Genomic DNA, 284,204 nt, shown 5'->3' on the forward strand with positions numbered 1-284,204 from the left:
AGGGGCTCCGCCACAGCAAACCACTAATGGACAGGCCACGTCTGAAGGACAGGCTCCTCCCTGGCCCTCCCAGGACACGTCAGCAGCCCCTGGGACCAGAGGACAGACGTGAATGAGCACTGCTCAAATACCCACCGTCTGCCAGGCACCATGCTGGGCACTTCACACGCAATAACTCATTTCATCCTCACGACCGCCTGGCCAAGGAGGTAATACACCTCCACTATACAGATGGGAAAACTGAGGCTTCAGAGAGGTTAAGTGACTTTTTCACCTAGAGTCACAAAGGTAGGAAGCAGCAGAGCTGGGATCTGAACCAGGCGACCCATCGTCTCTGTGTCTCTCCCAAGCCACACCTCCCTGCCCGAGCCAACAGGTCTGGCCAGGTGTCCGACTCATCCTCTATCCCCAGGCCTTGGCTCTCCCACCTGCTAAATGGGAGAATGCGGCCTGTACTCGTGGCTGGATTATTTGAGGAGCCAGGAAGAGGGCAAGGTGCTTTGCGAATTAAGAAAAGGGACAGGGAAGAATAGGAAACCGCCCCTTCCTGCTGCCCTGGCCGGTGCTACGAGACCCAGCTGGGACACCAGCACCACCAGCCACAGCGGCTGCAGCCTGTCACGGGCGTCTGGCCTCTGCGGGAACACTCCCAGTGACAGGCGCTCACTGCGCCCAAGGCAGCCTGTTCCAACTTCAGGCACCTCGGGCTGCTAGAGGGCTCAGAGCCAAAATCCACCTCCCTGTCAGTTCTGCCCCTCAGCCCCCGAGGCCACCCCTCTGGGACAGCACAGGACAAGTCCCATCTTGCCTCTCCGGAAACAGATATTTTGCTCCTTCTCCACCCAAGTGGCCTCTTTCTGGGCCAAAACCTAACTGCCTCAACTCCCCCTCCTCGGATGAAAGAGTAATGATAAAGGTAACCTGCTGATTAGCATTTAGTGAACAGGTAACCGCAGGCGTTATTCTGTATCAGGAGTCAGCAAACTGTGGCCCGTGGGCCAAGTCTGGCTCGCTGCCTATTTTTATACAGCCTGACAGCCAAGAATGGTTTTTGCATTTCTAAATGTTGAAAAAAAATCAGAAAAAGAAGACTATTTCGTGATACATGAAAAATATATGAAATTCAAATTTCACTGCCTATAAATAAAGTTTTATTGGCACACAGCCACGCCCATTCATTTACATATTATCTGTCTATGGCAGCTTTCAAGTTACAGCAGCTGAGCTCAAGAGTTCACCAGAAACCATATGGCCCATGAAGCCTGAAAATGTTTGTGATCTGGACTTTTACAGAAAAAGGTTGCCGGCCCCTATCCTATGTGGTTACATGTGTCGTCTTTTTTTTTTTTTTTTTAATAGAGACGGGGTCTCGCTCTTGCTCAGGCTGGTCTCGAACTCCTGAGCTCAAAGGATCCGCCCACCTCGGCCTCCCAGAGTGCTAGGATTACAGGCGTGAGCCACCACGCCTGGCCCATGTATCATCTTAATCCTTACAATTATCCATGAGGAAGTAACTCCTGTAATCTTCATTTTGCAGACGGGGAAGTTCTTAGACGCTCAGAGATGTTCAGTAAATTGCCCACATCCCACAGCCTCACAGGGGTGGAGCCAAGATTCAAACCCAAGCATTTGACGCCAGTGTTTATATCTTATCCACTCCCCTATTCTTCCTGGTAAGAGCCCAGGACCGACACTTGTAATCACACACCACGCCCCAGTGGAGCCACTTCTCTCCCTGCCTATAGCCACCTTGGCTTCGCTGTGCACGGTGAGAATGATCAGCTCAAAGTCCACTATGACCTCTAGATCCTCTTCTAACCCCATTGTCTCTTTTAGGTCTTTTCCAAGTCTACCCTTAAAAGGGCCTATAAAACCATTACTCTCTGGATACTGAAGAAATCAATCCACTAACATCCTCCATATTGGGAACCAAAGTAGCAGCAAATGTGATAAAGGTGGTAGTTCTAGCCAGAGGTCTCTAAAACTTTATGAGAGCCAATAAATCTTGCTCTCAGGCTGCCTGCTGGCTTCAAATAAACCTGTCCGGCCCATGATTTCACAGAGGTAGAAATTAGAGGTCCCTGGGACTGCTGTCCGGGTTATGGAGATCTCAAGGCTACCCTCCCTGCTTTTCTCTCTCTGAATATATAAGAGGAAAAGGTAGCATACGCTGTTGCCATAGGAACTAGGCTAGGCTAAGTCTGCAGCAGGAAGGATTAAAGATAGACATTAGGAGGAGTAAATAATCTGGAGGGAGAGGTATGGGCACACGGATCCCTAATCCGTGATTACAGTTTCTCAAGGAGGCTTCCACCGTGTTATTAGCTCTGAGCTGAGACGCACATTATAAACCACAGACCTCATCAATAAACATAATACAAATCAATATATCTAGAAGGCAAATATTTGATTTTTATTTATATGCCTATTAAACGTAGCAGTAGCTCATCCTGCTGGGAGACCCGAATAATCCAGTCCAGACTGTAAACGGCTGACCCACAGGCCAGGGTCAGTGCATGGAGCTATTCTTATTGGCCTATACAGTCTGTCCAAAAATTTCAAAGAAGTTGCTAACATTTAAAATTTGAAATACTTTGGAGCATAATTTAGATTTCTGGATTTTCTTGAAAATAATCCAGAGGTCTGGCCCTCGCAGCCCCACACGGCACCGGCTGGTTGGCCCTGAGCTAGGGCTGACGCTACCAGCAGGGCACGTGCCCGCCAGGCCCTGTGTCCCCGACGCCCTCTCCTCTCCTGCACCCGGCCCGCCTCCCGCCTTCGTCCTTCCCGGAGGGCCCCTTTGGGTGTGTGGGGTGTGACACCCCACCATGGGTACCGCATCCCCATTTTACTGGTGGGAAAATTGGGGCCTACCGAGGAGAAGCCTCTTGCCTAAGAGGAGGCAGGGAATTCATGACAGAGCTGGTATCCCAGCATCCGGGGCGGGACTCAGCTCAGACCTTTCTGGAAGGAAAGTTTAGGAGCTAGGTTAATATCTGTCAGCTACAAACGTGTCTAGGGTGAAAAATGAGGTTTTTCTGCTGACTCCAGTTTTGCCAGCTTTGCTCCAGCTCTTTGCAGGGGGAAGGGAGGGAGGAGGAAAATCTCCGCAGGGACAAGGAGAAAGTCCCCTTAGACCCTCTCCAACCCCCTACGCTCTGCCACCTGCCCGCCCATGAGCTCAGTGAGGTCTAGGAAGCCCGGGGAAGAAAAGGCTGAGGAAAGGGAATCAGGACACCACACGGGACAGGTCAGCGGCTGCCCCCAGATGTCATAGCCTGTGATTCCGTAACATAGACCAACAGAAAATGTTGGCCAGGCCTGGGTCCAAATCCCTCCTCTGCTACTTGCTTGCTGCGCGACCATGCCCAAGTCACTTAACCTCTCTGAGCCCCTGTCTCTTCATCTGTATAGTGGGGGAAATAGCAGCACCTGTCTGGTGGGCTTGCCGTGGAGGTTAGACAGGCCACAGCGAAGCACTGGGTACAGCATCTGGCACGTAGCAGGTGCTCCAGGGCAGTGTGCCACACCGCTCCTCGAATCTGCCTCCACTCCAGCCTGTGACACAGGCACCCTCCCACGTCTGAACTCCTCAGCCGGGAGCCTCCCTCCCTGCTCCCCACCAGTGAGCCAGGGGCTGTCCCTTCACCCCTACCAAAGCCAGCCTCCAGCCTGCGCCCCTGCAGTGAGCCTGGCTCACTCCATCCCCGAAACTCGCCCTCCTATTCCAGACAACCCGGCCCTGGAGGCCCCCTGGAGGGACGTGTCCTCATGTCCCCCCAGACCCAAACCAGGAAGCTCTGTCCACTCTGCACCCAGCTCCGCGGACTTTGGTCCTGCTCCTCAACACCCCATTTATTGACACCCTCTGTCCTCAGCATCTTAAAAGACCACATCACTCACATGTGTGACACTTTTAGGAAGCGTGAGGTATTTGTGGCAGTCACATACCTGCCCCCTCTTCTTCTGACATCAATACCCCCAAATTCCCTTCCAGGAGTGAGACTCCCCCAAAATGCCATCTTGGCAGGGCTGCTGAGCACAGGCCCTGTACCGTGCTGGGCCAGGGCTGTCCCAGGGCCAAAGCTCCACCAATGAGGTCCCCTCTCTGGGACATGGAATTCCAGTCCTGCAAGATCCTTAATAGCGCTGGGTCCCCAGAGGCCTTTGAGCAGACTGGGCTAAGAACCGTCCCAGTCAGCTGACTTCTGACCCAAGAGCTTCCTTCTGGTAATTCCTCTTCTGCCAAAGTCGGCCACAGCCGATGGCCGTTGCTTGCAAAACGGGAACCGTGGCTGATTCTCTAAGCCCCACGTCACATACACACTCACACGTGCCCCCAGACTGAACCCACTGACACCCAGCCCCACCGGAGGGACTCTGCACAGCCGGAGGCCACGGCCCTGTGCTTTCTGCAAAAGCCAAGCTGCCAACTGCCTAAGTAGCAGTTTCTTTCCTCCGGTGTCAGCAGTAACAGGCTCTAAGTGAGTCGGGTTGCTGCCTCTTGTTTGAAATAAATAAATAAAGGTGGCAATGAGACATCACTGAGCAGGTTACATATAAAGCAGGTATTTCTGCAGATATTAAAAACAAAAATTGAGTTTCTAAGTAGGAAAAACACAGCAAACACAGATCTTCATTCAATATCCAAAAAGCAAAGGGCTTACTCTGTGACAAGAGTCCAGGAGACAGGACAGCCACAAAAGAGCAGTGCTTAGGAGCCGCGGGCACAAATGGGGCCAAACACACCCCCAGGAGTGCAGACATCAGCCAGGCAAAGAAAGGGAAGAGGAATGATGTCTAAGAAGAGGCTCCTTAGAACCACACTAAGTTGCCGGCACCATCTCTCCCCTGTACAGTTGTCCCCCTGCCTCCAGTTGTCCACCCCCAGTCTGTCCTCAGCCACAAAAGCTGGATCATATTATCACTCTGCTCAAGCAACGCCAGCATCTCCCCACCCTCATCATCCTGACCTTGCCTCCTACCTCCCTCCTTGCTGCTCCTCAAGCAGACTTTGCATGGCCCTACCACAGGGCCTTTGCACACACTGCTCCCTCTGCCTGGAACTTCTCCTGATGATGCTCTCATAGCTCACCCCTCTCGCTTCCCTCGGGTCTATGTTTGACCTGTCCCTGACCACTCTAGCCACCGTGGCCTTTCCTCCATCACTCTGTCCCCTTTCCACCCATTGTTCCCCACAGCTCTCCCACTCTGAAACTGCATTAGTCGTCTGCTTATGGCCTGCCACCCCTAGCTAGAATGGAACTCCATGGGGGTGGGAACTTTGTTTTTTCCAGGACTGAATTCCCACCACCTAGAACCACGCTCAGCACGTAATAGGTAGCCAATAAACTATTGTTGAATGAGTGAATGAATGAACACTCCAAAGGGAAAAATACAGGGCATTCCAGGAATGCTGGCTTTCTGGATGTGACAGGAGGGTTAAAAGCCTGGCCTCGGGAGACTGCCGGGTCCCAATCCCAGCCCTACCACACTGTGGCTCCCTATCCTGGGGTACCGGTACCCCGGCTGGGGTCAGTTCCTTCATCTGTAAAATAGGGATGATAACAGCCCCCACCCCTGTGGGCCGCAGGGGGACTAGATGTGCTAACACATGCAAGGTGATGAGGATGGTGCAGTCAGCACCCACGGCTGCAAATTTTGCTTTCGTTATTGCTATTCTGCTACCAGCTCCAGCCCAGTGCAGAGTTCCCAGCAGACCCTCTCTAAGGGGGCGTTGGCACCAAAGAGACGCCAGACACAGAGGGAGAGTGTGTGACGTGGGAGCCAGAGACCCAGGCTGGAGCAGGCCCTGCCGCTCACACACTGCAATTTCAGGGAACGCACGACTGCTCTGCCGATGCGGTCAGGGCCAAGGACAGGTTCCAGCCCCACGAGGCTGCCACGGGGTTCCAAACTGGATCAGAGATGCGCACGCAGCCTGGGGGCACGGGAGAGTGAGTCGATGCATCACACCCATTAGTCACTGTTGTGTTTGCAGAGCAGCCCACAAAGTCAAAAAGCCAGAGTTCACACGGGACGCCCCAGCACCCTGCCAAGCACCCAGCTCGCTCTGGAGGCGTCGGCAGCACTTTCGAAGCCTCAATGACAAGGGCTGGGAGTGTCATAGCTCCTTACACTTCAGTCACAATAGCACCCAAGCGCTGAGGGTTACGCAGCGGAAATTACAGTCATTACCCCGCAGGAGGGCCGGCTGCGTGAACTCTGGCTGATCCGAAACCTGCGGTGAGATGTAACTCCCTGGGGGTGGGGGCGGTCTCGGGGAACCTCCGCCTCACATCCTGGCACCCAGGGATATGACATCAGTGTCCGACTGAACGAACTCACCGCTCTTGTCAAGCCCGGCAGGAGGGAAGCCTGGTGGGTGAGAGCACAGGTGTCGAGCTGGATCGGCCAAGCTCTGCCCTACCGTGAGCCGCACGTCCCTGGGCAGTGGAGACAGATCAGGAATAGGGGGCGGATGAGATTTTTATGGACAGCTGAGCCACGAGAGCTATGAGGGTGGTCACCAGGACAATGTGTGTGTGACTGGGCCAGGGCTCTGGGCAGACCTCTCTTGAGAGGGGACACCTGAGCTGAGACCTAAACAATGCTGAGGAGCCAGCCATGGAGAGGGGTTTGGGCATGCTATCTCCCTTTCCTGGGCCTCAGTCTGCTCATCTGTCAAATGGGTACAGCCATCATCCCTACTCCATATGGCGATGCTGTGAGCATCTGACAGGTTAATATGTGAAAAGCGTGCAGCACAGGGTCTGGACCGCAGTCAGAGCTCAAGAAGAGGTTGTGGTTTGGAGGCAGGAGGGGTGAGCGTGCTGCCTTACAGTCAACTCCAACAGACGCTTGCGCCCCTCCTCCGTCCATGCCCGGCAACCGCCTGGGCATCGGGATACCCCGATGAACTCAGGCAGGTAAGAAGCCCTGCCTGAGGGTCCTCTCTGGTGCAGGTGACCTTGACGGCCAAGTCAGCATATTCCCCTTCCCCCCTGGCCCACTGCCCTCAGGACCAGGGCGGAGGAAGGCAGAGCCCAGGCTCACTGTAAGGAAGCCTCCAGCACCTCCAGCTGGCACCGTCCCCCACAGACTCCGGGTCTCAACAGCACCCCCACCTCCCTCGGCAGGAGCCCCCGGCTGCTGCACAGTTGTCCCCAGGGAATTGTGTGTCGCTGGTTCCTGAATCAGGGTCTCAGCTGTGATCCCCTGGGGGCCTGATGCCAAAGTAGAGATCCCCAGGCCCCACACCAGGTGACTGATGTGTAGCTCTGAGGGAGGCCAGGACCTCGTTGTGACGCTTGGGAATCACAGGCAAAGCCACCAAGAGCCCACTGAGGGTGGAAGTCACCTCCCTCGGCCCTGGGGGTCTGGCACACAGGAGGAGCTAAGTGGAGTCTATGTAAACGCGTGGCAGAGCAGGTGGAGAAACATCCAACCAGACCAAGCCCCCTCCTGTCGCCCCAGGTCACCAGTGGCCCATGGCACTGCCAATAGGCAAGACACAGTGAGGTGACATTCTCCCTCTGTATCGGCCACCCTCTCTGTGCTGGCCACCTGGGGCAGGTGGGAGGCAGGAGGAGCTGGCAACTTGGGCACAGAAATGCCAGCTCCGAGCTGCAGCTCCTAATCCTGCGGCTCGGAGACGCAGGCCTGGGGATCGGGAATCTCAGGAGCGAAGGCCCCTCCGAGACCTTCCGGCCTCACCCCCGAGAAGGGTCCCATCTGTCCCACCTGGACGGTGGCTGTCAGCCACTGCTTGAACACTCCAGTGAGCGGATGCACTCCCCCTCACCAGAAAGCCCAGCCCACCGTGAGGCATGCTGGTCTGTTGCTAGAAAGTTCTTGCCTTTGAAGTCAGTTCTGCCCTTTGACCTCGCAGATCCACCTGACTGAAGAGGGGGTCGCGGGAGACCTGCCAGGGCTGACCAGGAAGACGGCCCCGCAGGGCACGCTCCGTGGGCATCACACGGCTCCAGAGCCAGTGCCCGGCTCACCAGAGGTGCAGCCTTGGGCAAGTGACCCTCCAAGCGCCAGCCCCCCACCTGTGAAATGGGGGCGACAACAGCACAGCCGGTATCACATGAGGCCGCCAGGTGAGTGAAGCAGGCCCGCCAGGTGCTGGGGAAATGCCAGGCCCGGGCTGCGTCCCTGGATTTAGCTCCACCAGTCAGAGACAACAAGAGAGGGAGGAAGAGGAGGGCAGGGGCCAGGGCTTAGGGTCAAGAGGGCAGATTTGTCCTCAGGACAGCCGCGGAGGCCTCCCCCTATCTCCGTCACGGCAGGGCGGTGACCAGACAAGTCACAAGCAAGGGACCACGTCCTAGAAGGGACCAGAGCCCGGCACCTCAGTGCGCGGGGCACACGCCACAAGCACTGCAGAGAAATTCTCGGTGAGGTGGATTCTGACACCCGGCATCCACCAGCCCCCACTGCCCGGCCACAGGGGCTCCGCCTCAAGTGCCACCTTGGGCCACCGGGCAGCGGCAGAGGGGGCGAGCGGAGGCCACAGCCTCCTTCACAGGAGGCCGAGTGCAGAGCCAGAAAAGAGGGAAGCTGCCGGGCCTATTAACACATCGGTCTCTGCGCGAGCCCCCCCGGGGGGCCAGGCAGGTGGAGCTGGAGGAATAAGGGTGTCTAGACAAGCAGAATTTTTTAAAAGAAATATTCAGCTATTAAAACCCCAACTCCTGGGCCACACCGGGGCTGCATACCAAGTGGCTGGCGGATCTGCAGCAGCGACAGGGTGAGAGGAGGAGGAGGAGCCTGAACCAGGCGCCGGGACGGGGGTGTGTGGACACCCCAGAGCCCCGCACCTCAGGCCCCTGCAGTCCCAGTGCCACCACCCACCCCAGGGCTACCCAGGGCGGAGGCTGCTGACCAAGCCTGACAGAGCACCAGGAGGGAGCATGGAGCTAGGAGGAAGGAAACTCCAATTTTCAGGCTGACTGTGAGTGACACGGGTCCCCCCAGCTTGCCCAGGTCCTCACCCGGCCTTTACTGAGAGCCAACTCCATGCCAGGCATGGAGCTCACCTCCGCTGACACCTGGGGCAGGAGCTGTCCTGCAGGACGTCTGGCAGCAGCCCTGGCCTCCACCCACCAGACGCCAGTAACTTCTATCCCAATCCATCCCCAAAATGTCTCCAGACATCACCAGATGCCCCTGGCGGACAAAACTGCTGGGTAAAAACCACCAGGCTGGACAGATGAAGCTGTCAAGGAACAAGCCTGACCTCACTGCCACCCTGCTCTGACCTTCCCTGACACACGACCTTGGCAGGGACCCCGCGCTCCAGGGCCTGGCCCTCGAGGCCAGCGTGACTCGGCTGCCCCGCTCCAGGCTCAGCTTCCCCACCCCACACCCGACCCCCCTGCAGCAGCAAAGCACAGGCCAGTCCCCCCTCCGGGGCCTGGACCACAGCTGCCCGCCTACCAGGGGCAGCAGCCAGAGCCCTACTCACACGGGCGGCACCCACGGGCTCCGCTCCGGCCTCCCGCGCCTCGCTCAGCTCCACGGCGCACAGCCGGTTCCCGGCCTCTGCTGCGTTGGTCCAGGGCACATTATCAACAATAGCAATCGTCACGACAGACAGCGCTAGATGAATCGTTGTCCTGTTTAGCCCTGGTGATGACCCTGGAGGTTGCCACCCTTATTCAGCAAAAGGGAAACTGAGGCTCAGACGGACCCCGTCGTTAGCTGGTCAGGCACAGAGCTCCACCTGCACCCGGGGTCCCGAGGGCGGATGCCCAGCACGCACACTCGCCAAACCCATCGGCTCCCAGCTCCCCATCCTGTCCTTTTCTGCAGGGGAGGGAACTGGGGGGACACTTTGCATTAAGCCTTCCCCTGCCCAAGGCGCCAGCAAAAGCCCAGCAGTCCTGGAACCCCCTTCTGGAGGCTTCTGGCTAACAAGGAAACAGGAAGGGAAAATGCAAGCGGCTCCTCATAAAGGCACTTGAGCCAGCAGAGATGTGCAGCCCTCCAGCCCATCCTTCCGGGAGAGGAATATCAGACAGACTCTGCCCGCAGGCTGGAGGCGGGGGCACCAGGAGGGGCACAGAGGGGCCAGGCATCCCGTGTGTCCTGTGACTCGCAGTGAGGAAGGGCCCCAGGGCGGCAAGCACAGAGAGAGTGCAGCGCTCTGGGCTCCAGGCTGGGGACCCCGGATGCCCGTGGCAGGGGGTCAGGGATGTCACCTCCTCAGGGGAGCCTGTCTGAAGACCACATGCCCAAGGCAGCCCCGCCCCAGCCCCCAGCCCTGCCACTCGGTTGCACAGCAGTGGCAGCGCTGCTGGTGCTTTGCTGTCCCCCCACCAGCCAGAGGCTCCGCGAGGGCCTGGCTTCTAGCGGTCCTGGTGTCTCCCTCCCCAGGCACAGCGCCCGGTATGGAGCACACGTTCAGTAAGTCAGCGTCAAGTGGGCTACCTTGACGGGGAGGCCAAGCTTCAAGGCCTGAGGCCAACTGTCCCCTCTCTCTCACCCACCCAAACCCTAAGCCTGTGTCCCCGTTTGTAATACTAGCGTGACGATGGCTGTGTTGTTACCGTGCAGCCAAAAGCAGGGATGGGGAGGACGGAGCAGGGGACACCAGCAAGCGTGACGCCCGCACAGAGGGGCAGGGGACGGCCCAGGACCAACGCGGGAGCTGCATCGACAGAGCCCCCAGTGCCCCCACTGCCCGGCCCACCTGGCCTTGGACACCACGGAGCCCAGGTAGAAACGAAGCTGTCAGCACGACAGACGCCCGTCCACAGACAGAAATCCTGCGTCTCTCCAGAGCCCGCAGTGTCTGGGGACCCACAGGTGCTCCCTCGGGCTCTTTCATCCCCCAGTCAGGGGGAGGGGAGGAGGGGAGAGGAGAATTCCAGAGACCCGCTCACTCTAGCTCCAGAGCCTGCCCTCCCCAGAGGTCCCATCCAGGGAGACGTCAACTTGACACAGCAGGGCACGCGCCTCCCCACCCCTCCGCCTAGCCTGGCCCTGACAGGCGAATGAGGAATCCCAGACCTGTTCCGGGGCGGGGGTCCCCACTGTCTCTCACACTCTCGTTTCACTGTTGCACTGTCTCTGCAAGGCGGCGCTCCCACCCCACCCCCCGCCGGCACAAAGGAAAACTGCGTCCCCGGGTGGCCCTGCAACTCCAGGTAGTCCCCAGGAACGCAGGCTCAGGGGGCACTGAGGAGAAGGCGTCCCCCGGGGGCCACAGCCAGACCAAGGTGGCTCAGCTCCCCATGAGACCCCGCCAAACACCAGCCCCTGGGCCCCCACCTGCAGCCCAGCCCCCTCGGCTCCAGACACAGCGCACAATCGCTGCCAAACGGTTGCACTGATGCCCCTGGCTGACAGCAAGGGCCCCACGGAGAGCCAGAGCCCAGCGAAGTCTGAATCCCGAGGGCTCCTGGCCGCAGGTGTGAGCAGCTGGAAGGGGCCTGAGGTTTGAAATGGCCTGGGGGGTGGGGGCTGGTTTGTGCCTGATGGGGCGGTGACCAGGGGAGGGACAGAGTGGCTGTCCTTCCTTTCTATGCGGATCAGTGCCCAGAACCCTGGCCTAGCAGTTAGGGGACAGGCTACAAATTCTCTCGGGGTCTCGGGCACTGGAGCCCTACATTGGACAGTGTGGCCTCTCTGGGATGCGGCAGTTCATCCCCCCTCAGCCCTGGGGACACGGCGATTCCAGCCAGGCCCTCCCCAGCCCGCAGGAGCCACGTTTGCCAAGTGCAGTCTCGCTCACGGCGTCTCCAGCCCGGTCAAGGTAAGGGGCTGGGCTAACACAGCACCATGTTCCTCCAAGGAGGCAGGAGCCCCTGGCACCCAGGTGACCTCAGAGGACCCCTCCAGTCCCCCAGACCTTCCCCCCCATGACTTGGCCTCCGTCCCCAGATGCTGGGCACATTAGAGCAAAGTCGTGTCTTAAGAGCAGAACAAGGTTGGGCCCACATGCCCATAAATCTCCCCTCCCCGTGTTTCTCCGGGGATAGATACTTGGTAATTAATTGTCCCGTTTTAAAGGTGATGCTATAGAGGCCCAGTGAGGTCACATGGGCTGGTCACACAGAGAGTCCATGCCAGCAAGGGTTTGGTGCACAGAGATCACCCCCCTGTCCAGTAAGCAACCTAGCTCAGTCCCTGGGGGAAGAAGAGAAGGAAGAAGGTAAAGCAAAAACATGCAAAACATGCATGTATTAAGCCCCTGCAGCATGCCAGGCCCCTCTGCATCAAGGATTTTCCTAAATGCCACAGTGACCCCCAAGTTCACATAAGGCAGCTCCTCTTCCTTCTTTCCTGTGCAGTCACCCACCTGCCACAGCCCCGGGCCCAGACAGGGAGAGGGACCGGCTCCCTCCGATAAGGACATGAGCAACCTTATTTAAAAGTCACTGCTGCACATAATTAGAGCCACTTACCCCTCGGATCCATCCTTCTCCTCGGATCGGTTTTATAGCCAGTAATAACTCTCGTAAATTCCTCGACAGATGGAAATTTTATTTGACTAATCATGAACGTTTGACTTCCCAGGGTGCAGCAGCTCAGGGCTTAGGCAGGCAGGGTGCCAGCCGAGGTGACTGTCAGGGGGCCGGGCAAAGAGCCCAGACCCCAAGGCCACCTTGAGGGTCCACTCCTCAGGGAAGCCACAAGAAGGCATCGGAAAGCGCCTGGCACTGTACAACAACGCACAGCTGTGCCCCACCTCTTGAGTATGGAGACGCCCTGGGCAGGCCACCGAGACCCTCTCCCACCCCTTGGGGCACTTGGTCTGTGGACACATAATGGCTCATGCCGGGGGAAACTGGGACATCCTGGCTGAAACACTAATAACAGCAGTCACACTGGCTGCCACCACCGTGCACCTGCTCCATGCCAGCCCCGTGCCAACTGTCCCCATGCATTACCCCCTTCAGTCCTGTCAGTGATCCCATGCATGCCCGTGAAAACCCCCATTTCACAGATCAGGGAACTGGGGATGGAGCAGTCACACGCCCAGAGCACCAGGCTGAGCTGCCACCTCATCTGGGACACTGAAAGGTGGCATGGCCCCTCCCCCTCACACAGGCCAAGCAATCCTAAGATCCACCTGGAATCCCATCACTGCTACTAAGACAGACCCACAAAACTTCCAGCAGCTCCTCAGCACCCTCTGGACAACGTTAGAGCCCTCCAGCCGGGCCTCCACAAAGGAGCCCCACGCGAGGTATTTATCCAAGAGAGATGAAAACGTATCGCACAAAAAGCCTCGTCCACTCAAGAATATGCACAGATTACTCATAATAGCCCCAAATTGGAAATATCAACATAGAAATGGATAAACACACTGCGATCTGTATGTACAATGGGTATCGCGCTGCGTCCTATCTGGGAGAAGCCACGCAGTCACTTGAATAGGGACAGTTTCATACAGAGGATTATTAACTATACCAGAGATCGCATCCACAAGGGATTGGCCAGAGAGAAGTAAAGGGAACTCGAAAGGACATAGGTCTTGTAGATAGAGGGGCAACCACTGCCCCTGGGGCTGAGACAACCCTCAAGGAAGAGCCCCCCCACCCCCCAGTGCTTACAGTATGGAGGAGTCCCCCTCCCCAGCACTGACACAGAGTATTCTAGAACGAGGCTTCCACTGCAGTGCTGAGGCACAGCCCCCCACACCGAGGCTGAGAGCCTGCCAGAGAAAGAGCACCCCAAGCTGAGATGGTGCCCCCCCAAGGGAGTACCCCCACACCCACCCTTGGGGGCTGACATCCAGATCCTGCGGAGAGAGCACGGCTGTGGCTCAGTGCATGGAAAAAAGCTGCTCTGGTGCCACTCCAATGGAGCTTTCTAGAAATCCAACCTGGAGAACTTACCAGAAAGCTGCCCTCTAGGGTGCCACAAAAGCTGCTCACGGAGGTGTCCCAGCAGAGGCACCCCACTACAAAACTGCCTAAAAGGGGGTGCTGCGCCTCCTCTGTGCACCGCAGGGGCCGGGCCCGGGAGGCTGCACGTGCTGCAGGAGCTGCCCCGCGAGAGCTCCGCGCCCGGGAAGCAGCACGAGCCGCCGCAGGGCTCCCTGGCGCCCTCTAGGGGCAGAGCGCCGCCTGCAGCTCGCCGGGGAGAAAATTTAAAGGGCCCGGCTCCATTTTCACCAAGCAGCCAACAAGGGTGAATTTGGCGCTGAAAGGCAATAATGAATAACCGGCAAAGTCCACCCCTTTGAGAACTCAGCTTCCATATGAACCCTGCTATACACAACTGAACTCCTGCACAACAACACAACTCTGTATTTCTACCTAAGAAGATGCAACTATCATTCTTACAAGATAACGTCTCACTTTTCGCACAACACGAGGAAACTAACAGGCCCATAAGCCATCACTGACTATATTTATTATTGCTCAAATTCAGATCACAGTTCCGTGGACTATTCTGTCACCTAAAGACTAAATTATAGCATTGACTTCGAAAAACTGGCATATAAAATAAAAGCAGAAAGGAGAGAAAATGGTTAGTCGCTAAATATGTTTGTTCTGATTATTCATTCAGGAACTGGGGAAATAACCTCAGGGTGGGCGCGGCCAACGGACCCACCGTGAGTCAGACTACGATGAAGACCCTTTCCATCACCTGACCATCGTAAAGCCCCACTTGGACTCACGGGCCAGAATAGCATTTTAGGTCCCCAGGAACTAGTGTCAGGCAGAGCCAGCACCCAGTGATCCCAGAACTGTCTAGGGGGTTTGCTTTTCCACAGGGTGCCAGCACTCTGGTAAATGGCCACAGGTCCGTTTGAGGAAGGTTTGGAGGAAGATTTACACTGGGGACTTAGGGCAGTAATGCAGGAGGCTCCTTCCTCAAGGGGACCCGGCTACCCGAGGGCTTCTGGGTCTGGGAACTGACTGAGGTCTGGAAGCCGGATGAGAGGCCAAGCTGTCTACTGTGGTGACACAAGTCAGGCCCTGGCTCCTGGACCTACAGCTTCTCCAGTACCCTAGCAGGCGACCCATTTACTCCCTTCCCAGGGACACTGTGATCATTTACTCCCTTCCCAGGGACACTGTGATTAACGATCTCGCGGGTGAAGGCATCTGACACCTGTACCTTGCTGCTGCCCTCTACAGCACATGTGCCCACCTTGTCCTCGGCAGTGAGGTGCTGCCCTTAGTCTCTGCTACTCTGGGACCCCCTTATCTCCACTGAAATCAGGGAGCCCGTCTCAAAGGAGGCAGCCGCCATCGTCAAACTGGCCAACAAAAGAAAGCAGCCGCCACAGTGCATTGCAAGGAGGAGGTGTCCCTCACCAACGGATGTCTTGATGTCCCCATCTTCTGGTCCTTCTTACGGAACACACCTGGCGGCGCAGGGTGGGAGGGGGGCAGATTGCACATGATACAAACAGCCCAACATTCCTGTCTCCCCAAGACATTGGATTCCCTCTTCCACATCATGACATCACAGCCTCACTAACCGCAAGTCACTGTGAAGTCCCAGTCTCAGTTAACCAACCAAGTAAGCTGTTAGAGCCACCTCCCGCTGCACAACCTCTAATAAATGTACCCATATCAATGAATCCAGCCCAATCTAATATTATATTCTGCCCCCCTGGGTCTAAAACCCTTAGAATCCACACCTACACAAGTCGCCAGGCTTGTAATTCTTTTGGCGTTTCCTCCTAGGTCCCAGTGGGACGTGCTGAGGCTTGACCCCAGCTGGGCTCTAGCAACAGCAGCAGGGGGTTGTGGAGGGTCTGGAGAAGAGCCATTGCCTTTCGAGGCATCTCCTCCCGCTGAGATTGTCACCAGGCTTTTCAACAGAGGAAAAGTTGTCTCCTCAGACCTACAGCACAAGGAACTTCCACCGATTAGGAAGGCTCGGCGCCACTTGGAGTTTGTCAATTTCATCTGGGTCCAACAGATGTCCCCATTCCATGTTTCAGGACCCTATTCTTCCCTGATTAATGCCCTAATTTGTCAAGATGTGAATTCAACTGTTGTTGTAATTCAGCAACCGGCACAATTAAATTTTGCGTTTGATTTTCAGCAATATCAGCTCTGCGGCTGCGAGAAACAAGAGCTTCTTTAAGGGCTGTCATGGAAGCTCTCTGCTTCTCAGACCGTGACTCGAGGTGAGAGTTAATGGACCTGAGCTTATCATTTTCTCTCTGTAAGTGCCAAAGAGCCCTCAGAAGCATCCATCCTACCCCACAGACCTCACCGTCCTCATTACTGCCTACAGTCGAGCGCAGCATCACTTCGGCTCCAAGGGACATGCCTCGGTTGGTGTTTCATCTCAATCAGCCTCGGGTGATAGCCTGATTAATTGCAATGCCACCACATGCCCGGGTTGCCAGCATCCCATCTCCCACTGGCAAGGAACTCCACACCACACTCGAGCCCAAAGTCACCAGGAAACACATTCCCCAAACACCACCTTTGTGGGGCCCTCTCCGGGTATCACTCCTGACACCGAGTCTGCATCAGTTTGGGTCCGGGCAAGAAAAGGAAACCAGGCCGGGCGCGGTGGCTCACGCCTGTAATCCTAGCACTCTGGGAGGCTGAGGCGTGGTGGATCGCTCGAGGTCAGGAGTTCGAGACCAGCCTGAGCAAGAGCGAAACCCTGTCTCTACTAAAAAATAGAAAGAAATTATCTGGCCAACTAAAATATATATATACAAAAAAAAAAATTAGCCAGGCACGGTGGCGCATGCCTGTAGTCCCAGCTACTCGGGAGGCTGAGGCAGTAGGATCGCTTAAGCCCAGGAGTTTGAGGTTGCTGTGAGCTAGGCTGACGCCACGGCACTCACTCTAGCCTGGGCAACACAGCGAGACTCTGTCTCAAAAAAAAAAAAAAAAGAAAGAAAAGGAAACCACACAGTGGTTTTAACAGGGAATGTTTCACATGGAGAATTATTAACTTATAATAGGGGATTGGATTAACAAGGAGTTGACTGATAAGGAATAAAGAAAACTATAATTAATATAAGAATCATGCCGCAAGGCGCAGCCACAACCCATAGAGCTGAGATAGTCTCCGAGGAAGAAACCTCATCCAGGGCTGAGATGAGCCCCTAAGAATCCCCCGCCCCAGGACTGTGAAAAAACCCCGCAAGGAAAATCCTCCGCCTCCCCCCAGGGTTAAGATGGAGTCCCCAAGAAAGAGCCCCTGAGGGCTTTCGTAGGATCCCTAAGGATGAGTCCCCCATCAGAGGTAAAATAACATCCCCAAAAAGGAGCCCGCCCCCAGGGACTGAGGTAGAGCTCCCTAGGAAGAACCCCCCATTCAAGGACTAAGAGCCCCCAAGAAAAACCCCCAGGGCTATCAAGGAAGAGTACCCCCCAACCCCAGGGCTCAGGTAGAGCCCCCCAGGAAGAGCCTTGGAGGACTATGGTAGACCCCCCCTCATGCAAGGCAGAGTCCCCTCCTATGGCTAAAATGAAGTCCCCAAGGAAAAGCTCCTGAGGGCTGTGGTAGAGCCCCCAAGAAAGAGCCTCCCCCGGCTTATGGCAGTGAAAAAAATTCTCAGAAAAAGAACCGTCCCAGGGCTGAAGCAGAGCTCCCCAGGAAGAGCCCCCTCACCCCAGGGCTGAGATAGAGCCCCAAGAAAGAGACCCCCACGTCAGGCTGAGACAGAGACCTCACTCAGAGCTGAGACGGAGCCCCCCAAGGAAGAGCCTGCCCCCAGCCCTGAGATAGAGCCTCCAAGGAGGGGTCCCCCCAGGGCTGATGCAGATCCCCGACCCCAGAGCTAAAGTATAGCCCCCAAGGAAGAGACCCCCCCAGGCTAAGATAGACACCCCCCAGGAGGAGCTCTTACCCAGGGCTAAGACCCCCCAAGGAAGAGCCCCCCATCGCCCATGGCTGGTACAGCCCCTAAGGAAGAGTCCCCTCCAAGGTTGAAATAAAGTCCCCAAGGGAAAGCCCTTGGGCTGAGCTAGAGCCGCTCCCCCCCAAGGGAGTACCCCCACACCCACCCTTGGGGGCTGACATCCAGATCCTGCGGAGAGAGCACGGCTGCGGCTCAGTGCATGGAAAAAAGCTGCTCTGGTGCCACTCCAATGGAACTTTCTAGAAATCCAACCTGGAGAACTTACCAGAAAGCTGCCCTCTAGGGTGCCACAAAAGCTGCTCACGGCAGGTGTCCCAGCAGAGGCACCCCACTACAAAACTGCCTAAAAGGGGGTGCTGCGCCTCCTCTGTGCACCGCAGGAGCCGGCCCGGGAGGCTGCACGTGCTGCAGGAGCTGCCCCGCGAGAGCTCCGCGCCCGGGAAGCAGCACGAGCCGCCGCAGGGCTCCCTGGCGCCCTCTAGGGGCAGAGCGCCGCCTGCAGCTCGCCGGGGAGAAAATTTAAAGGGCCCGGCTCCATTTTCACCAAGCAGCCAACAAGGGTGACTCTGGAGCTGGGTGGCAATGACTGGATAACTGGAGCCAGGGAAAGATTAGCAATGAAGAAGAAGGAACTACGGGTACATGAAACAGCATGTATTGATCTCACTGAAATTATGCTGAGTAAAAGAAGCACAATCTGTAAATTTCCATTCCTATAAAGTTCAAGAACAGGCAAAGTAATCCGCAGTGACAGAAATAAAACAAGTGCCTGGGGTGGGGTGGAGGGTATTTTACTGTGGGGGCACAATGGAATTTTCTGGGGTCATGGAAATATTCTTTACTGTGATTGGGATGGTGGTGTGTATAGGTGTACGCATTTGTGAAAATTCTTCACACTGAGCACTTGAAATCTGTGTGTTTCATTGTAGGTAAATTATACCTCAAATTTTTAAAACTTAGTTGGCAAATTTTTGGTTTCAAATCCAGTCTCTGGGTACTACCTGCACACAGTATGTAAATAAATATTTTTGAGTAAATAGATGCACACATGAATTGTGCACTTTTTTTGTTTTACTCACATCGAATTTCTGATGGTTCTCCCCCAAATCACTAAGCTACCGGCCTGGTTTTCTGGACTCCTCTTAGTTCAGTCGCAGCTTTTATTATGCTAGCATTAGCTCCAGAAAGGCAAAGCATCTCCGGTACTACCAGAGGAATCAGCATGTCTTAAGTGCTCTGTGCCTGACACTGTTTTCAAAACTCTAATATTCACAACAACCTGTGCAGTAGTTACTTCTTTCGTCCCCATTTTACAGGTGAGGAAGTCAAGGTGCAGTTTGTCTCAGTGCCTGCACTCATAACCACCTTCTCTCTGAAGTCAGACTGTCCCAGGTTCAAATTCCAGCTCTTCCACTTAATAACTGTGGGTCTTGGGCAAGACAACTGATCTCTGTGAGCCTTGCTCTACTCATCTTTGAAATGGGGACAATAATATTTTCCTCTTGGGTTGTCTGGAGGTACAAAGGAGCTTATCCACGTGGAACTTTTAGCACAGTGTCCAGCCCAGAGCAAGCGGTCACCTTGGGTAAATAACAGATTGCATCGATTCTAACACACATTTTAACATCTCTGAAATCAGAATGTGTCTTACAGTTGATGGCATCTCACCATCTCCTTGGAGAGTGGCAGTTGTGACACAGTTGTCATCATCTCTGCAGGACCAAACCTGGTCCAAACTGTTCCTACTGTTGTCATTTCCATGCCTAAGCATTTCAATGCGAATAAAACAAAAATACAATGGGTGAGAAGCCTCGTGCCACACTTTACTTGGCAGCCACTTTTCTTTCTTAGTGGGACATAAATTAATGGTGTCTCCTGCAGTGGATGGTTTCTTAGATTTGATAAAATGCAGTTCAGTATTATCACAAATCTGTATTCCCCACCGAGGACAACTGGATTATCGTTCCCTATTCTTCCTGCCTCCCTGTCAGAGAGTTACGCAGGCCCGCATTTGCTGCGTGACTTTGCAGCACCTCCCACCAGAGGGGGGAAAGTGAATTTCCCCACCCCACTGATGCAGGGCTTGGCCAAGTAACTTGCCTCAATATGTGAGCAGCAGGACAATGCCCCACTTCTGAGATGAACCCTTAGGACAAATCACATGTTTCTGCCCAGCCATGAGAACAGGCCCTGAGTAGCCCCTGGTACAAGGAAAATGAGAGACAGGTGAAGCCAACCCGGATCCAAACTGCAGCCTGAAGCAGAGCCACGCCAGCAGACCCAACTGCCTGTGAGCAAGAAGGATGATTGCTTGTCGTTGTAAGCAACTGAGATGGGGGGGTGCTTGTTACAAAGCAGTAACATGACAGCAGTAGCTGATACACTCTCTAGACTATATGTGCTTTGAGGCTCACAGCTCATTTACCTCCATGTCCCCAGTGTCTAGATCAGTACCTGGACATAGTGGTGTAGAAGGAGATGTGGTGGAAAAGGCAGGCTTTGGAGTCACATGGACTGGGTTCAAATCTCAGCTCTGCCACCTAAAAGCTGGGTGACCTTAGGCAAGTCATCTAGAATTCCTAAACTTCAGTTTCCTCATCTGTAAAATGGGACTCCCATATCACAGGTGTAGCGAGAAGTGAAATGAAGGCTGTGCAGGGGCCTGGCACAAGCAGGTGCTGCAGACACACACCAGTTCCCTTTCCTTAGTAGACATCTGTGACAAAATACATAACCGAGTCCCCTGTAACCCATGTCCGCACCCCAGACCTGCCAGAAAACTCTCTTCCAAATGTTCCCGGCACGTGGCAGGCAGGTCCTAACAGGGAGGGAATATTGCTGGGCCAGAAGGTCTGGCAGAGGCCAGGAGAGGCAGTTCCTGAGCCGCTCCCAGCAGCCCAGCCCCCCGGGGACCCCTTAAGCATTTTTATTTCCAACCTGCCTGGCATCCAGGCACCTGGGTTAATGCCAGCTTCAAAATTGGCAGACTCTGTGCTCCCCCAGAATTTCCCAGCCCAGTTATTCCCTGAGAAAAGGAAAGAGTAGAGAAGATAGGGGAGCAGAGGGCCCCCCACCTGGGCAGGGGGCAGGGGTCACCCAGCTGTCCTGACAGAAGATGTCCCAGCCAGAGGGGTCACAGGTGCCCTCCAAGCCAGCATGTGCCGGCCCACCACCACAAGTGCTGAGCGAGGAGGCCTGGATTCCACGCTGCCTCTGTCACAGCCTGCTGTGTGACCTAGGCAGGTGCCTTAACCTCTCTGGGCCTGCATTTCCTTGTCTCTACAATAAGCAATACTGTAGACCCATGGTGGAAACCATGGACAACCACCCAGGCACAATGCGTTAATCTCAGCAGGCCAGGACCCTGGAGCCGATGACCCCAAAGGAGCCGTTTCTAGGGCCTGGGGAGCCCTGTGCTGCCTGGAATGTGGGGGCTGGAGGTCCAGCGGCTCGTCCCCCTCTTGGACCCTCCCCGGTCTCTCTCTCCCGAGGGAAGCCCACATGGCCAGGAAGGAAAGCCCAGTGGACCTCCCTCCTGAGCTGCTCTGCATGTGGCCTTGGGGACACGAGGTTCCTGGCCTCTTCCATCCCTGCCCCTTAATTATCCCTTGGTTGCCATGGTTTTTCAGAGCCCTCCACAGAAAGCGGGCCCAGAAACCAGCACGGGATCAGATAATCAGCCAATCTTGGACAGAAGCGTCTTTAGAAGTGACCCCCCTACCACACGCGTGCGCACACACACACACACGCAGCCCAATCCTGTGCCTCGGCCCGCCACCCCCAGCACAGCGCAGCTGCTCCCTGTCTGTCCCAGAGGCCCACAGACAAGCATTGCCACCATCACATCCTCCTCTGCCCTCCACTCTCTGACCCTGTTGTTCCATTTCTGGCAAAGCCTTCGGTGCCCACCAAGGTCAGTAAGGCTTAGGGGACACAAATGGTTAAAACCGGGCAGCTGGGAACCACGGGACCCTGTCAACCCTGGCTACATGACCCTGGATGTTGTCAATGACATCACTATTTATGCTGCCACTGTTTTGTGACACTTCACGCAGCCTTCAACGTGCATCACATACTATGCAAAGGGCTTACGTGAATTTAATCCTCACAACAGACCTATAAGATAGGTATCCCCATGTTATTTATCCACTATTAGATAGTAAATTACCCCAAAACTTAGCAGCTTAAAAGAACAAACATTTAGTATTTCATGCAGCTTCCGGAGGTTCTCACCTGGTACGGGGCTGTGGTCTCACCTCAGGGCTTGACTGGGGCCGGAGGCTGCGCTTCCGAGGTCGTCCATGTGGTCACTGCGGGCTCAGCCCTCACTGGCTGTTGGCCAGAGACATCAGTTCCTTGCCGCGGGGGCCCCTCCACAGGTGCCTGGGGGGTCCCAGGACATGGAACTGACTGTGCTCAGAGCGAGTGGTCAGAGAGAGACAGAGACCCCAAGACAGAAGCCACAGCCTCCTGGCCTCTGCAGGGAATGATATCAGCTCTGCCATACTCTGTTGTCACGCAGACCGACCCCGGCACGGTGTGGGAGGAGATTAAACTGGGTGCAAATACCCGGAGATGAGAATTGTCGGAGGCCCTCCTGGAAACTGGCTCCCACATCCCATTTTACACGTGAAGAAACTGAGACTCAGGAGATGAAGTGACTTGCCCAAGGTCACCCACGCAGCAGGTGATGCAGGAGAGATTTGAAGGCAGGACGGTCCAGCTCCAACATCTATGCCCTTGACGGTACATCGTTGCCCCCCACCAGCCTCAATTTCCCAAATGTCAGAGAAGTGAGTTAGAGTGGGTAATCTCCAAGGATAATTTCCATTTAGAGGGTTCAAAGGCTTAACGCGCCAGGTACAGCACTAGGACCTGACTTCTAGCCACAGGCCTCGCCTGCGTCCGCACAGCCGCCCCGACGCCCAGGCGGCTTCCCCGCCGCGTGGCACTGCCCAGTGTGCGTCTCAGAGCGTCTCTGCGTCTGGGTTACCGCTCTGCGGAGCGGGAGCGGGGAGGGGACAGGCAGGATCTGAGCGTGGTGCTGGCCGCAGTGAAGACAGTGGTGAGGACAGCGATGATGACAAAGATGATGATGACACCAGTGGTGGAGGTGATGAAGGTGGATGGAGTTGACGATGGCGATGGCTGTGCTGACGATGACAAGCAGCATACACTCGAGCACTTCCCGTGATGCTAGGAATTCGCGTTGCATTTCATCTTCACAACCGTCGCCTTTCAGACCGTGGTCCGCGGACCAGCAGCACGGGCACTGCCTGGGAACCTGAGAAGTGCAGGCGGAGCCCATCTCACTGCCCCCCCGGGTGATGGGCCTGCACAAGTGCTCTTCACACCACCCAGAAGAGGAGCCACCATTCTTGTCCCCACTCTGCGGGGGAGTAACCGAGACTGGGAGAAGTTCCCCAGCCCGCAAGGGGTAGAGCCAGAGTCAACGTGGCTTCTCCCCCCAGACCGCTTTCATGCCCAACTTGGATGAGACTCTGCCTGCCCCGGGGTGGGGGGGGTGCCACCAGGGAGTGCCCAGCCCCAAAGCATCAGCTCCTGCATCACACGCCTCCTGCTGCTGCCCTCAGCCCCCCAGCCTCACGGAGGCCCACCTGGTGAACGGTGACCTTGCTCCAAATTGTTCCAGGGCAAGGACACTGAGAATCAGGAGACAGCACTGCAACAGCACACAAACATTCCTGAAAGGGGGAAAAATTAAGTCTTTGAAATAACATTAATCATGATAATGCCTTAGCCGGTTCCCTCCCTTGGCTCCCTGGACGTTCTTTCTCAAGATGGGGTTAACCCTCGGCAGCCCAGGCTCGTGCCAGGCCCCAGCGCGGCTGCATCCCCGCCCTCCCTCGGCCAAGTCACTCGCCGGTGCCTTGAAGCACCAGGGGCACGTCCTCCCCCATCTCCGCCAGCCTCCCAGGGGCCGGGCGTCACTCCGAGGCAGAGGCAAAACTCAGCAGGTAAAATAAATGAAGCCAGTGGGCTGTGGTTAGGGTGAGAGTGGCTGATTCCTCCTGGTTTGCCTGGTTTTAAAACTGAAAGTCTCCCGTCCCAGGAACCCAAGTCTCAGGCAAACCATGAAGGTTGGTCAACCTCATTGGGACTGTCAGAAACAGAAAAAAAAAAAATACATATATATATATCTCCTATCCTGAGTGGGTAGCTGCTACTCAGCCTTGGGCTGATTGTTACAACACAGTGTTGTGGATTAAACTGTATCCCTCTCCAGATTCATACATTGAACCCCTAACCCCCGCTGTGACTGCATTTGCAGATAGGACCTTGAAGAGGGTGGTTAAGGTTAAATGAGGTCATAAGGGCAGGACCCTAATCCAGTATGGCCGGTGCCCTTATAAGAAAAGTTTGAGACATCAGGACTGTGCATGCACAGAGAAAAGGCCACGTGAGGATGGAGCAAGAAGGCAGCCGTCTGCAACCCAAGGAGAGAGCCCTCGGGAGAAGCCAACCCTGGCGGCACCTTGATCTTGAACTTCCACTTCCAAGACTGTAAGAAAATACATTTCTGATGTTTAAGCCCCCCATCGGTGGTATTTTGTTATGGCAGCCCTAGCAGGTAATGTTATCATCCCCATTTCACAGATAAGGAAACTGAGGCACAAAGAGGTTAAGTAAGTTCCCCCAAAGGCTCACAGCTAGAAAATGGCAACACTGGGATTTGAACCCGGTACATGTCAGCTAGATGCCAAGCTCGGGCCCTTCGCTGCTACGCTATGAGTGGGATCCTGTGTTGCCCAACCTTTCAGTTTCCCAGGGAAGTTGAAAAATCACCTGATTGTAAATGCTGGCTGCTAATTAAGAAAAAAAATAGTATGTATAGACATACACAAAAGATACCGTGTCTAACTCTCAGCTGCTGGCTTGTAATTGCTGCTCTTAGAGAATTTCAGCAAGTCAGAATGAAAATTTCATCCACCACCCACACAGCTGCTACCTCTGCTTTCCAGGATGTGTGTGGCTCTAAACTGTGAGGTTTAGAGATTTAGAAAACCAGACAACATGGAACCCACTGGGAATTTAGAGACTGTGGCATCTAAGCCCTCGTTTGACAGATGGCGCCACTCTGCTCAGAGAGGTTCGGTGGATCACCGAGGTCACACAGCAAGCTGGCATCAGGGCCAGCAAGAGCTGCTCACTAGTCACCCATCAAATTGAGGACGAAGAGGTCCATCGTGCAGCCTGTCTTCATTACCGGTTTTCCTCTGCCCAAATTTGGCTTCTATCTGTCCATCCAACCATGCAGCCAGCCTGGCTCAAGGTTTGTCCCGATTAGGAACTACGTGAAATCAGGAGCTTGGCCTGGCCTGCTTTTATACACAGCATGGTGTCCCACACAGTCGTCCCCAGCTTAACCCCTCCCAGCTGTTATCCTCGGACAGGGCGCTTCAGCTCTCCACGCCTCAGTTTCTTCATCCACAAAAGGGGGGCATGGCCAGGCACAGTGGCTCCCGCCTGTAATCCCAGCACACTGGGAGGCCGAGGCAGGAGGATCGCTTGAGGTCAGGAGTTCAAGACCAGCCTGCTCAAAAGCAAGATCCCGTCTCTACAAAAAATAGAATAATTAGCCAGGCATCACGGCACTGCCTGTAGTCCCAGCTACTCAAGAGGCTGAGGCAGGAGGATCGCTTCAGCTCAGGAGTTTGAAGCTATAGTGAGCTACAATGACACTGCTGCACTCTAGCCTGGGCAACAGAGCAAGACTCTGTCTCAAAAGAAAGCGGGGTAGGGCATGACAGCACCCACTTCAGTGCCATGAGAAGAGAGGCAGGCATATTGTAGGTGCGCATTAACGGGCAGCTGTGAGTATTAGCTGTCATGAGGGGCTGGAGCCTGTGCTTGTGAGGGCCCCTCCCAGCTCCACACCGGGATGTGACAGGGCAGGTGGGCAGCCCTCTGCAGGAGGGGGCTGGGGCTGAGGGGCTGCACCGGGTCTCAGAATGGGGAGCACAGGGCAAGACCACAGAAAGCTGGACAGAGATTGAGCATCGCAGCAGATGGACATAGTGGTCAGCCCAGCTACGAGGCCAGCAAGATCTGCCCCGGGGATGGGGGACACGCCCAGCCTTAGCGTCCCTCCTGGGACCACATGCAGAGCCACGCACCTGCTACCTGCCTGGTGCAGCTTCCAGAATCACACCGGCTGCGCTAGCTCCCCCAGCACCAGCTTGTGTGAAAAATCAACTGTGATGGCAGAACTTCTGTTCTGTTGTTGTTATTGTTTTTTAATTACACCTCTTTTTTTTTTTTTTTAAATCAGAAACCAAATGGGATCTGGCCGACCTGAGATTAATCTGTGGCATAACACAGTGGTGTAGAAAATGGGGCCATCGGCTCTCAGGCCGCCGAGGAAGGCGAGACAAGGGGTCAGGGTTCAGACAGGAGCCAGAGGGCAGGCGGGGGTCACCGCTCAGCTGTCCTACCTCTTACACTCCCCCCGGGAGAGGGCCCTTCTCTCAGCATCCTCGGCTGTATTCATTCTTCCCACAGCTGCCGAGAGTACCTACTGGGTGCCAGGCCTCGGCTGGGCACCAGGGAGGGACACAGCCGTGAACAAGGCCGTCAAGGTTCCTGTCCACGGAGCTTGCAGTCCAGCTGTGTCACTGAGACTCTTACGAGCCTAAAGAAAAAAAAAAGGCAGCACAGTTTTCTCCAGAGCCTCCTATCAGCCCTCAGCCCGAGATTTAGTACACGATTATGCCGATGTCCCTAATTATATTTTATCAGAGGAATGCAGGAAGGAATGAAAAACAAGTTCCGTAGCCTTCACTGGGGTAGGCACGTTACACAAAGCATCTCACGTCATCTTTAGGTGCTAACTCTATACCCATGTTACAGATGAGAAAACTGACGCTCAAGTGGGGCCAAACTAGCGTATGGTGAGGAAATGACAAAGGCGGGACTTGAACCCAGACCTGAATGATCAGCAAACCTGTTCCTGTAACCACCAGGCCTCTGTTCAGCCTCTCACAGAAAACCACCATGTGCCAGGCCCTTCCCAGTGCCAGGAACCCAGGGTCACCTGAGCACGGTCCGAGAATGCCAAAGGCTGGAAACGAGTGAGGGCAGGGTGTGCGAGGGCACCGCAGGGACAGTGGGCAGGGGTCTGGCCTCGGGGAGGGGGGGTGACGCTCCCCATTCCTGCCCCACCCTCCTCCTCTCTGCCTCGGTGTGGATGTGGACAGCTGGCCCAGGTGGCCTTTTTGCCCTCTTTCCTCCTCCTTGATGCTGTCACTGTTGGGAAGGACGTGTCCCCGCTGTGGAACTGAAGATGGAGAAAAGCCAGTGCTTTGGGATTTGGGCTCTTGTGTCAGGGCACGGACGTTTTAATGTCTTTTGCTCAGGGCAGAGGGTGGGGAAGGACAAGGAGGACCTTCCACGGCATGTGAGGGTTTTTCTCAGACAAGCCCACGGCCCCGGCTGGGAGAGCCCCTCGGCACAGCGCTGTTGAGAAGGAAGATTAATTAGTGCCCAGCACCAGGACAGAAGCTTCCGACACGTTCCTAGGCTGCTCATCCGGGCATCACAGAATCCTAGGTCACTGACAATGCAGAGGCCATTTGGCCCATCGCCTGCCTCCATTCTCCATAGATGAGGGTCTCTTCTGCTCGGACCAATCACAACCACCTTCTGACAGGGGAAGTCCTTCCTTACGTCTAACTTAAACCCGGCACCTCCCCAATCCTCCTGCCTCAGTGTTCAGGCCCTTGGCCCAACCCAGCCGCCTCATTAGGTCTCCCACTGTTATTGGCCGAGACTTGGGGTTTGCTCGGTGCCCCATCAAGCCTGAGAGACCCCAACCATCGGGAGGGAGATGGCGCTATAAACAACCCACGGACAGCTGGCCCTGCTCCGCCCCTTCCCGGGCTCCAGGCCCCAGGGACACGCACAGGAAGGGGCTGACCAGCGGGGCTCGCCGCACCAACATTAAGAGGGAGCAGCAGCTGTGGAAGCAATTGCCACCCCTTCTGGAAGAACGATTACTGTAGCGCTGCATAAACACCCATCCAGACCCCTTCCGCGGGTAAATGAAAGTACAAGGGCATCCGGGCTGATTTATCTCGGCCAGAGGAAGCCAGAGAAATTCATTTCCCCTCTAAACGATCTGCTCCGGCTCCTAAATATTCAATAATTTCCTAGCTGGGAAATGGATTTCCTCCCCTTCCCCCGTGGCAGGCGGTTTGCACACTTACGCACGACAGCAGCAAGGTGTTAGGGGCATGCTTTGTGGCAGGCTCTGGTCTGCAACCCCTGACCCTTTGCCAGCTCAAGGGGACTTAGTGGCATGCCAGGACCACAGACCCCTTCTGACCTGGGGCCACTGTGAGCCAGGCAGAGCCAGGGGCTGCAGGGATCTCCTAGCCCAGCCTGCCCAGACCCGGAATCTTCTGAAAGCTGAGCTCAGAGCTCCCTAATTATCTACCTGTTTGTCTGTCTTCCCCACTAGGGGGTGACTTTGAGGGCAGAGACTGTCCCAGGTTTATTCCTGTGTCCCCAAGGCCTGGCTGTGTGACTGTGACATAGTAGGTGCTCATTGTTTATTGAATAAATGGAGAGATGAATGAATGATGAATGGACAGAAGGGTGGAGAAATGGCACCTTTTACATTACATGCCTGACTCCTTTGGGTGAAGACTGCGATTATTTCTCTTTCTACCCCGTGCCTGAAATGCCATAGGCAGCCCAATAAATGTTCACTGAATTAATGATTCAGAGAAGGAACCGGAGTCACTACCCCAACGGGTCTCAAGGACCCGGCTTCCCAACCCAACCAAGACTGACACCTGCCCAGGGGGGACTCTGACCCTTGAGTGGCCCCCGGGCCCTCCATGTCCAGGGCTGGGGAGAGGCAGGATACGCCAGCCACCCTGGCTGTCCTGCCAGGGAGGGGATTTTGTGTCCACGGGCAGAGGGAGGGAGTGGAGGAGTTGCCAAAGGGCTCCTGGAGCTCCAGGCGTGGAAATGTCCCTCAAAGGAAGGCGACGCGGTGAGAGCAGAGAAACCCAACTGGGAAGGGGCTTCCCAAGGAGCTGCAGCTAGAAGAAATCCCAGTGTCCCAAGGTGGCCGGGGCTTCTGACTGCACGCCTGGAAGATGGAGACGGGCAAAGAAAGGAGAAACGAGAGAACAGCAGAGAGAAGGAGTGAAAACAGGAGACAGAGGAGTAAAAAGAGAGAGACTCAGCCAACGAAGGAATCGGCCGGGCAGAGACCTAGATGGAGGGGCCCCCAGAGCCACCAGAGGGGACAGGCTCGGGGTGGATGGGGGGGTGACTGCTGTCATCTTTGCTGGAGGCAGAGGGTTGGACTGGGTGACCCTGAGGTGCCTGTCTCCTAGGAGCCGACCAACGTCTGCCAGGAGGAAAGTGTCTGACTCCCATCTTGGAGAACATGCCCAGAGTGAGGACCGGGAGCCTACCCACTGCCCCCTGCCCAGCCCCGACCCCAGCACCTGCCCCAATACCTAGGTTCCATCACTCTGGCAGTCCGGAGTATGAACAGAGCAGTCCTCAGTTGTCAGGGCACCTCTGGAGCACACCCTGCTGTGCTGGTGCTATGAACTTCATGAAGGCTGGCAGCTCCATCTGCTTCGTTCACCGCTGTGGCTAGACATCCCCGCGCACGTGTCTGGAGACTACTGGTGGTGATGAATGAACAGACCCCCTAGCAGTGACAGATGCCAGGAGAAGCCACCTTGGTAGCTCCAAGGGGCAGCTCCTGGCCTGCCCGGCCCTGAGTCTGGGGGTGGCTCCTGCTGGGAGCTGAGCCCCAGGGGATGTCTTTGCCTCCCCCCCATCTCAGCACCTCTAGCAGGACACAGCAGCATGGCTGGTTCCCAGCTCTTAACCACACACTAGAATCACCTGGAGAACCTTTTAAACTACCTGCCCAGCCCAGGCCAATTAAGTCAATCTCTGGGAGTGAGGCCCTGGGCCCAGTAGAGTTTTCAAAGCACCAAGATGATTCTCAGGTGCAGCCAGGGCTGAGCATCCATCATCTAAATTCACGGGACTCTGGGAGGGTCAATTTCCTGAGCTGGGGTCTCAGTACGTCCAAAATAACAGTACTCTGGGGCAACTAACACTCCTACAATCACAATTTCCAGAGCTTGGGGTCCCAGTAGCCCTTAAATATCGGTATTCCTGGGGCCTTCGCCTTCTAGAGTATCAATAATCCCATAGGAACAGGAGGGGACCGGCAGGGTGGAGCACTAATCTCCCGAGATGGGATCCAAACCCCTTTGGTGTCAGGGCAGGCGTCACTTATTTCCAGGAAGTTTCTCCCAGCTTCCTATGGGACCCCTGCCTGTCGTCCTCACCCACTGCCAAATGGGGCCAGTTTCCACAGCTTTTTCCTAAAGCTCCTGAGACTTGGAGGAGAGGTCAACAGCGGTCCTGCAGGTCCCCAAAGGTGCTTCCTTCTGTGCCCCCCAAGATAAGACAGCTCCTATTGGTACCGAAAGCTTGGCACTTGTCATGAGGCTGAGTCAGAAAAACGAGAACAAGTGGTTTGAGGAGAAGGAAAGTTTATTACTTTGCCGCCAAAGGCAGGACAATGGTAGACCTCTGGTTACTATTCTAATGTCCCATTTCTGCCAAAGACAAAGCCTGTGATCTCCCCCCACCTGGGCCCACCTAAGGGGCTGGCGCTAGCCTGGGATGGCTGAGCTATCTCCTGGGACACAAAAAACAAAAGAAAATTACCCTGCCCCTGCCAACCACTAGCCTGAGCGGGGGTGCGGGTTTTCTCAAAAAGAAGTGGAGGATGTTTTAAAAAGACAGAAAATATTTTTGTCATTTTTTTTCCCAGGCCATTCCCTCTGGTACACATTCCCCACCCTCAGTTTCACGCTCCCACATCTACAGGAAGAGGAGCAGGTGATTACCCGGTGACATTGCAAATCAGTCCACCATTTGAAGGATGATCTGCTCAGAACATCGGCTTCTCCAAAGTGTGTGCACCCCAGCCCTGGGTGGGGACAGGAGGTGGACGCCCAGACATTGAACCCCAGCCCCTGACAGAAGGGCACAGTTTCTAGCTGGCCAGACGCACCAGAAGAGGCTGAGACGGAGCCTGCATCTGGGATGTGATGACACCCCGGGGGGAGCATGCAGAGGCTGCTGGGCAGGAGGGACGGCCACCAGAGGCCACATCCTGGGCCCCAGCCCTGGGTGCCTGAAACTTCTGGTCCTGGCTCCATCCCAAATGCTGTGTCATTCTGGAAATTCCTCTCCTTTAGGCTTCAGTGACCACGTCGTAAAAGGACAGAATGAGCCTGGCTGGTTTCTGAGGCCCCTTCCGGGCGAGTCCACTCCATCTAATCCGGCCCTCTCCCCTCATTCAGCAAAGAGGATGTGACCATCTCAAAGATGGAGCCACTGAGGCCTAAACAGGCAAAGTGACTTGCCCAAGGTCACACGATGAATCAGGGCGGGGGTCGGGGGGGGTGGATTCCTGGCCGCTGCCTTCTGAGGACAGGCAGACAGTCCGTTCCGGGGCAGCAGGACTTAGAGATTTGGATCCCAGCTCCACCTGTATGGCGGTGTGGCCCCGGACAAGTTCCTTCCCCTCGCTAATCCTCAGTTTCCCGGGGATCTCACAGAGAGCTCTGACATAAAGATCAAATAAAGCATCGACCACAAACATTTACCCAACCCTGACTCTGTGTCCGGCCCGGTTCTGCGCGCTCACACAGATCGACTCATTCAGTTTCTCCAAATCGCCTCGCGAGGCTCTTGTGAAGATGCTGCCAGTGTCCCCAGCTCGCAGACGAGGAAACTGGGGCTCAGGAACGTCCAATCCCTCATCCAAAGACACCGGCTTTCCTGTGGCAGAGCCAGGACTCCACGAGCTCTGAGTGTCCACACTGGGTGTGCCGCGTCGAGCCACCTCGATGGTGACCATTTGGGACTTGGTGACCCCCCGTCGCGGGGGGTTAACTGTCTCTCTCCCTCCTCGTTGTGGCCGAATCTGGTTCCCTTCACAATGACGAGGGTCTCCCAGCATGACAAGTGATCCAGCCCAAGTCACCGAAGGAGGCAGGGACTTTCTATCCGGCAACATCAGTGTCACTTCTCTACAACCCGTGAGACAGGAGCCTGCAGGGTCCCCTTGGTGAAAGAGACCTCCCTTCCCACCCCGGTTCAGGGGAAAATGAACCGGCCACCAAAGAAGATGCAGGGCAGTCTGTTCCTTCTTCCTCTTACTGTGTTCTGAGACCCTTCTCTTTGCCAGGCCAATGCCACAATGCCAGGCCCCGTCCTTGCAGGTGGGAGCTCACAGTCTGGTAGTGGCCCTTGCCAGGACACACCCCCACCCAAAGCTAGGCAGAGTGCCATCACTTCCAGGGAACGTGGTCACTCCCTGCGCGGTGACAGAGGCATGCACCAATGCACTGCATGAGCCAGCCCAGCCCCGAGATTGCAGACGAGGAACTTGAGGTACATCTTGCAGAGAAGCCCGGGCAGTAAGGGATTTCCAGGCACTCGCAGCAGCGGCTGCAGCTGGGGGTGGGGACGGGAAGCTGCCGACAGGCGAGATAATTGTTTCATCTATGAGGGAACATCCAGCGCTGCCTGCGGCCTGATAAAGAAGCCCTCCCCGCCCCCCGCCCTGGGCCAGAGGTGTGCAGGGCCCCAGATTTGGCTGGGGCGAGATAAGGTTATTAATTCCCCAGTCGCGCCCTATTCAATGGTTCTCACCTTTAATTGCAATCAAGCAGGCAGGAGGCCGAGGGAGGGCAGGGAAGGGAGGGACCCACTCCCAGGACCCGGCCTAGGGCTGAGGCAGCTCCATCGCAGGAGGTGGCAGGGTACAGAGGGCTTCAGGGACACCCCGGACCCTTAGGTGGGGGGGCAGGGGCTGCCGGGTGGGGTTTCACCCAAACTGCGTTGGGTCCCCACTATGCATGTGGGTCCCAGCTCTGCCCCTCAGGGGCTGTGCAGCCTCGGGCCAGTTGCCACACCAGCCTGAACCTGGATGTCTTCACCTGCAAGGGGGGGCGGTCCTAGTAACCCCACCTGAAATGGCTACTGAAAGACCCAGCTAGATAACCCATACCGAGCACCGAGCACCGCGCCTGCCCTGCCCAGGGCCGGTGCATGAGAACTCCCGGTGCTTCCGAGTCAAGAACAGAACAAAAAGTGGTGGTTTTTAAAAATAACTTCCTCTGCAAAATGCCCACTGATAGCTCTGGAGGGAGGCCTGCGCCTTTAAGATAGAATCGATCCGGCCTTCGGTCAGGCCAAGGAAGAATATCAATCCTTGGGCACATTAGGAGCAGGGATTGATCGGGAGCTTGGGAGGTGATGAACGGACGCCTGGGGACCAGGCCCTGACCCCTGCAGTGGGGCTCAGGGGAGCCTGGGGACCTGCAGGACCCTTGGGGGTAAGAAGGCCACCCAACCATTACTCCTGGGCCTTTTCCTGAAGGAGTAGCCGGCATCTGAGGCCCCTCCCCAGACACACACACGCCCAACTGCAGCACAGCTGTTTACAGAGCACCTGCTATGTGCCAGGCCCTGGAGTACTGATGGGAGTGGGAGACAGGCCTGCCCTCAAGGGGCCCACAGTCCCACCTGGGAAATAGACTTGGAGCAGGACCTACTGCTCAGGTGATGGGTTCTCCAGAGAAGCAGGCCCAGGAGCTGCGGGAGCCCAGAGGAGGGCACAGCCCAGGCTAACAGGCAAGGAGGGCTTCCTGGAGGAGGCAACCACCATTCTACGCCAGGGGAAGGAGAGCTTTGTTAGGCAAGGGAGGGAGAGGAAAGGTGTTAGAGCCTGGAACAGCATGAGAACGAGCCAGGGTGTGTGTACAGGGCTCACAGTCATCCTGCAGGGGGACAGGGCAGAGGGGAGGGGTTCTGGTGTGATTGTGTGGGCTTTAACGACTCAGTTCTAGGCCAGCTCCCTGCAGTGGCGCCTGGCTGGGAGAGTAGATGTGGTGGAAGAGAAGAGCGTCACTGAGGTTCCAGGGGGGCACTGAGCGACCCCAGATTTTCAAGGGAGCCCGGCCTGACCCACAGAGCTGCCCCAACAGCTGCCCCCGGGGGCCATGGGCCTTGTGGTCAGAGTAGAAGGGCACCGTGGGTAGGGAAGGGAGACCCACCACCACCTGATGCCAAGTGCATGACCCAGGCCACGCACTGCCCGGCTGGGTTTTCAGTTCTCTTCTCCTGGGGCTGGAGGGAGAGAGGGAAGGAAACGGACTTAAACCTACTAAGTGCAGCAAGGGCCAGGGGAGGCTTTGTACCCCGATCTGCTTCCTGGGGAGCAGCTGACCCACCTCAAGCCCAAACCGGCTCCGCCCAGGCCAGGGGGCTCCGACTCCGCCCAGGCCAGGGACCCCGCTCAGCAAAGCACGGCGCCGCGGGAGTGCACACGGCTCGCTAGGGCTATTTGCTCAGGCGTTCCGTTTGGAATGAATCTCCTTTTATCCCTGCGAGTGAAGTCGCCCACGCTGGGCCACTTGCGTCCAAAGTGAGTGTCTACAGCAGCGCGGGCCCCCATTTATCACGAGGCGTTTGATGGAATATTCCTCCTCGAGGAATTGTGCTCCCAGACACTCTTCATGCTCAGCAAGGGTCTTTGAAACTTAACAGTGGGGTCTTTAAAGGGGCAGGAGAGGCGCGCTGCATTCCAATATGAGGCTTTGAGCGCGCCAACATTAATAGAGGTCACCATTCCAGGGGACGCGGGGCCCTTCCCAGAAATAAATCAACAGCGGGTGCCGCCGGCCAGCCGGTTCCTTTAGTTTCCAGCGGCTGCTGGTGCCGGGGGCGGTTAGAGGGTGGGGGCGGCAGACATATCTGCACCCAGGTTCCTGGGCCTTGGGGTGGGGGAAGAATCCTGTCTGAAAGGGGCCTAGAGAGGTCATTTGTCATCCTGTCCCTTGCACTGCTGCCACGTAGGCTCACAGTGACTCAGAGCGGGATGCCAGTGAGCACTGTGGAGGGTGTACGGGCTGCCAGGCACCTGGCTAAGGGGGCGTTATGCGTCCTCTCACTTCACCCTTACAGCCGTCTGGGAAGATGGAGGCCCAGAGAGGTTAGGGTCCTTGCCCAAAGTCACACAGTCACTTAGGTGAGGCTCAAACTTCCGTTGTCCCGTAATCCAAAGTCTGACTTTAGCAACACAATAGGCTGCCCGTCAGAAGGGCTTTGGGATCCAGGATGCAAGGAAATGGGAATTCCTGACCTGTAGGGAACCACTGGGCTGAGCGCCAACTGTCTGCCCTGCAGCTTTATGAAGACCAGAGGCTGTGTGGCCGGAAAAATGCACCTGGGATTTGCAACCCAACAGGCCTGGTTCGAATTCCAGCTCTGCCAGGCCCTAGCTGGCTGGCTTGGGCAAGTGACTTGAGCTCTCTGAGCCTCAGCGTGTAAGCAGTCTTCACTCTTGCTGTGAAAACACGGGGCCCCTGCACTGCAGGGTCTGAGTGACAGTCTTCCCCAGGGCCCCCGGCCCGTCTGGCTCTTTCCCCCACCCTCACTCTGCAATGATGCAGGCACCGGCCGGCCTGCCCTGCCACGGTCCTGCCACATTTAAAACTCTTAACGAGTACTCAGATGCACAATGCTTTACGCTTCTTTCAGTTCTCGGTTACTGATCATTTTATCAATACTGAGGCTTACGTGAGTCCCATGATTTATCTGGCTCTGCCCCTGCCTCCCCGTGTGGCCCTGGGTGAGTCTTTCATCCTCCCCCCCGAATCACAGAGTACGGGAGCCGGGAGGGAGGGCCCCAGAGATCATCCATCCAGGCCATTCACGACACTGATTCTAATCACAGTAACAGCCCACACTACCCACGGGCCTACGGTAGACAGCACAGCGGTGGCCCCCAGTGACCAGTGCCCTCATGGGGTCCCCGCCCACACTGACTCTGGGTTAGGCCATGCCACGCGTTTCGGCCAAGCGGAATCAAGAGGAAGCTCTACAGGTGCTCCCTCCTGGGGGCTTTTCCTCTGGGAACAGCCCTCCTGGAATGCGGCCTGGAGTGCCCCACGCTGTGAGGAAGTCCTGGCAGAGAACCCTCCTGAGCTCACAGTCCCCCAACTCGCCAGCACCAGCTGCCAACCATGTGGGCAAATCCATCCTGGACGTCCCAGCCCAGCAGCCCACAGGGGCTGCAGCTGCATGAGTGACCCAGACAGCAACGAGGTGACCAACACATCTCGGTCTGCCTGGGACTCTCCCAGTTTGAGCATGGAAACGTCTCTGTTCCCGGGAACACCCCCACCCACCCGCCCCCCATCACCCCACTGAACACACAGGGAGCAGGAAAATCAACCCATTAACCCACAGAATTAAGAAAAATAATACACAGTTGTTTCAAACCTCTAAGTTTTGGGGTGTTTTGTGATGCAGCAATAGATAACTGAAACAAGTTCCTAATATGTGCCAAGCCCTGGACTCAGTCCTTGATGTAGAATTTCTAATCCACACGACAGTCCTGGGAGATGATCCGATTACCCAACAAGGGAAGGAAATGAGGCTCAGACAGGTCAAGCGACATGTCAAGTTTGGGCATGAAGAAAGAGGTGGCGCTGAGGTTCTAACCCCAGTCTAACTGCAGCATCTAAGCCTGGTTCCCTCCCACAATTGTCACCACAAAAGCCCGGGGTGTGATTACTGACATTGAGCAGATAGGAGTCCACAGTTCAGAAAGAAGTGACTTCCCCAAAGTCACGCAGCAAGTTGGTACCCAGGCTCCCTCTGTCCCTTCATACAAACATCTGAAGCAGTTATCTAGAGCCCTAATAAGGTGTGTGACAAAGCACCCTACAATCAGTGGCTTAAAGCAACACGCATTTAGACAGCTCACGAGGCTGTGGGTCTTGGTGCCTGTGGTTTGGGCAGGGCTCCTGTGTCCAGGGGGGTGCTTGGCGGGGGGCTGCTCTGGGCTGGCTGCAGTTAGGGAGCTGTGCAACTCGGGTCTCCATACATCTCCCCGCCTCCCGCAGGCCAGCCCGGCACGTTCTCAGGACAACGCAGAAGTGCAGGAGCAAACAAACTAGTGCAAACACACAGGCCTAGACTCAGAACTGGAGTGTCATGGCTTCTACCACATTCTACTGGCCAAAGCAACAAAGGATGGGGAAACAGCCTCTGCCTATCGAGTGAGAGCAACCGCAAGGTCCCGCTGCAAAGGATGCAGGTGCAGGAAAGACTGGAAACTTGGGGTGTTGATACAATCAGTTTGTCACAGTAAAATGGTCCCATGCGCCGGGGCAGTGTGCAGGGCATGTTATGTTTGTTATCATAGATTTCTTGACTCATTCCTATAATTTAATTACTACTGTTATTAGTCTCCAGATCCCAGGGAAACTGAGTCGTATGAAGGTTAAGCAACTAGCCCAAGGTCACACAACAAGTAAGTGACAAAGCCAGAATTCAAGGCTGGGCTGCTTTACGCTGAAGTCTGTGCCCTTAACCCCTGAGCCAGCCCAGTCCCTGCACCCGGCACCAGCCCTGACATTCCAGGGGACTCGAGGCTGGGCTCTCCGAAGGCGCCTCCGGAGTCAGGAGCCTGTTTCTTCCCCAGCCAGAAGTTTCTGCTGATGCGGTGGGAAGTCCCGCTCACAGAGATGAAAGCCTCTTTGTCAGGCGAGGCAGCTCTGCTGACAAAGGACAGGCTTCCTTTGGAGTCACTCCTCTGGGAAGGGAGCAGGTGGGAGCCACGGGCGTGGAGGGCGGGTGGCGGTGGGGTTCTTCCATGGATAAGTAAAAAATTTATGTCATTTTCGAATATGAGTTCTATCATGGAACCAATGCAGCACAGACAGCTCCAAATATCAACGAAGTGTTTGGAAAGGGTGTGGCTAGTGGACACATAGTACGTCGATGGTTTGAGAAGTTCCATTCTGGTGATTTTAATCTTGACAACGGGCCATGTGGGCGACCTGAGATCAAGGTGGATAATGATGAGCTCAAAGCTGTAGTGGAAGCAAATCCATCTCAACCTACACGTGAATTAGCTGCAAGGTTTGACATTACTACTCCAACAATATTGGACCATTTGAAACAAACGGGCAAGGTAAAGAAGCTGGATAGGTGGGTTCGGCATGAATTAAACAAACGTCAGAAGAGATATCGTCTCCAAGCCTGCCTTTTTTTTGCTGTCACAACATAAAGGTGAACCATTTCTATAAGGTATTGTTACATATGATGAAATATGGATTCTTTTTGACAATCACAATTTTGGGGCACAATGGTTGGATCATGATAAAGTGTCAAAACACAGTCCAAAACCGAATATTCATCAAAAAAAGCTAATGGCGTCTGTTTTGTGGTCCAGGGCTGGTATGATCCACTACAGCTTCATGAAACCTGGTCAATCGATTACAGCGGACATCTACTGCAACCAGTTAATTGGGTGAAATGATGAAGATCCTTGTGATGCCAGCCGAGATTGGTCAACAGAGACAGGCCAATCCTCTTGCAAGACAGCACTTGACCACATGTCGCACAAACAGCGCTGCTCAAACTGCAGAGGCTGGACTTGCAAACTCTCTGTCATCCACTGTATTCACCGGACCTTGCACCAACTGACTACCACTTCTCCCAGGCTTTGGACCACTTCTTGCAAGGAAAAATATTCAGTTCTCAACAAGCTGTGGAAAACACATTTCATAATTTCATCGCCACTAGCTCTCCAGGCTTCTTCGCTGCTGGCATAAGCAAGCTACCGTTAAAGTGGCAAAACTGTGTCGATAGTTTAGGTGTAGACTTTGATTAATTGTACTGCTCCTTGTCTGAGATATAATAAACTACACTTTTGATTTGAAACTGAACATTTCATATGTAATGACCTAATATTTAAGCCCATTGAAATAGATTTTCTGTCACTTGCAACCCAAATTGTAGTATTGGGGGTGGTATTAACACAGGCACAGTGCCAGGTCTGGCACAGAAAGGGCACTTGGAAAACCACAGCCTTGTGCCCAGGGGGGTAGAGCAGACAAATTAAGAGTGTGGGCATCCATACAAGACAGACCTGGGTTCAAATCTCAGTTGCATCTCCTCCATGCTCTGCTGTGTGACCCTGGGCAAGTGACTTTACCTCTCTGAGCCTCAGTTTGCTCATCTGTAACTTGAGGATGATAATATCTGCCTTCTCGGGGTTTATGAGGATTAAAATAAAATCCATGAAAAGCTCTCCAACTTCCTACCCTATAATAAACACTTAACAGATTATCCTTATTATTTATGAATGGTATGTTGCTACGGTAATTTTTATTATTACCTTTCTCCCATGTTTGGCAGTGAGCATCTTGGGGGAAGGGTGGAGTTTGAGTCGCCTTGTGTTTCTATCGCAGGGACCTGAGTTATCACCTCACTGTCGATTGTGTGCTGTGTTTTGCCTCCATGGACACAGCAGTGACAAGCTCCCTGAGGGCAGGGGCTGGGACCAATGTCAGAGCTCTGCAGATGGTAGAGCAGCCACGTAGCCCAAATCACTCCTTGACGCATCAGTGGATCACAAGGCCTGCTGTGCCTGAGACGCACAACACCTCGCGGGAGGCCATCACCTCTCTCCAGCTGTGACAGATACGGAAACTGAGGCTCGGAGGGGAGCATGGCATGCCCCTGTCACCCAGCCCGCAGGAGGCAGCATAGAGGTTAGATTCCGGGTCTGTCCCCACCTCCTCGTCTCCCTGGGCAGCTCTGACCTTCCACTGCAAAGCTGGGGGCTGGTGGCACCTCCTAGCCAGGCCTGCGTGTCTGACAAGGTGGGGAGGACCGGCTTCCGTAGGGAGTGAGTCCCTCAGGGCGCAGGAACACCGAGGCCAGACACCTTCTCCTTGTCCAGGGCTGACGGAGGCGGAGGCGGCAATTTACGAGCACCCTGGGACGGGGGACTATCTCTGCAGACACCCAGCGCCTCTGAAAGCATTAACTCCGCTTCCCTTCCGTCCTCAGCCTTCCTCTCTAGCCCACAGCTATCGATCCTCCACGTTCGCTGCTCCTCCCGGCACCACCTGCGGCAGCCGGCCACGCCACCAGCCGGCCACGCCACCAGCCGGCCACGCCACTGGGCTGCAACTTCACCTCTGCAACCTGGTCCCCTCGCCTGGAACTGCAGATGACGACAGCAACGCCCACGGGACTGTCTGCAGGGTGGCTCCGACACTCACAGGCCTTGATAATGTTGGTTTCTATCCTGAGAAGCGGCCACAGGCTCAGGCCTGCAGCTCCCCAGGCCACGCGCCCCTCCTCGCCCTCCCAGAGTCGAGAACGTCAGTTTCCTCAGGAGCCATTTCCCCAAGGTTTGTCTCCTGTTGTCCAGCCAGGGCTGAGGGCAGGGCCCAGCCGTTCTGAGAGCTCAGTGAGTAATTGCGAGTGACTGACCAACCAACAGGAAACGCCAGACCCAGCAGGATGCTTCCAGGAACCCCCTCGTCCAGGAAGCCTTCCCTGATCCTCCACCCGGGCCAGGTGAGAGGCTCCTCATACGAGATCCGCTATTACCCAGAACTGCAAAATAGTTATAAAGTGTAGATTCTGGGGTCCAAATCTCAGCTCTGCACTGATATGGCTGCGTGCCCTTGGGCAAGTGGCATAACCTCTCTGTGCCTCCATGTCCTCACCTGTAAAATGAGGATAACAATAACGATGTCTGCCAGATCTCATCGTTGTGAGGTGTCAGGACACACGTGCAGCCCACCGTGTGGGGCCAGATGCATCCAAAGAGAAGCATCTCCAGAGATTTCTCCAGAGAGCACCCAAATCCTCACCTCCCCACCAGCCGCCTAGGACGGTAAGCGGCAAAGTCTGTCCACCTCTGTCCCGTGCCTAGTGGTGCCCAGACGTGGGGGAGCTTGGTCAAGGTGAACCGAGCGATGTCATCCGGAGAAAGACTGGGGGAGTCAGCCTCGGGAAGAGTTCTAAGAGGGGGCGGCCGTGGCTGAGAGCCGGGGGTCTCCGGGCACCCCCCGGCCTCCCCATCCACACACAGCCCCTCCCTGCCCACACCGCAGAGCCATTTGCAACCATAACTGTTCCATGGAGCGTGTGCTCTCTAGTGCTCGGGCCTTGAGCTGCATAAACAAGGTTGTAAAATTTAAAGTCAGAGGCAGCCACTGACATCACAGACGGAGGCGGGGGCTGTGGCGGGTGGGGGCAGGAGCAAGGGGCAATCTGGCCCCACCTGATGGCTGCTCATGGTGATTTGTTTTGTGATTTTGAGATGATCGCATGGAAGCAGGGCGGCATCCAGACATACCGCTCTCCAAGGGGGTCAGGTATCTTGTCTCTTCCAAAGACAATCGCTGCTCCTCTCTGCTGACCAACAAGGGCCCCCACAGGGATGCACATGTCGGGGCTTCAGCCTCAGGTGAACAGGACGAAGTCCTCGCCCTCCGGGAGCTTCCATTCTAGAGGGAGAACCAAGCAAGCAAACGAGTAAGTTGTGGCAATTTTGATACCAATCAGTGCTAGAAAAATGAGATTGGGAGGGAAGCCTCCTTCCGATGGGGGGTCACAGTGGAACGACACCCCAGTAACCTGGCGGGAGCCCCAGCCCTTGGGAGGGAGGTGCTGGCCACAGAGCTCTGCCGCCTAGCACCAGCGGGTGGCTCCAGCCTTCCTCCCCACTTCCCTCCACTGCAAACCGGGCAGCTGTTTGCAGATCTGACTCCCCTCTACGCAGCCCGCCCAGTGGGGAGTCCTCGCCAGCCCAGCTTCCCGACTCTGGGCACCACTGATGCAGCCTGGCACCTCGGAGCCACCGTCCTGGGTTCAGATCCCACCTCTGCCGTTTACCAGCTGTGCGCCCCTGAGCAAGACATGTGCCTCATTTCCTGCGCTGTCACCTGGAAATAATGGTGGTCCCTACCTGGCAGAGTCTCTGGGAGGACGAGGTGAGGCAGGGCACGGTGCACACTAAGTCTGTCGTGAGGGCTGGTGATGGTGGCCATGTTTATCACCGTCATTCCCTGCTTGCTGTGACTGGGCACAGCTCTGCAGCCCGCTTGAGCTGATCAGCAGGTCTGGAGCAGGGACAGGCAAAGGGTAGGGGCCCCAGGGACGCCAGGACTGGCTGCGCTGGGAAGAGAAGCAGCCAGTCGGGTGGAGACAGAAGCAGCTTCTGACGCAGAATGGTCTTGGGCAGGAGGTGAGGCCTTGAGGCCTCCAGGTTCTGGACAAGAAGGAATGTGGGGCCAGCCGGGGACTGCATGACCCCATGCAAGAGATGCCACGGCAGACTCTGGGGCAGGGAGGGAGGCCCCTTCCGACTCTGGGACGCTTGGCAGTTAAGCCTGGTTTGTGCGATGAGGGAGGCAGCAAAGGAAGGGCAGGGTATCTGGTGGGCCTGGGCCTAATCCTGGCTTCGGGGCCATGTGGACTTGGCCAAAGAACTTACTCTCCCCGAGCCCCGACGGCCTCATCTGGAAACAGGGAGAAGCCTGGAGTCCACCGTGCTGGGTCCCTGCCAGGACAGAGCAAGATGATGCGGGAGGTCGGCTCTTACTTCATGCAAGTTAGTAAAGTTATATGAAGAGTCTCTGATTTTAAGATTGAGTGAACCCAAAACTCAGATTTCAAGATTCTAAATGATGAGATTAACCCAAAATTCTTACTGGAATGTTGGCTCTGTGAGGACAGGGATTCGGTCTGTTTGTTCACGGTGCTAATCCCGGGGCACACAGAAGGCCGGCAGCGTGTGTGTGTGTGTGTGTGTGTGCGTGTGTGTGTGCGTGTGTGTGTGCACGTGTGTGTTTGATGAACGACTGAATGATGCATGAATGAAGGAGCTGGCAAGGCCGACCACTCTGTCCAGCAGCTCCCGGTCCGCCCCCTCCTCCTCCCCGCCCCCCCTCGCACCTGCACCGCCACAGCCCCCACGGGCCTCCCACCTCCCAGTCTCGCCTGCCTTCCCCTCCCATCTTAAAAATCTCATTTACAGAAAGAAAAGAAGTTCATTAACCAAACTGGGGGCACCCTGCTACAAGGCTGAGCCATCAGCAGGCACAAAAGAAAGTCAAATCTCCGTCACTTACGAAATTAACGAGGAGGAGCTGGGAGCGAGGGATCCGCCGGTGCTGGACTGCAGCTGGGCCTTCCGGGGAGCGCAGGCCCCCACACCTGCCTTCCCGAGGGTCCCGGAGTGCTGAGGGGCCCCTGGAGAGCCGAGGGCCTCGGCAGGGGGATGGTGGCCACTCGCAGCCCCGGACCACGGCACGGCAGCAGCCCCACGGCCGTCACGGCCACGCTCGACACCCCCACTCCCCTCCTCACCCCAGGACACGCGAACCTGAGTCCGGCTACTCCTGCCTCATTAAGCAGCCAGCACAGGCCCTGGGAAATGTCTTAATTAGGTGGCCACACTGGCTCGCGTAAAGTAATTTGATAAAGATAATAAGTTCATCAGAGCAGAGCTGACGACGTTTCCGAGAGCAGCTGCCTTGAGATCTGAGCTTGAGGATGGGGTGGGGGGTGGGGGGTGTCTCCAGGACTCACTGTCCCCCCTGCCCAGGGGCATTCTATCCTCTGCAGGCTGAAGAGCCTGGGAATCCATCTTGTCCTAAAGGTGGTCTTCAATCCCGGCCTTGCCACGTGCCACGGAAATCAAGTCACCTGATTTCTAAGCGCCTCTGTCTTCTCAGCTGTAAAATGGGCCCGGCAGTCCTGCCTCCTCACACTGACGAAGTAAGGTAATGCACACGAAGCATTTGACAGACGCCTGGACTGTACGCTGGACCCACAGTACATGGTAGCAGTTAATTTTATTACTGAAATAAAATAATGGAAAACATTTTTTAAATAAATAAAATAAAATAAAGGAAGTCCCCCTTCCAGACCCTCGGGTATCCATTTGGAAAGTGACTCTTTTGGCTGAACCCTTACCTCCCGGACCTCCGTGAGCTCTGTCTCACGCTGGGCCTCCTGATCCCTTTGGGTTCAAAGGGTTGAAGAATTTGGCCAAAGTCACAGCTGGTAAGTAGTCGATAGAGGATTTGAACCCAGGTCCTCTGACCCCAAAGCAAAGCCCGTCCACGTGCTAAGAAGGGCGGCTGGCAGACGTGTGAGCCTGCAGCCCGGGGGTGGTGCCGGCACCTGCACACGTTGGACGATTCTGTTTCCCCTCTGATCCCGACTGACTCACAGACGCAGTCGGTCGCAGGGGAGGTTTAAACAACCTTGACATCACACTGGCGGCAGACAGCGGGTAGAGAGACTGTTGGATCGGAGGTCAGGAGACCCGGCGTTCAGGCACAGCTTGGCCACAACTGTCTGCAGCACCTTAGCCAAGTCACATGCCTCTCTGAGCCTCAGTTTCCCCATCTGCAAAAGGGAAGTAAGGTTTCTGACTCTGAACACTTTTCTCAGCCTGATTTGTCCCTCTGATCCTCCTCTGAGCAACCCATTCTTTGCCCTTTGGCACCTGAAATTTCTCACCACGCGTCCTGCGTCCTGGCACGATGTCATCCCGCGGGGGCTGAGCACACTGGCACCACCTGCATTCCATCTCCTCAGAGAGCACCAAGAAGGACTAAGGGTAGGTGTCAGGGGTCCTCTGATCCTGCATGAGGCAGTGTCGTGAGGATGAAGGATCCTCAAAACTGAAGTTCTCTCCTTGGGATGCGAAATCCCAGCGCCAGGGTGAGTGACAACTGCCACTCAGCGAAGAATAACAACAATGACAGTGCTAAGCATTTCTCCTCCCTGTGCTAGAAACAAGAGAGATGCATCAGGTGTCTAATTAGCAAAATATTAGATAATTGGTGTAATCTGGTTCTATTCCCTTTTTGACAGCCTCTGCCGTGTTGTCCCATTTCAAGCTCGAGCTGCTGGTGATATCGGGCCGGTAATTGTAATACCGAAAATGAAAAATCAAATCAGAGTCATCGGAGGCTCCCATTAAATTGATTTAGGACTGGAAAAATTAATGGGATTCCCTGGCCTCCCCCCCCCACCCCGTCTCTGCCTCGCTCTGCCCCAGAGCAGAACGGCCACACGTTGAGAGGGAGTCGGTGGTTTTCTGAGCCACTGGTGCCACCTCACCGGGGCTCTGCCTCTCGGCCTCTGACCCGCTCCCACCCTGGAAAACGGCCGAGAGGCACCTCCCCGGAAGGCGCCGTGAGAGTCCAGCAAGAGAAAAGAGTATAGCGCCCCGCACCGGGGCCTCGTACACAGCACGGGTATGTTTTCTCTCCTTTCCTGCGAGAACCAAGCCTCTGAGGCTGAGACTAGCAGGCCCGTGCTATTTCTAAGTCACATAAGGCACAGAAACGGCATCGGCATGAAGTGTATCCCATCCGTTCAAGGGACAGTAATCAACTCCAGCTAATTTTAGGGGGAAAGGAACATTTGTTGGCTCACGAAACTGGGAAGTCTAGAGGGAGAGCTGGCGCAGAGATACCAAGAACCCAAAGTTGTCCCCACCCCCTCTTCTGTCCCCGTCTTCGCCTCCTTCCCTCCCCCGTGGCGGGGACTGTCCCATACTGAGCCGGGGTAGTGATGGAGGAGGGGAATGTGACCACACAGACTCAGCATTCACATCCTCCCAGTTCAGCAATATCAGAGGAAACAGAGAGTGTCTCTCCCCCAGTGTCAATACGCACAAGGAGAAGGGCCTTGATTTGCCTCACCTTGGGCCACGTCCCCGTCTCCCTATTGCCAGCGTGAGTCATTATACTGGGCAGGCCTGGGGCCCATGCCCACTCCTGTGGCTGAAGGCATAATGTATTTTTATGACTGGCAACCTCACTGGGTGAGAGAAGATGCTAAAACGATGCTTTTACTACCAAAAGCGGGCAGACATGGTTACGCAAAACAATCCACCCCAAAATGTAGCATCTTAAAACAATAGCCTTTGTTGTGCTCTCTCATGACTCTGCGGGTTGGCTGGGCTCAGGTAGGTGGTTCTTCTGCTCGACATGATGTTGTCTGGATTTATAGTCTTCTGGGCACCCGACCAGGCAGCAATGTCCGAGGTGGCTCACCGGTGTGTGCGGTGCCTCAGCAGGGCCAGCTGGGATGGCTGGGACTCTCAGGTCCTCTGCCCACATGATTTCTCCATCAGGGCACCTGAACTTCTTACATGACAACCCAGGGCTCCCAAAAGCATGAAAGCAGAAGCTGCCAGGCCCAGAACTGGCACAACAGGACTTCCATCATATTCCATAGTTAAAGTAGTCAAAGACCAACTCAGATTTTAGGGGAAGGAAAATAAACTCCAGTTTTCAATGAGAGGAAGTATCAAAGAATATTTGACCATTTTTAACTCACCCTGGGAAGGTTGAGCAAAGAAGGGTAGCAGGTGTGCACCTCACGCCCATTTATCTGTGAATGAACTCAAGATGCACCCACGGAGGTCCCACTCTGGGCCAGGCCGTGTGCAGGGAGCTGGGGCTAAAGTGCCTTCCCTCGATGGACACACGACCTTTGCCCTCACAGGCAGCTGCCCGCCACCCCACCACATTGCCATGGAAACCTGCAGGCATGCTGGAGGCACAGGTGTTCCTACCGTTCCTTCCTTGCTGGTACCTGAGGCAACTCGGTGAAACACAGGAAAGCAAGAGAAGTTCTCTCCCAGGGAGAAGGGAGGGTCAGGAGGCTCCGAGGAGGGCATGGAGGCCACGGCTCCCAGGGCTCCTGGGGCAGCCACAGGTTGGATTTTTCTCTCTCCTTGATCAGGATGGAAAGGTTCTGGAACCAAACTGACCTGTGTTTGAATCCAGGGCCTCCAAAGACCACTCGTGAGGCCTTAGATGGGTCACTTTAGCTCTCAGAACCTCAATTTGCTCATCTGTAAAATGGAGTTGATAATAACCCACCTCATAAGGCTCTGAGAGACAATGAACTAACACACCTAACACAGAAGAGTCTGGCACGGTGCCTGGCACACAGTAGGCACTGAACCAGCAGGGTCTAGTAGAACAGTTGCCACCACACCCCTGTGTATACCTGTGCCGAGGTCTGTGCTGGGCAGCCGAGGACGCCCTGCGCTGAGGTTCCATCTCAGCTTCTTTAGCTGCTTTGTACCCAGGTGCTCAGAGCACCCTTTGCCCCCGGGCCTGGGCTACACTGGGAACAGCCGGCCTCAGAGTCCGTGCCTGTTCTAACCACCTGTGGGTGCTGCCCACCCACCTGAGCGCCTTTATCCCTGCCTGTGGGCGTCAGGCCGGCTCAGGGTAGGCTCACACTCTATTTCATTTTACGCACATTGAGTCTGGGCCTCTCGAACCTCACTTCCAGAGAAACATGCAAATGGATGCAAATGAGGCCCTGGTTTATGCAAAACAGCATATAAATGCACGGCCCTGGATTTGCCAAAGAAAAAAGCCTGGTCACCTAATTTAGCAGAAAAAACAGGGGAAGAATATCGTGTCTCTCCATCTGAGTTAGGTTCAGGCCAGAAGGAGCTCACGACACCTTCTGGGAGGGAGTTGGGGGACCCCTGGCCCCCCTTGGCCACGGCCCCCAGCCCTAGGTCTGAGAACAGAGTCCTGCCTCACAATGGTGCCCCACCCCCCAGCAGCCCAGCACCTGGACCGCCCTGCCCTCCAGGTGGGGTCCTCGGAGAGGGTGCCCCCGGCCCCAGGCTCGGCCCCACCGTGCTCACGGCAGGGCAGGCCCATTATTATACTGTCACCTTACAGTCAACACTGCTTGAGCACCTCCCCTTTGCCAGGCCCCACGCTGAGCACTTTACACACATTGTCCCCTTTAATCCCGGGAGCAGCCGGGTAAGTTCTGTCTCTTGCAGAGGGAGAAACTGAGGCCAGCGAGGGCAGAGTCCAGGAGTGGAGCCGAGTGGGAGACCCCACACCTGTGAGGCCCGAACCAGCATCCTCTTCCCTACGCCCTGGATATCGAACAAGCTTCTCTTTCAAACCTGTGTCACCCAGGAGGCTGGAGGCTCAGCTCCAGGAGGGCAGGACCCTGTCTGTTCCCCAGGGCCCCGGCCAGGGCCCAGCCGAGAGCCGGACACACAGCGGCCAGCAGCAGACGCTGCTGAGTGAGTGAAGCCTGTGCTCCTGGACGGTGCCTGCCCACGTACGACCCCGCCCCCTGCGGTTTAGACCACCTGCTCTCTGAACCCAGCGGCAGCCCGCGGTGGGATGTCTACCGACAGCGCAGCGTTTCCTGGGCTTTGCCCTCATTTTCCACAAATGCTTGGCACCAGGGTGTATGAGCCCTAAGCCAGCAGGATGGATAGAAGTTTCTACACAGACGGCCGGGCTCTCCAGCTAGCTTAAAGGGAGCCATGTCCCTCTAAAGAAGCTGCTAAGGGCTCAGCATCTTGCCCGAGTGTGGAACACTCTGGGGGGCATTCTGGAATACAGACAGACACCTGGTGGGCTCCCGCATGAGCCGATAATAATGCAGTTAACCAGGACTCACTACGGGCCAGGAGCTGAGCATCACATGGACTAGCTCATGTCACCCTTGAAGCAGCCCCTGCAGTCAGTGCTGTGACACCCCCATGTTCTGGAAGAGGAAACTGAGGCTGAGGATTTGCAAGCATTCTGCAGCTTGTATTGGCAGGTGGGCGCCTGTTCTCAGATGTCCTCAGGCAGCACAGCAGAGTGGGGGGAGCTGGGAAATGGGCTTCCTTTTGTAGCTGAGGCTGGGGTAGCAGGCAGTGCAGGGTTAAGGGTATGGGCATTGGGCAGGCACGGTGGCTCACTTTGGGAGGCCGAGGCAGGACGATCGCTTGAGCCCAGGAGTTTGGGACCAGCCTGGACAACATGGCTGGATCCTATCTTTACAAAAATATTTAAAATTAGCTGGGTGTGGTGGCAAGTGCCTGCAGTCCCAGCCACTTGTGAGGCTGAGGCATGAGGATCCCTTGAGCCCAGGCGTTGGAGGCTGCTGTGAGCTATGATTGTGCCACTGCACCCCAGCCTGGGCGACAGAGCGGGAGCCTCTCTCTAAAAGAAAAAAAAAAGGAGACTATGGCATTGAGTCTGCAGCCCTAGAGTCCTCTTCTGTGCTGTGAGACCACGGGCAAGTGACTTCACCTCCCTGACCTTGGTTTCCTCCATAAAGTGGCAATAACAGGACCTCCCTCTGGGGGCGGCTGTGATGACTCATGTGACCAAGTGTAGAGAGTCCAGCACACTTGGACATCTATTGGACGGGACTTGGGCTCACACAGGATCACACGGCAAACTGTGACAGAACCAGGTCTCAAATCCAGGTCTCCCGGATTGAGGCCCAGCCCACGCCATCAGGGGTGGCCACCTGTAAGGACCTGCCCCTGCAGAGGACGAGCCAGCCGTCTGTCTGGAGGAGAGAGCCCCGAATGACCATGCTGCTCACCGGGAAAGGCTGCGTGGTTTCTATGGATGTGAAGAGGTGACAAGAAATAGCTCAGGTAATTATATTAATTTTCCTCAATTTACACATTCCTGCTATTTGCCGTTTCCCCAGGAAAGTGTAAACGAGGAAGGTAGGGTGGTTGGCAGCGCTGTAATTAGGTCTAAAAGTTTCCGTTGCATGTCTCGTTTTGAGGTCTCTTTCCCGGCTGAGGGTCCTGTCTCCCCACTCAGACTGGGATCTCACCAGGGAGAAGGGATTCCTCTCCCGCTTAGGCCCGAGGGACCTCCCCCATCAGACCGGAGACTCCTCTGAGGACAGGGGACATCTCCCCCATCAGTCTAAAGTCTCCTCCTGGGCAGAAACTCTGTCCTGCCCCCGTGGGACAGCAGAGCCATGTCTCCCTGTCAGACGAGTGGCTTCCCCATCAGACTGGGTGACGGGGCTGTGTCCTCCATCAGACTGGGAGCTCCCTAGGACAAGGACATCTTCCCCATCGGACTGGGGCAAGCACAGCTGCAGCTCTGGTCTGGGTGTCTCCACAGTTTTGCTCTTGGGGCAGAGCAAAAGGAGCCCAGGGGCGAAGACTCCATGTCAGCAGCAGACAGAGCTCAGTCCTGGCCTGACTCAGGCCCTGACACTTCCCAGGCAAGTGACAAGCTCCCTGAGCCTCAGTCCCCTCGCCCATGACAGCAGGCAAACGAAAGCAGCTACTCGAACAGCAGTCGTGAGGAGTAAACAAGCAAAGCCACCCAGAGTGCCAGGGTTATTATTATTCTCATGAATATCTAAGGCGAGGCCTCCTCTCCTGCAAGGCACGTCCTCGGCGTGTCCTCGGGACCGTCCCAGCGCCGCACCCGCCCTCACTCTGTTGTCACACACAGGGGGACGAGCAGCTGACTGATGTGGTAATTTCACTGGAGCAGCGAAGCCAGTCACTTCCTCGGTGACGGGACTGCACGGGCCCCATTAGATCTCTCGGGTCCCCTTCAGCAGAGCCGTCTGCAGGGCTGGGATCTAACAGGCCCACGGAGCTCTCAGACGCCACCCCTGCGTAAAAGGGGAGACTTCTGAATAAGGGCAGTCTGCCTCAAACCGTCTGGAGCCACGATATGAGGAATTGTCACAAAAACACCGCTGGAGGCTGTTCCAGGTGCCGTCCTCGCCTTGGTACGGGACCCCTCAGCCATTCTGCGAGGCGTCGTCTTCTCGGTTCTAGGGACGAGGAGACAGAGAACGTGCCGGGTGCCACACTGCAGGGCTTTGGTGGAGCCAGCCTGGCACGCAGGCTTGCCGGGCCCTGGGTCCAAGCCTGCTTCCTGTCCCGGGCAGCCTTGACTCGCCCGTCACTGTCCCAGGAAGAGTCCGGGCCGGCATCTGACTCAGGGATACACGCACCCGCTGGGAGTCCCGTGGAGGCAGGGCACTCGAACACTGAGCTGGCAATGAAGACGGGAACGGGGCAGTTCACCCTCTCCCACCAGAGGCAGACAGGGCAGTGATGATTCTTCTTTTGATACAAAATGGGAAACTGAGGCCCAGAGAAGATGGGTCACATCTGAGCCGTGTCAGTCGGCGTGGAAGCCAGACCCTCAGGGCCACTGTTTCCTCCAGACGCAGCTTCCTCGCCCCTTCCCGGGGACCCACGCTGGATCACCTGCCCCCTGGGAATAAGCCAGCCTCTGTGTACCCTCCACCCGCACAGGCCGTTCCTCCTCCCCTTCCTGTGCAGCGCCCTCCGCCTCCCCGAGCCCTCACTCGCGGACCACGCGCTCCCCTTGGGCATGGAGGCTGCTGTCTCACCCGGCTCCACGGCCCCAGCAAGTAGCACAGTGCCTGGCACGTACCAGGAACTCGTGGGGGTTGCAAAATGAGTGAGTGAATGACTTTTCCAGTGGGTGAGATCCTGCCATGTGGTTAGAACCTGGCTGCAATGCCCACTCCTTGGTGGCTTCTCCACTGGGTCCCCAGAGCTTCAGACTTGCACACGGGTGGCTGGGTAGACAGACACACGGACGATGGCAGACATGTAGAGAGGTGGGAAAGTGGAGGAAACACTACCTTTTTGGGTGGCAGCTTTTGGGTTTGGTTTTCTCCCTGCAGGCAGCTCTAGAAATCTAAGGATGGACTAAGCCAGAAGACAGACGCCGGGGCCACAGGCAGCTCCCCCATCAATCCCACCTGCAGCTGGGCTCTGCTCCTGCTGCTGACAGACCCCACCCTCCCTCAGACCCCCAGTCCCGAGCCCCCCACCCCCCAGGGCAGCCAGCCTGCTGAGACCCCCTTCTGCTTCCCCTCCCTCTCTGGCGTGTGCCATTAGACGCCAACGCCTCCTGCCTCCGTGCCACTCCAGAGCTGGGGTGACCCAATCTTTTTGCCAAAATATATTCAGAAAAGGAGCCCCCAAAGCCCCTTCTCGAGCAGAAGAGAACTTCCTGCGGGGATGGGAACGGCCATACCTGGGCTGTCTAACCTGTCGCCACTTACCCCATGGGGCTCCTCCAGCCACACCTGAAATGCAGCTACGGCGACTGAAGGACTGGATGTTGGATTGAATTGTAATTAATCTGGAAGTTAGCGAGCCACCTGTGGCTAGTGGCAACCGTGCTGGACAGTGCAGTGCTAGAGCCGATGCCCGCAGCAGCTCTGCCCTGCGGAGCCCGGATCCCGCTGGCGGCAGCATGGCTCCCGGGCCGCGACAGCCCCTGCCCGCCAGCAGCTGCTCCCTCTGCCTCTTCCCCACCGCGTGTCAGAAAAACCAGGCCTCGATCCAAGTACCGATGTGACTCTCGCCATTTATTCCAGCATCTCCCAGAGCTCCAATATGTACAGACTTTATTTATACACATAGAATGTACACCATATATATGTATTTATATATATTCACACGCAGCCCACACGCTCGCACACGCACGCGCACACACCTGCGGGAGGGGCGTGCGGCTGCCTGGGAGCCCCGAGCGGGCCGCACAGGTGGTGCTGGGCTTGCCAGGCAGTTGTGAGGTTTTGTGTTTTCTGCTTTTAAAAAGAAGGCCATTTCCTCCGGATGTGTCCTCCCTCTCCCCTAACTCTAAAACCCCTCCCCAAAACACTCTGAAAAAAAAAAATATATCTTTAAAAAGAAGAGGTTTTTCCTTCACCCTGCCAAAGTCGTTCCTGGAGAATCCAGGCCCGTCCGCACGCCCCGTGCAGAGCCCTGGAGCAAAAGTCTTCCCGGCACCGCCTGGGGACGGAGCGGAGCCCGCACGGCCCGGCCAGGCCAGGCCTGCAGCTGCGCCCTGCGGGGCCGGGCTGGGGCTATAGCGTCAGGGGCACTTGCCAGATCAGGAGGGTGCTGTCTGTCTCCCCACACGGGGCCGGCCTCCCGCTGCTGCCCGGGGCGCCGCCGAAGTGGCGGTAGCCTTGCCCGCCGGAGACGATGGCTACGGAGCAGATCTCCTTGCGGTGGGCGTCGCGGGCGCAGGGCCGGCTGCGCACCCAGACGTCGGGGTCGTCGGCCATCTCGTAGATGGAGCCGTCCTCCTCGCTGTGCTCCAGGGCCGAGCCGTCGGCGGGCGCGGGCTCCCGCATGGAGAGCAGCGGGCCCGGGAGGTGGGCCGTGGAGCGCAGGCGGTACTGCAGGAGGATGCCCTTCTTCCGGGTCAGCTCTCGGCCCACGTGGCTGTCCGGCGCGGGCACTGGCTCGTGAGTCTGCCCGTCCGGCTTGTCCTCCTCGGCCCGCGGGCCCTCAGCCTCCTCCTGGTCGCTCCGCAGGATGTCGGGGGCCAAGATGCTGGTCGCCACCGCCAGGAAGGCCACGGGCCCACAGTGACCATTGAGTGAGACCATGCCCTTCCCTACAGGAAACGGGGCGAGGGAGAAGGGGCCCGAAGGCCCGGAGCATTAAGGGAGGTGCCCACACATCTCTCCTGAGAACTTTCTGGGTGGGGTTTTTTTTTGGTGGCTGCAATCTTCGGACACCTCCCCGAAGGCCATGGCTCTGGCTCTGCCAGGCTCCAGGGCTACCTTCTTGGGATGGGTAGAACAGGAGTGACCTTACACACCACTTGGGGGAACGCTGGTATGAAATCCCCTGAGAATTTCCTGTCTCTGAACCTTTGCCCACGCCGTTGCCTCTGCCTAGAAAGCCTTTCGCGTCTACCTGAATCTGCAGCTCAAGCTCCTCCCAGCAAATCCCTCCTGAATCTGCCCCTCTCTGTGCCCCCCGGCCCTGGAGCACCTCGGCCACAGCACCTGTCACCTGGACTACAACTGCCCCCGGGAGACCGCGGCTCTTCGCGGGCAGGGTCTCCGCTCATTCAGCCCTGCGGCCCAGGACCCGGCCTGGAGATGGGCCAGTCATGAACACCCCTGGGGTGAACACAATGCTGGTGTGATGAACCACGACAATGGGGATGTGGGGATTTAGAAGCGACTCGTCCTTAGCAGAGGGGCTCAAGGTCTGGGCGAGGCCGGCCCACCCCCAGGGCTGCACATTCCTCTCGCCCCCCTCTCTGCTGGGAGCGACCACCATGCCATCATCTCAGGACAGACAGAGCGGGGCCCAGGGCTCTAGGCCCTCCCTGGTCCTGCCCTTGCTCTCCCGGCCCTAGTGGCGCAGGTCAGAGCAGACCTGCCTCTGATCTACGCACACACATTTGCACGTGGACCCCATGAGGGTGCCAGGCCCAGCCCTCAGTTCCTCCTCTGGAGCCTGGACATTTTGAAACTGCGGTGGGAGGACACAGAAGGGGCCCAGCAGAGCCTCTGCCGTTAGTCAGGTGTCTCAGCCAATCCTTAAGTCATGACTGTGCCCATTTGCCAGACTAGGAAACTGAGACTCAGAAAGCAGGCAGGAGACTATGGGACTAACATGACTTAGTTCCACTGCGCCACCAGAGATGACAGGAAGCTGAAGACTGGACCCCAACCCCCAAGTGAGAAGACAGGGTCAACACCTGGGCACAATTCACCCTCCCCGCCAAGCCCTGCTGGCCGTCTGCAGCTGACCCCGGGGCCCTGCCAAGACCAGCTCCCAGAAGCTCACCTGTGATCTTGGGGATGCCCTCCAGCCGAGGCACAGGCAGCAGGACGATGACACCCTGGTCAGTGCCCACCCAGAGCAGACCCTGGCAGATCAGGAGGCTGGTGACACACAAGTGCTTCTGGCCTGCAGAGAGGGAGAGGCCAGGTGAGTAGCACCCTCCCTGGGGGATGGCAGTGGGCTCTGGGTGCCACCACAAGGTGACAGCATGGCATAGTCTGGGCCCATCCCGTGAGGTGGGCAAGAAACTGGGTGGTGTTGTGGTTAAGACCCGAGGCTTGGGGGCTGACCTGGCTGGAGTCCGGCCCCTGGAGCCCCCAGCTCAGAGCTCCCCTCCCCAGCCTCAGTCTCCCCGTGTGCAAAGCGGGGCTGCAGTGAGGACACAGTGGGGTCGTACCCAGGGCCCTAGGCCTGGCCCGTGAGCTCAGCACAGTGGCCGGTTTCTCTGGCACAAAGGGTTGGCCACAGGCGGCCCATGCCAGGGACACAACCAGCCAGCTGGGGAGTGGGGCCGGGGGACACTCGCAAGGTGCAAGTTTCCAATCGGCATGGGCGGAGCAGATGCCGGTGCAGACGGGCTGGGGGCCGGGGGCCGGGGTGAGGCCCGAGGAGGGGTGTGCCTTGGGGGTCTGCTGCAGCCCCTCTGTGCAGCGCTGTTTCCAGCACGGGCTTGCCCACGTGGGCACTTCTCTGGGCGAGGGCTCGGCACACCCTGCAGGCCCCCGGGCCCGAGAGGGAAGCAGACGACTCACTGGCGGGAATCGGCGTGTTTTTGACGTCAGTCCAGACTAGCTCTTCCCAGGCTACCCTCTCAGTGCTGCCACTTCATTTTAGCAAGAATGGCAGTGCCAGGGATGGCGGCGGGTCCCCCGCTCCTCACAGGGAAGGCACAGAGTGGGCTGCCCAGCACAGCGGCCAAGAAACGGCTCCAGAGCCAGGCGCTGGGTTCTAACCCCGGCTCTGCCACTTTCTAGCTACGTGACCTGGGGCCAGTCCTAACCTCTGTGCCGCTGTCTCCTCACTTACAAAAGTGGATGATGACAACAGTCATGTGCCACATAACGTGTGGGTCAACAATGAACTGCACATACAATGTTGGTCCTGTAAGATTATGATGCATATTTTTCATGTACCTTTTCTATGTTTAATTTGTTTAGATGCACAAATACTTACCGCTATGTTCCAGGTGTATTCAGTACAGTGACATGTTGAACAGGCTTGTAGTCTAGGGACAAGGGGCTGTCCCATCTAGGTTTGCATAAGTACACGCCATGATGTTTGCATGACGACAATGCATTTCTCAGGACGTATTCCTGCCATTAAGCGACACATGACTGTATTTCACAGCATTGTCCTGAGAGTTCAACGAGTCGATGAATGTAAAACAATTAACCCAGTGCCTGGCACAGGGCACGCACAGAGAGGTGCTGCCTGCTGCCGTCACATCTGCTGTACCACTAATGATTCTGACCCACGGGAACAGGGGTGAGGGAGAGGTTGGGGGCCAGGACGGGAGGACTGTCTCAGGGGGCCAAGAGGTGCAGGGTACAGGCTGCTGGCTCAGGGACAGACCCCCTCCCTTGTCACACGCAGGGTGGACAGCCCTGCCAAGCTCCCACGGGCTTCACCTGGCTCCGGCCTTTCCAAAGGGCCGTCTCCTTCTTGCCCAAATCCTCTGCCCTCTGAGAGGGGTTTATTCTTCCCTCGTAGGAAATTTATATTTACACCATAGATCATGGCAACAGCAATGCCAAGATACATCTGGAATGAGGTGTGCATTGGCATCACGAGGAGACTGAGGGGCCCGACCTCCAAGAACAGGCTGCAGGTGACCCCAGTGCTACTGCAAGAAATACTGTGTTGGTGTTTGCAGAGCACTGGGGCACCTGCTCTGATCTGACATAGGCCCTGCAGCAGCCGAGACGTATGCAAGGCATGGACGCTCTCCCCATCTTCCAGACGAGGATATTGAGGTTCAAAGAGGCCCCCAGCTGGGGCGGGCAGGGTGAGAGGCAAGCTGAGGTCTGCTGCCTCCTACAGCCCGGTGCATCTGTTGCCTCTGCTCTTGAGGAAAGACTTCAATTCCATACTCACTGGTGCACGAGCTTCCTCTGCGGAGCAGCCTCCCTCGCCCTGAAAGGCAGGTTGCCACCTTGGGCTCCACACAGCACCATCTGGCACAGGGTGCCGTCCCATCACAAATCCATTTCCATCCCAGACGCCTACTGTGTGCCAGACTCCACGCTGGGTGCTGGAGGTGTGGCTAGAACCACGCACACAATGTCCCTGCCCTGAGGAGCAGGCACTCTAGAACTTTCTGCGATGATGGAATGCTCTCTACTGTGCCACCCAATTCAGTAGCCATCAGTCATTGGCTACCAAGCACTTGAAATGCAGCCAGTGACTGCGGCACTGAATTTTCAATTTTCTTTAGTTTCAGTAATGGCTAGTGTATTAGATGGCACAGCCCTAAAGAGGGAAGACCGAAGCAAAAACAGAAACACAGACACAAATGCCAGGCAGAGGATTACGATGGGGCTGCGGGGCAGAGAGAGGGAGGGGGCACTCCCGGTTTTCATGCCTCCCTCTGCTTCCCGGAAGGATGGGAGGCAGGTGTGGGCCTGTGAAACCCGGATGACAAGGAGGAGGTGGCCACACCAAGACCTTGGCATGCAAAGGCCCTGTGACAAGAATGAGCTTGGCCAGTCTGTGGAGCAGCTGGAAGCCAGTGCAGCTCCGGGACAGAAGGCGAACTCGAGAGGACCAGAGGGGAGGTCAGGAGAGGGGACGGGTCAGGCAAGGACGGGGGTTTTTCATCCTGACTGCAGTGAAAAGCTACCAGAAGGTCTAAGCAGGCAGTGCTGCAGCCTGGTCTCAGTGGAGCGTCTGGGTGGGAGACCAGTGGGCTCCTGCAGCAGCGACTGGAGACACGTTTGCAAACAGAGCAGCAGAGCTGCCACAGACAGGAGGGGGAGGGGAGGGGTGGGGCCAGGGTCCACGCTGAGGCTTCTCTGCCTCCAGCAGCTGGCACATGGCAGTGCTGTCGCCTGGGACGGTGAAAGCTTTGAGGTTGAAGCCCAGAGCTCCCGACTGGACGCGTGGTCTCAGACGCGCATCAGACATCCGAGTGGAGCTATCAGGCAGGCAGTGCAATACGAGTCCAGCAACATGATGCAAACTCAAGAAGTCACATTCATAGTGTTGATTCAATGTGGCAAAGCAAACCACACTGGAAAAAGCCCGCTGGTGATGCAGAGACCCGACTGCAGGGGCTATGTCACAAACAGCATCTGGGTGCCGGTAGAGCAGGGACTGTTTCCCACACCTGAATCCATCCAGCAAGCAAAGGCTCAGCACGGAGGCTCAGGCTGTGAGCTGCCTTCTCTTCCTGGCACCTGCCAACGGCAGTAATGACCTCACTCTGCTCTTTGTTTGTTGTCTACCTCCCCAAACGTAAGCTTTGTGGGGACAGCAGCTCCTCTGTACACGCAAGGTTGATTCCCAACTCCTGGCCGAGTACCTTGGCTCATGGTAGACACAAAAGTGCCTGTGAGTGGATGAGTTGACGGATGGACGGATGAAAGTAGAGAATCTGGACACGTCACTTTCTCTCATCCATCAACGCCTTGCTCAGTTTTATGATTATTAGAAATATTGAATATATTCATATACACACACATATAATACAGATACACAGTGGAGCACATTAGCCCATAGTACGCAATCAATAAAGGGAGGCTATTTGGATAATGTTTATGATTATTAAAAGGACCTAGACTCTAATGTCTTAAGATCGGCTCCATCAGAGCCATAAACCCACAACATGACAAAGCCAGGAGAGGGAACGGGTCTGACTCTTCCATCACACAGGCCCCCCCCCCCTGCCTTCCCTGGGCCCCTGGGGCGTGAGGCCCGCAGGAGCCCGTTCCCAATGCTCTGCCTCCTCTCGGCCCCACTGGTCAGCCAAACCCCAACAAATGAAAGGAAGGCAAGCGTGAGACCAAAAGAGACGCTGGAACTGAGAAATGGCTGCTTCTGCAGAGCTCGTTCTGGGGCCCTTCCTCCTCCCCGCTCCGCCTCGAGGAAAAGAGCAAGACACTTCACAAACAGTCCGAAAGGAAAAAAATTCTAATGGTGAATAAATATTTTATCACAGAGACTTAATGCGGCAGTGTTCGACTCGCCCCAGCCATCTATCTGGAGATATACAACTTTAAAAAGCTCAGGCTCTCGGAGAACATTTTATTAATGACCTGTCTAGTTAAAAGGAGGAGGGAGTTTAGGTTAAAAAATGCATTAATACCAGCCAGGTACTCGAGTGGAAGAAAGGGGTCAGGGGAAGGAAGCGTGATAAATTTTTAACACACCCTAAAAAAATCCACATTTAGAGGAGGAACAAATTTATTACTAATTATGCAATTATTTCATTTGGTAGTGTGGGGGGAAGAAAAAAATACTTAAAAGGCTTTTTAAAATCTCTCTAATGAAGAGTTGAAGAATCCTACTTTGTTGTCCCTCCGCAAAAGCACAACACGGGTGGCTCTGAAGCTGCCCTGTCCCTAGCACGGGGCGTGGGGAGCCACTCTCAGGCCTGAGGGTCCCAGGAGGACCTGGCCTGGCAGGGCCTGGGCTCCCCAGTGTCGCTGATAAGGGGAGGTCAGGCCTGGGGGGAGCAGGGAACATTCGGGAAGCCCCTCGCCCAGGAACCTCAGCGGACACCAGACCGACGCAGGGCTCAGCCCCAGGAGGTCTGGCAGGTGGAGGTGACTCTGTCCGCTCTGACGGAGCTGACGTAATAGGAAGGGCACCGCCCTGGAGGGTAAATGTCACCCCCACAGACTGGGACTGACTCGAGCCAGGGACTGCGGGCGCTGTGCTGGCGCCATCTCACGTAGTGCCCACCCCTGCCCTGCCGGGCGGGGACAGAGGATCGGAGGGTTCTCCATTTGCTCCTGGTCGGACCTGGAAGGCGGCACGGGGGGATTCCCGGAGGAATCTCGACTCCAGGCTCTGGTCTACCCTGCACGTGGCCAGGCTGACCCAAATCTCAGCCCCCTGTCGAGTGGACAGAGACACCGAGGCCCAGGGAGGGGAAGCAACCACGACAGGCTGCACAGCAAGTGTGTGAGCGCTGTGACCAGAGCCTGCGGTCTCCCTGGCCCTGTCCTTTCACAGTGTGACAACAGGCCAATCACTGAACCTCCTGGGCCTCAGTTTGCCCAGCCCTAACGTCACCATCATTGTAATGAATGCCCTTCCTTCTTAAAGGCTAACTGCAAAGAACGAGTCAGTCGATGGGCACGGAAACATGTGTGGCGCGTCCAGCAAAGTCACGTGGTGCAGACGGGCCTGGCTCACGTCATCGGCTAGACTCTCCCGCACTCCTCCGCCCCCAGGAGATGGAATTCCTAAGATTTTAAAAGGCCTGTAAGATTACTCATTTTTTGCTGTTCTATTAACTTGAAATAATTTCGTTATCAGAGGAAATGTGGAGATATTTTTGTGATATGGAGAAACTTGTATAATGGCTAAATACTACAAAACACAACAAAAGTGGCAAAAAAGAAAGACAAGGAGAAAGAGAACAGAAGACAGACAGACGAGACCCATCACACCGAGCCTCTCCCACAGCCCAGCGGAACGTTACAGAAGGGTCCACCGTCATCGGGCACCTGCCGCCCCACAGGCCTGGGCAGGCCTTGTCCCAGCCCTAGTGCCATCTGGCCGCACGACAGCCCCGAGTCAGGAAGCACATCGCATCTCGCAGAGGGGCAAGCGGCTCCGGGAGATGGACGGACTTGCCAGAGACTGCACGGGGGCCGGGTCAGGACTCAGGGCAACTCTGGAGCTGTCCTTTTTCCCCCGCTACACACAGAGGGCCTCTGCGTGCCCACGGGCAAGACACCTCGCCCTGCCGAACGAATGCTGGTTTCTGCATCTGTAACACGGGGACAATTCCCACCTCACGGGGTTGCAGGGAAATGAGATCCTGTACGCAAAGCACTTAGGGCCTGGCTCACGACAGGGTACAGGGCAGGTGGCAGTTATTACTGTCGTCACCGCTGTTGGTCGTGTTGTCAGCAACCACTACCCCTATGTGGCCAGCTCAGACACACGGACAGTCGCAACTGGCCAGGGGGAAGCAGGAGCCAGGGTGATTTCTGGGTCCCTGAGCTGAAGTTAGGCCTCTGGGGTGGGACAGAGGTCCCCAGGGCGCTTGAAGTGCTGGCTGATGTGCCTGTCCTTGGTGCACACTCCTGAGACAGGAAGCTCAGCCCCTGGCTCAGCATATGGCCACTGCCAGCCTCTGCCACTGCCATCCGCCTGGTTCTTGTGACAATTAGCTCCAGGTCCCAGCCTGACACAGGGGCTCTCTTTCCAGGGCCCCAGGGCCCTTCAGCTGCCCCCACTACTGAAGCCAGCCCTGCCTGGGATGCTCAGACATGATGGAACCGCTACATCCTTCCAGACCAGCCATGGGTCTGCGTGTCTGGGGGAAGCTGGGCCGAGGAGGCAGGCAAGATGGGCCAATGCCTGCTGGCCCTGTGGGCTGCCCCAAAGCCAGCAGGGTGAGAATGGGCCCTAAGGCGGGTGTTGGCCCTGGCTCCCTCCCCACTCAGCCCCTGCGTCTCAGGCAGCAGATGGTAAGGAAGGCCTTGGGCAGGGTGGAGGCAGGAGCTCCAGGCAAGCCCGGTGCTCAGTCCTCCCCACCCTGTCTTGCTGACAGCTATGCGGGAAGCACGAGCCTCGAGCGGATGCCAAACCCCTCTGGCCAGCAAACCGAGAGGGATATTTCCCTCTTCTTAGGAAACCTTCAAGGAAAGAGAGCCTTGGTGAGCCTTGCTTTCCTGTCACCTCAGTCTGAAAGGGATTTGAGGCAGAATTGGGTTTTCGGTCAACCTGAGGAGTGGGACTGTGTAGGCAGGCCTGGGCTCCCGCCAGCTTGGCCTGTTCTTGCAGCTGCCCGACTCAGGAGAGTCCACTGGGCTCGAAGCCCGTGTCCTGAGAGCCCAGGCTGCCGTGGCAGGCAGGAGTGACAGGAAGAGGGGCTTTGTTCACAGGCCTGGGTGCAAATCCCGACCCCAGGCTTCCTGGGTTGTGCCCCGCTTGGCACCCGGCTTTCAAGGCTGACCGAGGCTGCCAAGAGCGTTAAGAGCTGGGCTGTCCGTGGCATACCCCCGACCCCGGCCGCAGAAGGGGCTCCCCGAATGTCCGCTCCCTCCCTTCCCGAGGCAGCCTCACCTGGCAGGAGGAAGGTGGTCCTGGTGGCGATGTTGATCTCTTGCAGGTGCTCCAGGGTCTCGGTGTGGAAGAGGCGGATGGAGGAGCCGGAGGAGAACGCCATCCAGACGCCGCTGCCCGCCTTCACCATGTGCGTCACACTCACCGCCTCGTCCTGGTGCGCCTCGAAGCTTTGCTGTGGCAAGTGGGCGGGGTCGGTGCCGGTCCAGGGCTGCCAGCCGAGCTCCTGACACCCCGCTCCCCCACCCCACCAGGTCAGGGTCAGCTGTTTGCACCTCCTCAGGTGCACAAGCTGACCCGGCCTCTGCCTGAACCAGAATGTCCAAAAACAGGTAAATCAAGAAGCAGCAAAGTAAACTAATTAGAGTCCTGAGGACAGTGCTGGGAGGATTAAAAACAGAACAGGTGGAAAGTATTTTGTTCCACAAAGCAGGATTTGGACGGGAGGGGAAAACGCCTTTCAGGATAAACCGTTCCGTACTGTTTTTTTTTTTTTTCCTGGCAGTGTATGTATAATCTTGATCTTAAAACAAATAAACAAAAACTCTTATTTTTTTAAAAGAAGATACACCCACTGCTGGGGAAACTCCAAGTTCCCTAACTCGGCATTCGAGGCCCCAGCTCTGCTCCGACTCCTGCCTTTCCTTGCGGGCTCCCTGAGCTCCAGGCCAATCCAAGCCTGGGCCTGGTTAGTGTTCCGGGCACACCATGCAGCCACACCTCTGCCCTCGAAATGACACATCCACAACACGCATCACCCACTGTCCTCCTTCAACATCTGAAGACTCTGTATCAGGGTGACTTCCCCATTCCATGAAGCTTGTCCCCAAACCCCCATGGGCTGGCCACTTCCTTCTGAATGCCATGTTCTGCTGTCTAGCCCGGGGACACCTACACCACTTCGTGGCTCTCCTTAGCCGCCCTCCACACTGGACTGTGAGCTCTAAGGACAGACACGGGGCCTCAGGCCCTCCCGGATCCCCTCTGCTTGAAACAGGCCCAGGGCACAGTAGAATTTGGTCAAAGGATGACTGGATGGACCTTTGAATTCCACCCACAACACTGAGCTGTTCCTCAGTGTGGACTGACTCAAGCACACCAAACCAGAAACAACTTAAACGCCCAGCCGCCGGGGGTGACCAGGTAACCCCGGTGGACCCACTCGTCAGACAATCCTATGTCTGTCTAAAGTCGTGTTTACAGACACTGCAGGACAAACACAGAAGAATGTGAATGCCATAGGAAGTGCAAAAAAGAAAAAAAAAAAGCCACGTCCAAAACTGGGGGGAGTATAGGGCCTGGTGATTTTCCTCTTTTCTAATTTTCTGGGTTTTCCATTTATTCCTATAAATAACACGTCTTTGGTGGAAGCCCAAGACTATAGGAAGATTGGATGGAACATTTATTTAGAATCAGATCTGCTATTCAATCTGATTTTTCCTGGCAGCTTCATAGGCCAGGGCCTCAGTTTCCCCATTTGTAAGTATACGTTGTCATGAGCATTATAGGGACCTGGGTGAGAAGAGGCTAGTAAGGTCTCATTCGTTCAGCAGATGTTCTTAAGTCCCTACTATGTGCCTGGTGCGGGTCTGAATGCTGGGAATACAGACAGAGACAAGAAGGCCACAGGGCTCACTCTCACGAAACAAATATTCCCAGTGTAGGAGACAATTAGCACAAATAAAGATGACTTCAAATGGTGAAAACCACCGCACAGAAAAAATATTGAGCACCATTAATACTGGGCCGGGAAAAGTCTCTCCGGGAGGTGGCATGTAGTCAGACAGATAAATAACATGAAGCAAACAGCCCTGGGATGGTTGGAAGGCGGGGGGAGCACGCCAGGCAGAGGGCACAGCAAGTGCAAAGGCTCTGAGGCAGGAATGAGACGCAGACTGAGGACCAGCGCAGGGGAACATGCTGGTAAGACAGGCAGGAGAGGCGGGCAGGGCCGGACCACACCAGGCTGCCTTGGAATCCGTGGTGAAGAGTTTGGATTTTGTTTACATGCCGGAGGGGCATGAGCTGGTGAGTGGCACAATCTGTTTGACTTTGAAAGAAGTTCAGTCTGACAATTACGTGGCTGGATTCCCAGTCTTGGCCGGAAGGCCCAGAGTGGACTTGGGAATGGGACTCCGGCCCTGGCCTCAGCCCCAACTCCATCCTGGCTCAAATCAATAAGAAGTTTCCCAGCAAGGTAAAGAAAAGCATGGCGGGGGTGGGGGGGGCTCTCCGTGGGGAGCAAAGCCAATGAGCTTCGTGCTCACGCCTGATCAGAACGCAGGGCCCAGGAGGGCAGGGCTGTGAGCTGTCCAAGAAAATTGCTTTTTCTGAGCCAGTCCCCGATGGCTGAGCTGTGCGACATGAGGGCTGAGCTATGCGGCACGAGGGAGGCGGTGGGGGAAGAAAGCCAAGGCACCCCTTAGGAGGGAGGGGAAGGAGGGGGGAGGAGTATCCCCAGCTCTCGGGCCTTTCACCCCCATATCTGCTGCCAGCAGCCCTGGCAGTGCAGTTTTCAGTTCTCTGCTCTTAAGAGGAACTCTCCTTAGAGGAAACCCGCGGGTGGTTTGTTGTTTTGCTGAACCAGCCTGCAGGAGGAAGCCAGGAGGAATGCCCTGGTTCAAACGGGAAGCCTCCCGAGAGGCCTTGCTGGGGAAAGCCAGCTGAGGTACCATCAACCCCAATCACAGATGACAACGCTGAGGCCAAGGGGGCTCCCCACAGCGTCAACTGTGGGCAAGCAGATGGGCGAATGGATGGCCGGCAGGACGGTGGGGAGACCTGGCATGCTTTGTCTGCAGGCTTTTCCAAAACACAGCATGCACTCCTTGCTCATGAAAGCACAAACATGCACACACCAAGAGAGTCGGCCTCCTCCTGCCCGACTCCCCAGGAAAGGTCGAAGCATTTCCTGCCTCCAAAAAAGCCAAACATGCTGAAACCCAGGGGCTTGAGAGCATGGAAAGCTGCACCTGAATTTGCAGCCAGCCAGCCCTGCGTGCTGCTGTCAGAATCTAATTAAAAGAGAAGTCGGTCGTGGAAATCCGGGCTCATTTCTCCAGTGGCATAACAAGTCTTTCTCCAGGCCCAAAGGGCTTTGCCGAAGGCTTGTGCAAACCTGCCAATCCCGAAGGGGCAAGGCAGGAGGGGAAAGAGCAGGAATCTACAGCAAGAACAACAGAGCAGCTCCAGCCCTGGCCCCAGCCCCTCTGGGCTCCTGGGCCACTGGGCCTGTCCCCAGGAACCCTCCTCACGCCAGGAGCCTGGAGTCCTGGCCGAGCCTCCTGGGCCATAGGACAGAGAGCAGGTGGAACCAGAGAGACACGCTGGCATCACAGGTCCCAGACGGGGCTGAGGGACCTCAGGGTGAGGGTAGCCGGCAGTGGGGCCCAGCTCTCGCTGCCCACTGGGCTTGGTGTTGGCAGGCCACGCAGCCCGTTTTGTTTTCCAAACACAGGGTATTCACTTGCCCACAGAGGAGCTCAGAGTTCATTGCCACTGGAGGCTATTAGCCCATCCAGCTCTGCTTCCCTCCCAACCAGGCTGGGGTGAAATACTGCCCACCTGGTGCCCCCATCCCAGGCCATGGCTTCCCATTTGTCACCTCTGGACCGGTCCCCTCATCCCTGGACAGTCTGGGAGGCCCAGGAGTGGGGGGCCTGCCTTAACCACTAAGAGCCTCTATCCCCCTGGTCCCTGAGAAAGGCCACCTGCCCACCCACCACGGGGAAGGCTCTCTCAGCCGCTATGATCCAGGCACAGCTATTTCCCGGGTGCTTACCCTGCACCAGCAACTGCTCTATTAGGGTTATATACTAGACCAGCGTCTGCAAACAATGCCCCTCGGGCTACATCAACCTGTGCCGGTTTTGGTAAATCAAGCTTTATTGGAACACAGTCACGCCCACAGAGGAAAGAATCATTTAAGGAGCTGGAGGTCACAGCACTTGACTATATGTCCCTGGTCCTTGCTGAAGGGCAGAAAGATCTGCAGGGAAGTCCTGAGCTTGCCTGGCAGCTGGGAGGCGGTGGGAGGGCACAGAGATTCTGGACCTGGGCGGTGTGACTGAGACAGGCTGACGTGCCTGGGAACCAGGGTGTTCGCAGACAGGAGAGCCAGTGCGGGATGCGAGGCGAGGGTGGAGCTCCAGGGTCTTGGATTTTAATTAGCGGTATCAGAGTGAACTTGAGGGTTTTTCCTGGCTCTGTCTGCTGAAAGGGCCTGGAGGCCTGGATACCCCGGGAGCAGCGCACACGTCTTGATTTTGAGTCCCACTCTCCACGAGAGGGAACTAGCTAGGGCACCCCGGAGAAATGGCTAGAACTTCCCACAACGCTGAAACGCAAGGAAAGGCTCAAAGAAGACGGGGAAGGGTCCCGAGGACCCAAGAGCCAGCACGAAGTAGCCCCCATTGGCCAAATTTGAGACAATTTGAGCATCAAAAAATAATAATGATGGTCCTGATCACAGCACACTGAATTTTAAGGAAAATCTAGGAACCTGCAGTGATAGTACAAGGGCGGAGGGGCAGGGAAAGCTCTGTAACCCACGACTACCAGTCCGTGCGGAAGGAACGGCAGAATTAGACAATGACCCAAAGGGTCGTCCTGGATGAAAGCTTGCTGAGGGACAGGACGGTCAGTCCCAAGAGCCACCCACAGGTGACTTAGTAATTACAAACAGAAACAGCGCCTTAGATGGGAGACCCGGAAACTCTACCCTACTCAGGCCACCAGGACACGGCCAGCTGCGCTTCTCCCCCGCTGAATGTCACAGCACTTTCCCTCTGTGGCACCCGGCCACACATGACACCTCATCGGGAGGAAACAACCAGGCCGTTCCAGATTGTTCTCAACAAAGTCAATATCATAAAGACAAGAACAAAAAAGCAGAGGGATTATTCTGGATTAAAAGGAGACTAGAGAGACATGACACCCAAAGGCAGTGTGTGATCCTGGCTAAGGCCGGATCCTCCACAGGCTGAAGGGAGCAGCTTGAAAGGTATTTCTCGGACGACTGGGAAAACAGCATCTGGACGGTGCGGAGATGACATCGGTGCACTGGCATCACATTCCCGGGTGTGACAGGCTGTCGCAGTGACGTTGGAGAGACGTGCACAGTATTGAGGGGTGAAGGGTATGATGTCTGCAAATGACTTTTTAAAAAGTGGGTGTTGTCTACGTATGTGTATAACATGGGGGAGATTATAGCAAAATGTTAATAGTTGGTTAAATAGGTGAAGAATATCTATGTGTTTATTATACTATTTTTTCACCTTTCCTGTTTGGAGTTTTTCAAAGTAAAAAGTTACAGGGGACAAAGTTACTTCAAAAAAAAAAAAAAAAGGTGACAGCTGAAGGGGGCAGGGCCAGGTCTGCCTCCCCCACTCCCCACCCCTCTCTGCAGAGTGACTCGGTCTCCTCTCTCCTCTGTAAAAGGGGACAGAGTATGCCCGTGGCGCTGACTGAGGACCCATGCGAGAGTGCTGGTCCCCCGTGAGTGCTGCATGCCGGCCGCGCTGGTCAGAGGAGCCGAAAGGAACCTGAGTGTCCTGCCCCAGGGCCCCCTCCCTGCCACCTTCCCACAGCAGCCACCCACACAGTAGGTTTCAGGTGAGCAATACTGTTCCAAATAGTGCTGACACAGCCCAACCTCCCGTCGTGCAATATTTATGTGCCTCCAGGTGACGCTTCTGTGCCTGGTTTCCATAAATTCCCAGGGTGAGCCGCTCAGCACTGAGTCATTAGAGCTGCGACGTGGCCAAGGTGCGCTGGGCCCAGCACCCTCAGGGGCTGGGAGCTGCTGAGAAGACGGCAGGAGGAGGGCAGGGCTTCGACTTCCTGGCACCCACTGTGTGCCAGGCCTTCCGACACTGCCCTGGGCGCTGTGCACGCAGAATTGCACCTTCTGAGATGTTATGAAAGGAGAGGGGACAGGCCCAGGTGGGATGGGTGCCTCCCCCACGCCCTCCACGCTCACACCCTGTCCCCCGGGGGTCTCAGAGGAGGCTCTCACACTGACCAGAGCAGGGTGTGGGCGTGAAGGGGCTTGTGCCACTCACTCCCTGCCCGTCACCACTGACAAGCTGGCCCTGGGAGGCACGTTTGTGGGCCCAGAGATCACCCACCAAGCACCTGCTGGCACCCACCAACTCTTCCTCCCTTTAATCCCCACAGCAATCTGGGAGGTGGGCATCACCATCCCATCCTCATCCTCATCCAGTGGGTAGGACACCGAAGCTTCAAAGAAACCCTGCGGGGTCACTGTGGCAGCAAGGGCGTGGGCTGGGAATGGAGACCCCAGGGTCACGCCTGTCCCGGGCTGCTGTGCCGAGTGTGCAGACAGGCGATCTCCAACAGGCAGTTAGCACAGCACTCCCTTCCCTTCCTTTATCTAGCTCATTCTCATCAACACTTCGCAGCTGAGGAAGCAAACTGAGTGGCTAACGCACGTTTGCAAAGTTGCACTGCTTAAGAAACGGGCAAAAGCCAGATTCAAACCTACGGTGACCAACTTGTCCCGGTTTGCTCAGGCCTGTCCAGGCTATAGCTCTGGAAGTCCCAAACCCGGGGAAATTCCTCAGTCCTGGGCAAGCCAGGCGGCTGGTCACCCTGATGGGACTCCAGTGCCCACGCTCTGCCTCCAGGCTACAGATGGATGCCTTCCCGTGGGCTCTGTGTGATGCCTCAACGCTCCTGCCTTCAGGGTCGGGCCCCGCTGAGGCCCAGGGTCGTGTGCCGGGAGCAGGTCTGTGCTTCCTGATGCGTTTCCCAGAGACACTCAAGGTACGGCACCTCCACCTCTTCCCAGCAAGACAGAGAATGTCTCTGGGCCTCAGTTTACCGACCTGTGGGTAGGGAGGTCATTCCTGTCTACCAGAGATATCACTGGATGCTAGACCCTCCTAGCTCAGGGCCATCGTGGGAGCCCAGGAGGGAGAGAGGGATGGACGTCCCTGCCATCTCCAAGATGGGTGGTCAGTCACACACTTTCCTTTAAATCCACTTTGAAATTGTGCACAATTTGGAGTCTTTGGTGCATTTTTCTAGAAGGAAGATCAACGTTTTTTGCCAACATCTCAAAAGGGTCTGTAAACCACTCTTGCCCCCCAAAAGTTAAAATTTCCCACACTAGGGCCTGCTTGTTACTAAGCTCGCAAGAAACTGGACAGAGATGTTGGGGTCCACCATCTCGTCGCCCCAACAAGCACCCAGATCGAGGCACACAGGAAGCACACTGCAGAGAGAGCTGTCCTGTCGGGGCTGTGCCAACATTTTGCCTCTAGAAACTAAACTAACCTAAAACCCACCGGTGCATCTGGCTGTTCTGCAGAAAGTGGAGAATAAAGAGCATCTCCAAGTGTGGGCCGTTGACATCCTTCTCATTAGTCCTGTTTAATCTCCTTTTGTTTTCTTCAATTATGAGAGCCAGCCTAGCGTTTCCTCTCCAGCATCGATACAGAAGGAAGGAGGGCTGGGCTGCTGGCCACCTGGGGCTACATACAGCCGCCTGGGGCCACCAAGCACCTCTGCTGGGAGTCTTGCCCTTGGCAGCTGCTCCAGCCTTGCCTTGTACAAGCAAGTGCCTGGGCTGAGCCGGGGACTGGCCGGTGCCTGCCCCCGCCCCAGCTACCGCAGGGACCCGGCGAAGACCAAGCAGTAGAGAGCGGGTCAGGCATCTTCCAGCACCTCACGGAATCCCGGCAACCCCCACGAGGAAGGAAGGACCCCTGAGCTTCTGGGTAGAGAGGACGCAGAGGCCCAGCAGGGGAGCGACCTGTGCCAAGCTTGGGTCTGCCTGGCTCGTGGGCTGTGTGGCCCTCACCGTGGCCTGAGACAGACAGACACACTTTCTGGTTGTCTGTGTACTGCTTGCAAGAGTCAGTAAAGGCACAGGCTTGGGGCCAGACCCTGCTACTTCCTGCCTCAGTTTCTTCAACTTTAAAATGAGGGTAATAATAGTAACTACCGCATAGGGTTGCCACAAAGACTGCACAAGTTACTACTGGCAGAGAACCTGGAACAGCCTCTGGGACCAGCGAGTCTCTGTAAGGGTTAACTTGTTCTTGGTGGTGTTGGCAGTGGTGTTGTCCTGGCGACAGACAGGACAAGAGAGGAACTGAGCACACAAGCCAGCCCACCCTGGGAGAGAGATGCATGAGTGCTGGAAGAGAGGAAAGGAGGGCAAGAGAGAAAGACGGAGAGACAGACAGACGGAAGACGAGAGAAAAGAACACAAGGCACGTGTGAAAGACACAGTATGGGCGAGAGTGCAGGTGGGGTGGTTTCTCTTAACACATTTAACATCCAGAAAGCAAAACATCAAAGACAAAATAAGGCTCCCAGTCGAGTCCCTGGACACAGGAGTTTGGTGACTGCCCACTGGTGCTGGACACAGGGATCCTGCGCCCCGCTGATGGCAGGCGTGGTCCGTGCAGGCCCGTCCTTGGCCTCACTGGCTCACTCAGCAAACCTCACGGAGCACCCGTGCCTCCCATGCCCCGGGGACACAGCGCGGCTGGGAGATGCTCAGCGTCCTGTGTGTGACCTGATGAGCAGGGGACAGTCGGGGGTGGGGACAAGGGATAAGGGAGCCCCGAGGGGAAGCAGAAAGCTGGGGACAGCCAGGCTCGTGGAGACCAGGCAGGAAGCCGAGTGACAGGAAGATTCTGCTTAATGGGAAGAAAGGCTCGGGGGGCCTGGCCAGAGCCTGCAGGGGCCTGGGACCCATCATGGCTGGAGAAAGGGACCTCAGGGGAACATAGACCGGGGGAGCCTAGACCATGGATCACAGCAGCATGGATGGTTCTGACTCAGAGTCAGGTGTGATGAGAGCTTTGTTCTAGAAAGATCCTCCAGCAGCCAAACTTCCATATGAGACCCAGAAAGTGTCCCCAGGCACCCACTGTGGCCGCTGGGCTTTGCTTCGAGCTCTGCCCGGGGAATCCCGTGGAGCCTTCGGGCCCTGCTTGGGTGACCTCGAACGGTGGCATCTAGGACCTTGCCTGGCCCTCCACGGCCCCCACACCTGCACTCAGCATCTGCTCAGCACCCACCTGCACGTGCCAGAGGGGGCGTCAGTGACACCTTGAGGCCCAGACTCCAGGTTCCCCTTGGTGACAGCCGGGGGGGCAGGAAGGTTGGCTCGGCCCTGTCTCCAGCTTGGGGTGTGAGAACTGCAGGGAAGGGTTGTTCTCAGTTTCCACACGAAAATCCACACCCAAGACTGCTAGGCCGCAGCAGCTGTGTGAAAGGTCAGAATCGGTGTGACCAAGACAAGGCTGAAACCAGGTCGGAACCGGTGGGGCTGGGGAGGGGCAGGGGAGCGGGGAGGGGAGGGAGGACCGGGGTTTCCAGGCCTAATCCGGACCCCCAGCTCCCAACTGCCCGACTGGACACTCTCCAAAGGACTCGGGCTGCAGTCGAGGACTTACATGACACAGTCATGGATTGCTTAATGGCAGGATAACGTCATTCTGAGAAATTCGTCATCGAAAACATCATAGAGTACCCGTTACACAACCTACATGGTGTAGCCTTCTACACCTGGGCTATGTGGTCTGCGGCCTATTGCTCCCAGGCTACGCACCTGTACAGAACGTACTGCACTGAATACTGTGGGCAGCTGGAACCCAACAGTGTTTGTTTATCTAAACAGAAAAGGTACAGCAAAAATACAGTATTATTATATAATTGTATGGGACCCCCCTTTAACATATGGTCTGTTGTTGGCCGAAATGTCCTTAGGCAGTACATGACTATTAACATGATTGACTGACCCCCCCATATGCACACAGGTGAACACACATGCACAGGTGTGTGCTCACACTGCTCACCCCTCCCACCTGCCAACTTTGCTGGACCCACTCTGGGAAGCCTGGCCCACCACCCTGGCCCACTCTCACCCCTCTCCTGGGCTCCTAGCTGAGCTCTTTGAGGGCAGTGGCAGGTGTGTCTGCCCCACAGCTGGGCACGTGCACCCTCTCCTGTGGGCGAGGCTCCCTCCACGGGCACCTGCTCTGCAGGGCCTGTGCTGCCCCTGTGGTCCCACTGCCCGCACTAGGAAGCTCCCCTCTCTCCCAGGTACTCAGGGTGGCCAGTAGCCCCCACCAGGGCCCCGTGGCCGTGCGAACCCCAGGGGCCGAGTGTCCCTGGGGTAGCCAGGAGCCCTGGGAGGCTCAGAGCCAGGCAGCAGGAAGGGCTGGGTGAGGAGAAGAAAGCAGAGGGGAGAGAGAAGTCAACGCCACGCCCGCACCTGCACCGTGGGACAACACGGAGAGAACAAGACACTGTCCCTGCTCACAAATGATCTGGAATCCCCAGGGAGGGTGGCGCAGGCATGCACATCCACAGGACATGACAGACCACAGGGCCCGGGACAGGGCAGAGGACACGGCAGCGGGTGGGGGCTTTGGAGTCAGAAGCACCCCGAGATCCCAGCTGGACCATCTAGCGGGGGGCCCCCGGCACCCTGGGCAGTCCTGTGACCAGTGAAACAACAGCCGACACTGACTGTGTGCTTTCTCCCACCATGCTCAGCCCTGGGGCTCGTATGTACATCGAGCTGCTTAGTTCTGGGGGAGTTCTATAATTGTCTCCATTCTATAGGTGGGGAAACTGAGGCTATGAGTGGTGGAGCCAGGATACAAAGCCAGCTAGCCCAGCTCCGGGGCCCACCCTGGCCACTGTCCAAGCCCACTCAGACAAGGCCTGCAGGGACAGGCGGGGAGGCCTCCCGCAGAGCCGCCTCCTGGTGGGTTCCCCTGCAACCGGCAGCCAGGCTTGGGGAGGGCCACCAGGTAACAGCCACTCTCGACTGAGTGTGCGGGAGGCACTGGCCTAGACTCTGCGCGTGTGACCTCGTTCAGAGAGAGGGAGGCTCTATAATCACACCCAGGGCCTGGCTGTCAGCACGTGCCCTTGGCTTCCATTACACCCTTATCCCAGGGACTGGCAGTCAGCAGATCCCTGTTGGTGGCTCCATTTGGTCCTTGCCAAGTTCCAGAAGGATTGGGCAGCTGCCTTCCCCCTCCCCCAATTTGAGGCTCAGAGGGGAGGGGGATGCAGAAGAGCCATGTGGAAAGGAGGCCAGGACTGGAGGCTGGGACGCTACTGACAGCCCAGACTGGAGGCAGGCTCAGAAGGACAGGACTGCCCCGCTGTGTCACCTCCAGTGCCTTAGGTTCCCTCCACCAGGATGTGCTTGTCCTCCGTCCCTCCTCCAGGTCCTGTCCCGAGCCTTCTGGGCCAGGCTTTGCAGAGCCTGCTCCCTGAGCCAGCAGCTCCAGCCCGCTCTGGAGAGCATGCGGTTCTCTCCTTAACCTAAATCCCCCAGTGGGACGAGACCAAATATTGGATACAGGAAAGATCCGAGTTCTTCCGGGTGAGGAGATAGGGGCCTGGAGCCCTGCCCCTCTGCCACCTGCTGCCCCACAGATGTCCCCTGAGGTGCCCCTCACACCCTCGGGCACCAGGCAGAGTCTGCACCCAACTGACTGGTTTCCAACCCCTCCACACCCCCCAGGCAGGGGCCCCACAGGATCCCAAACCCAGCCCACCTCCATTCCTCACAAGCTTCCTGAAAGGAAGTTCTTCTGAACATCTAACCTCAAGCCTTCTTGCTGCTGGGAAACACTCCCCCCCACCTCTGTCCCCCTGTGAACTTGTTCCTATTGGAGACTCCTGGGAAGTCTCCACAATCTTTAGAAAATTGATTTCTCAAGTTTTCCTTGCCGACTTCTAATTTGAAAACAACAGGACAACAACGACACACACATTAAAAAAAAAAATTAAGACAAAACTGCTGAACAGAGCCAACTCTGCGGAGTGACGTGACCCACGACCCCGCACGCCCCAGTGGTGGCCCGGACGCCAGGTACTTCCACTCCGGGCTCGCGGGCGCCGCGAGGGCCTTGGTGCACCTTTTCGCCCTCACGCCAATTTGCATACCATTACCCAAGAAGCCCTGCGCTGGATTTTGCTTTTGCAAATTCCCACCCGTTTCGTGTCATAAATAAGATAGGAGACAGAAAGCTAATACAGCCCAGTGATGCATTATTCATGCCTCGTCACACTGGCATGATAGATTTACAACCGCTAATACATGCAAACTAAGTTTGGGCACTAAACATGAAAATTAAGGGTGGGGAAGGCACTGGACGTGGTGGGGGAGGCCAGGGGAACCGAGGGGCTGCTGAGTCCAGGAGCCCAGAGAAGTTTCTTCTCTGTCGTGCTGAGGGACACAAAGCATTGGTGCGGGTACTAGGGGCCAGTGGGAGGCGCCGGCAGGAGGCACCGGAGTCAGACTCAGGGTGGGACTGACAGCACGTGCTTTGGGAAGCATCTCTGCGCTCCGAAGCCGGTTAAGATCAAGCCCTCCGTCAACTGTTCTGCCCGGCCCTGCCCAAACCTCCCCGGCACACTTAGGGAAGACAGCACAGCGGAGCCCGCCTCCCCAAGGGCTGCCCTTCTGGCCTCAGCCACCCCCGAGTGAGCACCTGCTACATCCCAGGCCTGGTCTCGGGCACCAGGGATGCGACGGGAACAACGGGAGCCAGCCAGGCCCGGCCCTACCCTGTGCTCTTTGGTCTGGTGACCCCATCATCGGGCCCGAGACGACAGCACCAGCACACAGCGGCAGCTCAGTGCTATGTCAGCAGGTCACAGGGGACGACCCAGTGCGTGCGAAGGGGAAGCTGAGGGTGGGGAGCTACGGTCTGATGGGAGAAGGGCTGCCCCAGTTAACCCCCAGGACAGCCCTGCAAGGCAAGAGCTGGGCCTGTCATCCAAACACACACACTACAGACCCCGTGTGCCAGCGCTTTCCAGGCAGGGCCCAGGCCTTTGCTTCTACAACTGCACCAGGAAGGCTCAAAATCTGCTTGCAGGGGACGGGGTGGGTAGGGGTAGGGGTGTTGCCATAGAAACACCACAAGGCTGGCATAGGGCAGGGCAGAGGCAGGGACGGGGCCTTGAGTCCAGCAGACTGGAAGACGAGGGCTTTGGCCGAATCACTGTGCGACCACCGCCCTGCTCTGAGGCCCAGGCAGGACCCACCCTGCTGGACGCTCTGAGAAGCCCTTTATGCAAACTGCCCCCACCTTCTCTGGGTGAGGCCCCCTGCCTACTGCCCCAAAGGCACAGTTCCTCCCGGGACACTTCCCCAACCACAGCCGAGAAAGAACATGTTCCCACCTGGCCACATCGCACAATCCCACGAGCGCCTGGCGACCTGCCCTACAGAGGTGGCGCCACCATGGCGAAGGAGGGTGCCGGCATGCCCACCCCACTAACTGGCTGGGAGGCTGCGCTGCGCCTGGCCCCGGGGCGCCCCAGGGAACAGGACAGACGAGGCCCCATTTTCACAGACCACGAAGAGGGAATCTCAGAAAGGGATCAGTGCTCTCATGGCAGGACAGCTGGATTGGTGACAGGCGGAGGTAACTCAGCTGGAGCGGTCGGGGCGGCCTCACGGAGGATGTGGCGGCTAAGCTGAGACCTGAGTGACAGAGAAGGAGCCACACGGGATGGGAACAGTGCTGCAGGAAGAGGGAACAACACAGGCCAGGCCTGGCGGTGGGAGGAGCTTCCTGTGTTCTAAGACCCCCAGAGGGGCCAGCATGGCCACGGACGGCAAGTCTAGAGGCCTGGTGTCCCGTCCACGTCCCCGTCCGTAATGGGCCCTGCTGCTGTCTCTGCTGAGCTCCGACACCGTAACGCACATTCACAGCCCAGCCCCCACCACCCCTCCCTGTCACTACCGCCCGCCTCCCAGGAGCCGGGGTGACAGAGACCCCAGCCCATGCCGTGTCAGGGAGCAGCCTCCTCTGGTCCCCAAACGCCACCCCCCCAGCAGGGCACACCCTGAGTGCTGCAGGGCTGCTGGCAGCCTGTCCCCAGTAAGTTTTTTTAAAATTAAGATGCAACAATCATCCCACAGCCGGCTTCCCCCTCCAGCGATTGGTTAAAATGAACTCCAGACAACTGGATTAGACTTTAAAGGCGGTGCAATCTAGATCAGGAACGCGGAGGATGCAATGTTGACATGGGCCCCGGTGAGCGACATTATTATTTAACAGGCCTCGCTCCTGCCTCCGCCGGCATCAAGGAGCTGAGCAAGCCGTTGGTGGGCGAGCGTAAAACCCAGAGATAGGCCGCGGGCGCGGCTCTGCGGGGGACGATGGGAGGAACAAGGTCGGGCCACCAAGCAGGAACCAGAGCCCCTGGGCATGGGGCAGAGTCCCAGCTGAGTGGGCCTCAGAAAGAGTGACAGTCCCCCAGCTCAGAGCCCCCAGCCCCAGAGACCATGTGGCCACTCAGCGCCCAGACACAGTGGCACACAGCACCCTCCTCCCCCGGACCACGGCTTCCCGTCGTCCCACAGGCACACGGCAGCTCACCTGCCCGGCCCAGCCCAGGGATCCTGACCTCCACACACCTCCCCCCTGCTCCCATCCGGTCTCCAGCCGGGTCTGGCACCCCCTGGCTCCCCTGGGTTCCCACGGGGCCTGGACTCACCCCCTCCCAGGCCTCATCACACCAGGCAGAAGCTGACAGTCCCGGCTGTCTCTCCACAGAGGACTGTGAGCTCCTGAAGAGCTGAGACCAAGTCTCACTCCTCTGCACCCCAGCACATGTCACAGAGGGCCTGGGAACGGCAGCACCTGTATGTGCCAACAACAAGCTAGACGCTGGGGAAACAAAGACCAGCGAGGTGCACTCCTCAGCCCGGAAGACGTGTTGGTGGGAAAAGCCGGCTGTGAACACATGGAAGTTCTCTAGAGTTACATCTGATGGGGACAGGAAACCATGAGGCCAAGACAGCCCAGAGGAGACTGAGACTTCTGCCTCCTGCAGCAACCGGCAGGGGGATTAACACTCAGGAGACCTGTGCTCAAATCCTGACTGCCTCTTCTAGCTGTGTGACCTTGGGCAAGTTACTTACCCTCTCTGTGCCCATTTCCTCATCTGTAAAGTGGACATAATAGTAGTACTCATCTCATAGCATGGTTTGAGGACTAAGTGGAAAACCCATGTCTGGTCCAAAGGAGTCTGAAACACTCAATAGATGCTGGTTCTTGTTACTTCCTGGGGATGGCAGGAATCGGGGAGAACTCCTCAGAGTTAACACGACCCCCAGATTAACCACGGTCCTTCACGTTGGGCCTGGGCCACTCTGGCCACCTCCTCAGCCGACAGCACACTCCCGGACCTCCTGGCTGGGTGCTGAGCAGCCCTAAGTACCTCAAGCCCCCAACCCAAGGGGGTTTTCTCAAGCCTGGGGGAGGTTCTGCAGCACAGCTGCTGATAGGGAACGCCCTTCCCTGGACCGAGCTTCCTGCGGCAGGCAGCGCACGCAGGCACGGCCCTGCGGTGCTGAGCCCTCGGCACACACAGGGGACCACAGCGAGCGAGCGAGCCACCGCGGCCAGGCTCCAGCCGCTCCTCCCGGCCTGGCTGGCCGTGCAGGGGGCACCACGGCGTGCGTGGAGCCGGCCAGCCCAGGAGCAGTGGGCCGGCCGTGAGGAGCGGCCAGACAGAGCCATTTCCGGAGCCCCAGCACTAAGGCAGAGCGGCTCCCCTCCATTCCAAGCAGCGGGAGCGCAGCCGTATTAAACATGCATGGTGATCACCTTGCGACTGTGCAGAATAACTGTGTGTACCGAAGGCGGGCGGCCCGCCCCGCGCTGCACACAGAAACTTTTCAATTTCCCGGCCGCAGATGGGGGCACGTGCTCCCTTTGGCCCTGCCACAGAGGCTCCCTGAACACCCCTCCTCATCCTGCCTCCCCCCGCCAGTGGCCCTCCTGAAGCCCTCCCAGGTGTGCCAGGCAGGTGAAAGGCCATATTGATCCCCTTCTTAAGAGCAGCTGGTCCAGAACTAATCTTAAATCACCACAGCCTCATGCTGGAGCCTGGTGCTGCTGGGGCCCCAGGGACAGTGGGATGCACTGCGGCTGGCAAGCGGCAAAAACAGGTGAGGGCGGGGCAGGGCCCAACCCAGGCCCCGTACTTCCCGTCGTCCATCCCCTGGGGCTGTTATCAGCAGGAGGAGAGCTTTCTTCCAGGGAAGCAGCAGCCTGCAGTGCAAACATGACGCCACACACCCACTGGCAACACCAACACTAAGCGAGCACTTGATTTTCCAAATAAATGACATCAACAGCAGTAAGGATTTAAGTTAAGTAGGCCTTCCAGGGCAGGCTGGGTCTCCCCCATCAGATTGGAGGCCCTTGTAGGGCAGGGCTATGTCTCCCCCATCAGTCTAGAGGCCCTCCAAAAGCAGAGCACCCAGGGCACAGGGGAACCAGCCCAGGCGTCACCGCCAGCCCCCAGCCCTCTTCTCCTCCAAGGAGGGTCACAGCTCCAGCGCACACCCTCGGTTTCCCACGCGTGCTGCCCCTGCCCGCTGCCGAGGGGCTGGGCTGTCGGAACTCCACCCCGCTTCCCGGCACCCAGGAGGGGCCGGCACCGGCCAGGCACTGTGGCTTCCAAGCACCATCTCACCCAGTGAGGACGTGATGCTGAATTTTACAAATCAACTTGACTGGGCCACAGGAGCCCAGATACTTGGTGAAACATCATTCTGGGTGTGTCTGGAGGGTGTTTCGGCTGAGATTAGCATCTGAATGGATACTGAGTAAGGCAGGTGGCCCTCCCCAGCGTGGGTGGGCCTCACCAATCCACTGAAGACCCGAATAGAACAAAAAGGCCGAGAAGGGAGAATCTGCTCTCTGCCCAGCTGCCTTTGAGCTGGGACGTCGGTTCCTACCTGCCTTCGCAATCACGCGAAACATCAGCTTTTTGGGTCTCGAGCCTGCCAGATTTTGAACTGGAGTTTACACCATAGGCTCTGCTGGTTCTCAGGCCTCTGTATGCAACCGGGCTGCACCCCCAGCCCTGCCGGGTCCGGCTTGCTCGGCCACAGACCTCGGCTTCTCAGCCTCCACAGCCCCGTGAGCCAATTCCTTATAATAAACCTCTCCATGCACACACACACACACACACACACACACACACACACTCTCGAGTGCGGTCAAATACGTTCTGTTAGCTCTATTTCTCCAGAGGACCCTGACTAATACAGAGAGAAAAAGGACTCCCAGGAAGGGACACTTATCTCATTTTTACAGATTGGAAAACCGCCGCCCACACGGGGGCCAGCACAGAGGCGCCAGCTGGTAGGTGGCAGAACTGGAAAGCAAAGCCACAGGCCAGCTCTGAAGACAGCACCTCTGTGCTGTGACAAGAACAGGAAAGTAAGCCAGGGAAAGTGGTGGCCCCCAACCCTTGCACTCACCCCCAGTTTCAGAGCTCATTCGTAGTTCCCCATGCCTCAGTTTCCCCATTTTTCAAATGAGGATTGTACCATCTGGGACAGCCCTGACCACCTGTGTTCTTGAAACTCCAAGGACTCTGCTTAGTGTCCCCACTTGGCTGGTGATGAGCCGACTTATAACTGTACGAGGAATATCCAAGAAGGCAAGGGAGCAGCCCTGGGGAGCTACACCCAGAGCTCCCAGTGGCAGCTCATTCCAAATTGATAATCCAAACAAATCAGGTGACAGCAAACATCACCAAAACCTCTCTCAGGGAGTCACACCCGAGACTCACACCAGCTACCCGGGAGGGACTGCAGGGTGTGGCAAGGTGGATGGGCAGTGCTGCTGGTCAGCGAGTGACAGGTGTGGCCCTGGGATGAGCCAGGCACGAGCCCCCAGGATCAGGCACTCATCCTGGGGCCAAGCATGGGCAGCGCTTGAAACAAGGCAAGGCAGGACCCAGCAGCCTCGACCCCATGATGTTTAAAGAGCCCAGTCTCCAAGGTGGCTGCGTCTACACTGGCCACACCCTCGGCACAGCCAGGGCTCCGTGGGTACAAGTCCTGGGTACCAGTCCAAGGACAGGACCCGCCCCATTCTCACAGGCAGCAGCAGCCACAACTCAGCATCCACTGCAGTTGGGACCCTTCCCCCGTCGGCGGCCCTGGTGACACACGTCAGAGGCACAGGCCAGGGCCCAGCAGGGACCTTGGGCCCCCTCTGCTTCCTGACAAACTCTGTCCCATCCGTCCCTGAGATGCAGCGAGGAGCTGAGAGCAGTGCTGGAGAGGACATAAGAAGGGTCCGCAAAAGTGAGCCAGGCAGACGGCCCCACGGGCCGGGGACCATGAGCCACAAGACAGAGCCAGTACCTGAGTCTGCAGGGTGGTGGCATCCAGGACGGTGACTCGGGGCCCACAACTGGCCCACACAGCGTCCTCCAGGCTCAGCAGGGTGCGGATGGGCCCTGGCCCCACAGTCAGGCACACGGGAGGGCTCTCCAGGTCCCACGGGACTCCTCCTGGCGGGGGAGGGAAGAGGCAGGTCAGGGCGGGAGTGGCAGGCAGGTCAGGGACCCAGGGCTCCCCAGGCCTCAGGAACAAGGGCCCATGGCAGTGGGCACAGATGGGCCCCACACACACCCTCTCTCCCTGCTGTGGCCTCTCCCCCTCCTCTGGCTGGAGGGTGGCTGCTCCCGTCTGCCTCTGACTCCACCACTATGTCCCACCCCATCAGGGACTGTGCTCTTAGATCCTTCCCTTCCTGCCCTCCCTCCCTCCTGCCCTTTCCTCCTGCCCTTCCCTGGCCCTCTCTCTCATTCATTCATTCCGCACACACTTACTAAGCACCTGCTCTAAGCCAGGCCACAGGCTGGCTGCTGGAAGACCAGAATGAGTCAGACACTGGCCCTGCCCTCAAGAAAACCCCAGTAGTCAGAGAAACCAACAGGTTAATCAACAGGCACCCTGCAACGTGCCAAGCACATGTGAGCAGGCATGCGCAAGGGGCCTTGAGGACTGCTGAGATGGGAGGAACTAACTCTGCATGGGGGGAAATCAAAGGAGGCTTCTCAGAAGAGGCAGCATCCACACCGGACCCTGCCAGGCCAGTGTGACACGGTGGAAAGTGTCCTGGACCCAGAGTCAAGAGACTTGAGGTCTGGCCCTGATTCTGCTACCAACTTACTAAGGACCTTAAGCGTATCTCTCCCCTTCTCAAGGCTTCAGTTTCCCCACCTGTAAAATGGGGGGTGGGGGTTTATTAACAAGGTTGTCTCTGAGGGCTTTTCTCACCCTGTAGCTTATCCAGACTGAATCTTGATTTCTCGTGCATCTTCTCGCCTATTCCAAGGCACTTCTGTCAACTTTACCAAGATCTCTGATCTCTCTGCCAAGATTCCCTCCCCTTCCAGAAACACCCTGCCAGCAGGTGCAGAAGGAGCACGCTCTGAGAGGCAATCAACTCCTAGTCTGCATCCCTGACGGTGAACCAGACCGAGGGCCTCGCCTGGCGCTGAGCAAGGTGCTGCCTCCCCCGGCAGCACTCGGTTCACACAGCAGCCATCTCCCCGGGCTCCCAGCAGGGTGCACCGAGATTGGTCTTCCTCTGCAGCCACACCTGATGCCACACAGAACCCCAGTGGCTGCCCTGTCTTGACAGGGTGCCAGGTGGGAGTGGGGCTGAGGAGGAAGCTGGGGAGGCAGCACGGAGCTGGCTGCTGGCTTGTTGGGGGGGGGCCTGCTCCCCTGCGCCCTCCACGGGATCCCCGGAATGAGTACAGAGCCGCCCACCACAGACAGCCCCTCCCCTCTGAGCCAGCTGCTGGGTGTCGCGATGGGGCACAGCTGTCTCCAGGGCTGGAGGGGCCCCAGGTACACGAGGGAAGTCTCCCACTTTTCCTCCCACTTCTATAAAACAGATTCGCCTTGTGCCCTTCCTAAAATGGGCTGACTCCAAGGTCAGCCAAGAATTTGGGGAAAAGGGACTCCCCCATCCCCAAACCATCTTCCCAGCCCATGAGCAAGAGCACGTGGGAAACAAGCCAGGCTAGAGCAGTCTGCGGCCCCAGAGCTTCTGCACGAACTTGGACAGGGGCCTTCACCCCTCTGGGCCTCAGTTTTCCTCATCTGTACACTGGGCATGATAACCACGCCTACACCGCTCCAGATGTCACAGGGAGCCCGTGAAATGAGCACAGAATATTTAGCTGGGCACAGTCAGAAGCACTGACAGCTGCTGCGACATCCCCTTCTATATCCGCACGCCAGGCGCTCTTTTGATGAATTGTTTCCTTAACTCCCAACAAGCCTGTGTGGTAGATACTATTATTACCCCTGTTTATAACTGAGATGACTGAGACACAGTGACTTTAAATAACTACTGTAATTTGCACTGCTAAAAAGGAGTCTGTGTTCACTGGCTCTTACCGTTTGATGTCATTTGCCACAACACGACAGTGTGTCAGGGCAAGTGTTGATTCCACGTAACCAATGTGACAACAGAGACCCAGAGAGCCGAGAGCTTGGGCAAGGCCACCTGAGGGGTGATGGGCCAGGTGGGATTTGAGCTCAGCTCTGTCTGGCTTTGGCCCAGCCTCTTCTCCAACCCCTCTGCCCGCTCAGGTTCCGAAAGAGCTCTGTGGCCGGGACTGGGGTCCGGGAGGGGTGCGTGGCCCGCACGGAGGCTGACCCCATCAAGGCCAGAGCCAAGAGCACGCAAGGCTCTGAGCGCCCCCCAGTGGCCAGGGACGAGTGGTGTTTGTGGCAGAAGCAGGAGCTCCGGCTGCCGCGGCCAAGATGGGGGCTGGGACAACACCCCAAAACTGGGAATTGGAGGCTCGGCCCTAGGGGCTCAGCAGTGATGGCCACCGGAGCCCCTGCACCCTCCATCCTGGACAGAGCCCCGTCGTGGCTGCCGGGGGCGGGGGCAGGGGCCTGAAACCCCAGAGGGTCACATGGAGGCTGATCACCTCCATTTGCTGGGAGTCTGCAGAAATCCTCTACATACCAACTCCAGGACAGAAGGACGTGCTGTGATAAAATTTAATAATGTCGACACTGTTGTATCAAAAAGGACACTGGACAGGAGTCCCTGACTAGAGGCCCATGGTGAGACCCTGAACAAGAGACTTCCCCTTGTGGGGACTCAGTTTTCCCATCTGCGCGATGAGGGGACAGAACTCTGTCCTCTAAGGGTCTCCCCAGCCCCCACACAGCGTGATTCTAAGATTCTAAATGCAATGGCTGTGAGCTCTGGGCGGCCGAGAGCCTCCCCCGCCTGGCAGGGGCCCCATCCTCTCCACGCCCCCATCCCATGTTCTGGAACACGCGCACACACGCACACTCCCACCCCTGTGTGACAGCCCGTTTGTCTGGGCCCTGGACCAGCCCTCACAGCCAGCCAAAGGGAGACGAGGGCCCCGGCTCAGCAAAGGCACCTTCAGGAGGCCACAGGGAAGACGGCCCCACTGGCCTCCCCCAGGGGTCCAGATTGGGAGCCAGAAAGGGACACAGAAAGCCATCGTGGCTGAGATGGACCCACAGGGCAGCCCCGCCTGGTGAGTAATGGCAGGTAGTGAGGGCAAGGGCGGCGGCTGTGGGACAGGGCACAGTGCGGGTCACTGTGCTCCACGCTCTGCTGCAGGCACATTACTCTTCACAGCCACCCTAAGAGCTGAGCCGTCCTCACCCCCACTGCACGGGTCAAGAAACTGAGGCTCACAGAGGCGAAGCAACAGCCCGACCTCTGACAGCTGGGACTCAATCCCAGCCAGCCTGACCCCAGCCCACCCCTCATCCATTATGTCACCTGCCTCCCCGAGGGCAGGGCCCTGACCCCGTCCCCAGCGCCCGCCCAGGGACACTCCCACCCCCCACCCCAAGCCTGGCAATGCTCCTGCATCGGCTCAGAGGCAGGGGTGGTCCTGGGTAGCCCTGTGCAAGCACACAGGATGGGACAGTGTCCACACGGCCCAGCTCCAGGTCCCCGCACCCTGCTGTGCACCTGACACCTCACGGGCACTCAGTACATACTCACCGAGCAGATGAATGAATGAATGAATGAATACAGATAAGCAGATGCTCCTGCAGGCAGCAGAGTGCCTGCCGTGGCCATGCTGCTCTTGGCCTCGGTTTCCCCATCTGGAGGTTGGACTCTAAGGCCCCTCCAGCTCCAACAGTCTGTGACTCCATGTGGCCTGGCCACCTTGGAGTCCTCACAGGTCAACTCTCAGTGACTGGTTCTGCAGGTTGTCCAGGACTTAAGTCCCCAGGTTGGTTTCTGCCTGTCTTGCTTACTATGCCTGGTCCTGCCCTTCTGCAACTGCCAAAGCGTGGGCCAGGAAGGCCAGTTTTATCCAGTGGCCTCAGCCGAGCCCAGGCAGGACAGCAAGCCTGTCACTGCAAACACTGGCAAACACCCCACGTAGTGCCCGCTCCGAGACGAAGATGGGGGCTCTGGATTACCCACGATCCCCGGACCCTCCACGCCACCAGGGGCACCAGAGATGGGTTCTGAGGGGCACTGAGCCCGGGAGGGTGACCCAAGGGCAGCTCTGAGTTCTGGCTCTGCTGCTGGGATTAGGTGGGGGTGTCTGAGGGGTATCCGAGGTCTCGGTGGATGTGCAGAAGAACAAGGCTGATGCCGGCCCCACCGCTGGTCACGGGCCAACTGATGATTCCAGACCCGGCCACACGCAGGGCAGGTGAAAGGTGATGGGCAGGGATCCCACCCGCCCCACACTGTGCGCAGGTCCTGGGAGCCTCGCTTCCTGCCCGGGCCACCTCTGATGGACACTATGGGGTAGGGGCGGGAACCCTCTCTCAGAGGCCTCCCTGGCCACAGCCAAACCCAACGCCCAGGAGTGGGCTTGGGGGAGAGTGTGGCCACCAGAGTCACCTGCTGGGCGGCTGCCCCAGCCTCCCAGCCAGCCTCCCTGCCTCCACTCCTGCACCCAGCCTGAGGGAGGGAGCCCAGTGCTCAGCCGCTTCTAACACATCTCCCTACTTCCCGACACACTGAGACAGGCCCAAAGCCGTCATGACCAGCCCTGTTTGCCCCGGGCCATGCCTAGTGCCACTTCCTCCTCCGACTGCTCAGTGCGATACTACCCTCTGGGGTCCCCCACCAGACTAACCGCTCTCCTGCCTCCAGGGTTTTGCATGTGCTATTCCCTCTGCCAAGAACACTGTTCCCCCAACTCTTCACTTGCCTGGCCACTCCTCCTTTAGTCCTCAGCCTCAGGATCCCCCTCCTTGGAGAGGCTTTCGCCATCCACCCCTGACACAGCCAGGCAGCCAGGCTCTCATGCGGCACCCCACCCCTTTCCTTAGGAACCCCAGCACGATGTGTGGCCTCATGCTTCCTGCCTGCTTACTTGCCTAACCCTGCCTCTCACAAGGGCAGGGGGCATGGTACATAGTAGGTGTGCAGTAAATATTTGTTGGGCAAATGTTCACAAAGCAAGAAAGCTGGTGAGACATCTCAGCCTTTTCCTCCAGGCCCCTTGGCCTCAGCTCTGCTCAGAAAAGCCAAAGCCCCTCACGTCTGGAGAGGGCTGTAGCCCAAGAGGCAGGAAACCTGGGTTCAGGTCTCAGCTCAATCGTGAGACTCTGGACAGTCCATTGCCATCCAGAGAATGAGGGGATGGGCCCCAGTGGCTCTCCTGGTTCTGACAGCCTCTAACCCCAGGCTGAAAGCCAATGCGGAGACCTGAAACTCTCTTTATGCATTAAACTGTGCCCCCAAATATCTGCATGTTGAAGTCTTAACTCCCAATACTTCTGAATGTGATCTTATTTGGAACTAGGGTCCTTGTACATGTAATTAATTAATACGAGGTCATACTGGAACAGGGTGGGCCCCTAATCCAAGATGACTGGTGCCTTGTGCAAAAGGGAAGTTTAGACACAGACACGTGTAGGGAGAATGAATTGTGCCGCCACAAGCCAAGGAAACGCCGGACGCTGGGCGAGAGGCCTGGACCAGACCCTTCCCTGGCTCCTTCTGAGGGAGCAAGGCTCACTGACACACGGACCCCAGACTCCCAGCCTCCAGAACGTGAGATGCTAAATCTCCATTTCTCATGCCACTTTGTCACGGCAGCCTCACCTCCTCCCGACCCCGGCTTCCACACGGATGAGTCGGGAACCCAGAGGGAAAGGGCCAAAGGCAGCCCGAGCTGGGGCCAGGTGGCAGCGCGAGGCAGGCCTCACGGTACTGGCGGGAGCCGGAGGGCAGGTGGTCCCTTCCAGCGGGTCTGAACCTGCTCAGATCTGAGCCCACAGTTACATTTGCACGCACGCTCCACCTGACAGTGAGAGGGATTTTTTTCCCTCCCTCTTCCCCCTTTAATTAAAAACTATAAATGCCTTATCAAAAGCTAATTAAAAATACCAACACAGTGCCAAGTGGCAAAAGAAAAAAAAAATAGCTCAGTACAAATATCCGTTTATAACCCTGCAACAGGCAGTGATGCCGCGGCAGTCAGCCGCGGGGGGAAGGGAGGAGAGAAGTGACCCCACTAGCCACAGCCCTGGCCCTTCAGGTTCACCTGTCCCCTCTGGCCGGCTGGGGGTGGTGACGCTCTCCACCCTGCTCCCCTCATCAAACTGGGGGCTGAACAAGCCACCGGGGATGGGACCGCAGCACTCCGTGTGGCTGCAGACAAGCTGCATCCCGTCCCTTGGTCTCAGCATCACCGCCCCCACAGCACAGGGAATTCTCAAGGGCTGCGGTGAGAATTAAGATAATACGTGTGCATTAAGCACTTCACCCACTCCTGGGGCACAGCAGCCCGAACGCTGCTAGCCCTGCCCTCCCGACATGGCAATTTGTGCCAGTGATGGCCCAATAAAACAACCAGACTGAAATGCCTAACTCCACTGAGCTGAGCCTTCACTGAGCTGCTGATCCCTCCAGGGACCGTGGGGTGGGGACACTCCCATCATTCCCAGTTTGCAGACGAAGAGCCCAAGGCACAAGAAGGGAAGCCGCTCACCAAGGGACGCAGCTGCTACCAGGGCAGAGCCTGAACAGGAAGCCATGTCTCTCCAACCCCCAAATCCCCCTCTGAACCATGGAGTCCCCTGCCAATGGGCTTCGCTGCCTGCAACAGTAGCGAGCACGCTATTCCAGCGGGAATTTGCATAAAAGGGACCACGCAGGGAACCCTGGTGGGGCTCAGGGATCTCTAAATCCCTCCAGCACCGAGACCCCCGAGTCCATTTCTGCACTGTCCCCTCAGCTGCCTCCTGCAACTCCCCTGGTAGAGGGCCTGGCACCCAGCTAGCACCCAATACTGCCTCCCAGCCGCCCAGCCCTGCACCCCCAGTCCTTACCACTGGCCCGAGGGTAGGCGGCGAGGGTCCCATCCTGCAGGCCAGCAAGCAGGTGGAAGGGGCTGTGCCGCAGGCAGAGCACGGGCTGCAGGCCTGGACTCCTGCAGGTCGCCAGGCACTGGGTGCCGGTGTCCACGCTGCCGTAGAGCAGGATGCTGCGGGAGAGGTCCGAGAACTGACCAGGACTCACTGAGCACCCCCGTCAGCCCACTGCCCCCATACCCTCCTGGGGAGAAGGGGCCCAGGGGGCCTCTCTCTCGGCCAGGCCTTCCGGCTGTGTGGCCAAGCCATGGCTCCACCACGTGGGAGCTCTTTTCCACGGATGGCTTCTTGAGGATGGTACCCTCCCTGGCCTCTGTCACGAGAAGGACTCAGGGAGGCTCCTGAAGCAGGACAATAAGGGTGCCAAGGGAGCTGTTCTCAGAGTCACACAGACCCGAATCCAGACCTGTCACCTTGCGGCTGACTGCCCCTGGCATGCTGAGCCTCAGTCCGCTGCATGGATGGGATAATGACACCTACCTCCCCGCCATAAAGGAAGAGGGTGTGACACATGCTGCATGCATGCACCTGGCAAGTGTGATGCCATGTGAAGAGAAGTCGGGCACGAAAGGCCATAGTGTGTGAAACATACATAGTATACAAGCCCACTTATATGAAATGTCCCGAAGAGACAAATCGAGAGAGACAGAAAGCAGATTAGTGGTTTCTGGGGGATACAGAGGAAGGGAATGGGGATGATTACTACATGGGTATGGGTTTCTTTTGGGGGTAATGAGAATGTTCTGGAAGGCCCCTCCTAAGTCCAGGCCTGGACTTCACAGAGCATGGAGCAGCTCCAAGTGGGTTCTATGTAATGTTAGCTGTGCTCCTCGCTCAGCTTCCTGCGCGGGAAACGGGAGGAAGCGGCTTGCACTTCACAGTGGGGCTGCTCTGAGGCTCCGCCCTGACCTGGGGAGCAGCACACAGTAGGTGCTCAGGAAACACACTTTCTCCTTATTTCCTCCTCTCTAGGAGCTCAGGGAGGACGGGACACGGAAATGCCAGGTCCACAGGCTCTCTGGGGGGGGGGGGGGGGCGCAGCCCATCTCAAGGTCCCCATTAATCTTCACTTCACCTCCCGATGCACGGGATGAGTATTTCCTCATCCTTCCCAGGCTCCTCTGCTGAGCCGCAGGCCACAGACCGTGGGCCTTCTCACTGCCAGGCCGCGTGCTGCTGACTCACCAGCTCCGGGCACATCCCACAGAGGGCAGCCCCGTCTGCCAGAGTGACCTCATAACCGGGAACACCCTGGAACCCTCGCCCCACCCAGTAAGGGGAACTGAGGCCACAGACGGGTGGACACTCAACGAGCTGAATGAACAGAAGGCTTCACGTGGCCTATGTGTCGCAGGACCCTCACAACGGCCCTGCGTGAGGGGACTCAGATCCCACTTCACAGACAAGAAACTGAGGCTCAGAGAGGTTAAATGGTGCGCCTGAGGACACACAGCAAGGCCGCAGGGAAGCTGAGATTCAAGCCTGGATCCGGGTGAACCACACGGCCTGGGAGGGGACTGCAGTACAAGCTGCTCCTGATGCTCCGGCTGCCACATGGGGCGGCTCTGGCCCCACCTTCCTGGGGACACCCAGCCAGGGGCAGAGAATGTTGGTGGGCGACAGGCAGATGGGGAAAGCCACAGGGACAGCCCCACCCCGCCCACCTGGCCCTGCACAGACCACTGTCCCCCGCATCCCAGTCCCCTCACCTGCCGTCCTGGAGCCCCAGGCAGATGGTCGGATGCACCACGGCCGAGGGGTCAGCAGCTGCCCGGCTCTCGTCTCCACTCTCCGCCTCCTCCTCCGGCTCCGGGATGTACTCCATGCAGAGCACGGGGGCTGCCAGTGGGAAGGACTTGACGGTGCGGGGCGAGGGCCGGTTCAGGGAGAAAATCTCCACCTGGCCCCCGGCGCCCTCCTGCCCGCCCCCGACCTGGGAGCAGAGACCCAGAGAGGCCGTTAGCCAGGAACCACGGGAACAGAGGTGGCGCTCAGCCCCTGCCTTCCCAGGGACCCTGTCCCTCAAGAGGAGGTCCCCTCTCCTCCCTACACACATCCTGCAGTCATGAAGGTCACTCGTCCCCACGTGCCATGACAACAAATTAGCATCAGGACCCAAAGGAAATCTAGTAAGGAGCTCAGGTGGACTAGCTATGCAGTCAGTTTTCTATTCCCCCCTCTGCAGGGTGTGTTTCAACCAATATGTGGTCAACATCTACTCTATCCCTTCAAAATACCTCCTCTGCCCGGATCACTGTTGTACCCTGTGTCTAGCACACGATACGCAGCATGTGTTAGGCTGGTTGGGTGGATGGCCGGATGCATGGAAGGGTGGGTGGGTAGACAGTTGGATGGACAGAAGGGACAGGGGAACAAATGATGGACGGATGAACGGGTGGGTGGGTGGACGGGTGTGCTAGACAGTGGGGCAACAAGGAACAAATCACTCTCAGAAGGGGGGCACTGCTGAAAGGGCACAATCGTCATCACAAGGAGCCTGGGGGCACCTCATGAGTCATGGCAGGCTTTGCCAGGAAGCCCAAGAGTAGAAAGGTGGCTGGAATCTCTGCCTGAGTAGGGGGCCGGCCAGCCTGGTTCCTGACTCCAGCGGGGAGACCCTGTGCCCATGGCCCCGAGCACGGGTCCTGCTCATCTCCTTCACAGCGCTGTGGCCACCTGCAAGAGCCGTGCTCTCTTATCCGCTCCCTGGTTTTCTGCTGCCCCAGGTGAGGCTGCACCTCCCAGCTCCAAGCACAGTGCCTGGCACCAGAGGGTCCTCGGAGGACCCTGCTGCGCGAAGCTGCATAAAATGGGGCCCAGCAGACAGGCGGCTGTCCCAGTGCCCCTCCCAGGTGCCGCTCCTCCCGCTCCTGTCCTGCGGCCGGAATCCCTGGCTGGGCGCGGGGGTGACTCACCCAGAGGTAGCCCTGTGGAAGGGAGGTGCTGACTGCCGAGAAGCCCAGCAAGGGACAGTTGACAGGACTGTGGACCAGGGCCCCGAGCTGCAGGGACAGAAGAGGCATGTGGGTTAATCATCAAGGTGCTGAGATGCCCGTGCTTGGCAGATTCCTGGGCCCTATCCAGCCCCCGAATGAGAACCCCTGAGAGTGGGGGCTAAGAAAGCGTCATGTTTCACAGGGTCTCCAGGCAGCTCCTACACACTCACATTTGATCATCACGCTCCTGGAACCTTCCATCGAGAAGGGGCCTGAGTGATGCTCTGTGTCAGCCCCGGGTGCGTGAAGCTGGTATGGTTTGTTGAAATTCATTAACGCCCACCCCCCCCTTATTTTACAGACGGGGAAATGAGGTCCACAGTGCACAGGTGACTCCCCAGGCCGCAGGGCAGGTGAGTGGCAGGGAGGCCCAGAGGGCCGGGTGGCTGGTGCAGGTCGTGCACAGAGGCCAGGGGCTCTGCCTACAGCCACCAGCCGCCTCTCCTGCTGGAGCCACTGCCCCGGCCCCACACTGGTGCCTCCTCAGAGGCCCGTTTCCTGAGCCTGGCTAGTCTGTCTCTCTGGCCAGGACGGCAACGTGAGGAAATGGCCTGGCCCTCTCGTGGGCCACACTGAAGGGGAAGGGAACAGTGGGGACAGCTCCTGCCGAGCAAGGAACACAGTGGCCACCAGCCCTTTCCCAGGCAGGTGCTGCCCTCTGCTGGCGCTGCAGGCCCCCGCTGGCTGCGCACCCCCCGGAATATTCCTACAAAATTTCTAACAGCCAGGTGTGAGGGTGCCCTAAGAGGTCACCTCATCCAGCCTCATTTAGCTGTGGAGGCAGGGATGTGACCAGCTCGAGGTCACACAGAGAGCGAGTGGCAGGGTCAGGGCTAGAACTCAAACCTTCAGTGCCTGGCCCGGTGCTCCTTCCACTCCGGATTCTGCCACGAGCCAGGCTGCAGGCTGAGGCCTCGGCACTCCGGGCCCCACCTCTGCCCACTGGGAACATGGGTCCCCACGCCCAGAGCAGGTGGCTTCTTGAAGCCCGGCCCCCTGGTCTCCTGCCTTCTCTGCTCCTTGGCGGCCACAGGGAGCTAGGGGTGCTCACCCTGGCTCAGACATCTCCATGGCAACTCCATGGCCCCAAAGTCAGCTGGATCAACAGAGCTGGGTCTAAGATGATGGTGAAAACTCAGATTGCTCCTTACCCAGCAAGGCCCCGGCCCTAAAAGTCTTGCTCATGCCAGGAAGCCGACTTCTGGAAAATCCAGGCACCCGTGCAGGGGAGAGGAGGGGAGCACGGTGAAGGGAAGCAGGCTTTGGACACAGCCAACCCGGACGCCAACCCCAGCTCAGCAGTTACCAGCTGGCTGGTCCCAAGCAAATCAGGTCCTCCCCTATGACGAAGAGACCCTGGCATCTCGTCAGGAGGGCCGTGGGGACTGGACGGGGCAGGTGCAGAGCAGCTAAGGTTTACCGAGGGCTGCCTATGGGATGTTGTAGCACTTTACATGCACGAGCTCACGCAATCATCAGAGCAACTCGATGGGGCGGGGCTGTCACAGTGAGAAAACGGGAAGTTCTGGCTAAGAGGCCAGGAAGGTCAGGACGGAGGCCGCAGACCCTGGGCAGGTCTGGGCTACAGTCCCGCAGTCCCCCAAGGTGCTCGAGTTGTACACCCCTCAGAGCAGGCAGTACCCCACTCCTGTTCCCAAGGCCCTGTCCCCAAGGCCCTGACCACAGGCAGGCTCTGAGACTGACCTTGGCCCGACAGGGGAATAGGCCTGTGCTGAGCCCTGCCTGCCTCCCCCTGGATGGAGCTGGGGTCCAGGAGGACTCCTCTGACACCCCAGCAGCCGGGCCTCGGGAAACTCCACAAAACAGACCCAAGTGGCCCCTCCTTCCTGAGGACCAAAATGTCCTTGGGTGTTTGCTTCCATTTCTTGAACCCTGAGCACACACCACAGGACTGGCTGAGCACTTCACCCAAACTGTATCACTTAATCCTGACTGTGACCCACCAAGGAGGTGCTGTGGCCACCTCGGCCTACACTCAGTGCACACAGCTGGACACTGGGAGCTGCAGCAGCATTCCTGGCGTCACCCCGCTGGGACATGCAGGGCTGGGCTCCACCCAGGGTGTGAGCAGAGGCCCTGGTGAGCCCAGCGTGGGCACGGCTGCCCCTCCACTGAGCAGACACCTGCTCCTGCCTCCTGCCCCTGACACCCCGTTCCTTGAGGGACAGAACCCAACACTTCCTCGTGCAGCTGGGACCCGAGCACTGATCTCGTCTATACTGGGAAAGGGGTCGGGGCTGGCAACTCCCTTGGCCCAGTCCCAGCCCTCCCCAACAAACAGCCCAGCCGGAGCCAGAGCATCTGCCCCAGGATGGCCTGGGAAACGTGGTGGGCTGGGAAGGGGCCCAGGCAGCGGTCCCCACACTCACATCTGCTTCTGCAGTCCCTGGGCGAGGCGCTGGCACTGCAAGGCCCTGATTCATCTGGCTGACAGCACAGGGCTGACGGGGCACATCTGGCTGGGCTGGGCTGGGGGGTGTGGGCAGAGCGGGAAGGGCGTCTCGGGGCCCAGCAAGTGGCCCAGCAGCCCTGAGGCCCCTTAGCCATGGACGTTCCCTCACGGCTGCCTCGGTTAGCACGGGGGCTCCTCAGGAGACACGGGCAGCGGGCCTGGTAGGGACTGAGGATGCTTCTGGCCCATGTGCTCCTGGGCCCCGAGAGCTCCAAACGAGGAGATTCATGGCCCCTTGTCCCCCAGGTCTGAGGTGGCAGATGCTCCCCACCTGGGTCAGGGTTTCTTCCAGGGAGGCCCTGGGGGCAGCAGCCTGTCTGTGACTCCACCTCCCGGGTCTAACCCGCCCTGTACTCCCAGGAAATCAGGGCCCTCGGGAGACTGGAGAATCCAATCCCCACCACAAAAGTCACCCAGGGTCAGCCTTCTCCATGGGATGCAGAGGCCAGGTGAGTTGCAGGTGCAGTGGACCCTAATAATCCCTGCTCCACGGACTCTGGTCTCCATCCCAAGGCCACAAGGCCCACAGTAGCCCCCCATTTTATGCATCCCATCTGTCACCAGTTCAGCCAGCCCTACCCCAACACACATCCCCAGTGTGTCCCCCCCACCACCCCACTGCCTCCCCCAGGGCCAGTACTAGGGTGACGGGACAGGGTACCCACCTGGAGTACAAAATTTAAGTGGGTACAAAAAACACAGTTACCAAGAAAAATATTATCAGGCAATTCTTAAAAATCAAAATTAATGCAAAAAAGTCTACAATGAATTACTTAAAATTTAAATAAAAACAAAACCTGACCCTACATTTGCACAACCCTGACTCACTTGCCTCACTCTAATCCCGGCCCTTTATTTACCAAAAAAGCAGCCAAACCGTGGACCGTAATTTGCTGATTTGATTTTTTTTTAAGTAGTGTATTAAAATATTATTTATCTTGATTATTGAGATTTTTGGTGCCTGGTGAAATTTTGTACCCAAGGTGAGAGCCTCACTCGCCTTACCCCACTCACAGCCCTGACCTCCACCTGGGCCAAGTCCTGCCACGTGTTGGCAGGACCCGGAACTGAGCTGCAGGCTGGCCCCTGGGTATCCACCCTCGCCTCCCTCTTGTCTGCAGTTCACTCTCACACAACGGCCAGAAGGATCCAATGGGTCTAAAATATAAATCAGATGGTGCCAGTCTCCAGCTTGGAAACGCACTCTGAGAATGAAATCCAGGCCCGACCCAGCCTGCGAGGCCAGCGTGGTCCAACTCACCCACCGACCAAGCTCAGGGCCCTCGCTCCTCCTGCCTTGCCGAGCCACAGCTACACCGGCTCCCACGACTGTTCCTGTTGCTCCCTCCGTGTTCCTTTGTCTACTTGGAATGTTGTTCCCCTGGGCCCTCATGGGGCCAGATCCTTCTTGCCATTCGGGTTTCAGTTTAAAGGCCTCCTCCTTCAAGAGGCCCTCCCTGAACCCACTAACCGTGTGGCCCCATCTATGTATCTACCGCATGGTATCACTGATTTTGCTATGACACACATCACTCTGGTCTGTTTCCTTTTGTTCGTTGAGTTTGTTCTGTCTCTCCCATTAAACTGAAAGCTACACGAGGGCTGTATGTCTTAGGGACCACTGTATTCCCAGTGTCTAGCACACAGTAGGTACTCAAAAGTTATATGCCTAATGGACAAATGAATCAATGAGTGAGCAAAGGAACTTACATCCCAAGGCTCCATACTTTCAGCTGTTTAGATCCCCCATCTACAGCCCGATCCGCACATCTCCTGGGGCTTATTGACCTGGGCCTGGGTCCCAAGCTTGCTCTCCCATCCCCAAGCTGAGACGGCCTCATCTCCCTGGGAGAGGAAGGACAGCAGTTGCTCCAGATGGAGGGGCAGCTTGGCCAGGACACGAGGGGCAGGTGACTAGCGCTGGCTGGGCATCCTGTGGTTAAGACCTCGGATGCTGTAACCAGGCAGAGCAAGGTTCAAACTCCCAGATCCATTCCTTACTAGCTGTGTCCTTTTTGGAAAATCATGTCACCTGTCCGAGCCTTAGTTTCCTTATCTGTGAAATAGACATAGAAACAGCTAATGATGGGGTTCTCATAAATATTAAAATAAGAGAATGACAGCAAGGCCCTGGGAAGCACAGTGGGTGCCTGATGCACGGGACGCCTGGTGGCCGTGGAGAGTGCCGCAGTGGGGGCAGTCCCCGGACCAGAGCCGGCTCCCGCCTGGCGGCACCAAAACAGACCAACCCACAACGTCTGGCACAGCCGCTTCAGCATGTTCTGGAACCATGCCATCCACTGGTGAGATCATCGCTATTTATTATCTCAAAATAACGTAATTTTCCATTCACTTGACCCACAGTGGTCACTCACCCCCATTTCTTGGTGGGAAAGCTGGCTCCTGGAGCAACAAAAAGGCTTGTCCAGCTCGCCCGCGAGAACATACAAGCTGGACCTGGAATCTGAGCCTTTCCTGTTGTGGGCACTACCTGGAAACCGGTTCTCCCAGGCTGCTCAGCAAGGTCCGCTCCACTCACCTGCAGGCTGAGGGCCCGAGAGGAGAAGGCGGGGACGCAGCAGGCCAGGATCGGGCACCAGAACGGGGCTTTGCTCTTCTTGTCCTCGTCCGGACACAGCCAGCCCGGCTGGTTCTCCTCCCCTATGGCAAGAGGAGGGAGGAGGGTAATGCCGGTCAGGGTGCAAGGACCAGGCGGGCAGGGAGTGGCCCTCCAAGCCAGGGAGCCACAGCGGGCCCTGGAGGCCGGGCCCCACCAGCCGCTCCCCCACCTCCACTCCTGCCCGTGTGCCATGAAGTCCACCCTCTGTCGTCCACAGCATGGGGCCAGGCTGGGAGCTTGAGTCACGGCTTGACCACCCTACCACTGAGCAACTGTGCAACTCACCCCAAGACTGAGTTCTTTGCACTAGACCAGGCAGCCTTCAGCGCCCACCAAGGCCACTGTCACAAAGGCCTGTAGGCACAGTGAAGCTGGACGACTAGGAGTAGCTCTGCCTCGGGTAACCAGAGCCACTAGGCAGGCACCCTGAGTGAGAGGGACACTCAACGCAATGACACCAAGCTGAACCGCTGTGACAGCACCCTTCCCCGCAAGGCCCCTCTGTGGCAGAGAAGCAGCAGGGACCCCAGGCCGGCCCTGCCTCTGCCTGAGGAGGGGCCAACTCGGTCTGAATGCCTGCCAGCCACATTAGGCCCCCGGTTACTCTTGCCCCTCCTGACCTCACTCTGCAGCCAGGGCCACCCTGCTAAAACTCACGCTGGACCTCACCAGTTCCCTGCCTGGAAATGTCAGTCAAGTCCCCAGTCTACTCAGAAAAAGATCTAAACTCTTCTGGAAGAACCATAAGGCCCTCCCTCCCTCCCAGCCTCACCCCTCGGTCTCCACCTCACTAGACTGTTCTCAGGAACCCGGGCAGGATGCACCCAGATGCTCCCTCTGCCTGAACGCGGCCCCTCGGCGCTCTCCAGGCTGGCTCCTCTCCTTCCCAGAGAGGCTTGAACTAGCCGACCATCTCCCCACCCCTCACCCCCACCGCTTCTGCTCAGCACTGCTGGGAGGTATCAGCCCTCACCGCTCTTGCCAGCTCTTCCACCGGCTTGGCTCTTTGTCTGTGTGTGTGTGTGTGTGTGTGTGTGTGTACATATGGAAACAGGGACTCCCCTATGCCACTATGTACACACATGTATGTGTGTATGTACACATGGAAGCAGGGATTCCTCTATGCCAGTATATGCATATGTGTATGTATGTGTGTACACATGGAAGCAGGACTCCCCTATGCCAGGATGTACGTGTGTGTGTGTGTGTACACATGGAAGCAGGACTCCTCTATGCCAGTATGTACATGTGTGTGTGTACACATGGAAACAGGGATTCCCCTATGCCAGTATGTACATGTGTGTGTGTACACATGGAAACAGGGATTCCACTATGCCAGTATGTACACGTATGTGTGTGTACACATGGAAACAGGGATTCCCCTATGCCAGTATGTACATGTGTGTGTGTACACATGGAAACAGGGACTCTCCTATGCCAGTATGTACACGTGTGTGTGTGTATACATGGAAACAGGGACTCCCCTATGCCAGTATGTACATGTGTGTGTGTGTACACATGGAAACAGGGACTCCCCTATGCCAGTATGTACACGTGTGTGTGTGTGTGTGTATGTGTGTGCATGTGTGTACACATGGAAGCAGGGACTCCCCTGCTAGGCCAGTGTTCCAGGAAGGCCGAAACCTTCCACCTTGTTCCCTTCTACACCACACCTGACCTGCTCACACAGTGCCGGACACAGCACAGACCATCGGTACATTTTGGGGACATGAACAAAGTCTCTTCCCAAAACCTCATTTTCCAGGTTTGTCCAACGTACCCATTACGTGAATGTGAACCTGACTTGTCATCAGAGACACTGCGGGTCAGACAGAGGAGGGCTGGACACACGTGAGCAATGACGACCCTGAGAACGGCCCCTTCGCCCGGCATGCTCACAAATGCCATCACCGCCAGTGAAGGTGGCATCTGAGTGCCATCACAGCAGGAGGAGCTGGGATGAGGCAGCAGCGTGGACGCTCTTTGAGCAGTTAAAGACATCTTCAAACGTCAGGCTTTATGACGTGAAGGAGCCGGCACTCAGGGGGCTCACGCCCTGAGCCTGAGTCGCGGGGCCTTGAACTCCTTCCCTAAATGGGCCAAGAGGCGTTCTCTGTGCAGGGCCCTCCACCCCATGGGGCCCCATAGGCAGCGTCACATAAAACCTGGTCCATGCCACCAGGGAGGGAAAGCCGACGTGGGGGACCACGAGGGAAAGGACATGGCAGCACACGATGGAACAGACGACTCTACGCACACCGCACTTCACAGTTTACACGTCGTCTTGTTTCACCCTCGCAGCCACCCTGGGAGGTGGGCGACTCCATGCCCAGCCCACACTGGGCAAGCAGGGCTGGGGAAGGCATGGGAAGGGCCAGGCACCAAGGAACTAACTGGGGGGCCCTGTGCACAGTGCCTGCCACGCAACGGGAACGGGGAGGCTCCCGTGGGCAGGGTGCTCACGCCACAGCCTGCTGTACTGCCTCGTGGACGAGCCACTGGGCAGCAAACAAAGACTCTCAAGAAACTTATGATCACACAGACCTCACCTCCATCAGACAAGAGCCCAGCAGAGCCCTCAACCCCCAGTTCCAGACCCTGCGGCCTCCTGGAGCTGGTCGGTGAGCATCCCCCCAGGCCCTGTCACCACGATGCCCCAAGCTCATCTCCTCTCTTCCCTCCCAGCACACTCCCAGACCGAGTCCTGCCGATTTATTATTGTATATATTTTTAATGATCTGACCTTCTCTTCCCAGATGGTGCCTTCCCTGCCTGCGACTGGGAACATTAAAAGAAAATGGAGTTGTTGCTCTCCATCTGCCACTGCCATTGTTTCCGTCACAAAGCCAGAGCGGCTGAGACCAAATGAGAAGGCTGCTGCCACTGAAACTGAAAGCCCGCTTGGGATAAGTGACATTAAGAACTGGCACCGATGGCAATGCCGTGATTTCCAATTGATGTTAAGTGGGGGCTTATTGGGCGTCTGGCTGTGTTTGCTGACCCCCACGGAACACGGGGGTACCCCACGGGACAGGGGGAGCAGCTCCAGGGCTGAAGCGCCCCCCGCCCCGCCACCCCAGCCCTCAGAATAATCCCCTCTGACTTGCTAGAAGGGCCCTGGGCAGATCCTGACTCAGTCTCCAGCTTGCTGTGTGACACTGAGCCAGGGACTTAACGTCTCTGAGCCTGTTGCCTCACCTAGAAAATGGGGGAAATAAATCCAGCCATTTGGAGCTGTTGTGAGCCCTGGGAGGAAGACACACAACACGAGCACACGCCAGGCACTCAAGAAACAGTGGCCACTATGATCACCGTCCTCGCTGTCAACAGCACGCCCACTGCGATCATCGAGGACGCCAAGCCCACCGCGGGCCCCACCCTGCTTCTCCAGCCAGACCTGCCTGCCAAACCTCTACCGTGCTCCATCCCAGCGTCACACCTTTACTGTCACCGTTGCCCAGCAACAAGCCCAGGCTGCTCCTCTTGAACTTCCCAGACCTGAGGCCGCCTTTTGAGGCGCCGCTCACACCTCCCCAGCACCACACCAAGCTGGGCTGGACCCCAGCAGGCATCTTATCCAACACCTGTCCCCTGCAGAGAGGACCACTGGTGGCCACAGGATCCCAGCCGGGGTAAAACCAGAGTCGGGCTCCAAGGCCAACGCCCTTGGCCCCCCTCCCGGCGAGCAGACCCACCACTTCCGCTGTGGGGCCCGGGCCTCTAGGACGGGTGTGAGGGTGAGGGAGATGAGGTTTAGGACGTGCTCAGCATGCTGCCCAGGCCATCCTCGGGGCCCAGCCACTGCAGGAATATCAGGGTTACTATGACGACTGCGGGCTAGAAAAGTAAACCCAATTAGAGGGGCAAAGGAGGGCCCAGCAGGCCTGGCACTCAGGCTGACCGCCTCGAGCCACGTGGATATGTCCCTGTGAATGTGAGACCAGCCTGTGGCCTGCCAGGCCCACGTCCTCTCGGGAGGTGGAAACGAGGAGGGCTGTGGGTGCGAGAGGCCCCGAGGGCACGTGGGGGGTAAGGCCCAGGAGGCAGCGCTTTGCCAGCTGGTGATCAGGGAGCCCCCAGCCTCACCTCTTCCTTCTCTGGAGCCTTCCATCTGCAACCCTTTTCTGGAGCCTTTCAGAGCAGGAGACTAGAGAGAGGTGGGGGGACCCTGGTCCTGCTCTGCACCGAGCTGTGTGTGACCTTAGATGGGCCATTCCCCACACGACACATGCAGACACGCCTCATCCCGGGAGCCGCTCACTCCCGCCACCTGCCCACGGCCGGCTGTCCAGGTGCCTTCCGGGCACCATCTCCCCGCATCCTCACGAGAGCCCTGTGCAGGAGCCGTTTCCCCTGTTTTCTGGTGGGAAGTCCGGGGCACCCAGAGGTTTTGTAGTTTGCTGAGAGCACAAAGCTGGTAGGTGGCAGAGCTGGGAACTGAACCCGCCGTCTGGCTCCATTTCACAGGGTGCCAAAAACCACCCTTTACCGCCCCTCAAACCCTCCTGTGCACCTAAGATCCGAATGCAACAGAGAAAAGGCCCTTAGAGATCTAATCCAAGTGGCAGATGGAAAACTGGGTCTCAGGACAGAGTCCTGCCTTCCCCAGGACCCCACAGCACGGTGGCCACGCCATGGGGTCTGAGCTGTGTCCCAGATTCCCCAGGGCTCCCTGCCCCTCCAAGTGCAGAACTAATGCCCCTCTCGGATCCCAGCTCCCCACCCTCTCTCTCCTTCCTCAGTCTCCGTGGATTATGATCCTGGCACACTGTGGTCAGGGAGGGAGGAAGATACAGAAAAAAAAAATTAAAGGAAAAACATCCTTTGTGAATAAATGTTTTTAACATAGTCTATTTCAAACAGGCTTATATTATCCCTCCCAAACCAGGCACTGCAGATAAAAAAAAAAACTGGCAAAATAAAAGGAACAAATTATTCAAGCCCCAGGGGAACCCAGGCATTCAAATAAGATTTCAAATGACTCTCCTTCCATTAAAACTTCTGCTGCAGTGACACTCCGTGGAGATAAGGCAGCGTCTTCACAGGCACCGAGCACTGGGGCTGCCTTGTCCCTCCAGGGCCAGGCCCCACGCAGCAAAGCACGTGGGGTTCAAATGGGAGCTTCATCTGCCCTTAAAGCAGGTGTCCACACGGGTCGTGGGCACTTCCCAAGATGGCGTAGGTGCACGGGCATGGAGGGGTGCACGTGGCCTGAGGCCTGTTGGGGAAGCACCTTAGCCCTCCGAGGGCCAGAATTCTCAGCCTTCCACCAGGGACGGGGCAGCTTCTGCCCACAATCCCTTCTCCACCCTCCAAAGCCCTTCTGGCCACCCAGGAACATCCAGCAGAGGCTCGAGCACCATCAGCATCAGAGCCGAGAACGGACGGGCTAAGTAGAAGCCTGTGCCCCAGAGCCACACCTCCTCCCCACCCCGCCCGCGTCCACCCCTGTCCCTCCAGAGCCCTCTCCATGCAGCAGCCTGAATGACCAGCTCAAATGCACATGGGGTGTGACAAGGTCCAGCTCTCAATGCTACAGTAAACAGTTCCCATCACACATCCCACGTGCCTCGCCCTGGCTTTTAAAGAAAACCTGTGACCCCCACCCTCTGAACCACCCACCCGCCTACTTCTCTCCCCTTCCTCCTCCAGCGCTGCCACCCTGGTCCTCCTCTTATCCCCACTTCAGGACCTTTGTGCAGGCTGATCCCACGCCTGGACCACTCTGCCCAGATCTCTGACGGCACCAGGTGTCACTGTCTCAGCAACCCTCCCTGCCGGCAGCCCCGACGCCCCGCTCAGTGACGGCCGCACAGTGCGACCCTCCCTGTTGACTTGCTCCCCGTTTCACGTCCACCCACCTCTCAGAAACCTAAGGTCCTCGAGGGCAGGGACCTTTCTGTTTTTGTCACTGTTTTTTCTCTCATGCTTAAAATGACTGCAGAGATTCGATAAATGGTTTGGTTCTTTAATCAATGAAAGCCAGTGACAAAGGTCCTGACTTCACTCCAGAAATGTTTTAAAACCTATTGGAAATATATACTTGTCTATAAAAAGATCACACCAGAAACAAAGCCAGAAAGTAAAACACAAATGAGTCCCCACCATTGGATGGCATCAGCAACTAGGAATTCTGGGACGTCACGGGGGATAATGGCTCTGACTGGCAAAGGCACGGGCCTTTCAGCAATTCCAAAAATGGACAAATAAAATAATTACAGCTTAATGAGTGTGGCTTGGCAGACAGAATCTTGCCAAGCTGAGGAAGCAGAACGGACAGGGATCTAGACTGGGCTTTGGAGAGAGCCTGCCCAGGATCTAAGTCCCAGATCTGCCCCTTCCTGCTGTGTGACCTCAGCCAGGTCCCTGTGCCTCTCTGGGCCTCAGAATCCTCAATGGTCTAAAGAGGTTCACAACAGACTTATCTCGCAGGGTTACTGTGAGTGTGAAATGAAAAAGATGTATGTAAAATGCTCAGCAAAATGCCTGCCGCACAGGAAGCACTCTGTAAATACCCATAGTATTATGGGGTGCATGGGAAGAAGAAAATAATATAGGTCTCTGGTTGACAATCAGTTTAGTCCAACCTGCATCATTTTGGGGGGTAACAGTTTGATTGAGATATAATTCAGTTACCACAAAATCCACCCTTTTAAAGTATGTACTTCCCTGGTTTTTAGTGTATTCATGGAGCCGGGCAACCACCAGCGTTATCCCATTTAGAACATTCTCATCACGCTCACCACAAACCCTTAGCAGTCTCACCCACTGCCCTCTCCTCACAGGAGTGGAATTTACTTTCTGTCAAGTCCTATCATTTCACAATGAGGAAACTGAGGCTCAGAGAGGGGAAGTGACTGGTCCAAGGTCACACAGCAGAGCCTCAGGACTCAGAACTCCAGCTCCAGCTGTTCCGCCACTGCACCACCTCCCTTCAGCTCAGAAACCTCCGTGTCCCCCACTGACCCTGAATGCATGCATGTCCTTACACACCCCAAGCCTCAGTGCTCTACAGCCCCATCCCCCAATGTGCTGTCCCTGGGACTATACTCACGGAGTCCGATTTTGGCCAAATGCAACCTGTTGACCCAGGAGATCTTGCTCAGTGGGTTGGGAGTGATGAAGACCACCATGAAGCTGATGGGGCGGCCGGACCTGCAGTGAGAAGGTGGGGAGCCTGAGAGTGGGGAGCCCAGTGCCCAGAACCAGGGCCTGGCTCCCAGGGACCGTCACCCAGTGCTCCCTCCAACCCATGTGCCCTGCAGATAGAGGGAGGTATGGCCAGAGGATCCCCAAAGGTGGTCAAAGAGGCTAGTGGCCTGGCAAAGCCTCAGCCCCTGGGGGAGGAGTCCCTCCACCCACTGTGGCCCCGGGAGGGGTACCCGGCCAGAGTGGCCGGGCCACACTCCCCAGCCCAGCCCCAGGAGCCTCTGGCTTTGTGCCTGGCAGAGCCTCTGCAGGCTGTGACTCCACTTGGTCAGCCAGGGATCAGCTGTCCACAGGCCTCGTCAGACACCTTACATGTCTGACCACGAGCCTCTGGAGGGAGGAATGGGTCTCGCTTGGGTCTGTCCCCAGCACCTGGCACGGGGCAGTTGCTCAGTCAGTGTTTGCTGAGTGGACACATGAACAAATGAAGAAATGAATGAACAATGTTGAGCGCAAGCTTGGGGCAGCTGGAGGTTGCTGCTGTCACCACACTGTCCTCTCGCCTTGGAGCAGCAGGGACCCCTTTGGAGTCCTTTGGGTCTGTGCCGTCCCAGCCCCGGGAGGTGGGCAGGGTGGAGTCTCCACCCTCCGGGGTGCATGGGGAGAAGGGGGCTCAGAGAGAAGGGAGCTGAGCTGGGCCATTTGCAGGGAGGTGGCAGATTCCAATTTGAGCTCAAAGCTGCTGATTCCCGCACCCAAGCTCCACAGCCCTGTCCTACACAACAGTGCACTTCCTTCTCTTTCCTGCAGCCACTGTGATACTCTGTCCCCACCTTCTCCCCTCCCTTGGGAACCAAAACCTGGGCTCTGAGACCCTCACTGCACTGGCCTGGGCTTCAGAGTCAGACCCCATCAGGACCCAACTCTGCCTTTTCCTGTGTGGCCTTAAGCCTCCCATGCAATTCTCTGAGCCTCGTATTCTCCACCCGTAAAATGGGGACAAGACCCACCTTACAGAGCTATGGGAGGATCAAAGGGATAGCGTTCCCCGTCCCTGCCAGGCCAAGCAGCTAACTCTGTCACCAATTCCACAAACATCAGCTGGGGCTCTATGCGCACGAACTCCTGTGGTGGACATCTTGAAGGTGGGGCAGTGCTGGGGGGAACAGGGGTCCCCAGAGAGGAGACCCAGGGTCTGGCGTGTGGGACCACACAGTCTGATATGACTGTAAAGGGCACAGCACAAATGGGGCCAACCAACGGCAGAGTGAGTATCCTAACAGTGAACCAGGCTTACCCAGGCGATGAACATGGTGTCTAGTCATTCATTCATTCATTCATTCGCTGTCTTTTCATGAGCACCTACCACGTGTCAGGGGCTGTCCTGGACACAGCCCATTCTTGACGAACAGGATGGCTCCAGGTGACCCCCAACCTCCCCGCTCCACTGGCCCTGCAAAGGCAGCAGCCCTCTCCCCTCACCCCCTCATCTCACTTGTCGGGTTTCCCGGGAAGCAGGAGCCTGAGGCGGCACTTGTTGGCCGAGTGGATCTCCTCCTCCTTCACCCGCATCAGCCTCTGCAGGGCCAGGCACCAGTCTTGGGCCACGGTCATGTTCAGGTTCTAGGTTCAGGAAGCCAATGAGGTCACCACACAGCCCGCTGACTACCCCAAAGCCACACCAGATCCTACAGCAATCGCAGCACCCAGGAGGGGAGCACTGGGAAGAAGTCCTGAGCCGCACTGGGTCTGCACGTCAGCCACGAGCAGGAGGCCAGCTCCCCGTGCTCTGGGCTCAGATCCCACCTGGTGGCCCTGCTCTGAGAGGGACCCACTCTCCCAGCCGGCTTCCTCTCCAGACTGGGCAGAGGCACCGGATGGGGCCACATGACCAAATGGCCACTATACAGAGAACAAAAAAAGTTCCCAGGCTCTGCTCAACCTGAACCATGGGCCACACACGAGACTTCTAAGTAGGAACGTGGAGCTTCAGCCACTACTGCTGCTTGTGGGAGCTCAGAAGCCAGGGGCACATCAGGGCCTGAGCCAAGAGAGGGGCCCTTCCCGACTTGGCCTTCTAGACGCTGCCCGCAGGAAGGCCGCTGCCGCGCACCTGGTAGGTACCGTGCAGCGTGCTGATGAGGAGTGTTATCTGCTCCACCACGGCCAGATCCTTCTGCAGGTCCTGCAGCTCCTGGAAGAGGCGCGGGGGGCCGAGGTACACCTTATCTGGAAAGAGAAGAGACCCAACTCAGCCTAAGGGTAGAGGAGGCGCTAAGAAGCCATGCATAGTGAACAAGAAGAGCTGTTGCCCTGGGATGTGGCACTGGAGATCCGGAAGGAAACATCCAGTTCTCGCCCTGACAGAGCTCCCTGTCTAGCTGGGAAGACGGATCCACACAGGTAAGGTCTAACACCTGGGATCCAGGCCACAGGCAGTCTGTGCTCACGGTCACAGGAGACCACAAGACCAAGAACCAACTGTGCCTGTGAGAGACAAGGACCCTGCATGTGGGGGGTTCTCCTGAGGGACAAGAGCATGTGCAAAGGCACCGTGGCTTGAGGAAGCCCCAAACAGCGAGTTGTTCAAAGACACACTGAGGACATATTATGTTCTAGAGTCTACGGCAGGATTGGAGAGACAGCAGCAAACAAGACAGAGATGACGGGCCGGGCAGGAGGGGTGGAGGAAGAAGCAGTCAGTTAACAGCTGCAGGTGGTGGAAGGTGCTGGAGAGAAAGGTATCAAGGCGGTGGGACACGGATGGAATGAGAGAGCCCAGATCTCTGGGGGTGATAAAACAGAGTACCAGGGGTACAGGGGTGGGCGGCAAGAGACAGAGCAGGAGGGACTGGCAGGGCCAGACGAAGAAGACCCTGAACGCCCTGCTAAGAACTTGCCCTGTGTTCTCTAGGCCGTGGTTTCTCAAGCTGAGCTCATAGGAAGGGCTAGAGGGGTGAATGGGAAGCCTTATTCTGGGTTTTCATTTAGATGATTGTCTAAAACACAGATGCGCATGTTCTGCTGCGTGATGTCAGGGCTTCCGTGGATTTTGGTGCTTGAATGGTCCCAGGTAATAAGCAACGAGCAAGGCGGGCTCGCGATGTGGCACAGGGCTCAGGAGGGCTCTGCAGCGCCCCACAGAGGGGAGCCGGTGAGAAATGTGGCCCAGGCACAAGGTGGCTTGGGCACGAGAGAGCGGAAGAACCTGCATCACCAGAGTGCCATGTCCATATTGAGAGCAATTTCGTTTCAGCAAAACAACGTCATCCATCACATTAAATTAATGCTGTTAATTTGAATTTTATTGCTTTGTAGCTTTATTTTTATTCAATTTGTGATTTTGTTTTGGTTTTATGGTTGTTCAAGGGCTATAAGCATAAGGAGTTGATTATAGCAAGTTCTGTATTTGTATATATTTGAATAACAATATGATAAAAAATCATCTGAGGCCAACTGGGATTCGGCAGGAACCCTCTCCCCCTGTGGAAGGGCCCGGCAGTGCCTGACTCTGGTTTGAGGAACACGGCTGCAGACAAGTCAGAGGTGCTGAAGGAGGGTCCCCGGCACCCCCCCAAGGACTGGGAGGGAGGTGTAGCCTAGCGAGGGCCGAAGGTGCCCCCGAGGGAGGTGAGAGTGGCAGGGGCCTTCCCAGCTCCTCCTGCCTCACAGAGCTGGGGAGAGACGGCGTCTGCGAGTGGCCACAGCTGTCGCAGCCCAGGCCCTGGGTGGCGAGAGGGGATGGTGCAATCACTCCTCAGAATTTCCAGAACCGTAGGCAGCCTGTGAGGTGCCCCCTGGGTCAGGCAGTGGACAGAGGGGGAAGTGAAACCCGAGTGCCTTTCCTGTCATGGAAGGTGCTTCTGGGCACATTCCTTCCTGCCAGCCCTGCAATTTAGTGGCCTTCATGGATTCTAGGAACGTTTATTAATGCCTGGCAAGTGCTATAGTCGCACTAAGGGGGAGAGATCAACCAAATGATCACCAATAAAGGGAAACATGCAACTGGCAGGCGTGAAAGGAAGGAAGGGAGGCAGCTCAGCCGAAGGGTCTGCAAAGGCTGAGGAGGCGCCATTGAGCTGAGCGTGATCCAGGAGGGAACTGGGACAGGGCCCGTGTCGGGAGGGAGTGTGGCCCATCCAGGAGCCCAGAGGCCAGTATGGCCCAAGCAAGGAGAGAAGGGGCAGAGTGAGCGGAGGTGGGGGCAGGCGGGGTGCCCCCAGGACGAGCAATGAGAGCCCCCAGGGTCGGGGGTGACATGCTCTGATCTGGTCCGTACTAACCTGCATTTTGAAAAGCCGCCCTGGGTGGGTGGAGGTGGACAGGAAGGGGCCACACGTAGGGGAGGGACAGCAGCCAGGACACCGCTGCAGCAGGCCAGGGCAGCCAACACAAGGTGGCAAGAAGCACACCTGTGCACCCTCAGGGGAAGCCATGGCTGTGCGTTTTGGCCCAGTGTGGGGGCTGCAAAACCAGCAAGAGCCTCCCAGCCAAGTCACCCACCAGCCTGCGTGCGGGTCCCCAAGCTGAGTCAGCCCGGCTATGACGGGCGGGGTGAGGGCAGCAGGGGGGCGCGTACTTACTCTGGGCCTGCCCCGAAGCAGAGGCCTTCTTCGCGCCAGCGTGCTGGATGAGCACGTTGTCCTTGTCGTAGGCGCCGCCGTCCTGGCCCACCTCCACCACTTGCACCTGCGGCAGCGCCGTGTTCCACTTCACCACGTACTTGGGCCCCAGGGGCACCAGGCTGCTGATCTCCAGCTGGCCCCTGCCGGGACAGAGAGGACGCAGCGCTGAGAGCCCGCGGCAGCCCCGCGCCAGGGCCAGGCCACAGCACCGCTCCTTGGCACACCAGTCCAGCCAGGCTGCACGCAGCCCAAGCACCAGACCTCAGCCAAACCAAGCCAGGCAGAGCAGGGGCCCTCGCCGGGGCAGAAGCGTCAGGGTGCCCAGGCCCCAGCCCCAGATCCAGAATCACATGCCCCCAGAGCCCCTGAGCCCCCTGAACCCTCTAAACCTACCTGTGGTTGGCAGGCCTGAGGAAGAAGACAAGAAGGAAAGGAAGGTTGTTACTGTGACTGATAGATTTTTATGGGGGCTGAGACCAGCTGGGGACTGGCCATGGGCTGGGTGTCAGAGTGGAAGGAGGGCGGCCTCCCGGGGGGTCACGGCATCAGAAGCCAAGTATGGACAGAGGGGACCACACGGAGGGCCTCCCGGGCTGGGCCTTCCATCCTGCCTCTCACAATAGCCCTGCCAGGAAGCCGTACATAATCCCAGACAAGGACACGGATGCCCAGCCCAAATCACCCAAACTGTTCCCCCAAACTGGGCTACTAGCCCCCCATGCTAGACCCTGAGCAACATGAGGGCAGACAGGTGTCCGTCATATTGCTGGCCCTACACGGTGTCCAGGATATAAGCGGGGCTCAAGAATTATAGTGCTTGAATGAGCAAGTGAGTGAATGAATGAATGAATGAATGGGTCGGCCAGGAGCACTGCCCACACCCGTCTGTGACACAGCCTTCCTTGTTCGAGTCCCCCACCAGGGCACGAGCTCCCAGAGCAGGGGCTGGGTCTTGTTCAGGGCCACGAACTGGACAAAGTCAGGGCTCAGTAGGCGCCTGGTGGACTCACAGAGAACCAGGCAGGTGGCGAGTGAGTGCACAGGTCCCGGCTTGCTCCCCGTCCAGGACACGTGATCCACAGCCACAGAAACCCCCAAATCCACTCCACAGGTGTGCACAGACGTGCACATGCTGACTCTGGGTGCAGAGTCGGAATCAGCCTCTGTAGGTGCTATCTCTACCTCCCCTCCCCCGCATGCTCAGCTGGGAGGTGGGGGAGCCAGGCTGGGACTGTTTGCCCTTCTGGATCTCAGCTATCATTGCCACATGGTGCTTCTGTGACGCTTTGTAAAGTGTTGTCAAATACTGGGAGCAGAGATTCTCCTAAGAGCCCAGCTAGAAAGGACACAGCTGGAGTTCTCAGGGAGCACTTGGTTGAGGGTCCCAATCCCTGACGCCTACAGAGCCACGCAGGGGGTGCGAGTGGGTGAGCTGGGCCAGGCGGGGAGGCTGACGGATGGCAGGGCACGAGCCCCAGCTCCAGGCCTGTGGCCTTGGGCAGCGTGGACCCAGAATGTCGGATCTCCTAAAGTTTAAGAGAAGCCAAACGTCTCAACCTCAGTGTGGACTCCCTGTGTCAGGCAAACACGGATGCCCAGAAGCCTGATGCAACCAACACGCCACCAGTTCACAGGCCCAGGCCTGAAGTGTCACAGCCTCGCCCCACTCCGGGGCTCCGGCTCTCTCAGGCACAGCCTGGCAGCTGGGCTCTGGGCATTTCCACGACCTCTGGCCTAGAACCAGGAACCAGGCTCCTGTGGGCAGAAGACGCTCTGGGCTATGGGGAAAGGCACAGACTCGTGTTGAAAGAATGCTGTAATCTGGCCAGAGGAAAACCGATCTGAGTTACAGCAGCAGGGATTTGGGCTGGACACAAGGAAGAATCTCCTGAATACCAACGTGGTCAAAAAAGATTATTCAGTTACCAACTGCCATGTTTCAGAGCAGACAACTCTGCACAATGGACGTCTGTCTGCCCAAGCCTGGGGCTGCCCATGGCCTCTCCAGGCACTTCCCAGTGCTGGGACCAGTGGCAGAGCAGGTCGAGAGGGATGGCAGAGAAAGCGGAACATCGGAGGCCTACATCGAACCCACGTGGGCCTCCCCACAGAGCGGCCGGCCGAAGAGACCAGAGTAGGACAGGATGGGGTCCCCAGGGTCTCCCCCAACCCATCCCCAGCTCAGGCCCACTTACTTGAAGTTGATGTTGGCACAGACTAGCATGTCATTGAGCAGGAAGACCCTGCGCTCCTTGGACTTGATCAGCTGCCCGCGGTCACCATACACGGTCTCCGTCAACGTCTCACACAGGAGCAGCTGCCGCTGGCCCGAGGTCAACAGCTGGGGAAGGGGACAGGGGAGGTCAGCATTGCAGCCCAGGTGGCGTTACCTTGCCAAAGACCCAGATTCTCCAACGGTGCACAGGGAGACCCAGGCTGGGAGAAGCAGAGGAGGAAGCGGGGCCCCTCCTCGGTCCCTGGGTGACGAGACGCACTGGGGAAGCGGACCAGACAAACATTCATTGTGTTCTCCACTCTGGGGAGCCTGACCACTCACCCTTGCACCCACGGGGCCCAGCAGCCAGCACCCCTTTCTCAGGTGAGCCAGCCACTCCCTGCGGTGATCCTGCACGACCACCACGGACAAGGACACAGCTCTGGAGTCACAGAGACCAGCTCCAGCCCGGCCCCAATCCTCAGTGGTGAAGCCCTCAGGCAGGTCACTTCACCTGCCCAAGCCTCAGTTTCCTCAGCTATCAAGTGGGTGCAATGACGTCTCCTGATGAAATCACATAAGGTAACGAACGGAAGACTGGGTCTGACTTCACGATTTTCAGAGCCCAGTGAAAAATGAAAATGAAGACCCTCATTCAGAAGTTATTAACAAATTTCAAGACAGCCACAGTAGGACACTAAACCAAGCCTGGGGCCCTTCTGGGCACAGGCTGTGTGTGACCACACAGGTCATGGGCCCTTGAGGCCAGCCCTGCATGTGGCACACAATGGGCACTCCACAGACAGCCACTGTCTGTGACGGTCTCTGCCGTGGAGAGGCACGTCCTTATGCAGGGGACGCCTGGCCTGGCAGTCAGTCCCGGCGCTAGACCCTGACCTGCCGAAAGCTTTGGCCCGTCTCGCCTCTTGAACAGCCTCATGCCAGGGTTGGAACGGATCTGCCAGTCCACAGTGCACCCTCTGAGAAGACCAAGACTTAAGCCCAAGGCATCAAGCAGGCACGTGCTGAGCTCAGGGTGGACACCAAGACCCTTCTGCTAGCACAGGGACCACCAACCCATCCAGGGACCCAATGGGAAAACATCCTTTTTCCTAACAGGGATTTTTTTCAGGGGAGGGATACTCAGCAAAATTCATTCCCCAAACCTGTGACTCTGATGACAACCACTCTTTCTCCCTTCCTTCCCCATCCTGGCTGGGAAAGAGACAGATCACGCCAAAGCCTCCCCTGCAGAGAATGCTGCTGCTCTCCAAAGAAGCACATCTCTCGAGTCCACACACAACCAGAAGTCCGAGTGGGACCAAATGCCTGCCGTGCGCTGGGAGCCCCGGGTGGCACCCACTATTCCACATCTCACTGAGTCGGCTCCGCAGTCCCCTCGGTGATCCCCATTTCCCAGATGAGGAAACTGAGATTCCAGGGCTAACGTGACTTCCAAGACCCAAGCCCTGATGAAATGACAGAGGGTACAGGATAGAGCTGAGCCACTCCACTGTCCCCTGCACCGTGCAGCCAGCACACAGTGTGACAGGAGCCAGGGGAGGCCCCACTGGTACTGACACACAGGAGGACTCAGAGTTCTCCAGGGGTCCCCCATGCCACTAAGGCTGGGATCCCCCCACTGTTTCCACAAACGAGCTGAGCACCAGCTCATGAAAACACTACTCAGACTCTGAAGACAGCAGGGCCCCCACGGAAGGCTGCCAAGTGTGACATGACCCACAACGTGGAAGAGGAAAGTCCCCTGGGCTCGGGCAATCATTCCCTGCCCCTTGAGCCGAATTAAAAAAACAAAAGAAAAGAAAACCCGGATATTGCACAAACATCCCCCTGGAGGCTCCTGAGTAGGCCATTTTGAAATAGCTGGCATGGTTCCGTTTTGGGCTACACTCAGTTTCGTTTCCGCTTCTCCCTGGGTGATGGTGACAGGGACATCACTGAACAGGTTTTGGAACTGGCCGGGACTGCCCAAGGAGGGCCCCAGAGGGGGAAGCGTGGGGTGCAGCCCACCACACTCTTCTCAACATCCCACACATATCCAACTCAGCCCCACTCGACAGACAGAGAAACTGAGGCTCAGAGCCTCTGATCCCCTTCGTGACATCAAACAGGCCCCCCTGACCTCCAGCCAGTGCCCACCACAGTCTGCTGCCTCGGCCTCCACGGGACAGAGCGGAGGAGAACAGAACAGCCCTTCCCAGGACAAACGCTACAGGATTTATTTCCTTCTGCCCATGGTCCTTCCCACTGCGGCTGCACAGAGTATGAGCCACAGCAAGAGAGAGAGAGAGAAAGCCTCCTGGTCACAGCCAGGGGAACTGAGGGCGGGGACAGAAGGAGAAACTTCCTGAGTGCAAAGGCCAGCACAGGTGGCCATGGTTGGGCTGAAGCCTTTTTCTCCAGTCACATTCCAAACTAGGAAGCTTGTGGGGGACGGCTGAGTTAGTCCTGCCTGGAGGCAGGGGGTAGGGGAACGACCTCGCCCCTCACTAATGCCCCCCCTGAGCGGTCCTGGACGGGGACATCCCCCAGGAGAGGGCTCCGTCTCCTGCCTGCCTTGTCTTTCCCAGCCCTATCCACCTGGAGCAGGTGAAGCAAACCCAGATGCCTTCGGGGTCAGCAGGTAGCATCAGTGGAAAGAGATGGGTAAGGATGAGGGGAGTGGACAGCCACTACTCAGGTGACCAGTGCCACCCAGGACGGAGGGCCAGCGTACTGGCTCTTCCAACCCTTCCAAAAGACCCACAAGTCTGAATTTTATGGGACATCTCACTTCTATGTTCTTAAAAATACTGCGTGGGCCCCAAAACATACCTGCAGCCTGAGTTTGGCCTGAGGCAGAAGAGCCGTAGCGTGTGGGACACCTGAAGCTCAGCGCCTCAGCCTGCGGGGTCGCGCCCCAGCCCCACTTCCCAGGGCTGTCAGGAAGGTCAAAGACGGCGGCAGGCCAGAGAGCACGCTCTACCGCGAAGTGCAGGCCACGTGGAAAGGGCTGCCATCTCTCCCGCAGTCCTTCCTGGACCATGGGAAAGATCCTCCCCATGTCACTGAAATAGTCCCCCCGGGAGCTGCCAGCCACTGGCCTTCACTCTGCATTTGGGACCCCACAGGGCCAAAGGGCTCCCAGTTTCTTCCCCAGAAGCTTTGAACCTCTCCCTATGACTCCACACAGTGTCCCTTCTCCAAAAGGCAGTCCTGCAATATGCCCAGGGCAGGGTGGCCACCCTGACCCATCCCGGCCCACCTCCACCCTCCCATGGGTGAGCAGGGGGAAGGGGGGCTGGACCTCCCAGAGATCCAGGTGCAGCTACAGGCGTCTCACGTTGTGTGCTGCCAGGGAAACAGAGGGACTCCAGTGACCAACAGGTGACTCGGTGAGCGACCTTGTGCTTCAGCACTGGATTCTCTATGGACTCATTTGTAAGTCTTTCAAGATTTTTTCCCTAGAATGTTCCTAAGCTGCAACCCCAAAATGCGGCATGGATTTTTCATCTTTCTTCTTCCCTTGAGGACCCTCAGGATGCTGCTTTGCCGGCTCCCTCATTCTCCTGCAGCAGCCCTGGGGACCAGCTGCTACGAATGCTCCTCATTTCAGAGGGAACAAGTGGGGTTCAGAGAGGTTGGGTGATTCCCCTGAGGCCAGGCAGCAAGCACCGTGGCAAAATCTGGACTTAAACCCAGATGCTGCTCAGAGGCCACTTGTATAACCTCAACGCTAAGCCATCATTTCTGGTGTCTTCACTGGAAATTACACTGATGAGCAAAATCAGCATTTATCCTAAAATAACATGAACAGTAATCAGCATGGGAGTCCAGTCCCGAACCCAATCCTCAAGGTCGGGTCCGCGGGCTTGGAAAAGCAAGGGCTCCCCGCCTCGGAGAACAGCGCCACCTGGTGGGTGGCTGCGGGGCGGGCGGCATGAGCACAGGTGAGGAAGGTCGCAGAGCAGGTGCGGGCGCGCAGGTGGGAGGCTCTGAGCTCACCTTGTTGAGGCTGCTCCGGTCACTGACGCTCTTGGTCAGCTGCTGGATCTCGGCCACCTGGTCAGCCAGCCGCTTCTGCTCATTCAGCTTCTCGGCCAGCGTCTCCAGCTCTGTGAGGGCCAGCTGCAGCGACAGCCTGTCGGGGTGGCCCCGGGGGGTGTTCTTCAGCATGTCCTGCAGGCCAGAGAGCAGAGACTGAGAAGCCCACCCCACGGCCACCCTCCTGGCCTGGGGCAAAGCCTCAGCCTGCAAGTCTCCTACGCACTGCAGGTCTGGGAAGGGCCCAGCTGGCAGCCAGGACAGACGGTGCCAGACACAGAATGAGACCTCAAGAAACAGCCGATGAATGGGAAAGAAAAACAAATGTGTAGATCTCTCTGGAAATATACCCAAAAGAACAGAAAGCAGGGTCTCAAAGAGATATTTGTCCACCCATGTTCATGGCAGCATCATTCACAACAGCCACAATGTGGAGGCAACACATCCCCCGACGCATGAATGGGTAAGCAAAACGCAGTGTGTCCACACGAGTATTAATCAGCCTTAAAAAAAAGGAAGGAAATTCTGACTCAAGTTACAACACGGATGAACCTTGACGATATTATGCTAAGTGAAATAAGCCAGTCACAAAAAGACAGACATTGTATGATGCTACTTACGTGAGGTGCCGAGAGTTCTCAGAGTCACAGACACAGAAAGCAGAGCGGTGGGAGGGGTGGTGAGTTGCTAACCGGGTAGAGTGTCAGTTTGGGAAGATAAAAACGTTCTAGGATGGGTGGTGGTGATGGTTGCACAACAGTGTGAATGTGCTTAATGCCACTGAACTGCACACTTAAAAATGGTTAAGGAGGTACTAAATAAATAAAAGCTCGATCATGCAGTGATGAACGACAAGCGGTGTCCTTACATCAGAGCCCACTCCCACAGCCTGGCACCTCTGAGGACAGACAGGAGAATGCCACTGGACCCCTCAGCCTGGCATCCACCCTCTCAGCTCCCTGGTGGGAGACACCCCCTCAGGACCCTTGGCAATCAGGGCAGTGTCTGAGCTCTCGGGTCCCTGTGTGGGACTAGCGTGCCCTCGGGCATGCTGAGCCATCCTCAAGCTGAAGCCTGAGCCGTCCAAGGCACGTTGGTTCACTGAGCATCTCCTCCGTGCCAGGAGCCCTGGGATTCCACACGCCTTCAATCCCTTCCCAAATCCCGGGCTCATGCCCCACCAGCCACTCAGCATTTCTCAAGGGGGTGGGTGCAAAACAAGCTGCTGATTGTGATCGGTTTCACTCTGAGAGTGGAGGAAAGATGAGGCCAGAGCCCCAAGCAGGTGGGGTGGTTGCAGGTCCTGGACAAGAGCCTGGGCCTCCTTCTTCCCACGCCAGGAGCCCCCACCAGCCCAGGCTGCACCCGGTGGGTGGCAGTTGCGGGAATCTCGGGTGGTACCTGAAGCAGGAGGATGAACTGTGGGAACCTCTGGATGGGCTTCACCATCAGCCCGTAGAGGGTGACGCGGTCCGGGCTGCACACCTGCCGCCGCTGTTGGAGACAAGGTCCCATCACTCAGCGCCCCGGGGTCCAGACATGATCCCCGTCCTGGGCTCCTCTCCCCAGGCCCCGGGTCCCTGCTCAGCCTCGGGGGCCTGGAGAGAAGAGCCAAGGGAGGTCCCTGATTTCACAGCCAGGGACCCCTCCCACCAGCAGTGCCCTCTGCACAGCCCCTCACCCTCAGGAGACTAACACAGTCATTTTAAGGGCTCTGACCTAAATGCACGACTGGAAAATCCAACAACTTATTCAAGAGGTCAGACTTCTAGAAGTAGCCAAGGCAACCATTCCTTCCACTTAAATTAAACACAGGCGGGCCTAGGGTGAAGGGCGGGACACATCTGTCCTGTCTCCTGCATCTGTTCAGCCCCCCACTCACACACCTGTCATCTTAGTCCTGGCCCTCGTCCCCTACAACCCTACAGCCTCTCCATCAGCCTCCACTTCTGTCTGCCCAAACTCAAATCTCTTCAATGCCTCCCCAAGGCCTGAAATATTACATCCTAGCCCCCGGTCTGGAGGCCCAGGACCACCCAAACCGCCCGGCTGCCTCTCCGTGTGCACACTCAGATCTTCCCTCCTGGACTCCCCAGCAGGCAGCACTGCTCCCAGAGTGCAGCCAGACCTGCCCTCCCCGACCTCCTGCCTCTGACCTTTGCCCCACTGTCCTTGTACCTGGAATACCTTCTCCTCCGTCCCCAGCTGTCACAATCCCACCATCCCCTGCCAGGGCCATGTCAGATGGCACCCCCTTGAGAAAGCCCCTCCTGACCCAGTGTCCTCTTAGACGGGGACAGTGGGCTCCCCTGCTGAGGCCCCAGCATGTGCTGTTTGTGCATCTGTGCGTCTCCTGGCACCCGGCCCAGCTGCACCCTCTGCCAGACGGCAGGCCCCAGGCTCCCTCTGGCCAGAGGCTCTGTCTAGCCCACCCCACTGTGCCCACCCCAAGGAAATCGGGGGAGCCTGGCTACAGCTACACGAAGACTCTGAAGTTTTTCCAAGCCCTTTAATCTCTATTCTCTCATGGGATGCCCAAGATACCCCTTTGACGAATCTTCCTCATCCTTTTACAAATGAGGAAGACGAACCAGCTCAGCTACACCCGGAGCCGCAGCCCTCTAGAGGCAGGCCCGAGACCGCCGGGCTCACCCCGCAAACCCGTCTGCACACCCAGGCCTCGCAGGACAGGGTCGAAGATAACACAGATCTCCCTTCCTCCCTGTCATGGCTCTAGGACCCCAAGCCGCCTACAGACACCTTGACTCTTTATAAGCCTCCTCCCAGCGGGCAGGAGAGAACGATTTTCTTCCATGGGACGGGGCTGCCCCAAGGGAAAGAGGGGAGGTGTCCAGGCCAAAGCCATGAGGTGACACCCAAAGCTGGGGCCAAAGTGCTGCTCCCTCCTGAGTAACCTTCCTACCCGCCACCCCCAGCCAACGCCCTGGTGAAGGGGCCCTGGGCCACCCTCGAGGCCCACCTTGAGGAACTCGAGGAAGGCGGGCTTGGTGAGACAGGCCTTCTTGATGATGGACATGGCATTGGTGAAGTTGTTCACGTAGTCGCTGTACACGTCTAGCACCATGGACTTGGAGAACTGAAACAAGGTGCAGCCGTGAGCCGGGGAGGGCCACCTCGATGCAGGGGAGTGGTGGGGCGGCCGGCACCCCACCCTCACTTGGGGCCACAAGCTGAGCTGACGGCGCAGCCCAGACGACCTCAACAATCCCTTGAGGTGAGTGCACCCATCACCCCACGCAGGCGAGGAAACCAGGCTCAGAGAGGTGGAGAGGCTGGCCCGAGGGACAGGCAGGACCAGGCAGTGCCACGAGAGCCCAGGGGCCTTTGCCTCCCAGGTCTCCTTCCTTAGAGCAGCAGCCCAAGCCCATGGGTGCAGGGAGGCGAGGGCCAGCGCCCCTGGCCTCTTGCTGGGCCATGTGCCCCGGGTTGAGCTGCCAAGGGATGGTGTGCCTGGAGTCAGCCAACCCTCTCACCTGAGCCCCCTGACACAGTGACCCAGGATGTCAGATCTATGTAGCGAATCTACCAAGTGCTGTGGTTTTCAAAAAATAAGTTTTCTTTTAGCAGACCCCAACTACCTAAAACAGATCAAAAGTGGAGTTCCACCAAATGGACCCTCTCTTGCCTCATGAATCTCTGGGGCCCACAGACTCCAGTTTGAAAATCCAAGAATTCAGTACACCCCCTCATTCCACAGATGCAGAACCCCAGCCCAGAGAGGGTGCTGGACCTGCCCAAGGTTACAGAACTAAGCAGGGCCCAGAACCAGGTCTCCTGGATCATGGTCCAGTGCTCCTTCCCCGACACCACGGGGCATCCTCTTAGGGCCAGGGCTGTGGTGCGCGCCAGCATTTCAAAGAGTGAGGGAGCCTGTAACCTGCCGGGTGGCGGGCCACAGTGGCTAGGAGGCCACCCAGTCTCCAGGAGGGGCTGCCACCTGGGCAGAGCCAGAACAGCGACCTGGCTTCTGCGGTACCAAAGCCAGGCAGACATCTCCAAGGACACTTCAAGGTGCTACACCCACCCCAGCTTAGGCCCGGAAGACACAGAGTCCTGGCCACCTCTGGCCCCACTGGCTTGGACAAGGGGACCCGGCAGAGGCAGGAGGCTGTACTACATGACCCCTGGGGTCAGGCTGGCTGTGGTTTTACCTTGGTGGGCTGGGGAAGAGTTCGGGGACACCTACTGAGGCCACAAAGAGGTCCCCGATCTTCTCGGTGGAGTCCCACTCGGCCACACGGGAGGACAGGGCGATCTGGAACATGGAGTGGCAGTGCAGGATCTCCTTCACGCGGAAGAACACCACCTGGCACTTGCGGGCGCTCAGCACCTTGGGCTCCATCTCCATCAGGGGGTTGCGATAATCCTGCCGAGGGCGCAGGTGAGGCCGAAGGTCAGGCCACAGCCTCCCCTCCGCCCCCGCCTTCACGCAGCACTCGGCTGACCACGGTGGCCTCCTGTGGGGGGCACTTATCCCTCTCTCCTCGTGCATCCTTCTGGAAGGATCTCCGAGACTGTAGTGCTCCTGGCCTCCCTTTGGCCACCCACAACCAACCCCCCGTGACCTCCGTGTTGAGTTGGGGTGAAAGCCTGCAAGGGGCTCCTCGGAGGCTGGCCCTGTGTGGCTCTGCCCGTCACTGAGCCTGTCTGACAGTGGTAAGGACACCGTAGGCTCCCTTGCTCCGAGACCTAGCATCACCCTCTCCAATCAGCTTTGTCAGAAACAGGTGACGTTTTCATCGCTACCTGCCTGACGCCCGGGCTCCCTCTCTGTGGATCCAAACTCGGGAAGGGAAGACATGGGTGCCAGCACCCTGCTGCCCCGACTACTCCCTCTCCTGACGGCCTCACTCCCACAGCCCACGGCATCCCAGAGGAGTCACCGTTTCAGGGATTCAAACTACAGCCCAGGTTGGCACACCTGGTCACGGCACACGAGCATCTGCTCAGCAGTCCCTGGGCATCCTGATGGGAGAAAGGGGGGACCCTGCCTCTCACTCACCTCTAAGAGCCCCAGGATTGATGGGACACAGCCTGGCCCCAGGGGTGCACAGAGTGGCAAGGAAGACCCAGTCCCTTCCAGCACAATCGCGGCCGTATGCCCTCGACTCTCCAGGAGTCATTTCAAAGAATCCCAATGTCATTTCAGAAAACAGTCACTCCCGTGAACACAAGGGCCTCAGGGGTTCTCGGTGTCCCCATCTGGAGGTCCTACCGTCCCCATGAAACAGTGCTAGCTTTTGGCCCCTTTCCCTTAAAACTGCCCACAGTCCCCAAACACTCCCTGTAAAGTGTCCCTCTGGGGTCCTACCTGCCCTCTCCCCAGAGACCCCCGAGGACCCCCTGAAGTCACACCTGGAGTATCCGCTTCAGAGACTCCACGTAGCTGCCTTCGCTCTGTACGATGGAGCCCAGGATGTGCCTCCGGACCACCTGTGCAGGCCAGAAAGCACCATCAGGGCCTGGCGGGGGCTGCCCTCCCTGCCAGAGCCCCCGCCCACCTGAGAGAAGTGCCCGTGCTCCCCAGGCCGTGGGACGGAGGAAGGAGGAAGGAGGGGCAAGCCCCTCGGCACACGCACATCTGGGGATGGGGGGTCACTGCCTCTCCTGCATGGTGATGAGGAACGGCCTCCCACTTTGGACAACTCTAACAGAAAACTCTTTCTTAGACTGAACTGAAACCTCAGCGCCCACCACTTGCTGTGCACAGAATCCGTGAGCAATCTTTCTTCCACAGGACAATCCTGAGGGTGCCCTCCCTGCCCACCAGCGGTCCCTGCTTCTGGCTAAACAGCCCCAGTTCCTTCTCCTTTCCCTCTCACCATCCTGACCTCTCCCCTCCTCCCCGAATCAGCACCCAGAAGTACGGACACAGCAGGGACCGTCATCCCCAGCTGCAGCCTGACCAGCACCCAGTCAAGCACGGCGTGACTCAAGCCTCCCTCACCTGGATACAGCAGAGCGGTGGCCCCAAACTCTGTTGCACCCTGGTATCACGTGGGAATTCTACGGCTCCCTCTCCACTCTGAGTTGGCATGGGGTGCCCCCTGAATATCAGGGATTTTTAAATCTTCCCAGGTGACTCCATTGTGCAGCAAAGTTGGGATGTCACTCACAAAAGGAGTCACATGTGGGGTGTCCGAGGGAGCAGCCTGTCTGCCTTGATCCAGGGTTGGGAGGGTGACTAAGCCTTACTCTACCCCCACGGGGGTTCTGAGAGTCAATCACACACCCCTAGGGCCCCTCCCCCGCCCTGCTTGCCTGGCACCTCCCCGCCTCTGGCGCACCCTTCTCATCTCTCCCCACTGCCCTGCCCATGGCCCACACGGCCCTGGCAGATGGGCAAGGCCACCGTCCTGCAAGCTGTCCCACAGCTGGATGCACTGTTGACAATCCCCAGGTGTCCAGGCGGCACCAGGAGCAGAGTTCTAACCCTCGGCACTTGGACGTTTGGGCCTGAGGCTGTCCTGTGCCTCCTGGGATCTTTACCAGCTGCCCTGGCCTCTGTCCACCAGATGCCAGCAGCAACCACCAAAAACGTCTCCAGACTTTGCCAACTGTCTCTTCGGGGTAAAAATCAGCCTCGATTGAGGGCTGACTGCTGGCCCAGAGTAATTGACATTGCCTGATCCAGGAAACGCCAGGCAGCAGCAGGAGGGGAGGCCTAAACTGTGAGCTGGAGGCAGGGGTCCCCCCAGGCTCCCTGACAGAGCCCCGCTGCGCTGGGGCGTCACCAACTCAAATGCTGTTCAGGGAGGGCAGGTGGCGCATAAGAGGGAAGCGGGCGGAAAGAATGCCGTGAACCGGAGAGCGCGTGCCCAAGAGGAAGCTGCTCCTCCTCGGCTCCGGCCAGCTGCTGCCGGCAGGGACCTGGGCCAGTGTGGCTCTATCCTCCTGATTTCCAAAAGAGGCCAAACATCAGGATTTTCTGCCAACCAAAAAATGGTCAAATCCTGCTACCCAGACACACCCTTATAGCCAGAGGAACCAGGGATCTCACCCGCTATTGGTGGTTGGCAAAACGCAGACTGGGGGGGGTGGGCGGAGGAAGCACGCCTGGGCCACCCCGACCTCAGCGCAAAGCTCTGGGAGGAGGAAGACATCGCTGAGAGCCCCGGCTCTGGCAGAAGCCAGTGGTAGCTCTGAGGCCCAGGGTGGGGACAGGTGACCCAGGCTGGGGACAGGTGGACCAGGGCGGGGGCTCCCTGCGATCCCTTCCTTCACACAGCGCCTTAGTTAGAAGCAGTGATCAGCACCCGCTCTGGTTGCCATGGGGAGAGGCGAGCAATCCAGACGCTGGGATCCCCCTGCCCCCCAAACCACAGCGTGGAGGCCGTGTCCAATCTGGAACGCCCTTGCAGCCAGCTGCAAAGAGAGCCCAGGAGGCCCCACCCAGATGGTCACTTCCCCTTCAAGACCCAGACCAGCGTGGCCCCAGGGAGCAGGCTGGGACCCGCCCCCCGCCCACTTCAGCCCCCACAGACCTGCTGAGGGCTCAGGCCGTCTGGCATGGGGCCCAGCTCCGGGGCTGGGGGCTTGATGTCCGAGACACTGACCTCCAGGAGCCCCATGTCCTCCTCCTCAGAGTCACCTGGAAAGTCAGACAGGCTGATGACACGGTGACAGCACAGCCCACTCAGGCCCCAGGAGCTGAGAAACCCTCAGACCAGCCCTGGACCTGAGTCCAAGGGCACAAGCAGCTCCCAGGGCCAGACGGGGTTACAGCGACTCACTGGTGCACTCTCAGGTGTCCCCTGCTACACCCAGGGCCTGGAACAGCCCACCTGTAACGCACACACATGAGTGGGAGCAGGTGGGTGAGCCAGGGAGCAAACGGAGGGGCACAAAGCCGCATCCTACAGGGCCTGGACTCTCAGAGTCAACTGCCAGAAGCCTCCGTCCCTGCTCAGGCCACCCGCTCAGCCTGGCGGAGGCCAGCCACTATGTCCCCACTGCTAGGCACTAAAAATAGTTTTCTTCTGGACGCCTGAAAGGGGGAACAAAACAAACCCCGAGAAGAATGGGACAGCTTGGCTTTACACTTTCTTTTCTAAAAAAATAATGCAAAGACCTAAAAGGGAAAAAGTTCCGCTGGAGTCTGACAGGGAACCCCGGACACAGGTCAAGTGGGTCTCCGATGGAGGATGGGGACAGAAGGAGCCCCAGGCCTCCAGGACAGCAGGGAAGGCACGAGGGTCCTGGGAGGGGTCCAGCCCCCACACAGGGAGGCACAGGCGCAGGGACCTGTGACCCCAGCGGCTCAGTGCCTCTGACACCCGGTGGCAGCTGTGGGCAGCAGGAAGTGGACGCAGTGGGGAGGCTGGGGAAGAAGGAGAAGTGGCAGCAACCCCAGGGGGCAGAGGGAGCAGGGACACCCAGGCAGGCCCTTACCTGAGCAGGAGACAGAGGAGGAGGAGGAGGAGGGACAGCGGACAACAGCGTGGGGGTGGCCCTCCTGCCTGGCCCACATGACGCCCCGGGCATCGCTACGCACCCAGCACAGCCGCCGGCCCCGCGGCTTCCTCTTCCCCCACACGCCGCTGGGTAACATTCTTGGCCTGTGACTCGAGCCCTGCCTGTCTATTAATAACACCCCTGGGGGAGGGTCACTTTAGGAGGGAGCTGGCTCATGGGCGGGGTGGGGACAGTGCAGGCCAGCCTAGGGCTGGGGAGGGTGACCTGGGGAGGGCTCCCAGACAGCCAGCCTGGCCACCCTGTCCTTTCTTAGAGCCATCCCAATAAGTTTAGAATGGCCACCCGGCCTGTCCCCTCCCTCGTCGGGGGCCAGTGGTCCTCCAGAAGTGGGGGGAACATGGACATTTACTGAGTACCCAGCCTATGCCAGGCACGTACATGCCACACCAAACGCAGAGTGGTGGGGTTCAACCCATTTTACAGATGAGGAACCTGCCACTCGGGAGGGGAAGAAGTGCAAGGTGACAGCCAGGAGGCACAGAGCCAGGACGTGACCAGGTCACTGTGAGGCCATCATGGCACCAAGGCCTCCACTGAGTGACCAACCACCCACCCAGAATAACGCCTGCCACACAGGGCTCTCTCCACACACGACCTGTCATCCTCACCACGGCCCCAGAGACAGATGCCATTATTAGCCCCACTGTACAGATGAGGAAACTGAGGCACAGAGAGGTTAAACTACAGAACTTTCCAAGAGGGTGCAGGCTCTCACAGTTCTCCCTGGCTTGAAGCCCACATTCCTTCCACTGCACCAGGCTGTATGCTGAGGGTGGGCGGCAGGCTCCCCCCAAACAAGGCCTCCAAGGAGAACTGGCAACCCCAGAATTCCGCCCACTGACTGTTAGCCCACTGTACTGGCATTTCTTGTCTCCTTGTCTGTCACCCCGAAAGACGTGAGTTGCGTGAGGCAGGGGCTGGGTCTCCTTGACCCTGTGCCCCCAAGCCTGGGAACACACCATGGGCCCTGTCTGGGCATTCTCTGGGGGAGGAGACCAGAGCCCTGGTGGGGACCAGGAGTGAGGGGTGGGCACCTGAGGGGAGCTTCAGGGGAACAGGGGGGCAGGACATGTGTTCAAAGCTGTCCCAAGGCCTTAGGACAGTTCCTGGCATATAGTTGATGCTTAATAAAACTTGTTGCATGGGCCGGGCGCAGTGGCTCACGCCTGTAATCCTAGCACTCTGGGAGGCCAAGGCGGGTGGATCACTCGAGGTCAGGAGTTCGAGACCAGCCTGAGCAAGAGTGAGACCCCGTCTCTACTAAAAAATAGAAAGAAATTATCTGGCCAACTAAAATATATATATAGAAAAAATTAGCCGGGCATGGTGGCGCATGCCTGTCTGTGGTCCCAGCTACTCAGGAGGCTGAGGCAGTAGGATCGCTTAAGCCCAGGAGTTTGAGGTTGCTGTGAGCTAGGCTGACGCCACGGCACTCACTCTAGCCCGGGCAACACAGCAAGACTCTGTCTCAAAAAAAAAAAAAAAAAACTTGTTGCATGAATGATCAATCAATTGATCAAATCTGACCATGGGACACCTCTGCCTAAAACCCTCTAATGACCTTCCAGTGTCCTTAAGATCAAGGGCAGATGCTGACCGGGCCCTGATCTCTCATCCTGCCCTCACTACAGCCAGATAAGGCCTCCTCCATCCCTGTGTGTCCTCAGGCAAGTGACAAAAGCCCTCTGTGCCTGTTCCCTCTCCCGCAGCATGGAACGTGAGAGTCCTCTGTACCTCATTTGGTGCTGACAAGGATTAAGTGAGGAACTGCAGGCTCTTAGGAGAGTGCCCGGCACACGATAAATACGCCATCAAGGCTAACTGGCGTGAACACCATCTCCCGAACGTCTCATACTTTCCCACCTCTGGGCCTTTGCACATGCTGGCTTCCTCTGCCTGGTGACCTGGGCCTCCTCCTCCTTCCCTGACCTGAGTCCACCTCACTTCCTAGATGCTCCCCCAGGGTCCCCACCATACCACCTATCAATCTGTCCTGTCATTTCCCATTTATGTGTGGTGTCCCCCACTGTGCCAGGAGCCAGCCCCTGGAGGAAAGGCTGATAAATTCGTCTTGGCGTCCCCGCATGCAGCACAAGGTGGGGCACTTAGTAGGTGTTCAATAAACATTGGCTGGTTGGAGAGATGGGTGGATGGATATGGGAGGCAGTGAACAGGGACGTGCAAGGATGAGGCCCAGTGAGCCAGACCTCAGGGGCAGGAGGCCCAGACAGCCATGACAAAGGCAGGGCAGGGAGGCTGGGGGAGAGGCCCACCTCTCCCAGAAGAGGCAGGACATGTCTCCAGGGAGCGGGAAGCAAGCTGGGACAAGGACATTTGGGACTCTGCCCCCAACCCTTACTGCCAGAGGAGGCCAGACACCCACGTGGCACCCCCACCCAGCATGACCTCAGGGGGATGGGGCAAAAACTCACCCTCTCCCACCCCCCAGCCTAGAGCTGGGTGCCAGACCCCACTGGCCCAAGCAGTGCCTCACCGAGGACATCCTTCCTGTGCAGAAAGGTGACCTTGCGCATGACGGCCATCCTCGTCTTCTCCAGCCCATCCTTGGTCCCGCTCTTGGCGGCCTTCATGAGCTGGGTCATCTGAGCAAAGGTAGAGAGATGCATCAGGGAAGCCAAGCGAGGGCCTGGGACACCTACCCCCAAGGGCCCCCCACCTCCCCGGCCTCGGCCCGGACTACAGAGGACAAAACCACCCAGCCACTTCCCTCCCAGGTCAGTGAGCAGAGGCCAAGGACAACGGTAGGGGTGAGACGGTACATTCATGCCCTGGGGGTCTCCCTGTGGGAACCCTCTTTATGGGCAAGGGGAGGCCCTAGCCAATTTTAGGGGAGGCTGGAGGCCTGGAGTCCTGGGCCTCAATTCAAGTCCCAGCTCTGCCACTCCCTAGTGGCACGACACTGGACAAGTCACTTAACCTCACTGAGCCTCAGTTTCCTCAGGTAAAACCAAGGTAACAGCAATATCCACCCGTGCCCGGGGCCGTGAGCACTAAACAGCCCAGGTCTGGGAAAGCAACACGTGCCGTACAAACGCTGGATGTGATTTTAGGAGCAACTAAGAAGAGGTGCAAACACACTCTTATCCCATATGCCGAACCCAAGTGAGGAACCCCAACCCTTGCCCCGCCCCCCAAACAGCCAGGTTTCTTACTGAGCCGCTGCCCGGGAAAAAGGGGGAAAGGCTGAAGTTGCCAGAAAGCAAGATGCAGCTTCCCGTGGCGGGGCCGGGATCCGTGCACGCTGCTGCAGCAAGCTAAGCGGTCCGTGGAGCCCGAGGAGGACACACGCCCAGGACAGGGAAGCAGACACCTGGGTGCTGGGGGAGCCCAGGCCTGAGAAGAGAGCTGCTGGCCCCCCGGCGCCAGCCCCACCCCAGCCCTGGTGTCTTTTCCAACACACAGCTGCAGCGGCACCAGCCAATAGAAGGTTCTGCAATGACGGAAACGTTTTCCATCTGCACTGTCCAATATGGGAGCCACTGGCCACGTGTGACTACTGAGCACCTGAAATCTGCGGGTACGACTTAGGACTCTAATTCCTAATTATATTTAATTATAAAGAATTTCAGTTTAACAGCCACATGACTATCATCATGGACAGCATAGTTCTAGAAAAACCTTCTCCTTCCAAAAACTCCCTGCGGAAGGTGGGAGCACTAATCTGGGGGGGGCCTGGTCCCCCGTTCTCACTGTCTCCTCTGACAACCCCGTGGTTCCCCACTTAAGGGCCCAAGCACTTCTGGAGGTCTGGGCAAGGAAGGCAGGTGGGGCACCGTGTGCGGACAGGCAGAGGTGGTGGCTTTTCAGGAACAAGGCCTACTTTCTGGAAGCCACCAGCAGCAGGAAAAGGGAAGGAAGTCCCCAGCCCCTCTCTACATCTACAGGGTACAATTCTAGAGCCACAATACAAGGCCTTCCTGGGGCAGTGATCATGGACATCTTTGGGAATCTAGTGGGAAGGACAGATGCCGACCCCAGAAACTGCCCACGGACGCTCATCCTTCCCTGGGGTCACTGCCCCAGAGACCGGAAGCCTCTGATCCAAAGCCCAGCTCCTGTCCTGCCGTAAAGTATCAACAGGCCATCCTGTGAACCCCCCAAAGTGGTGTTTAGGGGAATCATCTGAGGCCCTTCTCTTGGCATCTTCCTGGGCAAAAGGCAAACACCCCTGAAGGGTCCCTGAGTCAACCTGCCACATCCACCCGTCCACACAGCGTGGGACCATGCCCGGGGGAGGCCCCTGGTCTTAGACTCTGCCCTTCGCTTGTTCCCTGCTCCTCTCGGAGCCTCGGCTTCCTCAGAGTTAACCCTGCCCCACCCTGGGTCACGGGCCTGGCGGGAGGTGTCTGTGAAAGGGCCTCACAGGCTCTAGTGTCCCTCCTCCCCCTCCTCCCCCTCCCCCTCCTCCCCCTCCTCCCCCTCCTCCTCCTCCTCTACCTCCTCCTGGGAGGCCCCAGGTTCTGACAAGCTGCAGGATGGAGAACACCCAGGCTCTGGCATGTGGCAGACCCGAATTGGAACCCCCGTGTGACCACCGGCCAGGTACTTGACTCGCCTCAGGCTAAATGATGGCAGAGACACAGCTGCCCCAGCATGCCACGGGGACAAGACGGTCAGGCACAAAGGTAACAAAGGGCACCGTCCACAGAGCCCCAGGCCAAGCACAGCACCGAGCACCTGACAGACCTGCCTATCAGAGCCCCACACCCACCCTGGGGGCTGGTGCTATTAATGCCCCCTTCCACGGGCAAGGAAACCGAGGCTCAGAGAGGCCAAAGGGCCTGCCCAGGATCACACAGCAAGGATGTGGTAAGATTGGGGTTCGAACCCAGGCCCACAGGCCTCCAAAGCCCAAGCTTTCGGCCAGGACTCACAGGAAGTGGTCAATTAATGGAAGCTACTATTTCAGTATCATCATTATCCAAAAGTCTGAGTCCAATCTGAGAAGAGGGTGCCGCACTTTCTCCTACACACTTCCTCATCCCGGATCTCTCAGAACAGCCTGGAGGGGTAGGAACGGCCAATGTCACCAACACTCACATTTTTCAAAGTGCAGCCCAATCCCACCCACAATGGTTATTAAATGCACAGATTCCTGGGCCCTGCCCCAGACCTACAGAATCAGCACCCCTGAGGGTGGTGCTCAGGAATCTGCATTTTGATGAAGCACCCGGGTGATTCTGAGGGCCCTAGAGTTTGAAAACCCACCCGGGAATGCTTACGGACCACCAGGCGTCTTTCACTTGCGGGTGGAGAGAAAGACACAGGCAAGAATCCGGAAGGGAACATGTGGCTTAAGGCCTCGACCAGTTCCAGCACAGACGTAAGTGCAGCCAGGTGCCAGGTGCCAGGTGTCGGGGGCAGCCCTGGGGCTCAGAGGCAGGCACTGGAGGCTCAAGCCCACCCTGAGGCCCCACGACGGCAGGAAAGCCCCATGGAGGTAGCTCGGCTGGAAGCGGCCCATGCAGGACGTGGGGGGGACAGACAATACCTTCCAATCGTACTTGTGCTTCAGCTCCTGCATGTCTCTCCCCCCAACTCTCAAAGCCAAGATGTCTCTCTTAGTCCTGGCGTATCTCTCCTTTAGCCTAGTCAGGTCTGGAGAAAGCTGGAGCCCCCAAGCGGCCAGGCAGAAGGAGAGCAGGTGAGAGGAGCAGGCGGGACAGGGAGGAGACAAAACACAGACAACAGGAGAAAGGAGACTCAGGTGAAGTGGTGGACGGTGACTTGGGGCAGGTGGGATCTGACAGCCCAGGTCCCAAGCAGCAGTCCGGCCAGGTCCTGCCTGGAATCCGTTCCAGCCATGTCCAACCCCAACATGCCAGGCGGCTGGGGGCTGGGTCTCTGCAGCCGGGAATCCAGATGCTGGGGAGGGGAGGTGGGAGGGTCACAAGCCCAGGCCCTCCTCTCTCAGGGAAGGGGAAGAATGTTCTGAAGATACAGACTGTGTCTTCTCCTCATACTTGTAGCCCTGCATGGGGCTTATAACATGGAGGTTCTCAGTAAGTCTGTGAGATGGATGGATGGATGGCAGGTGGATGGACGGGTGCAGTGGGGGGTGGGGGACAAGGGAATGAATGGGTAAGTGGACAAATGCATAGAAAGATGGATGAATAGGTAGAGGGATGCTTGGGCAGATGGACGGACAACAGACAGGTGGATGGGTAGATAGGCTCACGGATGGATGGATGGATGAACAGATAGATGGACAAATAAATGGGCGAACACACGATTACATTTGGTTGGGTGATGGTATAGCTGAGCAAATGAACAGATGGATGGATGAAGAGACAGTCACATGAAGGAATAAAAGGATGGATGGGTAGGTGAATGGATAAAGGCAGTGCTGTGCTGGTAACTTTAACAACCAGTTCTCCAGGAAAAAGAGCCCTGCTCTGTAGCATTTCCACAGCGTGAATACTCCCGCCATGGCCAATTTCAAGCTACCAAGGTGACATCATTGAATGTGGATTTGTAGGAGAGATGCACACAATTGGTTCTTGAGTTTGTGTGAGCTGGCACAAGCTGACTCCAGCACACAACTGGAGGAATGGGTGGATGGATGAAGAGAGGGATGAGTAAGGAGAGGAAGGGACAGATGGAAGGATCAATCGATCCATCCATCGATGAGCAACTGGATGGAGGGATACACAGATGACTGGCTTACAGACCATCTTGGAGGATGGACAGATGGACAGAAGAACAAGACAGTCAAATGCATGAACTGTATGAGCAACAGTGATGCTTGGTAAAGTACACAGAAGACCAAGGCAGGGGCTACTTCCAGCGAAGTAGACAGGTAGAAGGATTAGGAGTCTGAGCTTCGGAGGCAGGTAGGCCTACATTCCAATCACGGCTCCCGCTTCCCAGCTGGAAAGGTCTCCTTACCGCTCTGAACTGCAGCCTCCTCACTGGTAAAGGAAGTGGCCATAGTAAGAGCTACTTCATAGGGTTGTTAAGAAAATTAAATGGACACTACGTGTAAAGCCCAGAGCTTAGTAAGTACTCAAAAGATGGAAGCCATTATTACTGTATTTTTAAAATTGTAAGTACTCCATATTTGTTGAATAGATGGATAGTTGGATGGATGGATGGGTGGATGGGTGGGTGGGCAGATGAATGGATGGGTAGATGAGCTATTTTCATCCATGTATGATGTTGAGTTCTGACTCTACCAACTAACTTACTGGCTGTGTGACCCTAACCACATCACTTAACCTCTCTGAGCTTCATATAGGTTTTCTGATCAACAAAATGAGAATCTTAATGACAATAATACTGGCCACTCTAGGGTATGAGGAAAATTAAATGAAATGCTTTGTAAACTGTCCCATGCCAGGCAAATGTTCAGTATCCTTATGAAGAGAAGTACACAGAACAGGGAACCTTCTGAATGTTACCCAGACTCCCAAAGAACTGGAGAGTTTGGGGCTCATACCAAGTCCTATTCATCTATAAAAAAGCTTAACACAATGAAAAACCATAGGCCCTGGGCCTCTTGGTGCCCCTCTCCTCTCTCAGAGCCAGAAGAACTAGAAAATGTTGGGACCAGAGGTCACTTGCTGAGTTGGCAGATCAGAGCAGGGGTGTGGACAAGGCTGAAGCCACAGCTGGCATTTCTGTAATGAACCCACGAGTTCTGCACAGTTCCCTGCCCAGCTGCATCACAGAGACCTCGATTACAAAGAGGTCACAGTCACAGAGTGAAAGAGTTCAGTGCAGCCCATCCCACAACTGGAAAAAACCTCCCACTGACCATGGGTAGCAACCAGCAGGATAACCTGTTAACGTAACAGGATGCGGTGGCTGCTTACGTTTGGGTCAGGTGCTTCTAAAGAGGTCCCTCGGCAGATCCCGGTCACTTTCTTTGGCAAGAGTCCGCTTGCCTAGGACTGGCCTCCCCAGACTCTTGCAGCTGGGCAGGGTGCCAGGCCCACAGTCAGACTCCAAGGACAGGACAAAACACTTCCGCAGCCCCCTGCGGCCCCGTGCCCCACAGCACACACAGCACACAGCCAGGCAGGGGCGGCCCTGAAACATGCAGCTGCTGCGATGCCAGGTGTGCGAGCAGGTGCACCCTGGGAGCTAAGGAGGGTGACGCACCACAGGCAGGGCTCAGCATGCACCCCTGGGCAGAAGTGGGCACCACAGGAAAATCCCCTCCACAAGCTCCTGTTGCCTGGAGCCTGCTGGTCAGGGAGCAGGTGGGCCTTGGTCATGGCCAGAGAAAGAGTCCTCGTGGTTAGGACAATTCCAAGAACTATGCCACATAGTTTGTCTGCTGAGAAAGGGTCCAAAGCCTCCAGCCTGAGCATGTGAGGGAAAAGAGCTCACTGGGAAGTCCCCAGGGCCAGGCCATGGTGAACTGCAGCCCAGAATTTTTTGGAGTGCTTTGTGGGCACCTTGCACTCCCTGGGGCTGGAGAGCTGCTCAAAAGGCCAATTTCCAGGCTCTACACAAACTACGAACCAGAGTGCCTGGAAGGGAGGCCCCGGCAGCTGCGATTTGAACCAGGTACCCACACGACTCTGACCCCCATGCGAGTCTGAGGACTGCCACTGGAGAGCCCGAATTCAGCGTCTCCATCGCCCCTTCCCTCTGAGAGATGCCTACAGTTCCCTCCCAGTCCCCGGCAAGAAGCCAGAGGCCTGGGACAGTGACCATGGACATGGGAGAGGAAGGAGGAAGGATGCCAGAGGCTGAGACTCAGAGGCTGGACCAGGACTCAAGAGTCCCATCTGGTCACACCGTCCAGAGCAGGACTGAGACGCACGGGTCCTGCCCACATGGAGACGCCACCCAGGGGTCTTGGGGGATTCAAAACCAAAAGCATAACCTCCTCTTCCCTAAAGCGGTGCGCGCTCCTGCTTCTGAGCTACACGGAGCAGAAGGAGGCCATTCCTGGGCTTTTGCCTGGGCCGTTCCGCCAACCTGGAACACCTTTCCCATCTCCTCTGGCTACTGAGCCCGGCTCCTGAGCCGGCTCCTGGGCCTCTGCGAGGCCTCCTTGGACTGATCGCGTCAGCCCCCACCCACGTCAGGCATGTGGCCAGGCTGGAGTCAAGCTCGTGTTTACATGGAGGAATTTTTGTCTTCATTTTTGACAAATCGTTTCACATTCGGTATCTCCTCCGAGACCATAAAGGTTCACCGAGCCTGGGTCAGGTCCTCCTGTTCCCGTGTATCCCAACCCACAGGCGAACATATGGATTGGGCACACAGTAAGTGTCATGAATGGTTCACTTTTAGGCTGGCAAGACACGAAGGCCGGTTTGTACAGTGCAGCCGTGGAGGCCCCTCCCTGGGAAGACGGGGCCCGGCGAGACCTCCTCAGCCCCAGCCTGCTCAGAATCTGCGGAGCCCATCGTGGTCTGAGGGACGGACTCTCAGGTGTGGGTGCTGCTCTGGCCAGCATGCCTCTCCCAGAGAGGACCCCCAAACTCAGAAAAGGGCAGGAGGTGCCAGCAGAGTCTTGGAAGCCTGCAGGTGAGGCATAAGCTGGCCCCATAATCCCAGCCCGACCTGGGCCCCTGCCAGGTGGTAGGACACAGGTGGAGCTCTGCTGCCTGTCTGCGTCTTTCTAAAAGGAGCCCGAGAGGGACCCGTCCCCTCTGCTCAGGCAGGGCCTGCGAGAAGCTGCTCCCACGAAATCCCACATCTTGGCATGGACAGACTGCCTTCCAGTGGCTTCTACAGAACAACGTGGGAGGGGTGAGGGCACCCAGGAAAGGAGGAAACAGATGGTCTGTCCCCCTCTCAGCTTCAGGGGCTCCCTCCATGGAACAGGCAGAAGGATCCCTGCTCCAGGCAGAAACACCAGAAAAACCAAGTGCGTGACGGCACACGAGAAGCCGTGGAAAGAAGCTTCCAGGCCGCTCTGGCTCAGCCACGGCAGCCCCTGCTCTCCCCTTCCGCTGGGCAGAGAGGACCGTGTGGGCTGAGGACTGGTCTGAGGATCACCCAGTAGGACAGGGGGATCGAGTGATTCGACCCAAGTGCCAGCTCTCCTCGATTGGTCGGGCTGCCTGGAGCATGGTGTTGAGAGGGTTCTGAGGCCTGATCTGAGCCCGCGAAGCCTCTGCCGTAGCCATGGGGGCAGCACCTGTGCCAGGGCTCTCCACAGCCAACAGCAGGCCCTGGGCGTCACCTCCTGCTTCGGGATGGCCTGGGCTGCCTGCCCCGCTCTCGCCACACACTTCCAGATGTCAGTCTCAGGCCCGGCCCTCACCACCCACTCGCCCCCTCCCCGAAGGGGTCTCGGTGCCCTAAGAGGCACCCCTGTCCCCTCACCTTGGGCTGGAAGGACACTCGGTGCTTGGTGGGCTCGACCTCTGGCTTGGTGTCCTCCCCGGAGCCCTCGCTGTAGCTCTCAAACTCGCTGGAGCTCCAGCCTAGGTCCTCCGCCTCCCGCGGAGCCCCGTCCCGGTGCACATCCTCGTACAGCAGGTTCCTCTCCGCCCCTGCGGCCGAGGGACAGCCGGTGAGCCCAGGCCCTGAGACCAAGCCCCCAGACTTCAAGCTCGGTAAGGGGTGGGGAGGACATGGGGGGCCTGGAGCTCCAGCTGCACTTCCTGCACCATGAAACGGAGGCGGTGACAATACACCACCCACCTCATAGGCAGCAGGAGAAACCAGGGAGAGCACGAGAAGCGTGTCAGACACACAGGGGCTCACTAATTTCCTCTTGCCATCAGCCTTGCTTTGCTGTGATCTGAGTGCTCGTTCTGGGCATTTTTTGCTGGAGAAGAGAAGACCCAGGGTCAAGTCCTGGCTCTGGCCCACAGCGTCCTCGGGGGTGAAGCAGAGACTGTTGGGACCTTAAAAGCGTCAGCACAGGAAAGAGCTGGCACGGAGCCGGCCCAGGGCAGGGCTTCATAAATGTCACTCCCTGCCTACGGACCCCTCACCCTAGATCTGAGTCCCCATGTGGGTCCAGGACAGTCCGGTAGGGGGCGCACCTGGCCCAGCGTCCGGGAGTGGTCCTTCTCCAAACCCCACAGGAAATGCCTTGGCCTGAAAATGTGGGGACAAAGAGCTGAGAGTCTCCTCCTCTACAGGGACGGGTCCCCAGGGCCAGGGCACTCTTGGGGCCCTTCCCAGTGGGGTGTGAGATGTTACTTTAAGGCTGAAGCAGGAAAACCTCTGTCTCGAGGCTGGAGCACAGGGGTCCCAGCCCCAGTCCCGTCACTGGGTGATCTTGGGGAAGGCCCTTTGCCCTCTGGGTTTCGTTGCTTCATCTGTCACCTGCACAAGAGCCAGAGACCTCACAAAAGTGGGGTCAGACCCCAGAAAGTGCATGAAGATGAAAATGCTTTTGTCAACAGAGAAGAAATACAGCATTGGGAAGGGTTTAAAAGGTCTGCTCAGCCAGGTGTGGTGGTTCCCACTTGCAATCCCAGGCGCTTGGGAGGCTGAGGTGGGAGGAGGGCTTGAGGCCAGGAGTTCGAGGCTGTAGGGGTGCGCTATGATCACACCTGTGAATACCCACTCCAGCCTGGGCAAGGTAGCGAGACCCAGTCTCCAAAAAAAAATCATCTGCTCAGAAACAACTGTGCCACAGACCTGGGAGCCTTGGTTGTCAGAGACCGCTCTGCAAAATGCAGATGATAACAAGCTGATGGGCAAGTAAATGAAACATGGCCAAGATGCCCTTAGGAAAGAGCCGGGCACATGGCACACACTGGACCAGAAGCAGTGAGGCCTCACTCGTGGTCGCTCTGGGTGGGCACAGGTGTCATCCCACTGACCCAGAGCCCCCAGCTCCACCCCAGGAAGACTAGTGGGGGGCACTGGCGAAAGGCGAGGAGATCCTGAGCCAAGAAACAAAACAGATGTGCTAAGGCTGAGCGGAGACTCGGGTCCCAGGACCAGGAGAGAACACGGGTTATTTTTAAGCAAAAGACAATAGTGACTAACGCCTCCAGAGAGTGTAGCAGCTGTGACCTTTGCTGCTCGTCCTCTTACTGCCATGGAGGCCCCAAGCCTAGTGACCAGAAAGGCAGAGCTCAGTTTTACAGATGAGCCAACTGAGACCCAGAGAAATCAAGCCGTTCTCTGTCTGAACTTTCCCAAAGGCCTGTGAGCTCAGGATATTTTTGTTTTATACGAAGCAGCCAAGGCCCAAAGGCACAGAGCCCTGTGCCCAAATCAGTGGCAGAGCTGGGATTTGAACCCAGGGCTGTGTGTGTCCCCTGGCACACACAGCCTGCCCTTGGCTGACAACCTCCTCTCTGAGCCCTCGCTGAGCCCACGTCAGTTCCGGGCTGGCCAGCACTGGGACACTTGGCAGGTGAAACTCTAACAGCAAAGCCTGCAGTGGCCCCGTGTGTGGAGCGCCCACCCAGAGCCAGGCCCCGCGCTGAGCTCCTTATGGCTGTGTTTCACTCCACCCTCTACAGCCCTGTGGGTGGGGATCCCGGGGTGGGGATCGTGGTCTTCAATTTGCAGGCTCAGAGCTGGAACTCCCAGGCCACCCGCTCTTAACCACCTCAAGGTAGGATGGCAAGGACGTGCCATATCCTCCCAGCCCCTGCGGTGAGGGGGGTGGGAGGGGGTGTCGCTTGATTTGATTCAGGTGGGAAAATAGTCCAAAGGGGTTAAACAACACTGAGGCCCCTCAGCCACTCAGACCTCCTGCCAGCCCCGGGACGTTACTGTAAAACCCCACTACCTCCCAATGCAGTATTCCATTTCCCCACCTCCCTGGATTCAAATGAGCTACCAGCAAGAAAATGCACTCTAAGCACATCTCAGGCATGCTAAAGGACGAGCATATCATTGGCCCATCTGTCCCTATTCCTGGGACAACAGTCAGGAGCGTGGCTCTGGGGCCCTTAGGCCTCATCATGTTGTCTGTGTGACTCTCCCATCGGACTGCGTGCTGCCCAAGGGTGGTTACAGCTGCTTAGACTAGGAGCTTCTCAAAAGCAGGGGCTGTTTCCCCCATTAGATGGAGAGCCTCTGAAAATAGGCAGAGTAAAACAAAGCAGGTGCGGTGGCTCATGCCTGTAATCCCAGCAGCTTGAGAGGCCAAGGCAGGAGGATTGCTTGAGGCCAGGAGTTTGAGGCCAGCCTGGGCAACATAGTAAGATGCCATCTCTACAAAAAAATTTTTTTAATTAGCTGGGCATGGTGATGGGCACCTGTAGTCCCAGCTACTTGGGAGGCTGAGGCAGGAGGATCACTTGAGGCCAGGAGTTCGAGACCAGCCTGGGCAACATAGCAAGACCCTGTCTCTACAAAAGATAGAAAAATTAGCCCAGTGTGGTGGTGTACACCTGTAGTCCCAGCTACCCAGGAGGCTGAGGCAGGAGGATCACTTCAGGTCAGGAGTTTGAGGTGCAGTGAGCCATGCTGACACCACTGCACTGCAGCCTGGGCAACAGAGCAAGACCCTGTCTCTCAAAAAAAAAAAAAAATAGACAAAGACAAGAAAAAGCAGAATCATCTGTTCAAATCCTGGCTATGTGATCTGGGCTGGTGGCTTAACCTCTCTGAGCAACTGAAGCCACAAGCCCTGCCCTGCTAACTTCACGGGGTGACTGGACAGTAGAATCCAATGTGCTTTATGTGTCATAAAATGCCACTCAAATCCTCCTGGGGCAGGGGACAGAGCACTGGACTTGGGAGTCAGAATGACCCACATTCAAATCCCAGCCCTGCCTGTACAGTTCCCCTGTCTGTACAATGGGACATAATCCCCCAAATCACAGTTTTGAAGCAGATTACATGATGCAAAGTATGAAGAGCAGGCTGGCCTAATGGGTCCAAGCAAGATGGTTCTCCCTGTTCATTGTTAGCCAGTATTCCTCCTCTCTCCCATCAGGTGTGCAGACAGGACCTACCCCACCCCCACCCCATTTCCCCACTGCCACAATCTCTCGCCTGCCTGTCCCACCTCGGCCCTCGACAGATGGCAGGTGCAGGGCTTTCTGCAGCATTATCTGCTAGACCCTTTGGGTTTAACAATCCGTCATCTTCCCCAACAGCCCTGGGAAGCCTGGACTATGGCCCCATTTCCCAAGGGAGCAATCAAGGCTCAGAGAGGGGAAATGACCTGCCCAGAACCCACAGCCAGAGCGTGGCCCTGCCCAGCCTGGCCTGGCCCCGCCCCCGCCAGCTCCAGCCGCTCTAGATGACTGCAGTGGTTTTTACAGGCAAGAAGGAGGGGCCCCGCGCTGGGTGGGGATGGAAAGAAAGGGAAGGAGAAGAGCCTCCCTGGGCCCCGCCCGTCCTCCCCTGTCCCCAGAGAAGAAAAGCAAGGAGCATGGCAGAGACTATACCGGGCTGATGGGCATCCGGGCTCTCGCAGGGGACGTCGTCATAAATCACATCTTCTTCCAGGGCCGGGAAAGTGAACCGGTCGACTGGGAGGGAAGGGGAGGAGAGAGGGCACCAACGCGGGTTGTGGCGCCGGCTAAGGCGCAGCAGACTGACACCAGGACTGCACCAGCAGGCGGCACATGGCACCCTGACCTCTCTGCCAGCCCGGCCCAGCCGGAGCCCCGCCAGCTGCTCTCAGGGGATGCCGGCTTCCCTGCCTCTCCCCGCCCCCCAGGCTCCCCAAAGCGCCCTCCCAGTGACCACACAGACCCCCACCTGCCTCCCCCCACCCACAGGCAAGGCCCACCCATCTGGCTGATGGGGCAGCTGCTCACTGCCCCGCAGGCGGCATGACGCAGCCCAGCACCTGTGCCCTGGCCCCCAAGCATCCTCAGTCACCCAGGCCCCCAGGACGAGCCCCTCCCCAACAGAGCCAAGCCAGGATTCAGAAACCGGCCCCTGTCCCAGAGGGGAGCCTGTCCTTATTCCACGGGCCTTCCGGGAAGAAGTCATGGGACCTCTGTCCTAACTGTGATGTTCCCTGAGTCCTGGGGCCCTAGAGTCCTGCCAGAGCCTCACAGGGACCCCTCTTCCTCCTCCCACACTGACTGTGCCTCCAAAAGGGCCCGCAGGCCTGCCCACCGCTCACCAGTTCCCTAGTTCAGGCCCTCAGCCTCCCGCTCCTGGAAGACCCCCCAGTCTCCCCACTGGCTCCACCCACCCCAGAGGCAAGGGACTGAAAGGCAAATGTGGCCGCATCCCTCGCCTTCTGTGGCTCCCTATTGCCTTCAGAAACCTAAGCGTAACCCCCAACACCTCAGGAGCTGTTGAACCCATAAGGTGCCCCCACCAGACGGAGCACTGCTGCTTCCCGAGGTGCCAGGCATCCCCTCACCCTCTGGCCCTCACGTGAGCTGGCCCCCTGCCTGGTGACCCCGCTCCCTCCCTCTCTGTCCACAGGGCTCATCAAGGCACCTGCACGCTGCGTGGCAACTGCCTGCCTACGTGTCTGGTCCTGCTCACAGAAGGACCTCTCCTGGGTCACCAGGGCACTCCTACCACCGGCCTCCCTGGCCTGCCGCTGGGGCTTTGTAAGTATTTGAGGAGCAGGTGGAATGGGTCATCTACTGCTGGACCTCAGCTCTCGGGGGCCGTGGTGGGTCAAGGGGAGACTGTATCCTGGTACCATTCTGGTGCTACCTGGGCGGGCAGTCGGCGGGGGCAGGGGGAGACTTACTGCGACGGGTGCTCTTCTGCTTCCAGCTGGAGCGCCGCACCCCGGAGCAGGCTGCGTCCACCGTGTCCCCATTGCTCACGACAGCCGGCACCCTGCGGGCCAAGACGCGCTGGTGAGCTGCAGGGAAGGGGACGGCAGCCCCTTGAAGCCTCTGGCAGCCCCTGACCAGGTCATCGGGGCCCACGACAGTGAGGAGGCCTGTGGGGGTTTGGCCTTGGATAAGGACTTCTCTCTCAGCGTCCTCATCTTCAGAACACACTATGAGACCCAGCCAGCTTCTTTACAAGAGCGTAAAGATCAAACGCATTCACAGTGGTGAGTACCAAGCACTCCGCAAGAGAGGCCTGTCTGTCCGCCAGGGCAGACTCCACGGATCTCCATCTCGCCATCGTCCCATGTGCCCATGAAGGTCAGGGATCCCTGCTTCTTGCAAAACACAAGGACCTGCAACGCTTCAAAAGATTATCGTGGGAGGTAGAGCTTAGTCCCCCACACCCTTGAAGACGGGCTGGACCCAGTGACTCCCTTCCAAAGAACAGATATGCAAACCACAGAGCAGAGAAACCCGCCCGAGACCACGCTGCCCAGGGAGCGGCAGGGCCAGGCCATGAAGCCAGCTTGCCTGGCCATAAGGAGAGCAGTGACGGCACAAATGCCCTTTGCCTGTCCAGCACGGCAGCCTCCAGCCACATGTGCTACTGAGCACTTGAAATGTGGCTAGTGAGACCATGGAACTTAATTGTATTTTTTTTTTGTTTTAAGCACTGGAATTTTAAACAGCCCCACGTAGCTAGTGGCCACTGTCCCGGGCAGTGCAGTGTAAGCCACCTGCACTACTGAAGGAGCAAGTCTCGGCTCACACGTCACTGCCAGAAGCCGGCAGTGTCGCCCTGGGGTGAGGGAGGCAGCGTATTTCAGTCCTGGGGTGGCGCTTTCCACGACAGGAAGCACAGGCCAGAGGAGACAGGGCTGCTCTGGACCAGGAGGGGGGTGCTAGGCTGCAAGGAGCCGCCTGAGCCACAGCGCTAACAGCTGCTTCCCTGAGCCGCCACCTCCTCAGCACAGAAACATCCAGAAAGAGCTGACTCAGGCACTCAGAAAGGCTCAGACAGAGCCAAATGGTTCCAGCTGGAACCGACCTGAGCTTAAGAGAGACTGGCTTGACAGGCTACCGGCCTCTGATACACAACCACGGCCATTGGTGATCATCACAAAGCACCCTGCAGCACCTGCTACGCGCTGCTTGCCTTGCTTTACATGTATTTGCACATTTAATTTCACAGGAACACGCAGGAGGTGGGCGTCGTTATCCTCATTCTACAGGCAGGGAAACTGAGGCTCACAAAGACTCAATTGCTTAACCAAAGTCACTCGGCTAACTGGTGGGAGCTGGAATCTAAAGCTAAGTCTATCTGCAGAGCTTGTGTTCTTTCAACCAGACCACTTGGAAGTATTTGCCATTAAATATTCACCTACATCGCAGACTTGCTGTGTCATAAAGTCTCCTAAACTCTTGCCTGTTTAGCCAACATTTTTTAAAAAGGAAGGAGAGCAGCACCCCTCAGCACACAGTCAGAGGCACAAGTTCAAGTCTCTGTCTACTAGGGTCTGAATGCCTGTGTTCCCCCCAAAGTCCATGTTTTGAAATCCTCACCCTCAAAATGACAGAATTAGGAGGTGGGGCCTCTGGGGAGGTGATCAAGTCACGACAGCAGAGCCTCCATGCAGGGGATTAGTGCCCTTACAAATCAAAGAGGCTCCCGAGAACTCCCTTGCCCCTGCCACCATGTGAGAACACAGCAAGAAGGTGCCACCTAGGAACCAGGAATCAGACCCTCACCAGACACTGAATCTGCTGCCACCTTGATCTTGGACTTCCCAGCCTTGAGAACTGTAAGGAATAAGTTTCTATTGTGTATAAGCAACCCGGTCTATGGCATTTTGCTGTAGTAGCCCAAACAGACTAGGACAACGCCAGGCAGGAGTGAGGAACCTGCGGCCTTCTGATTTCAAGATTCTCCTTTTTTAAGCACCAAAGGAGGTAAGAGAAGCTTCATCTTTCTCTGCTGCACCTCTTTTAATAAAAGGATTTATTCTGCAAAATTTGGATTCAGTCAAAGGGCTGAACTTAAGGACCCAGAAGGCCACATTTCACCTTACTGCTGCAGGTTCCCCAACCCAACACTGAGAAGGCCCTGTGTAAACGCTCAAGGTGACATCCGGGCGGGGCTGGGCACCCTGGGCTGAGCTCAGGCAGCTTTAGAAAGGATCTGAAATGTGCCGAGCAGACCAGTAGCCGGGGTGGCTGAAGTGTGGGTCTCCTCCTGGGGCACATTAACGAAGCACAGTGAGCAGCCAGCTGAGGTGTGGGTCCTGTGTCCTGGCTGGGGAGTGGGGGTCCACAGCACGGAGCAATCACCTCCGTGTTACCCCCACTGCCCAAGTCGCCTGGCCAGCAAGTGCCACAGCAGCAATGTGAACAGAGTTGATCTGCCTGCAAAGCCTCTCAATGCCAGCTCTGTGGCCCCCAGACTGGAACAGGGGTTCCCTAGGGAGCCGGGCAAGGGAAGAGGAATAAAGCGAAGGTTGGTGGGGAGAGCAGAACACAAGCAAAGGTCCAGCTCGAGGCAAATATGCAAAGAGAGCATGGCCAGAAATGAGGCTGGGGGTGTCTCCTCCCCCCTTGCCTCTTCCTACTGCCACCAAGGCCACTGCTCCACCCTGCAACCACCCAGGGGCAGCCTCTCCCAGCTGCTGTCTGGAAGTCACACAGGGCGCTGCCTGGCTGGAAGTCTACTGCTTCCTGCCACCAAACACTCCTTCTGGGGCCTCCTCAAAGGCTCCAGATAACAAAAGAGCCATAAAAACCAACAAGAGGCCAATTATCTCACCCTTATTTGCGCTTCCTGCACTCCCAGTGCCTCTCAGCCCGAACTTGAGAGCAAGGCCAGCGACTAGAATTACACCAGGCTGCCAAGGTGAGGCCAAATCCATGCAGAGAACTAGAAGAGGAAGAGTTCGAGTAAGAAGGGGCAGACGCACAACAAAGTTCATTGGCCATGGTCTCCGGTCCACGGAGCTCCAAGCGCCTCTGCCCCACCTCCTCTCTCCCCAGAGAGCAGCCAGGCAGGAGGGGCATGGGCCCTGTGCCAGCAGGACCCCCACACCTACACACAATGATGACCGAAGCCCACCCACTCCAGAGAACGGCAGCCCAGCCCTCCGCAGCTACTGGTACAGGCCCCGTTCTCAGTGAACCTCCACGGTGAAAGGGGCGGCCTTGCTGAAGTAACAGGAAAATATCTAATCCCGCAATTTCCTAATAACAGCTAAAGATGGGTCATGAGCTCTCTCCCTGCTCTCTGCTCCTTCTCTCCCTACTGACAGGCACCCTGCAGGGACTCTGTTTTCACAAACATCTGAAAAGAGCTGGAAAAAGACAAAGAAACATAAATCTTTCTCTTTACATTCATTCCCCAGCCACTGCCCTTTAGAATCTGTCTCTATGGCCTGAAGGAGTTCCCGAGAAGCTCCCCGACAGACAGCAGGGGACAAACTTCGGGCTTCAGAGCCTGCCCCAAATCATACCATAATGGCTAGATCGCAGACAAGATCTCTGACATGACAGCCGCTTCTGCTGTTACCTGCCTGCCGAGAAGAGAGAGAGGAGGGAGGCAGCCTTCATGGTACCCTGTTATTAATAATTCAGCCACAGCCATAAATTATCTTCACCCCCTTTTTACAATTCCTAAATAAAAACCCTGAATACCTGCTTCTCTCTGCCGACACTTTTCCTCTTCCTCCATTTCACCATGTTGGTCCTTTCCCACTTGGGAAAGTAAAATAAGTTTCTTCCTTCTATCCTAAACTTTGGAGAAATGTTTCTCAAACCCGCACGCACCAGCACTCCACCCTACCACACAGGGTCCCTTCCCAGAGGGTGCACAGTGTGGGCGTTCGGTGGGAAGACCCCCAAAACCAGAACAGTCTGGGGATTGCTGGCCACACAAACAGGCATTTTGGGGCCTTTTTTGGGATGAGGCATGAAAAATATGAAAGAGGAAAGAACTCCATCTTTGGGAAGCGGAAGGGACCAGAATGACGTTTGCCTTAGAAGGCCTGGACGAAAACCCCAGCCTGCAGTACAGGGAGGGCCGGGACAGCAGAGCTCGTCCAGGATGGCCCCACTCGGAGTGTCCCCACCTACCTCCAAAACTGCCCCCAACACCATGAGATGCAAAGGAAAGGCAAAAATATTAAGCCCACATTAAACCTATTGCTAGATTTCTTTTCTACCCTGGCTGCTCTCTGGTTGATAAAAGCATGTTAAAGCCAAAAAGACCTTAAAGACTATCTGGTCTGAATATTCAAAGCCAGCTGCCCATTGGAGTCACCCAGGGAGCTCCTAAAAGATCTGGGTGCCGGGGACCCTGCCCCCATGACTGTGACCATTGGTCTGGGGAGGGGCCCAGGCACATGTGCTTTTAAAAGTTCCCCACTGGCAGGGCATGGTGGCTCACACCTGTGATCCCAGTACTTTGGGAGGCTGAGGCAGGAGGATCATTTGAGGACAGGAGTTCAAGGCCAGTCTGCGCAACACAGCAAGACCCTGCTGGATCTACTTAAAAAAAAAAAAATTGGCCAGGCATGGTGGTATGCACCTGTAGTCCCAGCTACATGGGAGGCTGAGGCAGGAGGATGGCTTGAGCCAGGAGTTTGAGGCTGCAGTGAGCTGTGACTGCACCACTGCACTCCAGCCTGGGTGACAGAATGAGACTCCATCTCAAAAAATAGGTAGATAAAAATAAAAGCTCCCCACTGGCTCCAATGTGCAGCTAGGGTGGAGACCCGGGCTCACAGGCTTGGCAGTGAATCAGCACACACTGCAGAGCCAACAGACCTAGGATAAGACCTTGGCTCTGCCACTCAGCCGTAGGCACTAGGATGAGTCACTTCATATGGAATGGGGCAAATAATCAATTCTACTTCCTGTTGTGAGGATTAAATGAGATAATGCAGGCAAAGCACTTAGCACTTCTCCATGCCTCAGTTTCCATATCTGCGAAATGCAGCAATAATACCTCCCTCTTAGGATTTTGCTAAGGAATAAATTTTAAAAAGGCATATACAGCCTGGGCAACATAACAAGAACCCCATCTCTACAAAAAATAAAACAAAGAAAATAGTCGGCGTGCACCTGCAGCCCCAGCTACTCAGGAGGCTGAGGCAGGAGGATCACCTGAGCCCAGGAGTTTGAGGATGCAGTGAGCTAGGAAGATGCCACTGCCCTCCAGCCTGGGTGACAGAGCAAGACCCTGTCTCAAAAAAATCAATAACTAAAATAAAATAACTTTAAATTTTTTTTGAAAAAAGGCACGTAAAACTGGAAACACAGGGTCTGGCCCGAGGTAAGTCCTCGTGTGTGCTCCTTTCCTCCACCTCTCTTGCAGGCGCAGGGTCGCTCGATGGTCGGCACAGTGGTGCCTCCACCCTGCACGTGTCTGCCTCTCTATGCTGCTGCTGGCCATCCCTCCCACACAGAGGGGTTCCAGGACCCCATCTGTCTGTCCTGTGCCACCCCACGTGTGACCCCAGATCCCTTTACTGAATGAGGAGAGCAGTGGGAGCCACCCAGGGGAAGTCTGGGAGGGCCTCACATGCACCTGAAACCCAGTGCTCAATGGGGAGCGAGCGTCAGGCCCCTGGGAGCCATCTCTACGCAGCTGGTCCCACAGCACCGGGGCTGACCCACACCCCGGCCTCTGGCCTCCCACCCCGTGGCACGTGCACCTCCCTCCCAACATCTCGGAGGGCCCTGGGCTCGGCAGTCGGACGTGGACAGGCTCTGCACCCCCAGCAATAACGTACAGAGAGTCATGTGGGGTGTTGTAGTTGCAAGTTCCCATGGGGAGATGCTCATAATATGTCATTAGGCAAAAAAATCCATGAAACAGCATGTGCAGTAAAACCAGAGTTCTATATAAAAAATTACATATACTCATATATGTGCCGAGGGAAGAAGCTAGGCAGAAACACACGGCAGTAGAACTGAAGGTGCTTTTGGTCTACTATTTTCTGTACTTTCTAATTTTTCTACAATAAACATATATGATTTTTTTTATAGAAAGGGAGGGAGGGAAGAAGGAATGAAGGAAGGAAGGAAGGAAGGAAGGAAGGAAGGAAGGAAGGAAGGAAGGAAGGAAGGAAGGACGGACGGACCTCTCAGCCAATGCTAAGCAATGGACTGGCCAGTGTAGGGTCCCTTGTGCCCCAAGTCTTCCCTAGACAGATGTGCACCCTTTTGGGGACAGTGACAACGAGCAGCTCACTGGCCAAGCCCCTGATCCTCCACATCTCACTTCATCCTCCAGCAGCACCATCAAGTGGGTCTCATCATCCCACTTCCCAGAGAGGGTCAGGCAGATAACCAACGAACAGGTGCTGGGTCACGTGGCTAACGTGAGGGCAGGTGGGCTGCAAACCTGACCTGTGCGGGACAGGGCAGAGCCAGAGGGGTTAGAACACGGGTGTGGAAGCCAACGGTGTTTAACCCTCTGCCCATCTCACTCCGTGACCTCGGGCTGGTGTCGTGTCCTCTCTGTGCCTGCTTCCGCATCTGCACAATGGGGATTACAACAGCGCCTGGCCCGTTAGAGTGTCTCGAGGATTAATGAGAAAGGGGAGGCAGAGCCCTCAGAACAGGGTCCACCCAGGCACATAAAAACAACACGGCCTGGTGCAGCACGTCAGCCCCTCATCACAGGCGCTCAGTGAAGGTGCTGGATGGAAGGACAGAGGGACGGGAGGACGGAGGGGAAGGGCAGGGGAATCCCGGCCAGGTGGCAGAGTACGGGCCAAGGGCTACCCCGAGCACTGTCCTGGACGCACAGAGAGGGCCACAGAGGAAGAACAGACAGAGCCCCTGCCTCGGGCTTTGCGCCCAGCCCCCTAGACCAGTGACCCTCCCCTCTGGGTCTGCAAAATGGGACCCACAAGAATTTCCTCTTTGCAGGGCTGTTGCATTAGTCTCCTGTTGCTGCTGTAGCACGTTACCACAGACTTAGTGACTTCAAACACAAATCTATTTTCTTACAGTCATAGAGCTCAAAAGTCCAAAATGGGTTTCGCTAGGCTAAAAGCAAGGTGTGGGCAGGGCCACGCTCCTTGCGGAGGCTCCAGGGAAGAAGCCATTCCTTTGCCTTTTCCAGCCTAGAGAAGCCACCTGCATTCCTTGGTCACGGTCCCTTCCTCCATCTCCAAAGCCAGCAGGGTAGCATCTCCCCACCTCTCCTCTGACCCTCCTGCCCCACTTGTGCAAGGACCCTTGTGATTCCATTGGGCCCACCAATAATCCAGAATAATCTCCCGTCTCAAGATCCTCAAGTTAACTGTACCTGCAAAGTCCCTTTGCCATGCAAGGCAGCACATTCAAGGTTGAGGATGTGGAAGTCTTTGGGGGTGGAAGGGCCATTACTCTGCCTCCCACAGTTGTGAGAATCACAATGAGGTGTGTGCGGAAAGGGCCACGCAAACTGTAAAGTCCGTGCTCGTGCCAGCTGCTAGTCCTGATGTGCCTTCTTTGTGGCAGGCACGAGGGATGAAAGACGGACGAGGCAGAGTCCTGTCCCTGCAGGGATCCAGGCATAGCTGTCACTAGATTCCTCAAAGGTGTGTTCAGTACAATGAACAGGTACATCGCATGTACCCTCAAAGGGCCTGGGGTCCAAAGGTCATGGCTCTGATGTGGGAACTGAGAACTGCTTCCACCCTCAGAGGTGGAAAAGAAGGAAAGAGAAGACAAAAAACACAGCTTTTTCAAGTTAGGGACTTGGCAAGGGGCCAGAGAGGTCTTTGGTGAAAGGAAGGGCCTGGTCTTCATAACCTTCCCATGGGGGCCTTCACGGGGCAGAGCCGATGGCAGCCAGGCCTCAGGTTCCACACCGACCTTGTGGGACAGGACGCGGGAGGCTCAAATGCTCTGGATTTGGGAACAGCGGGTGGAAGGACAAGCCCAGGATTCCAAACAACTCCCGCTAGGTCTGCGGCAATCTGGAAAACCTTGAGAATTTCCTCTGGGGACTGGGGGACACTCTGGCCTTGTTGATCTGCTCTTTCTAGGCACCCCCGTAACCCCCACACCCAGAAGCCTCAGAAGCCACAGGCCACCAGCGCCCGGTTTCTATTCTGTTCCAATGCTGTTTCTCTGAGCCTGGTCTCCTCTTGGCCGAATCCTCAGCTCCTCATACATCCAGGGAGGACAGGTCTCCCTGTCCTTTCCAGGAATCCGGCTGCCCCATTCCCTCCTCCAGCTCCAGCCCAGGTGGGAGACATCGGCCAATGGACAGCACAATCCATCTTGTCCAGAAAAGCCCAGGAAGGGGCAAGACAGGTACCTCCAGGGAGCCTGTGAGAGCCCCCACAGCTGGGGTCAGTCGCCGAAACCCTGACCCAGTAGGAAATGCTGAGGCCACAGGAACCCTGTGTGGACGGAGGCAAAACTGGGCAGGAAAAACAAACAACTGCGGCGGGGGCCAGAGTCCATAGGGCTGTTGCACTCAGAGGTGAGAGGTGCAGGCCTGAGTCCAGGAAAAACACAGGGAGCCAGCGACCCTCGGCACGTGCATTTCCTGGCCACTGCTGGGTGCCCGGGGCTGCTCCTCCAACCACAACTCTCCCGGGAGAGCTCAGGGTGGACATGAGCGCTTGGGCTCCAAAGTCCACCAGCACCCTGTGCCCGCGCTGCTAAGCCATGAGAGTACAGTAGCAGACACAGTATCTTCCCCTGTAAAAACAGAAAGTGTCCCTGTCCCCATGGAGGTGACCGCAGGTGGGAGACGCACCTCCACACCCCCCACGCTCACAAGACCTCCGTAGGGGGAGAGAAGGGGGGGCTGCTTTAATTTGCTCCCATTTCAAGGGAAGGGGCCTCACCCAGAATCACACACCAGGCAGTGCAGAGTGAGGCTCCCCAGGTGGGGTCTATGGAACATTCCACCCACCGCTTAGAAACCTCTGTCCCGAGAGCTCAGAGACCACCCCTGAGCAGGCAGTAAGAATTCTTACCCCAACACACACACACAAGCATTCACATGGAGGCAGCCACGCCCTCCCACGGGAACCAAAGCCTGAGTTCCTGCAGGCAGGCTAGCGACAGTGGCGGGAACCTGGCCTCCGGGTCAGCAGGGCCCTGGTTCTGAATGAACTTGTACTATCCGCATGTAACCATGGGCCCAGCACCTCACTCCCCTAAGCCTCAATTTCCCCATCTGTAAAACAGGTAATAACAGTGTCTACTTCCCAGAGATGGGAGGAGTAAGTGGGACTGGGCATTTAGCTCAGTGCCTGGTATGCAGCACACATGATCATTATTATATTGTTACTATTATTATTATCTGCTAACAGGTATGTCCCACTGGGAAAAGAGAACGTGCCACCAGTTAGCTGAGCACTTCGGTGCTTGCTTTTTACCAGCAGTGGGGCGGACTAGCTTCCAGCCATCCTCACCCCTGGGGACTGTTGAGCAGGGTGGCCCAACTCTAAAATCACCCCCTGGGCCTTGGCCAAAGCACACACCTGGCAACACCAGCAGCTCCGTGTACCCCACAGCAGCCTGGCCGCCCCCTCTCGGCAACACAGCAAAGCAGGCGAAGGGACAGGAAGGTCCACAGGCCTCAAAGCTAGAGCCGACCCCACACCCCGCTCCTTCCTCAGTGCCGCTGCTGCCCAGGTCACTGGCCTGCAGATCAGCCCCAGTCATCCTCGTGACCACCTGCCCCGCAGGTGTGATTCTCCTCACTGTGGAGACAGGGGACACAGACTCAGAGAGGTGGGGGGCCAGCCCGTGGCGCACAGCTTGTCGGTGAGAAACGGGTTAAAGCCAGGTCTGTCTGACTCCCAGGGGCACAGAGCCACCCGGCTCCAGAACAACAGCTGCGAATACATTTGAGCAGCTAGCACATGCAGCACTGTGCCTATCTATGCTAGCTTATTCACTCCACACACGGCCCTGCAAGAGAGTCGATTCATCATCCCCATTTTACTGATTAAGAAAGTGAGGCTCGGACAGGAAGCAACTTGCTGGGCGACACAGCTAGTGAGTAGCAGAGCCAAGACCTGGAGCTGGCACCGTGCGGCTCAGGCCCTGGAAGCCCCAACTCAGCCCTCACTCCCGGCACCCCCAGCAGCTGTAAAGGGGGGCCTAGGACCGGCCCTGCCTCCTTTCCTCCCCGGCTATGGAGTGAGGTCACTTTGCGACAAAAGCCCTGGGACCTGGGCAGTTATTGCATCTATGGTATCAGGAGCCCTAGGCCAGGTAGACAGCCAGCCAAAGCCCAAGGCCATTTCCAAACCTCCCAGCAGGGGTCGAGGAGGAAAAGCAGTGGGAAGAGGCAAAATGTTCTCCACTTTGAGATTTGTTTCTTCAAAAGTGTTTGCTTAGTGACCACCTTTGGACAAATTTTAAAAAAAAGAAAATTAAGATTTTTTTCCTTTCTCTTTGATAATGAGGAGGAGGAAAGTAGTCTGGATGGATTCTTCTCCCAGACTCCAGAGTGGAAAAGCACCACCCAGGGAGCAGCTGGAATGTAAGTAAATGCGGACCTGAAATGGAGGTGACAGAGCTGGGGGCAGCGTGGAGAGCACTGGACGAGGAGTCAGGAGGCTGCTGCCCTCTCACTCCCTGAGCTTGGGCAAGTCCCGCCCCACGGCCTCCCCCTGGGTAAGACTGAGAGGCTGGACTGGAGCCTCCTGGGACTCCTCCCCTAACCAGTGCTCTGCAGAGAGCACGTGTCCCATGAATGTTGTCCAGAAAATGACAGTAAAAGCCCTAATGCCCAGTTTAGGGCATTCAAAAGTGATGCTTATTGCTACTGCTGCTGGTGAGACGCCAGCCCCCAGCAACCCAGCGCAGCCCTGGAGCGCACGGTGCCGGGCACACAGACTCCACCCTGGCCCTGTCCAGTGGAAGCGCCCACGCTGGGCAAGAGGCGGGAGCAGAGATACACACGACACACACTTAGGAGAGCCAGGAGCCTCCTGGCCATTCCCACTTGTTCCTCACAGTCCTCTGCAGTGGACATTATTATTTCCATCTAACAGATGAGGAAACCGGGGCTCGGGGAGGTCCACAGGTAGCCCAAAGTCAGGTAGCCAGCAAGCGGCCGAGTGGGGATCAGAACCTCCGAGCTCACGCCCCCTGTGCCTCCAGGAGACGGTGTTCACGGCAGCTGGGGTAACTCCAGGGTGAGCCTAGGACAGGTTGTGGCGCTGCGGAGTGGCAGGCAGGGGGTTAAAGGCAGAGACCAAGCCCCTCTCCCTGCCCGGAAATGCCTGGCCAGTGCTAACCTATCCTAACCACCAGGATGATGAAAAACAACCCCGTGCAGCACCAGCTCTGGGAGCCACTAGGTCACTTGGCCTCCGCTTGGTGCCCGGAGCCCGCCTGACACGTGACCTGGCTGCAGAGTCACCAGGGCCCAGAGCAGGAGCCAAGTCTCCAGGACGCAGCAGGACTGCTGGGCCACAGGGCACAGAGAGATGGCAGGCAGGGAAGGGCCCCGCTGCAGCACTCCTGACCCCTGACTTGAGTTCAGGGCAACTGGGGTCTGCAGGAAGGTAGCTTGGGAGAAGTGAGAGCACTAGACCCCAGGGAGGGGTACACTCGCTTGCTGCCCACGTTGCTCCCCAGCCCTGCACCTCTGCTCAGGGGCTTCCTCCCTGCAGACCTTCCTCCCACCCCCCACTATCCCCAATGGTGAATTTATACTCACTTGCTCAGCAAAGACCCGGTCTGGAAGTCTTCCCTGACGGCCCCACCCCACCCCAGCCCAGCCCCCCTCTTTCACTGTCCCCTGGGCATCTTTCCCTGCCCCACTGTGACATTTTTACATCCCCCACCAGACTGAGCTTCTCTGCAGCTTCATTCCTGGCCCAGCCTGGAGGATCTCACCCCGTGGGAGACTGCAGCCCTCACAGACCTCCCCAGCCCAGGTGCAGGACCAGTGGCTGCTGATTCATTTCGGTCCCTAATCAGGGAGGAGAGGCTGGCCCCTAATTCTGACCTTAATTACACAGTAGCAAGCCCGACAGAAACCCTCCCAGGGTCCACCCACTCTGGACAGCAAATGGGCACATACAGGGACTCCTTCCCCTCCAGGGGCCCTAGGCCTGCAACCCGCATCTCTGAGACCTCCCGCTGGGTGACACCTGCCTGAGAATTAGCCCCCCTCACTTGGCTCACCCCAGGAAGACAAAAGGGGCTCAAACACCCCTCCTCCCACCATGGTAGCCAGGATTTACACTCAGAGCCCCAGATGCCCCTGGCCTTGACGCCCCACTGCTTAGGCAGGGAGGCTGTAAGCACCCACGTCCTGAGTGGCCTCAGCTTCCACCATCCCCAGCTCCCCAAATGTGCCATCCAACCCAGACCTGGCTTGCCAAGACCACAGAGGAACTGTGATTTAAAAGTAACTGTCTTGATTACATACCAACTATGAGGCTAGGCATCTTACCCAATAGCCCATTTTACAGATGAGAAAACCCAAGCCCAGGAGAACTTTGACCTATGTAAGGAGCCATGGCCAGTGTGGGGGCCAGCGTCAAGACACAGGCAGTCACCCCAGCATCTAGGCTTTTAACCATTAGGCCAACAAGTGCCACAGGCAGGGAATACCAATGGGAATAGCAAAACAAGTGGCAACAGCAAAAACAATTACAACGGGCCGGCACAGTGCTGAACGCCAGACAGCTGTTTAGTCCTCGACAGCCAACGGAGTGTATGAACAGAATGACACTCGGAGAGTTTCTGTGACTCCTCCAAGGCCACACAGCTAGCAAGGGACAGAGGCAGGGTTTGGAGCCAGGCTGTTTTCTGCTATTTCACAGGCTTGTGGGCAAAAGAAGGGAAGAAGGAACATGAGTTTTAGGGACTGACCTCTTCCCCTGGACGAAGGCTCTCAATGACATGCCTTCCTCCTTTGCCAAAGACCTGTCAGAGCCCTCCTGGCCTCAGCTCCACCCTGTCCCCAGCCCCTGCCTGGTCTTTCCCTGTTTCCAACCACCAGAGCAAAGGAGTGAGGTTCACTTACTCTGTGCCAGGCGGCTCGGCTGCTGGGTCTGGGTCTGTGGGACAAGAGCAGAGGGAAAGCCTGTCAGGCCGGAGGCGGCCCCACGCACATCCCCGCCCCTTTCCCAGCCTCCCGCGGGGAGCCACAGACAGGGCCCGGCCAGCCTGGGTGCCTGCTGGGTCCTGCCTCCTCTCCCAGCCCAGCTCAGCCACTGAGCTCCCCTACCTGTCCTGCGGCACCACCCCCACCTCCACCCTGTGGCTCACATCCCAACCCCAGCTGGAACCAGCCTCCCTGGCTGCTCAGGGCCTGTCCTCCTCCGGAAGCCCTTCTCCCCAAGCCTACAGGAAGTTCCAGCTAGTCCGGTCCCCAGATTCTCGCCCAGAATCTAAGAGCCCAGAAGCTGCCATTTAATAGCAGCCTTATCAGGGCCCTCCACCGCTAAGGGCTGCCAGCTCCCCCACCGCTCGCCATCCCCCGCCACCCCCCTGGCGGCAGAGGGCACCTCAGGGAGGCTGCTATTCTGGCTGGTGTGGATTCTCCAAGAGAAGCTGCCCCGGGAGGGCTTCAGAGACACAAGCTCTGGGCAGCAACTGTCTCCAAAGCAAAACCTCGGCCAACCACTTCCATTTACAATGTGCCAAAGTGCGCCAGATGTTGCAGGAATGCTAGGAATTTCGAATTCCCAAGGGAAACAATGGAATGCAGCTTCTTCCCAGTGGTTTTTCCCTTCCTGCTTTCTGGGGACAGCAGAGAGGCCACCAGACATCCCTGGGAGCCTGGAGCTTCCGCCAGTTCTCTACACTCCCTGTAAGCCCCGGGACCAAAGGTTCCAGAAATACCTTACCAGTGACAGGAGCGGAGTCAAAGTGGATCAGGGGAGAGTCTGCGTCCCTCTCGGGAGGCAGGCTGGGAACAGCCAGGCCTGTGCTGGTGTCCTCTTCATCATCACTGTCATCAAACTCAAAGGCTTCTCCAGGGTCGTCCTCCGGCTCAGGGGAGGGGCCTGGGACTCCGGGAACCAGCTGATCTCCTGCAAGAGAGGAGGAGCTAGCCAGGCCGCAGGGTCTCGCAGGTTTGGTCAAGGGAGAGATGGCTGGGGTCGGTGGGCATGGGCTGGAACTGAGGGTCTGAGCAAGGGAAGGAGAGTTCCCAGAGACAGGATCAAGCTCAGGCCAGGTGGCCCTACTGTGCCCCTAAGGTTGGGTCAGGTCTGTAAGCAGATGGTGGCAGTGGAGAGAGGGCGGGAACATGTGCACACCTGTACTTGAATGTAAGCCTTTCCTCTTCCTATTGCCTGGCTTTGTGAACAAGGGGGCTTTTTGAATGCATCTGCATGTGTGCACAAGCCTTCACGTGTGTTTCTGTGTGTGTGCGTAGTGTTGTGCACTTTGTGTGTGTGCCAACGAGCGGACAGACTGACACGTCCTGCACGCTGTATTCATTCGTATGCACGGAGGCACAAAACACAGCTGCTTGGGAATGTCTGGGGCTTGAAGGCAGCCAGCTGAGGGTACGAGGGCACAGACTGGCCGGGGCAGGGGCCCGAACTCCCAGCATGGAGGTCTGCGGGTAGGGCCTCATTCCTTGCTTCTCCCCGCCTGGGAGACCCCCTTTGCGGCTGTGACCTCTTTTCCTCCTCCTCGTCTGTGAAAGCGCAGCTCAAGCACAGAGACCCAGAGCACCCTGATACAGCGGGCCCTGCCTCCCTTCTCCATGCTTGCCTGCTGACTGTTCCCTTCGTCCAGTCCTGTAGGAAGCGTGAATGATGTATTCTGTACTCGTCTGCGCTCCCCTCCCAGGCTAGGATCCCTAAGAGCAGACTTCCCACCTGACCGTCCCGGGCTGGGAGCTCAGCAGCTTTTGTTAATCTAGTGAAGGAATGAATCCTCTACCCTGAAGAGCATAACAAGCCCTCACCTTTCCAGCCAATCCTCCAAGCAGAGATGCCCCGGTGCTCTTCCTAGAAGACGTCTTTCCTAGGATCTGGGCCTGGACAGAACCGTAGGGGTTCACTAAGCCTGTCTCCTACCTTGTACAAACCCGCTGCAAAGCCAAAGGGAAGTCTGGTCTGGTTTTAACCATCTGCCAAGCTGACCACCCCTCTTTGAGCCACTCTGAGCAGTCCTCTCGTGCCACGTGCCACACATCTGGACTCAGACGGCCATGTCTGAGACCCCCGCTCACTGTGTGGTTCTGAGCAAGTCACCCCACTTCTCTGAACCTTGTTATTCTCCTCTGTAAACTGAAGAATAAAAACAGCACTTTCCCCACAAGGCTGACATGAACATCAGCGGAGACGCAGGTTAGGGTTTCTCAGCCTTGGCACTGCTGACACTCGGGCTGGGTAATTCTCTGTTTCGGGGGTAGCTGTCCTATGCAATGTAGCATGCTCAGCAGCACCCCTGGCTTCTACCCACTACAGGCTGGTGGCCCCCTCCAGCTATGATGACCAAAAATGTCTCCAGACATTGCCATATGTCTCCCTGGAGAGCAAAATCGCTACTAGCTGAGAACCACTGGGGCAGGTGCAGCCCTGGGCACAGTGCCTGTGTACCTAAGGGTTATGACAATAACAGGTGTAATTACTGTCCGCCTGCCGGCCTCGGATCCTTGGGGACAGACAGGATTGCCTAGTCCATGGGTCTGCGGACCCCACCCAGCAGGTGCTCCATAAAGATTAAGATGGATCGATGAGTGAACAGTGAGGAACTGGACAGAACAGAGAGAGAGATGGATGGGCCAGCAGATGGACAGACAGACATCTGATCCCAACAGTCTCTCCAACCAGAGAAATCCAATCCCTCCCCCACAGCGACACGGAAGTTCCCTGAGCAGAATATTTTAGGTACAAATGTAAGAAACCCTTTCTTCAGCTGATCAACTGCAGCAGGAGCCCCAAGCATGCCCTCCCTGCCCAGGGCGGGGAGTCCCCGACTTCCTCTGAGAGGTGATGGCCAAACGGAGGCCACTGGGGAGGGACCCAGCCCCTCCTGCTGGGGCTTTGGGGATCCCAGGGGCCGATGCCAGCAGGGGTGGACTCCTCTGGCACAGACTCCTTCCCCAGGTGTGGAGAAACAAGTGCTCTATGGGCCCACATGGCGTCCTGTGTAAGCCTCACACCCACCTCCATATTACGTAACCGCGACTCGGAGAGCCAGAGGCAAAGCGATGCACCCACAGTTGTGCAGCTAATGGGGCAGGGTGGATTTGAACCCAGCTCCGCCCATGCGCTACGCTCTCCACTGAGCCCTGCCCCTCCTGCAAGTGGCTGAGCCCTCGGACATTCTGCCCTATGATGACAAATTAACAAAGGAAACACAGGGGTTGGGTGGGAAGCTGGATTTGTGGCTCAAAAATTCAATTAGGGGATTCCCAATCAGCATTTTGTTTTGTGTTTTGAATTGCTTGTTTCAGATATTTAATAATGTTGTTATAATATTAACAAAATCACACTGGGTATTACTTTTGGTATTACGATACCAAATAAAATATACTTGGTATTAAATTATTTCAGATACTTAAAAGTATTTGTACTATAATCTGATATAATTTTAATATCGCATTTGACACTTCTGTTCCAGGTATATAGATGTGTGTGTGCATGTGTGTGCACTCACACGTGCACGCATGTGTAGAATCTTCTACTCCCCCCTTGCTCCTTCCATTCCAGCCATGCTGGGCTGTTCTCCTTCCTGTACCATGAATGTGCTAGACATGCTCCCGCCCCAGGATCCTTGCACTTGCAGTCCCAGGGCCTAGAACATTCTTCCCCCAGGTATCTTCTCCCACTTCACCTCCTGCAGGTCTTTATGTCATCTTTCAGTGAAGCTGCCATGAAGACACCCTGAGACTCCGTTTGCCTTGCCTACTTTATGTCTCTCTGTGGCCTTTATCAGCATGTGATGCTGTATGTTATTTTTTTTACTGTCTCCTCTACTAGAATATAACCTTCATAAGAACAGGCATTTTTGTCCGTTTTGTTCACTTTTGTCTTCTCTAGCATCCAGTGCAGTGCCCAGCACACAGTAGGCATATTATACGCCTTTGTTGAACACACACACATATACACACACACTCCTATTGCCATGTCTATGGGTTGTGGCTTTAAACGTTTAAAAAATACTGGAATAAGTGACCACGAAGTCCCTGCCCACTATTTTGGGGGTACCAGATACAGGCCCATCATGACATACAGAGCTTGCCTAACCTCTCGGTCCTCGGTTCCCTCGGTCCTTGCCCAATTGAATCTGCTGGGCAGGGTGAGGGTGGGGGTTCCCTTTACACAAGGATGGTGTCACTGTACTGACAAAGGTTTTAGAGTCAGACCACCTGGGTTCAGCTCATACGCCAGCTCACCCAGGTGCTGGCTGTATGAGTGTCCAGTTATTTGTCCCCAAGTTTCAGTTTCCTGATCTGCAAAATGAGGCAATAATAGTGACCACCTCCCAGGGCTGCTGGGAGGCTGGAGTGAATTACCACACACGAAGCACCTGGTACCAGGTGTATGCTCATTAAATGCCAGCTGTTCTTATGATGATGATTCTACTTATTGTTGTCACCATCATACATCATCATTATCACCATTATTATCACTATTACTATTAGGATCACAGCCCTGCCATAACCGAGCCCCTGCCCCGGGGTGAGATGAGCAGTCCTCCCCCACTCACAGGCCAGGCCCAGCCCCAGGCCACTCAGGCTGTGCCCAGAGACTCAGGTCACCTCTGTGCCTTCTCCCTTGAAGAGTATTAGTACACACAGCTTCAGTTATCCCACTGACGGTCATCCACATGTCCAGTGCACAGCTCCTGGCAGCCCCTGGGCCAGGAGGTTGTAGGAAAAGTAATATATGGTCCTTGGGCATCTGGGAGCTCACTGCAGAGGGAGGGAGGCAGATCCAGCAAGAGAAAAGCCTAAAACCCCAGAGATATAGAGGGTGTTGAGAGAAAGGGGGCTCATGCTCGCTGGGGCTTCAGGAAAGACTCTGGGCATGAGGCTGCCCTTGCACCAAGCCTTGAAGGACGAGAAAAGGCCCGACAGGCCCAGGTGGGGCTGGGGTGGTGGGATTACTCCAGGCTGGGGCTGCAGCAGGAGCAGAGAACAGACAGCAAGCGACCCAGTGGGACTGAAGACCTGAGTAAGGATGCAGGGGTCACAGACAGCTGACAAGGTGCTTGCGGGACTCCCCTTCTCAGGAATTTGAATTTTATTTGGGAAGATGATGGGGAGCTCTCGAAGAATCAGAAAATGGCAAAGAGCTCAGTGTGACCAGATGACACGAGCCAGCAATATCAGATGGAGCTAGGATAATAAATGTTTGTCAAATATTTGCTGAACAGAACAGAATTGATTTAGTTGTAGAACATTTTTTCCCACTTCCCATGTTTGGCCCTCTTGGCAGGTAGGAGAAAGAGAGTGGGGTGCTCACGGCAGCAAGGGCCAGGGCACCATCCTGGGACCCAGTCCCACTCGTGAGTCGGGAGACAGGTGTGCTTGTCCCCAAGGCCCGCCCCCTGCCAGCAGGCTGCCCTCCCTCCAGGCAATCAGTCACTGCTCCCTATCAGAGGGAAAATCAGGAGGCCCAGCCCAGGATAATTGAGAGCTGAATGGAGCCCTTCCTAATGACCTGGACAGATGGCACGACTGGAGCTGGTCACTTATGCCTCTGACATTCCTGGACACACCCAGTCCTCGGGAGAAACAGCCCAAGCAGACGCAGGAGGCAGAGGACCCTGGGAAGCCACCCATCACCTTGGAGAAGGAGGGTCTGCCATGCTGTCCCCCGTCCAGCGGAGGAGAGCACTGGGGTTCAGGGTGGGGAGACTCAGCAGTCGGCTCTACCCAGCAGGGGACCAGAGCACAGCGGTCTGTCCTGCCAACACCCTGCATGATACGTGCTCCATCGTTGAGCAATTGATTAATTACCACGTGCCAGTGGCTGACACATATTTAAGTTTGCAACAGGTCGGGAGAGGCTGTACTCGTTTTCCCCATGTTTATTAATGAAGAAACTGATTCACAAAGACACCACGTTGCTTAACTAAGCTCACGGTGTAAACGCCAGGGCTGGGGCTCAAACTCAAACACGGATCAGGCTGGTAACAAAGCGCTGGCCCCCCAAAGGGGCCGGTGGGGAAACAGCCTTGGGCCCAGCGCTTCTGGGGCGGGGCCTGGATTCCACCTGCTGCGTCTGAGGCCTCACTGCCAGAGGTGCCAACCCAAACACAGGAACTGAATTCAAAATACATTGAATTTCAGATAAATAATGAATAATTTTGTTAGCATAAGTATGTATTTTTCTTTTTCTTTTCTTTTTTTTTTTTTTTTTGGCTAAATCTGGCAACCCTACCACTGCTCAAGGATCAGATTCATGGCCTGGTCCCTTCCACTCAACCTCAGTTCCCTACCCTTGAGTCACGAGCTTTGGCCCAAGTGCACGTCAGTCCCCAGACCCCGACTGCTCATCTCTCCAGGGGATCTTAGCCAGACAGGCAAAGGAGTGACCCTCGCCCAGAGCCTCCTCTGTGAGGAGGGAATTACTTCCACTTTGTAGACAAGAAACTGCGAGCGGTGGGGGGGGGGGGAGGCCCCTCACCTGGGGTCAGCCTGCTCCAAAGGTAGGGCCCTCCCCCAGCCCCCAGCCCCCAGCCACCCTGAGAAGGACATGCAGGAGCAGGAAGCCCTGGGTACGGTACCTATGGCAGGCTGCGGAGGCGGGTTGGAGGAAGCCATCAGACAGGGTCCAGCTCAGGCCAGCACCGTCCCAGCCGCACGCCTGTGGGAAGAAGGCAAGAAACCTAATTAGAAAGATCTTGAGCTGAAGTTTCAGCAACAGAGATGAGTCCCTGCCTCTCAGCCTGTGCACTCCAACCTAGCAGCCCTTACACTCCTTCCCAGCAGCTCCCAGGGCGTGGGGCAGCCCCAGAAACGGCCCAGCCTCCAACTATCATAAATCATTAACCCGTAGAAAAACTGGAAGCTGCACAGCCAAAAACCCCATCTTCCCAGAAAACCCCTGCAGCCGTAGACCTTCCTTTTGCCAGTACCAACGGACCCACAGGAGCCTGCTGGGGCCAGTGGGCTTTCCTCCTTGTCCCCTCTGGCTTACAGCTAAGCCTCAGCCCCAGAGTCCAGGATCACGCTCAGACCCCCACGTTCCAGAAGCCAGATCACAGCTGAACCACCGAGGACGAGGCTGGACGCGCCTCCCCCGGCTGTCCAGGAACCACGGGCTCCCGCAGGTCTGGTCACTCTCACAGTCTCCTCCTGTGGTCCCGCTGAAGGCCACGCTCTCTTTGACTCTCCTTGTCCTGCCCTACATATTGGCCAGCTGGCAAGGGGTCACCTGGCCTTGGCACATGGGTGTAAGGAGGTCAAGGGCTGCCGAGGCCAATGGCACAAGATGAGGGCAGAACCCAAATGCTCATGCTGGGCAGCGTTTCTCCCTGTCTGAGGCGGCACCGCCATGATCTCCCAGCGGAGGCAAATACAAGCGGGAGAGCAGCACCTCCAACAGGCTTCCTGGCCCTGGAGCCAGCCTTGCCTGACGTCCCCTGCCACGCAGCGAGGGAAGGAGTTCTCACTGCGTACTGCCACCTCTAATCCCGAGCCGGGGGCTGTCCTTCTAGACTCCCCAGAGGAGGGAATCAGTGCTGGCGGGAAAGCACCGAGCCCTCCAGACTAATCTACCCCTGCCACACACGGCAGTGGGCTTGTTTACCTTTCCATTCCTAAAGCCTTTATTTTTATTAACTGGCTTACCAAATAAAAATGGAAAGCATATATATGGCAGTATTAGTAATATTAAACACTCGTGTAGTGCCTACTACATCTCAGACATTATTCTAAGCACTTTGCAAATATTAACATATATTAATTCAAATTATAAGTGAGAAAAATGAGGCCCAGAGTGGTTAAGTAACTTGTCTAAGATCACACAGCCAGAAAGAGTCAGGGTTCAAACCCAGGCCATGGAGACCCAGAGTCTGTGCTCATTATGCAATGACGATGCTCTAGCACCTCTCAAAATTCAAACAATGTAAAGGGTATACAGTAAAAAGTAAGTCTCCCTCCCACTCCAGTTGCCCTAATCCCCCAGAAGTAACCACTGTTACTAGTTTCTCAGGAATCCTTCCAGAACTATTCCACGTACGGGCCAGATACAGACATGCATGTCTGCGTGTGTGCCTTGGTCTACACAGAAGGAAGCACATGGCACCCACTGGGCTGCAACTGCCTTTTTAAATTAAGTCTTGGTGATGATTTCAGAACAGTACATACAAATCAGCCTCCGTTTCTTTTTAACACTTACATAGTATTTGTTTTGATCCACCACAACTTATTACATATAACCCCTATCAAGGGGCACTCGGGTTGCTTTGGCCTTTTGGTGTAATACTATTAACAATGCAGCCACTGACATCCTGCACATATAGGGCCCAGAACAAGTGTTTGAGCGAGCCTGTGGGGCACTCCTAGAAGCAGATCTGCTGGGTCCAAGAAGAAAAATGCATTTTTCATCATGACTGACGCCACAGGACACTCTCCACTAAGCGTGTGGCTGTGTCTTTTAAACCCACACTGAAAACTCTCAGGACTAAAATGTTCTCTCCAGCAAAGGGCTTGGGAAAGAAAGCTAAGTCATCCGCAAACCCCTTTGCAAGCTGAAAGGTCAAAGAGCCGCACAGCAGTCCTCCTGCGGGGGCCCCTCTCTGTGGGCTCACTCACCACCACCCCGGTCTGCTGGGTCTTTCTCTGAGGGCTCTGGGGGTGCCCCAAGAGCTCTGAGAGGGAAGAATTTGGGAGACTTATACCCATTTTACAGAAGGAAAAAGGGAGGCATCTTGCCCAGCTTTTGCGTACAAACTGTTCTCTAAATACAATTTGATGATGATGCAGAAAGAGGCTGCTACTTCATCCTGGAGCCAAAACCCAGGATCCTTCCCTCCCAGGCCAGAAAGTCTGACATCCTCCCCTTTCCCCTCACCCTGAGGGCTGATTCCCACCCTCCACGTGAAGCCCAAGGCTGTCCCTAGAAGGAAGAGAGACAATGACACTTACGGAGCCTAAAGCTCTATTTGTGTTATTCCATCTAATTCTCATAACACCCCATTTTGCAGAAGAGGAAACAGAGGCTCAGAGAAGTAAAGACTTGTTCCAGGTCACAGAGGCAAGAGGACCAGGTGACAATACTTGGATTCAAGCCGGGGAGCACTAACCCCAAAGCCTAATCTCAATCCTCTGATCACCCTGCCTTCCTGGACTTCAGGGCTGGAATCTGGGAGGCATCCGATATAGGCTAATCTGGGCCCCTGAAGCCCCAGGGCAAGGACACAGGCCAGTGGCCACCATTTTGCACACACATGCCACTAGTCTCAGAAGGAAGTGGATAAGGGAGTGCGGTGACTCGGAGTAGCCCTTTGCCACCTCTACAGACCCTCAAGGGGTCAGGAAAGAGTTCAGGCTACCTGATATCACCGGGGTTCTATTCAGTAGCTATGAGACCTTGGATGAGTTACCTAACCTCATCTCTGGGCCTCAGTTTACTCAGCTGCAAAATGGGGATTTATAAAAGTACCCACCTCACAGAGTTAGTGAGAAAATAAGAATAAATACATGTAACACTCTTGGAAGGATCTCTGGAACACACTGGTCTGTGACTGTCATTAACATTCATCGTTTCACCCAAGGCACAGGGCGCAGGCTGTGGCACCCACAGCTCCACCTTTGGAGTCGGGGACCCAGGCTGGAGTCCCATCTCACCACTGGCAGGCAAGCTGAGCCTCGGTGTCCCCACCTGTAAGATGCGGGTCCTACTACCTGCCCCACAGGACTGTCTGCAGGATACGCGAGGTCAACAAGCAGCTCTGGGCAGGCTTGGTCAGTGCCAAGATGCCCGTCCTTAAGCTGGTACCACCAAAATGGGTGACAGCAAATGGGACCCCGTTTGGGGATTCTGCATCCCAGGAGTACACGGGACCCCACAGAAGGTTTGCTGGGGGACCCTGGGAGACTAGAACTTCACACTGAGGGTCTGGGGTGGCAGGATCCACTCACAGGCTGGCTCTGCCTCATGCCCTCTGCGTGACCGCAGGAAGCACCTGTCCAGACCATCTCCTGGGCTGCCACACGCAAGAGGCCAGCGAGGGAGTGGGTGTGAAGACACTAAGCAAACATGAGGCTTCAGAAGCTGCTCGCCTACTTCCTCATTGCTGTTTTTTTAAGTCTTCCTTGAGCTACGCATGGTCTGGAAGCTTGCAAGGTGGGGGGCTGAGCCAAAAGACCTGTGTTGTGATGCCCTGAGACAGAGCTCTCTCTGAAAAGCAGTCCAGAACCTTCCTCCCACCACAGTCCCTGGCAAAACAGGCAGGCAGGCTGGTGACAGAGAGTCGACAGAAACCAAATGTGGCCGGCAGAGCACAGGATTACATCCACTCCGGGATTCCGACCATGTTGTAAACTCATGTAGAGGAAAAGGGCTGGAAGGAAATTCGTGAAGATATTAATAGAGTCGCACCTGGGTGGTAGGGCTATAGATTTTCTTTCTACCTTCTATTTTTCTGAATTTCCCAGATCTTCTACGGTGAGCTCTACAATGAGGGAAAATCAAAATAACCATCCTCATTTTTAAAAAGAGAACTAATACAAAAGCATCATGGCATGTCAGAACCAGAAAGCAGCTCCAAGACAGTGGTGTTGCTCTCGCTTTACAGATAGAGAAACTGAATCCGAAGGTGGGAAGGGCCTTGCCTGCAGCACTGCGGCACTAGAGAGGCAGTGACAGTGAAGGCCACGGTTAGAGGAGGGGATTTGGTGCCAGGATGATCCAAGTTCAAATCCCAGCTCTGCCACTTGCTGGCAGTAACAGGAAATAGCTTTCTCACTTCAATGCTGGGAGTGATACTAGCCCCTGCGTCACAGGTGTCCTGGGCTACTGAGGATTCAGTGGTGAGTGGGACAAACTCCACAGTGCCCAGCACAGAGTCAGCTCCGGGTAAACAGTGGCCACCACTACTGTGGTGATACTAACCATGCTATGCTTGGGTGGTAGGGTTACACGAGACTGCCTTCTCTTGGGGGTCACCTTCTGAAAAATGGACAGGCAGGCAGACCCCTGAACAGTTCTCTTTCCCGATACACTGTGAAGAACGTCTAGAAGGAGACCACTCTTTCTGGCGGTGCTCAGACAGGGCAAGCTGCACAGGAGCAAGGGAAAAGGACCCTGGCCCCAGGCGTGCCACGAGAGCAGGCTGAGCGCAGTGACGGGACCACCCGTCCAGCAGCTCAGCACCAGCACCTCCCACCACCCTCAGCTGCCCAAGCTCCCCAGGGCAGGTGTCTTCCCGCTCTGGCTAATTCAAGCAGAGCGCTTATCTGCTCCCCTTTCCTCAGGGTTCAAAGTCCATCCCTCCCAGAGGCCCCATTAGGAACCCCTCCTCCCACCTGCACCTGCCCCGCCTCACTAGCCTGTGAGACTCACCCCATTCTGGACCATCTCCCACCACCCAGCCAATCAGGTGGCTCCGATACCTCTCCCACCTGAATGAGGCCTGGAGAAATACACCAGGGGGGCCCTGAAGGTCAGGCGAGCTGCACAAGGACAGGGAAGGCTGGTTCTGGGGAGTGAGGCCAATGCCGGTCAGGGGGTCCAGGTAGGCAAGAGTCAGTCCCAGAAGCTGGGGAGGCTGCAGACGCCAGCATATCCACGTGGGGCAGCCTTGCCAGAGGGACAGTGGCTGCCACCCACCCTGGCACAGAGGGAAACAGGAATAGGTCCTGGCCCAGCACCCATCTCCAACTCCAGCCTCAGAGGAGCTCTGGAGGCGTCTGTCTGCTGGAAGTCAGCAAGAAAGTGGGGGGCGGGGAGAGACTAGGTGCTTGGACGGGTCAGAACCAGAGCCCCTCCGCGGGCCTGCGTTCTCTGAGAGGTCTCTCTGGCTTTCGGCTCTTACCAGATATGCACTTGGCCAACCCACCCTCCACCTCCATTGCCACAGTGACTGTTCCACGGCACACACCTGACCACATCTCCCTGTTGCTTCAAACCCTTCCTCGTCACCTTCAGAATGAAGCCCTGGTCCCCACAAGGCCCTCCAAGATTTCCCCGTCCACTGACTTCTCCAGTCTCAGCAGCTCTCAGGCTGGCCTAGAACTCTGCTCCAGCCTCACAAATGGCTTTCAGCCCCGTGACCCTGCCGACCAGGCCTTTGCTCAGGCTGTTTATTCCCTCTTAATGGAATTCTCCCTGTCAACCAGCAAGCAAACTCCTACTCAACCGTCAAAACCCAGACCCAGTTTCTCCTCTGTGAAGCCTCCCACAACCCATTCCATGCAGCGTTTCCCAGCCCTGGTCATGGAGCTTTTAAAAAAGTATGTCCCAGGCCCCTGCCCAGACACTCTGATTCAGTGGCTCGGGGTGCCGATGGCAGTGTTCCAACAGACTATCCCCAAGGAACACAGGTGGTGCTGGGATGCATACAGGGCTGGGGACACAGCCCCTATTATAACAGTGGCCCTCACTGGCCTGTGACCTCTGCGAGGGCACTGGGCTTCTTTCCATCTCCGTCTCTGTGGGACTGGCCCAGGCTACGCTACACGCTAGGTATCAGCTGTGACCTGAACAAAGAGCCTGGGACGTCCCTGGACCTGTGGAGCTGCAGGTGTGGGGCTTTGGCCCAGAGGGGAGGAGACCAGCTGGAAGGTGGGACACAGGCCCCGGTGGGAACCTCAGCCCTCCAGGTGTCCTCAGCCCTGTCCAGAAAGCCCAGGGCCAGGGAAAGAGAAGGGAATGCAAACTGGATGGGGCACGGGGGCTGGACAGGAAGTGAGCTGGGCCCAGGAGGGCGAGCCCCAACCGGGAAGAGGGTCCACGGCTACTGGCTACCGCACACAGGACAGCAGGTCACCCACAGCTCTGTCCTCAGAGTCCCTCGGTGCAAAGGGCCACCTGGTGGAGACTCCAGGACAGGGATGGCTCCCAGGGGCTCTGGAGAGAAAGGAGCTGCCTTTCCAAGAAAACACAGGCAGAGCTACAGCGGGAGGAGTGGGCAGAAGAGAGGTGTGGGGTGCGTGGAAAGGAGCTCAGGCTGGGTCCCAGGCCACTCAGTCTGCTGCTCTCTGGTGGCGCCAGGGCAGGAAGCCGCCACTCTGAGCCCCCTGTGCTTACCTGTCAAATGCAGATGTAAACAAGACTGCAGGTTCTTAACGAATGCCAGTTCCCTTCCCAGAGTCCCTGACATTCCTTGAGGACAGGCAGCGTTGTCCTATTGTACAAACTGCTAAACTAAGTCCAGGCCAGATTTATTCTACCAGAATACCAGTCCTAGATCACGAAATTCAAAATGACAATAGCTGACACCTCTCAGGCACCAGGCCGGCCCCATACCAAACAATTTAGCTTTCATCTAATTTCATTTCTGTAGCAGAAGAGGAAATGAGGCTGCCAGAGACTGAGGGATGTCCCCAAGGCCACACGGTTACTGAGCTTAGCACCCCTGAGAAAGCGCGTGCAGGTTGGGGAGCATCCTCCCAGGTCCTCCTCGGGCCCTGGGGAAGTTCCCTGGGCAGAATCTGCCAAAGGGACAACAGGGCCCAGCCCCTCCCCTGGCCCGCCCTGCTGGGGGGGGCTCCACTTCCTTTCCTCTTCACAGGAGAGGAGGGAGGCCCTGGGGGGAGGGCCCTCCTCGCTGGGGCAGGGGCCAGGCTTGGTCAATGGCTGGAGCCTTGGACAATGGAGGCTCTGTCCAGAGTAGGTGCCCTCCCTCCCTGCTGACCTCCTGGGCGAGCCCCTGGTCACTGATCCGCAGGCAGGAAGAGTGAGGAGTGGGGAGGGGGCCAGGGGCAGGCCTCTGTGGGAAGGAGCCCGCCCTGGGGCCAGGCCAGAGGGGACCCCTGGGGGCTGTTGCCTGGGAAACCAGAGCCAGCCTAGAGAAGCTGCTGGACACAGCCTGCCAGGGGAGCTACAGCCAGAGTCCTGTCCCAGCCTCCTCCTTCTCCTCCTTCTCCTCCTCCTCCTCCTCCTCCTCCTCTCCCCAGGCCCTAGACACATTAACCCCTTAGTCCCCCACAATCCCAGCTGAAGAGCTGGGGAAAAGCCTCCGTCTATCAGCTGAACTGTCCCCCACTCTTCTGGGGAGGGCGGCAGACCCCGGCCCTGGGCACATCCCAGATGGCCCTTGCGATGGGGCCCCATAGCTTCTACCTAGAGACCAGAGAGGGAACAGCAGCTAGCCTGAGATGGGCTCTGCGCCGCCACCCCACCTGTCTAGGCCTCCTCCTCCCCACCTGTCAGTTCCTGGAGTGCAGCGCCTAGTGCAGGGCTTTGGGCCAGACTGTTCCAATCCCAGCTCCACCACTTGCTCAGACTTGGACTTGATTCACTGTGTGAGTACAGCAGGGTGAGTGTGCAAGCAGGTGAGGCTCTCACGGTTCAGATGAGGAAGGAATAAGGTAATAACCTCGGCTGGGCACCAGGCAGAAACTCACCAAAGGCGCTACTGTTACTACCACACACAGCCAGGCAGCAGGAAGGCGCTTGCACTTTGCACTAACACGCAGCAGGTGGGAGCAGCCTGCAGCCAAACCCTTCTCTCTGCCCCTGCAGACTCACTACTCCGACCCCCCCATAGGGCCCACGGAGCAGGGGCCTGGGGAAGGTGTCCCGGGTTCCCACACGTACGCAGCACGAGGCATTCTCCTCTGACGATGTCCCCATGGTCTCTGTCTCTGGCCCGACCCCCCTCCACAGCATCATGTGGACTGACTTCTGCAAGCAAAGGATTTGCATCGGCGCAGAGAGATGACTTCGCACAGCTGGATTTCAGAACCGCTCCTCACTGTGACCTTTCTGAGCAGGAGGCCCTGCAGCGGTTCCCCTTGCCTGTCCCGTCACAGTGGCACAGTGGCATGCTCACTGGTTCACACCTCCTCAGTCCACCAGATTCCAGATGGCAAGACGCGAGGCCCCCCTCCCCCTCACCTGGCCTCTGAGCTGATGCCGGAATGGGATGAAATGGGGCGTGGAGGGCGGGGAGGGGCGTGTTTTACATGGTACAGGGACATCTTTCTCGGCTGGAAGCTGAGGCCACCAAGAGACACCTCAGTTCCTCTATACTGGATCATTCCCAGCAAAAATAAATATGCCGTGTTACTGCTCATCTTTTAAAAGGCACAGAAAACCTCCCTGACCCCACATGCCCTCTGCCCACCACCCCATCTCTCTGCCCCCCTCTATGAGACTCCCCCAAGAGTTGCCATCAACTCATCCATCACATTGCGCTGAGCTATCCATCTCTGGTCAGGCGTGTGCCCCCCACTCCACCTGCCAGCTCACCAGGGTCACCAGCAGCCCTGCAATGCCGGGTGCAGTGGCCAGACTCAGTCCCCATCCCGCTCCACCTGTCAGCTGCTCCCTCCTTCCGACCCACGCTTGGGCTCTCCTTCCTCCACTTCCAAATGCTGGAGGCTGCCAGGCTCAGACTCCGGCAGTAGCTCGACCTGGCTCCTCCCCAGGCAATGGGCTCACCTCGCGGGTCCTCGTGTCACCCACGCGGGGAAGCCCCTGCCCCGCAGCCTGCTCTGCACCTTCACTCCGTGGCGGATGGGGCATCTCAGTCTCAACGTATCCCTGTGGAACTCCTGATCACCACCCCTGCCCAAACAAACCAACCAACCCGCCCCTTCCAGCCCTCCCTCCCCACTTGCTGGCAGCTCCAGCCTGCCTGCTGCTCAGGCCAAAACCTCGGAGCCATCCTTGCACCTCTCTCTCACACGCACGCCCCATCCATTGGCAAACCCTCTTGGCTCTACCTTTAACATACACCCAGAATCAGACCACATCTCGCCACCCCCACGACTACTGGCCAGGCCCAAACCGCCACCATCACCTCCTGAGCTATTAAGACGGCCCCTGCAAGATCTCCCTGGCGCCCACCTTTGCCCCCACCCTGTACACTTTGTTCTCAACACGGCAGCCGAGTTAAGCCTCTGCCCAGAACCCCCGAATGCTTTCCTACGTCACTCAGAGGGCCTCAGAGTCCTTATCTCATCCTCTGGGGCCCGGCATGTCACAGCCCCAAGACTGCCCTGACCTCATGTCCTACGTCTCCCCCAGCTTACTCCACTCTAGTCCGACTACCCTGCAGTTCCATGACTGCCCCAAGCATGCTCCTACCTCAGGGCCTTTGCATTGCTGTTCCCCCAGACGGCCACACGTGGGTGCCCTCACCTTCAGGGCCTTGCTCCAAGGTCGGCTTATCAGAGAGGCCTTCTCCAAACTGCCCACACGCGTCCCTACCACACTCTTTCCCAGGCCCTGTGTCCCCAGCCTTCACAGGATCTAACGCTTCCCGAAATCCATGTATTTTAGTTATTTGTTTCCATAAGTTTCCTCCTAGGAGTGTGGACTCCACCAAGGGAGGGTCACACTCACTGCTGCTCATCACTCTTACCCGCAGCCCTGGCACACAGTCGATCCCCAGGCACACCTGCTGAACGAATGGATCCCCGGTCCCATGTCGGCCCCCGGGGAGAAGGCGGCCAGGGCTGTGGGCGCCCACTCCTGGCACTGCGCTCCGCCCCTCTGAAATCGGCCTGCACCCAGGACAGCTCCTCCCCGGCAAACTTCACAAACAGATTCACCGCTGAGCTGCACAAGGGGCAGCTCCCCACAGCCCGTGTGGAAAGCGGTCGGGGCCAAGGCCAGGAAGCAATCAGAGAAGAGGGGTGGGGCAGGGCGGGAGAAGAACTTGGACTATTTTTAAGAACTCACTCCCAAAAAGACCACATTTTCCTCTGGTGAGTCAGAAGCATGTGGCCAAGCGAGGGGGACAGGACCCAAGAGCCCCCACGGCTGCCACCGTCAACCGCTGCTGGCAGGCAGGTAGGCGCACCAGCCTTTCCCGCACGGGCAGGTGTGGGACCCTGGCATCTATGCAGCTTTCCAGGGCTGGGGCAAGGCTGGCGCTGGTGTCCCAGGCTGGCAGGCCACGGAGAGCAAACCAGGCCTCCCTCTCAAAGCCCACAGCGTCCAGTCTGGCTCCTCTCTCCTTCTTCAGGCCCAAGCTCTGGCTCCGACAGGGAGGGGGCCATCCATTCTGTCCCACAAGGGAGCTCTGGGCAGAAAAGAAATAGCCTTCCCCAAACTTGGAGCTGAAACAGCTCAGCCCACCCAACCAAGGCAGGGCGAGGCAGCTAGCAGCACCCGAGGTCTCCCGAAACGCAAGGCCAGCATGGAGCCCCAGGACACCCAAAGGGCCCTCGGCCACACAGCCCAGGGCAGCTCTGGCTGAACTCCCAAAGCAGCCGGCACTTCCGATTCAGACCACTCAGTGACGTGCTGTCCTCCCAGCTTTTCTCCGCACCCCTGGAGAGAGACGGGGAAGGGAGTGCACTCTGTGCACTGATCCAGGGCAGGGGCCACATCCGGTGCCACCTCTAATCCTCCCAACTCCCTGAGTGTGTGGGGATATCCCACAAGGAGACGTGATCAGCCCCATTTTACAGAGGAGGAAACTGAGGTTCAGAGAGGCAGAGAGATTTGTCCAAAGTCAAGAAGCCGATCAAAGGCAGATCCAAGGCTAGACCCAAAGTCTGTCTGATTCCAAAGTCTGGAAAGATTCATCAGGATCAAGCCAATGGATCCATCCCACTCTGTTGCAATTAACTTCACGCATCTGAGAAGATGCTGCCCAGGCTATGGGAAGGGGGCAGGGGACACTGGACTGGAGATGTTAGGGGAACGAGAATAGAGAGGGAAGTTTCTATCATGAAAGGGATTTGCCCTGAATCCTGCTGTCCTGGGTTGGACATGACCAGGACCATGACCAGCCAGGGAACTGTTCCCAAACACTCATCCTCTTCCATTGTCAGCTTTAACAAGAACCGAACTGGTGCTGACTGACCCTAGGGTACCACTCAGGAGGAACCAGATAACTCGGATGCTGCCCGCACCCTGGTCCCAAACTCCCTCCTAGTACTCCTCCTGCCGTGGCATCGAAGCCACACTGAGTGCCAGGGGCTGCGAGCCCAGCCCTGCCTACGTCCTGCAGGTGAAGATGCTACTCGGCTGCCTGCTGCTCCTGGCCTGAGGCAGTCTCTGGTCTGCCAGGGCGCCCAGGTGCCCCTTTTTGCCACCATCATGCCGTGGATATGGTTTGTAGGATAGTGAGTTCTGCATTCAAACCTGGCTAGGTCCTGGCTGTGACACTGAAATATCATTTTACTGCTCTGATCACTGGTTCTTCTTCCACACAAAGACAATTGTAAGAATCTCCAGGGCAAAGAGCTATTCTAGGATTAAATTAGATAATTCACAGAAAGTGCCTCATTGAGAGCCTGGAACATAGTAAGTGCTCAATAAACATTTGTTCAATGAATAAACGACCAACTCCCCCTAACTGGCTGGCACCACTGGCCTACAAGAAGGCGTAGTGTACCAAGCTAGAGCTGAAGGGTCCTACGGCCCCTCATCGCTGCCTTCCAGAGCCTTCCTGGGACAGTGAAAGCAAGGTTTAGGGGCAGCTCCTCCCACGGTGCCACACAGTACCCGCCCCTTTTGGGGAAGGGGTGGCCACTGCAGTGCTCTGGGACAGCCACCAGCGTGGCCTGACCCTGAGCAAAGAGTTGGCAACGTAAGCTCCCAAAAGCCTCCACCCGCCTCCTGCCTCCTTTAAAGTCAAGATTCCAGGGAAGAGGGTCAAGGTCAGGAAAGGGAGGATCTGACAAGGAGACAGTGAGGCCAGCGTTGCCTTAGTTGGTGCGAAAGAACAGCGATGACCAAGCTCCGTGCAGGGAGCCAAAGAGGCATTCCGATTCCCTGCATCCGTAGGGTCAGCAGAGGGCCGGCTCAGAGTCACGTGCAGACATGGCCCTGTAAAGCAGAGCACTCCAGCTAGAGAATCGGCCCCAGGAGCTCAGGAGGCTTCTACTTGCTGGCTGGGCCTCAAAAATATTCTGCTAAATTCAGGGATAGCAAGCCCCCTCCAGGCAGCAAACTGACAAAGACCCACCAGCATGTCCCCAGCTGTCACCTGAAACAGAAGCATCCCATGTACCCTGCAGAAAGAGACCAGTGGCCTGGGAAGGCCGGGTCGAGGGCTCCCTTCTCTGCGTGCTGCCGGCACACACAAACAGCGCTCAGAAACGCTGGCTGGAGGGGCAGATGCACCGTGGCTTCCTGGACACTGCCTGCCAGACTGAGCCTTTGCCAGGTCCTTGGACAGAGGACAGGGACACCACCTCCTTCCCAATTAGGGTGCAAACCAAGACATGAGTGATGGCGGTCACATCGCTACACCTGCTGTGTTAGAACCAGGGTCTCCAGGCCCCACTCCCTCACTCTGGGAACTTTTAAGTTCAACAGCATTCAAGGAGTGACAGAAAAGCCAGTCCCCATCTCTCTGGATCCCTCTGCCACCCCTCAAACCCCCTTGATCATTCGGCACATATTTACTGAGCACTCCCGGTTGTCAGGCACCACTCGAGGCCCTGGGACTTGCTGGTGAGCCAGACGGGTGAGGGAGAACACTGGGCTCAGCCGAGACTCAGGCGGACAGTCAAACGTTCCAACGCCACTCTCTGATGTGAGCTCCAAGTACTCCACGTGGCCATTTGATGACCTCTATTGTATCCACTCAGATCAAGGGGACATGAAGACCTGGCAGTGATCCAGGTGATCCTGCCAAGGCCTCCGCCTCTGTGTGGCCTGGGCGAGGTACGTAACTGCTCTGGCCTCCAAGGGCCCTTCCACGTCCCAACAGACATTTGCATTTTATTCCAAACTTATGCTCCCAAAGTACATCGGATGTTGGGGGGCAGGGGGCAGCCTCGGATTTCAAAATTTCCACCCCACCTTGATTTACACACAGATTTACTAACCCATCAAAGGCGGTGGTTCTCAACTGGAGGCTACTCTGTCCCCCAGAGGACATTTGGCAATGTCTGGAGACATCTTGGTTGCCACAGCAGGAAGGGGAAGGAGGATGCTACTGACGTCTGGTGGGTAGAGGCCGGGGATGCTGCTGAACACCCTACAGGACAGTCCCCCCAACAAAGAACTACCCAGCCCAAATGTCAGTAGTGTCCAGGTTGAGAAACCCTAATCTGAGGGCATCTGGTCGAGTCCTCTGAGGATCTAGAGCAGATACCAGCCTGTTAATGCAGGGTAGTGTTACCATTATTAGTCACAGGGACACAAAGACCAAAGCTGTTGCCACTGGTTTCCATGGCAGATAAATACTGAATACAAGTCTCTAAAGAAACTGCATTATGCTGCATTACCTGTTTTTGTGCTCGTCCCGTCCAGATTGTGGGGGCAGAGACCACAACCTACTTATCTCTGTGTCTCCACCACCTGGCCCAGCACCTGGAATACAGGAGGCGGGGAGGGAGGGAGGGAAGATTTCTGCAGCCTCTTTAAGGGGGACCACATAAGATGTGTCCGCAGCATCCAGCAATACTTCTGGCACCGATTAGCTGGTTAGCACATGTCTCTTGAGTTAAGTTAATGAAGAAACAACCGGACTGTGAGCTCTCCAAGGGCAGGGGCCGTGCCCTCCTCCCCTCTGTGTCCTGCAGCCTCACCCGCATGGCTCAACCTTCTACACATATTCATCAAGTATCCCCTGCTGTCGCGGTGAATGAAAAGACAGACACAGCCCTGCCCCTGGACCTCACCGTCCAGCAGGGGAAGGAGAATTGAACATACTAACAGCAGCCAGGGCTTCCACCGGGGAGGGCTGAGGGCTGTTGGAACCGCTGAGAGCAGCCTGCGCCTAGGTGGGGGCAGGACACTGTCCATCAGTTAATGTTCCATGAAAGAATGAACAAAAGCATGGACGGTTCATCTCTGCAATGCCTGGCACGAGGCAGCAATGAGCAAAGGTGAGCAGGGGAGAGGGTAGAAACAGGGGTTGGCATGATCTGAATGTCTGTGTGCCCCCAAGGTGATGGATAGGAAGTGATTAGCTCATAAGGGTGGAGCCCTCGTGAATGGGATTAGTGCCCTTGCACACGAGGCCCCAGAGGCCTAGCTAGTCCCTTCCACCATGTGAAGATACAGTGAGAAGGCTCCGTCCATAAGGAACAGGCCTTCACCAGGCACCAAGTCTGCTGGACTTTGACCTTGGACCTCCCAGCCTCCAGAACTGTGAGAAATAAATGTCTGTCGCTTATAAGTTTATGGTATGTTGTCGTGGCCCCAAAGGCACTGGGCCTCTCGATGGGAGTCAAGTGCCCAGATGCTACCTTTGTTCCTCGCCCCTCCAGAGACCTCACCCAGGCACTCATTCATTCACGACAAGCATTATTAATTGAGTGGAATCCAGGTCCCAGCACTGGGCACAGAGGAAAGCCAATGGCTCCTTGGGTTGCCCAATGTCACTGAAAAACAAGTGCCAAAATCAACATCATAACACCTACCATGTATGAATTGCTTGCTAAGTTCCCAGCGCTATGCAAGCCCTTTACTCCTATAATTACTTTAATCCTTCCAAGAACTCTCTGACAGAGGGGCTACTATCATGCCCATTTCACAGGTTAGGAAACGGAGGCACAGAGAGGTTAAGAGAGTTGCTCAAGGTCACATAATCAATAATTGGGCGAGCTGGGATTTGAACCCAGGCCATTTGGCTGCAGAGCCCGTGGCTGAGCTACAGCACTTGTGTCTTAAAACCTAAGCCACTAGCCCACCACCAGTCAGCTGAGCTCCTGTGCTGCCTGGGTCACTCGGGTGACCACGAGGACCCCACCCATGGGAGCTGGTAGGACAGGCCCTGTGGGGCAGCACGTCAGGAAACTAGCAGACAAAGTGCTCCAGCTGCACAGCCCCTAACAGAGCCTCTGGAAGCAGCCCTCACTCCCCCAATCTATGCAGGCAGGTCCCAGCCTAGGCTCCTGGAGCAGCTGAATGCAAACACAGGTTAAGCCTCACTCCGAGTTCTGGTCCAGAACCACCTGGGGGTGGAGAACAGGCACATGTTCCCAAGAACACCGGGATTTACCCCTGGAGATGCACCCAGGGACCAGAGCAAGCACGGAGCGCCAGCCACTGTCTGAGCCAGCACCTTCCCCCAACTGCGACCAAAGAAGAGAATGATATCACACCAAGCCTGGAAGGACCCCCTAGGGCTAGCAGTATCAATGCCCCCCCAACCTGGCTCTGATCGGGGCACCCCCGATCAGAGCAGCAGCTGATGGCAGGAGCTGTCAGCTGTCATTCGCAGCCAGCACTGAGCCAGCCATTGTGTCTGAGTTAAGCATTTTGCATTTTCCCACAAGCAGACATTCTTAGCCGAGGGAGGGATCTTCATGAGGCTGAAAGCCAACGTGTCAGCCACAGCAAGAATTCCTCCTTGAGGACCCTAACAGATGGGTGGGCCAGAGCACGGGCTCTGAAATCAGGCAGCGTGGACTCCAAATCCTAGCTCTACAACCTAGCAAATGTCCAACTTAATTTCTCTGAGCCTTGGTTTATTCATCTGCAAACTGGGTGTGACTCCCAAGAACCAATTAAATAATAAACTCATTCATTCCTTCATTCATTCAGCCCATATTTATTAAGCACCTCCACGAGCCACGTCCTGTGCTGGGTGCTTGAGACACATCAGTGAACAGACAAGAAAAAGGCTCCCAGCCCTACAGAGCTTACCAAGCTCACTGAGGCCTGTGCCTGGCACCGAGTGGGTACCCACAAATCCCGCCACCCCAAGCCCGGGTCACTGGCCCACCTCTACTCTCATATTGGAGTTCGTCCTTTGGCAGGAGATTCACTGTCACTCTGGAGAAGGGCCTAAATCCGCCTCCTCCCCCGACCCTGGCCTTACCTGATCCTCCAGTTTCTCACTGCAAGGCTTCTGCTCCTGCACAGGACACCCCGAGCTGCCCCTCCCTCCCTAGGGCCTATCTGGCCCTGCCATGGCCCCCAGACCCCTCCCTCCCCATGTCAATCACGCTGCCAGGTTATGTCCAAAGCTGCCACTGTCCTTATTAGTTCAACAAACACCTCTTGGTTGCCTACTATGTGCCAGAGGGTGAACTATGCCAGGACAGGGCACCACCTGGGGTGCATTTCCTCCCTGCAAAGGTCTGGCCGCACATGGGAATGTGGCAGCCTCAACTCGAAGCCAGGGACTAACAAACACATTGCTAATTTACGTGCAAATCAGCACCATCCTTCCAGAAGCAGCTTCTGTACTTTCCTGCTAACACGTGTGAAATCAAAGTGACAATAATTCACCTGAAATCCCAGCTACCACTCTCACTAGCTGGGAATAAAATGAACGCTCACCATCATTTTCTTTTCTTTTTTTTTTTTCAAAGTCTACAGCACCTGGTATGCCCAGGTGGTCTCCCTTCCAACCACTAACCAGGCTCGACCCCACTTAGCTTCCAAGATCAGATGAGATCGGGCACATTCAGGGTGGTATAGCTGTAGACTCACCATCGTTTTTGAGTCTCTACTAAAACCAGGAACCGTGTGCTTTATGTGTTATTTCACGTGACCCTCCCAACACTGCGAGGTGGAGATCCAGGTCCCCACCTTACACCCCACTCTATCTTCAGGCTCCTGGAGGACACTGGCTGACTCTGTTTGCTGCTCTACCTGCAGTTTCTAACTCCATACCTGGCACCTAAGAGGTCTTCAATAAACACTGGTTGGATTGAATTGAATAAGAAAAATGAGGCTCAGAGAGGCAAAGAGACTTGCCCAAGGTCACACAGCTAGGGAGTCGGCCAGCCGCGCTATGGCCCCTGGTCTGCGCAGCTCCGACGCCTTTGCTCGCCTCCCTTGGAACCTCCCCGTGGAGCAGCTCCAGTGCAGCAGCTAACAGGAGCTCTCCCGGGGCAAATGGCACCACCCACCCAGGCCCCGAGAAAGGAGGGGTGAGAGCCACAGGAGACCGTATTAGGGAAAAGTAAAAGAAAGGAAAATAAGAAGTGCCCTGGCAGAGAAGGGCCAGCCTGTGAGTCATGTGCCCCAGAATATTCCCTTTATAGCTGGCTCCAGGGCAGGCCAGAGAGGCCAGGGAGCCCGACAGCCCCAGGGACCTACCCCAAGGGGCTACAGGTGCAGCATCAGGATTGGGTGGGCCTGGGGCCAAGGGTCAGCCTGCTCTGCCACCAGCGCCCCCACTGTGGAGTTAACACCCCTCTCCGCTCCATCTCCAGGTGCCCACAGAACAGCCCAGGCTGCCCGTAGCCCCAGGGGGGCGGCCCTCGCTCACCTTTCGGACCTGCTGGCCACTCTCAGGGCCCGGCAGGGGAAGCCACTTACCGAGCACCTCCTGTGTGCTGGAGCCTTGCGACACCATCCCACGTCACCTCACAACGCACTCTGCGGCAGGGCTTATCGTTCCCATGTTTCAGCGGGAGCCCCAGAGGCCAAGCGAGGCAGAGTCACACAGCTAATGAGACTCAGGATTCAAAAGACCCTTCAGAAGCCAGCTCCTGAAGTCCCTACACCTGTGTCCTCAGTCTTGTCACGTGCCAGCCCCCATAGCACAGGAACAATGGCTCAGCCCTGGGTGTCCCCACAGTGCCTCCTACACAGTCTTTGACAGACGCTGGCCAGGTGGCACCCCCAAATCCCAGCCCAGGCCCCAGAAGAGCCCACTGCATCACTGCACTGAGGACTCCTGGGCTGGCTCCTGCCTGCCAGGGACCCCAAACCAGCCTTGCCCCACTTCACAGGCAGAGTGGAGACAGAAAGCAAACCTCAGACACCTCTGACACATGCAGCAGCCTGGTGTGACCCTGACAGAGCCAGGAGACGGCTAAGGACCAGGTGGTAAGACCATGGACTTTGCAGAGAGACACTCTCAGGTCTAACCACAGGCCCAGCCCTCACTGACTGTGTGAGCCCGAGCTGGCCTCCTGCCCTCTCTATGCCTCAGTTTCCTCCTCTGCTACGGAGCAGACATAGCAGCCCTGACCCCTGGACGGCGCTGGAACTCACTGCCATCACCTGGCATGGTGCAGGTGCCTCTTCTTCCCCTGGGGGGAGCCTGCTTGTCCTGGCTGTCAGCTGGGGTCAGGGCCCAGGGCCTGGCAGTCCCCCAGGCAGCCAGCCCAAACAGGTTTGCATTCGAAGCTACATTTGTGGGTTAATATTTACCTGCTTGTAACCCAAATCTTGCAGGGCATCAGGCATGCCCGAGTCACCAGCCCTGAGAATTCAAGCCAAGCAGGAAATGCTGTGGGGAGGGACGGGGTGCTGAACCCAGGGCAGGTATCAAAATGAGGACGGTGCCCTTCCCCCAGGGCCCCTGCAGACTAAAAGGCACCAGCCTAACCCTCCACCCCTGTAGCACCCTGCAATGCAGACCCCGACCCCAGTCACATGACAATCCCTTCCATGGGATCCTGGAACAGTGAGGGCACCTGGGGGAGAAGTCTGGGGCCAAGACAGGCAGCACTAGAGACCCCATGGACTGACCCCCCCACCCCCGCCAAGTGCCAGAGTTCTCATCCATGCCACCCTCAGCAAACGAACATTTCACTCTGCCTGTCGAGAGTTTTCCAACCTCAATAATAAGCCCAACATAGAGAATGAACCATCAACTCAGTGACTCCCCCCAGTAGCCCTTTGGGGTGTCCATCCCCGTTTCACAGAGGAGAAATTGGGCTCACAGCACTAAATCAGCTTGCCAAGGTCTCTACCACCAGTCAGAGGTAGGGGTGGGATTCGAACCGGGTCTTCTGGCTCCACAACTAATAGGCACCTGACCACTGACCCCCATGGCTCGGCTGCCTCCAAAGCCCACGTTTCAGCTGCCGTGTGTCACACGCTTGCCATGTACCAGTACTGCTCTAAGTGCTTTAAAAGTGACAACTCTCTTAATCATCCTAACTGTATGAGGTAGGGGCTGTCATTGTCCCCAAATTGAGAAACCAAACTGAAACACAGAGAGGTTGAGACGCTTGCCCCAGGACACAGAGCTGAGAAGTGGCAGAAGTGAGAATCTAATCCAGGCAGTCTGATTCCAGAGGCCAAGGCTCTTGGCCGCCACTGCATCTGCGCCCCCCACCCCACCCCCGCCCAGCCAACATTACCCTGCTCTCCCCACATCCCGACTGCGGCCGGACCGTGAGCTCACTGGCGGGAAGGGCTGTCAGCTCGCTGAGCCTTCACAAATGCACAAGGACAGGGCTGAAAGCCAAGGAGGCCAAGGAAGGGTGGGCACAGGGAAGGCCCCCTCACTGCTCCCTGCCCAGCCGGGGCAGCCTATGGGATGGTGTTGCCCCCTGCCTGCACCCTGTCCACACAGGGACAACACGGAGCCACGAGCCCCTCAGCGAGGCCCCCAGGCATCCTTCTGACTGACCACCCCACATCCCACTCACTGACACCAACGTTTGCTGAGCATCTGCTGTGGACCAGGCCTCGAGGGAACACAAGGAACACAAAAGAGACCCTGAGCTCTGGAGAGGAAGAGGTCCCCACCTGCCCCGGCCGTGACGGCCTGCCTGCCCAAGGGCAGGACCCTCCCTGGGCCTGGAAGCCATTCCCCACCTCATAGCCTGGGACACTCCCAACTACATTTTGAGCCTTAGCACAAGCTGACCTCAGGGAAGCCTTCCATAATGACCACCGGGAAAGCTGGCCACTCGCCCCTCTGGGCACAGGAATCATCTGCTTGGTTTGCTGACTCCCCACTAGACTGTGAGATCCTTGAGGGCAGGAATAATGGCTTTCATTTCTGTCACTCCAGTGCCCAGAGCAGTCCTCACACACCGAAGATTCAAGAAATGATGGACGCATGGGTAGATGCATGGATGGGTGGGTGGGTACATGGATGGATGGATGGATGGATAGGTAGATGAGTATATAAATGGATACATGGGTGGGAGGGAGGGAGGATGGGTGGATAAATGAATAAGTGAATGGACAATGACAGGAGCCCATAAGTTGTGGCCAGAGGACTCTGTGCTCAGGGCTCTACTTCAATCTGGAACTTATTGGAGCTCAGCTACACAGAAATTCTAGCTTTGCCCCAGATATTTAGTCCAACCCAACCATTTTCTAAATACATGTTTCTCCAATCTTGCTGAGCATCCCAACGTAATCAGTCTGTCTCCTTCATCAAGCTCTAGAGCAGGTGACATAGTGTCTAAGACTGTGTCTGGCCTTACAATTATGTTCTCAATGCCCTCCCCTGGGCCCGTGCCATTCCATCAAAGGCTGCAATAAATACTTGTTGAATGAATGACAAACAGTAACAAAAGACCTGGGGAGCTTTTTACACATGGAGATTCCTGGGTCCCAGCCGAGATCTGCTGGTTCAGAATCTCTAAGGGTGAGGCTCAAGAATTCCTATTTTGTTCAAAAGCTTCCTGGCAATTTTGGTAACAAGCCAGGCTTGAGACACAGTAGCTTGAGGGGAAGAGGAGCCACCGGTTCCCGAAGGCTGTTACTGCAGGCAGGTCACCTCGCACACACACAGCCTGTCACCAGCCCCCACAAGTTATCACTCCTCTAAGCATTTTTCAGCTCAAAGGAAGTCTAACAGCCTTTTTCAAAGTGGGGTCCTGGAACCACTGATTTTAGTAGGTCCTCGAACCACCTGAGTGGAGGGGGAGGCTCTTGTTAAACGCAGACGCTTGGTGGGTACAAGTGTGTTCTCCAGCGACGGGCGTACTGAGGGCCCTGGCTTCACCACAGTGCAACTTATCAATGCAGCAAAATCGCACTTGCACCCCATTAGTATACACAAATGAAAAATAAAATTCAAAAATAAATAAATGCAAATTCTAAGGTCCTGATACCAAACTACAAAATTAGAGTCTCTTGGAATGAGGCCTGAGAATCTGCATTCTCAACGCTGTCTGGGGGATCCTGGCACACACTGATATACGAGCATTACTGGCCCACGGGGTCCCCTGAGACCACCCACTTGCATCCACACCTTCACGCACACCTAGCCTTCTGAGAGAGGAAAGTTCCCAGCAGGGACAGTCTTGAACAACCCCAAGAAATCCAGCCAACCAGGGTGACACCAACAGGTACCAATGTGCCTATTCCTCCATTACTTAGTTCACAGAACATCAGCCCTAAAGGAAACCCACAAATCGCTAAGTCCAGGCCCTCATTTTGCAGATGAGGAAACTGAGGCCCAGAGAGGGCTGTGCCTTGCCCAAAGTCATAAAAGAGTGAATGCCAGAGCCAGGCTAGAAGCCAGGTGCTGTGCCCCAGGCTCACCCCACACTCCCAGGCTGCCCGGGCCTGACTGCGAGGCTCTGCTCCCCCCTTACCACCATCCTTCACTCTAAACCTGCTTCCAGGTGAGCCAGGGTCCCTGGGAAGAGCCTTCACAGGGCAGCTGCTGCCGCCCTTGGACATCTCAGCCGGTGCCACTGCCCCAGGAAGGCATGGTGGCTGCAGTTACAGAAGCCCGGCCTTTCTCCCAGGAAGGCTCCTGCCAACAAAGCAGCAGGTGCTCCAGGGAGGAGGGGGTGTCAGAGAAAGAAACAAAAACAGGATGGACAGGGGGTTACGGTTCTGCTGACCACAGAGGGAGCTGATTGTCACAGCTCAGTATGGATGTCCCTGAAATTCCTTATTCAGTGCACACTGTCTGAGTTTAAAAGTTTAAACAGTTCTAAGAAACTAGCAGTATAGTTGGGGAAACATTCATGTCCTCAAATATGTTAGTAGGTGCTTACTGGGGGGAAAAAGTGTTCATTGGTCCAAGAACAATGGAAGAACCACAGTAGAAATCTCCATGCTGGAGATTAGCAATACTCGGCATGTGAAAGGCACTGAGAACTCCTGCAATTTCAGATTCTGCTTAAATCATGACACAGAGAAAGAAAGTTGGGGGCCAGGAGGAGTTAGTGCCTTGCCCAGAGTCATCTGGCTGGGAGTGGGGGAGGCGGGACTAAGGTACAGTCCGCCTCCAGGGTCCGCATGGGCAACCATCCAGCAAGACGATTCCTTCATTATTATTATTATTCTGTCCTGACTGGAGGAAGAGCAGGCAGGTAGCGGTCAGGCCTGGGCAGGAAGTCGTGCCCATGAAAGCGGCCAGGAGCTCAGGCTGTGGATCCAGGTTCTCACATCCCTTTTGCTCCTGGGTCAGCACCGTGGGCTGTGTGACCTAGGGCAAGCCCCAGCCCCTCTGCGAGACTGAGATGCACCATATGTAAAATCAGGAGCTGGGACTGGGTGATCCCTAAAGAGACATCCAGCCCTCAATGATTCTCTGACTCCATCGTCCGACCCTCAGCTCCTCTGTCTCCCTCTCTGCCAGCCATGTCCTCTCCCTGGTGCCAAGTCCCCTTCTCTGTAAGCAGCTCAGGCCAGCGAGGCTGGGCTCTGGCTAGTGGTGGGCTTAGCGCTGCCCCTGCCCTCCCGGCACCAGCCCCTCACCTCGCTGTGACTCACCCGTTTGTTCCCAGCTCTGACGCTCAGCACCGTTTCTCAAGGGTGGATGAACCGGGTGGGTTTGTCTATCAGGAGCCCAGAGAACCAGTTTTGCTGAGAGCTCCGTGGGTTGGGACGGGAGGCGCTTCCTTAGCCCTCAGGAAGAAGCCAGCTCACGCACCCTCTCACTGCCCTGATTAAAGGTAACTCGATCATTTGCCCCTTGGGACAGTTAGCTAACCTCTTCCTGCCTGGTTCTCCCACCTAACAAGAAGCTGGTAACACTCACCGCCCTGTTGAGTACGCAATCAAATAATACATGAAGCAGCCAGCCCAGTGCCCGGCACACAGTGGTGCCCGATAAATATCATCATCTGCTATCGATAATATTAATGTATAGGGAGCTGTGTTATTTTCTCCACTCAATCTCCCCTTGGCCCCCCGACAATAGCAGACAGGAAGTAGAAATGGTGGCAACTGTTTGACTCACGCAGACTCCTAGAAACCTCAAACCTTACACTCAGGGACTATTAGACTTGGAAGAGACCCTAGATTCTCAACCTGCCCACCTCACAGAGGGGGAAACTGAGGCTTAGGGTGAAGGCGGGGGCAGAGTGAATGAAATGCTACGCAAGCTCTCCTGATTCAAGGAAGACATGGGACTAGAACCCAGGCATCGGGCCCCTCCCGAGCCCTGGAGCACTGGCAAGAGCAGGAGGCCGGAGTCTGGGATGCCGGGTTCTGGTCCCAGGTCTGCCCCGAGCGGCTGTGAGGTGATGAACCAGGCGCTTAGGCCCACGGGAGCACCATGACTACGTGATGGAACTTTAGGGGCTGTCTAGATCAGGGTGTCCCAAAGTCGGGTAGGCAGAATGCTGGGGCCCCACCAGATCCTATCAGGTGATTTGTCAAGAAGGGACATAGGCTCAGCGGAACAAAGTCTGACAGGGACCAGAGGGGTTTCAGGGGAGGGCTCCAGAGTCAGATGGATGAGGGTTCAAGTTCTGCCATTCACTAGCTGTGTGACTTTGGGCAAATTGCTTACCCTCTCTGTTCCTCAGTTGCATCAACTGTAAAATGAAGATAATAATCATACATACCTCACAAGATTGCCACAAAGAGCTGAAACAAGACAATGCCTGGTGCCTGGCACACTCTAGCTCCTCAGTAAACACTGGTTATTATTTCAATTCTATAGATCACATTTAACATTATCTCTGCTTTACAGACAAGGTAACCAGGTTTCCAGAGAGGTGAGACATCTGCCCAAAGTGACTCACAAGGGCAAGGCTCTAGAAACTGCTCCCCATTTCTCCTGACCCCCAAGAACAAGGCCTCTGTCTGGCATTTGCCCTCACCAGCAGGGACCACCTCCCTCGCTTGCCTCCTGTGACCAGTTAATCGAGTCCTGCACCAGGCCCCTCGGTTTTCTGACCCTCACTGGGGAGGAGGTAGATGCCCAGGAAACTGCCTTAACAACCCACGTGGGTCTGGGGAGGCCCCAATCCTAGCTCCTCCTGCCCAGAGGCACCAACCAGCAACTGTTCTCTGAGACTGCAAAAGGGCAATGTTTAGAGCCACAAGGGGACCTGCAGGTGGTGACCTCCAACTGGAGCCTCCAGTGAGCCCCTCACTGGGGTTACTTAACACCTGTTTCCACTCCTGAGACTGGTTGTTTCACTTAAGAGACCAGTCCAAGCCTGGACACCCTGTTATGCTGTGTGGCCTCAGGAAGGTTGCTTAACCTCTCTGACTCAGAAACCTTTTTGGAAAAAGGAAATGAGCAGAGTTGGGGAAGCACTGAGGAAGCAGCAGGGTTCAGAGAATGACCTAGGAATCAGAGAGCCAGTTAACAGCCTCCAAAGGTGTCTACTGTCCCTTCCAACCAATCTCTACCCAGAACAAAAAGTTCTGATCGTGTCATTCCCTGGCTTGAAACACTTGAACGGCTCACCATGGCCCTCAAGATAAAGCGCAAACTCCCAGTGAGATGGACAGAGCTCTTCCACGCCACCCCACTGCGCTCTCCCTGACTATTCCCTCACCCCCAGCCTCTGCACTGCCTGGAATGCGTCCTCTCCCCGACCTGACCTCGCTGCCTCTTCCACTGCTTGGCTTAGCTCCCCTGGGAAGCCTCCTCTGAGCCCCCGCACCTGGGCCTGCAGCTGGCTACACACCTGCCTCCCCCTCCAGACTCAGGGTCACCGTATCTTACTCATCTCGGCACCCAGTAGGTGCTCAACAAATATGAGTTGGAAGGTGAGGAATGCAAGGACAGGCGAATGAAAACAAACTAACTAAACCACAAGCTTTGCTATCCTCCTCTGCCAAACGGGAATGTTGTGGGCAAAGTAGCTGGACCGCCTGCGTGGTGTGGATCCTCACTCCCCGGGCAGCCGTGCGTGTGCTCTGCTCGCCGGTGTGTTGGTTCCCCTCTCTGCGCCTCCCCGCTTCCGCTTCCATAAAGTGAGGTCATAGTACACCTGCCCCTCACAGACTTAACATGAGGACTCCGTGGGCTAATCCCCCCCAAGGGCTTAGCTCAGCCCCTTGCACATAAAGGTGAGTTCCTTGCACCCTCCCTCCCCCCAGCTCCCAGGCTGCCCCTCCTCCTTCACCCAACTGCAAATGTGGGTTCCCAGACCTCTCTTCCACATTTGTCCCCTGGGTGGACTCACCTGTCCTCTATATATGCTAATGAAGCCCAAGTCTGATCTCCAGCCCAGAGGCTCTCACTACCCCTGGACTTCTAAATAGCTTCTTCGTGGGAACCTGCCCCAAAATGAATCCTTGGTTTCTCCAAAAACCATGCTCCCTACTCCCTCTTAACCATCTCACTTCATGACATCACCGCCCACCCAGATACTCAAAAGAAGAATCCAGAAGTCACACTTGTTTCCTCTTTCCCTCCCCCACTGCATACAATCCACCAGCAATTCCAGTTGATTCTATCTCTGATACATAACCCAAATCCAACGCTTTTCTCCAATTCCACTGCCACAACCGTATCCCAATCCGAGCCTTTCTTCTGGCCACCAGGTCCTCCTCTCTGGCCTGGTCCCCTGCAGCCACTTCTCCTCCCAGCAGGCAGAGGATCTTTCCCAAAGGCAAATCGGCCACTCCCCTGCCTTTGAGGTTCCATGGACTGGAGCAATCAGTGACCTTGGATGCAGGTAAAACACTGAGCGGGGATGCCAGGCACGATTATTAAGCACAGTCTAAGCAAATACTTGGTGTTACATTTTCCTAAATTTGCGTGGCAGTTATTTGTGGTCTCCTCTGCTGGTCTGTGGGTGAGTGGAGGGTGAGTCCTCATCTCATTCATCTTTGTGACCATCCCTCGCCTCCCAGCACCAAGCCAAGTGCTTCCACAGCATAGACACTTGGCAAGTATTTTTGGATGAATTATTTGAGAAAAGGTAAATTTCTTAAATGAGTTCATAATAGCTGGAATCTTGGAACTGTACTTCATTAAAGGTATTTGTGGGAAATAGAAAACAAACCTCCAATGTCTCCCCTTTGCACCCAGGATAACAATCAACGCCAACTGCACAGCCTCTTCTGCCTACACCCTCCTCCCCCTCCTCCAAGGCAGGTGCAGGGCTTTCTGTTGCTCACACTAGCGAAGTTCGTTCTGGCCTCAGGGCCTTTGCATTTGCCGTACCCTCTGCCTGGGACACGTTAACCTCAGATCTTGGCAGAGATGACTCCTGCTTGCCATTTGGGCTTAAATGTCTCTCTTTAGTGAGACCTCCCTGACCTCCTCCAGCTAACAAATTCTGCACCCTCACCCCACACACCCTCTCTACCCCCATCCCCAGCGGCCGCGTCACATGGGGCTGTTTCCTTCACAGGACTTATTACATAACATGTGGTTCTGTGAATTTGTCTGACTTGTTCATTTTTTGTCTTCTCCACCATCACATAAGATCTACAAGGGCAAGGTTATGGTCGGCCTGCTCACTGTTGTGACTGAAAGGGCTTGGGATACACCTTCCCAAAATACCCCTTCTCTGGCATGAGGATCGTTGTGATCAGTTCTAGACGGGAGGGGATCATTTTGAGCTGGAGGCACTTGAGAAGCCGCAGATACAGGAAAAACTCTCTGCCTCCCCCTTTCTGCCCACAGGCAGGCCGTAAATTTCCCTTGGCAAAAGTGACATAAATTTCCACATGCAAAGGTGTCCCCCTCTCCTTTGTCTCATCTGCATAATGAACCTTCCTAAACAACCCTTATCTATCATACATTTCCTAATCACCTTCTCCCTGAAATTTACTGCCCCTAGGAGCCCAAACCCTCTTTCCTTCAGCCAGTCACTTCTCCATAATGTATCGCCCTTTGTTAAAATGGTATATAAGCCCCTGGATCTAACTGCCTCTTTGGGTTTTCACTTTTCTTTGGAGCCCCCTTACAGTAAAAAATATTAACATCAAATAAAATCTATACTCCTTTTCTCCTATTAATCTGTCTTTTGTCAGTTTAATTCACAGGCTCCATCACAGAACCTAACATGGTAGAGGAAAAGTTTTTCCTACATGATAATAGCAAATATTGCTAAGTTCTAACTTGGACCCAAGCATCCTACTTGTACTTTCTTATTAAATCCCCACGTGCTATGACACAGCTACGAGGAGTGTCCCTATTTTACAGGTGAGGATAGTGAGATACAGATGGGTCAAGTGCGTTGCCCAAGATCCAACATAGAAAGACTCCCAGCAGGGAGCAGGGTTCCTCTCTGCACCCAGAGCCCAGCACAGCTGGGCCCATCGCCGGCCCTAAGTAGGTACTTGCCAAGTGAGCAAATCAATCACTGAACAGATGAGTGATACACACCACAGTATTGAGACAGGCTGTCTTCAGGTGGAGAAATAAAGGGTAACTTAAATTTCTCTCTGTATTTTCTGTTTTCTTCAGTGGTCATGCAATACATGTATAACTTAAAGTAAAATAAATGCTTGTTTTAAAAGAAATTCAAAGGTCTGGGTAATGTCTAGGTTCAGGAACAGCTTTCTTCAATTTCCAGAGACTGCTATTTCCCTACTTAATTTAACCATTGTTTTTCTAGGGAAATTGAATAAAAAGCCCGCATTTTTAAAGCGCACTCCAAGTCTCCCACTTCAAACAATGAAGAGAGGGGGTAAGAGAGCTGGCTCCTGGCCCACGTGCTGATGGCTGGGATTCGGGGTGCATGCCAGTCAGGCAGGACCGGAACAGGGACCCGCACAGAGGGAGCGGCAGTCCCGGGCCAGGCTCCGGGGAGAAGAGGGGTGGGGAGGGGTCCAAAACCCAGAAATGCAGCCTCGCCTCAGCCCAATGGGCCAACATGGGCTGGTGCCGTCACAAACCACCTGCACTGCCCTGCACTGGAGATGTATCTGCAAAAGGCGGTGGCGGGGCCTGGCCTGAGACCACCTTCTCAGCCTCCAGGCTGGTGGGAAGATGACCCCACGGCAGAGAGCTCAGTGCCAGGCTCTACCCAAGAGGTGGGCACAACCCGCACCTGTGGCCAAGTGGTCAACTGTCGTTTGCTATTTTCCACGGCATATGGGCACTGCTGCTAGGAGTTGTCAAAGGAGAAATTTAAATTACCCTTTATTTCACCACCAGAAAAGACAGCCTCTCTCCATATTGTGGTGTGTATCACTCATCTACTCAGTGATTGGTTTGCTCACTTGGCACGTACTCACTTAGGGCCCACGATGGGCCTGGCTGTGCTGGGCTCTGGGAGCAGAGGGGTACCCTGATCCCGGCCTGGGCTCTTTCTACGTTGGACCTTGGGCAACTCACTTGACTCATCTGCATCTCAGCAACCCCACCTGTAAAACAGGGCCACTCCTAGTAGCTGTGTCATAGCGTGTGGGGATTTAACACCCCCTGCCCCAGGCCCTACGAGGGCTGGCACCGCTCAGGAAAGGACACAGCACAGGGCTGAGAGGCGGGCTCTGGGCAAGCAGAGCCAGGTGCCCGTGTTGCTGCCACCTTTCAGCTGCATGACCCCGGCAAGCAAGATAACGTGCCCGGGCCTCAGCCCCAGTGGGGGGAAAATGGAGACAGTGGCACACACCCTCTCCCGGGGTGGCTGAGGACTGAACAAGCTCCTGAGAGCCAGGCACTGCCACAGTGCCTGCCACTCCATAAACATGAGCCACTAATACCAGCTCTCTCCATAAATACAAGCCATTATTATTAGCTCTTCCTGACCCAGAGGGCCCATGTGGGTACTGGGGTTCTATTCTCAGCCTCAACCCTGAGCCACAGGGTGACGAACCCAGCTATGACCAGACTGGGCCTTGTCAACACTGGGTGAAAAAACGTGTATTAACTTCAGACTAAGAATGGCAAAGTGTGCTGACTCCAGACATGTGACAAACCTTTCCCTCCCCTCCTCAAAGGGAAGGGGGAAAGAGGATAAAGGAAGGACACAGGATTGTAGGAAGATCTCAGGGCCCATCTGGTCCAAATCATGCCACCTGCAAACACAGTGGCCTTAGATAAGTGACTCAACCTCTCTCAGACTTAGTTTCCTCATCCATAAGATGGGAAGACAGTACCTACCTGCAGGACTGATATGGAAACTAAACGAATTGATGCATGAGAAATATCTGGCACATACAGGCATAAACTCAACATCAATTGCCTTTAAACAAATAACTCTCAATTAGCTGTCTAAATTAAGGACAGAAGTAGCAGCAGTTATGGAAAAAATTAGCCAGGTGTGATGGTGCACGCCTGTCATCCCAGCTACTTAGGAGGCTGAAGCAAGAGGATCACTGGAGCCCAGGAGTTTGAGGTTGTCGTGTGCTAGGCTAATGCCACTGCACTCTGGCCCAGGTGACAGGGCAAGACTTTGTCTCAAAAAAAAAAAAAGAAAAGTAGCAGAAGTTATTTTTATCTTAGCTTTTCTGGTATTATTGGGAGTGGGGAGAGGGGAAGACTCACCTTCCCAACTAAGTTTTGTCTGACCTGATATTAAAATGGAAATCTTTTTTGAGAATCCACCAGCCACAGATGCAAGGACTGAGACAGCAGCAAGCTTTGGGGATAACAGGTAACTACAAAGAAACCCTAAAGATTTGCAGAGGGGGGGAGTGATCCACAGAGCACAATGCCCCTGACAGCAAGGTCTGGCAGGCTTCCTTTGCTGGTACCCAGATGATAATGCTGCGCCCTCTGACCTGAGGAAGGTTCAGCACTTCCCCTGCTCTGCCTCAAACCCTGCAGACTTTTGATTCACCTGACACCTGAGCCAGACTGAACTTCTAGCAGCTCATGCCTCTGAGCCTTTGCACATCCTGTTCCTCCTACCCAGGCCTTTTCTCTCTCCCCACCCCATTCTCCCATTATGTTCCGCACATTCCTCCACTGTATGTAACTTTGCACATTCCACCTCCCCACCACATCACAGGCTGTAGAGAGCACCAGTCTGACTCTACTCTCTCACATGGTCCCTGAATCCATATGGCTGGGTCAGGCCCACTGTTGCCTGAACCACCCCAGGCAGCTCTAGCCCCATGTCCTAGACATTGCATCTCCACGAATCCCAAGCTACTTGTCCACAGTCTGTCCTGAGATGCCACTGCTGCTTTGCCCCTCAGATGTCTGGGTCACCCTGAGTATGATTATACAATTAATGGCAAAGCCAGTTCTTAACTAACTGAACCTCCCTCTTATCCCATTTCCCCTCTTCCTGGTGCATGGTAATAACTTACTTGCTGGGGTGGAGAGATCATTTGATTTGAGGGGAATTTACCGCCCCCACCGCCACGGCATGCCCAGCCCAGCAGCTGCCCCTCTTACTCTGCACCCATGAGGACACTACAATCAGCCCTGGAGCAGTGTCACTCAAGAATGTAAGCTCCAGGGGAGGGCCTGCCCTCCAGGGGAGGGATGCTCACTGCTAGATTCCCAGTGGTGTGCTGGTAAATGTTTAACAACTGGCTCTCTAGGGGAAAAGACCCTGATTTGCAGTGTTTGCCAATTTCCATGGTGTAAATGCTCTCACTATGGACAATTTCAAGCTACCACATGACATCACTGAACACAGAGTTGGGAAGAGATGTGTAATGACACACCACTATATACCCACATACACACACACATATACACAAAGGCACAAAAAACCACAAATGTGTAGGTAATAGCAAAGTATAATAAAATAATTAGAAAGAAATTTTGAGTACTTATCTTTTTAAATACAATTTATTTAGTTATAAATTTATATACTCACAATTTTTTATAATGGCTGTGTTTATTAGCCAGTCCACAAAATTCCTACAATTTAGCAGTCAGCTCTCGTGCACAGGTGCAAGCTGACTCCCAGCACACCACCCCACCCAGGGCCCAGCAGAAGCTCATAAAACTGGTCACTCCTGGGAACTTTCTCAGGCCAGGACCCTGATGGAAAGTGGCTCTGATGCCCTCCACTTGGCAAAGAAAGGTAAGGAACTCTCCGGGGACACAGCAAGGAAGCAGCTAAGCTGGGCCTGAGGTGGCAGGGGGAGTGGAACAAGAACTTTGGCACACGCTGTTGTTTATGAGTCTGATTCTCTCTCCTGGACTTTAGACCCCTTGAGGGCAAGAACAGTGGCTCATTCACCATTGTCTAGCTGGGTGACAGGAATACAAAGGCACTAAGACAAGCTTGCAGAAGAAAGCAAGGACTAGGTAGCTAGGGAGACCCAGGCTGAGTCTTGGCTCCTTCGCTGATTAGCTGTGACCTTCAGCAGTTACTTAAATGCTGCATACTCATTTTCCTTCTCTGTAAAATGGGTATGAACTCATCTTCCCTGCCTAATTATCAGGGTGTTGTTAAAACAAAAAGGTAGCGGATGTGAAAGCACAATATGAATCTAAGTTATTATTATCTTATCATAACATATATATCACACACTTTATCTTTTCAAAACTTATCTAAGATGATTACATGTATTCTTCCCACTCTGTTTCTTCTCAGAGTGTAAGAGGTACATGCTTGAAGCATCTAACACGTGGCACTTAGCATATATTCTACATGTCTGTTAATTAACGTGCTATTTCTCTAATTAACAGTAGGCCTTCCTCTTATGCTAACCTGGCAGCTGGGCCCCCAGGAGTCTACCAGCTTCCCCCTCCCCTTCTTTAACACGGAAGAGTTAAAACTTCAAACAGTGGAATTTAGGAACCATTAGTTATTGGACATTCATTTATTCAGCAACTATTAATTGAGCACCTACTACATGCCAGGCACTGTTTCTAGCTGGTGACCAAGGACAGATATGGTCCCTGCTCCATCGGGAGGTACAAAGGAACCACCCTGACGGGGGCAGGGGCTCTCAGATCATAGGGAGCCTGCCCAGTTCACTACAGAGGAAGTAGCCCCTTAAGTGAGAAATCAAAGAGGTAAAGGATGGGCCCCACTTTCTGGACAGAGCAACAAAGGCTCCCTGGTGGAGGGGCAGGCACAGACTGGGCACAACGTAAGGCCTTATGAAGAAGGTCTGAGCCTCACCCTGAGAGCCCGAGGAAGGGGAAGGCAAGGCCCCATCCCGCAGTCACAGGGAGCTTGGTGATTTCCAGACTGTGTCCTCCTTTCTAGTGTGTGTGCCCGGGGCCCGGCCGCTGTGGGGGCACAGCGCTGGGCAGATGGACAGACGCTTGCTGCTGCAGTTTCAGGCAGTCCAGGCAGGGCCTGCAGGGAAGGGCTGTGCATTTTAATGATCCACACAACCTGCTCTCTCTCCCCAGCATCTGAGGAGGAGCAGATGGGCTATGGGCAGGCGGGGCATGGCTTCCCCTGGTTGAATCCCCTACGGGGGACGAGGACTCTGAGGCAGCCACTCAGCTCCAAAGCCGGTGGGAAGTGTGGCCCAACCACCACCACCTCTCTGCTCTGCACAGAGGCAGGATTCCCTGGCTCTCACAGTCAAAGGAAGATCCGGGACCCCTGTCCCAAGCCCCGACCCTTGAAGAGGGAGGAAGAACTGTCCTCAGGCCCCTCTACAATCAGGCCTGGGCTCCCTGTCAGAGGCCATCCTGGGAGACCAGAAGGCTGGTCTTCAACCTCAGGAGGGCCCACCCCAGACATACGTCCCACCCCAGGGAGCACCCGGGACAGCCCCAGCCTCTGCCCTGAGCATCCTCTCCTCCAGTCCCCTCCTGCACGGGGCCATGGGTGGCCGGTGCGGGTCTGGGTGGGAGAAGCTGGCCCACAGCAGAGAGGAGACAGGAGCACTCCCTGATTTCATGCGTCCCAGGGACACCCTCGCCCAAGGCCCCAAGGTCAGCGCGGGGGAAGGGGGACCACAGAGAAGGGTGGGGAAAGCGAGTCACAGGGTGAGGGTGGGTGGGGATTCCCAAACCGTCCCCAACCCGCTGTAGGTCTCTCTCTCACACTCACACACCCGCCACAGGCTGATGCACAAAGGCCACACTCAGGCTAGCGACACAAGAAGAGCGACCCACACACAGGGAAGGCGCAGCAGGCTCGGGGGCTCTCCCGCCCGGGGACACACAGCCACCCCCGGGCTCGCGGCGACACACCCAGACACCGGCTCGCGAAGCCTCTCCCGCACTCGGACTCAGAGACGCACAGGCACCGCGCAGAAGCGGGGACCGCCGGGCCCAGGGCGACGCGGGCCGCCCTCCCTCACTCACCGGCCTTTGTCGTCCGCGCCGAGCACAAAGGCGCCGGCGGCCGGGCCGCGCCTCAGCCCCGCAGGCCGCCGCGGGCGCCCATGGCCGGGACGGCGCCCCCGCCGCGCCCCCGCCGCCGCCGCCGCCGAGCCAATGGCCGCGCCGCCCGCCCGCCCGCCAGGTCGCGGCCCGCCGGGAGTGCGCCCGCGCCGCCCGCGCCTCCGAGCCGCCCGGGCCCGCCGCCGCGCACGGCACGACGCGGCGCCGCCCCCGCCCGGCCGGCCCGGGGCTGAGGTCAGCGCTTAACCCCTGCCGGCCGGGCCGCGCCGCCCGCCGTCCCCAACGTCCCCGCCGGGTCGCCCCACAGGCAGGGGGCGCGGCACCCCCGCCCCGCCTCCCGCCACAAGGGTGTGGGGGGGGAAACTGAGGCCCGCGGGAGTGCGGCCTGGCCCGGGCCACGCGGTGACCTCCTTCCTCGCCCCGTCACCCCCAGCGCCCCCTCCGCCGCTTCTCCCACCAGACGCTCCCACGCACCATCTCGCGTCCACTGTCCCCCTTCGCAGCCCCCGCAGGTGGCACGCTGGCTGCTGGTGTCTCCTGCCTCGAGCCCAGGAGTTTGCCCTCAGGCCCCCTCGCGGGAGAGCGATTCCTGGGCCTGCCCAGGGGAAAACCTAGGCTTGTGACCTGCCCCATCCAGTCTCCCCCCGTGGTGCCTGACCTCAACGGGAGTGGCTGCAGCCCTGCACCACCCCGCACCTCCGGGAATAATCTCCGATAATGACTGTGGTAGCAACAACCCTCCTTCGACTATGCTGAGGCCATGAGGTCCTCCCGCTGACCCGGCAACACCCCGGTGATGTAGCCCCAGTTTCCCCATGAGAAAACTGGGGCTCAGAGCTGTGAGCCAACTTGCCAAAGCTCTGGGAGCATCCACGTGGTGGGATGGAGATCCTAGCACTCCCCTCCCTTCAGCCCCAGAGCTGCCAAACACCGGTTACTCCCTCCCAGAATTCCAAAGAGGGCCTCGGGATGTGATGCAATTAATTACAGTTATCAGGTCGTTAATTAAGATTATCCCTGTTGTTATTAAACACTCCCTCGCTACCTCTCTGTTTGCAAGGAAATTCACACTCAGGCTTATCAGCAATTACTCCTGGGTTGATAATAATAAGTTCTGCAGCCTCCACAGGGTACAGGTGCATGAAGGTTGAAATCGTTGTTGGTTCAGTCAGTACAGCCGGCAAAAACATTTTTTTTTTTTTTTTACCATTCCCTGTTTGTCAGGTACCAGCCTGGGGTGGGGGGATGGTACCAATGAAACAAGGAACCAGACAGACCCAGCCCTGCCCCCTCAGCTCTCATAGACTAGGAGGAGACACAAATAAACAGAACACTACAGTACAGGGAGACAAACCACATACAGACAACGCTCTGAAATCATCTTATTCATTGATTTGTTGGCTTGGTTCTTGTCCAACTCTACACGAGAACATAAGTGCCATAGAGCTTGTCCATGGAGTTGTCCTAAGCCCCAGGCCTCGGGCAACACTAGCTCATAGATAAGTAGGCAGTAACTATACTACATTCCAGACATCCTTCTAGGGAGGCAGAAAACAGCAGGGGACAAAACAAGCACCGCCCCTGCCCTGGTGGAGCTTCCATTCCAGGGAGGAATAAACAAACGGGGACCAGGACAGCAAAGAGGAAAGTTTCTAGAATGCCAGCAAAATAGGAAGAACACTTCAGATGTCCATTGAGTGAACTCAGGGATCATGGCATTAAGCCTTAAACCAGAATATGAACTTTTGGGTCCTGCACTCACAGCCAGAGCCAAGTATACATCTTGAATCTGTATTCACAGCCTTTCAGGTTCCACTCTAACCCTCTCCTTGGCTATCTTATTAGTATTTCCCGATTCCACTCCAAGCTCTCCTCTTGGGCCTGAGCCCTTGTGAGCCCTCCAGTCTAGGATGCCCATGCCCTCCTTTGGTCATGCTAAGTCTTACCCTCCCCTCTGGAACGACCACAAGGCCCAGAATCCCCAGGAAGCTCTCCCCAAAATGGGCCTTCCATTCCCTGACCCTGCTCCTCTGAGCTATAGCGAGCGCCTAGTGCTTTAGTTACAAGTTGGCTCTTGGCACACGCTGATTTGAACCATCTAGTTCGAGGGCAGCTAGATCCAGCCTTGAGGGCAGGTGCCACTCCCAGACCCCCAATGTTCCCCAGAGCACAGCAAGGGCTGGGGCACACACATTAGAAGACCGTAATAGATTCCAAATGGACACTCTCAAACCCTCCTCAATAGAACCCTCTGGGTCCAGGGCTGCAAACCACCAACTCATACCACAAATTAAGCCTGCAGAAGCATTTTGTTTTGCCCACAGTGGTTTTGTTATTTGTTAATTAGTTGCCAACATTTAATAATTGGGAGATTTTCCATAAAAAGACAGATTGCTGGCTTCTCACAATAAATTTGAAGATCTGGCAGTGCCAGGCCCACGCTCTTCCATGGCCACGCTCTGCCGGCCCCCAAGAGTGCTGGCCTCTTAGGCACAGCTGTGCTCTCCACTCGCCTCCCAGCCCTGCGTCACCCATCTGACTTTGAGGCCCCTCCTCTGTGATTTAGTATTTTGAGTTCATTTTTCCTCTACTCTCTAAGTTTATGAGAAAGAATCATGGAACAAAACACATACTAGAGGACAAATGGGCCTGAATAACTAAGCTGCAGCCCTCACGGTCCAGGCCAGCCCCCAGCCCCGGCCACATGCTCACACACTGTCGCTCTCAACCGTCCTGCTCTCTTGACACGCACACACCTTTTCCCTCTCACCTCCCCAGCTGCACGTTCTAAGCCCCACGGCACAAATGAGCGTACACGGTGTCCTCTGGGCCTTTGGTCTCAGCTGGAACAGCCCTGGCTACTCTACCCACAGACACCATGGCCAGCTGCTTTTAAGTGCTCTCAGTAAAAATAGCACCTTCTCAAAGAACTTCCCAAGGACTCCCAGACTGGACTCCTGGACTCCCCCAACATCCTGCATCCCCTCATCGGTGTGCCCAACCTACCAGGTGTGGTGGCATGTTTGCCGCATGTCCTCCCCACAGACTGTGAGCCCCGGAGGCTGGACTCTGCTGCCTCATTCAGGGTGGTACCGCCAGCACCTGGTACAGAACCTGATACAGCAGGGGAGCCATGAGACAAATATTTGCTGAATAGATGACTGAATGGGTTTCAATAGCCACAAAAGAAACAAAAAGCATTTCTGGGAACGTTTCCATGTCCCAGAACATTCAATTAACCAGAATTACCCACTCACTGAGCGTTCTGGCGAGGGCAGGATTTATTGTGTAAGCACAATCATTAATGATACATCACATCTGGATGGGACTCAGGAATCTGTTCTCCCTCGTCGCTACTGCTGACCTGGGAAAGATGGAGAGTGGGAGTACAGGATGGTATTTTCCATTGGTCAGAGAGGCTAAGTGACTTCTCTAAGATTGCTCGGCAAGCTGGCGGCAAAGCCAAGATGAGAACCCAGGGCTCCTACCTCCGCCTCCCAGTCTGACCCCCTTCTACCAGCCTAGCCCCATTCATAGTGGATCAAAAGGAAGTGGGTGGATGGGAAAGTGGACCTCCCAAGCCCAGAGACCACCCTCACATAGGTATTATGAACGCAGAGAGCACAGGGAGCAGCCAGTCCTTAGTGTGCACCATAACATCAAACCGGTTATTATCTAAGAGAGGCTGGGTCCCATTTGATTACAAATGAGATGATAGAGTCTATCTGTCCAAGATGAAAGCCTCTTTCCATAACATTCCTGCCCCTGTTCAGTAGGATGGGGATTTTGAGGGGGGCTGGGATGCACTGTGCAACCAACCAAGCCCCCCAGTTTCTTCGTAACCCAAGACCTGCATTTATGGGGAAGCAAGCTGAGGTTAAAGGCACAGCCACAGGCAGAGATGTCAGGAGGGATCAGGTGAGGAAGGAAGCTTGACTTCCCTGAGCTGCCACTTTATGGGCTTTGGTGTCAAGGAGGGACTAGTCTGAGCAGCTCATTCTCTTGGGGATAGAGTGTCAAAGTTCTCTCAAACCATGGAAGGCAGGCAGATGGGCAGCTCGCGTCCAGGGGCTAGACATGAATACAATGCATGGGCCTGAGTCCACTCCAAGCTCTCCACTGGCCCCTGAGAATGGCTCTCAACCCCTTTCACTTGGTCCCACTGGCTATAAAGTGGGAAAATAACCCTTCTGCCCTCTCCTGTCTCACAGAATTTCAAAGGATCAATCCAATATGATCTAAAAGATTTTTAAACTTCTCACTGACAAAATTATATAAATATGCTAGTTGATACTATGGTATCATAAACAATCATAGCTATTACTTATGAGAGGCAACTTAGTGGTTGAGAGTTCAGAATTTCGGGGTCCTCACAATTGGAGAAGGGAATTATAAATATGGAAAGAGAGGAAACTGGAATGAGCCATGTAGTTTTGGGCTACAGTTGGAGATACTGGTGTGAGCTCATAGCTCCATCAACCAAGAGCAAGGACACCCCAAAAGCAATGAGCACACTTAGCCAGGTCATGGTTTCTAAATACTATTCTCTGCTAAAAGGAACCAGGGCTCCTTGGAGAAATGGCTGATTCCCAGGGAAGAATAGTATGAGCCTAAAACAGATTGTTGTCCCAGAAATTAAAAATTTGCTCAAAGTGTAACGGGGACATAGCAAAAGGACACAGAAACTAGCTCAAAGAGGCTCCCACACTAGCCAAACCTAGGGCAATTTGAGCATCAAAATAAACAATGGTCATAACGGTTTATATTCCATTGAATACAATAGGAAACCACGAGTTCATATTGATGTAAGTAAATAAATGAATGAATTGAAAGTTAGGAACAGTTATTTACATAGTCTCAAAGAACTTCCACAGAAAATACTTATTAACCACAAAGGTGAAAGGAGCAACTTTACAGTAGAGAAACCCGGCAGACACTACCTTACTCAAGTGGTCAAACCGGGGTCACATGACCATCGTGGCATATTCCAACATTGTGAATGGCTGATGGAACCCAGAGAAGGATACAACATCACTTCATGATCTTCCTGCCAAAGATGCATAACATACGTAATTATGGGCAAATATCAAACAAACCCAAGTTAAGGGACATTCCTCTAAATATCTTCTAACACTCAAGGTCAGCCAGGCGCGGTGGCTCATGCCTGTAATCCTAGCACTCTGGGAGGCTGAGGCAGGAGGATTGCTTGAGCTCAGGAGTTCGAGAACAGCCTGAGCAAGAGCAAGACCCCGTCTCTACTAAAAATAGAAAAATTATCTGGGTGTGGTGGCATGCACCTGTAATCCCAGCTACTCTGGAGGCTGAGGCAGGAGGATGCTTGAGCCCAGGAGTTTGAGGTTGCTGTGAGCTAGGCTGATGCCACGCTACTCTAGCATGGGCAGTAGAGCAGGACTGTGTCTCAAAAAACAAAAGGGTCAAGGTCACAAAAGTCAAGGAAAGACTGAGGAATTTTTCCAGATTGAAGGAAACCAAAGAAACTTGACAACTAAATAGAACTTGTAAACTGTTCTGAACTCAGTCCTTTTGCTACAGCGAATATTGTTGGGACACTTGGTGAAACTTGAATAGAATTTGAGGATTAGATGGTAGAATTGTATCATGTGAATTTCTGATTTTGATGGTTGTATCATGGCTGCTATGACATCAAGATATACATGTTGGTTTTCATCCATGATTCCTGGCTCATAACTCACATAGGTCTTGTTACATACAGTCTTTGTTATAATGTTGGGGCACTTTAGGCCTCAGAAGCAGCCTCAGAAAACAGAATCTCTCCTCTCTCTCTTTCTCACCTTCTCCTGACCTCCTTTCATCTGCCCAGGGCAGGACTCTAATCTTCCCACCTTTCTGATTGTGGAACATAAGACCCTCATTCCAGAGAGGGTCCTGATCCAAACCCTGGAGGAACAAAAGCTGCACAGAGAGGCCAAGCAGAACGTAGACAGGCCTTGCTAGGTTTCCCCTCTCAGTCTGTTAGTGTTAGATCACACCCCCCGTGTTGTCCAATCACGTTTCTATACCGTAGTCAGTTACGCCTATCCAGTGAAATCTCCATAAAAGGCCCAAGAAGACAGGGTTTGGGGAGCTTCCAGGTAGCTGATCATGGGGCTCCTCCTGCACCCCTGCCCCCATACCTGGCCCTATGCATCTCTTCATCTGTATCCTTTGTAATATCCTTTGTAATAAACTGATGAACGTGTTTCCCCGAGTTCCGTGAGCCACTCTAGCAAATTAATTGAACCCAAAGAGGGGTCATGGGAACCCCAACCTGAAGCTGGTCCGTCGGAAGTTCCGCAGGCTCAGACTTGCAACTGGTGTCTGAATGGGGGCAGTCTTGGGGACTGAGCCCTCAACCTGTGGGATCTAACACTATCTCCAGTGTCAGAATCGAATTGAATTGGAGCTGGTGTCCACTGCAGAACTGATTGCTTGCTTACTGGCAGGGAAAAACCCAGGCATTTGGTCACAGAAGTCTTCTGTAACTGCTGTGGTGTGAGAACAGAGGAAAACAGTTTGTGTTTCTTCCACTCAGAGCTATGTAGGAATGTGTCCTTGTGTGTGAGAAATATACACTAAAAGTTTCCAGGAACATCAAGTCAACAGTTTCTTCTCAAATACCTTGGGGTAGGGGGGAGTGGGCTGTCCTTGCAACTTTTCTGTAAGTTAGAAGTTAGTTTTAATCTCGTAAGGCCTGTGTCCATACAGAGCAAGTTGCTTAATTCTCTGAGTCTCAGTTCCATCATCTGTATAGCAAGAGTGAAAATAATAATACCTACCTCGTGGAGTTGTAGAGAGAATTAAACGAGATATTATTTGGGGACTATTTAGCACAGAACTGGACTCATATACATATGCCAAAAATTGGAAGAGCTGTATAATTTTTCTTTTTCATCATGCAATTTCCATTCCCTGGAAAAAGGCCAGGTTACGGAGTAAGGTGGCACACTCCAGGGCCCAGGGGGCCAGGTAGGAGATGAAAGTGGAGGAAGCAGGCAGAGTGCACAGTGACAACTGACACTTGGAACTAGGCCTCAGGGCTGAGGATTCCACAGGGGTCGGGAGGGGGGTCTGGAAACACACACCCCAGTGGCGGAGCAGCCACCAGCATCTACTAGGGCGTCACCATGCCCAGTCCCCCCCGAGTCTCCCTATTTTGTTCCTGCCACATGAGAAGCCAGAAATCCATATTTCCATATGAAATCCTCTGATTTTTAATATTGACAACTATTTCAAATTTTACATAGGCCAGTAATTTGTGAGACAAATAGGCTGCAAGTGCCAACCGCAGGAGTCTGAGAGCTTGTTCTCAACACTTAGAAACACGTGAGCAGCCCTTGGGTTGACAGAAAAGGCACCAGACCGCTGTCCACACCTCTCTGCCGCTCTGCTGGAGCCTGTGATGGGCTGGGGTGGCCTGGGCGACGCTCCTCGGTGACCCCCTGAGCCGTGGGAGCCCACTCCCCCCCAGCACAGCTGAGCAGGTCAGAGGGGGATCACCTGACCCAGGTGGGCCCGGCAGCTGGTTTCTCCCAGCAATCTGGGATTGGAGAGCTGACAGACTGAGTCGCTTAAATGACCACGGACACGCTGCTGGAAAGACTGCAGCACCGGGTAGTGTTCACACCACAACAAACCGTAGTCATGTTCTAGCTGAGGTTCTCGGGGATCAGAAATGCCATAGAGACGCAAAACAAACAACACCAGGGATGCGGACTAAAGCGGGAGAAAAACACAAGCAGAGAGCACATTAGCCTGGGAGAGCCAGCTCAACGTTCACAGTAAAAGCAATGGCAATAATAACAGCAAACACTTATAGCACCAGGCTCCGTTTAAACACCTCCCATATATTGCCAAGTATGGGGCCATTCCTGTAATGCCAGCTACTTGGAGGCTGAGGCAGGACAATCGCCTGTGCCCAGGTGTTCAAGACCAACCTGGGCAAAATAGCAAGACTCTATCTCTACAAAAAAATTTTAAAAATTAGCAGGGCATAGTGGCACAGGCCTGTAATCCCAGCTGCTCAGGAAGCTGAGCCAGGAGGATCACTTGAGCCCAGGAATTCAAGGTTGCAGTGAGCTATGATGGGGCCACTACACTCCAGCCTGGGTGACAGAGCGAGATCCGGTCTCTAAAAAATAAATAAATAAACACGTCACATGTATTAACTCATTTAATCCTCACAGCAACCGCATAAAGTGAGAACTTTTATCCCCATTTTACAGATAAGGAAACTGAGGCACAAAGACACTCCATCCCAGCCTTGTATGTCCATCGGGGGGATCCATTCTGTCCTTACTCAGAGCTCCCTTCACTGTGAATTTTCATTCCTTGAAAGCAAAGAAGCCTATGACAAGAGGTGGGATTAATATTCAGGGGTGTCCTCCATCCCTGGCTACAGCATTAGTGCAGGGTAAGGGGGGATTCCTGAGTCCTTTTGCAAGGGGACCAATTAAGGCACAATATATCCCCAGCATCCTGTATCTCCTAAAATGGGACAGGTGAAGCAGGGACGTGGGCAAAGCCATAGCCCGGGATAAACGTGAGCCGGGGGTGGCAAAGGCAGCTGCAAACACGTCCAGACCCCACAGGCCCCTGTGCCGGCCCAATCTGCCCAGGAAAGCAGCCTCGCCTGCTCCTGGGGGTATCTGCAGCCTCCCCTGGGCATGACAGGCACAGCGCTTGGGGCTGTCTGCTGAGCCAAGGAAGGGGAGGTTGGATTTCTCCGCTTGGGGCCTGGCCAAGGAGCCAGAAAGGACAGGAGACAAGGTCTTTGCTTCCTGGAATCAGGTTACTGCTCCAACCCAGAGCTCAGAGTGGGGCCCGGCTCCCAGGCATGAGAGTTGCTGGTCAGCTGACAGCGTAGACCGGGCCGAGGGCCTATTCTAGAAGTTGCCATAAGGATGGAGGGGACGTGGCTCTAGCTCTGCGGAGCGAGAGCAGGGAGGGAGCCCAGGGGACACTGTGAGGCTCCGGCCTTGCCAAGCAGACTGTGCCAGGGACTGGGGGCCTGGACAGAAGGTCTCCAGCAGGGCAGGGCCTGGGCCTGGGCCTGGGGAGAGGGAGGCAGCACGGCTGCCAGCCCAGAGACTGCAGTGACACTCGGTGGCAGGGAGGGAGGGACCTCAGCTCTCCCTGGCCTGCCTGAGCTGTGGCAGGAGGGCCTGGCCGCGGCTGCAGCCTGGCACCAGCCCCAGAAACCTTCATCGTCCCCTAGTTTCACCGCCCAGGGCTGGGAGGCTCCATAAGTTCCCTGGTCTCCCGGATGAAAGACGCTTTCTACCACTCATAAAAGCGGCCCCACTCGGAACAATGGGCCCTTATCCGGCTGTGTCCTTCACATAAACTCCCATTAGCAACACACCAGAAGCTGCAGGCGGGAGTTTTATAGACTGGCTTTTTGGACCAGCCCCAGCGCTCATTAACGTCTACTCCCTCTCCTCAGTGGAAGCTGCAGCCGGTCACTCCCATGGACAGAGGCCTACTGTGCGCTAGGCCTCCAGGAAACCCTTTGAGGAAGGTGGCTTTGTCCCCATTTATAAATAAAGAGATTGAGGCTCAGAGAGGTTAGGTGACTTGCCCAAGGTCACACAGTGGGAGATTGGAAGAGCTAGGATTTAAATCTAGAGTCCAGGCCGGATATGGTGGCTCACGCCTGTAATCCCAGCACTTTGGGAGGCTCAGGTGGGAGGACTGCTTGAGCCCAGGAGTTTGAGACCTGCCTGGGCAATATAGTGAGACCCCATCTCTACAAAAATTTGTTTTAAAAATTAGCTGGGAGTGGTGATGTCTATCTATAGTCCCAGCTACTTGGGAGGCTGAGGCAGGAGGATCGCTTGAGCCCAGAAGTTCAAGGTTACAGGGAGCTACGATGGCATCACTGCACTCTAGCCTGGGCAACAGAGAGAGATCCCATCTCTGAAAAAGTAAATAAATATAATAAATAAATCCAGAGTCCATGCTCCGTCCCCCAGACCATGTGGCCTCTGGTTAAGATCACCCAAGTCCTTCCCTGTGGAGCCCAAGAGGTTAAGCTCCCAGAAATGAGCATCTTCTGAGACCTCAAAGCCTTTGCCACAATGATCACGTTGACCCACCCAACAGGTCACCAGGGACACTTCAGAAGGGAGGCTCTGCACATCAGGGACATCACATGAAAGAGGACCTGAGCCCCTTCCCTCAGCTGAAACCCAGAGTCCCCACTGTACCTCACATGCAAAGTCCTCTCAGCCATTCCTCCTCCTGTGAAGGCCACCTGTGAGAATGACAGCCCCCCTTTACTGCACAGCTGTCTGGCACACCCGGCTCCGCACTCTTCATGCATGAGCCCGTTTACTCTTGCAGGGACTCTGCAGACTGGCTGCTTTCAAGATCCCCTTTTTCACACAAGGAACTGAGGCCCAGAGAGGTCAGCGGCCTGCCTAAGGTCACACAGCAAGTGTCTCATTCCAGGTCTATGGGACTCTACCCCACCACACCCCTCAAGACTTTACCATGTGCGGTTCAGCAGACACTCCATCCTCACCTGCTCAATCTAAGTCCTGGCTCACGGCCCTGGGTGTCACCCCCAGATGCACAGATAATGACAATAATAGTCGCTCTTTAATGGGCACCTGCTAAGTACTAAACCCCTGCACCATCTCCTGCCTACACAACCCTCAATGTTGATATTGCGATTCCTATTTTGCAGATGAGGAAACTGAGGATCAGAAAGGGGAAGTGTCTTACCCACAGTCACCCAGAGCTGGTAAGTGGGGGTGCCAGGGTTTGGGCCCACTTCTGTCTGGTTCCAGAACCACTGCTCCTTCCAGGTAAGCCTGTGTGATACTCAGACCAGACCCTCCCAGGAGAGACCGGCATGCATTCAACAAACACTCCTCGGGGACCTAGGATGTGCCCAGCTCTGTTCCAGGAGCTGGTGGTAAACTAGACTGACCCATCCCTGCCCCCATCAGCCACATAGGGGACCACCAGAGACTCCCCGACCATTTCTGGCCACTCCCCATCTATAGCTGCCTCCCAGAGCTCCCAGCACCACCCTGCCTGCCCTTGGTCTCTGGGGGCTTTCCAGATAGCCTGCCCCAGCCCCTGTGAAGGCGTCTATAGCTTCTCATCTCAAGGTTCATTTCAGACCAAGATGCTTCGCAACCAGCTCCTAACTGGGTAAACCAGCTATGCAGCTGTGGTGCCGCAGGCTTCCCGGGAGAAGCCGAGACCCGCACACCAAGCCACCAGCCGGCATGGGTAGCACCCACAGCCCCTTTGTGGAGGTGAGTTGCTCATGGACTGCCCCACCCTGAGAAGCTGGCTTGGAGCCTGCCCTATGTCACCATCCCTTGTTACCTTCTGTGGCTGCCAAGGACAAGCAGCCTGCCCAAAACAACTCATAAATACACCTGGATACTTGGTTAATGCCAGGCCCTGTGTTAGAGAACCTCAATCATCATCATCATCATCATCACAGCTAACATTTAGCGAGCACTTACTCCACACCAGGTACTGGGCCATGCCTTTACCTGTGTTACCTCATCAAGTCACAATAATCCCGTGAGGTAGGTACTATAACCATCCCCTGCAACAGATGAGCAAACTGATAAACAGAGACATCGAGGCCGTCTCCAAGGTCAAATTGTCTGTTACCCCTGCTATACCATAATTCCCCTGAGGGCAGGATTATGTCCGTTTTGCATACAATCGTTATCTCCAGAATGCAGTGCCTGGCACAGAGCAGGCATTCCATAAACCACCCTTGGATGAATGAATGGATGGACGGGTGGCTGGGTGGGTGGACAAATGAGTGGATGGAGGATAGATGGATTGATTATGGGTAGTGGATGAATGAATAGATGAATGAAGGATGAATGAATGGATGGATGGATAAATGGATTGATAGGACAGATGGGTGGATGAATAGACAAATGGATAGATGGATGGATGGGTGGGTAGATGAATGGGTGGAAGGCAGGATGATGGATGGATAAATATGGTTGAAAAACTCTCAATCCCAGCCCACTCCCTGGGTGCTATCTGAGAATCACAGAGCATCCACTGGGAGCCTAGAACTTTCGGTAGTTTGTTCTCTAGTTTATTTGAGAGATCTCATGCTGGCCCACAACTCCTCCACCTTCTGATCAATGGCATCAGCCAGCTAGCCTGATTTTGGGGTGAGATGGATGTGAAGCAGGCTTCCCCCCACCCAATTCCCTGACCACAGCCTAGGGCTCCCAGTTTCCTGTGGGAGAAGCAAGACTCAGAGATGAAACAAGCCCGCAGTCCTAGGAGGGCAGTCATGGACGCCTGTGGCCCGGTTTCATAGTTTCTAGAACAAGAAAGAGAAAAAGGCTAGAAAGCACCATGTTATCCTTACCCCACTCAGAGACATCCGCTCATCTGAATGGAGCATGTCACTGTGGTCCAGGACAGCACAATGAGGTGTCCTGCCACATCCAGCCTATTTGCCAGAAACGGGGGTTCGGGACAGCCCTGGTGCTAGGATGTGCTCCTCCTTTTATTGAGCATTTACTACGTACCAGGCTCAGTAGCCTGCCTGGGATAACTCACAACTCTCACAACAGCTCAGTGAGTTTGTCACTATAGTATTATCTTCCTTGCCCGTGTGACTGTCCTGGAGAGGAAGTCCTGGAAGGAGACATCAGGGATCCTTCTCTCACCTTCCAGGTGGTGGGGATGTGAATGGGGCCAGAATAATGACCCTGGTAAAAACCCCTAAGTCCCACTAACTGAAGCCCAAGTGACTCACCCAAATTCACACCATCAGAAGGGACAGAGCTGGGATTTGAACCCAAGTCTGACCCCAAAGTCTAAACGTTTTCCACTAATGAGGTAGCAAGGACTTGATAGGCCTCCTTCTCCATCCACAGTTGAGCAAATGTTGGCACTCTGGGTTTATTCTGAAAATTGTCCATATAGACTAGGAACAGGTTTTTTTTTTTCTTTTCTTTTCTTTTCTTTTTTTTGACACAGGGTCTAGCTCTGTCACCCAGGATGGAGTGCTGTGGCATCATCATGGCTCACTACAGCCTCAAACTCCTGGCCTCAAGCGATCCTCCTGCCTCAGCCTCCTGAGTAGCTGGGACTACAGGTGCACGCCACTACACCCCGCTAATTTTTCTATTTTTTGCAGAGATGGGGTCTCACTCTTGCTCAGGTTGGTCTCGAACTTCTGGGCTCAGGCAGTGCTCCCGCCTTGGCCTCCCAGAGTGCTAGGATGACAGGCATGAGCTGCCTTGCCTGGCCCAGGAGCAGGTTTTTATGGAGCTTACTCCGTCTTGGCCAGTCCCCCAACTGTCAGAAGCAAATATGAGCCTCTGCCACATTCCTGCACTCCCTGGGCTGTGTGGTGGTTCAGGGAGGAAGGAGAGGGTGAGCTGAGGGGACCCAGAGTACACTGGGGATCCATCCATTCCAGCAATTCTGAGACTTTCAGAGCTGCAAGGGCCCTTAGGAATGATCCAGGCCAGTTCCCTCTTCTCCCAGAGGGGGAAACTAAGGCCCAGAAAAGGCGAGGATTTGCTCAAGGTCACACAGGGCGTGAAGGGTGGAGTGAGGAGCAGAGGCAGCCTCCTGGCTCCTGGCCTGGGATCCCCTCCCCCACCCAGCTCGGCTCAAACAAGCCATGACATTGGAACCCCTTTTATCAGATTAAAGGGATGCTTATCAGATTGAATCACCACACTGCACAGGGGGAGAGACGGAGAGACGGGGTAGGGTAAGATGGGGAGGGAGGAGGTGGGCCAGGGAGCTACCTAACCCCTCTGGGGCAGCAGAGGTCTCTCAGGGGTTGAGCTGGGCTTGGCTGGGCCGGGAGGAGCAGGTCACGGTGTGGCCAGGAAATCTCCCTGTTTTCCTGGTCCCCGTGGAACAAGGCTGCCTCTGTTCCTGAGACACGGAAGGGTGGGGGAGGGGGTTCTCTCCCATTTTGACAAGGACAAAGTAGAAGGAGGCCTGAGCAGGGGAGATGGGGACTTGAGGTGGCAGCACTAGGCCACCTGCCTTGGACCTACCTGCTGAGCTCCCAAGGCGTGTTCCTGTGAGTCTGGCCTCCTGGGATCCAAGGGGTCTGTTTCCAAACCAGATCGCTGCTCCGTGCCTGGGTACCCCAGGGTACCCACTTTCCCCGGGGAGTTGCCTCTCAGTGTGGTGGGAGGTGCTCACCTCTGGGGACACGCAGACTAGGTTGAAATCCCTGCTTCCCCACCCCCTGGTCCCGTGACCTTGAGCGAATTAGTTGACTCCCTGAGTCTCAGCATTCCCAGCACAGAGCATGGCTTGTGTTCCTGCAGCCCAAGGCGGTTGTGGGGATTACATATCAAAGCTCTCCCAGCCGCAGAAGGAGCTGGAGACACCACTTGGGTAGTGACCTGTCTTCATGCTAATTCTCTGCATGCGCCAGGGGAAGAAGTCACCAGCCCCTGCCGCCAGATGGGGTGGCTCAGGCCCCAAGAGGTTGAGTGGCTTGCCCAAGGTCCGTAGCATTTCAAGGCAGAAGCAAGACCAGAACTCGTGGTTCGGGAGTCCCACTGCAAGCCCAGCCCAGAGGTACCGAACGGGAAGAGCACGAAATCAGGACTCGGCCAACCCGGCCCTGGTCTTGGCTGTGCCACAGACATAGTGTGTGATCTTGGGTGGTGGCTTTGGGTGATGTGAGCTGTCAGTTTTCTGACTGATTATTTCAGTGTCATTGATCTGCTATGTGACCCTGGACAAGTGACTTCTCCTCTCTGAGACACGGCTTCCTCATCTGTGAGCTGGGGGTTGTCAGGAGGACTCAATGAGCCTCCACATGCAGGGGTCTGGCCCAGAGCTTGGTGCACGGTGGGTGCCCTGCAAATGGAAAGGTAGCTATGGATGGCGATAGGGCTGGCAGCCGATACTGTTATTATTATATAATGATTATCACTATTATTATGCTGCTATTATTGTTATCATTAGGAGAGGGAGAAGGTGGAGTGGGACGGTCATGGGAACCTCTTGCACCCATGTGACTGTCCTGGAGATGAAGTCCTGGGAGGGGACATCAGGACCCTCCTCTCACCTTCCAGGCCAGAACAGTCACCCTCCTGGAAACCTCAAGTCCCACTCACTGAAGAGACCCTTCCACTCAGAGGAGCCCGGCACTCAGGGGGCCAGAAGAGAGGTGGTGACCCCAGCCAAGCCCCAGGAGACCCTGATCCTGGGCCCACAGCTGGGGAGGCAGCCTCCCCTCTGCAGCGCTGACACTTCTGCCCAGATGTTTGCAGATTCTCTGGAGGAAAAACCGCAGAGAAGAGGAGCCAGCCTTCTCAGACTTCTCTGAGCCTTTGTCCCTTAACTGTGAGGATAACAATTATGGGGACTGCAGTTCCTGCCCTGCCCAGCTCTCCAGGCTGTCGGGAGCTGGACAGCAGACGAGGACTTGCGCTATGAACCGTCCAGCACCTTAGGATGAGGCGCCGCCCTTGTTGATAGCCAGGCACCCCTTAGTCGACAGGCAAGGTGGGGTGGGGACCTAGCCTGTGAGAGGCCACTGCGGGAGGCCACTATGGAAAGGAGAAAACAGACTCAGGGCCCAGGTGCCGCCTGTCCCTCCGCCATGCCCACCCACACCTCCTGCCTCCTTTGCCCCGGGGGGCTCCGTGGAAACCCCTGATGGTGCTGGAGACCCTAGACTATTGTTTTCAACCCTCCCTCTGCCATTCAGCACACACTGTTCTGAAAGTCATCAGCCACCGGTCCCGGACTCCGGCAGCGAGGGGCTACCCGAGGCGTAGGGTGGGCTGCCAAGGAGATGAGGCAGGTGGAGGGAAGAAAGCTTGGACAGGGACATGTGTTGCCCCGGGTTCCTGGGAGCCCAGCCAGCCAGAGGGCCCAAATGCCCCCCTTGCCACCTCGGCCTCACCACGCCCAGCAGGACCCGCCCCCCGGGAAGCCCCATTGTCCTACAGCAGCAGTAAAGCATGGAGTTGAGGGCTCGGCTGGGCTCTAGGACCATACACTCTGGGTTCACGTCCCAGCTCCCCCTTTTCAAGCTGTGACATCTTGAGTAAGGTACTTAACCTCTCTCTGCCTGCTTCCTCAGCTATAAAACAAGAGTCATAATAATAATACTTACCCCGTGGGGTGTCAGAGAATTAAATGAGTTAACACGTGGACTGTGCTTTGTTAGCAAAGTACTTGGCACCGAGTAAGTGTCCAGCAAGTATTATGTCATCGTTCGCCAGACGTTGGCCACACCAATGAAAGAGGCTGCCTCCCAAAGCAGTGAGCTCTCTGTCACCGGAGTTATTCAAGCTGTGGCTAAACAGCCACCTGTTGGGGATTCACAGCCAGGACTGCCTGGGTGATCTTTAAGATGCCTTCTAATGGGGAGCCCATAAAATCCCCCTGTGAAATTGCTGCCGCCTGCTGCGTTCCTCCTCCCCACTGGGGCCAGTGTGGGATGGGATGGGACAGCAGGGACAGAGAGTGGGAGAAACAGCCAGGAGCAGGCACAGGGCAGCAAGGAAGGAGCCCAGGGCAGGGAGTCACCTGTGCTGGCTCCTGCCCCTGCCCCCCAACCGTTGTACTCAGAGTCACTCCCTCTCCTCCGAGCCTCCGTTTTCCCAGCTGTAAAATGATGCTGCCATTGACCCAGGTGTTCTGAAGCCACGTCAAGCTGCAACCCTCAAACTCTGTGACCCTACGAAGGAGGAGGGGGACAGTCCCCACCACACACGTGCCCTCACAGGCTGCCTCTGCACTCCTCGCTCCGGTTGTCCTGAACTGCCCCGCTAGGTGGCCACAGGGTTGGCCACAGGGTTGGGGTCACGCCTGCCGAGGTGCCCAGCACGGTTCTCTCACTGAGTCCATCCCAAAGCGCCCCCAAGCCCCACCAGCCCCTGGGAAGGAACAGGGTGTCCCTGGGCCTGGAGCCCAAGGGTGTCAATGATAGCAAAGACCACAACCCGCCACCTCCCCCAGCCTCCGTGACCTCCAAAGGATCCTCCTCCAACTCGGCAAGGGACAGAGATGGCTAAAAATGAAAGGAAACTGACCTGGATCTGTGCAGCCCAGAGCAGACCTCACGGCAAGGAGCACAGGTGACGGGGCAGCCTCCACAGCACGGAAGGGTCCCGTCTGTCACAGCAGCTGGCGGGAGGGCAGGAGCCCAGAGGTCGGGTGCGCTGGCTGCCGGGCGGGTGCAGAGGGCCCGGGTATGTGAGTCATTCACCTGCCAGACCTGCTGGGCGGGCAGAGGGCGGGTGAGCACGAGGACAGGAGGCAGCCTGGCAGTCCACAAGGAGCGGCTAGACTGAGTCAGGGCCGGCCAGGGTTTGTCTGGCCTGGGAGGACGAGGAAGTTGGCCAGGGTGGGGAAGGGAGGAGCGAGAGCAAAGGTGGGGCCTCCAGAGGGTGCTGAGAGCAAGGCCGGGTTCTGACCACTGCCCGCTGGCCCAGAAAGGGACCCCGGGCGTGGGCACAGGAGAGGGCTGGAGAGTGGCCCACGGGCTGGAACACTGTTCACCAGCAAAGGTGGAAAGGAACGTGCTTCGAGGTCGGAAAAATCCAGGTTTGAATCCCTGCCCTTTCCGGCTGTGTGACCTCATGCAACTGGCCTTGTCTCTCCCGCTTCAGTTCCCCCCATTGATCTGGGGCAATTATAACAGTCCCTACCTGAAGGGGTTCTCATGAGAATGACATGAGAATCACCACGTGGGGAAAGGGCTCCTGGTTCTAGGGGACAGGACACATCGGTGGCTCTGATTATAAAGATCCTCTCAGCATACCCGGGCACCTGGCCTCACTGGAATGTTTATTGTCAGTGTTGATCACCCCTGATTTTAAAAATCTGAGTTGATTAAAAGCACAAGTATTTAGACATCAGGAAAAAATCATTTAACCACAAACACCCTGCCTTTCCCCTGTGAGCCTGAGAACCCAGGATGGGGACTCAAAGGCCAATGGGCCCCAGCCGGCAACGCTCTCACAGACTGGCAGTTGGCACCCGGATGCTCCGATCTCCCACGGAAGCCCAGCTCCACTTTCTGCTACATCAGCAATCAGAGCCTTGAGGCCTTGGATTCGGCCCCGCAAACCATGGCCCACGGGCCAAACCCAGCCCATCACCTGTTTTTGAAAGTCAAATTTTGTTGAAATACATCCACACCTGTTTACTAATATCACTTCCACAGCTGTTTTGGAGATGCAACAGGTTGAGAGGTGACAGGGACTGTGGGGCCCACGAAGTCACAAATGTTTATGATCTGGCCCTTTACAGAGAAAGTTTGCTGACCCCCGTCTTTGACGATGAAAATAATAATGATAATTAATGCTGCTTATTGACTCATACATATTTCACACTCCAAAAACTTCTCCATACATAATTTCATATGAGCCTCACGATGTTTCCTCCTTTTTGCAGAAAGGGAAACTGAGGCTTCTGAGAGAGGAAGTAGGTTGGTTGCCCAAGGTCCCACTGACAGTCTGTGATGGATATTTTGAATTAAGGGTTGACAGACTCCGAAACCTCTGGCTCCACTAGTTACCCAATTGAGCAAGTTCCTGGATTGAAAAGCTGTGCAGCACAGGACAGTAAACACAACCTGACGGACGGATCCCCTCCTGGGAGGCTGCAACCTCTGGATCGGAGTCAGCCCTGCCCGGGTTCGAGTCCTGCCTCCAGCTGTGAAATGGGAACGGAACCTGCGGCGGAATTCAGTGGGACTGTGTCCCGTAAAGCACCCAGAGCAGCGCCGGCAGCAGGACGCGCTCTGTCTGTCATGGTTAGAACTCTGTGGTCATTACTTGAGTGCCTGGAGTGAGTGACAGGGAAGGGGCGTGGAAAGTGGCCGCTCCACCTGCAGAAGCAACAGAGTGGGAGAGCTCTCCCTGTGAGAGGACCTGGCCGGAGCTGGGAGGGATGATTCCTGGTTCCCTGGTTCTCGGGCCTTGCAAGGAGGGATGCTGTCCCCACCTCACCACCGCCACCCCCACCTCTGTCATTCCTGCATGCACCTGCCCTCAACCCTGGCCAGGGGAGGCAGCCGCAGCAAAGGTCAGGGGGCATGGAGGAGAGGGAGGGGGCAGCCAGAGTTTCTGTGGAAACCTGGATCAGCTTTCCATCTTCCGTTTTTGTTTTGTTTTGTTTTGTTTTGTTTTTTTTGAGAGACGAGGTGTCATTTTGTCACCCAGGCTAGAGTACAGTGGTACAATCGTAGCTCACTGCAGCCTTGAATTCCTGGGCTCAAGCTATCCTCCTGCCTCAGCCTCCCCAGGAGCTGGGACTACAGGTGTGAGCCACCGCACCTGGCTCAAGCCCCCATCTTCCGAATGGTGGAAAGGCCTCTGGGATCGCTCCTACCCTGCCCTCCCTCTGGGATGGGGGGATGAGATCTTCTCTTGTCCTTCTTCTCCCCACCCCTCCAAGGCCCAGGGGGCTGAATATTAGTTGAGAAGGAGCCGTAAGTTCAGGGAAAAAAAAAAAATCAGTAAGTCCGCCTCCACTTCTTTTTCCCAAACTGTTGGTCACTCCAAGAGGTGAGGGGAAACTTGCTCTTCCCCTACGGATAGCACACAGGTTTCCTAAGCCACGCTGCACTCCATGAGGTGACAGGGTGGCAGTCTGTCCGAGCACATTGCAAGCACCCGTTTGCCAACGGTGGGTGGCTGTGCCCACCCACAGCCACTTGCTTACTCACGAGACAGTGCCCCCAGGAGCCCCACTCACCAAGTGCTTAGTCTTCTCCGCTGCCTGTGCAGGGCCTAAAAGCAGCGACGTGCCAGGCTTTCCACCAAATGAGGCTAAACTTTGACTTAGAAATTGCATCTAGGCCAGGCGCAGTGGTTCACGCCCATAATCCCAGCACTTTGGGAGGCCGAGGTGGAAGGATTGCTAGAGGCCAGGAGTTCAAGAACAGCCGGAGCAAGAGCGAGATCCTGCCTCTGCAAAATATTAGCCAGACATGATGGTGCATGCCTGTAGTCCCAGCTACTCTGGAGGCTGAGGCAGGAGGATTGCTTGAACCCAGGAATTCAAGGTTGCAGTGAGCTATGATCGCACGGCTGCACTCCAGCCTGGGCGACAGAGCAAGACCTTCTCTGGGGGGGGGGGGGCGGGGAGGAAGAAAAAAGAATTGCTGAATAAACATTTGCTGAATGAATAACCTTCCAAGCTGCTCTAGACCAGCATTTCTCCACCTCAGCGCCACCGACACGGTGGACCAGTCACCTCTGTGCTGAGGGGGGAGGGGCTGTCCTGTGCACCGTAGGTTTGGCAGCATCCCTGGCCTCTGCCCACCAGATCCCCCACACTTTTGTCAACCAAAAATGTCTCCAGACATTGCCAAATGCTCCCTGGGGGGCAAGTGGCCCCCCGTTGAGGATCCCGGCTCACAGCCACAGTTTCATGTCATTCCTGCACCAACTTTCTGAAGAAAGCAGAACAGGTGCTGTTAATATTAGCCATTTTAACAATAAGAAAACCGAGGCTTGCTAGTACCAAGAGATGTGTCCCATGGCAAGCAGCTGGCGCTCAGGCTCACTGACGGAAGCTGGAAGTGGTACACATCGCCGTGCTGAGGGGCTGGAAAGACAAGCCTCGCTGGGCAGCGTGGACGGGGCTGGGGACCCCTGCACAAGAGGCCCTGAAGCAGCAGCTGGCTGGAGCCCCTCCTCGTCCACCTCCAGCCCGCTGGCCTCCAAGCTGAGCAGGTCCCCAGGCCAGGTCGATGTGGTGGCCTAACCAGCGCCCAGGCTGACTTTTAGAGGTCCCTGAACATCTAGCTCAAAAGCAAGCCAGAAGACACAAATGGAAATACCACCATTATAAATCTCCGGATTGAAACTTCCCAGACAGGTTCATCAAAGTGGAAACGTTTCCATGTGGGGGTGTCCCGCTTCATTTCATATTGCCCAATCCCAGAGGACTTTCCCGTTTCCTTCCTGAGAACCAGTTCCTGTTCCCAAGGAGATATCCCAGAAGCCATTTTTTTTTTGTTTTGTTTTGTTTTTGAGACCGGATCTCACACTGTTACCATGGCTGGAGTGCAGTGGCATCATCATAGCTCACTGCAACTGCAAACTCCTGGGCTCAAGAGATCCTCCTCCCTCAGCCTCCCAAGTAGCTGAGATTACAGGTGCACACCACCACACCCAGCTAATTTTTCTTTTGTTTTTTTTTTTTTTGCAAAGATGGGGTTTCACTCCTGCTCAGGCTGGTCTCCAACTCCTGAGCTCAAGCGATCCTCCGGTCTCGGCCTCCCAGAGTGCTAGGATTATAGGCGTGAGCCACCGCGCCCGGCCCCCCAGCAGCCATATTGACATAATGCGACCAGTCCCATGGCAGGCACATCTGACGGTCACGTTCTCTGCCTCAGAAATTTGGAACTGGGACTCTGCTGGCAACTGGAACTGAGCACTTACAACTCAAAAGCTGCACGGTGGTTGCTCAGAAATCCAGTCCCAGACGCAAAAAGAAAAGCAGAGATAAGAGAATCCTATTGGCCAAAAAATGGAAACAACACAAATGTCCAACAAAATGTGATACATACAAAATGTAATGAAAAGTTATTTAGCCTTAAAAAGGAAGAAAATTCTGACACATGCTACAACATGGGCGAACTTGAAAACATTATACTAACTGAAACAAGCCAGACACAAAAGGTCACTTACTATATGGTTCTCCTTCTACGAGCACCTAGAGTGGCCAAAGTCACAGCGACAGAAAGTAGGATGGTGGTCGCCAGGCGGAGGGGGAGGGGCAATGGGGAGTTAGTGTTTGATGGGGTCAGAGTTCCCATTTAGGGTGGTGAAAAAGTTCTGGAAATGGATAGTGGTGATGATTAAACAACATTGTGGATGTGCTTAATGCCACTGAATTACACACTTTAAAATGGTTACAACAATATTATGTTATATATATTTTACTACAATTTAAAAAGAGAGAGAGAGAAGCAGGCAGCAGGCACTGCCTGGGTTCCCAGCCCTTGTCCAGCTCTGGGTCTGCCCCTCCTGAGGCCAGCGAGGCTCAAGGCATCCCCGAACCCCCAGAATACATTCTCTTTTTTGCTTAAGTACATTCAAGCAGGGCTCTGTCCTTGCAAATGAAAGAATCTCGATGGGACATCTGGGGACAGTGGTTTCTGGGAAAGCATCACTCTCTGCCCAAGGTCATCCTCCCAAAAAGGCCTAGTGCCTTGATACCCCGAGCTTCTCTTCCTGACCCGTAAGAGAATCATCCTCCACGTGTGCATTTTCAAACTGCTTAAGCAGATCCACCGCCCTCCACGGTGGAAAACCTCTGTCCACCCTCCCTCTGCATTTTGTTGCCATTTTTCCTCATCAGTACTTCCCAGCTCAGACCTTCACCCAGGTCGGCAGTCTCGGGCCCAAAGGATTTCTTGCTGCTTTCAAGCACCAGGCCCGCTCTCAGGACACGTGTGCTCTCCACCGAGCACGTTCAAAGCCAGGCCGCAGGCTCTGAAGACGTTTCCAAGAGCAAAGTTCTCAGAAGTGTCGGGCTCAGGTGTGTCAACGGGTGAAGCAAAGCCTCCCAATGGTGACTGCTATGAAAGGACAATAGTCTCTTGCATGGATAAGCACTTATGCAGTTAGAACAAAATCAGAGAAAAAATGTTTATGGATCACGCCCTGTTCTACAGACTTCGCACATCAGTCGGGGAGGTGCTGCCAACACCCCAAGTTCCGGGAAGAATGGGATTTGACTCTACAGTCGTTGACGGATACTGTGTGATCATCTAGAAACTGGGCCAAGAACTTTATATAAATCACCTTATTTAATCTCTCAAACGGCCTGAGCTGCAGATCTTATTATGCCCATTTGAAAGATAAGGAAACTGAGGGGTTAAATAACTTACCAAAAGCCACAGAGCTAGTAAGTAGGAGAGCTGGTGTTTGAACCTAGATCCTTTAATTTTCAGGGCTCAGGCTCCTAACCGTGGGGAGAACTGGACTGAGGCTGCCGACAGCAGATGGTACAGGAAGCAGGGCATCCAGATTCTGGGCCTGAGGCCCTCTCCTTGGCTCCCCACCTCCTAAACCACCTGCCCTCAGCCTTGAAAGTGAAGCGGTCAAGGCCATGAGACGTGCTGGCCATTAGGTGCTGCATGGATGCAGAGTGGGGACTCCCACCCCAACCCATCATCCTCATCCAGCTTTTCCAGACTAGTTGAGGCCAGAGGCCCTTTTTCAGGTCAACCTGCCAGCGTATCTTGGAGACAGACACCACTTGCTTCCATTTGCTGGGCTGGGCCTTGACATCAGGGTCCTCCCATCCCCCCTTTCCAGCTCAGATGGGAGGCCTCACCCCAGGTGAGGGGGCGTGACCCACCTGTGGGTTCCTGGTTGCTCTCTCCCAGCCCAGCATGGAGGCTTAACAACAAACGCTGTGGCACCGGCTCCCAGCCCCACAGACAAGCTCTGTAATTACAGCCGGGATGGATCAAACAAACCCAAGTTTGAATCCAGCTTCATTAGCAAGCTCTGTGACCTTGGGCAAGCCACTGACCCTGTGACCTCTGTATGCTCACCTATAAAATGGGGACAAAGACACTCAACTATAAAGACTGTTGTAAGGAGTAAGCGAGCTCATTCATCTAAAGCCCTCAGTGTGTAGCTGCAGCAGGCCACTCATTATGAGGGGATGATGGGGGTGTTTCCAGTCTATTATCCTAGAAAAACCTCCAGACGTCATGGGGTAGGCTGAAACCGACCTGCGCATCATTTACGTTTTAATAAGCAAATTAGTTTGCTTCTTCCAAAGCATCTATCGCGATTTGTAATTATGTGATATGTCTGCGTGTTTGCACAGGTAAGTGCCCTCAACTGCAGACTTTATCAGCTCCGTGAAAGTAGGAGCCTGCCGGTCGGATCCACCGGTGTCCCCACCGCCTAACCCCGTGCCGAGCACACAGTGGGGGGTTGAACATTTATTGAACAAATGAATACATACATTTAAGAAATTTAAGGAAGCCAAAGTGCCTCTTGGTTCACCTGAGATCATGCTGGAATTCCTCAAAGGAAGCTCATACGACGGAACTGGAGGGGGCAGGGGGATGAGGGTGCAAAACCAGACAGCTCGGCACTGATTTCTGACCGTGACTGACACGAGAGCAGGCTGCGGGCCAGCTGTGTGCGCCTGGCTCAGCCTCCCGCCTGAACTCTGGAGCACCCTCCTCAGAGCCCCTGGGACAGCCTTTGGGGAGCTTTGAAAGGGGGTCACACAGTCTTCTAGAAAGAAAGCGAGCTTTAGAGTTCTGGGTCCAAACCCTGGCTCTGCCACCAACCTGGAGATACCAGGCAGGTCCCTTGCGCTCTCTGAGCCTCATCCTGCGTTAAATGGGGGATAATAAGATTAATCTAACAGGGTTCTTATGAGGACTCAATGATGTGGATGAAAGCCCTACCCCTGTGCCCGGCATACAGTAGGTACTCAATACATGGAGCTGCTACCATGCTATTAGCACTGCTTCTATTTTATTTTTGCTTTACTACTCTCTTGACTTGAGGGCTCAGGCAGAAAACAATAGGTGACATTTATTCCCTGCTTCTGTGAAGGCGTGAGTGCTGCTCCCCAACTATTTCCGGCTCTCTCCATCTGGTAGGAAGGACGGCCTTTCTTGGCCCCCTTGGGTGGGTGGGACCAGTCAGTCCTGAGCTTCCTGCCCAGTCTCTTGTTTCTCTCTGGCACCGTGACCAGCAAAGCACCATGATGGGGAACGTGGCCAGCCCAGGACTCCACATGACAATGACCCTCACAGCTCCTGGTCCACCCACCACGGGCAAGTATTAAACAGCAAGAGCAACAAATAGACCTTTGTTGTTTTAAGTCATCAAGATTGGGGGCTTGTCGATTACAGCGGCCCCACTGGGTCCATCCAGCTAATACTCTCCACGTCAGACACTGTGCTAAGAGCCTGATGTGTGTTTAATTTATCCCTCACGTGGGGTCCCCAGGACACAGACGATCATGCCTGTCTCACAGACAAAGAAACTGAGGCTCTGAGAGGGCGAGCAATTTGGCCATGATCATTTCACTCGCTGTGGCCCTGTCAGTTCACTATTGGTGCATAATACACCGACACGAACGTAGCAGCTTATAAAGCAGCAGGCATCGCTGACAGCTCACAGATCTGCAGGACAGCTGTGCGGCTCGCCTGGCAGGGGTTGGCCTCAACTGGACTTGGCTTACTCGGGCGTGTTCTGCCAGCTGGCAGGTCTGGGATGGCCTTGCCTAGGACACTTTCCTCCACGTGGCCTCTCATGCCCCCGCACTCTGCCCCAGCCCTCCTGTCGCACGATGGTTATAAAGGTCTGACAGAGAGAGAACGTGGAAGTGGGCGAGGCCTCCTGAGGCCCCGGCTTGGAAGCCACCTGTCCTCACTTCCACCACATTCTACTGGTCAAGGCAAGGAGTGGAAAAATAAATTCTAGAACAATGGGAGAACTGAAGTGTGGTGGCCATTTTTGGACACATACAGTGGTTGGGCCAGGACTGGAACACAGACCCGTCATTTCACTGTTATGTCTCTAGTCCTAGCTCAAATAGCAAACAGGCACCGTGCTGAGGATGGAACTTGCATGTCTTCCTTTTCCAGCCCAGGCCCTTAAACATCCTTCTGAGGATGAGCTAACCCGCGGAGAGCTCCAGAGGCACAACTTTTTTACATCTATTTGCCCGGCTGCCCGTGCATTTATTAGATCCCTATTGCATCTGTCCTCTGCCAAGCTCACGGCCATCCTGGGAATTAAATTCACAGTGCAAACAGCTGGGGCACATGCACGACATTACAGAAATGAAAGCAAGTCAGAGGGGGCACTGGAGCCAATGGCTTGAAGGGGGCCCAGTCCCCAAGAGGCCAGTGATGAGTATTATCGGTCATTACCAGCTATGGTGCTGTCCTCACAGAGCCATCTTCACGGAAACCAGAGTCAGCAGCAGCTACAGCACCATGATTCAGAGGGACAGCCCCTGGGGGCTGGGAATCACCAAGAGCATCCTGCAGTGCAAATGGCGCCCCCTGGTGTTGTGCACAGAGCAGTACCTTCAGGACCGCTGGGACTGTATCCAGGGCACGACTGTGCCCAGTTTCTCACGTGCCCACTGCCCCACCCCAGAGGTAGCCTCTGGGTCACCTGGTCTTGCAGGTGTGGGTCTCAGTGTCCTGAAGCCTCAGTTTTCTTGTCTATAAATTAGGAGAATGATGCTACCTCTTACCATTGCTATGAGGAATCAGTACAGCCACGCATGTAAAGGGGTAGCGCCCAGTGGGTGTTAGCTGCCCAGAGCAGCTTCCCCTCCATCCCGAAGGCAACGGCCCCACCTCCCCACTCAGAGACCAGATCGTGAACGCCAACAGATCCGGAGCCCAGGGGCAGGCTCTGCCCCATCTCTTGGTGCTGGCCCGAGCAATATAGGCTGAGGCCTCTGTAATAAAGACAGATTAACGAGAGAAAAGCATGCACATTTATTTAATATAAGTTTTATATGACATGGGAGCCTTCGAGAATGAAGGCCCAAAGAAATAGGTAAACGTGTGTATTTTTATGCTTAGGTTTGAAAAAGAGGAAACAGAACCCATGATTGGAGGACAGAAGAGTCTGACCTAATGGTAGCAAATGGGGGGGGCACTTAGCAAGGCCTGGTTGTTCAGATTGTTCTTGGCATCTCCCTGGCTTTGGCACCTTTCCACCGGGTATAGGAAGGGCACCTCTCGAATGGGGGTTTTATGACCATTCAGGGGAGAAGGTGAGAGGAAGGTGAGAGTGACCTTCCTGCTTCTGCTGTTTTCTCTAATGTCAAGGTGCCACATTTGGGGTAGGTGTCCTGAACCCCAACACCCATTTGATTTCAAACATTAATAACAACATCAAGAGCTGTTGACACAGGATGGCACAATAGTGAAGTGACAGGTCTGTGCTCCAGTCTGGTCCAACCACTGTGTAAGTGTCAAAAATGGCCACCATGCTTCACACACACACACACACACACACACACACATGCGCACACACACGCATGCACACACACACACATATAATATTGTCCATCCTCTCAGCATCCCTATGAGGAAACCAAGCTTCAGAGAGATTAAGTTACTTGTCGATGTCACACAACTGGTAGGAAGTGAGTCAGGATTCAAAGCCAGATTGTCTAGCTCCAAAATGTGGGGCTTTCCCCTGCATGTAATTTTACTGGGTGGAGAGGTTGCTCTGTTAGCCCACCGAGAGAGAAGAGAGAGAGAGAGAGAGAGAGAGAGAGAGAGAGAGAGGGAGAGAGAGAGAGAGGAGACAGTTGTTATTGTCCCAGGTGTGTGGATAGAGAAACAGAGAAAGTGCCAATCCAAGCCCCCAACCTGCAGGGTGGCTGTAAGTCTGGCCCGGCCACCAGCCTCCTTACTACCTGCCTGCTGCCTCTCCTCCCCACCTACAGGCAAAGACGTCATAGACAGCGGGGCCTGCTCAGGGACCCGGGACAGTCTCGGATACCGTGGGGTGGCCATGGGGACACCTTGGGGTCACCCCGGACTCCGATTCCTGCCCACGAGCTGCAGACAGGCTCAGAGGAGCCAAACTTCCAGACGCCACCTGGCGCCCCAGCTCAAGAGCCTGCACCCGCCCCTCCAAGGATAAGTTGGCCACTGATCAGCCCCACCGGGGTAATCGCTCTGGGGAGCCCATGATCTAAACGTGGGGCAGCCTCTACTCTGGAGCCATAATCAGCTGCGACGTGACAGGTGAAACTCGGAGCTTGGTCATTACCGTCATTAACTAGCAAAGATAAGGGGAAATGATAACAGGTGCGTGACCACGTGCCGGCACTGTTCTCAGTGTGTTATATTAACCCAATTCTCACAACAGCCCTATGAGGTAGTTAAAATGATCCCCATTTTACAGATGAGGAAACTGAGGCACAGAGAGGTGACATCACTAGTCCACGGTCACCCAGCTAGTAAGTGGTGGACGTGCTGCCCCTGAGCCCGGATCTGAGCGAGGCACTTCACCTGATCATCGCACTAAATACTCGCAACTCCCCAGAGGTAACGTCACAGCCAGTTGATAGAAGAGTGGCAAGACCTGGGCACTTAACGGCTAGGGCACCTGGTTCCCAAAGAACGAGGGAAGCCTCCCCTAGGTCCTGAGGCCTCCTGAGGACAAGCAGGCTGGTGGCTGTGGCCCTCCAAGTCCCACCTGGGCACAACTGCGGTGCTGACGCGCCCTCTGCTGGCAGCCGTGGAAAGAACACCAAGCGGAGTCTGTCCCTCGGTCTGCTTCTAGCCTAGAGCAGTTAGTTGCCTTGCCTGGCGCTGGGGATGCAGAGCTGAGTAGGTCATTGTTCCTGCTTTATCCCCTCAGAGGAAATGAACCATTTATGAAAGGGTCCTCAGCACAGGGCTGAGGGGAATCACCTGACCAAGACTGGGCAGTCTGGGAGGGCTTCCTGAAGGAGGTGATCTGCATTGAGTGACAGGTAGCCTGATCCAGTTCAATTCTCTAGGACCAAGACAATTTAGGTTTGATTGGCCAGGACAATTGGCACACACCACTCTGCCCATGATGCTACGAAAAGCCAAGGATGTTGTCTTAAAGGGTAAGAAGGCATGTGTGGACTGGAAGGGGTAGAAGAGTCGCATGCGCATCAGGACAGAAGAGGAAGCCTGGTCAGATTGGGGGTGGGAGAGGAAGACAGGGGAGCTGCTGAGCAGGTGGAAGCAAAGCGGGGGCTCCCAGTAGTCTACATTAGCAAAGGCGGAGGAAAGAGAAACAGCTGGTCCAGGAACCTGTGAGAAATGCAGGTGATCGAACAAGCCCCCAGCTGATGCTAAAATTTGAGCACCACTGTTCTAAGAAATCCTGAGGGTCCTGCTCTCTAATTCCCCTCAAAAACCAGGCGAGCTCCAGAGAAACACCTGCTGGACTGACTTTGGGAACCTGCATAGCTCCATTTCATGGCTTTGTGAGTTTCTAAAAACAAGTGGACATTTGTTGTGCAGTGTCACTGTGTTGGGCAATTTACCTAAAACCTTTCATGTAATCCTCACACAAACACTAGTGGCAGCAGCATGCCCATTCTAAAGATGAGGAGACTGAGGTTCAAGGAGGCAAAGAAACATGGTCTAATGTTATATAGTAAGAATTCAGCCCGGTGCCAGGACACAGGCCCTAACCACTACATCCCACCGCCCTGGCCCCCACTGCGACAAGCTCTTCTCTCCTACTGCTCTCAGTTTTCTTGTCCTAAAAATGATGGGGTGGCAAAAAGATCTTAAACCTCCAGGCTGGGCACAGTGGCTCACACCTGTAATCCCAGCACTTTGGGAGGCAGAGGAGGGAGGATCACTTGAGGCCAGGAATTTGAAACCAGCTTGGACAACATAGCAAGAACCCATCTTTACAAAAACAAGGAAAAATTAGCAGGTGTGGTGATAGATGCCTGTAGTCCCAGCTACTCAAGAGGCTGAGGCAAGAGGATCGCTTGAGCCCAGGAGTTCTAGGCTGCAGTGAGCTATGATCCCACCACTGCACTCCAGCCTAGGCAACAAGAGCAAGTTGTTGTCTCTAAAAGGCAAAAACAAAAACCTACCTCCAACTCTAAAAATAATACAACTCCTAGTGCCTCGGACCTAGTAGTCAGTCCATTCTTCCACTTAACAAATGTGCAGTGGTGAGGGAGACAGGGTCGCACAGTTTACAGGGATACAAAAAGCATGCCAGATAACAGTGCCTGCTAGAGAGAAAAATTAGTCAGGGAAGGGGACAGGAGGGTGTTGTGATTTCTTCTGGGCCTCATTGAGAAGGTGACATCTGAGCAGAGACCTGAGGCAGATGGGGGCTCTCATGAGCCCAGGAATATCTATGGGGGGTAGGGTGGGGGTGGGTGGCAGGAGTGCCTTCCAGGCAGAAGGAACAGAGGGGACGACAGCCCTGAGGACAGCCGGTCAGCCTGCTCAAGGAACAGCAAGGAGGCTGGTGTGGACAGGACAGAGTGGGCAGCAGGAAAAGGAAAGAGATAGGGAAGGGCAGTGCATGGAAAAATTGTGAAAGACTTTGGAATTTACTGGGTGCGCTAACTTTCCCACCTCTCTGCCTTTCCTTGTCTTCAAGGAAACTTACAACTGGGTAAATTATAGAAAACTGAGGGCAATGCAAAAAATTTTCTATATAAAAATATAAATGGTACGGTGGCTCACCCTGTAACCCTAGCACTCTGACAGGCCAAGGGAGGCGATTGCTTGAGGTTAGGAGTTCAAGACCAGCCTGAGCAAGAGCGAGACCCCGTCTCTACTAAAAGTAGAAAAATTAACTGGGCATAGTGGCGTGCGCCTGTAGTCCCAGCTACTCAGGAGGCTGAGGCAGGAGGATCACTTGAGCCCAGGAGTTTGCAGTTGCAGTGAGCTATGATGATGCCACTGCACTCTAGCAGTGACAGAGCAAGCAAGACTCTGTTTCAAAAAAAAATGTGCATTGTGTTCCTCCCCATGCAATTGATTTAAAGGTTTATCTGCATACAAATGATAATTAAAGCCTAGAGATTCAGTGAGAACAGCTAAGGTTGCGTTTAGGGTCAGGGTTTTGCCCGGCGAATACCATCTAATGGCTGGCTGGATGGACAGACAGACAGATGGAATGGAAAGGAAGGAGGAAGGAAGGGATGGAGGATCTAACTAATTCAGATCTTAAAAACCAAGACTTTCCGGAACAAACCAAAACACTGGGCCATCAAATCAGAGCCTGACGGAGAAAAGGGCCTCAAATGGATCAGCCCGGGAGGGCCAATTCTTCCTTGGACCTGCCTCACTTGGCTCAGTTAATATAGTATTAGGTGAGTCGAGAGACCTCACCTCTTATGTTCTTTTCTGGTACTTACTCAAAGCAGCTGCCGCCCTCCCTGTGGTCATTGCACCATCTGAAGTTCTCCCCACCCCCACCCAAAATTATTGTGCAGATTCGTGTATAAGAGGTTTACAGGGGCTGGGTGCATAGTGCACCGCACTGCAAATAAGGCACATGGAACTTAGCATGTCCTTTCTGTAAAAGCCACCTTGTGTGTGTCTCTGTGTGTGTTTCTTTAATCTCCTCCAGACACTTTTTAAGAAAACATCAAACTTTCTAAGAACATTTGAACCAGCTCGGCACAAAGCAAAAAGTCATTAAATGACCTCTCAGGCTCATTTCAAACCCTTTAATTCCTGTCCTTTCTGGAAACAGGCACAGTCCTGGCTCTCAACGGGGCTCACGCAGCGTAATTACCCGACATTAATTTGCCCTCGCATCTACTGCTGGCTGGACAATCTTCACATTTGGTTTTCCTTTTCCAGAAAGCTCAACATCATGAGACTATTAGGAAACTTTTGCTGCAGTTGTGCCCAGTGTCACGGTCCAGAGTGACAATGGAGGATTTGCATTTACTGGGCAGGCCAACTGCAGGCCACACTCTCTTCTGGGCGCCTTCTCATCCCTGGGTGCATTTGATCCTCACAACCCAGAGAAGTTAAGTGACTTGCCTGAGATCACAGAGCCTTCTAGAGCTGGGACAGGATCCAACCCCAAATTCACCCTTCTCTTTCCCTCCACAGAATTAGATCTTTCTTTGTTAACCAAGACATCACTTACTCCTCGTCACCTTGCACTGTACTGGAGGGAGCCTGGTAATTCCCTCCCAGAATCCTCCCCCCCTCCCTGGGACAGTTTATGGGGGGAGGGAGAGGGGGATCGGTCTCTGAGGACCCTGGAGATAGGAAACACACGTGGCTGTAAAGCTGGCTGGAGCGCTATGATCAAAGTGACACATCTGGTTCTGGCCGCTTCCCCCATAGAGGCCCCATGCCAGGGCCAGCTCCGCCTGCCACAGTTGAAAACAATTCTTGCCAGTAACTCAGTGGTTCTCAACTGGAAAGGGGGCAGCGACATCTGTCAATGTCAGGAGGTATTTTTGGTTTTTGGAACTGGAAGAAGGGGGTGCTACTGGCCCCTACAATGCACAGAGCAGCCCCCACAAAGAATGAGCCAGCCCCAAGTGTGAGCAGCACCAGAGAAACCCTGCATTCACCCAAGGACACCGGCAAAGGCTGTTTGCAGACCCAGGAAAGATGGTGATTTTCAGGACCTAAGTGAGAAGGAAAATTCTTTAGCAAAAAGAACAGTCCTGGCCGGGCGCAGTGGCTCACGCCTGTAATCCTAGCACTCTGGGAGGCTGAGGCAGGAGGATCTCTTGAGCTCACCAGTTCGAGACCAGCCTGAAGGAGAGCAAGACCCCATCTCTACTACATATAGAAAAACTAGCTGGGTGTGGTGGTGCATGCCTGTAGTCCCAGCTACTCAGGAGGCTGAGGCAGGAGGATCACTTGAGCCCAGGATTTGGAGTTTGCAGTTAGCTATGATGATGCCACTGCACTCTAGCCGGGGCAACAGAGTGAGACTCTGCGTCTCCAAAAAAACAAAAAAACAAAAAAACAGTCCTTCACGAAAGGGAGCTTATTGGGGTGTATTTTGTTCATGATGAGAGGCAAATCCCTGTCTTCGCACCCAAACCCTGGCCTTTGGGTGGGGACGGTGCTGGGCAGCTTTTCCTTTCCCCGGCGGCTGCAGACGTGTCATCTGAGGGACGTGAATGCAGAGCATGAACCAAGACCAGGTAGGTGGGCTGGAGCCAGTGATCATCGTCTCCCAAATCTTCCCTGGGTCACTCACAGGTCCCTGGTGCAAGACTAGGCCTGGGGTAGGTTACGGGCGTGGCAACGCACCAGCGTCCTGCCCCGCCCCTCCTGCAAGGCCGCTCCTACTAGGTGCCGAGTTCTGAGCTTCGGGACACAAAGTGGCAAAGATCCAAGCACTGGGTTCCCAGAACCCAAGTCTGGTGAGATGGGCAGAGGACAAATGAAAGTCCAGGCATACACCAGGCATGAGAGATTGGATTCAGCTGGCTTCCTGGAGGAGGCAGTGCAGACAAGGAGCTGGAGAGCCGAGAGCACCAGACTATGAGTCAGGACTCCCAAGTCGAAAGCCCCCACCAGCCATGCGACGGGGATGGCATCTCAGCTCTCCATTTGAGGACCTCGTGAGCTTACCCTGGTGGCCAAATGGCAAGTGTTGAGCGCCGGAAGCCTTATTCATCATTAGAAATATGAAAAAACAAACCGGGCGGCAGGAATGGGCGCCAGTCTTGGCAACTGGGGTGTCAAAGTCTTATCCTCACTTTGCCAGCAGCTGGCCGTGTGACCCTGGGCCAGCATCTTAGCCAGTTTGGGCTGCTCTAACAAAATGCCATAAACAAAATGAATTTATAACTCACAGTTCTGGAGGCTGGCAGTCCAAGACATGGTGCTGGTACATTCGTAGTCAGGTGCGGATCCTCCTGCTGGTTCACGGCTGGTGCCTTCTCACTCTGTCCTCACACGCAGAAGGGGCGAGGGAACTCTCAGGGCAGGCAGGCAGGGTCTCTTTTATAAGGGCACTAATTCCATTCGAGAGGATTCGGCCCTCATGACCTAATCACCTGCCAAAGCCCCACCTCCTAAGGCCACCACATTGGGAGTAAATTTCAACACCTGAATTTGGAGGAACACAAACATTCAGCCAATAGCAGCCAGTATCCTCCTCTCTCTGGGCCTCTGCTTTTTTCTCTGTGAAAAGTGAGCCCCGGACCAGAGGAGCCGTAGGGGGCTCTCAGCGCTATTGTCCAAGATACTCCTTAGAAGATCCTAAGCAAGTTTGAAGGCTTTAAATAGTCTATCTTCCCTGAAGGAGATGACTCACATATTTGTATCTCCAGGCCAGACCTCCCCTGACACAGAGAGCCAACTGCCTGCTCCGCCTCCCCACCGGGATGTCCCACGGCATCTCGCATCCCCACGTCCCAAGCACACCGCCAAGCTGCTTCCCCCACGCCGGGTCCCTCTGTCTTCCCCTCTGCACTGACAGCCGTAATTCAGACTTCTGATTGCTTAGGCTAAAAACTGTGGCCTCCCCACACCCCACAACCAGTGAGCCCTAATGGGTCCTCCTTCAAAAAAAATCTCAAATACAACCATTTCTCACCGCCTTGCCTTCTCTGTCCACATCCTGAGCAAACTACGCTCACCTCTAATCTGGAATTTCACATTGGTCTCCCAAAGCATGTCCCTGCTCCCTTCCTCGGCCCCCTCTCAACACAGCAAACAAAGCAAGCATCCCATTAAAAAGCAAGAGGCCTGTAATCCCAGCACCTTAGGAAGCTGAGGTGGAAGGATCACTTGAGGCCAGGAGTTCAAGACCAGCCTGAGAAACATAATAGTAAGACCCTGTCTCTACAAAAATAAAAATAAAAATAAAGTAAGACAAGTCATGCCCTCCTCTGTGCACCCTGGGAGTAGAAGGTCCTGCATCCCTTACCCCTCATCTTTCATCTCATCCCATCTCCTCCCTCACTCCTCTCCAGCCACACTGGCTTCTTTGCCTCTGTAGCCTCAACACCACAGCCCCCTGCCACAGGGCCTTTGCACCTGCTTTCCCTCTGAATGCCTCTTTCCCAGTGAAATTGCCTCTGCCCACACCTCTGTCTGCAGCTGTAACCTTCCCCACTGTGGCATGCTTCCCTCCCAGAGCCACAGTTCACTTCCTTATTTTGTTCAATGACTGTCTTCCCCCATTAGAATGGAAACCCCACGAGGGCAGGACCCTCATCAGACTTGCTCACTGCTGCATCCCCAGTGTCAGTGCTCAGTAAATATTTGTCAATGGCACGCCTGTACTTCCAACAGGTGGCTTTTGGAAGAATGGCACGCCAGGGCATGTGCCCAAGGAACGCAAGGTCAAATTAATTCTGAGACCTTCACCTTAACTCTGAACAAGTGCTTCCCTTTGACTTTTGCCCGTTCAACTTCCCCTCCTCCAATCTCTACCTCCAAGCACCCGCATCAAGACAATTTGCAAATGGGGCCACCCCTTCCCTCATTTGTGAAAACATACCAGGTCTGTCCCCCAGGTCTGGGTCACAGGCAAATGCACGACAGGAGTAAATCGGGTGAGTCCTGCCTCCCCCACCCGGCAGGGGCACTGTCAGAGTGAAACTATTTGCCTCCCTCACTCTGCCCCTTGGCCATGTAGGGTGTGCCAACTGGAATAAAATCTTAAGCCCCCACAGCTGACTAAATGGACCCCCTCTTGGCCAAGAAGTCCCCAGAAATACCCTAAAGCTGAGTTGCTGGCCATGAGAAGGTAGGTCAGACCGCCTCATTGTGCCCCTTTCCCTTCTTGGAGAAATCCTCTGTAACTCACTAACAGGCCTAAGACCGAGCAAGACAAAGCTTAAACCACACCTTCAGGCCATCAACTTACTCCACAGATCACTTGAGTTTCAAGTGATGTCCCGCTTTGAGATATCCCGCCCTTTGGGGCCAAACCAATTTATGCCCCACCCCATACTGACTTAGGGTCTCGTATGTAATTCCTGCGTCCACGAATGTATGAACCCAAACTGTTACTCAGCTACGGGACACATTTCCTCAGGACCTCGTGAGGCCACGTGCTCCCGGGCTGGTCGCACATATCTGGCTCAGAATAAACCTCTTTAAATTATTTTACAGAGTTTAGGTCCTTTCCCATTAATAGGTGGCAGAATGTGACACCCCAAAACATGCCACTTCGGTATGAGGATCAGGTTGCTCTGAAGGCAACTGAGAAGAAGTCATACCAGAAAAGCTCTCTGCCTTCCCCTATTCTCCTAAAAGCAGGACATAAATTTACAAAACTAAATTACACCCTCCAAAACCACCAGGAAGAACAAAAATTAATCCCCAGAGACACCTCTACAAACTCAAAGTCCTTTTCCTTGGCCTTGCCACTTCTCTAAAAATGTATCGTTCTTTTGTTAAGATGCTACAGAAGTCCAAGTTCTAACCAAAGTTTGAGTTACCCATCTGAGTGCTACCATGTGTAGGTGGGATGCACATATTTAAAAAAAACTTCTGTTTGTTTTTCTCTTGTGAATCTGCCTTTTGTCAGCCCCATTTACAGGGTCCCTGCCGGAGAAGCTATGATGGGCAGTTGGAAAAAAATGTTTTCTTGCCCTACAGCTATAAATCCCCGGCTGTCTATAAGATATTTATAGCTGAGTTTAATCTCTCTCCACTATTGTAATAGTCTTGAATAAAATCTTGCTTAACATTTTTAACAAGTGTCCAGTGCAATTTTTTCCTTTTAATAGCACATGTCATGGTTGCACTTTACACACACACCTACCTCTTTCTCTTATTAATCTGCTTTATTGTGAGTTGATGTTTCAGATCTTTCAGAAAGGGTTTATTTACCATGGGGGGAGTCACAGAGTGATGACCCAGTGGAGTCCAGAAATGTACATACCCTCCTTTCCGAGGGGAGGGGAAATGAGGAATACAGGAAATTCTATTTAGGGGCAATAAATGGTTACTAGGGAGGATGAATGGATGGGGGAAGCAGATTGACTTGTAAATTAACCTGAGAGACAGGTAAGATATTTAAAATGACTTGGGCCAGGTCTGGTCGCATTCTCCATCTTCCCTCCTGCACTATGTTGAGATAACGGGGAGCAGAAGGGAAGCCAATTGTTTCCTTCCCTGGGTCCGTCTGGTTTATACAGAAAGAGGGAAAGCCCCTTCCAATGCTGTTGCTCTCTAAGGGCCTTCAATTCAAAATACTCTTCACACCGAGGAGTCATGTTTTGGAGTGGAATTTCCTTCACCTACCACATCTCTGCCATCGCTGGAAAGCGCCCTCTGCTGGGCTGTCTCTTCATCTCGCACCAGCTTCTCTCATTACTGGGTCCCTACCTGTGAAGTCACCTGTTCCCTCATCTGCTGGGGAGCTCAGTGAGGGCTAAGACTGGGTGGCCCTCTGCCCTAGAGCCCTGGAGCATTCGCACGAGGCACCAAGCAGCTGTCCAGTGCCTTGGCTTGGGATCCAGTGACTGCCCTTGTCTCCGGGAGCAGGAGGGAGAGATGGTACCGAGAGAACTTTCTGGAGTAATGGGTATGTTCTCTATCTTGACAGGGGTGTGGCTTCTACAATTGTATAAATTTGTCAAAACTGATGGCACTATACCTTAAGATCCATGCATCTCACTGTGCATAAATTTTAACAGTCTTAAAAAATGAAATGTAAGTCTAAATGAAAAGAGTCTTAAGGAAAAAAATGAGAGGCCAAAGATGACATACAAATGGCCAATGGAAGTAGGAAAAAATGCTCAGTGTTACTAATCATAAGGGAAACACAAATCAAACCACAGTGAGAGGCCGGGCGCGGTGGCTCACGCCTGTAACCCTAGCACTCTGGGAGGCCGAGGCAAGAGGATTGCTTGAGCTCAGGATTTTGAGAGACCAGCCTCAGCAGGAGTGAGACCCTGTCTCTACTAAAAATAGAAAGAAATTAGCCGGACAACTAAAAATAGAAAAAATTATCCTAGCGTGGTGGCCCATACCTGTAATCCTAGCTGTGGGAGGCCGAGGCAGGAGGATCACTTGAGCTCAGGAGTTTGAAGTTGCTGAGCTAGGCTGACACCAGTGCATTCTAGCTAGGGCAACAGAGTGAGACCCTGTCTCAAAACACACAGACAAACAAAAAACACACAATGAGCTATCACCTCACACCCACTGGAATGGCTATTCTCGAGAAAACAAAAGACAATTGGTGTGGGTAAGGATGTGGAGAAACTGGAATCCTTGCACACTGTTGGAGGGAATGCAAAATGATGCAGCTACTATAGAAAACAGTATGGAGGTTCATCAGAAAATTAAAAACGGAACTACCCTACGACCCAGCAACCCCACTTCTGGGATTAAAATCAGGATCTCAAAGAGATAGTATCACTCCCATACTCATTGACACGGTATTCACAATAGCCAAGATGTGGAAACAACGGTGAAAGTTCATGGACAGATGAGCGTATAAAGATAATGTGGTCTACACATACAGCGGAATACTAGGCAGCCTTCAAAAAGAAGAAAATTCTGTAATATGCGATGGGTGAACTTTGAGAACATTATGCCGAGTGATACAAGACAGTCACAAAGAAAAATGCTGCATGATCCCATTTATATGAGGTATCTAAAATAGTCTAATTCATAGAATCAAAGAGTGGAATGGTGGTTGCCAGGGGCTGGGAGGAGGAGGAAGCGGGGAGTTGTCATCCAAGGGCAGAACATTTCAGTTAAGCAGATGAGTAAACTCGAAAGTTCTACTGCACAACATTGTATCTATAGTGAACAATGATGTATTGTATACTGAAGTTATTTAAGAAGGCAGATCTCAAAATGCAAAAGGGTAGATCTCATGTTAAGTGTTCTTACCATAATTAAATAAAATTAAAAATAGAAAAGGGGGGGGGAGTGGGAAAGAAAGATTCCATTTTAAAAAGGGAGAGATAGGAGACCAAAGTCTTCACAACTAGCCTGAAGGAAGTGGAAGGTAGAAAAAGCTGTTTCCAAAAAGCCTAAAACTTCCCTTAATGAGAAGAGCAGGCATAAAATTCTACTATGGTGGCCTGATTTTTTCACCAGTCCTTGTAGAGATTGTGGCCAAACTTGCAAGTACCTGTGAACTGGGAGTGCAAAGAAATCCCTCTGACTTTGCCAGAAGATAACAACCACACCATGGAGGGCCTGGGGGGCCCTGAGCAAGGTTGTTAGGAGATTCGCTGAGGTTCTGGATCTGCCTCAGAGGAGAACTGGGCCTGCAGGTGTTTCTAAGGCCTGCGCCATTCTCATCAGAGACAGGCTGTCTACAGGGATGGGAGCGGAATCCCGGAGTCTCCTTGTTCCAGCCCCTGCCTGCGAGCAGGTGGGGTCATTTCAAAACCCAGGCCCTAAGTCTGCACATCACAAAATTGCTATGATGAAAATTACATAGAATTACATATATAACATAAAATAAATTAAAAATCTCAGGACCACCCCCCAACTCCTCACAGGAAGGGGCAGGTAAAAGCCTCAGGCCATATGAAGGACTGTCCCCCCAGGTCATTCAGTAAGGACATTCCCGGCTAGCCACCCAGAAGCAGAGATACGCAAATTGTAACTTCAGGTCTGCAAGCTAAGTCTAGCTCTTAAAACTAAAGTTTGTTCAATTCCACACTAATAACGAATTACAAGTTTACCTTCCAGGTGCAAGAGACAAGATAGGATCCAACATTCTTCCACCCACCCAGGGACATCTACATAATTGAAGCTTCCTTTACTCTCTTTTTCTCTACTAACATTTGCCTCATCTTGGGTAAAATGCAGATTGTCTTGGATCTCACAAGACTGTAACCATTTTGTCTCACTATCCGGCACCCCCTGCATTTTTGTTCCTTTCTGTATCCCCTACTGCCCTTAAATATTGAAACTTTCAAATTCCTTTTCGGAAAAACAGCGGCAGATTTGTCTGTGGTTTGTGTTTTTCCTGGGCATGTCCTCAACTTTGGCTTAATCAATCTCCATGGATTGAGATTTTTGCCTCAGTCACTTACTTTGGGTTGTCAACATGCACAGTATAGTACTCAAAACTGCACCAGCATCTAGTCAGTGCTCAATGTCTGCTACCTATGATAATATTACCATTATCATCAACACTCAGCACATCCCAACTGTGTGAGCTAAATAAAGCCAATCAATTCACCTCTCTGAGCCTCCCTCTGCTGGAGGCATCCACGCCCACTTCCGAAGAAGGAATAAAATAATGTGTGTTTGCGTACCCAACTGCCCCAGGAAAAAGCATAAGAAATGGTAGCTCTAATTATGATGATTTCTCAAAACAGCAGGCCTTCTGTTTGCAACCTTTTTTTCTGACCCCAAAACGACCTATGTTTAGCACTTAATTTCCTTGAGGGCAGAAACTAAAATTGTATCCCCAGACCCAGACTGGAAGCTATGGGAACACGAGGTTTAGCAGCTGCTCCTTTGATCCCGCCCCTAAAAGGTCACCGCCAAACCACCGTAAGCCCAAATGGTAACTGGCTGTATTTAGGTTTCAAAAACTGAAGGCCGCCAAAGAGAAAACATGACCAAGCTGAAGTCTGCTAGCTGGCCCGGGAAGGAAATCTGGGGCGGCAGAGAAACACCACGTGGTTCCTGAGGGCAGAGTCGGGGGACGGGGGAGTGGGGTTCAATGCCGAAAAGTGGACATCCCAGCCGCGGTGCCGTGTGAATGCAGCCAGCGCTCGCAGAGTCGGAAAATGCGCTTAAGCGTAGAGCTCGTCCAAGCCCGGGGCCTGAGCACGGCCACCGGGGGCGTAGATGCCGGTTGCCCGGAACGTGCGCTCCAATTAGCAGCGGTAGGTTTTTCAGGAAAAGAGAAGAGGCATTTCCGAAATGGTTTTCCAAAAATTTACATTAAAATAACCAACTCTAGATTGGCTATCCGTTGTTCTTTGTAACACAAATTCCAGTAGCGTGAAGATAATGGAGGAGGCAGCTGGTCCGGAACAAAATTGCCCTTAAACAATTGCCCCCAGGAACGGGGGGCGGTGACCGAAGCCACATTCGTCTCTCTGGGCCTGGTAAATATGGCATGGCTGCTCCGTGCTATTTTTCTTTCCTCGGGTGGTAAAACAAATCCCACTGTTCCTCGGTCAGGAATGTGTCCTCAGTTGGGTCCAGGAGGGGCCCGGGTCATCGGCCGCGCCAAGTTCACGATCCCTTACCAGCTTCGGCTCGCGGGAGCCCCGTGCGGCGAGACGCGGCTCTCGGCTTTAAAGGCTCTTAGAAGGTGCCGCTGTCGATGTGAGCGATGGGTTGTCGGACCTTTCCTTCCCCCCACCCTCCTTTCCTGTGTTTCTCCACTTCTGTGGCCCCTGAGAGGAGAGAAGCTCGTGAGGTTTAACCTCCCCTTCCCCTCCGTCCCTTCTCGCTGGGGACAGTTTCTAACCACTGCACAGTGAGCTCAAGTCCAGGCAGAGCCCGGGGTCCTGCTGAGCTGAGAAGGCAGAGTCGGCATCTGGGGCAGCAGAAATGGCTGGAAATGGTGGGGCAGGGTGCCGGAAAGGGGCAATCTATGCAGATGGGGGTCCTAATGTCTGGCAGGGGAGAGGGGGGTGTCCTCTGCGAGTCCTTGACTAACGGATGGGCTGCACACGCACGGGGGAAGATGAGCCCAGGCCCCCCAGAGAGCACCTGCTTCAGGTTGAGGGTGAAATAGATCCCAGAAGTCTGGCAGTGCCAAAACAGACAGACCCCCCTCCCCCACCGGGTAACCCCGGGCTTCCCGCAGAGACACTAGAAAGGCAGTAAGGACCACACCCTAGACTAAGGCCTCCTCCAGATCTGCCCTAAGAAAGCCTACAACCAAGCCCAGATAAGACCCCACCCAACATCCCCAGGGTTGGCAGCCTTTGCAAATCAAATCACGCCATGCCAGAGGGGCTTGGGAACCGCTGCCCCTTGCACAGGTCTGCCCTAGCAAAGCGTAAAACCAAACAGATCAGGCAGATATTTGGAAATTAAATGACATTTTTAAATAACCCAAAAGTCAAAGAAGAAATCACAAAGGAAGTTAGAAAATATTTCGAACTGAAAATGAAAATACAACACATCCAAATTGGCGGGCTCCAGCTAAAGCAGTACTTACAGGAACATTTTAATGGTTAGAATAGACTAGAATGGTTATATTAGTTATACTAAGAAGCTAGGAAAACAACAGAAAATTAAACCCAAAGTAAGTAAGTAAAAGGAAAGAAATAATAAACACCAGAAATCAATGAATTAGAAAACAGACAAAAAAGGACAAAAATGATCAAAACCAAAAGCTGGATCTTTGAAAAGATTAGTAAATCTGATAAACCCCTAGCAAGACTAATCAAGAATAAAAAGAACTGAAAACACAAGTTTCTGTTGTCAAAAATGAAAAGATAGCACTACAGATCCTATAGACATCAGAAACTTTTGCCCGCCGCCATGGCAAGTGCCCGTGGTCCCAGCTACTTGGGAGGCTGAGGTGGGAGGATTGCTTGAGCCCAGGAGCTCTGGGTTGTGGGGGCCTATGCCAATCAGGTGTCTGCACTAAGTCCAGCATCAATATGGTAACCTCCCAGGGAGAGGGGACCACCAGGTTGTCTAAGGAGCGGCGAACCGGCCCATGTTGGAAATGGAGCAGGTCAGAACTCCCGTGCTGAGCAGTAGTGGGACTGCACCTGTGAGTAGCCACTGCTCTCCAGTCTGGGCAGCACAGTGACACCGTGTCTTAAAAAGAAAGAAAGAAAAAGCCTCTCAGATGAAATACACAAATCCCTTGAAAAACACAATTTACCAATACTGAATTTAAAAAATAGAAAATCTGAATACATCTATGTTTACTTTAACACTTGAGTTTGTAATAAAAAAAATCTTCTCACAAAGAAATCTGCAGGCCCAGATGATTTCACTGGTAAATGCCACAACATTTAAAGAAGAAATAAATGCCTAGGAAATAAAGAGGAGGCCAGCATAACACTGATGCGAAACCTGGTACCACCCAAAAATATAATTCTTTGATACGCACGCAGAGGCTGTCTCTGAACTCCCCTTACCTGCCTAATAAGGGATCCCCCAAAGGAACTCAATTGTCACGAATCTCATCCCCAGGAATCTTTGGAACCAGGAAGGTTAGCACAGGAGAGTGGAGGCTGACAGCCCAGGAAGACTATCACCTATTCTGAGGGCTGCTCCAAGACAAGGTTATTACCCGAGAGACTTTTTACCTGCATAACAAGACCACCTTTATTCACCGTACATTTCCTCCCCTCCCCTTCCCATAACTTACATCCCACCACCCCATAGAAGCCCCAAGCTCCTATTCCTTTCTGTAACTCAGGGTGCTATACAAGCTTCGATCACCCAACCCTTCTTCAAGTCTCATATTTTGTAGGACTCGCATGTGTATGAACATAATTAAATATGGTTTATCTCCTGTTAATCTGTCTTAGGTCAACTTAATAGGTAGCCCAGTCGAAGAGGATGAAGGGAAGCCATTTTCTGCTCACCTGTACTCACAAAGACATTAGAAGAAAGAAAATTATGGACTAATATTCTTCATGAACATAGTCTCAAAAACTTTATAATAACATTAGCAAATTGAATCCAGCAATACCTAAAAAAGACATAATACCAATTATGACCAAGTAGAGTTTATCTCAGGAACACAAAGTTGATGTGACATTTAATAATCAATCAGTGTAACTCACCACATGAATGGAAACAAAAGAGAAAAATAATATCACTCTCTCAAGAGATGCAGAAAAGCATTTGACAAAATTCAACACTAATTCATGAGAAAAACTCTTACGAATCTAGGACCAAGGGGAAATTTCTTTATTCCACAATGAGCTGTAGAAAACCTATAGCTAACATCATACTTCCCCCCTAAGATAGTATATTATACCATGGGTTCTAGCCAATGCAATAAGGTAAGAAAAAGAAAGAAATGGCATAGAGATTGGAAAGAAATCTCTTTGTCTTTCTGCAGATGACATGCTTGTCTAATACAAAATCCTAAGTAATCCTCAAAAAAACTACTAAAACTAATAAGTGAACTTAGCAAAGTTGCAGAAGGTCAATATATAAAAAGGTCAATATATTTAAAATTTTGAAAATATAATTTAAAAATCATATTTTCAATAATATTAAAAACAAATACTTAGGAATCAATTTAATAAAAGCAAGCAAGCTCTCTTCACTGAAAATTTAAAATAACTGCTGGAGTACATTAAAAACATAAAAATGATGAGATATACCATGTTCATGAATTAGATGTTTGTTCTTCCAAAATTAATGTATAGATTCCATGCAATTTTAATAAAAATCCCAGCAGACTATTTCTTTGTAGAAACTGACAAGCTGATTCTAAAATTTGTAAAGTGATCCAAAAAACCTGTAATAGCCAAAGCAGTTTTGAAAAAGAGCTAAATTGGAGAACTTACCCTACCAGATTTCAACACTTGATATTAAGTTGCAGTAATGAAGACAGTATGGCAGAAAGATAGAGACAAACAAACGCGAATGAGTAGACAGTGCAGAAATGGATGCACTTTTTTTTCACATCAGACAGGTAAGGTGCCAGTGTGATGACAAAGTTTGAGGGAAGCACATCTCACACACGAGAGTGAAAACCCAGTCATCACGCTTACTGCAAAAGGATCAATGCACACTTATATCGTCCACTGTTTTTTGACAGAGGCACCAGTGTAATTTAATGGGAAAGGGATTGTATCAGGCTTCACGAGAGAAATAGGACAAATAGGAAATATCTGATTGTTTATTATAAGAAATTGACTCATGTGATTATAAGTCCACATCTGCAGTTAGCAAGCTGGAAACCTAGGAGGGCCCATGATCTAGTTCCACTGCAGATGCTGGACTTGAGACCCAAGAAGAGCCAACATTTCAGTTCAGGTCTAAACGTTCAGCTCATGTTCATGTCCCAGCTCAAGGGCAGTCAGGCAGGAGTGCCCTCTTTCTTAGCCTTTGTGATCTATTCAGGCCCTCAGCTAATGGGATAAGGCCCACCCACTTTAGAGAGGACAATCTGCTTTATCCAATTGTTGAGAAATAAAAACTTTTTCCTTCTACCCTTCTAGGTTTTCCAGCTGGGGCCCTGCAAATTAAACTGACAAAAGCTATTTTATGGTAACAAGTGAAAATCAAACAGAGATTTCTTACAGCTTGCTGGTGCAGGGCCCATGCCCCTGGGAGAACCTCAGTGCTGTGTAGTCAAGGGGGTGGCTAGGATGTGGGGCTTACATAGCATCTCACAAAAGAACGATGACTTTGTAGAAAAGTGACAGGACAAAGGAAGGAGGGTTTGGGCTTTCAGGGGTGGCAAAGTGTGGGAAGGTGAATACTTAGGGAAACTAATGGAGGATAAGGGTTGTTTCAGCAGGTTTGTTATGTCGATTCTTCCGGTGCCTTTACTGGCCTAAGGTGTCTGGTCCCTGGTCTAGAGGTGCCGGGAATTAAGAATCTCCCTGTCCTCCCTGGTAGAGACAGGGAGGGAAGAGAGTTTTGCTTGTGTTTGCTTTCTCTCAATTGCCTTCAGCTCAAAATAATCCTCATGACAGAGTGGTGTACTTTGGGGTGGCATACTCTGAACCCCTTTACAGTCTACCACCTCCAGTGCTAATTTTATCTGGAAACTCCCTCACAGACACACCCAGAATAATGTTCAACCAAATGTCTGGGTACCTTGTGGCCCAGACAAGTTGACACATACAATTAACTGTCTTGTGGGAGGCTGAGGGAGGAGGATCATTTGACCCTAGGAGGTCAAGACCAGCCTGGGCAACATAGCCAGACTCTGTCTCAAAAAAGCCAGGCACAATCGCAAATGCCTATAATCCTAGCTACAAGGAAAAAAAATTAACCCATCACAGTTACGTTCTGTGCAACAGAGGGTGCTGGGACAGCCAGATATCCCTATGGGGATAAAATGAGCCTGAACCCCTATGTCACACCTTACACAAAAAAAGAATTTGGTTTTTTATTTGTTTGTTTGTTTGTTTGTTTTCAAAACAGGGTCTCACTCTCTGTCACCCAGGCTGGAGTGCAGTGGTGCAATTATAGCTCAGTGCAGCCTTAAACTCCTGGGCTCAAGTGATCCTCCTGCCTCAGCCTCCCAAGTAGCTAGGAATACAGGCACACACCACCATGCCTGCATATTTTTTAATTCTTATTTTGCAGAGAGACAGGGTCTTGCTATGTTACCCATGCTAGCCTCAAACTCCTTACCTCAAGCAGTCCTCCTACCTGGGCCTCCCAAAGTGCTGGGATCACAGGCACCATAACATTTCTGAAAGAAAAATAGGAGAAAATCTTTGTGACTTTGAGAGTGGTAAAGAATTCTTAGGACACTAAAAACAGTTAGTATACCATTAAAAAGAAAAAAATTAGGGTCTGGCACATTTGGGTCCTGCCTGTAATCCCAGCACTTTGGGAGGCCAGGGTGGGAAGATTGCTTGAACCCAGGAGTTTGAGGCTCCTGTGAGCTATGATCTCACAACAGAGTGAGACATTGTCTTAAAAATTTTTTAAAAAGGGAAAAAAACTTAGAAATTGGATTTCATTAAATTTAAAAACTTCTGCAATATACAAAAGTCACCATTTAGAAAAATAAAAAGGCAAACCACTGTATGGGAGAAAATATTCACAATACTTTATCTGACAAAGGACTTATATCTAAATATGTAAAGAACCCTTATAACTCAACAATAAAAAGACAATCCAATTTTTTTTAATGGGCAAAACAATTGAACAGGCAGTTCATAAAACAAAATATATAGTAATGCCCATAAGCACATATCACCAGTCATCAAGGAAATGCAAATTAAATCACAATGATCAAATTAAAAGCACAATCACTTCAACTACAGTGGTTGTAATTAAAAAGACTTACAATATCAAGTGTTGTAGAGGATTAGGAGCAAGTAGAATGTTCATAATTTGCTGGTGAGGATGTAATATGGTAATAGTTTGTCAATTTCTCATAAAGTTAAACATACACTACCTGGCTCTGTGGCACATGGATAGGGCATTGAACTTCTAAAGTTAAACATACACTTACCATAAGACCCAGCAATCTCACTCCTAGATATTCGCAAGGAACTGATAACATGTGCCTACTAAAGAATGTTACACGGATACTCATAGCTGCTGTACTCATAACAGCCCCTAACTGGAAAGAATCCGAATGTTCGCCAATAGGAGAATGGATAAACAAATTGTGGTATTAATATATTCCTACAGGGTGGAAAACTGTTGTAGGAGACCAGAATATGCCACCCCAAAATATGCCTCCTTGGCATAAGGATTATTTTGAGCTGATTATTCTGAGAAACTGCAGACACGGGAGAAGTTCTGAAAACAGAGTAGGAGTTACTCTTTTGTAAGGGAATTTACATGTATAAAGGAAATCTGTTTGTAAGTGTCTCCCTCTCTGTACCAGGATGAGAAGCATGACTCTAATTCACCAGAAACTCTTATCGATGGAGAAGACACCAACTTAAACCTGCATAACAAACCCTTATATACAGTGCTTTTCCTGGGGGTCTCCCTGTAACTAACTGCCTCTCACCACACACTTCTTTCTTTAAGTCAATTGATAGTGGTATTTAAGCCAGAATTCAAAGCCACCTCTCAGAGATTTAACTTGTCTGGGTATCTCCCACGTTAAAAAAAAAAAAGAAGAAGAAGAAGAAGAAGAAGAAGAAGAAGGAAGAAGGAAGAAGGAAGAAGAAGAAGAAGAAGAAGAAGAAAAGATAAGGTAGACATCTCATTTTTTTTTTTTTTAGAGACATAGTCTCTCTCTTTCACCTGGGCTAGAGTACAGTGGTGTCATGATATCTCACTGCAGCCTCAAACACCTGGGCTCAAGCAATCCTCCTGCCTCAGCCTCCCAAGTACCTGGGACTACAGGTGTGCACCACCAAGCTTGGCTAATTTTTTTTTTTTTTTTTTTTGTAGAGACTGGGCTGTGTTGCCCAGGCTGCTCTGGAACTCCCAGCCTCAAGCGATCCTCCCACCTCACCTCGGCGTCCCAAAGTGCTGGGATTACAGGCGCCCAGCCTAGGGTAGACATTTTAATAAACTTCAGTTTTTCTCTTATTAACCCGTCTTTTGTTACAGGGGGTCCCAGCTTCCCCCCCTACACTGTGTGCAGCGAAAAACTCCTCGCAATGAAAAGGGATGAACTATGATACTGGACACACAGCATCATATTTGAATCAATCTCAAAAACATTTTGCTGGGCCTGGCGCGGTGGCTCACGCCTGTAATTCTAGCACTCTGGGAGGCTGAGGCGGGTTGCTTGAGCTCAGGAGTTTGAGGTCGCAGTGAGCTATGATAACACCAATGCACTCTACCCAGGGCAACAGAGCGGACTCTGTCTCAAAAAAAAGTTTGTGGAGCAAAAGAATACCTAGTACAGAATACACTGTGTAGGATTCCATGCATGTAGAGTTTTAGAACAGGCAAAACTGAGCCACGGTGGTAGAAATCGGAACATAGGCTGCCTGGTTCTGGGGGAGGAGGATGGGAGATGAGTGACAGCAAAGGAGCCCTAAAGAACGTCCTCGGGTCATGGACGTGCTCCATGTATGTACTGAGGTGACAGCTATATGAGGGTACACATTTCTCAAAAGTCACGGGACTGCACTTTTTCATGTGTGCATTTCATTATGTGTAAGTCGTGCTGCAGTAAAGTTTAAAAGAATGAAAAAGTGTCCTATCTGTGGAACACAGCAGACAAATCGTAGTTGTGTTTTTTATAACAAAAGGTGCTCTCAAAGGGGCGGGAAACCCAACGTGTGCTGTGGGAGTGTCATTGGCGCGTTTTCCCACAGGATGGGAGAGCTGGTCATGGAATTCACAAACGGATGAGGGAACGAGCCCTTATGTGCCAGGCAGGCTGCGTGTGAAGTGCTTTGCAGATATTATCTCATTGAACACTCACAGGACTTCTTTGAGGCTGGGAACTAATTACCCCCATTTTACAGAAGAGGAAAGTGAGGCACAGACAAGTACGGCAGCTCAGAGCAGCTTGGCCATGGGAGCCGGCTCTGACCCCCTGCAGGCTGCTCTGGAGCCAGACACGTAAGCGCTTCTCACCAGCAAGGAACGGATGGAGCAAACGCTTTCAGCTTCGGGCTTTCTCCGATTTTGAAATTCTGTGGGCTGAAGGTAAGTCCCAAGGGACCTCCTGTGGCAGTAGATATTAAGGGCCAAGAGGAAAAAGAGGAGGAACTGGTTCCAGAGAAGGGGTGGGCAGTAAATGACTTCTCCAACAGAGAATGTAGGAGCTTCATAACTGAAGGGTACTGGGCCCCTGAAGCAGGAACAGTGTCTAAAAAGAACCTTCCAGCAGGGCAGTAGATGAGATCATGGAGATGGGACAGCCCTCCCTGTCCCCTTGGCCTGAGCAAAGTCCCTTCCCCTCGCAAATCCCGCCCACCTGTTCTGGGCCCAGCATCTCTGGACCCTCTTAGACTCTCAGACTCACATGAGAGGTGGCAGAATGTGCTGCCCCGAAATACGCCACTTTGGCATAAGGATCAGGTTGAGCTGAAGGCAACTGAGAAGAAGCAGATGCAAGAAAAGCTCCCAGCCCTTCCCCTACTTGCCTAAGAGCAGGACATAAATTTACAAAGATGTTCGCCCTACAAAACCACCAGGAAGGACAGAGTTAATCCCCAGAGACACCTCCAGACTCATATCGGCCTGGGACGGCACCAGAGAGTCTACATAGCAACGCTCATTCCCCCACAGATGTGCCTTCCCACAACTTGCCACGCTAGAAACTCAAAGTCCTTTTCCCTGGTCTTGTCACTTGTCTAAAAACGTATTATTCTTTTGTTGGGATGTTAGGTAAGCCCCAGTTCTAAGCAAAGCTTTGAGTTACTCATCTCCGAGGACTCCCCGACAGGTGCAGGACAGATGCTCATAAACTTCTGGTTGTTTTCTCTTGTTAATCTGTCATTTGCTAGTCTAATTTACAGGGTCGCAGCCAAAGGATCTAGGATGGCTGCAGGCCTTACCTTCCTCTCTCCTGCCTTCCGCACGGTTCCGAGCTCTCACTGGTATCTACCTGTCCCCACCTGCCACCTGCTCTTACACTCACGCTTGCCCAGGACGAGCCTCCAAAGCTCTGTGCCACAGCGTCCTCGTGTGTAAAATGAGGGTTTCAAGAGTGCCCACTCCCTAGGGTCATTGTGAGGCACGCATAAATAAGTTAAAATAGGCAAGAGGTTCAAAAGCTTTACACAGTAGGTGCTAAGGGCCCCTAGCTCCCTTGCGTGTGTTCAGTAAAGTTGAGTTGAGAGTAGTTATATACGGGGTGTTTGGTGTTCGGGATTCTAAAAGCAATTGCTGCTGCCGGGAACCCTGTAGAGTCCCGCCGAGCTCCGCTTGTGGCAGGTACGAAGCACCTCTGTTCTTCCAGTGCGCAATTTGCATCAAGAACATTAAAAATATGGCTCACGCCTGTAATCCTAGCACTCTGGGAGGCCGAGGCGGGCGGATCATTTGAGCTCAGGAGTTCGAGACCAGCCTGAGCAAGAGCGAGACCCCGTCTCTACTAAAAAGAGAAAGAAATTATATGCACAGCTAAAAATATATATCAAAAAAATTAGCTGGGCATGGTGGCTCATGCCTGTAGTCCCAGCTACTCGGGAGGCTGAGGCAGAAGGATTGCTTGAGCCCAGGAGTTTGAGGTTGCTGTGAGCTAGGCTGACGCCACGGCACTCTAGCCCGGGCAACAGAGTGACACACTGTCTCAAAAAGAAAAAAAAAAAAGAACATGAAAAATAGTCATGTCCTTTACCCCAGAAATTCTACTTCTGGGAATCTAGCCTGAAAAAAATATTCCTAAATACAGAAGAATGCTGTGATTTGTTTAGTCATTGATTCAGAAATTGTTTTTAACACGCTCATGAGCTGCTTTGGAAAGGAGGCGTTCTCCAACGCAAGGCGTGGTGAGGATTCAGGGTCAGGTTGAACGAGGTCTGTGTTTCAGGTTGAGGTTTGTGTTTCGAGCCGCTCCTGAAGACTTGGAGGTTTTCCAGTTTTCTCTGAGCAGAACTACCTGTCTGAAGAGCTCCAATGTCCCCACACCCTGCTACAAGCCTGTCACCTGCCGCCCTGGAGAAGCCCTGGGATGCCAGCCTCTTGCATGTGGCGGTTTTGCCTGAAGCTTCCTCCCTGGCCCCTGGCATGGCCGGGCTGGCACCTGAGGGTCACGCCAGGCAAAGCGGGTTTGAACTTGGTGGATCTTCAAACGCTTTTCCTGCTTACTCTCACGCCATTGTCTGTGCAACCATTGGATGCCAGGACCCAGAGCAGCCTGCGCTGAGCTGGGCGGGATAAGGTGGTGGCTCTGGGGAATCTGATTGGGTTGCAGAGATGCCAACCCCAGAACCCACCATCTGGATGGCAGAGGATTCCAGGGAGCGAATCACACCCAGAGAACACTGAGGTTTCATCGGGTCCCCAGGGGAAGCTTTGACACAGCCAAGGGAAGGGCACAAGCTCTGGGATCCTAAAAGCCTGGGTTGAATCTGGCTTTGCCACCTACCTGATGCGTGACTTTGGCAAACTTAACTCACCTCTCTGAACACCAATAAAATAGCAATAGTGACAATAATAATAACATAGTAATAATGGGTTGTTATGAAAATTACATGACGTGTAATTGTGAAGCGCCTGGTGGAGATTCAAAGCTTTTGAACACGATGTGAAAGGATCATTCTTACTCTGGGAACAGCAGAGTGTGCGATTGAGATCACTGGCTCTGAAGTCAGTAGGACCTGTGTTCAAATCCTGCGTTAATGCTGTTAAAAAAAAAAACGCCATTCAGCCTTAGACTTGTTTCTTAACCTCTGTGGGTCTCAGTTTCCACTTCTGTGAACTGAGGTTGGCAACAGTAGTCTCTGGTCACAAGAGCTGTGATGAGCATTAAATGCAAAAACACATGGAAAGCACAGCACTTGCTCTATTATCATCATCATCCTCATTATTGGTAAAGCAGGAAAGGCTTCTGGGAAGCCTTAGAAAGGGCTTTGAAGGGTGAATAGGAGTTTGATGGAGGGGTGAGTGTGGGTTCTAGACACACAGCCTTCCATGGGATGGCATTTTAGGGTGTGTGTTTGGCGCAGGGAAAGTTAACATTCGGGGTGGCCGGGTTGTAAGGTGGATGGCTGGGTGACAGGCACGTGGTAGAAGGGTCTGAAGGTAACAGAAGCCACCCACTGGAATGTAAGCTCCTCGAGGGCAGATTTTTTGGTTTGTTTTAAACATTTTATTGAGGTACAATGTATATATATTTATATATAGACAAACCCATGTATCATACAGCTGCAGCTGGATCAATTTTCACAAACTGAATACTCCCATGTAACCAACACCCCCCAGGTCCTGAAACAAAACATCATCAGCCTCCAGAACCTGCCTCCAGGCCCCCTTCCAGGCACCTCCCTCTACTCTCCTGACTTCTGGCAGCCCAGGGACTGGTGGGTCTTCGTTCACTGGTGGGCCCCGTGTGCTTGGCTCATGGCAGACGCCTAGGGAGTACCCGTCCGCCGTTGCAGCACACAGCAGGGCAGGTCCCGCAGGGCTTGGGGAGGTGGAAAGTGACAACCCCACCTTCCAGAGGCAGCCTGGTGTCCAGGAGAGAGACTGGGCTTGCGTGTTGGTCAGCCTTGGGTTAGGGTCCTAACTCTGCCTCTCCCTGGCTGAGACAACTTTCCCAGGCTCAGTTTCCTCCTCGGAAAGCAGGACGATGACAACCCTTTCCTTGCATGTCCGGTGTATATGGAAAGCCCTTGACGCATGACAGGTGCTTTACAAGTGGCAGTCATCATTATGGCGTCTTTGGGGACATAGCAGCCTCATCCCCCACTCCTTATAGCCATCACCTCTCCTCCTCACCATCCTCCCCTGCCCAGGGCATAAAATCTGCCACCCACTTCTTCATCACTTCATCTGGAGTATTTTCCCACCGCCCCTGAAACGTGCATCAAGCCTGGGTTTCCTTCTCTCGAGAGTAGGGGTCCCCAAGCTTTTTCTTTGTTTTTTTTTTTTTGTTTTTTTTTTTTTTAAGAACAGAGTCTGGCTCTATCTCCCAGGCTAGAGTGCCATGGCATCATCATAGCTCACAGCAACCTCAAACTCCTGGGCTTAAGTGATCCTCCTGCCTCAGCCTCCCAAGTAGCTGGGACTACAGGCTCATGCCACCATGCCTGGCTAGTTTTTCTTATTTTTAGTAGAGACAAGGTCTCGCTAAGGCTGGCCTCAAACTCCTGACGAAAGGTATCCCCCCACCTCGGCCTCCCAGAGTACTAGGATTACAGGCGTGAGCCATCGCGCCCGGCCTCCAAGCTTTTCCTATAAAGGCCTGGACGGTAAATATTTTAGGCTTTGTGAGCCGAGAGGCAAACCTGAGGATATTAGTGTTGCAGGTACTTATATAACAAGAGAGAAAACAAATTTTCACAAATGCTTTATTGTTTTTTGATAAATTCTAACATAATAATAATAATTGAGAAGAATTTTTGTAATATAGGTCCACAAATGAGCAGAATGAAATCCTTATGGTTGGGGGTGATAACATTTGCTTAACTGGGGTTCAAATGGAAAAACCATTCTTAACTCGGAGGCTGAATCGGGGCTGTCTTGGTGCCTCTCCTATCTTGGGAGGCCTTAGGCCATTTATCACAAATTCCCTCCTGTCATTTGTTGCTATTTGCTAAATCTTGTTCCAAAATGAGAGCTGCCAAGGACGTTGACCCACACTCTGTTGCACATTAGCTCTGTCACCTTGGGCATCACTACACTCTCCTGCAGAAGAGTATTTACTGAGCTACTACTATGTTCTGGAAGCTGTGCTCAGGCCTGTGGACACAGCAGTAAACAAGGCAAGCCTAAGCCCTGCCCCTTGAAGCTTCCAATCTAGTGAAGAGAGACAGAAAAGTTAAAAGGCAAGCCACTTGACCTTTCTGAGCCTCAGTTTCCCACACTATAAAATGGGCATAATAATCTGTGACCCATGTCCTCACCAGATGGTTGTGAGGCCCAAGAGAGAAGATGAACGTGCTTTATAAACTTACAAGCATCTTACTGATGTGAGCTGGGACCTTCCACATGTATTATTTTTAGCTGCCTTTCCTTGTCTAAAACAAGAAATTTTGACAAGCGACCTTCAGGACTCACCTTCAGTTGGCAGGGATGGCAGAGAATGGCACGAAGACATCCGTTACTGGGGGAATCTGGACCATTTCTGACATGAGATTAATCCCAGGTGCATTGGACACGTGTGTTTCTGAGGGTGGGGGTGTTGCTGTCCCTCAGCCCTCTGCCACTGCAGTGACAGGGCCTGGAGTGGCTGCAGTTCTCAGAAGCTGGGGGTGGAGGCAACTGTGTAACTTTGCATTTCGAAGCCTCACTTCCAAATCCTCAAGGCCATTTTCTCCTTCCAGGTTCTTCCCCAGCTCTCCCCAGCTTGGCCAAGCTGCTGCCTCTAATTGCTCCTCTCCAGGGGGCTGCCTGCCCTCTGGCAGGTTCTGGCCAGGGGTGTCACTTGCCCCACTAGTGAGCCTCTGGGCAGAGGACCCCTCCCTCTGTAGGGAGAGGCCCATCCGGGGAGGGGGACCCAGAAGCTGAGAGGAGGGTGGCGGGGGAGGCCTGACTCACATGGGGGATCCTCTCCTTGGGGGACTTTCTGCCTCAGAAGATGGGGCACATTCTTGCTCCAGGTGGGCAAGAGGCTGCTGAGCTTCATGCATCACCCAAGGGCTTAGAACTAACGATACATTAGTGTTGGGGGACTGTCTGCATCTTCTAGGGGTTCAAATGTTTTCAAACTATTTTAGCAGTGGAACATTTTCTTCAGACAAAATCCTGCAGGGAACATGAATACATAAAGCACAGAAGCGGCAAAGTGTTGTGGTTGAAAGTCCAGGCCCAACAGAGCAAGGAAAGTCACAAAAAAATGAACTTTACCTAAACCTCACACCTTACGTAAAAACTAACTCAGCAGTCAGGCGTGGTGGCTCACACCTGTAATTCCAGCACTTTGGGAGGCTGAGTCCAGAGGATTCCTTGAGTCCAGGAGTTCCAGACCAGCCTGGGCAACATAGTGAGACCCTATTACTATTAAAAAAAATAAAAAGAAAGAAAGAAAGAAACTCAAAATGCGTTACATACTTAAATGCAAAGCACAAAATATAAAACCTTTACCAAAGTACAGGAGAATGTGTTTGGAACCTAGGGCTAGAGTTCTTAGACATGACTCCAAAAGCACGATCCCTAAGAGAAAGAAATTGAGAACTTGGATTTGGTCAAAATTGAAAACTTTTGTTCTACAAAAACCTCTGTTAAGAAGAAGAAAAGACAAGCTGTGGGCTGGGAGGAAATATTTGCAAACCACATATCTGACAAAGGACTCATATTTCGAATATATAGAGAATTCTCAAAGCTCAACAGTTAAAAAAAGACAAGAAAACGGGCAAAAGACATGAAAACACTTCACAGAAAAGGAAACACAGAAAAGGAAACACGGAGCAAAGAAGCTCATGGAAAGATGTTCAGCATCACCAGCCGTCAGGGAATTGCTGATCGAGACCCCGTGAGAAACCTACGCTCCTATTAGAACAGCCGAGAGGAAAAGGAACAAGATGGTGGCAGTCATGACAAGTGCTAGCAAGGACGTGGAGAAACTGGGTCTCTCACACGTTCCTGGGGTAATGTGGAATGGTACCGCCATTCTGCAAAATATTCCAGCAGTTTCTTTAAAAACACGAAACGTATACATACCTTACAACCCAGCAGTCACTCTCCTGAGTGTTTAGCCCTGAGAAACAAAAACTTAATCTACACAAAAACCTGTGTACAAATACTCATATCAGTTTTGTCTGCAATAGCCAAAAACTAGAAACAACTAAAATGTCCTTAAATAAGTGAAGGATTAGACATTCTGTAGCACGTCCGCGCCTGGGAGTACTACTCAGTAACAAAAAGGAACAAAGTGCTGATACGTACAATGGCTGGGATGGATTTGGGGGGCATCATGCTGAGGTGGATTTGGGGGGCATCATGCTGAGTGAAAAAGCCAGCCTGGAAAGGGCACACGCTCTATGGTTCCATTTATGACATGACAAATCTGTAGAGACGGAGAACAGATTAGTGGATGCCGGGGCTTAGGGACAGTGGGCGGGAGGGAGGTTGGTGTGACTATAAAGGGAGATCCTTGTGATGACCGATTGCTGGGGTGGTTACATGGATCCACACGTGTGACCCAAAAGGGCACAACACTATACAATATGTGGTACTAATATCAATTTCCTGATTTTGATATTGTATCACTGTCACCTAAGATGTACCCATGAGGGAAACTGGGTGAAGGGTACAGAGGCCCCTCTGTATTCTGTTTGTAATTTCCTGTGAAGCTATAATGATTTAAAAATTTTAAAAATTGAAAAATTCAAATGAAAGCCCAGCTCAGAGGTCATCCAGAATCAAGTTCAAATGCCAACTCCACCATTTTTTTTAAAAAAAAACCAGTTTATTATAATTTATTTAACAGTCTAGAAGTTCACAGCCATCAGCAGTTCCAGCGCAGTTTCAGGTGCGGCCGGGGACTTGGGAGTCGCGGTGGAGCTGTCAGTGCGGTGCCCTTGCAGGCAGAGCACGAGCTTCCTCCAACAGCACATGCGAAGGGCTCTCTCTAAAACCGGCCCGCTGGCTTTGTCCTCAGCAGACTGACCTGGGCTAATCAACGTGGCTTTCACTGGTCCTGATGTTAGTGCGTGTCCTCGTGTCACAATCAATCCACGGCCATCAGAAGACATGGATTTAACATACGTGGCCTATGGCCTTCACAGCCACCGTGGGCTTTCTCCTCTCCATCCGCCATATTCTTAGGAAATTCGACTTTGCTTCCCCAAGAATTTTAATAGTTTTTCATTAGCCCTACAGCCACCGCAGCCAGTCCCCGGCTTACACCACAGCCCTTACACCAGGGCTGTCCCCCAGCCCCAGCTGTCTGCCCCCCCCAACTCCACCATTAACTTGCTGTGTGGCCTTAGGCAGATTATATCCCCTCTCTGTGCTTCATTTCTTCCTCCAGAACACGGAACTACTGCCGGGGTTTGTGAGGGTTCACTGAGATCACACATGCATGCATGCCAAATATTATACCTGGTACATGGTAAGGACCCAGGAGATGTTTATTGTTATTATTAAAAGGCACGTGCTCTGACTGAGGTGTGCGGGTGTGGGTGGGAGCAGAGGCACAGGCGGCCCTGAGGAAGCCTCGCTGGAAGACCACGGATGAGGTTCCGTTCCCCTTTGCACCTGTGCTGCAGCCAAGGCCCTGCGAGCAGGAGGGACTTTGCCCAGGGTCATGCGGCTGCCCGTAGGTAGCACTGGGAGATTCAAACCCGGTTCTCCCGGGTCTTTTCCTCTCCACTCCTCCATTGCCTCCTCCCCATCCATGCAGGCAGACACAGTGACCGCTCAGGGTGCTCCCTGAGCTCGCCCCACGTGAGCCGACAAGATTCCCACGATACAGGGACAGCAGGCGTTGCTGACTTAGCTAAGCGGTCTTTCTGTGCCAGGGCTGGGTTCGAGTCCTCGACTCCTCATCACTATCCCATGAAGCAAGTGCCATCATCACCCTGATTTCACACCTGAGATAACTGCGGTCCAGAGGGCTGCAGTAGGTGAGCCAAGGTCACTACCAAGGTAGGGTTGGAACTGAGGTTCAGGCTGGGGTCTGTGGATCCAGGGGCTGCCCTCTTAAGGGTCATGCTAGCACTTTCTATGCTAGCACCATTCTAAGACACTTAGGCCGCAGAATGAGGCTCCATGGTACATTCTGTTGTCATCATTTCCACTTACAGAGGAGGGAAGCAAGGCACAGAGAGGCTACTCAACTTGCCAAAGATCACACAGCAAGCAGCAGAGCTGAGACGTGAACCGAGGCAGTTCCGGAGTCTGTACTCTCCATGTCCCCAGCGCGCTGTCTCTCGCTCCAGTGCACTCTTTTCAGCCTGCCCAGAAGGGCCCTGCCTGAGGTCTCAGGGTCACCTGTGCCCACCCCTGATCTGTGAGTCATCTGGAAACCGGCTCCCTGTCAGACCAGTTGCCCAGGTGTCCCCAGCGCCCTGTTTTGGACACAGAGCAGGAGGCGGTGATGGTGTGGGAGGAGAATGCTTCTGTGTCCAGCCAAATTCCTCCCTCCCTGAGAGGCAGGGAAGGGGGGCCAGCTCGAGTCTCGAGAAATTTAATGAGGTTTGAGGTTTGGTAATAAACGTACTCTGTTGAAAAATGTGTGCATAATGACAGTTATTTAAACTACCCAGAAGATAAAAAGTAATGAGTGGTTTAGTTGCTAGGGTGGCTCCTGGCAGAGTGGTGGGGACCAAGCCACAGACTGGAGGGAATCAACACACGGTCCCCCTCCCTTCTGTGCAGACGTGGAGACGGCTCAGCTTCCCTGGTCTTCGTTTTCTCATTCCTCAAAGGAGGGCATCGGGTTCCAGCTAGAACGTGATCCTTTCCGGAGCGACCCGATGGGCGCTGTATTTCACAGGGACACATGAGAGATGACAGGCCAGGCTCGGGTTCCCACCAGTGAGGCTCAACTCCTCTGGTGCCAACTTCCTGCTTCCCGAACCCCATAATCAGGCTGCTGTTTGATGAAGGGGCGTACACCTGGGGACACGTTCAAAGCCAGGAGGTTTTCCATGGATCCGGTCCAGCCCTGCGAGATTCAGTGTGTATGTTTAAAGCAGCCTTGCTTTCTCGTCCACTACCCAACTTCCCTTCCCAATAGACTTTTCCAGACAGTCAGAGGCCACGGTCTGTCACACACCAGACAACGTCAGAGCTGGGAGAGGCGTCAGAGAGCATGGAATCCCGGCCTTCAAGCCTAGGTTGTTTGTGAACCCTCTTCCCCATTTTTGCAAGATCTGTACAACACGTGATCGAATGTCTTGCCTTAAATAAACATTTCTATCATCTTATTTATTTTTTCTAAGTTCATTCAGATGGGTAATGTGCTGATGCCCTAACAAGGTTTGAGGGAGGCACAGCTCACACGTGAGCCTGAAAACCCAGTCATCGTGCTTATGAACCACCAAATCATCCAAACATTTATTTTAAACTTAAACAAATTCTTCTTAAAAAGGAAAATCTTTATCATTATTGGAAACATAGATTTGATTGCTAGTTTTACATACGTACACATATTTCTCTTTTTTTCTTTATTTTTTTATAGAGATGGGGTCTCACTATGTTGCCCAGGCTGGTCTCGAACTCCTGGCCTCAAGTGATCCTTCCATCTCACCTGTGATTACAAGTGTGAGCCACCATGCCCGACCACATACACATATTTCTAATATGCACTGAAATAAATATGTAACAATAGAAATTTTAAAAATGTTCATCCGAGTACCAGCCAGCACCACCTCAGGTGCCCATCTGCAGTGCACATCCACGGAGCAGGTCCATCGTGCGGATCACGGAGGACATCCAAGGAGTATGTCTCTAACGTGGGTCCACATTCATGCAGCACGCTGATGCTGTGTGTCCACAGTGCCTGGCTACGGTGGGCATCCACGGAGCATGCTCATCAGGCACGTCCACACAATACATCCGCGGCGCATGTCCACGGAGCACAGACTCATCCTCCTCACTTTGCAGCGAGGATGCCCGGGGTCCAGGAGGGTTGCACACAGCCTAAACTTAACATCATTGGTGCATTTTCTGAGAAGAGACCCAGGTCTTAGGGTTGAGGGCAGGGTTGAGGTGTGGCAAAAAGAGTGGATTTCAGAATCACAGAGTACCAATAATCATTGTGGTAGTCTGAGAAACTCTCTGAGTCTCAGCTTCCTCAACTCCCAGTCAGGAATAAAACATCTTGCTTGGCATGCCTGCGGCGGAGAATAAATACTATGCCTGCATAGGGCATATCTCACAGGTTGGCACTTTAAGAAAACTTGGTCTAGAATCATTCTTTTCCTCCTTTATCACTTTTCCCAAAGGAACAGAATGCATTCCCACCTCAGGGCCTTTGCACATGCTATTTCCAAGGCCTGAACTGCTCTTCCCTGGATCTTTATGTGGCTTGCCCCCCTCATAATTCAGGGAAGCGCCTTAGGACAGTGCCTGGCAGAACAGGGGCTCCATAAACATCAGTGGAATGAATGAATAAACTAATTAATGGCAGCAGAAACCAGAACTCAGATCTCTTGGCCTCTAGCCTATTGCTATTTCTACTGTTCTGTCTATAAGCAAATGTAAGTTGTAATATTCTTTTTCAATGCTGTCATTCTCTTTGTAATTAATAAATGGGGGATAATTAGAGAAATCACTCTGAGCTGGTAAACATTTCATTACGTACATGGATTTTGAAAGCTGATGTATCCAAGATTAGGGTTTTGAAGCCACACATACCTCCAGAGAAGGCAAATGAAAGTGTCTGTAGGCTCACAACAATTTTTTTTTTTTTTTGAGACAGTCTTGCTGTGTCACCCCAGCTACAGTGCAGTGGCATCATCATAGCTCAGTGTAACCTCCAACTCCTGGACTCAGGCAATCCTCCTGCTTCAGCCTCCCAAGGAGCTGGGACGACAGGCTCCTGCCAGGACACCTGGCTAATTTTTCTATTTTTAGTGGAGACGGGGGCCTCACTCTTGCTCAGGCTGGTCTTGAACTCCTGAGCCCAAGCAATGCTCCCGCCAACAATTTTTTTAAATTTATGCAAACCTAGTAGATAAAGGAACTTCTTGTCACTATTGCACACAGGAAGCACCACACCGGAGTAGTATCTAATATTAGGCTGGTGAAAAAGTAATTGTGGTTTAAGCATTGTTGAAATTTGCCATTTGATATTGGAATACATTCTTAAATAAATGTGGTTATGTTATACATCATTTTAAAGCACATTTCTCGCTTTATGATTTTTTTGCTAAGTATTACTTGCTATTTATTTTATGTCTATTTTAGACTATGGAAATGATGTTAGACAAAAAGCAAATTCCAGCAATTTTCTTATTCAAGTTCAAAATGAGTCGTAAAGCAGCAGAGACAACTCGCAACATCAACAACCCATTTGGCACAGGAACTGCTAAGGAACGTGCAGTGCAGTGGAGGTTCAAGAAGGTTTGCAAAGGAGCTGAGAGCCTTGAAGATGAGGAGCGCAGTGGCCGGCCATCAGAAGTTGACAACGACCAATTGAGAGCCATCATCGAAGCCGATCCTCTTACAACTACACGAGAAGTTGCCAAAGAACTCAACATCGACCATTCTGTGGTTGTTCAGCATTTGAAGCAAATTGGAAAGATGAAAAAGCTCCATAAGTGGGTGCCTCATAAGCTGACCAAAAATCAAAAAAATCCTCATTTTAAAGTGTCCTCCTCTCTTCTTGTACTCAACAACGAACCATGTCTCGATGGGACTATGATGTGCGATGAAAGGGGGATTTTGTATGACAACCTGCTCAGTGGCTGGATGGAGAAGCAACTCCAGAGCACTTCCCAAAGCCAAACTTGCACCAGAAAAACGTCATGGTCGCTGATGGTTTGCTACCGGTCTGATCCACTACAGCTTTCTGAATCCCAGCGAAACCATTACATCCGAGAAGTTTGCTCAGCAAATCAATGAGATGCACTGAAAACAGCAATGCCTGCAGCCGGCATTGGTCAACAGAAAGGGCCCAATTCTTCTCCAAAACGCCCCACCGCATGTCACACAACCAACACTTCGAAAGTTGAATGAATTGGGCTACAGAATTTTGCCTCGTCCACCATATTCACCTGAGCTCTCGCCAACCCACTACACCACTTCTTCACGCATCTGAACAACTTTTTGCAGGTAAAACGCTTCCACAACTAGCAGGAGGCAGAAAATGGTTTCTGAGAGTTCATTGAATCCTGAAGCATGGATTTTTACACTACAAGAATAAATAAACTTATTTCTCGTTGGCAATAATGTGTTGATTTTAATGGTTCCTAGTTTGATTAACAAAGATGTGTTTGAGCCTAGTTATAATGATTTAAAATTCCTGGTCCAAAACCATAATTACTTTTGCACCAACCTAATACATGTTCATACTGGCACTAGATAGAAAACTTGGAGCTATCATATTTACCAGCACTGGTTGTTACTAAAACTACCAGGATGGGAGGCGTATGTATTTTGAGCACATCCTCAAACTTTTTTCATTTGAGCCATGGTCCCTGGTGATCGAATCATGCTCCTTGGCCTTGTGTGGCCACTTACTACAAATTATGATACCTTTCATTCCCTGGCTGGGTTCGTACATCACCTCTGGGGCTCCCCTTAGGTTGTCTCCTCTGCCTTGATACAAATTTTCATTTTCCTTTGGCCTTTCTCTCCAAACCCAATTTACAAATGGTATTGCTCAGGCTCTTGTATCAACTTGTTCTTGCAAAATCTTCAGCGCCCTTAAAAGTTCTCCCATTTATTTTGGGAGATCCCCAGGGGACGTCCGGTGTATGCAGACACCCAGTCCTCACCCCCACATGCCCTTCTGCCATGGTCTCCCTTTCCTCCCCTTGGCTGGATGTCCCAGTCCAGGGCAACCCCCCTTCCCTTGGAGCAGCCTCCAGTGCCAGCAGAGGAGAGGGGCTGAGCTGAGAAAGGAAGCGGAGGCTGGTGGACCCCATACCTCAATGCTGATTGTGGTTGAGGGGCCCATTCCAAGCCCCTGACATGATGTGTGACATGCCCGGCCTGGGTGGGTCCTGCACACAGCAGGTGCTCAGCCCCCACCATTGACTTGCAGCCCATGTGGTCCACTCCCAGAACAGCATGGACCTGGGGTAGAAGCGGGGCCCTGGCACCATCCAGCCCCATGCCCAGCATCACCATCACCTACAGCAGAGCTCATATTTTGAGACCGAGCCTCCCCGAGAGACTCAGAGCCCACTGAACCATGCGTGCACTTCACTCCCAAGAGGCCCCTCTGTTTCCAGCTTTAGGACTCAGACCCTTGCAGAGATAGCAAGATGAGAGCAAGAAGAAGGGTCTGAGGAGGAGGGGGCATTGAAGAAAATGAGGGAGGGCATGTGGGGGGCAAGAGGAAGGGCTAGTGGGGACAGTAGAGTGGTGTAGAAATGGTGGGGACAGAGCCCCTGAAGCCAGTGACAATACATCTCAGTCTTCGAAAATAGACAAAAAATTATGCAAATATTATAATCATGATTCCTTACATGATTATATTGTACCTTGTTTTTTTTGAGACACAGTCTTGCTCTGTCACTCCGGCTAGAGTGCCATGGCATCATCATAGCTCACAGCAACCTCACACTCCTGAGCTCAAGCGATCCTCTGGCCTCAGCCTCCCAAATAGCTGGGACTACAAGCGTGTGGCACTGTGCCTGGCTAATTTTTCTATTTTTAGTGGAGAAAGGGTCTGTCTTGCTCTTGCTCAGGTTGGTCTGGAACTCCCGAGCTCAAGCGATCCTCCCGCCTTGGGCTCCCAGAATGCTGGGATTACAGGCGTGAGCCACCGTGCCCGGCCTGTATTTTATCTTTACATTGTTATATCTCATATTGAGCCTTAGCAGGCAATAAAACATTAAATCATTGCCAACTCACTCACAGGTACTCTGTTCAGGTGTCCTAATTATTGCATAATAAAGAAACTGAGGCACAAAGAGGTGGGTTCTGCCAGATGCCTCAAGCAGGGGCTTCGTGGACACTTGCTGAGGGGATGACTTCCTGGCCACCTCTCGCCAGAGGGTAGAGATGCAGAGGGTATGCGTTGCCCTGAAGCCACACTACCTACTGTTGCCAAGGTCCCCTTACTTGGGAACAGCACTTTACAGTTTAGGAAGCCCTTTCGCAGCCCCTTTAATGTGTCACCCCGGGAGTAGGCAGGGCCGGAAGCAGTGAGCACACAGGAGCTGCGGAGCCCACGCCCTGGAGAGGTCAGTGGGGAGGAGGAGAGCATCGCCCCACCGCACACTTTCTCTGTGCCAGGGACCTACAGCCTGGAACGTCACCCTCTGCCTTTCTGCGAGGTGGGTGTTCGGAGACCTTGCATACCTAGCACGGCTGGGTCCGTCTGACAGACAAGACAGAATGTGTGGGGAGTTGAGCAACTTAGGTTGAATTCCTGGGTTCACCACTTCCACCAGTGAGACTCTGAACACGTTTCTTACCCTCTTCGTGTCTCAGTTTCCTGATCTGTAAAATGGGCTGTTAAGGGATGAACTATGCGCCCCCCAGTTCATATGCTGAAGCGCTAACCACTAGTACCTCAGCACACGGCTGCACCATATTTGGAAACAGGGTCTTCAGAGAGGTAATAAAGTTAACATGAGGTCATTAGAGTGTGCTCTAATCCAATCTGACTGGTCCTTTTAAGGAAAGATGAGGACACAGACACATGAAGACACAGGGAGGGGCGGCCGTCTGCAAGCCAAGGAGAGAGGCCTCCGGAGAAACCAGCCCTCCTGTCATTTTGATCTCAGACTTCCAGCCTCCAGAACTCCGAAAGAATAAATTTCCATTCTTTAAGCCACCCAGTCCGTGGTACTTTGCTACGACAGCCTTAACAAACGCATATGGGGACCAACAATACCCACGTTGTGTGGCTGCTGTAAGGATTAAATTAGCTCTTTGATGCAGAGCGTGTGGCCCAACGGCTGGCACTCAGAGAGAGCACCACACATGCCGGAGCTTCCTGGTTCTATTTAAGAGCCCCTTTGCTCCGTCTGGCAAGCTCAGTCCATTTAGTGCAAATCAGACTGTCCAGATATTTGGCACTGTGGGGACTCCCCGTGGGATCGATGTCTTCATTTTTCAAAGGGTTATTATGGTTTTGCATGACATGAGGTGGCCTGAAATGCAACAGTTCCCAGCCACCACGGCCACCTGATACATTAAACGGGCTGCACTCCTTGCCTTGTCCCTAACCTTTCAGGCAAATGATGCAATTCTACGGCTGGGCCCAAAGCCTTGTTTTTTCTTGTCCATTCAAATGCTCATGGTTCTTGACTTCGCCAGAAAGTTGACTGGCCGCTCAATTCATTTCTCAATCGATGCTGCAAGAACCTCTGTAAGACCTGCAACTGGTTTGGGCTTTTGTCTTTTTTTCTTGTCTCAAAACTGTACGTCCTTGCTGCCCACCACCAGTGAAAAATGGAATCTCTGCAGAATATGGCTTTTATTTGCAAGCTTGGATGAGAGATAGTCTTAGAAAATGACGAGAGAGCTATTGATTAGAGACCAGTTTTACAAATTGTGGTTCTATCACAAGCCAGGAGCACAACAGGAATGCAAAGTCGTGTGGAATCGGGAGCGACTGCGTGTTACAAACCAACACACAGACATTGATGAAACTGATTTTGATCCTGTTTTGCCTGGGTCTGAAAAATTAGATTTAACTCCCAAGGTGTGCCCGTTTTCATTTCAAATTTCTTCTGGCCTCTCTTGTACTAAGGCAGGAACAATGGAACCAGGGATTGCTTGCCCCTCAAGGTGCAGGGGACTGGGGCTCCTCAAACCCTCAAGAAAAGACGTGGTGCATTGGCTGCCAGGCACAAGGGCAGAGAGAGGCTCAGTAAATATTTTTTTTTTTTTTTTTTTTTTTTTTTGAGACAGAGTCTCGCTCTGTTGCCCGGGCTAGAGTGAGTGCCGTGGCATCAGCCTGGCTCACAGCAACCTCAGACTCCTGGGCTTAAGCGATCCTACTGCCTCAGCCTCCCGAGTAGCTGGGACTACAGGCATGAGCCACCATGCCCAGCTAATTTTTTGTATATATATTTTTAGTTGGCCAGATAATTTCTTTCTATTTTTAGTAGAGACGGGGTCTCACTCTTGCTCAGGCTGGTCTCGAACTCCTGACCTCGAGCAATCCACCCGCCTCGGCCTCCCAGAGCTAGGATTACAGGCGTGAGCCACCGCGCCTGGCCTCAGTAAATATTTGTTGAATTTCCTGAAGTCTTAATCGTCATTGGGCCAGCTTGGTGTTCTGCACCCTGTACCTCCTCACCTGGACTGGACAATGACTAGCTCCCACAGGGCACGCACAACGTGGCTTTCCTTGAGAAATGTGGAATGACTTCAGTAGCACTTCTCATACTCAAAGACACATAAAAATCCCCAGGGGATGTTGTTAAAAATGAAGATTCTTGGCCGGGCGCAGTGGCTCACACCTGTAATCCTAGCACTCTGGGAGGCCGAGGCGGGTGGATCGCTCGAGGTCAGGAGTTCGAGACCAGCCTGAGCAAGAGCGAGACCCTGTCTCTACTAAAAATAGAAATAAAAATTATCTGGACAACTAAAAATATATATAGAAAAAATTAGCCGGGCATGGTGGCGCATGCCTGTAGTCCCAGCTACTCGGGAGGCTGAGGCAGAAGGATCGCTTAAGCCCAGGAGTTTGAGGTTGCTGTGAGCTAGGCTGACGCCACGGCACTCACTCTAGCCCGGGCAACAAAGCGAGACTCTGTCTCAAAAAAAAAAGAAGAAGATTCTCATTGAGTAGTTTTGGGGCCCAGCCTGAGCTTCCGTGTATCTAACAAACCTCCACCTGATGCAATGTTGTGGTCAAGGACCACACCAAAGGTTTCCTGAACTAGCTCAAGAGGCTTGTACTCTTCCTGGCTCTCTGACCAGCCAGCTGTGTGGTCTCAGGAGGTCTTAGAGCCCCTCTGTGCTTCATTTCTTCCTCCAGATATTATTTAGATCAACAAGCATCTATTGACAGCTTACTACATGCCAGGTGCTGCCCCAGGTGCTCGCTAGAAAAATAAAGATGAATAAACCACAAGCCAAGCCCAGGAGGGGCTCACAGACAAAGGTTCAACTATAGTATTTAAAAACCCTTTGGATTCTAAAATTTCATGACTCACTGGCAGAAATAGGATTACAAAATCTTCATCTCCTGGAAAACATCTCTCCAAATGCTATGACAGGTATTCCCCACCGACTGCTATCCTCAGAGTCAGGGAATATCAAATCCAAAAGTCATCTGAAGAGCAATTTAACCCAGAATCTATCTTGCCATTTTACGAATAGGGGAACCCAGAGAACAGAAGCAGGAAGTGTTGGGTCCAGAGCAAATTCCTTGTTTTCCAGTTATGCTTTCGAAGGTAGTGATGTCCAATAGGAATAAAATGTGAGCCACAAAATTTTAAATTTGTTGTTTTAAATTTCGTGGTAGCCACATTGAAAGGAGTAAAAAAAAAAAGTTGAAATTCATTTCATACTACAGTGACCCAAGATATACAACATATTATCATTTCAACATGTAATCAACATAAAATTATTAATGAGATAGTTTGCATTCTATTTTTTTATTGTGCTAAGTCTTGGAAATCTACTGTGTGTTTAACACTTATGACACATTTCAGTTTGCACTAGCCACATTTCAAACGCTCAGTAGCTACGTGTGGCTGGTGGCTACCATGTTGGACAGCACAGGTGGCAGGTCCTAACCTAATTGTACCTACACAGACCAACAGAGTCAAGTTTCCATTGGTCAGTAGCATCATTCCCACGATCAGTGGCTTAATTTTTACATACACCGTATCAGAAAATTAATCTTTCAACTAGAGATACAGCTTTCCGTGGCTAAGTTGAATAGAATTACACTTCTGGAAGAGACTTTAAAGGTAGCCAAATCTAACTTGACATATAACTTTACTGAAGACCAGGAGAGGCCAGATGGCAACAGCAGACTGGCACCTGGGACCCACATCTCCACAGCTGTGTGTGAAATGCTCAGAACAGTGCCAGACACCTTTGCCCCCAAATGCCTGAGAAATCTCAGCCACGTTCTGTCCCTTCCCCTCTCTAGGTTTTACACCAACCACTCTGTCCCCAGAGAAGTTGCTCAATTAAAGTGAGGTAAAATTCCAAGCAATTTTTGGAGGAGGAAGTGTCATTTCCAGCTTGCCTGGTAGGTGCACCTCGCTATGTAACATTGGTTACATAAGCGACAGCATGACACACCTAACTGATGAATGTCTGCAGCACACCCATTTCGGCTGGGAAAGTCACACAGACTTTCTCTGGGAGAATAGTGGCGTGGAATTGAGGCATGTAGTCACAAAAATTACTTTTGTCATCTGACGAGTAGGACCAGTTCACGAGTACTGTACCCAAAGTGCTTTTCTACTGCGGCACAACCTCAAGAAAAACCAGTTTCAGGAGCACCACACCTAGGATCAGATGATGCAATATGATATTAGCGTCTCATTGCATCAGTGTTTCTGACGCATGTGTCTTTTAAGCTGGCAAAAAGCATTATAATGGGGCAGGAGAAAAAAAGAGAAAGACTAGCTGGCTGAACTCTAAGGTACTGTCAGTACTGCTCCTAATTGGCCACACAGGGTGTTTAGAGGATAAACACCCAGCCAACCACCTCAGCTCGACAAGCATCTGCATGCCATTTCCTGAAGGGGACTTGATGGCATATTTAGGCGAAATTCTTTTCTGGTTGGTTCTACTTATGCTTCATATCAAAGCATCAAGGTTTAATCTCTTAAATCTTTTCTAATGCAGGTCTATTACGAAGAGGCTTTCAAAGGGTGCCTCTACTCCGTTTTGACCTTTCCGAAAATCTCTAAAATGTACCAGTTGATTTTTCATTTCCAGAGTTCTTTTACATAAGCGCTCTTGGCTCCCTGAACACACAGACTTTTTTTGACTTTGATCAAGTATCTTGGATTTGGACCTCCTGGTTTCTCTTTCTTTAGACATTTGCTGCCTCCCAATCCTGTTTCTTGCTATAGCGATTAACAAATGAACTAACTGCAAAAATCCTAGAACTCTATCCACCTTCAGGAAGTTTCCTAAAGAAGGAACGTCCTTGTGCAGTATGCCCAGGGAAAGAAGCAGCAGGTGAAAATTTTTGCTAGGAGAGCAAGTAATACCGAGATCGTAAGGCAGTGGGGTGTATGTGTGTCGTAGGGAGACAGGAGGAAAGTAAGCCTTTTCCCCGCTCCTTGGATGAGCCAGCAAGACCAGCCAACAGTAACCAACCCTCCGTGTGGCTCACGGGGCGCAGTCAGCCCCCGCCCACCCCCGCAGAGCCCGGCCGGGCGGCGCTTCCCAGCCCAGCCCCACCAGGCACTTTTCCTCCCGGGCGGCATGTCTCTCAACATCCCTGGACTGTGTGTGTATGTTCCCCCACCCGGCCTGGAATATTCTTCCTGCTCCTTTTCATCTGGTGAGTTTTATCAATCCTTTAAATTGTTCAGCTTCACTTTCCACAGCAATGCCTTCCCTGACCCTGGAGTAGGATAAATTCCCTGGCCATGATGTTCCTGCACAGGGATCGCTGTGTAACACTTCCCACACTCGTAATCACTCGTCTAATCGTCTGTCTTCCGCGTTAGACTGCGCACTCCACTGGGGCAGAAATCTTGCTCCCCAGCTCTGTATCCCAAGCGCTGTGGGTCTTGCGCGTACTGGGGGCTCAGTATTTGTCAAAAGATGAAACATTTCCATCCAAACTAACTTCCAGTGCATTCATGGCTCTCAAATTAATTACTAATCAATTCACTAATATAAGAAACCTTTAAGTAATTCTCCCGTGTTAACAGCACCTTGCTACATACTTGGGACACATCCATAGGCGAATAAAATCCACCTTCTCCCTGCATAGGAGAAAATTATTCAAATTGTATTCATCTTTCATTCCAATCGCTCAATTAGGGCACGTCCCTTGTTGGCTGCTGCGTGAGCGAAGTAACCATTTTCCAGCGAGTGTCCTCAGGTGACCTGTCTAGACGTGCCCAGGAAAAACAATCTAACATCCTCCCAAGCCCCAGAGAAGTCTGCGAAGCGCAGGACGCGCCGCGCGGAGGGCCCCGGCGCGCTCGGCGGCCGCGGGGCGCGCAGGGGCCGAGGGCCGAGCCCGGCTGCGTGGCGCCCGGCGCGGGGCGCAGGCTCGGGTGGGCCGGGCCGCGGGCGGGCGGGGGCCGGGGTCCGCCGGCCGGCAGGGGGCGCCAGCGCCCCGGGCCCCGCGCCGCCCGCCCCGCCGCGCGCTCGCTTGTCGCGCGGCCGCACATGTGTTTCTGTTTTGTGTTGTAGCATTTGTTCTGGAAGCTCGTATTTACATTTTAAGTGTATCTGGTGAGTGGGCCGGAGCCCTCGTCTGGGCCGGGAAGAAAAAGGAAGCCCTCCGATCCATCTTCTAGTTGCTTCTCTTTTTCTCACCGGTTTCTCATCACTCCAACCAGGTAGGGGCTCAAGACAGAGCGATCAGTTTGTGGGGTCTGGGAAAGTTTTTTTTTTTTTCTTTTTCTTTTTTTAAAAGAAAAGGTGTGTGGGGGGGAAACCTGGGAAAGGGGGGGTTGGGGGATTGAATGAATATAAAGGGGAAGGAAGGCGGATCCACGTGGTTTAATCGGAGACAGACAGAGATCCCATTGTTCAAAATCAATAAAAAAAAAAAAAAGCAGACAGGGGAAAGCGCAGGGGCGCCGGGGGAGCTGCCGGCGGAGCCGGGCACTTTGCGGTGGGGCGGAGAGACCGGCGGGCCGCACGGCCCGGGAGGGGGCCCGGAGACAGTGGGGTACCATTAAAGTTTTTATTTCTCGTGTCTGTGCGAGCAGGTGTCTGGGGCTGGGGGCTGGCTTTATTAGGGCTCTCCCCCTCGCGGGGGCAGTCCATCCCGAGGGATTCGGCTAATTAGAGCCCGAGGTCGGACCCCGGAGCTGGGGCTGAATTGGGGTCTCAGGCTGGCGGGGGATAGGGGACAGCACTGCATCAAATTGGGCGGACTTGGGGAGGGGGCACGGAGACAAAAGCAGCAGGTGGGGTGGCCGGGGAGCAGGCAGCTCCTTTACCACCCAGGTGCCAAAAGGGGATCCTTAAAGTGTCCCAAAGCCGCCTTTAATTAAGATCTGGGGGATCGGAGGCTCCTTTCCTTTGCCTTTACTTTTGGGGGGATCTAGCTGCAATTGTGGTGCTCTGTGGGCAAACCTAACCTGAGGATGGGCCGGGGGTCTCCGTCTACCCCCCGCCCCCGACAAGCGGATTGCAGTCGGGACTCTCGGCTCCCGTGCGGGATTCCCCGGAGGAGCAGCGCCGGGGCCAGGGAGGGGCGCGATTTCCTCTCCCAACTCGCCCCCTCTCCGCCCACCCCGCGGCCGCCACTTTGGGGAGGGCAGGGGAGGAAGTGGAGGCCGGGTGGCTCGTCTCCGCTCCCCTCCCCCCGCGCAGTTTATAACCCGTCCATTGTGCGCCGCTGCCCCGTGTCTCCCTCCAGCCGCGACCATGCCCAGGAAGAAGGCGGCGGCGGCGGCCTGGGAGGAGCCGAGCTCGGGCAACGGCACGGCCCGCGCCGGGCCCAGGAAACGCGGCGGCCCGGCGGGCAGGAAGCGCGAGCGGCCCGAGCGCTGCAGTAGCAGCAGCGGCGGCGGCAGCAGCGGCGACGAGGACGGCCTGGAGCTCGACGGGGCCCCCGGCGGGGGCAAGCGCCCGGCGCGGCCGGCGGCAGCGGGCAAGGCTGGCGGCGCGGCCGTGGTCATCACCGAGCCCGAGCACACCAAGGAGCGCGTCGTGAGTGCGGGTCGGGGGCGGCGGGGGGCCGGGGCGCGGGCAGCGGCGCGTCACGTTGCGCGTTCCGGCCGGGGGCGGCCTCGCGCGGCGCTCCCTCCGGGAGGCCGGGCCGGCGCAGGCCGCGGGCTGAATCATCGTCGCCGCCGCCGCCTCCGCACAACAAAAGGGCGCGGGTCGGGGCGCGCGGGCCGCGGCCTAGCAGACCCCGCCGCCGCCGTCGCCGCGCGGGCCGTTGGCGGTTGGGGCGCGCGCCCCGGGCTCCCGGCGGGGGAGGGGCGGCCGGAGCCCGCCCGCGCGAGGGGGTCATGGCCCCGCCCCCGGCGCCGCTCGGAGCCGACTCCCTCCTCGCCCCTCCCCCTCCCCGCCCGGGGAAGGGGACTTCGGTAAGTTCGCTCCGGCCGGAGGAGGGGGCGGTGGGCGGCACAGCACGCCTGCGTTCGGCCCCGGCCCCCCGCGCCCGCCGGTGCGCTCCTGTGCCGCGGGGAGGGGGCGGCCGGCGCTCTGCGGGGAGTGGTGGTTTGCGCCGGGGCTTTGAGGTTCCCGCCGCCTCGGCTCCGGCGCCCCGGGGGGGCGGGGCCTGCCGGCCGCCGCGCATGCCCCGTGCGGCCCTGCGCCGCCGAGAAGGCGGGGGCTGCCGGCGCCGGGGCGGGGTGCGAGGGCGCATGCCCGGGAGAGCCCTCCCCCGAGGTCGGGAAAGCCCCCCGGCTGAGCGGTGCTTGGGCTTTGTTTGCAGCTTGCGGTCCGAGGCTGCGGGGCTGCGGGATGCGTGGTGTGGGCTGTGTTGTGGCCCCACCCCCCAGTGAAGAAGTATCGCCCAGGGTCTGCATGGGCTTCACTTTGCTCAAATCTTAATTAAGGTCGTGGCTGGCTCAATCTGCGCGCCTGCAAAACCCTGCGGGGCCAGAGATAGGAACGGGCGGTCCACATCATCCCACCAGAACTTTGTGCGAGTTTGGTGCCGTGTGGGACGTGCTTTTGAGAAGAGCGTCAAAGCTTTCACCAGATTCTCAGATAACCTCAAGAAAGAGTAAGAGCTTCTTGTTAGGGCTTGGTGTGTCACCCTGAGAGGACCGTTTCCTCCCTTGTGTCCCTGTTCCTTGGGGTGTTTAAGGGTTAACAGTACCAGAGTGCTTTCCCCTAGTAGGACCTCAGGCAGTGTTAAATGGTTGGAAATAATACCTTTGCTGCATCCACTTTATAGATAAGGAAACTGGGGCACAGTGTGAGGGCCTTGTCCAAAATCATGGATGGAACTAGATTTCCAAATGATGTCACCTATAATGCTGTGGCCAGTTTTGCATGGGAAAATGCTTTATATAACTGCCTTCCCAGGAAAGCGTTAACAGGTTAGGTGGTAGGAGACACTGACATGTCTTGATGCCAAAAGGTCTTACCTAGGGACTTGAATCAGGACAGTGCCAGGACAGTGGCTAGAGTAGCCAGGAACTGGAACAGCAACTGTTATCCTTTGACAGATCACATCTACTGTGTCAGACTCCAGACTTTTGCCCTCCAGTCACACTGTGTTAGGACAAAACTAAAAAGAGGCTTCTGCCTCTCCTGTATTCTATTTTCAGTGAGTTTTCGAAAAGCAAGATTGTGTTTGAATATCTGTCTGCTTCTGTAGTTGTCAGCTGCACTGCTCCAGTTGCCAATGCATTTTGTTGTCAAGAAGTAAGAGTATTAGCCCCCTGCTGAGATTCGCCAAGAAGGTAGGCACTGGCTCTCCACCCAGCCCACCTCTGCGTCTGTCTCTACCTGCGCCAGCGTGCGTGAATCCGGTTTGTCTCGTGGAAAGGGCACATTTGTTGATCTTACTGGGAGGTTCTGTTGCTTTCTGAGTAGACAACAGCAGCCCCTTGCAGTTTATATGGGTTTTACATTTACATCTAACATAGCTTTTAAATTCCTGTTAACACACATACGTACATATAAAAAGGAACATGTATGTGCATAAGCAAGGATTTAAAAGCTACATATTCCTTCCTGCATCCCCTTAGAAAAACTAAGAGGGCCTGTTAGGCAGATTTCCTTTGGGCTAGTCAATGCACTGTCCTGGGATAAAAGCATCCAGGAGACTGAGGATTCAACAGAAGATGCTGTTTTATGTCTCTTGGAAAGTGACACAAGTTGAAGTTTTCATTAGCGTCTATTGAGTTTGGCCCAGAGTTAGGGCTAGGCCCATGTAGCTCCATTGCCTTTCCATAGTGCCATAGGCTGGCACTCTGCCCCTTGTCCTAGATTGGCTTCCTGCCCAGTATCCCTGACCCCAAGTTCCTGGTCTCCAGGGAAGCCCAGGGTCTCCCTCTTCTGAGCAGGCCTGGGGACCCCGTCTGCTGCCACAGGCCAACAGCAGTCTCTAGCTTGTTTCAGAAAGAGCCTTTTTACTGAGCATTTTGCAAGCCTTGCCACTGTTCAGGGCTGCTTGAAGGAGGAGGTTTGTGTGAGAGCAGCTGCCCTGGAGTCTTCTAAAACCTTCAATGTTGCCTTCAGTCACTTCCAAGCTGTGGATGCTGGGATGGTGGAAGGTGACCCAGTGCTTGTGTTGTTGAGGGACAAAGTTGTCTTGAGTAAAGGATGAGTATTCTTATGTTCAGTCTCGGGAAATGCTCACTCTGAGGACCTGAGGTTTGGGTATAGTTATGTCATATGAGCATCTTGTCATTGTCTGGGGTATATTCAGCCCTAACTCCTTGCGAACCTCATAACCTTGTAAAGCAGGTAAAGCCAGCAGCGTTGGCCAAATCCTGGAAAACAGGTGAGTGTCACGCAGGCCACCCAAGTCTTTGTAGTTTTCCCAGTCTTGGGTTGCTACAGTTTTGTGGACCCTGCGACGGATCTGTCCAATCTGAAAGGAACAAATAAATACAACTGAATACCGAGCATGGAGCTGTTTCAGTTGATAGCCCATTAGGGAATTTGTTGCTGCCGGCATTCTTCTCAACAGTCTTTCTGGCTTCAAGAGGCAGTGGTCTTCTAAATGGGGATGTGTTAAAAGGTTGACTCTCGGCCTCATAAGCATGCTCCTTGCACTTGGGCCGTAATTCAAAAATCGCTTGGGAGCAGAAATCCCATTTTGTTGATTGAAGAAGCTCAGTGCCTTTTGCTGCCGTGGCCGTCCATCTTGGCCCCGGTTATGTGTCTAGGTTGCTGGGAGGCAGTAAGGCAAAGTGAATTTCCCTCATCGACAGAGCAGTGTTGAAGACACCGAGTTCTTCCAGAAAACAATCTCTTGGCCCATCAGTGAAGGCTGATGCAGCCTTAGAGGGCTACCTGGCCTTCTGACACCTGCGCTCACTGGGCCCCTCCGGATGGAGCCAGCAGCCATCGGGGTCTCTCTCCCTTGGTATGGGCTGTCTTAGGTCTGTGACAAAAGGGGATGTGGGCTGTGACTTCTGTTGTTTTAATTCTTTATTTCATATAAGGAACAGCTAGAGATAAAAGTAAGCGGCTTCTGGCAAACAATTTTTAGAAAATGTAGTCACCTCCATCTAATGTGGGGGGAAATATGGTCCATGACAAAAAATTTGAGTAACAGTTAATGCCCTTCCTAGGAATCAAACCACTGTCGCTGGAGTGGACTCAGTACACCAAGGCTTTCCCCGCACACTCTGATCAGAAAGGTTGGGTTTTTGTATAAGCGCTTAGCTGGCTTGATGGGCCAGTAGCCACGAGCCCTTGACCAGATGTGCAGGTCCGGGAAACCCCCCCACCCCAGGCAGTGGTGGCGGGTTCTGGCAGTCTCTCTACGAGGCTATGCTCTGTGGCCCGAAGGAGCAAAGGGTCCTGGGATGGCGGCGGCTCTGGTGAAATTTTGCTGTAGTGAGTGCCTCGCAGTGTTGGGTGGTTTGACTTCAGTGGTGAATGCTGAACACTGGTGCCCTTGAACCTCTGCCTGCCTGAGGAGGCTGCCTGGCCTGCAGTTGCTGACATCCTGGCCCCCTTTTCCCAGTAGCTACCTCTCCCCCAGGGCCTTAGCGCCCTTCCCGACCCCCACATGACTCGAGGAATAGTAGAGCACAAGTCAGTGACTTGGGCAGAGAACCCAGGGATCTCTCTTTCCACAGGGACTTTGGCAGAACCCACTGGTTGTAGACCTGTAGAATATTCCAGCCAGGCCTGCCAGTTAAACAAAGAAGGGGCGATAAGCAGGGGAAACTCGGCTCCGATGCAAGTAATCTGAGTCTGGGTGCTGCAGGGCTTGGACTACCCCTGACTAAGGTCGTTCTCTAAATAATTTAAATGTGGCCAAGCTGTTCTCCATTCCCATGCTGTTTCATTTCCCCTTTTTGTGCCGCCTGTAGGATGTGTTCCTATAGATTGACCATCTTGTTCTGCTGCATACATGTGGCCCAAAAGGCAAAGGGAATGGGACCTGCACTGGGGGGTGGGGGGGGGATGCCTGTAACATCAGGTTTGGGTCAGGTAAAGTTCCCTAAGAAATGGAATTCGTTGATCGTGAAGATGTGTCATCTTAAACACGGGTGAACCTTGTCGTTAGAACATGTAGCAGGGCAGTCGCCATGTAGAGGTTAGGGTGATCGGACCTGGAGCCGGCCTTTTCTCTTCAAGCCTTCCAAGAGCAGCTCCATACGTAAACAGAAGAAACTTTCCTCTCCTCGTCTTGCAGTCGTGGAGAGGAAAGCAGACAGCGAAGTCGACGCTTCCCTTGCCAATAAGCGCTGAGTGGGTCATTCAGAATTGAGTCTTTGACTAACAATCCACTTTAAAAGTGTGTTTTGACATTTAAGGAAGCAAAGTGCTGAGAATATTACGAGTGCCACCCAGAATTGGACAATGGCATTTTTAAATGACATAGATTTTCATTGATAGTTTTGAGAGTCGGTGGCTGTAATGACTTTCTATGTTGAGAGACTGAGAATGAGACTTGAAGTGCACTGGCTGGTGGTAACAGCCTGTCCCTGAAGAGGCCAGGCCCTGGGGAGGTCCCTGTTTCCCTTGCTTGGTCCCCTGGCTCATGGACAGCTGGGCGAGTGAGCCATTGAATGCCACTTGCGTCAGATCCTCCCACACCCTTGTCTTCCTCCAGTGGCGAAATTGAACACCATCTTCTACTGTCTTCCTTCCTGATTCCCCACGGACAGGCTCTTGGCACAGTGGGCAGCAAACGGAGGGACGACAGGGAGGGCGCCTGTGGGTGATGGCCGTGTGGAAGTGACTTGGGGCTCTCAGGGCTTGGGCTCCACAGGTGGAGCGCTGTGCTCACTGTGGGAGAGTGTAGACTTGGCCCTCAGGATGAGCGGGTTTTAGTACCTGCTGAGTGACATGGCTGGCTTTGTGCATAAATCTATACAGCACTTTGCAGAGTGGAGGGGAAGAATAGGATTCGGCTTAATTTTTAGTCTTTTGCAAAAGCTATTTTAAAGAAAAGTCAAAGAATGAAGGTGAGCCTAGGCATACCAAGTGAGCTGCTGCGGGCAGGTTTGAGGTCACCCATGTTGCAGTGTGCTGATGAGGGGGTGACTGCGGGCTCTGTCCAGGTGCACAGCCCCCTGGTGACACAGCATGAATGATGAGTTATTTTCTTTTTTTTACTGCTGTTGTTGGACAGTCTCGGAAAACTAGAAGCAGCTTTAAAAGCTAATTGTTGTCACTTTCTCTGTCTCTGCAGAAACTTGAAGGGTCGAAGTGCAAAGGGCAGCTTTTGATTTTTGGGGCAACCAACTGGGACTTGATTGGTCGAAAAGAAGTGCCTAAACAGCAAGGTATGAGAACAGTTTCTAAAAATCCATTGAGTGCCTCCTACGTGCTAGGTGTCCAGTGCAGTTCTGGTGGCCACCTGCCAGGTAGGTATTCCCTTCATTCACAGAGAGGCCAGGTGACTTGCCCAAGGTCACACAGCCACTATAGTGATGGAACTGGATTTGAACTCTGGTCTCGAGTCTCTCACTTCACAATCCTGCTTTTAGAAAACCAATTCCATTAAGATTAAACAGGAAAATATATAGGCTGGGCGCGGTGGCTCACGCCTGTAATCCTAGCACTCTGGGAGGCGGAGGCGGGTGGATCGCTCGAGGTCAGGAGTTCGAGACCAGCCTCAGCAAGAGTGAGACCCCCGTCTCTACCAAAAATAGAAAGATAAGATTTGGACAGCTAAAAATATATATAGAAAAAATTAGCCGGGCATGGTGGCGCATGCCTGTAGTCCCAGCTACTCGGGAGGCTGAGGCAGTAGGATCGCTTAAGCCCAGGAGTTTGAGGTTGCTGTGAGCTAGGCTGACGCCACGGCACTCACTCTAGCCCGGGCAACAGAGCGAGACTCTGTCTCAAAAAAAAAAAAGAAAGAAAGAAAATAGCATCCGCACATGAGCATTGACACCTTTTATGTCTTCCTCACACCACTTTCACTACAACGAAGAGGCTGGTCCTGTGAGATGGTGTCAGAATGTCCTAGGCATTTGTCAAATGTCAGATGTTTCAGAAGACGCCATATTTCTTTGCAGGCTGCCAAATTGTCACAGGAACTGGTTTGACAGAATAGTCTGGAGAGAGGGGAGCAGTGAGGTGCTAAGATGTAACTGTTTGTCCCCAGTTGTCTTTAGAAAATTGGTATCTATGCTCAGGGGAAATGGGCCCATCCAAGAGAGGGAAGACTGCTGGCACATAGCCACATTTTATGGCTTCTTGATTTTATTTGGAAAGATTCCTAAAGTACTTCCAACATTGCTTTGCCCCATGAGCAAATATTTGCACACTGGCACGCCCTAGCGCCTTAAAACAGGGGCGTTGGAGATCATCTTGTTCCGTGAAAACCGCAGGCGTCTCAGCAGCGCGTGGTCCAGCTGGGTGAGCAGTGGGTTTCAGCCACAGGTGGCGGCGCTGCCTCTTGTGGAAAATGCCCAGCCTTCAGGACCAGCCCATGGCGGGGGGCAGGGGCCACGTCCACACGGTGGCTGGTGTCCCAGGAAGTACCTCCTGGTCTGTGACGACATGAGCCCCCAGTGCTGAGGTGCCTCTCTGCCAGCTCTGTGCCCGAGTTGCGTCATTTCTCAAAGCTGCTTCTGAGCTGAGCGGCACCCTCAGTCAGAGGCACAAACCCAGGGAGGGGAAGTAAATTCCAGAAGGAAGCAAGTGGCAGGGCCTGGGTCAGAGCCAGGTTTGCTCCATTGCCTCCTGCAGATGTGGCGTGCGGTGGAGCTGTGCAGGGCAGCAGGGAGCGAGTGCCCCCCCATCAGCACAGCCTCCCCCAAATTCTGGGCGTTTACAGAGCAGGAAAGCCGCCTGGGATCAGAAGCAGACTCTGCTGTGCTCTTTTTTGCCCTAATGAGGCTCATTTCAAGAATGCTTTTCCATCTGCACCCATTTCCAGCTTTACTTCCCTGGTTTTTCTCAGTCCCAATGAAGGCTTGTGTCATTTTAAAGTATTTTTAAATACCTTTAGGCCTTCTGTAGCCTTGGCCAGTAGACATAAAGGGAAGAGGGGGAAGATTTGTTTCCCCACTGGTGCCAAAAGTGAAGGGAAGCATTTCGTCCTGCCCCCGTCTCCTCCATCCTTGTAGGGCCTTGCCTCAGGGCCTGGTGGACCCCGCGTGTACATTGCAGCGGATCTGGTAGGGTGGGCAGCACGATGTCCTGTTCCCTCCCGGGATCGCACAGTGATCCACGCTCTAGCTCTGATTGGGACCAGGCCCCAGGGATCTGGAGGCCGCGGGAATTAACAGCCATCAGCCTGACTGTGGAGCCCGAGACGGCTGCGGGGGTCAGTTTGACTCGGACCCCCCTAAACTGTTCCGTGGGAGGCCAGAAGGAACCCAGCCTTGCCTCTCTTGTGAGCTCATGGCGTCCTGGGCATTGCTATTCCTGGAGCCGCTGCAGGGAAAGATGCTTTGGCAAATCTGTGAGCATCTAACCACCTGTGCCATGTTGTGCCACGTGTCAAGCTGGGCCAGGTAGGGCACCTTATACCTCCCTGACCGTATCCCCTGACGCCGTGAGCTGTTGCAACATGTATATTGGTCCTTGTCAGTCATGCCACTGTTTTGCCTTCATGACAAACACCTTAAAGGGTTTCTCTTTTTTTCCTCCTCCTGTGGGGTTTTTTTTTTTTTTTTTGGACAGGGTCACTGTCACCCAGGCTGGAGGGAGTGATCCTTCTGCCTCAGCCTCTCAGGTAGCTGGGACCACCACGCCCAGCTGATCTTTCTTTAATAGTTACCTAAACCTCATGTCATTTAGGTGCCTCCTTAGGTTTCTTGTGAGAAGTTTTAATGTAGCCTGTGAGGCCGTCGTTTCTTGTTTGCACTTCCCCTGGAAATTGATTTTTGTTTTCACCTTTAAGTAGAGCCGAGTCCTGGGGCGCGGTGCCTACTCTGTAGCCCTCTGAGCGCCTGTCACTGAATGAGGGGAGCCTGTGGCGCCCCCTGCTGGGGGCTGAAGGTGGGACTGTCCAAGATAGTTTTCCAGGGAGCTGGGACTGACGGAGAAATCATAGCCTTTTAATCAGTCCTGACAGCCCAGGCAATCCGACATGCTTGATTTGGCGGTGGCAGCGTTTCAAAAGAGTCACCAAGTCCTGGAAGCACTCATGGGAGCCCAAGAGTGAAAAAATTAAGCTAAAAATTGGCCATGTTCCTGTCCACTAATAGGGTAAAGTGGGGATTGTGACATTATTGAGCCCTTACTGTGTGCCAGGCATTTCTGAGGCCCTAGGCCAAAGAGGGAGACCACAGCTGTGGCCCTCAGGTGGCTTGTCACAGAAGGGGTCATCACGTGAGTGCACGGGGCGAGTGCTGCGGTAGGCTGTGCAGGGCTGCGGTGGGGGGAGTTCTGAGCCGCCTTCCAGAGGAGCAGCGTGTGACCTGAGCTCAGGATCAAGTAGGAGGCGGGAGGGACATTCTGGGGGGAGTGAGTATGTGGGCAGACACACTGGGAGACCTGGGAAAGGAAACTCAAGGGGCAGGAGTGGAGCCGGCTTAGCAGGGCCCCTCCTCAAAGGGCCTGGGAGACGCGCTAGGAGGGCAGGTCGTTCCCAGGACGATGGGGACACTCAGGGTCATAGCTTGGAAAGAGCCTTCTGGCTGCAGGGTGGAGGCCTGAGGAAAGCACGGGCAGGGAGTGAGGAGGTGACGCAGGTTAGGGGACAGGTTAGGGCCATAGGGCAAGGGAGGTTCCTGGGGCCTGGCCCTCAGCCTGCCCTGACACTTGCAGGTGTGCTCAGCAGTGCTTGCGGGTCTGCAGCATGCGTGAGGTCAGGGCCAGAGATGGAGGTGGTGGCTGGCCATGCCAGGCCTGGCCAGCTCCTGGGGCGGTTTGTCCCTTGGAGGCATCGCACATATTCAAGATGCAAACTTGATCCTCCTGTGGCTCCCGACTGCCAGGTACATAGACTGCCAGGTTTGTGCCATTGGGAAGTGGCCCCTTGGTGGCTAGTGATGCTTTGAGGGAGGTATTCTTCCCCTACCACCCCTGGGTGTTGATCCAAGTTCTTCTCTTTGCAGCTGCTTACCGCAATCTTGGGCAAAATCTGTGGGGGCCCCACAGGTATGGGTGCCTGGCGGGGGTCCGGGTGCGGACGGTGGTCTCGGGCTCGTGTGCTGCGCACAGCCTCCTCATCACCACGGAAGGGAAGCTGTGGAGCTGGGGTGAGTACCTCTTTCGAGCTGTCCCCGTGCAGAGCTTCTGCTTGCCTAGAGGAGAGACCTGGGCCATCTGTGAGGCTGGGCTCTGTCGTTAGCAGCCCGTTTTCTCGTCCTGATTTCGAGCTAGTCTGGTCCATGCCCTGCAAGTGAGCCCCCTCATCCCCCCTTTTGATGTTTTTCTGTGCATCCATAGCCCCCTCATTCTATGATTCCTTGTCTTGAAGCAGCTTCTTCTTGAATATTCTGACTGAAGCTTGATCTTTCTGATACTGAGGCGCCTACAACCCAAAGCCTGTTTTATTTTAGGTGGGCTGTCCTCCAGTGGACAGTCCCTTCTTACGCTGCAGCACGGTGTGACAAAAGATCTCTGTTCTTGCCACTCTAAATGCACTGGCTTACATACCTTGCGAGTCCTGTCGGAGGCAGGGAAGGCACCGAATCTGCAGCCCCAGCCACCGTTTCTGGGCTTGACGCGAGGTCGTTTGTACCTCACCGCCCGGTTCATTTCTTACCTTTCCCCAGATATTATATACTTTGCTTTTTCGGATTAGATTTGCTTTCCCTTCTGCTTTCCTCACCTGGGTACTTGGGATGGGTTCCCTGTCCTTTCCTGGTGGCATCTCCTCTTTGATGTCAGTGTCCTCTGCAGATGGCTTTCCCATTTCCTCTTCCAGATCATTAATAAGGTATTGACTAAGGCTCATTTTATTCTCAAGCCCTTCTGGTAGCTCCTGGACTCTTCTTCCAGCTGGGCATGTTGGCATTTGTCCCCACCCTTTGTTTCTGGTCCTTTGGCTAGCTTTTAGTCCATATGACTGCATTTTTATTTCGGTCTGTTTGAACCATTTTTTTGTGGTTTCATGAGCTGCTGTAGCAAAGTCCAAATATATTAACATCTGTTGTCTTCCCTGCACTCTGCTAATTTTGTAATTCTGTTGGAAAAAAACTAACAAGTGTGTCTGGCCCAAATTTATACTTTATAGTCTCTTGATGACATGCTGACATCGCCACGATTTTTATTTTCTCCCGGTTGGCATCAAGGTGTGTCCCTGCTCCCAAAGCACCCCTCCTACTCTCGTTTCAACACTGTATACAGCCTTTATGTCAGTGTTCCAAACTTCAGCTATCTTATTTCTACTCTCTTTGCTGAGCTTCCCTTAACGGGTGGTTCTAAAAGCATCCTCTGTGCTGACCTGTGGGCAGGGAGCAAGGTGCATCTTGCTGTCTAGGTGTGTGGTCCCTGAGCAGACTAATGCTACAGGGGGGTGTCACAGAGGGGCGTTGTCCAGCATCCATGGAATTAGTGCCACGGGAGAGTGGGTGATGTGTGGCTCGTGTGGTGTCTGCCCCAACAGGCCTCTCAGCCTTCCCCACACGTGCCTCAGCACGCCAAGCCCAGGCAGAAGCTGTGCCCAGCGCTTGTTCTGCATTTCACATGCCTTTCACCGTGAACTTGAGCAGCTCCCATTGGAAGCTGGCATCTGCCGGAGTGCTGGTGCTGGCCCTTAAGCCAGATTTTCTTTAAGGGCATGTCAGGGATGTTTTCCTCCTGGTAGTGCAACACCTCGTGTGGTTGGAGGCCATCCACTGACTCTGCAAGCCTCCTGCGGGACCACTGGTGCCGTCTCCTTGGCTCTGCTTTCTCCTGACTTGTGAAGGTGAAAAGTTCATCATTGGGAGTGGCCCGTTGAATTCTTTTGTTTTGGAACTTGTGTAGCCTGTGTTGGAAACTAGGTAAGGTTTAGGGGCTTCTAGCCCTCCTTTTGGCCCAGCCAACTTGCCACTGTGTTTTGGAGCTGTTTTCCACAGGGCCTTGTGTGTTGCAGAGGACTTGGTGGCAGGGAGTGGCCCCCTTGGGCCTGCCTTCCACAGGAAATCACAGATCCATAGATGCGGAGCTTTGACAACATCTAAAGCAGCTCCAGAGGTGGAGCTGGCCCCTGACAGGGTGGGTGTGTGTTCAGGGCAGGCCTGTACTTTGACGCCGGGGGGCCATGTAGCAGGGGTCCTGTGAGGGGCAATCCTAGCGGGTGGGGTCAGCACTGTTCTGTGAGCACCATTCACAAGGCAGAAACTGTCCACAGTAAATGCCCAGGGCACTGAGGTACTTAAAATTTGTCAGCCAGGTGTCAGAATGGGTACTGTCTTAAAATACATCTCAGAGGGGGTGGTTGTCTTGCAGGCACTATGGAAAGTGGGAACTGTATGTTTCCATGAGCATGCCTGCCTGTGTGCGGCATCCGGGTCAGACTGAGCCTTTCTCCCATTTCCCTTGGTAGCAGAGGTGTGGGAGGTGCTGGAGGTGTGCACAGGTGTGTCCCACTGCTGTCTCAGGGAAGAGGATTGGAGACGGTGCAGCAGGCGCTTGCTGTTGGCTGCACCAGATCTTATGCAGGTCACCCAAGCACATTCCAGTGGGCAGAGAAGCCAGAATGTTCTTTTCCCTGGATCTCGGCAATTGAGTCTGGAGGGTACCTTCTAGGAGACACAGATTGGCCTCATTTGAGAGAGTGTGCACTGGCCCTGTGGCTGCTTCGGCCACCCTGTCTCCTTGCCACTTTATCTTGCTGTGATCCGCAGGTCGAAATGAGAAAGGGCAGCTGGGACATGGCGACACCAAGAGAGTGGAAGCCCCCAGACTCATTGAGGGTCTCAGCCATGAAGTGATCGTGTCGGCAGCATGTGGGCGGAACCACACCCTGGCCTTGACGGGTAAGGAAGTGGCTGGTTCCTTCTAAATTACGCAAGAGGCCAAATGGTCCACCTTGAGGGTGGGGTGGAGTCACTCTTGACCAAGATTGGAAAGATGCCCTGGGACCCCAGATGGTGGGTGGCTTCTGGTGGGCATCGGGAGCCTCCCCCATGATCACAGGAAGCCTGTCCAGGAGTCTGAGACACGTCTCCTTGTGTTTTTCTGCACACCCAGTTTCTGGTGTGAATTGGTTTTGCCCCCAAGTACCCATTTCACCATATTTTGGACTCTCACTTATATTCTGCCTGGCAAATGGACTGTTTTTATTGTTCTGATGCTTGTGATTCCAAATCTGGTTCAAAACATGAAGCATTATTTTTCCTTCCTTCTAGACACAGGCTCTGTGTTTGCGTTTGGGGAGAACAAGATGGGGCAGCTGGGCCTTGGCAACCAGACAGATGCCGTCCCCAGCCCGGCACAGGTGCGTGCTCCCCTCCTCCCTGGCTCCCGCGCCTCCGTGGCTTTTTGCTTCTCTAGACTTTGGTGTTTGGTTTCTTAAGGGGGGGGGGGGGCTGTGCACTTCTCCCATTGTTGTGAGTTAATTGACCCCTTGTAAAAGGAGGGTCCAGATGCCTTAAGTGGCAGTCAAGTTATGGTCTTTAAAACAGGTTTAGTTGGTGGTCAGGTTGAAAACTATTTTTCTTTCTAAATGGGAGAAATTTGTTAGAGAGGCCTTGCTTTAAGCCTGTTCTATTTATTCCAAAGAAAGTGAGAAATGTTATATGGATGTAATTGTATTTATCTGCAAATGCTGTTTGTATGAACTCACCTGCCAGGTGCTTAGAACACAAATAGAGGTAGATATCTCTTATTCCTAAGAAATTTAGGATTAAGTTGGAGGGGTGAGGTTTGTACCTTAAAAATGAACTACAAATATAATATAGAAGAATGCTAAGTGCCTGATTAGTGGTTTAGGTGATGAAGGGAGGGACTTGGATTTCTTGATCTTGAAAAGAAACAGTGGCTTTGAACTGTGCTCTATACTGGGAAGGGGCGGGGGTCATGAGTGTGTTTCTTTACATATATTCTGAGCTTCATATTATAGAAGTGCTCTCAGCTTTTACCTTCAGAATTGTTGAGTTTATTAAATACCTTTGTAACCTAGTAATTGTTTCACACCACCATGCAGGGAGGGTAGAGACTTTTTATCAGTCCTTTAAAAAATGACTGAAAGTCTACTGTCTTTTCTTTTCAGATAATGTACAACGGCCAGCCAATTACCAAAATGGCCTGTGGGGCTGAATTCAGTATGATAATGGACTGCAAAGGGAACCTCTATTCCTTTGGGTGCCCTGAATATGGTCAGCTGGGTATGGAAATATATTTTTTAAAAGCTCTGTAATCTATCTGGATATCAGAACCAGAAATCAGTGTGGGGTTGCACACATGTGTTGGAAACGTGGGTAATTGATCGCAGATAATAGCCTTTATCCATTAAGTGGATCTCACGTTTAATGGAGCAGTGTGTCGTAATTCACAGGGCTAGAGAGCGTTCCGCCGGCTGCCGCAGTGACAAAGTCAGGCCTGGAGTCTGACAAAAGATTCTTTCCTCTGATTTGGGAATTCATTTATATAAAGGGATTTCAAAGTTAAAAAACACCTTCATTCAGTTTCACATTAAAAGATTTGCCTTTATTGAAAATAGGAAAACTGCACAAGATGAAGGTTGTTCCGAAAACCCGGCCTGGGCGTTGTCTCAGCTCACACGTGAGGAGCTGCGTTCTGTCCAGGGAACGCCCCGTCCCAAACCCTTGCCCTGTGTGTGTCTCACTGATGAGACAGACTCACAGAGCGCTGCTCGGTGAGGGCGAGCGGGGAGCTTCCGTCCTCCATCCTCCCCTCCCGCCCGGCCTGGCCCTGCCCGTGCGGTGGGCGCGGCGCGGGCGCCCCCTGCCGGCCGGCCCGCGCGCCGCGGCCGGGATCTGGGTTGCCGGGTCTCGCGTCACCAGCCGGCAGATGGAACGTGTATAAATAGAACGCAGAGACGCGGTGGCCTTGGACTTAAGGGAACGGTGACTTTGTGAAACTAAATATACCCCGAGTCAGAAGTGAAGAAGGAAGTGCAGCCCTGTGCGCATTCCTGTTGGTTGCCGGGGAGTTGCCGGCCTGTTGGAGAGCCGTTTCCATGGCCACGGCCGCTCCGGGCTAGATACCGGAAGTGCAGGGCTGTGCTTCCGGCCACGTGCGCGGCCCTGCAGCCTCTGGCCTCCCCGACTGAGGGCTTGGCGGGCCTAGCAAGCCAGGGAAACGCAGGGGTGGTGGTAATGGTAGAGGCCAACGTTCGTGAGCGGTCGCTGCGGCCGCCGCTCGCCGTTTACACACTTTGTATACATTCCTCCTCGCCCTGTTTGTACTCATTTAAAGGTAGTTTGGGAAGGTGGCTTGATTTGGGGATGTAGAATTGGTCATTCTTGACGTGCCAGCTCGTTTTAAAACATGTTTTTGATCTCAGATCTCATTGTTTAGATCCAGACCAGATCCCTTTTAGAATTAGAACATAAGCGTGACCTTGGAAGTGTGTCTGTCGCCAGCACACACACACTTGCGTTCTCTTTTTTGCAAGGCGTGTACTGAGTCAGGTAAGGCAAAGATAAGAATGCCACTAGCTCTATTTTAATGAGCTGTCACTTCTCTAAAAGAATGGGGAAGCCCTCTTGTTCCACGTTTTCTGGAGCAGTTGCTGGCCTATAATTTACTTTGGGAGAAGCCAGTTATTGTGTGCAGCTCCTTTAAAGGAGGTAGAAGGGAAAACCAGTCCCAAGATGTGCTCCCTCTGCCTCTGGGACTGTCTGGCTTAGTATCCATCACTTTGATACCACATAAAAGGGCCTCCAGAAGTCATTTGTTGACTGATTTATTGAAACCTTGTCCAGAAGAGTGCAGGTGTCTGAAAAATACCATTTTCGTTTGAGAAGTAGCTCCCGTGTCTGATGATGCACGCTATTTACTATGATGTCCTTAAATTCATCATAGCTTTGAAGTTTGGGGAGTCTCTTAGTGGCAGTCTCAGACTTTGAAATTGACAGGCACATTCCAGTGGAAAGAGAATATGTGAACATTAGAGAATTGGTGTCATGCTATGAACTGCTTATGAGAAGAATGTTACAAGGCAGTGCCCTATAAACCCACTAATTTTATCCTGCTTATTTTAGTTGTGATTCCAAGATAGAGTCGCTCCTTGGTAACCATGGGGGTTGATTTCAAAACCCCTATAGGTACCATACCAGAGGGAGGATGCTTGAGTCTCTTATGTAAAAAAATGTATGTACAGCCTCCTGTATACTTTTTTTTTTTTTTTTTGAGACAGGGCCTCGCTCTATTGCCTGGGCTATAGCATGGTGGTGTCATCATAGCTCACTACAACCTCAGATTCCTGGGCTCAAGCAATCCTCCCACCTCAGCCTCCCCAGTAGCTGGGACTACAGGTGTGTGCCACCACTCCCAGCTACGTTTTCCATTTTTTGTAGAGACACAGGGTCTTGCGATGTTGCTCGAGTTAGTCTTGGACTGGCCTCAAGTGATCCTTTTGCCTTGGCCTCCTAAAGTGTTAGGATTACAGGCCTGAGGTGCCACACCGGGCCCTCCCATATATTAATGCTTTAAATCATTTCTACATTATTTAGAACACCCAATACAGTGTAAATGTTATGCAAATAGTTATTATACTATGTTGTCTTATTCATATTGTTTGTTATTGTTAATTTTTTTTGTGATTTCCCCCCCCCCCCAATATTTTTGGTCTGCAGTGGGTTGAATCTGTAAATGTGGACCTGTGGACACAGAAGGCTGACTGTTTAAATAACATGGTATTCTCTCTCACACACCAGTAAAGTGTCAGTGTGCAAACAAGCATGCCATGGAGGGAGGGAGTGGAATTAGCCACAAGCGAGGCCTAACCTACATACAAACCATGATATGACAGTTTTGCGGCTGATGAAGTGATGATTGCAATGTGAGGCTAGAAGTAGTTTATAACTACAAATAGCAGCGCTGCCAATGTGGTGTGTAGCTGCAGGAGCAGAGTGTTCTGGTGTGTTCTCAGGCCTGTGCAGCAGCTTGGCTTCCAGTATGTGCTGTGCCGAGCTGGGTCCTTGGGAACTGTTGCCTTGTGTCAGTTACAGCATATGAATTGCAGGCTTTAGCAACCCATAACCATACGTTTAAGTTACTGATAAATCATAAAAACAGAAGTATGGACTTGTGTGTTGATATTTTCTGTCCATTCTTGGCCCATCTGGGGCTCCTTGAGGTCCCCCAACTGTGGCACAGATGGTCCTTGGTGTAGACCATTCTTTTGGATGAGCAGCTTCCCAACTTTTTTGACTGCAACCCATAGTGCGGAGTGAGTTCTACGTTGCAACCCAATCTGAACGTAGAACACTGACATACAACATAATGTCCTTACTATGTAGAGTATCCTTTGGTGTTTTTTATGCTATTCTATTAATTTTTAGAAAGTAACTGGTCTCAACTCACAAAATTGATTTCATGACCTGCTAATTGGGCTGTGCCTCAGATGGGAAAATGCTGCCTTTGTTGACCAAAGTGTGGGTAAAGTCTGGACTGGCCAGATGGGGGGTGGGGTGCCCTGGGCCTGCTGCAGACTGCTGGGGTCTGGGATCTTGCCTACTGCGGTCAGCGAGCACACTGCCACGTCGATTGTGCCCTGTCTGTGGTTGCTGATGCTGGCTCTGTGATCACTACAGGACACAACTCCGATGGGAAGTTCATCGCCCGGGCACAGCGGATAGAGTATGACTGCGAGCTGGTACCCCGGCGAGTGGCCATCTTCATTGAGAAGACGAAAGATGGGCAGATTCTGCCGGTACCAAACGTGGTTGTGCGAGATGTGGCCTGTGGCGCTAACCACACAGTAAGGCTTGAGTTTTTCTTTTCAATTCCAGAGAGTCATGCCAGGGTAGAGGGTGTTTTTGTGCCCAAGTGTCCCAACACTTGGCTTCGGCCAGGAACTGATCCCAGGTGGACATTCTGTGTTCTTCAGAGGACTTTGTCCCATTCATGTGGCCCTTGGGCTGCCTCCTTTGTTAACTTTTCCCATGACTTCTACAGACATATCTAAACATGGAGACATTTTGCCACCCCCATCCCCCCATTATACAGTAAGCACTGTTTGGTGTTTGGTTTTTGTCTTAACAGAGTATCATGGACATCTTCCCAGGTCAATAGATAATATCCTATACTGGGGAATTGAATAGTTTTTGGTTATTAAAGTTATTTCCTTAAAGGTCAGTTTATATAAATTGCAACATAATTTTTCTATGTGTCTTTGTATCTTACTTGCCTCCTTGTAGTTATTTACCATGTGAATGCCTGTGAGTAAAGCTGGATTCTCTTCTGTTGAAAGAGCCTTGGGCTAGGAGTCCAGAGACCAAGTTGGTGCTCCTGGCTGAGTGCTCTGTGCCCACCTCCTTTCCAGGATTCTTTACTGTATGATAGAGCACTGCGCATTGGCTAGGATTGGCGTAGGAGGCTTTAGTTCCTGCAAGGCTGAAGACTGTGATTCTGTTTTGTCTGATGTATTAAATAGGGCAAAGAAAGTTGGATCTTATTTAGAGCCTCTTAGATCAAGTTTTCTAGTAAGTTGTACAAAGATACTGAATTGGTGTGTCACAGGTTGGTGGAGGAAAGACACTTTATTTTCTTATGTTTTTATTTTTTTTGAGACAGAGTCTCTCTGTTGCCTGAGCTAGAGTGCCGTGGCGTCAGTCTAGCTCACAGCAACCTCAAACTCCTGGTCTCAGGCGATCCTCCTGCCTCAGCCTCCCGAGTAGCTGGGTCTACAAGCATGCACCACCATGCCCGGCTAATTTTTATTTTCTATATATTTTTAGTTGTCCAGCTTATTTCTTTCTTTTTTTTTTTTTTAGTAGAGACGGGGTCTCACTCTTGCTCAGGCTGGTATGGAACTCCTGAGCTCAAATGATCCACCCACCTTGGCCTCCCAGAGTGCTAGGATTACAGGCGTGAGCCTCCGTGCCCGGCCTGAGGGAAGACGCTTTAAAAAGGAAGATAGACTTTTAATACATCAACTGCTACACTAGGGAAAAAAATTTTTTTCCTTGGGGCCACGGTGTTTTATTGTGAAAATAGAATAAAAACTTCGAGAACAAAACAATCCTTTCTAATTTAATGAAAAATTTGTTATTTTTTTTATCATTTTCTGTGCATGAGTTATATGCAACTTGAAAAATAGTTCATGTGGCTCCCAAGATAGAGACGTGTGAGTTACATATGCTTCACGAGGCCCCGAGCTCAAAACCAGCATGCATTAAATACAACTCACATGGCAGCTAATGTGCTAAGTGGTTGAAGTGTCTTTGCTCACTTCACCAGGAGCCAGTGCAGGTTACCTCTGTGTACCTGTAGGAGAAGGAGGCCTAAAGAAAAATCCAGGACACGGAGGCCTTTTCTCCTTTGTTCTTTCTGCAGTTTAATCAGTGTTTTAATAGGAAATTGAATGCACTGCCTTACTGTGTGGAGACATAAGCCCTCCTGCTTCCGACCAGGGAAGGGGAAAGACTTGTGGCTTAAACAGAACAAGACTGGAAAACAGTTCCCGGCAGAGAAAGTAGCAGACCGGCCTCCCATGGAACACAGGGTTTTGCCAGCCGTGCTCCTGCTGGCTGCGCCCCCTGCTGGAGGCAGGTGGAGATCAGCCTTAATGTTGCTGCTCCTGTGCTGTTAGCTGTTGCATCAGGTTCTCTGGACAGAGTGGTGACCCCTCTTGTCGCCTGTTCCAACACTGTTTCCTCTCTCCCTACAGCTGGTCCTGGACTCTCAGAAGCGAGTCTTCTCCTGGGGCTTTGGTGGCTATGGCCGGCTGGGCCATGCAGAGCAGAAGGACGAGATGGTCCCTCGGCTGGTGAAGCTGTTTGACTTCCCTGGGCGTGGGGCGTCCCAGATCTACGCTGGGTACACCTGCTCCTTCGCCGTCAGTGAAGTAGGTTAGTCATTTCTTCCCTCACCTGTGCCTCAGGACAGAGGTGTCCAGAACCGAGTTGTGGTTTTTCCCTCCGTTGCAGATCAGTGTTCTGCTGTGGAACCACATGGCCCTTGCCCTGTCCTGAGACCATGAATCTCGAATCTCTCCCCAGTGTTCTTTTAAACAGAATGCCCACTTGTCATCCAGCCCTTTTGCCTTTCACCTTGACGGTGCTGAAGGTGAGACTTCAGCTTTTGCGATGTCTGGTCACACTGGGAATGGGTTTTGTCTTCTCCCAGGTGGTCTGTTTTTCTGGGGGGCCACCAACACCTCCCGTGAGTCTACCATGTACCCGAAAGCAGTACAGGACCTTTGTGGCTGGAGAATCCGGAGCCTGGCTTGTGGGTAGGTGGCAGCATCTCCTGGTGACTGTGACGTCTCTTCCTCCCCCGGGGGTGTTAGATCCTGAGAGGGCTCTGCGTCTGCTGCCAGGCCGTCCCTGTCAAGGCGTTTTGTGCACTGAATCGTTGGGGGCAGGAGGGGAGAGGGCTTGGGAGGCACTAGAACAGATGGCTTTTCCCTGTCTTTGGGGGTGGGGGTGCATTTTGAAGATACTTGTTTTCCAAAGAAATATACAAGCAGAGATTGATGTGTTCTGCTTATGTTGCAGGTTGGAAATTATTTGTAGTTGGAAACATAGTTGGATCTCAGTTACTCTGACACACTGGGAGGAAGAAATGCTCTTTGTATCCGTGGTTCTCAGTGCATTTCAGGACGCCTGTTGCGTTCTCTAGCACTTATTGATCAGGAGTTGATTAATCAACTGGCAGGTGTTGGGAGGACAGTTTGGGAGGGGTCAGTGTGGCTTTAATCAGTTGAAACCTCTAACCCTGCCTGAGTTACTGTGCAGGCATGCCCACCACCTTGGGAATGGACTTTTGCTTCATCCTGATTTGGTCTGATCTTTTACCAGTGTGTGTGTCTTCCAAAGTCACCTCCCACCAAGAGCCCTAGAACCTGGGGCGGGGGTGGGGCGGCTAGGTCTCCTGCCATTGGATCCTAGCCCAGACTTTTCAGGGGTTCTGTTTATTCGAAGTGTTGAGTGGCCTGCATGGGACAATCAGTCTTAGGGTTCAGGAGAAGCCTGTTGGCCCCTTTGTTGTGTTTGTTACTTGGAAATCAGTACATTATAGAGGTTTTAGCGTGATGTCCTTGGTTTTTAAAAGCATTAGCTCACACCCATGCTTTTGAGCAGTACCCACGTGGGCTCAAGGCTGGGCTCCTGGGCGTGGTGGTGACAGCCTGCCTGTTTGCAGGAAGAGCAGCATCATCGTGGCTGCAGACGAGAGCACCATCAGCTGGGGACCATCGCCAACCTTCGGGGAACTGGTAAGGCGTCCGTGGGGACAGGTGGGGCCCCATCCAGGCGCCTCTCTCCCGGATTCTCTCAGGAGAAAATGTGTGGGCTTTTTTTTTCTTTGTTGCATTACTTTCTGCAACAATCTGTAATCTTTGGGTCTCATGAGCTTTTAAGGATGAGTCTGTGCTGATCAAATAATTATGATGAAAGTGATCTCTGTCCACATTGTAAAATACAGAAATTGGGAAGTGTCAGATCCAGTTTCCTCTTGCATTTTGTAAGCCATGATTGGGATGCGATTGTGGTGCTTGGGTGCTGGGAAATGGGCCTGTTTGTTCCCTCTACTGTCATTTTAACTCTTGGCCTCAAGCGATCCTCCCACGCCAGCTTCCCGTATTGCTAGAATTACAAGCGTGAGCCACCATGCCCAATCAGTGGGAACTGTCATTTTAAACCGATGAGTGTGCAATGATCGAGTGTAGGTTGTCGGGCCAGCCTCATAGGCGTTTTTGGGGACACTTCCCCTTATTTTTCCTAAATGGGGTTTCAGTCTGTGTTCCAGTTTTCAGTCTCGATTACTTGACTGATGAGAGCCAGTAGCCCTCAGTTTCACACTTGGCCTTCCCCGACCCAATGTCTTTCATTTTTCGGTCCTGGTCCTAGGCGAATCTTTAACTTTTTGTTAAGAATAGCTTGGCTGTGCAGCTCATCCTGATGGGCCTCCTGCTCTAGTCATGATTTCATCCTCAGCTTGGCTCTTGGTGGTTTATCTTGGCTTATTTCCTGCTAGAAACATGATTTGTATCTCTGCCCTAGCCTCGTGGGTGGGAGCCAGCCCAGATGATGGAGATGAGGGGAAGGAAGGGCTTTTCCTGGTCCCGTGAGCGGTGGCTTGGGTGGATGGGCGGATGCTCCTTTCCTCGGGGCTCTGCACACCCTCCACAGTCTGCTGCGGGGCGGGGGGTGCGTCAGAGGCCGCCCGATTTGAAACATTGAAAGGCACGGAACCTGGTCCAGTTCTTATGGATTATTCTTAGAGGAAGAACAGATGTTTTTTGGGGCCTTTCAGAAATAGACTTTGACCTTCTAAATAGGAATTTGGAAACTAGAGGGGAAAGGGGGGGACTTTTGGGGAAGCCTCTCAGGGGTGTGGGCAGACGCCGGGCTGGGGCGTGCTGCCTTTCTCGCCCTTCAGGACCATCTGTTTCAGCTGAGCTGGGAGGTCTGTGACCTTTAAGTCACCTTTGCATGCCCCACTCCCCAGCTGTCCTTGACCAAGTCCTCCTGTCTGTGGCGTGGGGACGCTGGTGCCCTGCAGTCATCACTAATTGGTGCTCCCTTTCACTCCCAACATCTCGTGGTTTGGATGGTGGTTATTTGGCAGAGTGTCAAGGGCACGTTGTTGACCAGTGTTCTCAGTGACCTTGTCATCCTAAAAGGCTGCAGTTGCTGTTTCTTCCCGTATTCATGGCGTCATCTCCTGTCACCTTTCTGTACTCCCCAAAAGGGCTCCATTATCGCATAAACAACTACAGGTTAGAACTGAGCGCCTTGGTGTCTTCCTCAAGTTAAGAGCGCATCATCTGTTGGTAGCTTTTGTGGGAAATGTTGGCGACCTGGCCCCTGTATCTGAGGGTGGCTGGGCTCAGTCACTGAGGGGCCAGAGGGTGTCCTCTCTGGCTCTGGTTAGCGGCTTGCTGGGACATGGCGCCGTGAGTCCCCACTTCTGGACTGAGCCACATCGATCTGTGTTTGGTTGAGTGTCTTGTTTGCTCTGCCAGGGCTACGGGGACCACAAGCCCAAGTCTTCCACTGCAGCCCAAGAGGTGAAGACTCTGGACGGCATCTTCTCGGAGCAGGTGAGTGTGGGCAGCTGTGCCCGTGAGCGCCAACAGGCGCTTGGCAGGGAAAGGGCAAATCTTGCCTTAGATCTTGAGCAGCTTCCCGGCCACCTTGCACTGGAGTTTTCTAATGGGTAACAGCCAGCAGCAGGAGAAAGAGACAGTGCAAGGGAGTAGTGGCCAGGCTCGGTGGCTGTCCTCACTCTTGATGACACACGCTGCAGTATGGCCACAGCAGATTGATCCCCAGGCGAGCACATCATGGCTCCATTGCTCCTTCACTGGAGACTTGGATCCCACTGCTGGGCGGGGGGTGGGCAGGTCCGCCGAGTAGAACTGCGCGAGGCAGATGGCGGGGCAGGGCCACTGCTGCCAAGTCAGCCAGGCTGACAGCCCTGTCTGCGGAGACACAGATGGTACGCACCTCACCCAGAGGTGCGCCAGAGAGACGCATACAGTGGGGAGCTGGAGCTCATGTCTCTGCCTGTCCCTGTTGGCAGAGACAGTTGTTGGCTTCCTTCCAGCCGGGTCTCCGTGGCAGCCCGAAAGGCTGAGGCTGGCAGGGCATTGGTGACAGGATCGCGTGGAGACTTGCTGTCCTTAGCAGAGGGTTTTCACACGCATCTCAAGGGTCCCCCGGTTCTCTCCACACCGACCTCTTGGCCAGCCCAGCTTCCGCTGTCTGTTAGTGGCTGGCCTTGATGTGCTGACGCGCCCCACGCACAGCCAGTGCCGATGTGTTCTCGCAGGTCGCCATGGGCTACTCACACTCCTTGGTGATAGCGAGAGATGAAAGTGAGACCGAGAAAGAGAAGATCAAGAAACTACCAGAATACA

The 284,204-nt window shown here is 54.5% G+C and overlaps 2 protein-coding genes, 2 non-coding genes and 1 pseudogene across 15 annotated transcripts in view; 1 reads left to right on the forward strand and 4 right to left on the reverse strand.

Moving 5' to 3' along the window:
* Positions 1-51,880: 51,880 nt before the first annotated feature.
* Positions 51,881-190,364, reverse strand: ARHGEF10L (Rho guanine nucleotide exchange factor 10 like). Of its 12 annotated transcripts, none has more exons than XM_045548582.1 (29): positions 190,348-190,364; positions 156,538-156,617; positions 150,687-150,872; positions 149,861-149,894; positions 136,776-136,867; positions 135,499-135,582; positions 131,507-131,676; positions 126,708-126,824; positions 123,690-123,798; positions 120,205-120,311; positions 118,076-118,153; positions 116,907-117,086; positions 115,680-115,796; positions 114,101-114,193; positions 112,661-112,834; positions 108,636-108,781; positions 106,834-106,848; positions 106,399-106,580; positions 103,929-104,044; positions 103,311-103,438; positions 101,721-101,821; positions 94,586-94,707; positions 89,493-89,579; positions 88,287-88,510; positions 86,536-86,690; positions 79,570-79,718; positions 61,377-61,551; positions 54,138-54,260; positions 51,881-52,947 (listed from the first exon to the last, which is right to left on the reverse strand). In XM_045548582.1, exons 2-29 carry the CDS (start codon positions 156,572-156,574, stop codon positions 52,409-52,411), a joined length of 3,840 nt encoding a protein of 1,279 aa, XP_045404538.1. In that variant the 5' UTR covers positions 156,575-156,617; positions 190,348-190,364; the 3' UTR covers positions 51,881-52,408. The 12 variants fall into 12 exon arrangements, with proteins under 12 accessions (XP_045404538.1, XP_045404537.1, XP_045404535.1 ...); XM_045548581.1 differs by lacking the exon at positions 190,348-190,364 and adding an exon at positions 189,835-189,889; XM_045548579.1 differs by lacking the exon at positions 190,348-190,364 and adding an exon at positions 169,293-169,382.
* LOC123636256 lies at positions 173,157-173,275 on the reverse strand (annotated as a pseudogene).
* Positions 190,365-233,881: 43,517 nt separating the features above from the next.
* LOC123636317 lies at positions 233,882-233,981 on the reverse strand. Its single transcript, XR_006734503.1, has one exon. It is a non-coding gene; the product is annotated as a small nucleolar RNA U13 (small nucleolar RNA).
* Positions 233,982-248,367: 14,386 nt separating this feature from the next.
* Positions 248,368-248,471, reverse strand: LOC123636314. Its single transcript, XR_006734500.1, has one exon. It is a non-coding gene; the product is annotated as a small nucleolar RNA U13 (small nucleolar RNA).
* Positions 248,472-259,345: 10,874 nt separating this feature from the next.
* RCC2 (regulator of chromosome condensation 2) overlaps positions 259,346-284,204 on the forward strand; it is a 27,194-nt gene continuing 2,335 nt past the window's right edge. Inside the window, exons 1-13 of the mRNA XM_045548591.1 lie at positions 259,346-259,548; positions 260,580-260,872; positions 266,505-266,598; positions 270,331-270,474; positions 273,052-273,183; positions 273,556-273,644; positions 274,419-274,533; positions 277,930-278,096; positions 280,008-280,188; positions 280,466-280,571; positions 281,483-281,555; positions 283,308-283,385; positions 284,117-284,204. The exon at positions 284,117-284,204 is cut by the window's right edge and continues 2,335 nt beyond it. Coding sequence (XP_045404547.1) covers positions 260,588-260,872; positions 266,505-266,598; positions 270,331-270,474; positions 273,052-273,183; positions 273,556-273,644; positions 274,419-274,533; positions 277,930-278,096; positions 280,008-280,188; positions 280,466-280,571; positions 281,483-281,555; positions 283,308-283,385; positions 284,117-284,204 — 1,552 coding nt within the window. The 5' untranslated portion in view covers positions 259,346-259,548; positions 260,580-260,587. The remainder of the gene's footprint in view (positions 259,549-260,579; positions 260,873-266,504; positions 266,599-270,330; positions 270,475-273,051; positions 273,184-273,555; positions 273,645-274,418; positions 274,534-277,929; positions 278,097-280,007; positions 280,189-280,465; positions 280,572-281,482; positions 281,556-283,307; positions 283,386-284,116) is intronic.

This window comes from Lemur catta, chromosome 3 (assembly GCF_020740605.2).
Source record: "Lemur catta isolate mLemCat1 chromosome 3, mLemCat1.pri, whole genome shotgun sequence".
Classification (NCBI taxonomy): Eukaryota; Metazoa; Chordata; class Mammalia; order Primates; family Lemuridae; genus Lemur; species Lemur catta.

What these genes read in the sequence shown, in the direction of transcription:
- ARHGEF10L (XM_045548582.1), bottom strand. Translation starts at nt 156,574, where the DNA reads ATGGCTTCCTCCAACCCGCCTCCGCAGCCTGCCATAG. An exon ending in CTCGGGCCCTCAGCCTGCAG is followed by an intron (nt 89,580 to 94,585) that starts GTGAGTGGAGCG and finishes CTGTCCCTGCAG; the next exon opens with CTCGGGGCCCTGGTCCACAG. An exon ending in TTCCACAGGGCTACCTCTGG is followed by an intron (nt 88,511 to 89,492) that starts GTGAGTCACCCC and finishes CTCTGCTCCCAG; the next exon opens with GTCGGGGGCGGGCAGGAGGG.